The sequence below is a fragment of the Gymnoscopelus braueri genome, assembly GCF_963280865.1.
Source record: "Gymnoscopelus braueri genome assembly, chromosome: 6".
Lineage (NCBI taxonomy): Eukaryota > Metazoa > Chordata > Actinopteri > Myctophiformes > Myctophidae > Gymnoscopelus > Gymnoscopelus braueri.
This window is the reverse complement of record NC_137607.1, coordinates 29347508-29577507: the sequence shown is the minus strand read 5'-3', so window position 1 is coordinate 29577507 and position 230000 is coordinate 29347508. Positions and strand designations below refer to the sequence as shown.

The 230000-nt window shown below is 43.1% G+C and overlaps 10 protein-coding genes across 19 annotated transcripts in view; 6 read left to right on the top strand and 4 right to left on the bottom strand.

Annotated features, from left to right (window-relative positions):
• Positions 1-73748, bottom strand: part of gmds (GDP-mannose 4,6-dehydratase) — a 160606-nt gene extending 86858 nt beyond the window's left edge. The window contains exons 1-7 of the mRNA XM_080431490.1: positions 73518-73748; positions 60615-60659; positions 58801-58888; positions 58436-58545; positions 22810-23002; positions 20267-20371; positions 10462-10589 (exon numbers count right to left, since the gene is read on the bottom strand). Coding sequence (XP_080287616.1) covers positions 10462-10589; positions 20267-20371; positions 22810-23002; positions 58436-58545; positions 58801-58888; positions 60615-60659; positions 73518-73613 — 765 coding nt within the window. The 5' untranslated portion in view covers positions 73614-73748. The remainder of the gene's footprint in view (positions 1-10461; positions 10590-20266; positions 20372-22809; positions 23003-58435; positions 58546-58800; positions 58889-60614; positions 60660-73517) is intronic.
• An 11327-nt stretch (positions 73749-85075) lies between these two features.
• mylk4b (myosin light chain kinase family, member 4b) lies at positions 85076-152311 on the bottom strand (the record flags this gene model as incomplete). 4 transcript variants are annotated; one of them, XM_080431486.1, is made up of 15 exons in its annotated part: positions 85076-86729; positions 86840-86891; positions 86978-87269; positions 87717-87845; positions 87951-88021; positions 88453-88594; positions 88710-88819; positions 90331-90424; positions 91342-91471; positions 92500-92714; positions 93584-93989; positions 94273-94366; positions 121931-122189; positions 130120-130286; positions 152226-152311. In XM_080431486.1, the coding sequence occupies 13 exons, from the start codon at positions 130173-130175 to the stop codon at positions 86844-86846; spliced, it is 2046 nt and encodes a 681-aa protein (XP_080287612.1). In that variant the 3' UTR covers positions 85076-86729; positions 86840-86843. The 4 variants fall into 4 exon arrangements, with proteins under 4 accessions (XP_080287612.1, XP_080287609.1, XP_080287611.1 ...); XM_080431483.1 differs by lacking the exons at positions 121931-122189; positions 130120-130286; positions 152226-152311 and adding an exon at positions 97455-97988; XM_080431485.1 differs by lacking the exons at positions 121931-122189; positions 130120-130286; positions 152226-152311 and adding an exon at positions 97455-97988 and having other exon boundaries at positions 87038-87269.
• Positions 147729-157646, top strand: serpinb1 (serpin peptidase inhibitor, clade B (ovalbumin), member 1). Of its 3 annotated transcripts, none has more exons than XM_080431488.1 (7): positions 147729-147855; positions 152255-152446; positions 154034-154171; positions 154278-154395; positions 154743-154885; positions 156277-156438; positions 157069-157646. In XM_080431488.1, exons 1-7 carry the CDS (start codon positions 147802-147804, stop codon positions 157474-157476), a joined length of 1215 nt encoding a protein of 404 aa, XP_080287614.1. In that variant the 5' UTR covers positions 147729-147801; the 3' UTR covers positions 157477-157646. The 3 variants fall into 3 exon arrangements, with proteins under 3 accessions (XP_080287614.1, XP_080287615.1, XP_080287613.1); XM_080431489.1 differs by lacking the exon at positions 147729-147855 and adding an exon at positions 150756-150783; XM_080431487.1 differs by lacking the exon at positions 147729-147855 and adding an exon at positions 150790-150972.
• Positions 157647-160389: 2743 nt separating this feature from the next.
• Positions 160390-163504, top strand: LOC308086871 (uncharacterized protein; the record flags this gene model as incomplete). Its single annotated transcript, XM_080430515.1, has 7 exons — positions 160390-160566; positions 160883-160978; positions 161076-161267; positions 161419-161514; positions 161723-161902; positions 162172-163158; positions 163454-163504. Exons 1-7 carry the CDS (start codon positions 160408-160410, stop codon positions 163502-163504), a joined length of 1761 nt encoding a protein of 586 aa, XP_080286641.1. The 5' UTR covers positions 160390-160407.
• A 1859-nt stretch (positions 163505-165363) lies between these two features.
• LOC308087357 (GDP-L-fucose synthase-like) lies at positions 165364-171094 on the top strand. Its single transcript, XM_080431142.1, has 10 exons — positions 165364-165387; positions 166702-166847; positions 166975-167089; positions 167630-167758; positions 168350-168423; positions 168536-168669; positions 169167-169298; positions 169413-169492; positions 170050-170149; positions 170264-171094. The coding sequence occupies exons 1-10, from the start codon at positions 165385-165387 to the stop codon at positions 170317-170319; spliced, it is 969 nt and encodes a 322-aa protein (XP_080287268.1). The 5' UTR covers positions 165364-165384; the 3' UTR covers positions 170320-171094.
• A 978-nt stretch (positions 171095-172072) lies between these two features.
• Positions 172073-177558, bottom strand: bmb (brambleberry). The gene is made up of 12 exons (XM_080430193.1): positions 177221-177558; positions 176197-176325; positions 175865-176050; positions 175546-175768; positions 174838-174958; positions 174550-174725; positions 174111-174317; positions 173833-174013; positions 173655-173716; positions 173423-173550; positions 173189-173289; positions 172073-172742 (listed from the first exon to the last, which is right to left on the bottom strand). Exons 1-12 carry the CDS (start codon positions 177452-177454, stop codon positions 172613-172615), a joined length of 1878 nt encoding a protein of 625 aa, XP_080286319.1. The 5' UTR covers positions 177455-177558; the 3' UTR covers positions 172073-172612.
• Positions 177559-179419: 1861 nt separating this feature from the next.
• Positions 179420-186081, top strand: LOC308087781 (pyrroline-5-carboxylate reductase 3-like). Of its 3 annotated transcripts, none has more exons than XM_080431940.1 (7): positions 179420-179478; positions 180716-180809; positions 180941-181005; positions 181862-182041; positions 182141-182353; positions 183664-183756; positions 183928-186081. In XM_080431940.1, exons 1-7 carry the CDS (start codon positions 179461-179463, stop codon positions 184120-184122), a joined length of 858 nt encoding a protein of 285 aa, XP_080288066.1. In that variant the 5' UTR covers positions 179420-179460; the 3' UTR covers positions 184123-186081. The 3 variants fall into 3 exon arrangements, with proteins under 3 accessions (XP_080288066.1, XP_080288064.1, XP_080288065.1); XM_080431938.1 differs by lacking the exon at positions 179420-179478 and adding an exon at positions 179521-180339; XM_080431939.1 differs by lacking the exons at positions 179420-179478; positions 183928-186081 and adding an exon at positions 179521-180339 and having other exon boundaries at positions 182141-182359; positions 183560-183747.
• A 1131-nt stretch (positions 186082-187212) lies between these two features.
• On the top strand, positions 187213-199045 carry eef1db (eukaryotic translation elongation factor 1 delta b (guanine nucleotide exchange protein)). Of its 3 annotated transcripts, none has more exons than XM_080431011.1 (9): positions 187213-187351; positions 193335-193452; positions 193705-193776; positions 195885-195947; positions 196379-196466; positions 196581-196693; positions 196804-197004; positions 198378-198572; positions 198927-199045. In XM_080431011.1, exons 2-9 carry the CDS (start codon positions 193339-193341, stop codon positions 198963-198965), a joined length of 885 nt encoding a protein of 294 aa, XP_080287137.1. In that variant the 5' UTR covers positions 187213-187351; positions 193335-193338; the 3' UTR covers positions 198966-199045. The 3 variants fall into 3 exon arrangements, with proteins under 3 accessions (XP_080287137.1, XP_080287139.1, XP_080287138.1); XM_080431012.1 differs by having other exon boundaries at positions 187251-187347; XM_080431013.1 differs by lacking the exon at positions 195885-195947.
• A 26-nt stretch (positions 199046-199071) lies between these two features.
• On the bottom strand, positions 199072-203141 carry LOC308087253 (E3 ubiquitin-protein ligase TRIM65-like). The gene is made up of 9 exons (XM_080431009.1): positions 203085-203141; positions 201923-202299; positions 201559-201654; positions 201068-201301; positions 200691-200850; positions 200530-200577; positions 200345-200401; positions 199950-200188; positions 199072-199729 (listed from the first exon to the last, which is right to left on the bottom strand). Exons 2-9 carry the CDS (start codon positions 202292-202294, stop codon positions 199430-199432), a joined length of 1506 nt encoding a protein of 501 aa, XP_080287135.1. The 5' UTR covers positions 202295-202299; positions 203085-203141; the 3' UTR covers positions 199072-199429.
• A 19924-nt stretch (positions 203142-223065) lies between these two features.
• Positions 223066-225362, top strand: LOC308086870 (phospholipase A2 inhibitor gamma subunit B-like; the record flags this gene model as incomplete). The annotated part of the gene is made up of 5 exons (XM_080430514.1): positions 223066-223120; positions 223339-223452; positions 223597-223776; positions 224559-224678; positions 225127-225362. Exons 1-5 carry the CDS (start codon positions 223072-223074, stop codon positions 225360-225362), a joined length of 699 nt encoding a protein of 232 aa, XP_080286640.1. The 5' UTR covers positions 223066-223071.
• Between the last annotated feature and the right edge of the window lie 4638 nt (positions 225363-230000).

Sequence of the window (230000 nt, the reverse complement as noted above, 5' to 3'; positions counted from 1 at the left end):
GTGTGTGTGTGTGTGTGTGTGAGAGAGAGAGAGAGACAAGCGAAAGCTGAGAATGAGGTTGGACCCTTGTGATATTTGGCCCGACACTCTGCAGTCTGGAGAGAGGATCTTCCCACGAGTCACTAGCTGTGTCTGAGATATACAGAGAGAGAGAGAGAGAGATAGAGAAAGAGAAAGAGAAAGAGAGAGCGAGAGATATGCATAGACAGAGAGAGAGATGCACAAAGAGATAATGCGAGAGAGAGATGCACAGAAAGAGAGCGAGAGATGCAATGAGAGCGATGCAGAGAGAGAGAGAGAAAGCGAGGGAGTGTTGAAGGGAGGTCACTCACATTCCAGTCCCAAAGAGTTGGCCAGACTCCTCAGACAATTAAAACAAGACCCCCCCTCACCCACCCCTGTCTCTTGGACCAAAAAACAAAACACGCTTCACACACACTCCCTAACTCATTCTAAATAGCTCCTAGATTGTCGCGACATCAATCTAAAGGCCTCTTAAGAAATATATAAAAATGGCATACGCGCGAGGAGGGGATTACTGCATTTGGGGGCAGCTCTCACACTTGTGCTTCCCAATCACATCACAGACCAGCTGTGGGTCCCCACTGTTGCTCTCTCACGTGCACGGATAATAACGCACATCCAACCCCTACTCGTTACCTCGAACCCCACCCCCCCTCAGCCCCCTGCCCCACCCACAGCAGGATACTGAGCACCCCCCTCTGAGACCGGCCCATCATCCCATCCATCACCCCCCCCCCCCCCCCCCGTTCTGTCCAGGTGGGAGGTAACTCTCCGATGCTGCTTGTGTGGGATTTGACCCCACACCCGCCACTCCCCCCCCCCCACCACCACCACCTACCACCAAGCTCTGTGGAGACAACATCAAACGGAGGCTTAACCGCAGGACAACGTGAGGCTGAGCCTCCACTGGAACTGACCCGTGTACCTCTTTGCACCTGGTTCTCACAAGAAGAGACACAGAGATCAATGGGAGAGAATAGTACTGGTGCCGAGTAGGACTGGGCGATATGGACAAAATCAAATATCACAATATTTTCTTTCCAAACACCTCGATGTCAAGTTTGTGACGATAATATCTTATTGTGGCGATAGCTTCTTTTGCAGAGAAGTTAATAAGGACAAGCTATTTTGTAATATTTTTTGAACACTTTTGAAAGTATAAAATAGTGTTTAACTGATTAAAACCAGGAAAAGATAAACACTTATTGCATAATAAATTGGCTTAAGGGAGGAGGGCCGGCGGGCAGACTTCCGACGTCTCATGTCACCATGACTCGGCCATAACCATATAAGGAGCTATATGCCCATATATGGGCATATACTGATGACATCAGGGATCTCCATATACTGTATGGGCATAAAAGGGACAAGGACTGACAGATACAGAGATCTCCATATATGGACATAAAAGGGACAAGGACTGACAGATACTGAGCTCTCCATATATGGACATAAAAAGGACAAGTACTGACAGATACAGAGCTCTCCATATATGGGCATTAAAGGGACAAGGACTGACAGATACAGAGATCTCCATATATGGACATAAAAAGGACAAGGACTGACAGATACAGAGCTCTCCATATATGGGCATTAAAGGGACAAGGACTGACAGATACAGAGATCTCCATATATAGGCATATCAGTCAGATCAGTGGTGCGACGTAGGTGTGAGGGTCCCGAACCTCTAGTATGACAAAATTCCAGATGGCATCTAGTCTAATATCACGATATAACATAGATATATTGCTCAGCCCTAGGGCTGAGACTACACAACGAAGCAACACATAAATAAAAACACGTCAACAGAGCTTTAAGCAGCAGCCTCTATTTTGGGGTGCGTTTTGATGTTGGTAAATTTGTACGTCTATCTGTGTCCATGTATTCACTTCTCTCTCTGTTTACCTGTCCGTCTGTGTGTCCATCGGTCACGTTTATTTTTCTGCTTTATTTTTGACAGTGACAGTGAGAGAGTGACAGGAAAGGTGTGAGTGAGAGAGAGGGGGGATGACATGCAGCAAGGAGCCTGGGGTTGGATTCTAACCCGGCCCAGCTGGGGAAGGACTATAGCCTTTATGTGGTACAGTATGTGTATCCCCAGGTGAGCCACCGGGGAGCCTGCATCTGTCTATTTCTTTTTACCATTTTCTGTCCCTTTGTCTGCTAGTGTGTTAGTCTCTGTCCACCAGTCTGTCTATGAGAGTGTGTGTGTGTGTGTGTGTGTGTGTGTGTGTGTGTGTGTGTGTGTGTGTGTGTGTGTGTGTGTGTGTGTGTGTGTGTGTGTGTGTGTGTGTGTGTGTGTGTGTGTGTGTGCGCGCGCGCTGTGTATGTGACTTAGGGGGTGGGGGGCCAGAGTATCCTGCCAGGTCAATGTGAAAGCTGAGGATTCCGGTTACACAAGGCAGAGAGCAAAGAGAGAAAAACAGAGCGGTAGAAGGAGAAGGGCAGCATCTGCTTCCATCCTCAACCCAGCAGGGGAGAGCTTAGGGCCTGTCAGTCTGAGACACACTGCCAGCTGCCTGCATAGGCCTGCATTGCTCAGCACACAGGCGGCGCGCACAGGCACACACACACACACACACACACACACACACACACACACACACACACACACACACACACACAGTCTCTCTCTCTCTCTATCAACTTCAATTCCGTTTTCAGTTTAATATGCTTTAATGGCATGAAAAGGTACATGAACTATATTGCCAAATGTTGCAGTATAAAAGTGGAGCGTGCAACCAAGTATAAATCAGGTATTAGAAAGGAAAGACAGTCAAAGATATAAGTGACGTATATTCCTGCTCTTACTACAGTATATACGCACACACATAAAAGCCTTTGGCATGCCTATTTGTTTCCAATATCTGTGTCTAGAAAGCAGCCAATGAACTGTCGATGGTGAGATCTGCTTGTATTGTTTAGACTATCACCGCGTCTCAGAACCCAAAACAACTTGTGTGCGTCTCTGCCGCGATCAAAGTGGTGCTCAAGTCGCATTGAGTCCAATGTCAAAATTACATTAGAAGTTCAAAGACCAGACACTAGCAGCAGTAGGTGAAGCATCCAACCGGGACGCGTAGCGAGTAGCTGACGGTATGTCAACCACATAATCACAAAATCGCTGGTCTGATTCTGGCAAGGATCTGTCCTAAATTTCCTGTTGCTCAACACTGTCCGGTCTGAATAAAAGCAACACATAAATAAATAGAAAATCCTAACCGGGCATCCATCCAGGAGAGGATTTAATCTCATAATATAGTGGTTCATAATGATTTTGACTTGTGAACCCGAAAAACAACTACATAAATATTGAATACCGTATTATACATGGTGACTTAAAGGAGGAGTTCACCCAATAAATGACTTATTTTCTATCAATTGCACACCCCATGAAGCCTTGAATCCATGGATTTATTTTTGTTTTTGTGGCATTCCTAAGCCAATAATTTGATGACCGGCTAATGTATCTGGTAGGAGACACAAAGTAGATTATGTGTGTCTCCTACCGGATACACACCCGGTCATCAAATTATTGGCTTAGGAATGCCACAAAAACAAAAATAAATCCATGAATTCAAGGCTTCATGGGGTGTGCAATTGATAGAAAATAAGTCATTTTTTGGGTGAACTTCTCCTTTAAGCATGAATTAGCTTCTGCATCTGGATTAAAGAAATCGAATGTTTCCCATATTCTTTAAACCAGTGGTTCCCAAACAGAGTGCCACCAAGGCACATTAGTGTGCCATGAGACAAGTCCAGGTGTGGGATTTTGTAACAAGGTTTTAATTTTTATTGATTATTTATTTACTTTGTGTGCACTAACTTAAGAGGCAAATGTGCGCAAAATCTATACCATGAAAAAATATATAATATATTAAATATATTATAATTAGATCTACGAGGTCACAATGTGTCATGATGCAATAAATTGTGGCGTTTGACTTGCCCATTGTGGTGTGCCTTGGCCACAATCATTTTGAAAACCACTGCTTTGACGGAACTCCAAAACCCAGGTTGAGAATAAATGTAAACCACTGTGCGGCGTCTAGCCTCCATCAGCCCTGCTATCACTCTGTCTCTGCTGACCTGCTGAGTCTGCTCTGCTGCTGGCCTGTCTATCACCCAGTCAGCAACTAGCAGCCAACAGCCTCTGACACCCAATCACATGTTATCAGATTCCCAGCCAATTACAGCTCAACTCCCGGTCCCTCGGCCAATCACCCTGCACTGTACTGCCAACTCCTGACAGGATTAGAAGGGAGAGAGAGAGAAAGAGGGGAGAGAGAAAGAGAGAAAGAGGGAAAGAAAGAAAGAAAGAAAGAAAGAAAAGAAAAATGATAGAAAAAGCGCTATATAAATCAGAGTTGAAAGAAAGAAAGAAATACATTTATAGAAAAAGCACTTTATAAATCGGAGTAAAAGAAAGAAAGAAAGAAAAGAAGAAAATCATTTTAGCGTGTTTATGGTTTACGAGTGCAACTCCAAATCTCAGGGCAGACATGAGGACACATCTAGGGTCAGGTTTCTGTCTGTAAAGCTACACATAGACACACACACACATGTGTGCAAACACACACACAGTCACATAACCTAACCATAGCCCCTGCCTTGCCACGGTAACTGCAGTGAAATAGCTCAGCAGTGGGAAAAACCCTCAATCTTAACTGGACAAGAGTTCATGCTCTCTCTGTCTCTACGCAGCATTAGTCCCACATTTCTGATGTTCAGACGTTTTGAATATTTACTTGTTTACCAGCAGAAACCCAGTCTTTGTTCTATGTCCCACAAGAGTACATTGACGCAAATCCAATCCCATTGAACATTATGAAATGTTAAAACTTGTAAATGCTCAATGATTTAATATAAAAAGCAAATTGATATTAAATACAAAACCCTAACAAAAATGTGGGGAAATTCTATTAACTCTCTCAGTGCCAGACCCCGAGTTATCCCGAGTTTTAGGGTTATACCCTCAGTGCCAGAACGATTTTTTTTTTTTTTTAAAGTGTTCAGAACCCAAGATATCATTATCTGAAGATTTGCAGCTCCATCCACTCTTTGTTTAACCTATAACTGAAAAAGGCTGTATCTCGCTTCCTAAGCACTTTTTTTTTACTTTGAAAAAAAAAAAAAAAAAGTTGGCATGGTTCGCAATAAAAAAAAAAATTCATTGGCACTGAGAGAGTTAAAAGAGACAAAAAAAGAATTGCACACAAGGTCCCTGTGCAACTCCTCCTCAAACAATTACCCAAGTAAGCTGAGACACACACACACACACACACACACACACACACACACACACACACACACAGCCAGTGACCAGACGATACAAAGTACAAGTTCAAGGGTATGTCAGCTAATTAATCCCTTCACACAATTAGGGATCAGATAGATTATCGCTATGTAAAATAAGGAAAATTAATTACTCTCATTAGGTGCCATCAACCTCTTTAAATGCATGTGCTCCTCGAAATGTGCTGAATCTTTCTTGTGTGCGTGCGTGTGTTGTGTCAACGTGTGTGAGTGTGTAGGATAGGGTTGGGGGTTCAGTGTAGTTTTACTACTCTGAGCCACAGGGGGCAGACCTCAGTTTATTGAGCTGCTGCTAAGGGCAGGGATTAAGTTACACCTGCAATTAACGCCCCAAAACCCTCTCTGCAAATGCAAACGCACACACACACACACAGCTGCAGCCGTTTATTCACCCTGCTTGTGTGGGATGCCAAGACAACACGAGCAATGACAGTAACTCAACTCTCCATATGCTGCCACCCCCCCCCCCCCCCAACACACACACACACACACACACACACACACACACACACTCTGACATCATACACTTTGGCATTGTAATGCTAGGGTACATTAGGGCAGAGGTGGGGGCTTGAGTGGTGGTTCTGGGTCGGGCAGTAAGTCCACTTGAGGAGGTTCTGGAAATGAAACCCAACACTGCCCTGTTAGCTTACGTTTCTGTCTTTACCACTCCAGCTGTGTTCATTAAAACCTTACAGTCAAAGCAAAGGTATTTACAGTGCCCCCCTGAATCACTGGATTACAGAGAGACCTTGCCTACATTGAGCAGGGGCACGCTCACTCCACACGCCAACACACACACACACACACACACACACACACGCACACACACACACACACACACACGCAGTTAGCTGTAATGTAATTCAGTGATTTCAGTCTTCCTCACACTGCACGGACAGTGATGGTATAGCGCCCTCTAGGTTGTGGCAGGAGCAGACTGGTGGGTAAAGAGAGGTGTTAACACGCAGGGGACGTTTTGTGGCAAGGTGGTCTAGCGCTTCAAGATAGCAGTCCCCTGGCTGGAGTGCGATGGGTTTAAAAGCCAATGTGTTCATTGACAGCCAACGCAAATATGACAGGTTCAGTCAGCCACAACAACCAATGCATCCATCAACAGACCAGTGGCCAGTCCAAGTTTTACTGGGTAAGACAGCAAACCTGCTGACTCACTGTGAAGTTGGTCTGGATGAGAGCGTTGGCTAAACGTCTCAAGTGTAAATACATTGGGGTACTGTACCCACTCTTCTAACCACCCCACACACACACACACTTCTGTCACCTCGCGGGCAGAGTCGGCGTGATGAATGGCCAACCGCTCTCATCAATCATTCGTGATTGGGCCTGATCTGCGCTGTGATTGGCTAATTAGCCTCATCTGTAACCATTACAGTGCAGGGAGGCAGCTGCAGCGGACGAAAAAAAAAGGGGGATAAGAAAAATAAAGAAGGTGAAAAACGACACCACCAGGGGTCTGTCCTGTCACCTTACTGCCTCCGCACGATCACTGCAATGAGACAGCTACTGCCACACTGTGGCAAACACACACACACACACACACACACACACACACACACACACACACACACACTGCATACAGACACAATGCCTGGAACTAGACAGCTATAGCAAGCACACATATGCACGCACAAGCACACTTGGGAAAACCTATCAAGGAGCGAAATTTCACAGCTAATTATATTTTGAATATAAATATTGGAGTAGGATTGCCGAGTTGTCCTGCAGAATTGCGGGGAACTGTGACTGTGTGTGTGTGTGTGTGTGTGTGTGTGTGTGTGTGTGCGGTGAGCTGTGACAAGTGTGGGTCCGCTCCATCATCTCATCTGGCAACGGTTTCACACTCCAGCCAGCGTTGCAGCAGCGAGGGCAGCAACGCCTGCCTCCCGGGGGCCCGGAGGGGGGGTGGGGGGGTAATGAGAGCCAGTTATTACATGTCAGAGGGGGAAAGATCTGGTAACTGGGTGGCGACCGCTCTGCCAGATGAGTGTCCGACAGGGAATGAACAGGACAATCTGGTGAAGTGTACTGTAGGTCTAGTCAACTCAACGGTATCAAGAGTTGGGAAACGGAGAGAGAGAGAGAAAGAGAAATGGAGAGAGAGATAGAACAGATAGACAGACACGCAGGCATATTATGCAGGAGAAACATTCTCAGAAGTAAGCGAGGCAGCACAGAGTATGAGAGAGAGTGACAGAGAGAGTGAGGGAGAGAAAAAGAGAGACTGAAAGAGTGAGACAGAGAAAGGCGAGAGAGAGCCAAACCACCAGGCCTGCTCCTGACTGTTCTACGCACAGGAAATGGCCGTCTCTGCAGCCAGGAGGGGTGGGAGGGTGGATGGATTGGTGGAGAGGGGCCAGGGTCTGGTGAGGCCCCCCTCTGAACAGCTGTACCCACTGTGGGCCAACTCCAGGTGGGGGCACTGCCCATCTCAGGTTAGGGTCTAGGAAGGAGGGAAGGAGAGAGGCGAAGGCCTGCACTTCCAAGATGAGTGAGTACAACCATTCATCTTCCACTGATCAGACGTCAGAGGCCTCGCCCCCGACAGCCGCTTCACCGATCCACTGCCAACTCCAGAACCAGAACTTTGTACGATCTCCCACCAAAGCCCCCCAGTGAAAAGCAAAAGTGCTCAGCTCCCATAATGGCATAATAAAGGGCCCCATTGAGAGCATACACATTGCTGGATGTGCTCTTGCTTTTGCTCTGCTAGTCTCTGGTCTGCTCTGGGCCCCTGACATCCGATACCCAAGTGGGGAGGACGCCCAGCCCAGCCCAGCCGGCCACACGCCTTCAGACGTTGTTAGAGCAGACACACAGCACACAGCCCCTACTGCCACCCGCAATCCATCCACAGCCAATTACCACCAATTTCTCTGTCCTGGGCAGGGGCAGAGAGGGAGACGGGGAGAGAGAGAGAGAGAGACAGGGGGAGAGAGAGAGAGAGACAGGGGGAGAGAGAGAGAGAGAGAGAGAGAGACATGGGGAGAGAGAGATGGGCAGAGAAAGAATAATGTGCACACACATGGTTCTGTTTACAAATGGCCCATTGTTTGGTTTTGTCATGGCAACATCCTGCTGACGGCAGCAAAACAAAAAAATATGCATATAACTTAACCAAAGAAGATGGGCAGAGAGAGAGGCCAACAGAGGCTGAGAAAGTGTGTGTGAGAGAGAGAGAGAGAGACATGGTGAATGTGTTTGATGTCCAGGTGGGGTGGAGTTAAGCTTCCAGAAGCGGGGAGATGGCTCATTTATGTATAATGCATAAACGTCCCCACAAACACTGCTTCTGTTCCCCCCCCATCCCCGTCTGCCACCCCTCCCTCCCCGCCAGCCACTGCCTCAGTTTTCCCCCTCGCAGCATCTCGGCTTCTGTTTGACTTCCCGAAAATCTCTGCTCTCTTTTCCGAAACTGGAGACGCTTTGCGAGGCGAGGAGGTGCCTGATTCACCAGGCCTGGAATGTCAACGTTCCCACAGGAAACCTGGAGCGTCTCAAGCCACGGTGTCCTGGACAGGCGCATGCATGCATGCATGCACACACACACACACACACACACACACACACACACACACACACACACACACACTTGCAGATGCACAGACTAGACTTAATCGGCCACACACTCAAACATACACCGACCAACATACTGTTCTCATCAAATGCAGAGGCAGACCCTATGTGCCCATATAAACAGTGATAAGATGTGCACATATACACGTGCCTGCTCAGACACACATACACACGATGCTAGACAGAGGCAACTACACCATCAGCACCATCTCCCAAACGAGAGCTCCGTTAACTTAATGCTACTTTCTTTTTGTTTTATCTTAATATTTTATTTCACCAGGGCTTCACAACATCATAAATCAGTACCTTCATCTGTCAACTGAGAAATATATTCATACCCGGACATTACTTTATACAACAGCATCCTGCTGCGGTGAGGCCTTTCAACGTGACCGTATTTCTAACCCTCTAGCCGAGGGTGGAGAGTTAAAGAGAGACTTGCTGCTGCTCTACTTCCTGAACAAACAGTCTGGACAAAGGACAGAGTGCTGTTATCCTCTGTGGTTAGGAGAGGGGAGAGGGGTGGGGGTATATGACTGATCTACGATGGGCCTGGATCTGGTGAGTACTGACGCAGTGTCTGTACCCCACCTTAACAGCGTGAGGGCGGCTCGTCACCGCATGCCTCTGACGGCAGTGACCTCCCGCACTGCAATCTCCCCCACCGCCCCGCCAACAACCTACAGTACTCACCCCTATGCCCCACACCCCCCTAATAATAACAGGGACTGCCGCTGTCCGACATGGCAACCCGCAGAGTCTTTCATCTTCGCGACTATGTGCATAAAGCGCGCGCGCTTTTGCGTTTATAGTTGTCACATGCGCGATCGCACGCTGATTGACATGCGTGCGTAGCCATCCGTGCGCGCGCACACACAAAACACTTGCATACCGAGGGCCCCGTCTGCTCCTGGACGTGGCGAACCCTCTGATCGTTTCATCTCCCCAGTTCTTCCTCTGCTTGCTGCTGGCACCATTACATGAACACAAACACCGTATTTCTGTCATCATTCCCCAGGAGCCGGCATTCCCTTAATATCTCTCTTTTCTTCTGCGGGCGATTTCTTTAGGGGGTGGGAGGGGTGGACGCCGGAGGACATGGGGGGGGGGGTCTGAGTTTTGGAGGGGATCTGGGACATTGGTGAGTTGTGGGAAACTAGAGTGCAGTCTGTGGCCTCACAGCATGTGGCCCTCTCCCGTCCCCTCCCCTTCCCCTTTCTCCTTTCTCTCTCCCTCTGTTTCTTTCTTGGCAGAGAATCATAGCAGGCTTCATGCAGATCACATATTGCGGCCTCAAATGATCTGGGAAAACATACCCCACCCCCCAATGCCGCAGGGTACACGCACGTCTGAACTCTGTTCAACTCCAAAGCGGTGCGCGGACTGTACGTGCGTTTACTGTACCTTCCGTTTATGAGCTTGTGTATATGTGTGGTGAAGCTTAACCATGTGTGCAGGTACAATATTGTGTGAGAGTGTGCCTTTATGTATATACAGTATGTGTGTGTGTGCTTCTCAGCTCTTTACCTCAACATAGTCCTTGGCGTGGCCCCAGTCTCTCTTGGAGTCCAGGTTGCCCAGACTGAAGCTCTCCAGCTGGCCTAGGTGAATCTTCGCGACTGAACGGCTAATCTTACGGGTGACAAAGTTGGCTCCTGCAAAGACAGAAATGTGAAATCATGATCAACAAATATAATAGGGATTCAGACAGGTGTACACACACAACAATAGTGGTTAGGTATAGGGTGAAGAGTATGACATGCCTACCAGTACCAACCCCTAGTACTACCCTAGTACTATTCAAGGACCCCAACGGAAACAAGAACGCAAGGACTTTTTTGGTCGGACCTTTTAGACAAAAGTATTATAAATGTAACTGTGTTGTTTTACATTATTTTGCCTAATAAAAATGTCAATCAATCAATCAAACCCTTTGTCAGCTGACCACACCCTGCCTCCGTGCCCTCTCCACCACCAACTGAACACTACTACTGAAAGCCCTATGCTTTCAACCAAACCTCCTGTATCATCACCATCCAAGCTAATGCAAAAAAGCCCAGAAGCTGCCACGAATCAGAGCAATATGTTTCCACCTCACGTCTCAACCGTCAAATCTCTTTAAGAAACCTTCCTACACTTTTATCATTCCCCCCCCCTTAATTCACCATTTCGGTCTCAACCCTGGGCTGGGCGCCAAGCCAAATCTCTAAGCACCAAAAACCAGGGAAGCTCCGCAGAAAAAACACAGCGCGGAACCAAACAGGCCCAGCGCATCAAGGCGGACCACCCCAGCTCGGCTGGTTGCGGCGTGTCCGGTCCAGGAACACCGCAGTGTGGGCCAGGCCAGTCCGACCGCCCTGTAAGCAATTCATTTTCTCTATCTTCTTCGTCTCTTCTGTGAGCCGACACACGTGGAGATATTATCTGTGGCAAAAACAAATGAGCTCCTAATGACTTTTTCTGTGCCGCTAGCCAGGATGAGAGCGGCTTTGGGTGTTTGGCGGAACACAGAGGCTTGGTGTCGTGTTCTCTCTGTTCCCCACTGCAGGGAGGGAAGGGAGAGACGCAGCAGAGAGCTCTGGAACTAAACCCTCCAAGCCTCCAACCAAAACACAGCATTATACAGATGGATATCAACACCAAATATTAGGGTGTCACGTCTAATAATGGCGTCGGCTGAAGTGAAACAGCTTATTAGAGCTTGCGGGTTGCAACCATGGCTCGGGGTCCATGCCATGCCCACCTCTTGGAAAGCACCAAACTGCCGAAAATTTAATAAAACTGTCATTTCAAAGGATAGCTTATAGAAATCAAAAAGTGGGATATCAAGAGCCCACACAACAGCTTATATATATGCCTGCCATAACCTTATGTGACCCTCTAAAGTGCTGGAGCTTCTACAGGCCACTTTAAGCTCATCAAGCCCCCCCGAGGTGAATGTGGCGGGGTTCTCTTCCCCCTCCGCATCCGTCCCCTGGCCATAATTGCACGGGGGCTGTCTCGACACTGTATCACTGCGTCCTGACATGTAGCAGAGCCCCGATTTAGATGCAGGAAAATCCCATGAACCCAATCATGCGAATGCACCGAAATTTGTAGCAATTATTTCATATAAAAGCGACAGCCCCTGGGCAGGCTGAGCGAAAACAGACCTGAGAAAGTTAGACACGCTTACTCGAGGAAATACAGCGCGGGCGGTGTGTTGGTTTTGCGGGGTCACGCAGCACCCGTGTCAACGCCGCTTTGTTGACGCGTTTGAGAAACTACGTGTTTGGCTTGGACTTTCGATGGTGGGTCCTGCCATCGCTTACAAAAGGCTTACAATAAGCCCTTTTCTCTCGTTATCCAGGGAAATCAGAAAAGGCCGTCTATTATCCAAGTGTATGCACAATTTGTGTCATTGACACATTAATGAGGAAATAGCATAGATCTATGAAGCGTAGATAAATTGTCGTTGGAAAGCCCCCCCCCCCCCCAGTCTTGTCTCTGCATGATCCTCTCATCAGGGCCCTGGGGCCTCTCTCTAACCTGGCAGGTCATTATCTGTTCTGGCAAGTACTAGCCCCGCTGCTAGCTGCAGTCAAATGTTAACCATCTATTATTCATCTGCCGCTGATGCATCAGTGATTGTCAGCTTCTCGCTCAAGACATTTCAGCTAAAATGGGCTCTTATCGCATCACCAGGTGCGGAATGTTTCATACCTGTCTTACAGCATTCTGTCACTCTCAGCGATGGGCAGAAGTGTGTGTGTGTGTGTGTGTGTGTGTGTGTGTGTGTGTGTGTGTGTGTGTGTGTGTGTGTGTGTGTGTGTGTGTGTGTGTGTGTGTGTGTGTGTGTGTGGCCACTAGTGATGTGCGGGTCGGGTTTTTTCATGACCCGCCCCGCCCCAACCCGCGACGGAACGCGACCCGCCTCAACCCGCCCCGCGAACCCATATATAAATCTATGGCTCAACCCGCCCCGCGACCCGCGGTGGGAATATATATATATATTATATAGCGCTCTTTTAAGTACCCAAAGTCCCTTTAAATGTCTACAGTAGCACAACATTGTCATGGGCTGAATAAACAAGCATGTTGGTCAAAATAGGGTTTTTTTTTTTTTTTTTCGTGGAGAGCGGCTGACCCGCTCACCCTCAGCCCGCATAATTGCCTCTGAAATCCTAACTCGACCCACCCGCGCCGCGGGTTGACCCGCGGGTTACGGGTCGACCCGCTCATCACTAGTGGCCACTATGCTTTTACACACACACACACTTCTCACATGTCGATGCCTGGCTTTGGCATGTAACAGGATGCCAGGATGGTAACAACAGTAAATGGCATGGCATGGTTCCCATATGAGCCCCCCCCCCTCTCCAAGCCAAACTCGAGGTTTTGCAGGTTAAACACAGGTTGTCAAAACTCTGCCGAGCTGGCTGTTATGGGGACACGGGGATACAGTATAACATAGAACGAACCCCAATCAGTAATAAAGTCCACACACACACACACACACACACACACACACACACACACACACACACACACACACACACACACACACACACACACACATACACACACCTGTGCTACCCCAGTAAAGCTCACACCTCTGTTTAGAGTGGCTCTGGTCCCCGCTTGGCCTAATTGGTGTGCGGAGCAGAGCGCGTACTGCACCTTAATGGAGCAGCCTGCCCTGCGCCCGCTGCACAAAGCCTTCACTGTTACTGGCCCGGGTGTTAATGTGTTTCCTTTACTGGCAGCGGTACCGCAGGACAGCCAGGGGAGGAGGGTGGGGGGGAGGGCATTTGGGGTGGGGGGAGCTAACGGGAGGTTTAGGGCCCAAGCGGGGCCGGCGGTGGCCGTTTAACCTCGCCCGCGGCCCCGCGGAAAGTCCAATAAAACCACGGGCCGTGAAAACCGAGCAGACAGCAAAAGCCGTGCCAGAAACTGACACTCATTCCCTTTCTCTCTCTCCCCCCTCTCACTCATTCTCACTCAACCGTTTCTCCCCCCCCAATTCCATTTCATTTCTTTGGCCAGGGAAAGGGACAGGAAAAACGTAGCACACACACCGGCTTGCATTGGCACAGCTGGACCTGAGGATGGGGAGAGGAGGGGGTGGGGCTGTCCTTTCTGGCCAGAGCCAGTCCACTGGGCCATGTCAGTGGAGAGGCATGTGGACCCAGACAGGACCAGGGGGGTGTCTGGGTGGTTGGGGACTCGGGGGGGCCTTGGGGGGGAGGGGGGGTTCATGGAGGGGACTGCGGGAGGGTACCCAGGAAAATCTGTACCGTTAATTTAACTCACAGAGTGTAGCCCAGTGTGTTCTGGGCTGCGTTGCTCTAAGTGGCACACTGCTGACGGACGTAGGGTGACTTATGAAGTTTGTCTTCACACACCATGACGGGCCCAGCCTTCAGTCTGACCTCAGGATGTCTCTGACTCACACACCTATATATTACTCTGTGTATCCGAGTTTGTGTTCTCATATATGTGTCTGTGTGTCTGTGTGTGAGAGAACAGAAGTGGGCTTCAAAGCTCAGGGAAAATTTGAGCTCTCCAACCATACATCCATTTGACTGCTCTGTGTGTGTTTGTGTGTGAGTACACATTTCCAAGGAGTTAAGATTCAAAAGTAGTGTATTTCACTCAACTCTACTCTAAATATAGAAGGCAAGAAGATGCATGTCTTTTTTTCCCCCTAATGGTCCAGTCGATTAGTGCACTACAGTATATTGGAAATATTGCTTACTTGCTGAAGTAAATCTTGGTCTCCACTATGTAATATGCCAAATATTTCTCTACTATATCTCACCGTCTACTAGCAACTAATAGTACCTCCCTAAAAAGGAATGGTGTTATGTCAAGTCTCCATTTCTGCTGCCATACTTACCATGTCCAGCTGTTATAAGGCCCTCCCTTGTAGAGGGAGTTATGAACCATTCCCTTCTCATGTAGAGTCAGACTAAACTTTGGCATGGATTAATATGATACTAAAAATAGGCATGTGGGCTGACCATTCTTCTTAAAAATATATAACAAAAGAAATAAATGCTGTCACTTGGAATGTTCCAAAATGTTTCAAAGTTTATTCCACTATGACATGGGAGTTAATGCGTGGGAAATTCTTTTTGAAGTAGCCCCGCTCTCAACATTGGAAAAATTCCAAAATGGTCAAGACTTTTGATTTTTAATGCTGTACAGCAGCAGAGATGTCATGGAAACACAGGTTTCATCAACAGAGGTTACGCACCTGTTCTGGAATTCACCCAGAACTGCAAATCCCATAATCCTGTTCTGTCTTTGAGCAATGGTGTTGTGGAGGGGGTGGAGGGGTTGAAATGAAAGGCTTTTGTGGTGAGATTCCACGTAAGAGACGCCCCCTTCACTTTGCACCTCCGCCCCTGCACGCCCAGGGATTTGGGCCGACCCTGCATCGCCCCATTTACCCCCAAAAATGAAAGCATACTCTAATACGAGGAATAAATTTGCGGCTCTTTTTCTGTCTAAGCAACTTCAGCCACTTCTCTCTAGCACTCTAGTTATCAGACCGTGACTTATGACCGTGATACCATGACTTGTAGGAACACCGAGTGATTCTCCGGCAGTTTTTTTGATGAATCTTCCTTGGGTGGGGGCGAGGGGTTGGTTAAAGTTCCACCCGGACCCAAAGACCTGTCAGTGTCTGCCATCACTGCTATATTGCGCAATTCCCATTCCAAGTGATGTGTGGAGCTCCAACAGACAGGGGGGGGGGTATTTGCGTTTCATCCATCAGAGGTCAGGCGCTCCCACTCTGCCAGCACAATGTCTATTCACACTTAAAAGACAGCCTTGCCCTCACTCTGGGCTGACTCAACTGTCAGGGAGGGTGCCGAGAGAAAAGCAACGTAATAGGTGGAGTAGGTGAGATTAGAACTGATGTGAGAGAGGGAGAGAGAGATAGACAGACAGACGGAGGAGCAGGTAGAGTGTGGGAGAGAAAAAACAAGGACAAACGAGTCACTCCTTCTATTTAGTATGGTGCGATGCGACGAATGCCGATGGAGGGCCGCGGGGCTTTGCGGAGGTGTCAAAGAGGGCTTGAGAAAGACGAGAGGGTGTGGAGATTAGTGAGGAGGGAGGCGGCGAGACGATGTCTCTCCTGAGCTCTCCCTTGACATTGACACCGTTAGCGGCGCATGACAGGGCGCATGAGGGGGGAATGAGACAATGTGATCGACCCCGAGATGAAACGCAAACGAGATTGTAAAAGAGAAAAGAAAGAAAAATAAATTTCTGGCATGATACCAGTCACTCCCCATAGATAAGACTCCCTGGAAATGTCAGTCAGCACTCTGGAAATCAAATGAAGAAGAAAATGCCCCAGCCGGGGGGGGGGGGGGCGTTGGGGGTGTTTGTGTCTGAGGGTCTGTGTCTCTGACAGGGCTTGGCAGGGGAGTTCGGGTGGGGGGTGGGGGGTCTGGAGGTCTGGAGGGCTGTGAGGCGCTTTCACCTTGCGGTGTAATTAGCACCGCTAAGAGCTTCGGCTCAGTCAGCTGCATTCTTAGTTGCCGTGGTGACACGGGTGAAAACAAACACAGGTGCGAAGGCGGCAACGGTGATGAGTGAGGGTGAAAGCCCAACGACCTACAACGTGGGCAGGGTTTGATTGGGAGGTGGATACGATACCTTTGGATCATGTGACACAAAGTGGGACACATGGGTGTCCCCCTATACCTGCCTCAGTACAGGGGCCCTGAAATCACAAAAGCCCTAAATAAAGTAAGAGGGAGGGCGGCAGAAATCACCCATTTCTGCTGGAATTAATTTATGTAAGTTGATGTCTTGCCATGTGCCTCCCTATGAATACATCGATTCTGGTTGGATCTGGAAGCTACTGGTTGGGGGTGGTGACAGAAAGTACTCTGTTTCACTTTGGGGTGTACAGTACGTGGCTCCCCCGTCTCCCGCATTCATAACACCTACGGGCCAGAGGAGAGGAGGGCTCTGTCATCGGCCCTTCTACTCCGGGGTCAGACTCAGCCTCTTCACCTGGCCACAGTTCACCTGATGTTTAGGCTGGCACTCAATGAGCTATCTCTTGCTGAAAACTGACAGGACGAGGAATGGGAACACAAAAATGGCACGCCCTGTGCCGAGTTACGAGCTCTAAGAGGTACGGGGGGGGTCGGGGCATGGATCCCCCGTTGATGTCGGGTGCTTATCCAAGCAATTCCTCTTCAAAGATATCCTTTTGGAAATAACCACCCAAATATGAGCAAAACATATCCTCTTACTAATCTACCGTGCGATCTGACCTTTTCGTTTCAACTTCAACGCAAGCAGAAAGCTGAAACTAATGTGTGTATGCGTGTGTGTTTGAGGGGTAGCGTTGACTTTGGCAGTGACGTTCTTACTTCCCCGATGCTAGCTAGTTTTCTCTCCTAGCATGACGGTATATTATTCTATGCTGGTGAGTGTGAACCACAGAGAGGGCTCTCTGGTCGGAGGGACGGAGAGGGGCTTCCCCAAATAAACCAGGGGATTAACCCTGCTCGCAGCCTGGGGGGGCTGGATGGTCAGCGGTGGGAATGGAGTATCTCACTCACACACGCACTAGCTGCACTGATTTACAGTAAAGCCTTACATCAACACACAGCTAATAATTATAAATTAAACTCAGGTACGGTCTCAGATTATCGAAATGAGATTGAGAGAGACTGAGACACTATAAGCTAGTTGTATACAGAGAGCAAATAAACACATGAAGTGGTTATTTTCACAGGTTTCCCTGCTGATCACTATTGCCAATTGAAAGCGCGGTTATGGCGAGTCTCATGTGTCAGGGCAATATGGAGTCCATTTAGCACCACTGCTAACGCTAATCCCTCTCAGTGTCAGCGTGAGGCCCCGTTTGTTATGGCTAATGGCTAGGCTAACCGGCGAAGAGCTCCGCCATGGTGTGAACCAGCCGCGCTTCTGTTTGCTTTGCTTCACGCAGGATTTCCACCAGGTTATTTTCCCTTCTCAGGCCACCCCGCCCCGACCCTTCGCTGCAGCACAATAGGAATCAGCTGTTTATTGGTGGAACGCATTACGTGTTTACGAGAAGGGGTAAGAGAATCTGAGGGAAACATTCCTGCTGGGATTAAGTAATGCCGAGGGAGAGGAAGACGAAGGAAAACTGCTCAATTCCTGCAGCCTCTCTCCAGAATCCACTTCCCAGCAGACACCCGAGGCATCTCAAAACGCATCATGCCATGCCACAATGCACCACAGCACTCACCAGGCCAGAACCATGGGAACGAGTTTCAATATTTCTGTTCAGAAACAGGGATGAAGAAAAAGCCCCTGAGAAAAGGCCAGCGTCTCTCGCACGCACTCGAACACAGATGCACACAGAACAGACACAGTCACTGGCACTGTAAGAGGGTGACATCACAGCCCTTCCTGTGTGTGGGACCAGGGAGCTGGTGATGTCATGGCCACTGAATGTGACATCATGGACTTCCTCCCCATTAGTGACTAATTACCCCAGAGGTACAGAGAGGGAGGGAGTGGCAGTGCACAGGTAATGAATGATCCTTTATCTCCCCGTCAGCCATTAGTACTCACACACGCAATTCCAACAGGTTGACTGCAGGCATTTAGTCATGCGCTGCCGAGTACAGAAAAGGTTTGTTTTCATTTCTTAATTGATTTCAGTAAATTATTAGACATATTATATGTAATTCTGTTGTTTCTAAGGAATCCACACATCAACCCAAGTTCTTTGTGTGTGCACAGCCAATAGAAATGTGACTCAAGTGTTCTGAAAATGCCTCAGCTCCTCTCTTTAGCTCAATATATTATATAACACCATAATTGTACAGGAACAAGTACAAATATAGTATAAAGTATGTCTCAGCACTTCTATCTTTATCTATTCAACATTGTGCCAATGCGAAAACATTTTGAGCATTTGTGCAGTTCGCAGCACTAGTCCCTCCCCTCTCGGGCCCTCCTGTGGGTGAGGGAGAGGACGGCCAAACACCCCCTCGTTGCGTGGCGTGGAGGTAGTGGGGTCACAACATCGCCTGGGGGCCTGGGTAAACACTGGCCAGCCTGGCCAACACAAGCGCCACCCCGGGTTGAGCAAGGCAGCCGCGGGACATCTGGCCACATCAGAGCACAGCGTTCCTACTTTATGAGCAACAACAGACGTAACTCTGACACGAGAAGTGGCAGGAGCGAAGCCAGTGGCCTGCCGGGAAACGCTGACCGATAGAGAAAAAGAGAGCGAAAGAGGGAGGGATGGAGAGAGAGAGAGAGAGAGAGAGAGGAGGAGAGGGAGGGAGAAATTGAGCTGGCCAAAGTAAGGCTAAAGAGGGGTCACGAGGGTGGGTAGTGGGCCCTGTCCTTATAAGGTCATGGTGCGTAAGTCTGTGTGTGAGGAGATTGACGCAAGGTTCTCTGATTTCATGATTTCTCAGGGCCAGTGGTTCAGCCCTTTGTCTCCCTTTCCATCAGCCCACGTCTTGTCATCCAAGCAGCTTTCTCCACCCGAGTGCCTTTCGCTTTCCTGCAAGCCAAGGAGACGTTCCCTGTGTCGCTCTCCTTCTCTACTGCATCTCCATTCCTTTCCTAATTTCTCTCCATCATCTCCCGTTACAGTGTGTTATCATAACAAAACTCAGTGGTTTTTTTTGCCCCCCCCCCCTAGTTGGATGTAAGCTATCCCAGTTCCCACACCTATCTTGGTGGTAACCCATTAGGCTTTACTGGCCGACCCCTGATCCTTGGCTGGGGTCGTGGCCAGGGCCTTCATTAGGGGATAAATCATAAACACCTGAGCGGGCTGACCTGGGCGCTATGCTGGGGGCTCCTGTCATGTGGTACTAATTTTGGGTCGCAGCGGCGTGTAAATCGGGTTAAACCAGCGCTCGCGACCCTCTGGGCTCAGAGCACATATTAAAAAATCTGACCGCAGACCGTTCACTCAGTATGCCTCAGAGTGTGTGTATGTGTGTCTGCTTGCAGTTATGTGCTTATATGACTACATGTCTTGTGTGACATTGTGCATGTTTTCACTCAGAACTCAGCAGGCTAAAGTCATCTTTGTCTTAGGGTTTGGTTAACAATAACCCTGTGAATGATTCTAATGACCTATTTATACTTAGTTACGCGGTTGTCGTGCACCAAACATAGCAGATCTACGAGCTCACAACATTTGCCGCACTTTTGGTGCGTGACAAAAAAAATTAAGTACAGTATAAGTATAACTCCGGCTTAACTGTAACTAATAATCAGTAAAACATGATTTTGAAAGGATGTGACTGGCCGGAGTGAAAGTGTGCTTATGTGAGGTGCAGTGATTGGCACTCACCTCTCCTCGGGCTCTCGTGGTTGAAGAGGATGCCGTTGACAGCGTACATGTTGTAGGCCTCTCGGAAGTTCACCACTATCCAGTAGGCATAGAGCTTAGCAGCACCTGGGAGAAGAAAGAGATGGAGTCAGACAGAGAGATATATAAGGGCAGGCAGATAGAAGAGTGAAAGATAAGACACAGAGAACTCAATCCTTTTACAATAGTTTTTTTTTAAATTTCTTATTGAGAGACAGGGATTATTTGTCACTCACTCGTACAGGTAGGCAAAATGCTGATGCAGCGTACAACAGCAATTGCATATGATAATGGATTTAAATTAACTCTTTCAGAGCCAATGAAATAAAAAAATTATTGCGAACTGTGCCAACTTTTTTCTATTTTTTTTTTCAAAGTAAAAAAAAAGTGCTTAGGAAGCAAGATACAGCCTTTTTCAGTTATAGGTTAAACAAAGAGTGGATGGAGCTGCAAATCTTCAGATAATGATATCTTGGGTTCTGAACACTGAACACACAAAAAAAACCTCTGGATTTCTCGTTCTGGCACTGAGGGTATAACCCTAAAACTCGGGATAACTCGGGGCTTGGCACTGAGAGAGTTAAATAAAAAGAATAAAAGTAAGATAAGGTTAAAAATTATAGTTACAGTGGGGGATGTGAAATAGCGAATGTTCATGGGTGGGGGCAAAATTTGGTATCTGATTGATAGAATATCCAGTAAGTTACAGTATGTACATCTTGATACCAGCATTTGGTTTGTAGTCCGTTATTGTAGTAATGGCTGTGCTTATGACTCACTTTAATTCCCTCAGGAGGGAAAAAGGACAGTATAAGCACGAATGGTACTCCATATCAGCTGAACACAAATTCGTGAGAACCATTGATTTCCCATGGATTACATCAGTTATTAGTTTGAGTAGAATATATCGAAGGTATGTGTGCAACACTTTGGCAATACAATTCTGATAGTCAAGTCAATATACTTCTTTGTACGACAAATTGCGAGAATAGCTGAGCTACAAGCTTATGTGTTGTGAGCTTAAAAATATGCTATTTTCGCTATTAAACATTTTAAATGTTTTAATAAAAAATAAAAAATCTGCTTTTGACAACGTTCACCTATAATGAAACGCCCAAAATTGGGACGCCAGGTTTAAATAACTTAAATTGAGTTGAATTGAGAGACAGAGTAAGATTGACAGTCAGAAGAGTGTGTTATAGAAACATTAGAAGCCGTTGCTACATGTCAAGAGATGGTGCCGTGTCATGCGTATCTGTGCTGCCGTTCGTATTTCACCATCGAAAGGCAGCCTCCTGTTGATTGACCAAAAGCAGGCACGTACTAAATGTTCTCCCCTCCTTCCTCACACCATCATCCTCCTCCTCCTACTTCCCGGTCTCTTGTGATGAGGGGAATACCAGTGCGACCAAGAAGGGGAGGCGCTGGTTGGTTAAGACATCGAGGTCAGTACATTGCACTTGAGGTGAAGGGAGGTCACCATGGCAACTCCATGACCCCCCCACCCCCCCCCACCCAACACACACACACTCTTCTAATTAATAGAGGAGCAGCCCATGCCTATTATGGTATGTGCCTCCCATACCAGCGTCAGATCAAGTGCTGACAGACGAGTAAAGTGTCGGAGTGCGGAGAACATTTAGACAACACCGAACATGAAATCCGATCTCCGCGGCACACGGGTACGCAAGGCGCGTGCGTGCATATGTGTATGTGTGAGTGAATGTCTATGTGAGTGTGTGTGTACAGAAAGTGAGTGCTGAGTGCTGTGGATATAAAGGTGTCTTTGTTAAAGTGAGAGCCTTACTCCAGTCAGACATGTGGCCTGGGGCTGCGGTGGGGGGGGGGAATGGAGAGCTCAAAGTCTCCCCAAGCACTGAAGCCCCCCTCTGTTCATAGACACACACAAACCTTTTGAAGATGGGTGTGAAGGCATCAAAGTTCAGCAATAAAGCGTATGTGTGTATATATCTACGGTATACGTACAAGATAGTTTTTAAGTGTGGCACAAGGGTAACAGCATTAACCACCTAAACCCTATATATACTTTGTTGACTGGAGTCCCCCAGGGGTCTGTAACGGTTCCCGAGCCATGTGGCCCATAGGGCAGGAGCCTATATCCTGTTTCTATAGAGTGAGGCGGCTTGATGTACAAGTACACCCCCTGGACATGACGCTAGCATGTCCCAGGGACTTACTTTAGCCCCAAAACAACCCTTGTCCTGATTGCCAAGCAGGGAGGCATTGGGTCCCGTTTTTATAGTCTTTGGTATGACCTGGCCGGAGGATTGAACCCCGACCTCCCAATCTCATGGAGGACCAAAAAGCACTCTAACCACAAGGCCACTGAGCTGGTGGTCTACTGTATACTAGGCCAACTCCTTTTTTCTCTCTACGCCAACGTTTGCCAAAAATGGCCGATCCACAAGCTCAAGACACACGTCCAGAACAGGGATGCTATGGTTCATGTGGTTAAGTGTGTATGTGCATGTCTGTGTGTGCGCATATATCAGTGTGTCTCTTACCATAAGGTGAGCGGGGATAGAAGGGCGTGGTCTCCTTCTGGGGGATCTCCTGGACTTTGCCGTACAGCTCGCTGGTGGAGGCCTGGTAGAAACGCACGTCATGGGTCAGCCCGCACGTCTTGACGGCGTCCAGCAAGCGCAGAGTGCCCACGCCATCCACGTTAGCTGTGTACTCCGCCAGCTCGAATGAAATCTAGAGGAGAGACGAGAGAGACAGAAATTTACAAAACCTTGACAAGATAAGCCAGATCTTTCCATTAATGTTCCCAGAATCCCCTTGGCTTCCTGTTGGCTTGAGGAGAGGGTGTTCAGATGCAGTGAGAATGTGTTGTTTCTGGAGCCCATCAGAGCAGATTAGAAAGCTCATGCCTCAAACTCAAACTCCCATAATGCCTGTTACTGTCAGCGAACGCCAAGAGGGGAGGGAACTTAATGGACACTAGGGGAAAATAGAGTTTAAATTACAAGTGTGTGTGTGTGTGTGTGTGTGTGTGTGTGTGTGTATGTTATGCAAGTGCATGTTTGAGATAGCCTATGATACTATGTGCTGTACATGTTCGTTTCTATGGTTGTGTCTGTGTGTGTGTGTGTGTGTGTGTGTGTGTGTGTGTGTGTGTGTGTGTGTGTGTGTGTGTGTGTGTGTGCATATACAAGCCTCCCATGCTAGCACATTACTGCATGTGCATGTGTATTATGCAAGAAGTGCATGCCTGAGATAGCCTTTGATACTATGTATGTACTGTATGTGTTTGTTTATGCTTGTGTGTGTGTGTGTGTGTGTGTGTGTGTGTGCGTGTGTGCGTGTGTGCGTGTGTGCGTGTGCGTGTGCGTGTGTGTGCGCGTGCGTGTGTGCGTGCGTGAGTGCGTGCGTGCGTGCGTGCACATACAGGCCTCCCACGCTTGCACATTTGTGTGTTTCTGTGCACATGCACACACATACTCATCGTTCCGTGCGTGCGTGCTTGCATGTGTGCGTGCAAGGTCTGCATCCAGGCTGCAGATCAGGCGTGACTGTGGGTTTGAAAAGCCGTGCTGGTTGTGGTCACCACACCTGGAGCTGGAGAGCCAGGGGAGTCATGCTCTGTGTGGAGGAAACGCTCTGGGCCCTTTTAGTGGGGTCCGCAGAGCCTCTGCACACAGCCAGAGGGATAAAGACCCCTTATTTAGACCAGGGAGCCAAGAACACTGGGCCTCTATTTCACTCGGTCATAGGCCATCCGTACTATATAGAAACACTCACATTAGACACACACACACACCTACACAGATGTGCTGTGTGGATGTGAGCGTGCGTGCATACGCACAGTGGGCCGTTTTGATCGGCTTCGATTGGACTTCTTTAAAAGAGCTCCAGGGCTCAGCCTAATCGCCTCTGGCGTGCCTCTTGCGCTTCTGTTTGACATGCTGACACTTTCGTTAATGTCTCTCTCTTTCTCACACACAAAATTACATTTTACATTGACACATACATACACAACTATGCATGCATATACCAACTTATTTTCTTTTTTTTACGCACACCCCTCGTCAGGTCAAGTGCTTTCCTTCACTGAGCAGTCAGTTTAGGCTGTGTGAAGCAGGGTCCTACAGGGGCCATCCCTGCAGAGCAATGGGGAGGGGACCAGGGGTAATGAACCTTCACCTGAAACCAACAATACCAGCCTTCATGTCAAGTGGAGGAGGGGGGAAAACTACACATCGCTGTGCAAACGCAACGTAATTTCCCCTCTCCAACCAACAGAATGTAAGCACAGCTCTCTGAGCTCTTCCTCTCTTCTCTTTGACTTGTCCTCTGTAGCAACCCCTCCTCCATCTCTTTCTCTGGTACTGGTAAAGCTTAAAGGGTTAGTTCAGATTTTTTGAGTATTTTCTGTAGGATATACTTACCATTAATGTAGTGGTTGCAAAGGTATTAATTGATTGCCCGAGTCCCGTGGTCAGAGTTATGGTCCGGTTCTGATAAATATGAAGTAGTTCCGGTAGATTAGTATATTTGGTGGGGGCCGCTCATTAAAAATAAATTAATTTAAAAAACTAGCGTCATTTGTATTGTTCACCTATTTCTACCATATAGAGCAGGTTTCGTTCAATTTCGACTTCTCTGTCACATGGTACTAATGTTTGTGTCCAGAATCACTCCGCCGCGGCAGCCTACTCAAGCACAAAATATATGAAACAATTTTTTTTTTTATCAGAACCGGACCATAACTCTGACCACGGGACTCGGGCAATCAATTAATACCTTTGCAACCACTACATTAATGGTAAGTATTTCCTACAGAAAATACTCAAAATCTAACTAACCCTTTAAGGCTAATACATGCTCCTTCCGACTTCCGAAACTTTCTTCGGAAAGGTAGGTGATATAAAACTACAAATGGACATTATTTCCGAACTTCTGATGGGCGGTCTCAGAACTTTTCCTCTGTGCTCGTGCACCTCCGGATGTCCCGACTCTCCACACTCTAGTTTGGAAAGCCTGTCCGAACCGGAAGATTTTAAGACGTCGGACGGAGCATGTATTACCTACTGCTATACCTCTCTTACCAATACCCCCCCTCCCCGCCCCCCAACCCACCCAAACCAGTCCTGCTGTCTGTGTGTGTGAGCTTGCCCATTCTTCTTGGTATGCGACACACAATTGCACAAAAACACACACGGGACCCGACCAAGGGTATCAAAACCAGCTGAGAAGGGCAGGGTCCAGGACGCCATGACAACTTAAATCAAACAAATTGCCTTAATGCCTCCATTCTCTGTCATTATGTAAGGCCAGGTCTGAGCGCTGACGATTTAAAGGCCAGACATTTGGTGTATACTGTGTGTGCGTGTGTGTGTGTGTGTGTGTGTGTGTGTGTGTGTGTGTGTGTGTGTCTAGGGGTGGCTGCTGGGGCCCCTCGGTCCACTCCTGGCAGATATTGTTCTACTCTGGGAGGCCAGCCAAGCTCTGTCAGCATTGGGGGTCTGCCGCCAAGCAAATATTCTGAAACCCTACCAAAAAAAAAAGTGATGCGTTTAAAAGGTTCTAAATGTACAGGATATACGCGCCGCGTTTGGAGGTCTCATTTCATTTCTGCTCACACAAGGCCTGCCCAGATTCGTGCTTGAGAGCAGGGAATGTGACTCCGTGACCGTGTGTGTTCAGTGTGTACTGTATGTAGGCGTGTGTGTGTGTGTGTGTGTGTGTGTGTGTGTGTGTGTGTGTGTGTGTGTGTGTGTGTGTGTGTGTGTGTGTGTGTGTGTGTGTGTGCGAGCGTGTCTTGACAGATGTATAAATATGAATTACATTTATTCAGCCATGGCCTCTCTCTGCATACCTTCATGGCCATGTGTATGCCTTTGGCGGTACAGTATAATAATACTTAAACTTTACATGCAGGTATATATATATACAGTATATATAAATGCAGACATTCTGAGAGCGTTCCAAAGCCAAAAACAAGTGAAATATTCAGGGGGAAAGACACAAAAACACAATACAGAAATAACTTTCGTTCCCAACAGTGGTTAAAAACCCTGCATTTGGAAAAAGTACTCGCATGTTCGTACTCGCATGTCTATTAGTAATAGTATCAATACTGCAATGTAGTGAGATACTTTATACTCTGAGAAGTCCCGTATTCAAAATGTACTTGTATAAAAGTACAAAAGTATCGGCATCAAAATATACTTAAAGTAGCAAAGTACTCATTGTGCAGAATGTCCCATTTCACAAATTCTAAAAATCTTTTGAAAATAGCCGATCTACAAGCTCACAATGGGTCGCAATGGCTGAAATATATATAGGGCTGAAGTGGTTAGTGTGTTTTGTAATAATAATCTAAATTCACAAAGTAACCAGTAACTTACGTTTTCATATAATGGAGTAAAAGTACAATATTTTCCTCTGAGATGTAGAGGGGTAGAAGTAAAAGTATTGAAAATTGTAAATACTGAAGAAAGTAAAACACGCCTCAAAATTTGACTTAAGTACAGTAATTGAGTACATGTACTTAGTTACTTTACACCACTGGAACACACATTGGCTTGCAAAAGAATCAGGCTACAGTGTGTGTGTGTGTCCTGTGTCCTGCACGCCTCCCAGCCTCCCTATGATCTTATGAAAAGACAGTCTATCTACTTTAGGGGAGTAGACAACCCTGACCAATTACAACATAAAGAACAACAACTTCCTCCAGATGGCTACAGTGAACTCCCTTATTCATTGGAAAACAAAATACATCTACACATGTTCACAAAAAAACATCTTTGAACAAACACCTCAGTCGCATTGTTCTGCTTGACCAGTACAGTATACGGCACAGAAAATACCACTACTGTATGTTTCGTGTGTGTGTGTGTGTGTGTGTTTCAGATTCTGCATGTTATGTTTTTGCATTTCTTGTGCACTGCATATTTCCTTGTGTTCTGTGTTATACAAGTCAATCTGACTTGACTCACTATTTGGATACATGTACTGTAAACAGCATACATGCCCAGACATCAAAAACAAAGTAGACTATTTACAGTTACACATCCTAAATATGACTCTAAACCAAAAACCATTGTATTCCATCGATATACACAAAGTGTCAAACGTAAGGTGTAAGACGAGAAATTGTGTATGTATGGACATGTACACAGCTTTCCACTGCAAGGATTTGAGATGCCGTCTTTCAGAATCTAAGAACTGTGTGTGGAAAAAGAAAAAAATTGAAATACTGCAACACTGTTGTATGCCTCCACAAACCATTTGCAGTTTACTTTACATCCATGTTTATGTAGTGAATATAGTATGTATTTTTTGGCAAAATGTACATTATCACTATACTTACATGTATGAAACATGTTGTTAGGTCACAATGACCTTGACCACCAAAATCTAATCAGTATATCCTTGAGTCCAAGTGGACTTTTGTGATAAATTTGAAGAAATTCCCTCAAGGCTAGGGATGGGACGATAATTGTTATAGTTTATCGGGCTAAAAAGCCGCTCACAATAATCGTATTGCAGAGATTCTAATTTATCGTGATGTCCTCCGTCATACTCAAGGATGAATTAGCTTTTTTTAGCTTGTTGTTTGTTTTGTACCACTTAAACCTTCTATACTTGACCTGTCAAGAGCGCATTTGGTACGCTCTTATTTCACTCTACACAAATCGATTGGCCCAAAATAGCAGATCTACAAGCTCAACGCGTAGCAACACAATGCGTTGTGAGCTTGTAGATTGGCTATTTTGAGCAAATGTTCCCCCCAGAATAGGGATGTTGGGGGTTCAAGTGGTTAACAAAAGTGGCATTTTAAATTTAAAGCATATTTTAATTATCGCAATAATATCGTAGTAATAGTAATTATTTTTGCCACAATTATCGTGACATTTTCATATCGTCTCATCCCTACTCAAGGCATTCGTGAGATATCACGTTCACGAGAATGGGATGGATGGATGGGTGTCCCCAACATACACACATACATACTATACATATGTACGTACATACGGTCAGACTGATGAACTATCGGAAAACATAAGGCCTCTGGCCATGGTTGTCACAGACGGAGGCATAACAACTGAGGTCATTCAAATTCTATGACTGAGGAGCTGGTGAGGCACAGACAGCAAACAGCTGTCACATGTTGGAGTGTAATGCAGTCACTCACAGCACTCTGTGGTCCGCTAGCTACAGTTCAAAGTTGGATGTCTGCAAATTTCCCGCAACTTACTTAACACAGACAAAACTGAAATTCTCCTGTTCGGCCCCCTTACCTCTAGATCCCACCTACACCACTGTCTCGACTCCATGTCAGCCAATGTCACGCCAGCAGCCAAAAATTTGGTTGTAAAAACTGTGGTAAAATAAAATGCAAGGCTACCAATATTTTCAGCCATGTGTATAACTGCTGATGCGAAGAAGGAGCAGTGAAAGCAGTCGGACCCCCCTGCCCACCCCCATGACACCGACATTACTTATTCATTATTGTGGGCTGCTATGTTGTCAAACTCTGAAACTCGAGCACATTCTTCCCGACCACAAACAGACAAATAGAGTAATCACCGAGATGCCCTGGAGCTTGAGAGAGAGGTAGAGGAAGAGAGAGAGGGAGCGGCCGAGCGAGAGAGAGAGAGACGGTGGGGTGGCTGTGAGAAGGAGAAGAGAGAAAATAAATGGGGAGGAAAAGGAAAAGAGAGAGAGAGAGACGGGGGAGTGTTTGGGGGGAGTGGGGGGTGAGAAAATAAACCGCAGGCAATTACACCTTTACTCATCACATTACAGGCGAGCTGAAATTACAGTAGAGCAGTCGTGTGTTAACAGGGAAAAGCCAAACAGCCTCAGTAGTACCCTGCAGGAGTTGGAGGTTTAGGCTCAAACCTGGCAACCCACCCACCGACAGACGGATCAATTACTCTGCTTTCATCGGCTGAGCTACAGTGTCACTCATCTGCACCGCTACAGATGTAGCCACTGCAGAAGTACAATTTCTACTGCAAGTGCTGCATGTAACTGAAAACCACTGTTTTTTTTGTTGTTCTTTCTTTTATGCTATGCTCAAAGAATTCCTATGCATTCATGCATGCAAACGCCCAATAAAGTCTCTTGATCTTGATGGTCAAGCAAACAATTGTTACATCACAGGTTTTGTATCAATAAGCCTTGACAATGAGTGAGCAGGTAGGGTTTGCACATACACGAGGCTGGTGCTTGTTATGAATCTGCTGTTGTGAAGAACTAACCGGTGACCTTTAAGTTACAGGGTGGTTTATCTAACCGCTGGATCTCACTGCCACAGTTGTGCCAAGAATAAAGCTATGCAGAAAGAATAAGCAAATCATAGCAACGCAGCAGCTGTTGAGGAATTAGTCAGGTACCACAGGGTATAAACCTGGGTAATAATGGCAGGGGACTTTAGGGCTGATCTGATTAGAAGGCAATTTCACTCTGTTAGTGAAGAGCCATGTAATATCCTGAACTGCCAATGTATATGTCAATGTTATACTGTAGTGCCTATATTTGTTCTGTTGTACAGTATTAGCATTGTGTATGAGTTTCTGGAAGAGTCTGAAAATGCATCAGTTGGTAAACAGAAACAATCCCTGAGCAGTACTGTACAAATATCTTGCCACTATCATCTTTGCAGTAAAGCTCCTCTCACCCTCCTAATCTCCTGTTAAATGACTGTAAGTAGGCCTATATTCTATTGATTGCTTAATTTGAAAAACAAAAACCGTACATTTCAGAAAATGTGATTCCGTTTCCACCCATTGGGCTTACAAAGGCCCACATCATAATCGCCTTTACTTAACGCATCTCAGACGGTAAACAGTACATTTTGAATCCAACCGTGGATGAATGCACTTATGATGAAATATTCTACATGTATGTACTGTACAACCGCACCTATTGATAAAGAGCATAATATTATTCTCCGCCGTTGTGAATTTATTTCTAAAGACACTGTCCTTACGCCCACAGCTCCCTCTGTGTTTTCACAAGCACTCTGCCGTAGCCAGAGCTACCGTTGCTGTATGCAGACCTACGCTCAGCGACTCGCCCTCTAAACAGAGCAGTATCTCTGTCATCATGTGTTGCTTTGTTGTGATGAAACCGGGGGGGAATCGCTACACCTCCAGTTCTGTCTTGTTTGAATTGTGTCACTCACGCTCATTTGTGCATAAACACACACACACACACACACCTGTAAGAAAAACAAAAAGTGCAATTTTTCCTTACGCTGTGCCAATTTACCTTTCCCTGAGACCTAGACACAATAACTATCAAAACAGAGAGAGAAGGAGGGAGAGAGAGAGAGTTGTGAGTGACGAAAATAGAGAGGGGTGGGGATCTGTGATTTAGCATCTTCCAGTTGGAACTTGAGTCTCGCCTTGTTATACGTGCCAGTGTTGTGCACCAAAAATAGCCGATTTACAAGCTCACTACGCGTTACGCTGAAACATGTTGTGAGCTTGTAGATCTGCCGTTTTCGATGCACAACACCGGCGTACAAACAAAATAAATCAAGCATTAGGATCAACCCACTGTGCGTTCTCAGGGAATGTATGCGCGTACACACAGCTTCTGAAGCCTTGCCAGTCAAAGCATTACAACCATTGCTCAAACACTTTACCTTCAAATGTGGTATAAATACTTAGACAAACATGTGATAAATAAATACAGGTACGCACACATTCCAGGGATTCCCTCAGTGCCAATGCAAGTCGTGGGAGACCTGCGACATTTAAAAGACTGAGGTGTTATTTTTACATTTGGCGACGACGGGAAACAATGCATAAGCTCTTAAGATCACTATGTTATGAGCATAGGTATGCACAAACGACTGTCAACATGGGTTTCTATGAACAAACAAGAGTCTGTCGACACAAAGGAAAACTAAACAACAGAGTGAATCTATATGATATGAATCCATCAGCCAGCTGTCATAACAGTCAACAGTTTGAAAGTAATTCTTCTTCTCATTTGATGTTGTACTGACAGCAAAGTTATCAAAGACTGTCAATCCAAAATCAAGGGTGCACAGCATCTCGCCATTTCCATCAACTGTCATCCAAGTCACACCAATCATTACATATTACTCTGCTGTCGCAATAGGCCACACTTTGTGAAAGTAATGTTCAATAATATTTGAATCTTTACAAATGCAAACAAAATTAATTCATATACATTTTCGAATATATTATTAGCCCGATACTCTGACTGAATTACCATTCCATTACTCTGTCTGGAATGGCCTTCTCGTTTGCCATTTCCTACAGTGTGTTTTCTGTGGGAGGATTTGATTTTACGTTACCAATTACAAGTGAGTGGCTGCCGTGCAGCCACGTAGCCAGCATACAGCAATTTTGTCCTGATTGGCTCAGTTGTTTCTCCAAACTTTAATTAACTGTTGAAAAGTGGGTGAGATGATATATTATTCAAAATCTGAGCCTGTAAAATTAATATTTGGCAGCTGTATAAAGCCATGTAATTGGCTTGTATCCTTTCCATGCTTTCATCCAAACATTCAATGATTCAACTGCACAGCATTACACCTTCACCCTTGGTGGTGGTGGTGATGGTGGTGGGGGGAGGGGGGGGGGGGGGGGTTCAGTCGGCCTAAACCACAGGAGGAAAATTAACCCCGCCTGCTGTCACAATGCTTGGCATTCCCTCATTTGTGTGTTTCCTCATTATGGAAGTTACCCCTCATGCTCATGGTGCAGGCAACAGTTTACAGAATGTGTTATGTGCCGAAATTGCTGATCCAGTGACAGACAGCATAATAGATTAAAGAGGATTAAAGAGACCAACCCTAGCTGTGGAGCTCACACATACAGTACAGTGGGTGAGGAGGAAGAGTGGCTGTATGGGAACCAGAAGGTCCCAGGTTCAATCCCCAGCTCCGCCGGGCTTCAGGTGTCAAGTGTCCTTGAGTAAGACACTGAACCCTGACTGTTCAATAGTTCACTGCTACTGAAGCCTGATTGTCTCCGCCAGGCCGAAGGCGTGGAAGAGACTATGTTTTGTCCGTCCGTCTGTCTGTCCGTCCATCCGTCCTTCTGTCTGTGAACAGCTAATCTCTGCCACCGTTGACCCGATTGATGAAAAAGTGCGCAAACACACACTCTCTGGATGCCAGCCCCAAATTGTTCACATAGGCTGTTATAGTGCCACCAGGAGGCAGATTTTTGCCTATCTTTTTTTTTTAAATTACTGCGATTCCTCATATTTCATATTCGAACGCAGCGTGCGATTGCCGTGAAACTTTGCACGCACATTCTCACTAGGAAGAAAGGAAGAAATGCCAACATAAATTTTTCTAATCAGCCTCATGGCTCATGGGTGGCGCTATAACGGGTGGATTCGCATTTTTACCTATAACTGGACCGATCAGCATGAAACTTTCCATGCACACTCCCTGAACGCACACTCCCTAAAGGCCAAGGAAAAACCTCTGCCCTGCATTTTTCACATCAGCCTTTTATAGTGCCACCAGGAGCAGGCACAACAACTTTTTTTAATATTACATCTACAGATCTTGTCCAAACATCGTGCAAATCGGTACACGTAACTCTATAGTCATGTGATCAAGACGGATCTGTCCGATTTTTCATATTCCATTCTGATTGGCTAAGATTGGCATCTAAAGTTTGCAGGAGTCGTTCGCTTTCTACAAAATGCCTCAAATCATGAACGCAGTGAATCCACTCACCTCTATAATGACTGAATTCCAAACATTGCTGTACAATAACAATAACCTACCTGGCGGAGAGTCGAGCTGACTTGTGTCACACACCAAAAATAGCTGATTTACAAGCTCACAATGTGTCGGGTGCGACACATTGCGAGCTTGTAGTTTGGCTATTTTTGGTGCACATTACAGTACGCAACCAAGTAAACATAAGAATAGTGAGGATAGGTAAATGCTGATGAAGATGAATTCCACGTAGGTGAGCAAAAAACTTGGCAAATGCCCCCAAAATTAAAGGGGACACATGTTATTATTGTTACCATTATAGTTTCTAGGTTTTTCTAGGAAGAGACAAAAACAAGTTGTCGTTTTTCGTATCACACGGGAATGCCTCAACGCCATTAAGCCAAACCCCATCCATGCTCACTGATTGGCACCCGTCATTATCCTCACCACATCTCAATCTGTGTGTTTTTTCCCCCCTCTTGTCTAATTACGGGTGTTTTCTGCTTGGCTAGCGCGGAGGCCACAGCAGCTATGGCAATGAACAAATATAAGTCAATCACATTGGGTGGATGGAACGCAGGGGGTTGATAGAGGCAGAGAGATAAGGAGAGGCATGGCGGTGGTGGGGGGTGGGGGAGGGCACAGTGTACATGTGGAGAGAAACGTACATACAGAGAGAAAGTGTCTGTTAGGGCAGGTACCTGGTAGACTGAAAGCTGGAGATGGGCTGTCAAACCAAGGATTTACGCAGCCTGAGTCTGGAAAGCCCCTGTCTGCCTCCCGGCCACACTCACCCCCTCAATCCTGCCAAAACCTGGGTGACAGGTATCGATACGCGTGTGGGCGCCGGGCGGCACATCTCGTTGTGGCAACCAACCTCAGTGTACTCTCCCCAGCTCCCGCCCCCCCCCCCCCCCCCCTCTTCACGACGCTCTGACTTGCAGAGAATGTGAGGAACGCCCCGAGCCAATCCTATCGGTCCACACTCCACAATTTTAAACAGTCATGACACAGCCAGCAACATTACAATGATAGAATATCAAGCCTGATTTATTATTAGTGTACGCCAGTGTCGTACATCGAAAATAGCTGATCTATAAACGAGTCACGCCAATGCACAACCAAGTATAAATCAGGCATTAAAACATTTCAAATGAAGAGCTTTAAGACACGGCGTGACTCTGGTACTGGTATACTCAACCTTCTAAAGTATAGTAAAAAAAACATTTAAAGAAATGTATGCTTTACTCAGAAAGGAGAATGCAGAGATACACAAAAGAGGGGAGACATGTGAGAGATGACAAGACTGGGATTGAAAGTCTGACTGGCTGGCTGCGTCCAACAGGCACCCTAACAAATACCAAATTTGAATAATCTGCTGAGGGAAATGCTGTCATTATAGCAGAGAGGGCCAAGAAACAGATGCAGAGCTAAATCGATTTCATACATCTTACAAAACATCTCCCAGCAAAATAAATGAATAAATACAGCATTGGTTCTCAAAGTGGGGTCCGGGGACCGCCAGGGGTCCGTAAGGGGTGTACCAGGGGTCCCCAGAAAATGTTGTTAATATAGCGTCACAATCATTTTAACCACCGTAACCATATCTTATACTTTGGCTATATTCAAAAATAGCAGATACACAAGCTCATAGCACGGTACAGAGTGCTATGACCTTGTAGATCTGCTATTTTTGAAAAATCCCTGGCAATCCCTGGGGGTCCGCAGCCAAATACATGTCATTTTCACATGAAAAAGTTTGAGAACCACTGAAATACAGTATGTACACTTATACACTCACTCACAATGTACTTACTGTACAATAATTGTATTATTTAACTTAGCACAAAATCTGAGATGTAGTTAATTACAAAGAAGTTCCAGAAATTAGTGCATTTGCACGTTATGTGCCCAGATATGTCGTGCTAGAAAGTAATAAAAAACCTGAGAGAACCTCCGAGGAGAGGAGAGGTACAGTAGTACACCCCATTCCATTAGCGTTGGATAACAGTTCCCAGAACGGGAACTCCCTGAGAGCTTCGTCCATCAAGATGAAGAGAAGAAGGCCTTCATTCCTCCTATCCTCCCTTTCCCTCTATCACCCAATCTGCCCCCAGGACGCCGAGCAGCCATCAATCACTCCCTACCTCACAAACACAAACACGCGTGTAAACATGGCAACAGGCCTTATTACAGCAGGCTGTGGTCTCGCCCCCAGGGGCTGCGTGTGGCAATCAACCCCCCACACATGTACTGCACACACACACACACATACACACAATCATAAATGTAGGCATATACGTACATTAAATATCTATATGCAAATTAACATAAGCTGTTGTAAACAGTTCAATCATGAGTGAATTTAACTTGGACCTTACGGATACATTTTGCTGTGTACATATCGATTTGATGTGAATATCTAAACACGCTAATATGTACAGTACATTTTGTGTGCGTGTGTATTACACAGCAAAATGTTAAATTTACACTTTCAGTTAAATTAACACTAGCCTCGATCTCCAGGCTTTTATTGTTTAGTTTTGCTAAAAAATAAAAGCCTGGCCCAGCGAGTCGGTGTACTCGGTATGAGGAAGTGTTTCATTTCCCAACCAACCAGAGTGCAGTGGGCGTCGCTCGTAATGTTGTGTTAACGGGGCGGGGGTTGACGGACAGATCGGTGAACCAATGGGATCAAGCGCAATCTCTCGCCGGCTCTATACACCCGCCCCTCTATACACGAAATCAGGAGCGTTGGGGCAGTCTAAATTAACACTAAAAAGAAGAAAAAAAATATATATATATACATATATATATATATATATATATTCACTATACACACACACACACACACACACACACACAGTACAAATTAATTTGCATACAGACAGTTATATATTGATGCATTGATGCATCCATCTATCTACGGACAAATACAGCACAACGTTTCATCATCAGTGATCCAGGTCTCAGGCGCTGTTTGGCTGTGGCCTCGTTGACCTCACAACGCACACAGACACACTCATCTCCTGCACTGATGGATGTTCTCCACCACAACACTTAAAGCTGAACGCAAGGCACTGCGTGTCCTCACAGTAAATGGTCTGGCTGAGTGAGCAGTCAGGCACTCCAAGTACTGCAAAGCACTGGAACTCATCAAACTCAATGGAACTCATGCTGACTGCTGGCTCAAGCACCGGTCTACACGAGCCATACCGGTACACGAGAAATACTGGAGGAACAGTCTAGACAAGCACGGTAGTGGGGCTGCAACTATTGATAACATTTTAGATTACTTTATTTACTAAGTCGATTAGTCTGATTAACCACTTTATACTTAGATACGTAGATTTTTTAAATACATTTTCACCCAAAATGGATCATTTGTATTTGTAATGTACTCAATTGATCAGTTCAAGTAACTGCTGGACTCCTACAGGACTCCTACAGTGGACCTGGTAGTCTAGTCAACAACGGGTTGAACAGGCAATACCGGATGGTCATCTACAGAATCCATCCTCATCACTGAATTCTCTCTCTATCGAATACTTGCAATGAACTTCCTGTTCTTGTGGTTGATCCTTCATCCTCTCTCTCTGTTGTTCTCACACTCTTTATCAGCTGTGGAGCAGTAGGACCAGATGACTTCAAAGCAGGAGGCGAGAGGAGAGGTGAGGACAGACCCCCACCACCTCACTCCACCCGAGAACCCCCTGCCGAGGCCAAAATGACCTCCTTTACACCCACCCCCCCCCCCAATCTCCTTCCAGCTGCTGCTGTGACATCCCCATTTGGCCGTAATCAGCTCCCAGCATCCTCTCTGTGGAAGTGGAGGGGGGGTTTCAACAAATCGTCACGTTCCTCCTCTTCCTCTCTCCACCCACCCCCCCCCCCCTCCTCTCACCGGGCCTGCAGTAACATCAGCCCCCACCACCTCTGGCTTGATGAATGCTGTCCTTGTGAAGAGAGGAAGCCACCCCCACACCCCGACCCCCACCCCCCCCCCCCCCATTTCACTCCCCCGACCTGGCGTTGGTAACTTGTCCTTTAAATAGAAGTGAAAGCTAGGGACCACCGCCCCTGCAGGTGCTGGCGCTCTATAGTTACACACACCGCAAGAGCACGTACTCTACGTACCCCTTGACTCCGACACACACACACATGGACCACTCTTGGCCGCAAGAACGCAGAGCCATGCACCACACACACACACAGGCTGGCCCTGGTTGCTGTCACAGAGCCTCATGACCAAACTGAATCCAGACGTCTCTTTCTCCACACGCCTCATTTAAACCCTGTCCTCTCCACCCAGCACCAACCTCAAACCAACCCAGGACCCCCTGGGTAGAGGAACAACAGCTGTGTGCATGCGCGCACACGTGCACTGCAAACAGGATCCGGGTTATTGCCGGGCATGTGGTGTCTCTTTGGTTATAAATACCTTGTTGTCTGTCTAAGAGAGTCAGCAAAGGTGTTCCTAAAGTTTTTCATGGCGTGCGCGTGTGTGTGTGTGTGTGTCTGTGTGTGTTGTCCCGGTTACAAGCCCACGTCTTTATTTGTACTGTACATATGTGAGAATAAACAGGATTGAACTGGAATTGAGCGGCGGGGTGTGGTGGAGAACGAGAGAGAGAGAGATGATCGTAAGACGAATGAAAACAGAGGAGGGATGGGTGATGCTGTGAGGCTGTCACACAGAAACCTGTGGAGCCACCCTACACTGCTAACAAAAAGGTACTCAGCGATGGATGGGGCGAGCAAAACTAGCTTCCCACTGTCTAGCAATCCGACGCAGAGCATGGTAGACAGATACTGTAGGTGCTTGCGAGGTTTTGTTACCACAGTGACGAGATTAGTTTTTTATGAGTTTCTATCACGTTTTTTTCCGACAAGCAATGAGAGGAGTAAAACACAAAAAGATCACACGTGCGCCCCCTGCCATCACATTGCTAGCTTTTATCTGGAAGGGATTGGAGAGATTAGCACTCTTATCTATTCCTCTTTCATTTTTCATGAGGCCCACCACCACCACCACCCCCTCCCACCCATTTACATCTGGCCACCTCCCACATGACACCCCCCACCTCCTTTAATTTCTCCACCTACATAGCCAGGCATCCTTTTATGATGCGCTCCGACAAACTGCTCCATAAGAGAAGTCAGGATCGACTGCCACACACAACCACAAAAAAACGTCTTTGCCTGACGAAGAAAGAGTGAATTTTATACGCTGGACCACAGCTGCACTCCGCCGTTATTAGAGCCTGCCGTTAAACTATTACGGTTGTATTAAGAAATATCTGGCTCTCGCACAGGTCTATAAATCAGCATGCAGGCTCATATTTTCATATGAGCTCCAGCCAAGTCCACTCTGCTCTGTTAGAACACACTAAAGTATGTGGCTGAGACAAGGGAAGCGAGGTTGATCAATCACAAGACTGACACAGCAGCATATGCACACATCTGCGTACACGTACGCATACACAGATATACACATGCACACGCTCTGTCTCTCACACACACACGTGCATGTGTTTGCACTAGATATCAGTTGCAGGCCCGACTACAATGTCTAAACTAAGGCTTGTGTGTTGTGTGCTGAGCCTTACAGATGTTAGCGCTTAGCACCCGGGCTAAAATTAGCCAGGCACATATAAATAAACATCGATTCAGCAAATAATCCCCATTAATACGAGTCATCAGTCTTCAGATGGTGGCATGTTAAGTTGTCATTGGAGTCGTCTATCAGGTTTTTTTTATGTCGGTACATGTTACAGAGCTTGATGGGAGTTTAATCTCTCTCATCTATCTTTAGACTCAAAAAGGCACCAGATTATCGATGCCCTTGACAGTGGCCGATCCCAGCTACATTGTTATGACTGCAAAGACCATGATACATGGGCGGCATTTGTGGCAATGTCAGTAGGGAATTTTTGTCAGAAATGCAGTGCTTTTGATATTCTATTCCGACGAGCCCACTGTGTTACCCACATTGACTTTTCACCGATTTCCCTGCTGAAGATCATCGACCTCTCTCTCTATGCAACATGTGCCACAAAACCATTTATAACAATGCCATATCGGGGCAAACAAAAGCACTGCTCCCACGTTACACACACATAAAGAAAGGTTAGGAGAAGACAATTGCCAGGGTTCAAGTCCAGCCCAGCTCCGCCCGTGTCTCTCTCACCAGGGTGGGAACAGCGGAGCAAGGGGTCGGAATGCTGTGGAATGGCAGGCCTTTGAAGGGAGGCCTGCGGCAGGGAAGGGCTTTTGTTTTTTTCTCGGGAAGGGGAAGCATCGGGCTGGAGTTTTAGATATCAATGGAAAGACTTCCCCTCGGCCAACGCAGAGCGGCGAGGCCACGGATTGACTGTCACTCCTTTATCTCCTGGCGGCTTATCCCTCCACAACGGAAGAGAGAAATGTCAGAGATACATGTAACGGGAATATTTCCCGGAAGACGCGGCCTATAAACACGGCGCAATCCAATCTGCCTGGTGGAATTCATTGCTTTTTAACCACTTAAGCCCTATATACACCTCGTTGTACAATGAATAGAGAAACTAACAGATCTACAACCTCACAACGCGATGCATCGTGAGTCGTGACACGTTGTGAGCTTGTAGATTTACTATTATTGTTCTTTTGGAAATTTTGCTTTTTGAAAGCACTCACCTATAAACGCCCAAAATAGGCATGCCAAGTTAAAATTGGTTAAAAAAAACCTGATTACAGAACTTCCACTTATTGATACCTGGAACGCATCTGTGTCACTTTAGATGTCTTTGGCTATTCAAAAATAGCAGATATACAAGCTCATAGCGCTGCCGCTAAAGATTTTTCAAAAATAGCAGATCTACAAGCTCGTAGCGCGGCACTCGGTGAGTGCCGCGCTACGAGCTTGTAGATCTGCTATTTTTGAAAAATATTTTTTTAAAGAATCGCCTCAGGTCTTAATGGGTTAAACAGACTATAGTGACGGTACATGCATGAAGACAGAGATCCTGAGCCGTGCATGAGAGAGCACAGAAGAGGAGGTCCATTGACCCAAACTATCCCACGATCCAACAGGGAACCTGCTCAGACCACAGCAGCAACCTCTGGCTCTCCAGCTGTCTACTGCAGCAAATATTCACACACACACACGGACAAATACACAAACACACACACACGCACATTGACACGTCGATCACCTGTTACACGTACACCTGCATGCGTGTTGTGTGCACACAAACACCCACTTACAGTGATGATGTTGAACCGTCTTCATTGAAATGGGTCACGGGACCCACAGGTGGTCATTCGAGTGTCTCTATCAATGTAATGGGTCCCCAATAAATGTATTTGTTTTTGGACAAATTGTAGTGTTTAACATGTCTTTGATGGCTCAGGCACCTAGGCTCTAAAGTAGCCTGACAACGCATCGCGGGTTCGAGTCCCGTTCCCGACGATCTTTGCTGCATGTCTCTCCCCATCTCTCTCACTGTTTCCTGTCAATCTCTACTGTACACTAATAAAGGCAGAAAAAGCCTCCACAGATATCTAAAAAAAAAAAAAAAAAAGATCTTGATCTCATATTGTTATGGACAGTAAAAGGTAATATAATGGCACATAAAGACAAATAAAGACTATGTATCTGTAAGTCTGGCAGAGATGATCATGGTTCAGGTCCGGGTTTTATATTAAAACCTGTGACCCGCTGAATCCCCTCATCTGAGTCCACGCAAAAAGGAGATGTCCACTGGAATGTTTGTGTTTTTTATGGTTTTCAAAAAAATACAGATATTGTTCATAACGCAGCATTCAGCAGGGTAAAGTAGGATGCGTCCCACGGACACATGAATGGTGAGTTAAATGTGTCCTTTCTTAATACAAGACGCAGGACGCACAGCGTTTAACATCACCGCACTTAATAAATTACACGCATGTAATGTATGTACAGATCCACACAAAAGTATGCACACATGTGGTCGCCTATCTTTGCTCAGAGTTCTCCGTCTTCACTTAACTTCTACCGTAGGTCCAGGGCAATCCGGGAGTACTCTACTTTCTCAGACCACCACCTCCCCACCAAGGGGCCGACCGCAGCCCGTCTGGCCCGGGTCCCGTTACCCGTTTACCGTGTGGGAGCGGATACCAACGCAAGCTCACAGAGGGCCGTTCAAAGGCTCGCATATGAAATTCCTTCCTCTGGAGTCGATACCTTACACCTCATCTGCATATTCACATATTCAAAAACCGCCACTTACTTCCTCTTGCTGTGCACGATGGAAAGCGGGCACAGATGAGTATTGTTTCAATTGGTTCGTTTTTTTTGTCTTTGGGCCTGGGGTCGCCAACCGAGGGACATGCAGGCGCTGCTAGAGAATCAAGTGTGCACATCGAGATGAGGAATTAGTGAACACTATTACATGTACACATGAAGAATTTGATTTATTTTTCAACCGTGTAATGCCTGTCCACCGAGACGTCTGAATAGACCCATTCTATTCAGCTCACACACAGAGCACAGATAAAAATACACTAAAACTGTAACTGCCGTTCTAGGAATTCTGCCGAGGCCTGCCCATCACGTAGCCGACACGGATCACAGGTCTTATCTGACAGCATGTGTCAGATAAGACTGTGTGTCAAACACACACACACACACACACACACACACACACACACACACACACAGAGAGAGTAATGAGAACTGCTATTGTGTCTGTGACAATCTCCCAGTGCGGTTATACATTTGTAAGCAAACAACAGCATACCACAATGACACCCAATGGCACCGCGCCAACTCAGGCCTGCCAAGCGATTGCTCTAGGCCAATCACAGGGGCATTCATTTTGATGTTTTCGTCTTTTCTTTTTAAGCATATTGCCGCTTTCTGCGAGTGGAAAATATCTGTAATAGCTGGAATATACATCGATACTACATTCATATAGCATTCTGGCCATGTTGAAAAAGGTAGACAGGTACGGACATGAGTGTTATCAGTTCTATTCATTTACACTATGTGCCGGGGAGATGCTGTCAGGGGTGTGACTGACAAGGTGGCAGATTCTTCAAATGTCTTGGCATACAAAACAATTAATCCTGTTGTGACTGCACACAGATGGCTTACGTTTATAGGAGAAGATGATGTGGCCTAATATTATGTTCAGACAGAGACAAACTATAGTCCGCACTCAAAAACCCAGCCTTCTCCGATCCTTTATTCAGTGACGTCAAACAAGGCCACTGGAATAATGTGTTCACCCCTGACTACTGCTGTGAACTTCATTAATAGGAGACTAAGACAAAGCATGCATTAAGAACATCAGTGAGAGGTTTACCCGACAGGTAAAATGTATAGGGCATAGCAGTGGCGGCCATTTTGTGGTGCCGCAGATAGAAAACCCATAATTTTTTTTCCCATAGAGATTTTATTCTTTTAAGGCTGGAACCAAGCCATCCAGGCTTCCTGGTGAATCATGACATTATAAAACATTTGATTCTGTCAACATATATTTGAATATTTAATTATATTACTATATTTAATAAATACCCCTTTTTACGGTTTAAAAAAGAAAAATGTGTCCTATCAGCACCAAACTTGGCCCCTGGGTACCACATAGTAAATGCTACTGTTGTGACAGTTTTATTTCGAGAGTTGAGAAACGCTGTAATTTACTGTTCTCAAGTACTGACTGAAGCTGTGTTCTGTGACTACTGTACCAGCGACAAAGCAACAGGCAACAAGTAATTTTCAAAGGAAAGCTGTGACATGAAGCTACAAATTGACGCCCGACACTTGTCGCTACATGGCGGGCGTTATGCGCTACAAATCATAGTTGAGCTGGCCTCAAATGTATTGCTGCTCCCCAATGATGCAGTGAATCCTCAACCGATCATTGTTCATTTGTGTGTGTCATTTCCATTACCCTTTTGTCTCCAGTCAACACACAATTTTCTGCTCCATTCCTTATGCCATTCAATCCGGGAAGGCATCTGTCGTCTTAGATTTCTTCAAAATGTATTAAAAAATAGCAGATATGCAAGCTTGTATATCTGCTATTTTTGAAAAGTGAAAATGTGTGCAAATATTTGAATATATTTATATTTTTAAAGAGAACATTTGTAAATGTCTCAACAAATGTCTTTTCTGAAAAACTATTGTTGCTATATAAGTGGTTCTCAAACTTTTTCATGTCAAGGACCTCCAACATTATATGTATTTGGCCGCCGACCCCCATCTGAAAAGGTTTTGTTCCAGGGACCACCAGAAGCAAAACTGTTTTGCTTTAAAAAAATATATATATTCAAAGATTTGCACAAATGTTAACGATTTTTCAAAAATAGCCAAAGTATAAAATAATGGTTTAAGTGGTTACACAGATGCGTTCCAGATTTTAATGGGTTAAATTGAAGAAAAATGAATTCTTGCTGTTAGTTGTCACTCATCATAAAACAGCAGATCTACAAGCTCATAACAGACGCATTGAGAGCTTGTAAAAATCGGTTATATTCTATTAGCAACACCATCGTTAATCAAGCTCAGCACAAAATGCAGCTTGGCAGAGGGTGGCAGCTAGCCTATAGTGCTTGAGCAAGACTTCAACAGCAACTCTGCGACAGTAGAAAGTACAGTAACAGGTCATGCTTCACCGTTTTGTAGCTTTGTCAACAATAGTCTGAACACAGCTGAAGACACTGCAAAATGTCTGAAACACAGATGTCGTCTATCCTCCTAAACAGCCATATCAGTGACTCTGTGCTCAGGGGTGGTGTGTTTGACAGTCCTGGCAGAGCAAGGTGATATGGAGATAATCCATAAAATTGCCAGGCAGTTATCTCCTAATCTGGGATAAACATGGCTTTACAATACGCCACAGGGCCCAACGAATGGAAATGCATAGAATAGTTTTATAAGTTGACATTCAGGTTTTTTCTTTTCTTTTTTTATTATTCTATGATACATCCTTTCTGGTTTGTAAACAAGTTGGTGCACCTCTGCTCTGGGTGCATCTATGGAAATGCCTGTTTATAGTTTGTATTTTAATCACTTAAGCTCACAATGATGCGTTGATGTTTTATTTGATTTATTATTAATTATTTTAATGTTTGAGATTCTTTTTTGCGTTTCTGTTTGTCTAGTAGATTATTTATTTTATCATCACATTATGCTGCTGTAACGCCTCAATTTCCCTTCTGGGATTAATAAAGTATATCTCATCTCATGCCCTAAATAAGGACAACAGGTTGAAAGTGATTTAAAGATTAGGGGCTACTTTGCACATATTATATCTACATACTGTAGTTCTATTGTGAGGAGGACATGTGAAAATCGGACAAAACTTCCCAATGTGTTACGTGTGAGAGCTCAAAAGAACTGCACCAACTGATGGAGCCACCAGGATGTATTTCTATATAAAGTTGCATGATCTTAGGTTTATTTCGTAAAAGCGATTTGAAATATTTTCAGCTCAAACACCAACACATTTACAAAAGCCCAAAACGATCCTCTTACATATAACGCGACTCTGACACGGACAGAGATCTCTTTAAATGACAACAACTTTGCTACAACATCCAGAACTAGATTCACAAATCTGCTGGAATAAGAACAGCAGCACTGGGGCTTCACATGTGGTTATGATGGACTATATTTTCTTACTTGAGCCACAAGTCAAAGCCAATAAATGAAAAAAGAACCTACTCTAACAGTAACCATAAAGCCGTGGCAAACCTCAAATGCATGCATGTTGCAGAGATGTCATGTGTGCATGTACAGTATACATTTGTGTGTGTGTGTGTGTGTGTGTGTGTGTGTGTGTGTGTGTGTGTGTGTGTGTGTGTGTGTGTGTGTGTGTGTGTGTGTGTGTGTGTGTGTGTGTGTGTGTGTGTGTGTGTGTGTGTGTGTGTGTGTTGGCCCCTCCCTCAGGCTGTAAGGTGTTGAGTGACACTGGTAATACCTTCATGTCTCTTAAACCCGAGGCGGGTACGGACACAGAGTGAAGACATGTCACCGAGAGTAGAGGCGAGAGAAACATCTGTGTCTCACACACACACACGTACACAAGCTCTCTCTTTCTTTAGAACTATGCAAGTTAAAACACAATCCAAAGCAGCCAAAAGACGTGCACAGAACCTCTCCAACACCCACCGAGCAAGTAATCACCACACACCACTCAGCGCACTCATCATGTCTCACTCACACATACAACACAGAGGTGCCTTTGTTGTATGATATGATGTATATGATATGGCTTTTTAGTCCGGCTAGTGATGAGGCTCTAAGGACGGTGATGTCGGTTGGTCTATCTGTCCACCACTTTGGTCCCAAACGACATATCTCAAAAACTATACTGACTGTTTTATCATTTCATTTGCAGAGCACCTTCATGGTCCCCAGTTTATGGCCTATACTGACCCCATGGTCTTTCCTACAATGCTACCCTTTGGCCAAAAATTCAAATTTCACACAAAATGACTCCGAATTTGGTGGTGGGGCTTTTAGATTCGCAGGGCCCTATCTTTAAGCCTTACCCGTAAACCTTTTTGCCATTTTTTACTATTTTGAAACACATTTTAAAATAGTTTAAATAGCCGGCCTGGGCCGCAGGGTGGCGGTCCAGGGCAGGCACCCTAGGCTGCAATGCCAACCTGACAGCGTGTCGCGGGTTCGACTCCCAATCCCGATTGACTTTTGCTCGTGTCACCCCCGTGTCATTTCCTGTCAGCCTACTGTAATCTATCAATAAAGGCAAAAAGCCCCAAAAATATATTTAAAAAAAAGCCGATCCACGAGCTCACAACGTGTCGATGCAGAACTATTTGACCTATTTAAAAAAAATAAAGTTAAATATGGCTAATAAGTTTAGGGATAAGGGGTAAAGCTCCATACACACCGGGGCGATTTTTTTCATGCGAATAATACGTTTTTTTTAAAAACCTTATAAAGTCAATGCAAGCTTACATGGAGCGAAAAAAGCGAAAAAGCGAAGCGAAAAAGCGTCTTTTAATTATTCGGAACGAGTCCGAATTTTGCGTATATTTGCATATTCGCCGGTGTGTAACCGCCTTAAGGTGGCGCGCAAGTTAGGGCCCTTAAGGTCCTTACACACCGGGGCGAATTCTTCATGCGAATAAATACGTTTTTTTTTTAAACCTTATAAAGTCAATGCAAGCGTCCACATCAGTTTCGCGGAGCGAAAAAACGTCTTTTAATTATTCGGAACGAGTCAGAATTTTGCGTATATTCGCATAATCGCCGGTGTGTAATGACCTTTAGTCTTGTAAAAGGACAAACAACAAACATAAAACCCCATCTAAATTATACACCCAAAAGAAGCACTCCTTGGCTCTGCCTGAAGAGAAGAGACAGTCCTTTTGAAGCACCATTATAATTTCACCCCCTTCCAATTTCCAAATGCAGTGACTCCACATGCACAAGTCATTGTGTGCAGTCCACTATCTCATACTGTACCTGCCCGCGATGAAAGTGGAGGACAGACGAGGTTATGAGAGGTGTTTTCGATTAAGTTCCATGGTTTACAGCCTTCGCCCCCCTGAGGCTCGACAGCTTAATTTGACTATAATACGATCAGCACGACAGTTTGATTTTACTGCAATGGCTGGGACAGTTGACATTTATTACAAAAGGCATCACTTGAGACTATTATTATAAATGGGTTTAGCTGCGATGGTGGCCTGTGCTGGCCACACATTGTGTAAACACACCCAGCTTAGCTTACCCTGGCCTGGCCTGCTCCATAGGCTGAATAGGTTGGGCTGTTGATGCTGGGCTGGAGTCACATACCATACCAGTGGTATAGGGACATAGGAAAGATTTTTTTCCACAGGGTAGATAAAATCCCCAAGGATATGCGTGTGTGGTTGTGTGCGTGCGTGTGGGTGTACGACACGTGTACGTGTGATTCTGTGTGTGTGTGTGTGTGTAGGTGTACGTTGTGTGTGTGTATGGGTGGACACACACACGTAATTGTATGTATGCGTGAGTGTAGGTGTGTACGTGTGTGTGAGTGGGTGTGTGCGCGTGCATTGGGATTGGCCATCACTGTCATGGTGGCTGGCCGGTCTGGGGAAAGTGTGAATGCGGCCCAGACCAGTGTTTGTGTATCTATGGCTTTCCCCCTCGTTATGTTCATAATTGAGGGAAGGAATGCTGGGGGGGAAATGATTGGAAACGTCACACGGTCCTCAGCCGTTCCCAGTACCACTCTGCAGCCTCACGGCCTGCGTGTGATGACTTAACCTACAGCAGAGAGAACACCGATCGCTAACACTGCAAACACACACACATACACAGGCGTGTGCGCGCACACACACACTTCCATGTGTCACTTTCTTGCTTAACTCTCAGTAATCATTTTGTGTGAGAGTGTGTATGTGTGTGTTTCTGAGGAAAGAGCAAAGAAAAGTAAAGAAAACAGCGGCTTGTTTTCTTTGGAGTTTGCCCACGCTGCACACAGAGACAGAGGAGAGAGATTATCTCCTGACTAATCGTGTTCTCTTCCCCATTAGACACCGTTCTCCAACGCCCCCCACCCCCCGCAATGCTATGCACACAAACCTGCACACACAAAGACAAAACTCACACACACACTTCTCAGTGTGCAGTCTACGTATACTCACTTGAATGTATGGGTATAATACACAGATACATTTCAGTGCACATGTGCTTGCGCGCAGACACTCAGAGACACACACACACACACCTCAGGGTCACTAACTGCAACTTGAGCATGTCTGTAAGGCCTGCCATTCACTTAAATGGGACTTTTAAAAGTGTTTTACATGCCTCAATGGGGACCGCCATGGTGTTCTTCTAAAGAAAACACCTCAAATATTTTTCAAAATGGTTTTCTGCATCTTTCCGACTGATCTTGACGGCCAGGTTTTCCAAGGCAGATTGTCTCAATCACTCACCAGTAATCACTTCAATTAAACAAACTTACTGCATGGCTAATTGATTGATGATCACAATACTGTAGCTGCTACATTTTAAATTATTGGTTAGATGCAATCAAAACAAATTCAGGGAATCTCTCCGCAAGCTCAGCAGCAATCAACTAGTGTTACTGTAGGCCAACATGGGTAGCGTCAGTCAGTTGTGACAGTTTACCGCACGACTGCCGATCATGTCCTCCAGCCACGCCCGTCCATCCGTTAGCCTAACCTGTCCCACCACAAGTCAAGGTGGAGGATTGATGGTTTCGCCGTAAACCAGAGATCATTTATTTCCATGACAGAGGCACATACGGGAGCAATCCATCAAACGTAACTGCACTCGCTCCCAGAGTTTTGTCATACAGACGGTTCTGCTGTGCTAATGATGATGATAATGAATGGGAGCGACTGATCATCACTATGATCGCACCAGAGCCCAAGGGAGAGGGGTGGCAGAGACACTCACTTCCCAGTGCACACAAAGACATGATTTTAAAGCTTATTTCTCATGTCATTGTGGATGCACATGCCACTTTAGTATAAATTCTCAGTGTTTGTTTGTGTGTGTGTGTGTGTGTGTGTGTGTGTGTGCGTGTGCGTGTGTGTACGCACACATGCTTAAACTACCTGAGGGGCTGTTTAAAAGGTAGGGTAAGTGATATTTTTGGGTTAAAACAAAAAGTATTTTTTTTAAAGGTTAAAGCACTATATTGTGATAGTACTCATTGCTATAGAGTGTTTGTTCAGTAAAAGGAGTCTCCCCGTCTCTCCAGCTCTTTAATAAACAGAAAATACATTTTCTGGTAGGTGTCAAAATCTCAGCCAATCAGGAGAAAGTACCCATTTTTAAGCTTCATTTTTATAGTGTTCCAGTTCCAATTTTGCATGCTCATTTCTTAGTGTCATCACTTCCAATTTCACTTGTTTAATCTATATCCTGATTGAGTTCTCTATCCTGATTGGATAAAATTGGAAATGAAACTGAAACTGAAACGAAAATGCATTTTCTGTTTTATAAAGAGCTGGAGAGACATGGAGACTCCTTATATGGACAGGACACTCTATAGTAACGAGCACTATCAGAACATAGACCCATTTTGCAATTATTTGAATAATTGCAAATCACTTACCCTACCTTTAAGTAACACAAGGTACTTTGGGTACCCAAAACAAACCCTTTCAACTTTTTTTAAAACCCTAATTTCTGAGGTTCTTCAAAGGTCTGTACCTTTCATGAATCCACAGTGGCATTGGCCATATAGACCGTGTGTACAGTACATTGCATGTACATTTAGAGAGGGACAGAGATAGAAAGACATCACTTTAGGAATAAATTATATGTTTTTGCCAAGATACACAAAGTAGAGTTACAACAATTCATTGCACAAACTAGAACTATGAACTGATGAGTAAGAATTTCACAATTACACAACAACTTAATCACTATTTATTGTGCTGTAATGTCTCTCTCTCTCTCTGTATGTTCAGGATGCATCAGTGCTGAATAAAGGGCTGTTTGTTATAGTTGACATTCAAGGTAGATTGGCCCAACCCTTTCACACAGGTATGACAGCCTGATTTAGAGCTTCAATTAAATCTCTCTCACACACACACACACACACACACACACGCGCACACAGCAGCAGCTTCATACAGTTACACACACACACACACACACACACACACAACAGGTAAAGCTCCAGAAAGATTTCCCATGCTTGGCAAAAACATCTTCATTAAGTCGACAAAAGTTCCTGGCTAAAACAATTACGTTCATCGAGATTAGCATCAAACGTCGTAACTCATTCGCGCTCCCTCGCCATTTTCTTTCTTCAAACCGTCTCCCCCTCCTTTTCTTGTTTTTGTTCTCTGATCATCATTCTACGCTCTGATCCAAACAAGTGAGATCATAGCTCATTACACCAAGCGTGTGTAAATAGGGTGCAATCTAAAAATTGCCCAATACACACACACGCACGTGCGCAGTACATGAATGCTTCACCCACACGCTTGGGCTGAGCAAGAACAAAGCCTTTTGAAGAGATTACAGATTGTGACATTCCGATGAGGGAAAATTCACAGATTGTGAAACATAGCAATTACACCGCCGCTTCGGACTCCATTTAACCACTTAAAACCTACAACAGTAAATACCGTATGTCAAATAGTGGCATGTATAAAAATAGCAGATCTACGCATCCCAGCTCAATACTTAGGGTATTGTTTGCCGAAAGTTCAACTATATTTTTGCCATTTTAATGTCAATTATGACAAGCCCACAATAGGGATGCTGCAGCTCATGTGGTTAATCGGCTTGCGTCCGCAGGCCGGAGGCATGTACTTCTTTTTGAAAAGCAATGTCAGATATTGTGTGGTGGGGGGGGAGGCAGTGGGACCCAGCCACAGCCCATACTCGGAGGGAAAAACTCAAAACAAACTGCATAAATTACACAAACAAGCCACTATGATGGGAAGTTTTGGTGTGTACTATATTTCTGTGTGTGTGTGTGTGTGTGTGTGTGTGTGTGTGTGTGTGTGTGTGTGTGTGTGTGTGTGTGTGTGTGTGTGTGTGTGTGTGTGTGTGTGTGTGTGTCAGAGTGGGCAGCAGAAGTCAGGACTTGTGCTCGCCGATTAACAATGTTTATGGTGAGTAATGAGCTCATGTCACTTATTGAGAGATTGCGAGGGGCTGCATCATTTCATTGTGTGTCATGGATAAATGTGGGTGTTTGGCTCAAACGTTGTAATTAAGAGGGCTGCAGTGATGACAGAAGAGTCAGATATTAGTGGCTCATATAATAGACTCTCAAAAAAGAAGCCAGCCCACCATTTAAGAGCAAGCACAAAGGAAAATTGGAGAGCAAATAAATACATAAATCTCTCAGGTGTCTTCATTAAGCCACGCTGTTAATGTGTTTGTAGACAGCGAGTCTGCTCATTCCTGTCCCTGTGCATACACAGTGAAAGGTCTATATAAACACTTCTATGAGTGTGCACACAGGTTGACAATACCTCAACAAGCTAATCCCTATGTCAACTGTATTGTATGCACAGAGTGTGTGCTTTATGTAAACTCTTTCTGATTTCCATGGCCTGGTGGATATGTTAAGCTCTCTTCCAGAAGCCTCTATGGCAATGTGGTAAGCAATACGACAACAAAACATGCCCGCATGCACGGCACATACTGTACCAGCTGCACATGCCTTTAACCTGTATGCAACATAAAGGGCATATGATGCATTGCATGGAGGTGGAGCTAGAGCCACGGCATGGATTCAGCTTATGGAGGAGAGGTCATGTGAGCGCAGCAGGATGTCACTCCGGGTTACTGTCCTCCCAAATATAGTTAAATCCTGTGGAGGCCGTTGGATATGACAGAGATAAAGTAATAAGTAGGGGTGCAAATGTTAATAGAAAAAAATCGATTTAATTTATTATAGAAATAGATTTTAATAAAATAAATCAATTTAGAAGTCTTTTAAAGATATACAAGATCCCAAGGAGCTCACAAGCTTGTGAGCTTGTAAATTGGCTATTTTAACAATTTTTATATACGTATGAAACAAAAGTAGGTCTTGGGGTGTTTAAGTGGTAAGTGGTTAAATAGACTAATCAATTTAGTTGAAGAATTATAGATTCCTTGCTACATTAAAAAATATATATATATATTTTTAATCACGCTTCGATTATTTCATTAATTGAAATAGTAATCGATAGAAAAATAATAATGGTAAAACGTCTTTTTCAAGATCTTAAATACACACCCTTGCCTAATTTGAAATACAAGTCTTTGTATTTGCTTTGTGATATAATAAATAAAAACAAGTGATAACAAAAAAGAAGTCTCTGTATTTGCCCACACAATGATAATGGCCATGTAAACTATTGCATAACTTTGGTAAGTGATGTTTAATATCACTCTTTGTTGAATCTGGCTCAATCATGACCCTTGTTGTTGTTGTAGTATGTACCCAGTACCACCACTCCAAGCAGAGAGCTACTTTTTGGGTTTAGTAACATGGAGAAATCAACAACATGATTAAGCGGCAATAAGGACACTCCAGGAACCGGTCTTGTTCTTCAAACATCAGTGATCAGACAACACAGCGGTAAGCCAGATAAATCATTACAAACATGTCTGTTTTCTGAGAAGATGATTATTACTACGAGAGCCAAAATGTCTCCCTGGGGGACATAGCAACCCGGTGGCTGATACAGCATGATAAATATTTAGCGTAATAGCTGGTTGCTGCTGTTCACACCTCAGGTTTCCCTTGAACTTTCCCACAAAAAAATGCTAATTATACCGGGGGTTCCACCTCAACATGCTTGCCGTGCACAGGGTTCCCCACCAACAGGCTAAGCTAACACGCTATAGGCTAAATCACTCACCACTGAGAGAGAATTTGTGTGTCTCTGTGTGCGTGTGTTTCTCTGTGTGTGTGTGTGTGTGTGTGTGTGTGTGTGTGTGTGTGTGTGTGTGTGTGTGTGTGTGTGTGTGTGTGTGTGTGTGTGTGTGTGTGTGTGTGTGTGTGTGTGTGTGTGTGTGTGTGTGTGTGTGTAGGGGTATTGCTCAAGTACACACAAAGAAAATACTGTGAGGAAGGATAGCAGCATATTAGAATGTAAGAACCCTAACATAGTTCACATATTTTCCACAAAGTGTCAACATTATACCATTATATCATATTAGACGTTTGAACATTTTTTCCTGTCCCACTTTCCTGTCAAATTTTCTTCCTCAGATTTCACTGATGTCTTTCTCTCCTTCACGTTCCTTCCCTCACATGACTGCAAAGCAGGAACCCTGAACCATGCTGACCCACTCCCAAATATGAACCATCATTCTGCCCATGGGAAAGATGTAGTATCATATATTCGCCTGCAGGGGGCATTTCCCTGACCGATCAGTTAATGCAATTCATACACAGCTACCCCCCCCCCCCCTAAAACAAAAGTAGAAAAAAATATATATTTTAAATAGTTAAAACAACATAACTGGCCACATGGCAATGTTACCAATTTGAGTTTGCCTCAGTACTTTTAGAGGGGTGTACTAAGGATGAATTGTAATTGTGTATATGTTTAGAACTGGAACATAAGTTCTATAGAGGTTCCAGTAGGACAAGCTGTGTTGTCCCTGCTGAATACCAGAATACAATTGTGGTTAGAATCATCAAGGGACTGAGCCTTGGTGGCTCACTGCTGCCATCTATTTGTGACAGGTATAATTGCACACATGTGCCTCATTTTGCAAGACTTGATAATCTCAGCTCATTTTGAAAAAGTAAAAACACTGTAAAAAAAAAACTGTAAAAACCTATGTAATGTTGCTTTTCTATTTACTGACTCAGCCTATTTATGCACGTAAACGTTGTAATCTTATTCTCCCTCTCCAAAAACGTTGTGGTGGGTTGTAAAGCAAAGGTTACAACCTCCCTAGAGAACAGAGAAAATGAACTGACTCATGAGTACAGCAACAAGTCTGACCCACCAAAGCACAACCACAAAACTGAACGAGGAAAGTGCAGACTTTGTTTCTCTTGGCACAGAGTGGTCTATTCTTTACGTAAAGTTCACATTCAACCAAGCTAAGCCAGGCAGCCTGTCTCGTATGAAGGCCTATAACCTTTAAAAACACTGCCTCTGGGATTGGTGTCGGCCCGGGGATCTATTCTGACCGCTGTACTAGCAGGCCACCAACGCAACGGAGACCTGTTTCTGCTCAATCAATAGGGAGGCAGACATGAGAAAATGTGGACGCAAGAGATATAGCGTATCTCCATTTGGACGAAACCGCTGAGATTCCAAGCATGAAAGGCAATTTGAAAACAATGGAAAACATGGCGTCTTCAAAAGGAACACACGCACACACACACACACACAAATGAGTCCTCTGAGACAGAAAACACGCTTTAGTGGGGAATGTGCTAATTTGGCGAGTCTTAGCCAGACGGGTCTTGAGCTCAGTGTGGTACATACACTGCACAGCACGCATGCCACTGAGGGCTGATTGGACAGCAGTAATGTAAACACCAATCAGAGAGTGAGTAAACCCAGCCAATGGGCTGTTAAGAAAAAGAGACAACTCATCTTTCACAGGGTTCTCTCTTTTGCTCCCTTTCTTTCTGTCTCTTTCTCTCTCTCATTCCCTCTGAAGGGGTTTGCAAATTGCACAGCCTTTAGTATGCCTGTAATACTCAGAATGCTTATACTAATGACAAATCAGGGGTTTTCTGAAACATACCGTAAAGCTGAATAGACACTGTACTGCAATAACCTGCCTACACCTTGCATCCTATCACAGCAACATACACAACAAAACGCAACACAAGGGGGGTGATGACACAACCGAATCCCCTTGGCAACAATACTGATTACATTTCAATACTGACAACACTTGCATTAAAGGACCATACCGCCGCCAATGCATGTTATTGTCTAATCACAGTTTTGGCCATGCATCATGCATAAATATAGACCATTGTTCCACTAATGGCTTTATTTTTTATTTTGTTTACCGGTACATTTCTTCAAAAATGTTAAATGTTACCAAACGTATCTGAATAATTGAGTTAATATTGGCTAAATATTACTGAGCCGTTAAGAAGAAATGGTTGTTTGAATTGCTATATTTTTGAATATGAAAACAAATGCAAAACAGTGTCTTCCTCAAAGACCAAGCAAACCGAGGCATGCTTTGGAAGATCATCAGCAGTAATGTCAAGTGTATGGTGAGACATAATAAGCTAAACACAGAACACCGGTGTGGTCTTACTCTGGGGGCGAACATTCAGCAAAAATAGCAGCATCACAACGCGTCGCGGTCAAGCTTGTAGATCGGCTATTTTCGGCCTTTGGTGTAGCGGGAAAAAAGGAGGGGGCCTAGTATGGACCCCTGGGGGACTACGGTCAACAAAGTATAGAGTGTTACAGTGGCTAAAAGGGGGCAACGGTAGGAGTACTATTGTGTACTACAGAAAACCACTGCCAACATGTGGCTGCTTGAGGCTTATAAACAAAACTAAACAACAATACACCAAGGAAACAAAATCATCTTTGTAGGCAAACAGGCATGTTAAATCTTGTGTGAGTGAGACTCTGGCGTGGGAGCTACTGTTAAGACCGGATGTCAGACAAACCGAGGGGGATAAAAGAGAGGGCTAGAGAGAGACAAAGGAAGGGGGAGGCTCAATGAGGAGGATAAAGGAAGCTGAAACACAGATAATGGGATGATGATAAGTGTTTTTGTGAGGCAGAGATGGATAATTAAAGCTATGGATGAAGGACGCGCATGAAAATCCACCCCCTGGGGGTCGTCTCGCAAAGACAAGCAAGCCGGTCATGAAAAGACAAACCAAAACGGGATTCCTGGCACGTATCCGCTCTCTTCCCCCTCAACATTTGATCTTTCTCAATTCCACAATCACTTCGTCCTCTACCCACCCCCCCCCCCCCCACACACACACACACACGTCACCATCACCGTCACGGGAGAGTTGTGTTAATAACTCAGTCTGTCTGTTCAGCACCCCGACCCTCTCCCTCCACCTCGTCAGTCTGTCTGTCGTGACAGCTACAGGTGGGGCTGTACACAGAGAACGGTGAGGAGAGCCATTGTTCTGTGACTAAGTGCCACGGTGGGAGGCAAAATATGCAATCACGTTGGATAGTTTTAACTTTTAACTGATTATATAATCAGAGGATTCGAAGCACTCATATTTGTAGTTTCCAAAGTATTCACGTAATAATATAGATGGGGAGACAATACACATAATTCATGACTTAGTTATTGTGTATTACCATTACTGATTAAGTCAAGTTCACAGAAGACAGGTGCCGTGTATTAGGGCTGGGCCGTGGACAAAATTAAATATCACTATATTTTTGACCCAATACCTCAATATGAATATTATGATGATAAGTATGTATTGTGATAATACAAACAATTTCGTCAAAGATTTTCTAAGATAGCAGATCTACAAACTTACAACACATTGCAACGTGTTGTGTATTTTCAATTTCTGACAATTATTCAAAGTATAAATGTGTGCTTAAGTGATTAAAACCAGGAGACAACACTTGACATAAATATCTCCAATATCCCAAGAAATCTCTAGACTCATATCGATATATTGCCCAGCTCTACTGTGTATAATATACGGTACATAGATGTACTGTGTGTGTGTGTGTGTGTGTGTGTGTGTGTGTGTGTGTGTATTCTGTCCCCACACTGTCTTTACACACGCACACACACACAGAGTGTCAGACGACATCCATTTACACACAAAAAGATGAGAATGATGTCCTTCCTGGAGTAATCGCAGAAGAATAAAAAGGCAAACATAAGACTCGGTCCTATGTTGTGTTGCGCACATCGTTTGATGCTACAGCTGGCGGTGTCCCTACAGCCCTCCGCTGTCCTTCCCCCTATTCCCCGACCGCCTCCACCCCTGCAGCATTAGAAATAACCTCCACTGTGTTCTCACTGATGACTCCGTCCAGCGGAAACTGCCAGCACCCACACACACATAAGAGCTACTCAAACGCACATCCGAGCTCTCTAAGGAGCTAAAGCCGATGAAGCAAGCTAGCCAGAGTGGGATTCCCTGTGTGTTGTAAGACAAGAGGAGGTGGATGTGGTGGTGGGGGTATTTAAGAGAGGAAGGGAGATGCTGAGTAGCCCGTGTGAGTGATCTTTTCCTCTGTGGTGGGAGAGACTGGAAATGCCTCCACACAGCGAGCGACGCTGGGGCTCACTGCTCGGGATGACGATGGGCCCGTGTGGTGAGAGGCGGGCTTAACTGGTGTTGAAACAAATAAACACTGGTGTGGAAACAAATAAACACTGGGAAGCCGCGCACAGGTACTGGGATCTTCTGTCACTGTGTGTGTGTGTGTGTGTGTATGTGTGTGTGTGGCCCGAGGATGATCTGTTCATGTGGGAGGTTACTTGGGAGTGGAGTCATGGCCTCAGACCACAGAGGATGTGGAGAAAGGAGTCATCAACCTAGTCCCCCCGTCCCCGTCCCTGTCTCTCTCTCTTTCTTGCTCGCTCCCTCTCTCCCACTCAATTTCTCTTTCTTTTCTGTCTTTTCTGCTCAGTACTATATGTTCTATGATGTTTTTTTGTTGTCTTATTTTCTCATGCTTATGCTTATCCGTTTTTATTTTTTATTTTGTTTTTAGATACTAATACATTCTAATTGTATATAATGTAAACGGTGAGGTTGTCTTATAAGATATATTCTTACCTCACCGGCACAACAATATGCTGGCATCCTAGGAAAGAAGTAGTAGTATACTATGTAAGTATACGATTCCTGTTGTGCAAATCAATGAATATTTGAAACTTCATTAGGATCCCTGCCACACTGTCCCTGTACCCCATGCTGGTAATGCACAGGATAACACAGTTGAACCGCCCCACACTTTCCCCCGGGAGGGGGGGGGGGGGGGGGAGTGGAATTTGGAGTGATTTTTCTAAAGCTGGACACGCACCGAAAATAGCTGATCTAGAAGCTCACAACGCATTGTGCAGCGAGATTGTAGATCTGAATTATTGAATAAGATGCCAATAGAAAGAGGTGGTTTGCGGGTAATAAAGTACCATTACCATCTGCTACACAAACAAAACAAATAACAGCACAATATCATAATCCACATTATCTTACGTTCACTGCACTAACCATAGTATGACTACACTCTTGGCTTAATTTTTTCCACTAAGTGTTACGCTAAAGGCAGATCAGTGGTGATATTGTGTAAGTCAGGTCCCAGTGTAGAGGTGGAGGCGGCTGAGTGGGATCCTCTCGAGGGGGGGGGGGGGGGCACACTGGAGCTCCCAGACAAAAGGGACATTGTGGCATAGACCCACTCGTCCTAGATACACCGTTTCCTGTCCCATCAGCTCCAATATCCGCTCCAGATGAGCCACCCCACTTCCCATGGCTTTCGACATCGACACACAGTAGCGTCCGGCCTGGCCTGTGCTAAGAATCGCTGAAATGGCTGAAAGATTGTTCTGGCACTCTTGCGTATAAAGCTCACTTAACGAGAGGGGTTGGCTTCCGTTGATCTTGAAATGGATTTGACACATAATCAATCTGGATTTGACACATAATCAATAAAAGCTCTTAAAGTAGCATTTTACAATATAGCCAGAGAGTTTGACATTCGTAGTCGTGTGGATCCATTTTGTAATTTAAAACCACAGGGGTAGTAAGCTAGATTTGGCATGAGAAAGAAGCATCCCCTCTTTACGTATTAAACCTTAATTCATACTCGCTGAAAAAAACGAGGCCAAAAGAAATGGGTCACACCGCATTTTTCAATAGAAAATCGGTTATTTAGTGTTTAGGACACAGTCATGCAACGAAAACAGATTTAAATTAGGCTTTACCACTTCCTTTCCACTTTGCCCCATAGCAATGACTCTTGGAACAGGGACTAGACTAGAATATGACCGAGAATGGATACTGTCAGATTGTGAGAGGTGGTGCTAACGTTACCTTGACATGACTCTGAGCGCCCAGGTTGTAGATCTCAGTGGGTTTGACCTGGTTAATGATCTTCACCAAGCATGTGCTGTCTGTCAGGTCCCCGTAATGCAGCTTCATCACTGAAAGTTAAGTAACACACGATTGTGGCAAATGTGTGAATTCAGTTACCGGGTACAGCATCCAGTAACAATCACACCAACATCACACGTGTGCAGTTGAGTGTAGTACGACGGTGTCCCGCGGCGGAAATAGCAGATCTACAATGCAACGTGTTGTGAGATTGTAGAGCGGCTATTCTCTGCACAGGACACCGTTGTACAACCAAGTATAAATCAGGCTTAATGTGGAGAGGTGTTTGGGGTTAGGTCACTTACTGCCCTCTGTGTGTGTCTGGGGGTTCTGGTACAGATGTTCGATGCGACCTGTGTTGAAGGAGCTGGAACGACGCAGAATGCCATGAACCTGAGAGGGAAAAAAGTACACAGAAGGAACCATTTAACCCAGTGGTACCACCCCAGTAACCTGTCCTGACCTGTACGCTCTGTTACCGGTGCCTTGGATCAGTGATTTGGGCCTGCATGGTACAGTATGTATGCACTGTACTGTATACGTGGACTGAGGGGGGCGGAGATGTGAGGAAGCTCTGCTCCAAGCAGATAACGAGACCTGGTTCCAGGGAGTCCATTACCGCGAGGACGCTGTGCCCCGACCTCACTTCCTTTATTCACTGTGGACTTCCTGCCTGCATGCGTGTCCCTCTTTAATGCCCCCCCCCCCCCCCCCCCCGCCCCTCAGCCTGGAGCAGAGCCACTTCCTCTCTGTTGAGGAGAGGAGAGGAGAAGGCTGGGGGTATTGTCGGTGCTAAATGTCCAAAGGGAAATCAAATCATTCCACTACAGTCAGGACAACATAAGAGCCAGTGCAATGTAAAACACACACACAAAATCGTTAGGTGCATCAGTGTGTGTGTGTGTGTGTGTGTGTGTGTGTGTGTGTGTGTGTGTGTGTGTGTGTGTGTGTGTGTGTGTGTGTGTGTGTGTGTGTGTGTGTGTGTGTGTGTGTGTGTGTGTGTGTGTGTGCGTACATGCATCCTTAACCACTTGAACCCTAAGCCTGCCTATTCAGGGGGCAACATTCGCCAAATCTACAAGCCAAATCTACAAGCTCACAATGTGTCACATTACAAGCTTATCGATCTTCCATTTTTGGTGATTAGATTTGGTGTAGACGGAAAAAAACGGTCCATGTACAGTTGTAACTCAGGTCCATTTTACTAAGAATAGAGGGTTAAGTGGTTAACCGCAAACATAGCATCCCTATTCTGGGGCAAACATTCAGTGAAAATAGCAGATCTACAAGCTTGTGAGCTTCTAAAAAAAGAGAAAAAAGAGACGGACAAAGTAAAGAGCCCTGGGGGACCCCCAGTCAAATAAGAATATAGGGTTTAAGTCAAGTGGTTAAGCGAGCATGGACGCCCGTCTTTCATGGGTGTGAAATCACCACAGAAGACTCACCTAGTTGCACTCAGTCAGCGACAGCTTATAAACCTCTGGATCCAGAGGCCATGTTGACTTTGCTGTGCTCCCATGAACAGTGTGTGCGCAGCAGGTGAAAGCGAGTGACCTCACTCATATGGCCATATACAATAACAGCCATTTCCTTGTTAATGGCCCGACCCCGGGGTAAAGGGTTAGGGGTTAACGGGCTCAGCGTAACACAAAGGGTCTTATCAGAGTGAGGTGTGAGTCAGTCCACATTGCTGAATTACGTCAGGCTCTCTCCAGCTCCACCGGCCTGATATGACTGGATTCAGCTTATCAGGGGAATGTTGCACTCTGTGTGTGTGTGTGTGTGTGTGTGTGTGTGTGTGTGTGTGTGTGTGTGTGTGTGTGTGTGTGTGTGTGTGTGTGTGTGTGTGTGTGTGTGTGTGTCTCTAAATACAAATTTGTGTACGTACGTGCATGACATAGTGTTGTTAAGGGTGTGTGTGTTTAAGCACACATACATCTAACAGCAAAAAAAATTATATGACCAGTGCATAACTTGTCTAGTGCACTTCATACAGTCAAGTAACTCATTCGTTTTTTTTCACAGAATCGCACTGTATGCGTGCATACGTGCGTGCATACGTGCGTCGTGCGTGCATGTTTGTCGTGCAAGCATCTGTGGTCTGGGTTACTTCTCTCACCTCGTAGCCCTTCGCCAGTAGGAACTCAGCCAGGTAGGAACCATCCTGAAACAACAAACAACAACCGTTAGCCCTCTATCAGACCATATACAGTACTTATTAAAATGTGTGTTTATCAAAGCTAATAAGGGCCTGTGTGTGTGTGTGTGTGTGTGTGTGTGTGTGTGTGTGTGTGTGTGTGATATTTACTTGAGCAGCCCACACACTGGGTCTGTTCAGAGAAACTGCACGCCATTGAATGCTAAAAATGGATCCCCGGGTGATATGACTTCAAATCAATATCACGATGAAGGATTATTTAAATTTGTGAAAATGAAAATAGCAGATCTACAAGCTCTGCGACGCGTTGAGAGCTTGTATGCCACCATTTTACAACGAAGTACAATACAGGGTTATGTGGTTAATCAATTCAGTCGATTATAAACAATCTATTAATTTCATGTTGATTTGTTAATATAAGAAATACAGAAAATGTAATTAAAACAATCTGTTGATTATTCGATTAAACTTCATGAGCAAGATTAAGTCAGTTCTAAATATCGGTTTTGGTTAATTGCCCAGCTCCATATGCATACATATGCACAGAGATGTGACAAAGTAGGAAAAATACATTATGCTATGGGTAGTTCCAGTTTGTGTTATTTTCTATGCCATGCTGATGAATTGAATACATAGGACCACAATGGAAACAAGTCCCCAGGACTTTTTTGTGTTATCGCTATATATCGTTATAGCCTTAATGTCTGACTGTACCTTGTGCTGTTTACATTTCTGACTAATAAAGTATCCAATCAATCAAAAAACCAGCCACGCATTTTGGTCGAAATGGGCTTTCAAGCCATGCTCAAATCACGATAAAGCACACCTCAGTAATGTTCAAATTAAGTATGACTCATCATTACTGTAAATACAGTATCACGCCGCAGACATTGATAAAAAAATATATAGAAATGCCTAATGTCACCACATGTTCATGGTAACAGACACTTATCTCATCTGTCTACCTAACATTAAGTTGCAGTGCTAAACTTATGACACCGCCGGCGCACAACTTATTATAAACCCACCATTTAGGATCCAGAACAACTCAGTAAAAATAGTTAACAGCAAATCGGTCGCCATTTATGAACATCTTCAATGAGGGGACAGAACACAGACAGGACATGTGTGGAGAGAGCATGGAGCCGTCCTGGTCTGTTGCTAAAGGGGTGAAATGTTTCTTGTATCTTTCAGTACCCAGCACACACCATCACTCTGCGCTGTCACTCATCAGACATCCATTTTCATTAAAGCCATTCCGAAAAGGGAATCACTGATGTCAAGGCTGGCCCTCCAGTGGTGCTAACATAATAAACCCTTCCATAGCCCTCCTCACACATCATATTGTCCAGTTATTGAATGGTTCAACATCCATGCAGGTACCATGAGTCAGGAGAAATGAGCAGGCTCTCTGTGTGTGTGTGTGTGTGTGTGTGTGTGTGTGTGTGTGTGTGTGTGTGTGTGTGTGTGACTGTGTGTGTGTGTGTGTGTGTGTGTGTGTGTGTGTGTGTGTGTGTGTGTGTGTGTGTGTGTGTGTGTGTGTGTGTGTGTGTGTGTGTGTGTGTGTGTGTGTGTGTGTGTGTGTGTGTGTGTGTACACCCTGTCAATAAGGTCTTGTTCCCCTCACCCATGTTAACTCGTCTTTTTTCCCTGCTCAGACTTTCCGACCGCACATTCTGGAACACTCTGGAACATTCCGAACTAGTCATGGCATTCATCCTTCCATTCCCCACACACATACACATATACACACGTCCAACAGTTCCCCTCCAGATCTAGGGGTGATTGGCCAAGGTGGAGCGTAGGGAACAGAGGAAGCAAGGGGGGCTTAGAGGTTGGAGGTCACCCAGGAACGTCCACTATCAGGGACATAGTGGTATTTCTTTTTAGAACAGAGCTTGCGCATGGGCACAACTATTGGACCGGTACTGCCAGTGGTTCCTGTCATGAAAGCAAAGAGGGCACTGTTCGACCCTGGCACATTGGAAAACAATAAAACCCACCTGTTTATGGAAAACTGTAAACAGGTTTACGGAAAACTGTAAACAGGTACGAGACTGGACACTGGCAATGTTCACTTTACCAAAGCATGTGAGCTATAATTCTGAGAACTGCCATTTCCACCGTGAAGCCTGGATACCATGCAGGCTGAGTGGCGCCCTGGCTGGGGGGGGGATGGGGCACCAATGCAGGCCTGGCATCCCCCAAACCCCCCACCCCCGCTTGCACGTCCCCACGGCGTTCAAAAGCTCCGGCCAGTGTCATGTTTTCCTGCCCCTGTGCCAGGGTCAAAGCGTTCCACGCCAGACCGATGTGGAAAACAAGCCTGAAGAGCCGCTGCTGTATTTGAAAACAAGAAGCTCCTTTGAGGCCGCATTAGCCCATAAACCCTGGCCTCACCTCGCAGTTTCCTGTTATGGGGAGCCTGGTGGGGGGGGGGGGGGGGGGGGGGAATGAGGAGGGACACACACACCTGCCAGTTCAGTGCCATACCACAAAATCCCAAAAGACTCGTTTTGGCCATAAACACAATATGATTGCTCTCCTCTTCAGCTAGACCAAACAAAAGCACCTCAAAAGGTCTATATTTGGAATCCGGGACATCAACGCTTAGACAAGATATTGAGTGAGTGTCTGTTGCATGTGAATGTGACACACAGAGCGACAAGTGATCCGTGGTGAGATTGGCTGACGATGGTCCAGGACCCAAAAGGTGGGTTGTGAGATGCTCAAAGACAAAGAAAATGGAGGAATACTGTGTTATTTAACGTATTGGTTGCCGATTCCATCGTCCAAGCAAATCTTGGGTGTTCATTTTACACTGTCGGAGAGCCACAGGGCCATTCATTATTCTTCTGGTATGGACGTTATGGGACAGGTTTCCCTGCAGGGGGAGCAAGAGTTGCAAAAAATGTGTCACACAGGTACAGGTGTGACAGCCTGTAATCATCACCACTAAAACATAAAACAAGAGGCCAAATTAGCTCATTAGTTATAATAAGGGGTTTCCAAATGCAGTAGGCAGTCTGCCTAGATCCTCCATTGACACTGTGCAAGATTAGAAAAATGTAATTATTTGACTTTTTTGATGAACTCTGAATCTGCACTTAATTGTGTCCTGATTTTTAACCTCTTTCAATCTGGCATCGCTATTATAGATTATCAAAATGTTGTTTATTTTTATTTATTTGTTTGCTTATTAGTTAAATGTTCTGAAATAGACACTTATCAAATGTAAGTTTTGAAACTGATAATCAGAAAGGTTTATTTAAAATAATAATATATTTTGGTCAACATTGGTAATCGGCGGTCTAGCTCTAGGAACTTCCAGAATTGGGAATCCAGACCAAAAACTATAATCTGGCATCGATTGGGCTCTAGTTTGGAGAATTCCAAGTATGCTCATCAGAAATGTCTCTGAGTGCTACGGTGCTCTGAGCTCCAATCATCATGTCAATTATTGTCATTATCATCATCACCACTGTGCCGCTTCATTAAGAGGATGCAGGAGATGGCTCTCTCACTGTGTGTGTGTGTGTGTGTGTGTGTGTGTGTGTGTGTGTGTGTGTGTGTGTGTGTGTGTGTGTGTGTTGTAATATAAACTCATGTGCAGCATGCACTGTACTGACCAACATGAGCGTTTCTATATCAGAGATCTTTTTTTCAGTCTGGCAGAATAACACATTAGCATTAGACAATGACAATAATAATGATTAATTCATCACTGTAAAATTGCCATGCCACCCCACAAGAGAATAGAAGTGAATATGAGATGACTGTGGACATAAAAGGTCTGCTATGGCCATTTACAGCTAGTTCGGCACCCCCTGCTGGTGGAGAAAAGCGACAACCTGGTCAATCCCCATGCTCTGCCAGCGGGGCAGTTCTTCAAACTTTAACCCAATCAATCCGGGAACGCATACTGTGTCATTTTAGATTTTTCAGTGGTTCTCAAACTTTTTTCATGTCAAGGACCACCCAAAATGATATGTATTTGTCCACAGACCCCCCTCATCTCAAAATATTTTGTTCCAGGGACCCCCAGAAGCAAAGATTTGAGTTACAAATGTATATGTATATTCAAAGATTTGCACAGATTGTCACGATTTGTTTAAAGAAAAATAGCAGATCTACAAGCTCGTAGCGCGGCACTCTGTGCCGCGCTACGAGCTTGTATATCTGAACGGCCATTTTCAGCGAATAGAGGAACAAAGGAGCGGATCGAGTATAGGCCCCTGGGGGACTCCGGTCAACAAAGTACATGATGTAGTAAGTAAGTGGTCATAGGGGCCTCAATTCTCAACAAGAGAACTAAACAGAAATGCTAAGCCTTAGCATTTGTATACGTATGTCTATCTAGACATGCAGTTCATGACTGTGTTTATTTGCCAGTGTGTACGAGTCGTAAATGAATGACTTTAATGTGCTTTCTTTAGACCACAGACAAAGACTGCCAAGCACACTGTGCTGTTCTCTGCTGCACTGTAATTAGAGCTTAACCCATTAATACCTGGAACGCATCTGTGTCACTTTAGATGTCTTTGGCTATTCAAAAATAGCAGATATACAAGTTCATAGCACGGCACCGAGTGCCGCGCTATGAACTTGTAGATCTGCTATTTTTGAAAAATCGTGAAAAAAATGTTTAATTTTTTTTCCAAAAAATGTTAGGATATAGATTTTTTTTAAAGAATCGCCTCAGGTCTTAAAGGGTTAATGAAGCTGTAATCAGAGGCCACAAATCACACACACGTCACACATGAGCACACATTTTACGCCTGATGCTCACACGTTCAAAGACACACGCGCATGCACACGTGCCTGTTCAATACGCACAGAGCAAAGTGAAGCCGTGGGCACATTCGAGTATGAAGAGGGGTTCCAAAATGTCTCCCCATCCTTCAGCACTTAACTCAAGGCGGTGTCACTTTAACAAACGAGCGAGCGCGTGCTGAACTCCCTGGTATCAATGTGCTTCTGCAATCAGGCGCCCTGAGCGGGCCCACGCTCCACACAGGAAATCCATTACTTTATGACTTCTCACAATGGGGAATCTCGCTCTCTCTCTCACACACACACACACACACAGCTACCGTTGCAACAAACACCCCTAAGCTATTCCCATTCCCACTTCTATTTCATAAAAAGGTCAGATTCATGACAGCAGGATATAGGGGATGACGGGCCACCTGGTCTCTATGTATAAAAGTCTTAGAATAACATGGAGACCAGCTTCGACTGTAGTCTAATGGCCACATGAGCTGACAAGTGATCCATGGAACTAATAGTTTCATAAAGAAGGCCCCTATAAAGTTCTTATACAGTCACTACGGTCAGAAAGGTCACTTGAAGACTACTTCTCATTTAAGGTGATTTATTATTATTTTAAGATGCATTTTTCATTTAAATGCCATACATTTGACACTTAAATATACACTGTATATTTTGTTGATATTCAGGCAAATTAGTGGCCTGAATTAGACTATAATCGCACAATAAACTAATTTCACAGCATAAATACTACCAAATTGGAAACATAGAATGTGAAATCATATTGGATTTGACATTTTAACATTGTCTAAAATAATTTAAAAATTTAATTATGTCAGATATATCAGAAGAACTGTATTTGAACTCTACTAACAGCTAAAAAATACACACTTTTTGTTGTCTAGCGCCACAATGTTAAGGAAAAGCGTGGATACTGTTGTCTACATAGACTGTATGCATTGATTTGAAACTCACAGCTAAGGACTAGTGTTGACGCTCCCTGTGTGAACGGGGCGCAAGGCAAGTCCATCTCCCAAAGTTAGAAACTAAAGAGCCAGTACTGAAGTCTGTGTAATTATAGATACAACTTCAACTTTCATTTCAAATTGAATTTCAACAGTTAACCATCTCAGATGAATTCACCTTACACTTCACTATTACTAGTAGCTATTCATTCTTAACCGTTCCTCTCTGCAGTAGCCTACTTAATGAAAAAAGGACACTTTCTCTGTTTAAAGCCTGTCAGCTGTCCAGCTTTGGTTATGAGGTGGAATCGGCCATGGAGGAACCGTCCCAAGTCATCAGCAGCCATTATGAGCCTACAGAGGAGATCTGTGCATGGATTCTTAGCTTTATGATTATTATTGCTGGCGCTCACACAGCCCCTCTCCTGTGTGTGACTATTAGTGGACTGAGTGGAAGGCGGGGACGTAGAGAGGCAATGAGAAGACTATGAAACACAAAGGGCCGAGGAAAGGAGCACATCAAACAGCTTGAGGGGGGCGTATCACAACACACGCTCTTGTTTTCCTACCCGGATGAGTCGAGGAGTGAAGCAGGAAGCTCAAAGCCAAAGTAAAGCAATGCCGGAGAGGCAAGCAAAGAGTGCAAAGCTGGCCTTCTCATAACCCTGATCGTAAAACAGTGGGCCGGACCCCCTGCCCGGCCCAGTCTTGGCACACAGGTGGTCTCCTATAATTCACACGTCCCCCTGACCCCCATGTCTCACCCAATCGCAGCAGTCAAATACTCGGGACTAAGTAGCGCTCTGCCTGGCAATTTATGAACAGTAGTTACCCGAGCAATTTACGGTATCACCGTGACCCAGCGGCCTGGCTAGTAATGGGGGGGGGGCCGGCCCACTTTTTGAGATGGTCTAACCAGATGCCTGCCTCTTGTATGGGGCTTCAGCATCAGCAACAAGGGCCCCTTAGTCCTCCACAGCTCCTTCAGGGGGCGGAGATATATCACCACGACCGGCAGAATAAAAATGAAATAACACTGTTATTCTTTGTTTTCTGGTAGATGGGGAAGGGGGGGGAGCCATGGGAGAGTGCCGCTGGACGGAGGAATGCGAGATGCTGAAAATGACTTTCCAAGACCTGGGATCGTCGGCTCTCCAGGGATGCATTCTGGAAATGGTCAGCTGACAACTTCCTACCTCGTACCGGAAAATATTCCCTGAGCCACTGCGTATTCCCTCCACCTCTGATGCATATCACCTCCCAAACACATCCTACACAGTAAGGTTATCAGTGTTCCTTTAACTCGGAGGGCAAGAATGGACCCAAATGGACAGTCCATTTGGACACATTCAGGGCCGGACTGGGACCAAAATTCAGCCCTGGCATTTTGGACCGGACCGGCCCACCACCCCCCGGACCGTTTTGTCAACGGGGGGGGGGGGGGGGGGGGGGGGGGGTTCACTGTTTCAGCCTAGCCCTGCACATGAACTCTGCAGCCGCACTGAGGCCCCTGCTGGAAAGCATCCCAGCCCAAACATTAACGTAACTAATAATTGGGCCACACGACCCTGAAATGACCGTAATAATCCTAAAACGGGAGCAAAAATATTTGATTTAAAAAAAAAAAAAAAAAAAAAAAACTTTTTTTTTTTTTTTTTTTTTTTGGGTGGCCCAGCGGCCCACTGGCCCGCGGCCCACCGGGCATTTGCCCGGTACGCCAAATGGCCAGTCCACCCCTGGACACATTTGTAACCTCTCTGAGACTAAAGTTTTGCCCTCACTTCTCTTTCACGTAGAAGTTAGATAACATGGCTGCAATTGGCAACGAAAAGTGGAATGACCAAAATATCCATCAACATGTCTCTTTCTAACTGGGGACATGTCTGGATAGTGATGGTGTACCTATACCAGGGTTTCTCAAAGTGGGTGCTGTGACACCAGTACAGTGGTGCCACGGAATACTTTGATCAATTTGGAATTTACCAATATCACACTTTTATCAGTGTAACAAATACCTCAGGTTGAAATTTTTAAGCATTTACAACCATTACCTACAACCATTTTCCTACCATTACCTGTCAGCAGATGTCAGAGGCTAGACTAGAGCTACCTGCCTGATCTGCAGGTAAAAGTTGTCAAATGCAGCAATGGCACCATCATGCAAACTAGCAAGGCACTTTGAAACAATTAGCCAGTATCAACTCTAAAGACAATGTATGCTTTTAGAGAGTGAACTCACAAGAGTTAAATCACAAAACAAAAAGATAGTGAATATGCTTTCATGTGTGCACAATCATTTATATTTTGTCACCATCATCATCTTATAATAATTGTAATAAGCATTAAAATTATACAAATAGTTAATCATACGGTTATGCCAAATGTCAAAGTAGTAAAAAAAGAATGCCATGAATATAAGGTGCTAGAGAGACACCCATCTATCTCAGCACTTGACTTTGAGCAAATTCCTCATGTGGAATTTACATCATTCAAATATCTTCTGATGGGTAAACATTCTGTTCTCATGCTGGTTATCCATTAACCACCAATACTCAGTGCAGGTGCTAGCGGTGCAGAAGCTTGGGGGTTTTGCAAACCAGAATTTTGACTGACTTTGTCCATGTTTTAATCACTGGATATATTTTTATAATCTCTATGGCCGTCCCCAGTTCCCCACGGATCCTAAAACCGTTGATGTTATGGCTGCTAAAATTGTTTGATAAGGGCTGTACGCTCGGCTGTACACACCAAGCACTATAACTACAACGATAATTATGTGAGCGTCCGCTGATGAACGATACATTCTGTAAACAGTGGCACCAAGGATGTCGGAGCCCACACGCGGAGGAAAGGAGAGCAAGAGAGCGATAGATCTCCGCCTCCGTGACAGTGGTAATGAAATACACAATCTGAATATTAACCCATTAAGACCTGAGGCCGATTCCATGATTGCCTTCTAAATCATTAGTTGGCACACTTTCAAGATTTTTTTAAACATTTTCAAAAATGGCAGACGTACAAGCTCGCAGCGCGGAACGAAGTGACGTGGCACAAAGTGATGCGCTGTAAGCTTGCATATCTGCTATTTTTTTTATAGCCAAAGCAAAAATCTAAAATGACAGATGCTTTCCCGGTTTTAATGGATGAATTTTAAATAAGCAAGATAGTTGTAGGCTCCCTGAGGTAATGCCGGAATTGCCAGCTAGCATTAGCTATTCATATTAGTCTCCTCAATTCCGTTAATAATGGCAAAACTATCTCTGATTCCAAGGGGCGATACCGATTGTATCCCAGATGTTGTCCTGATAGATTTTGATTGGCTGTCAGTCTATCATTCATACAGTAAGTAAGTGAGTAAGTACAATCATAAAATCGCTCTGAAAGTGATCCTCTGATATATTGTTCACCACTATAGTTGTGTGGATTCTGCCATCCACACAATTTCTTATATACCGGTATTATATTACGTGCAAGATATTCGCTTACGGGAGTGTGCCCCCTGACGTGATCACAGTGGACTAAGAAAAAGGAGCCAAAACAAGTTCCTGTTTCTACACAAAAAAGAAGAAAAAAAGAGGCAAAAGCAAAGAAATGGGTGTAGCAACTCATAATGTAATAACGGCTCATAATGTAATAACAGTTCATAATGTAATAAACTAAATGTAATAAAAGCTCATAATGTAATAATCAGCTCTTAATGTAATAAAACCATGAGCGTATAACGTAATAACAGATTTTTGAATAATGTAATAATGTGTTACATTAAGAACATTGCGTAGCCGCTCATAATGTAATAACAGTTTGTAATGTAGTAACGGCTTAAATTGTTGTTTCCTGGCAAATATGATGGTCAGTATCGGTTCATAATGTAATAAACTAAATGTAAAAAAGCTCATAATATAATAATCAGCTCATAATGTAATACAATCATGAGCACATAACGTAATAACTGATTTTTGCATAATTATGTAATAATGTGTTACATTAAGAACCTTGCCTAGCCGCTCATAATGTAATAACAGTTTGTAATGTAGTAACGGCTCAAATTGTTGTTTCCTGGCAAATATGATGGTCGGTATCATGTTAGTATCGTGGTCAGTATAATGTCAGTATCATGGTCAGTATCATGTCAGTATCATGATCAGTATCATGGCCAGTATCATGTCAGTATCATGGTCAGTATAATGTCAGTATCATGTCAGTATCATGGTCAGTATCATGGTCAGTATCATGGCCAGTATCATGGCCAGTATCATGTCAGTATCATGGTCAGTATCATGTCAGTATCATGGTTAGTACAATTTCAGTATCAAAATGGCCGATCGCGGTAAGATTTTTTTTTCTCCGGTGGACAGAGGAGAGTAGACCCTCCCCCACCCCGCAGACACTCTTTGTTTACTTCCGTGTACACAACGTTGCTTCCATGGCTCTCCAAAGATCGTTAATTTAAGGTAATAAACGCTAGCATGGGGATAAAAAACGATGTTTTAATCTCAGGCAGTCAATGTGTTAAGAAGTCTGTTATATTATATTTATTATGACGATGATTTCATTATGAAGTTTAAGTTAATAGCAGTGGTTAAATGTAGCCTATATTTTGGGGGTATTTAAACATTCAGTCTATCCACTATTGCGAGTATTCTCTCTCTTTCATTACAGCAGGAGTATTTCTTTTAGAAGCTTACTTCCTCGACATAAATGCTTCCTTTTCCATTTCAGGATCAGTAAATCTGTGCTCGACCGCATGGTCTACTGGGGAAGACGTGAACACGCATTCAGCCTGGCTTGACAAAGTCCGGCTCGACAAATTAAAGTCGCTCCTCAAACCTGGATTTGGCTTACATCCAGGATGATTTAATTCTGCCTTCGAGAAACAGGCCCCTGCAGGGTGAAAAATACCTCCATGCCAAGCTGAACAGTAATATGAGAGTAATGTCAATGTCAGCAGCAACAATGCTCTGGTCGGATCAATGTCAACATCTATTGTCTGAGAACAAGAATATCCAGAGAAAGCAGCAGTTCCAGTAGGGCAAGTGGTACTCTGCATGACACGACTCCACCTGTTCTATTGTGAGGGCAATGTGTTCATTTCATGTCCCTCAGCTATGGACAAATATCTCCTATAGTAGCTGACTGCATATTGCATAAGTAATAGTAGTAAAAATTCGAGGGAGCAAGAGAGCGAGAGAGAGAGAGCATGCATGTATAATCTGTTAACACAAGCCCTGCCAACCAAACAGAACAGGGACAGGTGCACAGAGTACAGCAGGGACAGGGAACGACGAAAAGGAACAGATGAAGAGACAGCATTGCCACATTGGGACGACAATGCACCAATTAATTATCATTTGTGATGTGGGTGCGATCACTTTATCTGTGAATCAGCTGAAAGGGTTCACATTGTCGTATTCTAGCTCTACCAGCAGTTAAGGAGTATGCCACCCTTATAATCAGCTAGTGGCAATGCAGTTATACCAGCATGGTTGCATGCCAAGAGATTTCTTTGAGTTACAACCGGGCACGGCTAAATTTGTTCCAATTTGTCATGCTTTCTCCTTGTTTAGCAAGTTGTTGCAATTACCAGCACCAACGGCAAAGCATCTGTCAATTTGTTACATATGTGCTCATTGTAGGACGATTCCATGTGTTTAATGCTCCTGTGTGAATACAATCCTGTCAGGTACAGAGCATGTGGTCCATATCAATTTCGTGGAAAGTGAAGATATTTAACTAAGTATAAACATTTCAACCATAACTTTCAAAAAGATAATGATGATACATATTATGACAAACCTGAACCAGTCACATCAATGAATTATTATTATTGTTCATTGGGAGAGTGGCTACACACCAAGCGAAGAATGCCACAGAAGTTAATCAAAATTACAATTAGTGTTCTAGGGCTGTATAATGAATGGAATATTCAATATATGCATCAATGCATGGGATATCAGCCATTCAAGGGAAAGCCAGGTCAAAGTACATCTTGTACTTATTTATTGCTGTGCAGTTCCTACAAGGAAGTGAACTACACATCAATGGCAGGTAACACACACACACACACACACACACACACACACACACACACACACACACACACACACACACACACACACACACACACACACACACACACACACACACACACACACACACACACACACACACACACACACCTGTGAGTGTGTGTACTGTGTAGCAGTAGCCTACTTAACAAATGATTAACATGGGATGTGTAACTAACCTGAAACTTATCTATCTCACAATAAACACCCAACATCCACCAGAAAACTGCAGATTTACCTAAATAAAGTATTTTTTTTATTGAGGACGACATATCATCCATCGCCACAAAGAATGATAACTAAGAAAAAAGGGTTAACTTCATTCATAACATAAGTCTAGTTTTGTCGTGTGGCTATGACTGTCATTCACCAGTTGAGCGCCAAAAACAGCAGATCTACAAGCTCAAAAAGGTGTCACGCCGCGTTGCGTTGTGAGCAGTGGTGGAAAGTACATATACTTATAAGTACAATTTTGAGTTATACATTTTACTTTACTAGAGTATTTCCAATTTGCAACACTTTTACTTCTACTCCACAACATCTCAAGAGGCAAATATTGCTACAAATATTATAAATATTGCTCCACTACTATTATTTGAAAACTTTAGTTACTTTGCAGATATAAATTACTATATTATAAAAACACATGAACCACTTTAGCCCCATTTTAGCCTATCTACAAGCTCACAACGTGTCACATCGCGACACTCGTTGTGAGCTTGTAGATCTGCTATTTTTCAAACATTAGTACTTTTACTTTTGGCACTTTAAGTATATGTTGATTGATGCCAATACTTTTGTACTTTCACTCAAGTAACATTTTGAACACAGGCCTTTTTTACTTGTAACAGAGTATTTCTATATTGTGGCATTTTCTACTTTTCCTTAAAGTAAAATATCTTAAGTACTTCTTCCACCACTGGTTGTGAGCTCGCAGATGTGCAGTTTTCGGGAAACGGCAGATCTACAAGCTCAGAGAGGCGTCACGCCGCGCTGCATTGTGAGCTTGGAGATCTGGCAGTAGGAATCAGTGGATGGATGCTGCTGTTTCCAGGATCATTTACCTGTCCAGTGATGCCAGTTACCAACGCCACCTTCCTCTTGTTCCCCGGGTGTCCGTTGGTGGAGGAGCTGCAGGAGGCTTCCGTGCACTGAGCCATGCTTGAAATGTTAAAGTTGTTATTTTTTTGTACTGTGCAGAAAAAAAGAGACTTGTTCTCGTTGTTGTTGCTCCTGTCAGTCACTGTCACTCGGACACCGAATGATAATCATCAGCAGCATCTGTAACAAACCGCAGTACCGCACCAAACATGTGACGCACGAGGAAGCGGACGCTCGGCTCGGCCAATCGGATGAGGGCAAGTATAGAGACGCAGAGGAATCTTCACTAAAGACGAGACCGGACGCTCTGTGTCGCTGGATTTGACCACAGCGCCACCATAGAGTTATGGACGAGCACCACACGCAGCATTTAAACTGTATGTTATTTTTTTATTGAATACTTTATTAACAGTTTGCAAAAAAAAAAAAGCACAGAAGTACAGTTCCATACAAAAGGATGCTAAAGGATAAACCAAAGAAAGCACTATATGGCTTGTTCCCATGGGTCCTGTGTATTCAATTCATCGAAACATTAAAAGACAAATTATAATAAATTACAATAATATGCAAAAACATCATATAAATGAGTAGTAGGCGACGACTAATCAAAAAGAAAAATATCTACAGTAAACAGTTGGGGGTGGGGGGCATTTCTGTATAAAGGGGACTTTTCCAATTCAATGCCACATGTTACTTTTACATGATCTGTTTGATAACATTCTTCTAGCACTTTGTTGCATTAGGAAATTAAAGTGAATTGTGTTGTGATTAAATAGCTGATTTGACTGACATAGTATGACCAGTTTGATGATGCTGTCTTTAAATAATGTATCTTGATAAATAGATAGCTATTTGATAAAGTAAATAGATCTATACTTACTTATCCAAAAGGAAATTCCAGTTTCAGGTAACTCACACCATGCATACAGGAAAGGTAGTAAAGTAGAATAATGCTAAGTGAATATAATGATACACTTAATGGCTAATATAAAATAGAGGAACAATCCAATATGCCATTCATGCATGGCAGTGCTAAGAATATAAAAGGGGGCCCGAACCGCTGACGTAGCGGTCCGGGCACCTAGGCTACAATGTAGCCTGACAGCGTGTTGCGGGTTCGAGTCCTGATCCCGACGGGGCCTTTGCTGCGTGACACTCCCCATCTCTCTCTCTACCCATTTCCTGTCAGCCTACTGTCCTATATAATAAAGGCATGAACCGCCCAAAAATAAATATAAAAAAAAAAAAAGAATATGAAACGGGGAAATATGCCAAATAGCCTAATATGCAGCCGACTTGTATGATGGCTGAGGACGGTGCGATATAACTAAGTGTAAGATAAGAGACCATTATGAACAGGCAGTCATAGATCCACAGTCATACAGACTGAACAGTGGGCCAGCCACCAGAGCAAATAGTGCTGAAAAAAAAATCTAATGCAAAACAGTAAGCTTGTGTTTCCCTCCGCTCGGAGCCCATGGTCGACTTGATTATACTTTTGTCAGGAATGTAATCTTACTGACCTTCTTTTGAAAGTGCACTGGAAAAAAGTGTCGACATGCTTCATGAAATATTGCATTACAGCTACAGTAGATGAGATTACATTCAAACATAATTCAGTATAACCCGAAAATACCACCAAAAACTACATTTACGAAACCTCACCATTCACATTCATCATTCATTGGCTAATTTTCTCTTGGGGAACATACAGTAAGCACAGTTTACAAAACAAGTGCAGGACTTTATTGTGTTTGATGGGTTTGGATTGGAATATAAGAAGATCGAAGCAGCCAAAAAAAACAAAATACTGTGACATTGTGTATCCAACGTAGCAAAAGTGGACAGAACTAACAGAAGTCCTAAATGTCACAATAACTACTGATTTATGTCGAAAATGTTTGAGCAGGATATTTTATGGCTCCCTGCGCTGCTGCAGAGTGTATTTCTGTATGGAGCAGATGTTCACAAACATCACAGACAATTTCCAAAATGTATTAGTTATGACTGTACAACCATTAGGTGCATGTCCACATATTTATGTCATTTTATTTTGTTTTTACACAATTGTGCGCCCACACACACACACACACACACACACACACACACACACACACACACACACACACACACACACACACACACACACACACACACACACACACACACTCAGCAACACATGTTTGGTCACTAACTCTGGTGGCAGAGTGTGGATGTGAACTGTTTGTGCATGGCTGTTTGCCACTTAAAACCGGTTAGGCCACACCTTAGGCTAAGGTTAGCCCGGGCAGTTTATGGCCCGGACCAGTTTTTTGCGAACGCAGCGGAAGGAGGCGCGCCGAAGGCGCGCCTCCGCGCAAGTGGAGCTTACTATGAAACCGTGCTCGGGTTGTGTCTCTGTGTCTCTGTGTGCACTGCCTGTGTGCACTGCCTGTGTGCAGCTCCTGAGATAAGTAAATGTCCAATTTAGACGTACCATACATCAAATGAAAGGTCTTTGAAAACTGAACACACCTGTCAAGGTTGCGTTTAAGCCCGCCCCTTCCCCCGGAAGCCACACCCCAGAGAAGGCTCATAAAAACTCCCCATTGAAACCCCATGTTAAATGAAAAGTGCCCGAATCGCTCCGAAACCTTTTCTACCCCCCTCTAAGTGGGGGTCTACCAACAAATACTTCGGGCTCGGATTTTGGCTCCGCCCCCCGGAAGTGGGTGAAACAGGCACTTCAAACACTTTGTTGAATTGTTCAAAAACATTCTAAGTTTTTTTTTTGTCAATTTGTATTTTTCTAAGATGCTCCTTTTAACGCAGATTTTTATTGATTTTTTTTTTAATTTTTTTATTGGTTACTTTTTTTTAAATATTTTTTTTTCATACGCGTTCGCTTTCCGCGTTCGCGCGTCTTACTTGTTATAGCTACTGAATATGTGTGAATGTGTAATAACCGTAATGGTGAGTGTGTGTGTGTGTGTGCGTGTGTGTGTGTGTGCGTGTGTGCGTGTGTGCGTGTGTGCGTGTACGTAACTATAGGAACAATAATAGTGTGTTTTGTCTGTGTGTTGACTATATGCGTGCTTGTATGCATGCATGTGTGCGTGCCTGTGTGCATGTGTGCATGTAGGCAAGGTTGCATTGCTCATGGGACGGCCTTGCACGCTGTGCAGGAACCTATTTGACCAGGAGCACGCGCAGGCACACAAATAGATTTAAAACGACTTTAAATTCACACCTCAACAAAGTTTCAAAGGCTCCCGACTCACACCAGGTGGATTCCAATTCAGCATTGCAGCACTGCATGTACTGTAGGCTATGCAAAATACGTGCGTGCAATGCGTGCGTGCGTACGTGCGCCACGGGTGTCTTGCTTTCCCCGGTCACGTCACCATGTGGTTCCGGACATGAGCCATGAAACCTACAATGAACACGGCATCTCTTGTTCAAAAGTGGATGACAAAGCGCTTCTCGGCAACCAGTGCCTTCCCATCGTCTTCCAGGAAAGTTCTTGTGTAAATATTGGTCAAATGGCTCAAATTACGGGTGTATTATGGGCAAATAGAGTCACAATTAGACACCCTGCCTTTCAAGAGCAGATGTATTGAGTGACTTTCATGAACATAATGTATTACTTTTGATGAGCTTCAATGGGATTAAATCACATGCTGTAGCCAAACGTCTTTCCTTACACTTATGGGTGATTTATGCTTGGTTGTGCACCGGCGTTGTGCATCATACTGTAAATAGCCGATCTGCAAGCTCGTAATGTATCTCGGTGCGACATATAGCAAGCTTGTAGATCATCTATTTTCGGTGTGCGATACCGGTGCACAACAAAGTATAAATCAGGCATTAGAGACGGTGAAGGTTATCACAACACCAGCCTATTAGTAGTTGTTGTGTATTTGTGTGGGAATAATGTGTATGGGAAATAACGTTTTAGAAACTCAATGCGGTATCCCAGAGTCAGCCTTTCAGTTCACAGAACCGACCTACTGTGCATCGCATGAGACTGAATCTTTAACAGGAGCAATCAAGTACTCTGAGCAGCTCCTAATGCCGTATTGTTCTAGTACATTTGACCGTGTATGAAAACATCTGCTCCGACAGTGTGAGTTGTGTCGGTAGCATTATGAAAGTGCTCACTCACCGCTCGACTTCCCAGAGTGCACAGCGTGATGACAGGTGTGATGCTATTACAGTCTAAAGTAAACACTGGCCTTATTGGCCTTCCAAATAAGACTGAAAACAAGTGCCTGGGGTCCTGAGAACCACAGCGGTGCGGTCATCCACCCTGCCTGATCAAAAGAGAACAGCACAAGGGTTCTGTTACGCAGCTCGCTCTGGGCTTCTCTTAGTTTCGTCTTTCTTTCTTCTCTTGCTCTTTAACTGCAGGTGTCTCACTGTGTGTTTCTGGGGTATATGATTCTCACTGTGTCTCATGTTGTGCGAGTGCGCACGCTCGTGTGTGTGCGTGCGTGTGTGTGTGTGTGTGCTTGCGCGTTTGTGTGCATGTGTGTGTGAAGAGGACACAGACAGAGTTAAACAGAGCAAGTCCTTGTGCAAGAGAAAGGGAGTGTGAGAGAAAGATATTAAGACACGTGTCTTCCAGCAAGTAACCTCATTCTCCACTTTTATCACAAGGATAAAAGTGGAGAATGTAACTTACAGTTACACACACATCATGCTAACAAGTCCATTTGGTTACATTTGTACACTCGCAGAGTTAACTTACAGTGTAATTCTTGTCCAGCCCAGAGCCATTGAGACTGAAAGAGTTTCATCACCTCTGTTCACTCCATCGGGCCAGCGATTTTACAGCCAGGGCGGATCATGTAAATGAAGATATAACAATATAATATTAAATATTCTAGTCATTTATAGCCCAAACCAACTTACAGTTACTTTGGAAATAGGTATGCTCAGAGATAACAACAACAATGTGGAAGTAACGCTTGCCATCGGACGCCCAATAGTTCCAAACACTACTGTATAGTTCCAAACATATCCTCGTAAACGTAAAGGGTGCGCGTGTGATACATGCACCGCGTGACCTTTAGTATTCCTGACCCCACACTGACGCAACATCTCTCTGGTTCAGCCTATCCATTCAGTGATGTCTTTGTTTTCAGTGGTTTCTGTGTTGCGGTTGCCACACCCTGCCCTGCACAGTTAGAACCATGTTACCAGAGATACATGCATCCCCACACCCTGCTCCTGTATCCTGCTGTGGGCACTCCCACCTCGCCTGCCCCCGCTGCCAGAAATATTGCTTTTACTCTCCAACTCCAATGTCCATTTCAACAAGTTTTTACTACACTGTGAAATCCCTTAGTGTCAGTTTAACCCTGACAGTGTAAGAAATCGACCGCACACAGCCAAATCCTCAGTGGTAATCCATCCATTTGTAAACTGACTGGTTTTACAGTGCGTGGTCGCTGGACTATGATTGATGGAATAATTTGATTGATTTCTTGGCTATTCTTAGCCATAATTGGGCTATTCTGTTGATTGAATCGGTCTAGTATGATTCTTTGTTGCTGGTATGGTTATCGGCCAATCAAAATGAAGCAATACGGTAACAATGACCCAGAGAGAAACCTATCTGAGATCTCTGGTCATTACATTCTCTCTCTCTCTCTCTCTCTCTCTCTCTCTCTCTCTCTCTCTCTCTCTCTCTCTCTCTCTCTCTCTCTCTCTCTCTCTCTCTCCTTCTCAGTCCTCAGAGAATCCTCAGCTCTGTTTGTTGTCTTAACGCTTAGCACAACCAGCTGCTTCTCATTCTGTGCAGATCCCCGATGACAGTGTGTGTGCATGTGAGGTGTATAATGAACATGGGTGTGTATAGCCACTGCATGTGTGCATGTGTGCTTGTGTGTGCGTGTGTGCTTGTGTGCTTGTGTGTGCTTGTGTGTGCGTGTGTGTGTGTGTGTGTGTGTGTGTGTGTGTGTGTGTGTGTGTGTGTGTGTGTGTGTGTGTGTGTGTGTGTGCATGTGCGTACATACATACGTGCGTGCGCACACATCTAAATGAGATTGTGTGTTTGTGAGTCAGGGCAAATTCACACATATTCCTCTGTGTTTCTCCGGTCTCAAATTGAGTTTCTCACTGTAGTGCGAGCAGCGCTGGAGGCTGATGCTGTTACACTGAGAGCCAGTCAGCCTTTCACAGCCCCCCCGGCCCCCACCCCCTGCACAGCAGAGAACCACTGTATCAGATCACTTTCACTGGCTTGGCTCAGGCAGTGCACAGTAAAACAAATACAAAACTGTAAGCTAGATCTCATATAAAGCATGTATGTACTCATGTGTCCTGACCTCTCCCACACCATCGCATGCCATGCCCCCCACGTCCCCCCCCACCCCCACCCACCCCAGTTGCACTGAGGGATCTATCCAAGGCTGACAAGGCTAAAATCTGAGGAGAAGCCAGGATTGCATTGTAGTCCCAATGAGATCCTATTCCTGAAACACACACGCAAACGCACACGCACACACACGCACACACACACACACACACACACACACACACACACACACACACACACACACACACACACACACACACACACACACACACACACACACACACACACACACACACACACACACACACACACACACACACACACACACACACACACACACACACACACAAACAAACACACGCTGTGCTTTGTCTCATCTGACAACCATGAGGCCCTACTTGAACTTGAGTGAGCATATTTCTCTCAGTTACACGTTTTCATGTTACATGGGGATTACGCAAAAAAAAACATTTTGCTTTACATATTTTGCAGCACAATGTACCAGCATCTTTACTTGCTTTCAGTATTTCTCACTCAAAAGTAGCATCTGTGATGCCATCACCAACACCCCCTCGCTCTCTTGCTCGCTCTCTCTCTCTCTCTCTCTCTCTCTCTCTCTTTCTCTCACTGGTTTACATTATTGTACATCTGACAGAGTGACACCTGTCAGGTTGATCCCACCACTGGGGGTAATAATGCACTCCAGGTGAGAATGATGGAGAAAGACAGAGAGGTTAGTTAACAAGGTTCTTCACAACATCTACCTCTGTCTGGATCCCAGTGAAGCCGTGTGTAGATGTATCCCAAGCCATTTCCAATGACTTTCAATAGTGAAAACAAGCTCATAAGTCTGAGCTTGTAGATCGACTATTTTCGCTATTCGTCGCATGACTAAGTATATACGGCTTAAGTGTTTAACAGCTGTTCTGACAGTACAGTGGCTGATGTAACACAACACTGTTCTGACAGAGTTGGGAACCCCCAAGTCCCACCCAGTCCCTTTCCCAGACTTTTGACATCAAGCAGTTGATTGGCAGGTCCCAAAGCTCAGGCCTGTCTTTCAGCATTTCCCATGGCAACTGGTGTCTTACCTCAAGCACAGGGATATCTGACACCTAGACAGACACACCTATATGCGTCCCTTTCCCAAAGGTCTGAGAGAGTCCAATGCATCGACTGGAACCAAACCGCTGAAACGCTCCCTTCAATTGTACTTTCAGGGTCAGTGTCTGTCAAGTCAAGGCTCATTAACGACCAGCCATATATTCACATCAACATTCAACTGTGAAGCATTCACTGTCTGCTTGAGCTGTCTCTAGTGAAGTCTGTATGTTTAAGGCTCACGTTCTCTATTAAAACGAGACGGGGGCTATTAAAGGCATGCATGGCTTCATGTGGGTCTCGGACTTCTGTGACGTCACCTACTGTAGGCTATGACGTAGCTATGACGTTCAGTGCCGCCTGAGTTGTCAAGCTGCGGTTGCTGTTTTCCAAGTTGTACACATTATTAGTTTTACAATTGCCATAGTTGTTCTACATTAAAATAATCGTATAATGTATTATAAATAATCACTGTTATAATGCATTATAGTGTGATTATAAGTCACAATAGGTGGTCATTGGGTGCTTTACAGTAAGTAAAGCAATACATTCCTGAAGGTATATGCAGAAACGCTTTGTTGTTCTTGCATAAATTGAATGCTATATTTTTTACTTTACTTAAAGCACCCCCCAATGACCAGTGACCACTTATAATCACACTATAATGCATTACAACAGCGATTTTAATGCATTATATAATTATTATTATTATAAGAAGAATTCTAATTATTATTAGCCAGGCCAAAAGAATAAGTATGTGAGTGACCAGGCTTTATAATGTGTTATGATTATTGTTGTAAGTATTTATGAGATGTTATAACTATAATTATAGTGTTATGAGTGGATTATAATGAATTATAAGTATGTTTATAAAGCATTATAGACTTGGGATGCATAGCAAGCAAGTGTTACCAGTCAGGTCAAAGAGTCTATGACTGGTTGGGGGGAAACAGTAGAAGAGTGAGGATTTGGTCCTCAATTTGTGAAATCAAGAGTTTGAACGATGGTGAACACAATGATTGTGGATGGATGATGTCATCATGTGACACGGCAATGGTGAAAGAGAGTGTTCATGAAGATTGTGAACACAATGCTTTCAGATGGATGAGGTTTAGTCACATGACTGAAATGGACAAACAAGAATGATCTATATATACAAAGAAAACAGCATCCTGGTTAAACATTGACAGTAAGGCTACCACTCTGTCATAACTCCTCCTCCTCTTGTCATAGCTACAGTGTAGTCTGAAATAACACATGAATTGTGCTTCTTTTATTCAAAACTGAGTGGTGTAATTTCAGGTAAATGCGGTCCATAGACAATGAATTCCAAAAAATGGAACTTGTGTTAATGATTGTAATTGAAGATGATTAAAAGGGTGTACATTTTGCCTTTATATTTCCAGTTCAGATCATCCCATTGTGGATGGCAACACAAACAATACACTGTTAATCTAACTCTGAGAGTGTACAAAATTACCCATTTGTACACTCTGACTTAAATTAGCTGGATCTTACAGTTTGTAAAGAGATGTGGCGTGAACTCATCTCCACCCAGCTAATCAATAAACTCAACATTCGCCCTCCCAGGATGCTCCATCCTGGGAGGATGGAGCATCCTGACTAAAGACAAACATATTACCATGCAGCCTTTCCTGAGCTCACTGGTGAGAAGCTCTGCATTGCAATTACTACGCTACTTATCTCATTAGTGGTGAATGGAAGCATGTGTTTCTCTGTGTATTTTACAGACACTCCACTCAGAAGCTCCCTGGACAGTAACAAACACATCACGTACATCTCATTAAGATCAATTAGTGACGGTTTCTTAAATAAGGCTATAGGTTTACTCTTACCATTCTCATATAGCCTCTCACTTGCTGCTGACAGGTTTGGACAAGGCAATCTCTTTGTGAGAATGATTTGAGATTTGGATAGGTATGACAAGAAATTACTTAATGCACTAATTTAAGACAGATTTTTCGCTACACAGAAAAACCCTCTGTAATTTAACTCCACATTTGAATACTAAGTAACATGAAAAAAAGGTCTAATAGGTGAAGACTTATCTTTGCATTACAGTAAACCCAGGCCGCCGCCAAACTGTCCATATTTATGCAATAATTTGAATGACTGTTTTACATTGTAAAACAGTATTGTGATAGCCTGCTGTAGTTCTCTGGTAGGGAGACTCAGCTCCCGCATCCAAAGGGAATCACAAGGCTCCTCCTTGTGACAGAATGCTCTGATGCTAAAACAATAACTCACAAAAGAGAAAGTTTTCATTTCTCTCTCCATAAACCTTTCCTTTGACCCAACACACCAGTTCACTTTTACTGCCCCCCCCCTCCCCCTCGTGTGTGTGCAGAAAGAAGAATCCTCCTGACCATAGGGTTTTTTTATTTTTATAGGTGAGAAGAACTGACTGGAATACACAGCGTTCTGAATTGGCAATTTGGCATATGACGCTTGGAACCTGCTGTCTTCCTCTGAATTGTGATGCTAATATATGCTCCATTGATGTTGCAATATTAACTGGAAAGTATCATGGAGGGAAGGAGTTCATATAGGGCACAACATGACACATATCGCTTGAGTTATGTCTTTCTTTCTGAGTCACAACATTTGACAATAGAGTTAAAACAGGACAGGCAGCAAACAAGTCATAGGGTACAAGAGGCAGGGTATTAGTGCTTTTCAAAGTGAGGGCCACCCAGGGGCGGGAAGGAGAAGAGACAATTCAAGAAATTCAAGAAATCTCTGCGTGTGTCAGGCCGAGTGGGAAGTCGGTTGGATCATCAGCGTTTCTTCAAAACATAATAGATACATCGACAAATCCCCATATATGGAGTACTCTGATGTCATCAATGTGGCATCATAGTACTGACGTCATAGACTGGCTTGGACCCCATATTTGGGCATGCCTAACACAGAACTCCATATAAGGGTATAAAAATGGCACAGACAGACAGATGGGTGCAATGCTCTGACAACGGATACACCTTGCATCCTTCCTGAGTGGGCCGGTGCCTGGTCTAGTAATATAATAATAATAATAATAATAATAATAATAATAATAATAATAATAATAATAATAATAATATATTATTATATATGATATATTGGGCATATATATAAAAACAATTACTTCAATTCAAATTTAATTCATAAGTTTGTTGTGCCAGTTAAATCACTTTCAACCGGCATCCCTATTTTGGTCATTATTGTAAAAATTCTTCATAAATGTTAGAGTTTTTGGGGAAAATATAAGAAATAGCTGATCTATGAGCTCACAATGTGTCGCAGCACAATGCGTTGTGAGCTTTTATTTTTCTTTTTGTATTTCAGCTATTTCAGGTTTATATATCCGAATATTTATAAATCACTATTGGGGGGCTGCAGTCAGACTTTGGCTGTTCGGGGGTCTTGCTATTATAAAACAACAAGGGGTTACTGTAGCACGTTGGGTATTGTGTATTGTTACTGTTGGTTGTGATTGTTTATTGTTGCTGTTTGCTATGGGAAATGCATTAGGGGGATTAAAGTTTTATATTGCTTTATAACATGTCATTTTACTCATTTATGTTACGTTAACCATGACTGACACGGATAGCTACTGTGTCTGTGAGCACCCCCTATCCTATTTCCCCTTCATATGGAGTTGCTTTGCTGTGCAAGTTACGAATAAAAGTCTTATATAAAAAAATCATTGTCATGACTACTCCTTTGGATCAGCAAACTACCGGTCATTAAAATGCTATTAAGCTGCCATCTTTTTAAGGATAGGATTTGTTTTTCGGAAGCAATTGATTTCAGTTACGAGAGGAAGTCTGTTCCATTGAACTGCGGCAGAGTGCAAGAAGTACTCTTCCCCAGGGTGGATTATATATTGTATAAAGATGGAATTTCTATTCATTGTTGACCATCAGTTTTTGCCATCACCATGCATGCAGCTCAGATGCCCTCTAGTGGACATCTGATGAATACACTGTGTGGGTTTCTATGAAGGTACTGTATTTATACTGTTGTTGCCACTGTAGAACATACTCGGTTTGAAAAGTATCACAACAGACATTGAAAACAAAGCATTTGCGTGCTAAAATTGGTTTTATTCTCTGGTATTCTACAATTCTTGTTGTTTCATCATTACATAAATTGCAAACTTGAAAAAAAAAACAGAAACAGATACTACACAAAGAAAGAAAGAAACAGGTATCCAAAATCACAAAGCTTTTCAATTTTCAAAGGGTAAAAGGAAGTGTAACAAGCAACAACTTAATCGTTACTGGACATTCTGCTGTTTGGGACTGGTGTGGTATTATTGCACAGATGACTCTTCTAAGCTCTGATGTTTGCTCACTAATACAACTGTACATTTACACATGATACCCAATGTATGTGCAAAAATACGTGAAATGTTGATCGTTTCTCCTAAAAAAAAAAAGATGAATAAAGCTTTGCGCTTCAAGTACAATCTGGCGTTAAACCAGTAAAATATTAACATAAGAACCAACTTCAGTGATAAACATTCAATCGTACAGTAGGTAGTGTTCTGTTGTTTTATCATGCCTTCATGGAAGGTGAGAGAGCTACTCCAAACTGCCCAAGCAAATGCCAGCTAATGTGCACACTGAAGGCAATGAACAAATAAATAAAATACACCTGCAGTTTGGGTTGAATTCGGCAATAGGCAAGAAGCAGGGAGTGTGTGTTTTGAAACATTTACTCTTTCCAGAGGGGGTGGGGATATGTATTACATACATTTGTTTTTAAATAATGCCAAATAATCAACATTAATTCATCAATAACTAACTTAGAGCTCCCCCTGATGAAAACCAAGTTCAAAATGTATTTTAACCCTAGACCAGAAACAAAGAATTATATATTTATAAGACTTGTTTATAAAAAGGCAAGTAAAATCTCATGTTCACAAAATATGACTTGTGTAGTAGCATTCAATCCATTTCTATTAAAAGTGTTTATTTTTATTACATGTTTTGAGAAATATGTCATAAAGTGCAAGGCATGCAAAAAATATATATATTTACAAAAAAATGGGACAGTGTGAAACTTCACAGCAAAATACTCAATGTTCATTTAAATCTAATAACGTAACTACAGACCCAAATGGACATGTACTGAGGATTTTACGGTGTCGTCACTTTTAGAGGGAGCTATACACTGTATACCAAAACAATATTAGTGTTGTCCTTGTTTTACTGCAGCTACAGTAAACAGATTATTTCGAGGAAGATAACTGACATAATTCATTATTTTTCGCCAGTTGAATCTATGCCATGGCTATTAAGGGTTAATAACTGAAAGAGTGACAAACCTAAAAGGTTTTGGGTATATTGTATGGCTGTGATACAACTACCTGGTCACCTTTTTTGCCATTTAGCATGAAATACTTTAATGAATTACATGACTCATAAAAGTTATGCAGTTTTCATCCATTCCGCTTTAAACATTGCAAATGACAGTATAAGGCTTATACTGCTTAGTAAAAAGGCTTTATACTCCGTTGTACAATGGTGTTGCCGAAAATAGCCGATCTACACAGGGGCACAATGAATTATAAATTAGGCTTAACTACAGTAGCAGAAAGTCCGGGCCTTGGAGGGAGCGATGCGTCACTCCAGAGGGCAGACAGCTTCACTCTATTCCATATCCTGTCAGAACTAGTGAGCTGTGGTGATAAGCGGAATTGGTCCAGTATTGGCCACAAAGGCCGTGTATTGTCAAAAGGCATGCAAAAGGCCTCAATGTCATTCTGAAAAGGAGAGAGACAATAAGCAGAATTAGGTGCGAACACTAGGCTAAATGTACCTTAGATTGCTGTTTTAGATCTATAATATATAATCTATAATGGGCTGTTCTTACCTGTCTAGCTCTCCGGAGGAAGCACATGTGTGGATGATTGGCTCTTTTTTTTCTGGAAGAAGATTACATCTGAATTGGTATAACGATGAAGTTGGAAATAATGTGTGCATGCATCTACTATTTGAATATTCAAAATACCTTTTTTTCAGGCTTTGAATGACAAGAAGATACCAGTGGAGTCCTGGATCTTTGCTGTACCTTCTGATGTAGCCTGTGGTGCAGGCTGACGTCGGATAGCCAGGGGTGTCTGAGGCACTCTGCAGCGCTCAGTCTCCAACACTTGCTCTTCACCAGGAGACGCGTGATGAAGTCCTTGGCCTGGTCGGAGACGTCTGAAAACTCCTCCAGCTCGAAGTTCCACTGGCACTCCAGAATGTTGTTCAGGGTTTCATTGTCGTTGTCCCCCAGGAAAGGAGACAAACCACTCAGCCTGAGCAGAGAGACACAGAGATATTATTGGCTGTGCACGCCGATCAAGGTGGTTCAAGCTATTTTATTGTCACATGCAAGGTTAGAATTCCATGCATCTGCTTTTGATATCCCCGCCTTTGGTCATACATTTTATGGCAAGCAGGGTATGTTTTACCCTGCTTCTGGCTTCTGGATTTTTTACAAATCGAACCCTGTACTGTAGCAATATTGCAGGTAGTGAAACTGTTTATTCATTTCCTTTTAAGTAGTTTGTAGCATTTTTAAGCCTTTAATTGACAACAACATTGCCGAAAGAAACAGGAAATGTGGAGAGAGAGGACAATGACACTTGTGACCATATGGGCATTGTGACCATATGGTAGGCACCCTAACCACTTGGCTTTCGGGTCGCACTAGGTAGTGAAATTCTTCTGTGTGTTGGAAATGTTAAGAATCCTGGACTTACAGCATGTACGCGATGACGCCCAGACTCCACATGTCCGTGGGGAATGAAACAAATTCGTAGTTGATCACCTCAGGAGCCAGGAACTCAGGCGTTCCGAAGTTGACCCTTAGCTTCTCCCTGGGTTTATATCTATCACAGCAAGAAGAACAACCACAGGAAACATAAGGATAGGCAACGAGAAGTTATACAATATGGGGAGACATGGAGAAATCTGTATTCATATCTTCATCTTACCTTCTGGCCAGGCCAAAATCTATGATTTTGATCTTGTACGTCGTTCGGCTAATGCAGAGAATGTTCTCTGGCTGAAAGAGAACACAAAGAGAAACATTATCACCTAACTATAGGAACAACAGACCATAACTACTGTTAGCAGGGTTTGATTTGCTGGGAGGGATGGGGTTCTATGCCTCTGCTTTTGATATCCTCTTCTGGTCATATGTTTATGGCCGGTGGGGATATGTCATGCATTTCCTTTTGGTACTACACTCTACAAGAGTGATGAGGTGGTCTGGACGTGGTCTTCCCATAAGCCAATTTTAATATAGGATTGGCCAAACTTGCAATCTTTTCAAATTCAAAAATAGCAAAAAAATATCACATCTACAAGCTTACAACGCAATTTGTCGTAAAAGGAAGTACACGAAAATGTCCCAACCTCTATTTCCTTGTAACAAATCAAACCAGTGACAGACAAGAAGAGACAATGGACAAAAAGTAGTGGTAATGTGTTTACCTTGAGGTCGAGGTGCAGGATGTACATCTTGTGCATGTAGTGCAGTCCATCGCAGATCTGGCGGATGAACAGCACAGTGTCCAACTCTGTCAGGTTGTAGTTCTCATCGATGATACGGTCAAACAGCTCTCCTCCGTCCACACTATGGTGCACAGAATACAACCACACTGTCAAGTAGCTGCAAAACCCACACGTACACACACACAATATACAAACACACAAGTGCAGGTGCACACGCACACACACAGTACACTTACTATTCCATGACTAGGATGATGTCAGTGCGGGACTCAAAGGCAGCGTAGAGCTGGATGAGGTTGGCATGGTCCAGCTGGTTCATCACCTGGATCTCATTCTTCACCACGTCCTGGAGGACAGAGGAGCCCACACACACACACACACACACACACACACACACACACACACACACACACACACACACACACACACACACACACACACACACACACACACACACACACACACACACACACACACACACACACACACACACACACACACACACACACACACACACACACACACACACACACAGAGAGAGAGAGCTCACTTAAAACCACATGAACCATAGCTGCCGTGAACATTCAGTTCACGACATTTGGTGTAGGGGGAAAACAGGAGCAGACCAACTAAATATATAGGGTTTAAGTGGTTAACCTGCAGACTGACAGACAGACGCACAGTAGGTAGGAAATATGAAATACATTTTGCCAAAATAAACAAACATTGTTGCAGACAGTCAGACACACTGGCGGACAGATAGCAAGTGCCAACAATTTCAGTCGCGCCACAGCTGATCAGTGAGAGCAACATGAGCCAGCGCTGAGGCTTTGATTGGTTATGACCATGTGAATGTCTGAGATGATTAGTGTGACCACAGCGGTATGCTGGGAAAACCAAATCTCTATCGCACCTCACGTCACTCTCATGTTGACCAATAGTGAGAGGCTGACAAGGTGGTTAGTATGTCTATTTTAGTATTTTTAAAATGGTTTCTTGTTCTATCTTCATGCTATTTAGCAGTATTAAAAAATGGGGTAAATTACCACAACATCTCGCTGAAATATATTACAGATCATTCATACAAGTAGGGTTGGATTTCCTGGGGGGGGAATCAGCCGCTCGCATGCCCTCGTTGCGTTTGTGTGTGTGTGTGTGTGTGTGTGTGTGTGTGTGTGTGTGTGTGTGTGTGTGTGTGTGTGTGTGTGTGTGTGTGTGTGTGTGTGTGTGTGTGTGTGCGAGCGCGTGTGTACCGCCGCTCTACAAGCACAAGTTTTCCTTCTAGGCGCAGTGGCCAATATATTATAACACAACTAGGTTGCTATATTTACATGGCAATTCATTTATAACTTAGAAAATTCTAATTATTAAACATACATTAAAAAGTATATTCAAAATGTTGAGCCCTGATAAGACATAATTGGTCTAATATTGCATTTTGCCATTATGACAGCCTACATGAGACCGGGATGTGTTTATTCATCATCATTATTATTACTGATTTATTTATTTATTGGGGGGGGGGGGTTCTGCATGTTGATTCCAGGGACGCGGCATATTAGCATATTCATGAGGGGTTGTTCCTGAAGGCGTGGCATAATGGCATAATTAATATATGCTGGAATTGTTAATGAGGGCACAGACAGAGCCAAGTTCAAGGTGCAATAAAACTCCTTTATAAATGTTTTTAATTGATCAAACATTTATACTTCTGACCAAGTTGGGATGTGTGAACTGTGACTTTAATCCCTGCACCTGGTCAGACTGAATTAAAGGGTTTGGGAAATGTAGACTGATATGTTTGGTATTTATGTTTTAAAACGTACTTTTAAAACAATTTAATCCGCAGATCAATACCTTCTCTTTCTGGCTCCTGGCTTTGATGATCTTGGCGGCCAACGTCAGTCCAGACGAGTTCTCCACGCACTTGTGGACTTGTCCAAAGCGTCCCCTATTAGCACCATATCAAACACATGAACAGGGCAGCAATGGGTTAGGCCCGAGATTTAGACTTTGTCATATGACGGCGTAAAAATTAAGAACAGCACACAATGAGTAGAGAGCGCAATATAAACCATTATCTCATACATACGATTTTGGGGGATGTCAAGGGCCACTCAGGCAAGTACATGAACATGTATCCACACACACACACACACACACACACACACACACACACACACACACACACACACACACACACACACACACACACACACACACACACACACACACACACACACACACACACACACACACACACACACACACACACACACACACACACACACACACACACACACACACACACACACACACACACACACACACACACACAGCAATAAGCTCCCTCAGTAATATAATAATGGGGGTTTTGTACTATGTCATTATGTTGGATATTTGAGCGATGTGCTTGCGTGCTGAAGGGTAATCTCCAGTTTGAGGGGCTGGATTTAGCACTGGCTTGTTGCATCAGAGGGGCCGCTATTACATAAATGCCCCCTGAGACTCCTAATCATCTGCCCTTGAGGGGGGCAATGTAGCCCCTTCACAGGGTGTGACATTTCCACTTATTTCACAAGACGGGATTGATGAGTTTTGTGTTCATCCAGTGTGTGTCTGACTGTGTATATTTGTACTGTATGTGCATGTGTATGTAACTATGTCTCAGGAGGCTGCAGGAGGCTTTCCCAGAGCCCAGCACAAAAATAAATGGCATGACTTCGGTGTTATGAGAGCCATACGTTCAGACATTCAGTGGACATACAGTATGAGGGTGTGGTGTGGTGCACCATGGGAAAAGACCCTGGCTTTCGTAGGCCCTTTCTCCTAATTGGCATGCTGGCTGTCAGCCCTCTGTTGACTCACCCTCCCAGGATCTCGTCTCTGTTGATGGTGTAGTACGTGGCTATCTGGTGGGGTTTGGGAGTCACAATGCGATGGTCAAAGGGGGCCGAAGGAGGCGGGCCTGAGTCTGAACAAAAAGGAGAAATGAGATCTGATGCACAGATCTGTCTCGTTAGCAATGTCTCATGTAGCCACAGCCTCGCAACTGTGGGACATAATGTTTTGGTCCTGCCAATCCGTAACCAGTTTTTTTAAACATTCTCACATATTTACAACATGACAATTAATCCCAATCCATATACTGACATTTTTGGGGTACTCCCCACTGAACATAAGCCCACAGAACATCAGTCAAACGCTATAGCCTTTGCTTCACTTGTAATTCGACGTCTCATTCTCGTTAATTGGAAATCTATAACACCACCTTCCTTCTTCCAGTGGGTTGATGGTGGTCTCCTTTTATAACTTATTTCAAGAACCTGACGTTCACATGACATAAATAGGTTTAGGATGTCTATGGCTGTATCTCGGGTCAGTGGCCGTGCCAGGTGGCTGGGTCTGTCCCCCCAATGTACCGTATATATGTATGATTATGGTCAACGTTGTAGTGACTACTATGGTTACTACTGTATGTTGTATAATAACTTGTATTGTGCCTCCTATGTTTGTTTTTTTTCCCCCTTTGTTTTTTATGTTTTCATTTTGTATTGTGTATGTGCTTGCTCCTGTGCCGTGTGTGTGTGTGTGTGTGTGTGTGTGTGTGTGTGTGTGTGTGTGTGTGTGTGTGGGGGGGGGGGTTCTAGATTGGGGACAACATTGTTGATTTCTGCCCCCATGTTAAATTTAAAAAATGATGAATAAAGTTTTAAAAAATGGGGGAAAAAATGCAATGTCTCATAATATTTTGTCTGGCTGGCATTTTCAAACAGAAAGTCCAATGGCAATGGCTTACAAGATGCTCAAGTTTGAAAGATGGCAAAGCTGCATTTCTTCCTAAATGAATTATGGTATCACTTGAACATGCAACCATTATTAATTTCTTGCTGTCTTGCCTGATTTAAACTTTTTGCGTGCCATGTTGCCCAAAAGTTCACAACACATTGCATTGTGAAATGTATAAATCAGGCTTTGGTCATTTATATTATACTATAAATGGACCACAGAAACTTCACTGCTTACCAATAATGTATTCCGTCACCGTAGACCCTTCCACCTCTTCTGTCTTCACTTCATCTGATTGGACAGCCTGACTCTCGGCCCCCTCTGCCACAGGAACTTCGACGTCCTCCTCTTTCTCGCCCTCCACACGACTTTTCTTATTGTCATCTTTCACCACACCTTCCTCTGTGACGCGGCGCTTGCTGCAAGTGGCCATGTCACCAGCTTCCTCAGAACTGTAATTTTCCCATGGTTGTCACGATTATGAATGAGAACTAAGCCTGTGGGCACTGTGCACTGAACTCACTGAACTGTGTTTTTTATGTACAGATGATCTGATCTATGTTTTATTTACAGACAAAATTTTCCCTTAACTTATTATGTACATTAGCCACTCTCTTAAATGCACTACTGTACTTCTACCTCTATATATCATTTAAACTGCATTAATGGGCTTGTACAATTAAGAATTTCACCCATATTACTTGTAATGTGATGTGACAATAAAGTTTGATTCTGATTCTGATTACACACAAACATATAATAATAACAATACGCAATGTATTTTGTGTTTTTAGTAATTACTTCTTTATTACGTTTTTGAAAGCTTGAATGTTTTGATTTGTTCTTGTTGAGTATTTTATGCCTGTAATCTATTAACTTCCTTCATTATGGAAAGGACTCCGAATAAGCCTATTGGCTTCCTTTCTTTTCTTGCACAGTGAAAAAAAATGGAAGTCCCGCACACTGTCTTCACTTAGAGCAGTAGTTTATTAGGCTACAACGTTTAGGTCTAAATGACCTTCATCAGGTATCTTGAGATACCTAATGTAAGTGAAGACAGTGTGCGGGACTTCCATTTTTTTCACGTTGCACTGGTTGCTTGCTCCTATGCATCTGTCCCAGTAGGTGTGCAAAACTTTTCTCTACAAAATGTTCTTGCACAGTAACAAATGCTTCTTATTTTTTAACATACTGTAGCCTATGTGCTGCACTTTCTATATTGTGTTAATAAACTAAACTAAACTATTACTATGGGCACATGTCAGGAACCATTGGTTCCCAAGACTACTTACTTACTTGCGGTACTTAAACTATTACGTACCTTTCCTGTGGTAGAGGACTGGTCTCACAGATCTGACTGGGAATGTCTGGGATAGTGCCGAGGACCTCTTGTGGTTTAGACTGCTCTTCCTCTGGTCCTGTGGTTCTCCTCTTCTCCTCCTCTCCCTCTGCCTCCTCGTCTTTGGGCCCATGTGTCAAGATGTCATCCTGGCTTTCGTCGCCTCTCTCCACGGCCCCCTTCTTCCTCTTCTCTGCCTCCTCCCCCACCACTTCCTCTTCCTCTGGTCGGGCAATGGCCGCTGTATCCAGGATCAACTCCACCAGATCCCCTCTACCTTCTCCCCCGCCCTCCTCTGCCTCCGCGCCGCCCTGGGAACGCTCAGCATTCTGCCTGTTGAACTTCTCCACCTGGTCCTGCAGCTCGGGCTCCGTCAGGGGCAATGCATCTGTTTGGTGGGACAAAACAGAGAGGACCACACAGCAAACCTTGTTACCAAGCTGCATTTCACCGTTCTTACATGTTATCTTCAGCATTACTGCACTGCAAGCCATCATTTGTAATGGTTTAATGCAATGTCGTGAATCCAGTGAATCACTTTAACCACATGAATCATAATATGAAAATAGCAGATTTACAAGCTCATAATGTTGTGAACTAAAGTATTAAAGGGTGTAAGTGGTTAATTCACGATTCACGCACAGTGATTTGCTATTGAAACTATACTGTACCCGCTGCATCTGAGGCCTTCTTCTTCTTCTGAGTCTTCAGGCCTTTCAGGCTTACTTTGGCTTTATCCTTCCCATCCTTTCCCTTGTTGTCTTTCTGCAAGGGTTTTGGAAAACAAAAAGTGAAAACGGACATAAATTAGATTAACAGAAGGCAGGATACACAACTAAACGTCACAGAATGCAGTACTGTAGGTATCGTTTGGACACAGGTACAGTACAGTCGACATCCTAGGCCTTGGCTGAGATATTATACGTTAAACTAAAGCCTGAGTTATACTTAGTTGCGCAGGGGTCACATGCCGATGTACAAGCTCACAATGCCTCGAAAATAGCTACTGCGATGGACTGTGAGATCTGTTATATTCGGTACGCGACACCGGCATGCAACTAAGTACATCAGCCTTAAAAGTGTAACATACATTTGTCTTCAGGCCTCACATTCCACTCAGGGCTCACTCACAGTTTGTTCACATATCATGAAAGCATTATATGCCATGGCTGTTTATGGAGTCCTATTTCCAGTGGAAACAGTACGGTCAAATAGACCAAAGTGTTTGTTGCAGTTGCTGCAGTTGCCGCCGCAGCTCAAAGTGAGGGTTTCAGGTTGTGCTGGACAGATTCTGTCTTCACTAGAAAGATTGGAGAGCTCTCCTATCATCTCTCCTGTCACTAGACCACATACGGCATCAAACAAACACACTTTCTGAATAAATACAAAATGGAGTGAACCAAATTTTATGAAGGCCTTTATTTAGAGCCGACTACTATCAAGGACTATTCTAAAACAAATCACTAACGCTGAAGTAATAAACATGACATTATGGATGTTTACATAACCCTGTCCCCACACATTAAGAGATGCTGAGTCAGTCAGCAGACTTCAAAAATAGATGCTAAGACACATAGACATGCACACTCACGCATGGACGCGCATATGCACAGACACAGACAAGCATGCATGCCTGCATGCGCGCACGCTATCAGTATATTTTCTATAGTAGTTGAAGTATGCATGGAGGTACTAACTATATAATTGCTGTTATGCATAGTGTGACAGGAATCTACTGACAAGTTCTCCAGCCCATGTAATCAATCACTCTGATAATGTCACCTACTCTTTCACCAGTATTGGGTGAGTTACTCAGGAAGTGTCTCTTCATTACTCCTTTAAAAAGTAATAGTATTGTGTTGTTACTTGGTATCAAAAGTAATTAGTTATGTTACTCATTACATTACTATATTACTTTTATATGGATATATTTATAAAACAAATTGATATATTACTTAGTTATAAGTTACTGCCCAACATTGCCTATCACACACCGACACCCACACACGACACCCCACACACACACACCCCACACCCACCCACCCACCCACCCACCCACACACACACACACACACACACACACACACACACACACACACACACACACACACACACACACACACACACACACACACACACACACACACACACACACACACACACACACACACACACACACACACACACACACACACACACACACACACACACACACACACTTGGGTTAAAGTGGTAAAGTCATAGCCCTCAGTATATTTTCTAAGGTAGTTGAGGTATGCATTGAGGTACTAACTATTGCTGCCATGCACAGTGTGGTGGGAATGTACTGACAGTACTGCAGCCCACGTCATCAATCACTGCAGTAATGTCACCTTTCCGGACAAGGCCACTGTGACTGACAGGACAAATAGCCTATGCTCTGAGCCCTTTGACATTCTGTGCCCTCTACGTTCAACCCGCTACTGAAAAGAGGTGCATACAGTAGGATAAGATCCTCTGTCTGTGGGTGAACAATATCAAGAGACAAAGAACCTTATTAACAGAACGTTATTTAACCCTATTAAACCATACAGGCCCGAAACCCAAAGTCAACTGCTTTGATAACATACAGGAGAATTAAAACAGTTTAGAGCCTCATTATTATCTATTTATATCATTATTTATTCATCAGCATCCTACTTTTATTTCCACAGGCCGATAATAGACACAGAATATATTCGCACGGGCGCCTGGTAGCTCAACCCGTTAATGCACTAACCACATAATCCTTAGAATCCGATGCCCAGAGTCATGCCTTGCATGTTTCCCCGTTCTCTCTGCCCTCGATTTCCTGTCTCTATACACTCTCCTATCCAAATAAAGCATAACATGGCAAAACTTAATCTTAACCACATGAACCCGAGGGTCCCTATTCTGGGGGCGAACATTCAGCGAAAATAGCTGATCTACAAGATTACAATGCCATACGTTGCAGCAAGTTGTGAGCTTGTAGATCTGCAATTTTTGGCGAAAAGGGAAAAAAGGAGGGGGACTAGTATAGACCCCTGGGTAACTCCGGTTAACTAAGTATATCGGATTTAAGCGGTTAAAAAAAAGAATATCTTCACATGGAAGCATTAATGCTTCCATGTGAACTGAAGCATGGTTTTATTGTTATTACATTAAATGTAATTTTTAATAACAATAAAACCAGTAAAGTTTCTATATGGAGCCTTTACAACCTCGCATAAACATTTAATGATGCGCCACTTAAACACCATTTTATGTCCTAAGAATAACCATCCTTTTAGCATCATTTGTCACTTGTCAGTGACACTGACAGGTTCATTTCTATGGAGCTCGTGGTATGTAAATCTGACAAGGACAATGCTGTAGGTCAGAGGCTGTATCAAGCCCAGTTGGAATGTAATTAGCAACTTTTTGGATAGCATTACAATACAGAGGACACAGCTCAACTAGATCCCACACTATCCAGGATTTAGGACACAGCTGTTGGATGATGTATACTGTATCTCTTCATAAGAGTCACCAATTTGTAAATAAAAGGCACTATATGGAAACAGAAAGGGTATAAGCCCCATTATTCCGACAACCCAATAGTCCAAAAAAAAATTGTTTAGTGTGAGGTCATGGTTATGGTTACGGTTAGGCTAGGTACTGTATAATGTGTGGCATCTGACCAATGATACTAAAGACTAATGCCATGGCACCAACATAAAGTAGTAAGCAATCATCCACGTTGTGTATTTCTTTGCACTGTACCTTTTAAACGTTACTCTTCTGAGGTTTTACGTTTACGACTTTTAAAACTTTCCTTTTGCCTAAAATGATGTCCTCTCACATACAAACTCACCTTCCTACTGGTTCTGCCAGCTTTGCTGCCAGGCTCTTTGAACAGCAGCTCCACCAGCCGGGAGCTTTTCACCACCTCCCCGATGAAGCTGATCACCTGCTGCATGCCCTCCACCAGCCTCTCCACCCCGTCCAACCTGTGACCCTGTCGCTCCATCTTCTCGCCGGTCTCCCGAACCGCCCCCCGCAGCTCCCTGCACGCCGCCTTCACCTCTGAGCCCTCCTGACCGCCCCGGACCTCCGCCCGCATGGAGGCCAGGTCGCGGCCGACCCCGCCCACGTCCTGGGACAGCCCGTCCAGCCGGGTCAGAACGGTCTGCTGCATGCTGAGCAGCTGCTCCATCTGACAGCTCAGGGAGTCCAGGTGGCTCTCGGCGCCGCCGCGCAGGGTGGCGTCGCTGCTGGCCATTCTTGCAGGGGATGCGAGCGGCTTTTCCGGTGCGGCGGCCGGTGGCTTCTTCCCCCCGACTTTCTGACCGTGCAGAGGGTTGCGGTCGTAGACTTTGGCCAAAGAATTGACCAAGCTGGAACTCATGACTGCTTTTGGCAACACAGGAAGCTGTGATGGGTGAACGTCCGCCTGGAGCCCAAAAACAGCATGCAACACAACTCCTCTTGCCTCCTTCTCACCTCAGCACAAGGAATTCCTTCAGTTGATTTCCGTCAGTTGATTTCTTTCCAGCAGGACTCTTAACAACTAACTCTTCTCATAGATTCCATTCAGTTCCATCCAGTCTCGCATGGAATGACAATGAACACCATGTTCTACAAAGCTACAATGAGACAGGGAATCTGCTGCTCCATGAGAGGTGCGGAGAGGACATGCTATAGTCTATCTGGCAGACCTTCTCCTTTGACTAGCACCACAGAGGAAGGTGGAGTGCTTAAGAATAGCCGGTGGGTGTCCTCCAAATAAACAGTGCAGCCCCCCACCAGTCCCCCATGGACGTCAGTAAAGTAAGTGGCCAGTGATAAGGGCTGATGGCTCGGTGCGTGGTAGGGGATTGGCGGGGGCTGGGGAGTTATGTGTGTGTGTGTGTGTGTGTGTGTGTGTGTGTGTGTGGGGTGGGGGGTTTCGGGGGATTGCTATGTGACATCTGAGACACTTGAAAAGCTTTTCAGCCAGGTGTCAGAATCTTGACTATTTTGCTATTGAAATATGATCCAGTAAAATGTGAGACAAGTAAAATAGAACAAACTGTTACTATGGATGGACACTAAAATTATTTGATAGTTAGCTACATTTTAACTGTCGGTATATATCCCTGTAAAGGTCTTGTACAGGATCGTTTGAACCAATCTTCTAATTTACTTATCAGTGTATATGGCCTTAACACAGATGACAGGTGCAACCCCCTGTTAAAGACATTAGGCATTGTGGGTATTTCTGAACCTCCTCAAATGCCAAACAGTTCTCATACTGTAACTGACTTGTTTTCGCCCAGCAGAAGTAATGGCAGAATATTGCACAATTACTCCTCAAATGTGCAGGTCAAAGCCCTTGTCCCAAAAACAAGTTCTGCACTTGACGTCAACGGCAAATACATTTCACAATACTATAGCAAGACCTGAGATGATGGCTAAAATCGCCATGCCAACAACACTTTGGACGCGATGATATTCAGAATCTGCAGTAGCATGTGATCGTCACTTGCACTTACTGCTCAATGCAAATGTTCTGGTTACCTCTTAATGAAAAAGCATCAGTTGAGGTTCTTTACGTGTTCAGTAATGTAGAGAATCTAGGATTCAAAATTCAAAGAATCAAAGACCTTATTTGTCACATATTTACTGTATGAGCAGTGAAATGTTGGTGTGGCAGACTCTGCCAGACTGCGCTACAAGTAATGACCAACATAGTACCAAAATATAATACAAGTAGGGAATAAAAGTTAATTAATTAACTAATCTTATAATACAGGTAAGGTACTGTATAGTAATAGCCTACAGTATAGTAATAGTGAGCAAACAGCATCATTATACCCAGACACTGGTGTAGTGAATGTCAATTTAGAATTGCACCTTCCATGGGTTGATATAGTACTACTGAGGTAGGATAATAGGAAACATACAGAATAAAGAATGTACAGAGAAAATAAAAATAAATGTATGAATAAATTAGCAACCAACGATACTGTATATACAGAATACAGTTAGTGGTATATGTCTATATGTTGTAGCAAAAAAGAAAAATATACCGAATCTCAGAGTGCATAAAATAATGGATGAATAAATTAGAGACCTAAGATATACAGAACATACCTTCATGCAGCAGAAGGATGAACACATTATACAAGTACATACAGTACATGGTGCAAATGGAAGTCAGTATTATGTGGTGAACTATAACAGTTTTGCCCTATACAGTAGGTACGATATAAAACAATATACAGTATGCAAGGAGGAACCAGATGCTTTGCGATAGTGGGTTATATAATATAGACTTGCCTCTCAATCAGCATGAGACGCAATACGCACAGTCCCGAGTCCTGAGTGTTAATTTAACCACGGCAGTGAGCTGTACAAATGGACCCGAAAGGGTCCATTCATTTGTACACCGTCATAACTCAGGATTTTACAGTGCAGTGAAGGAACACAGGAAGCAGGTGGCTACTATTGACACCAAACAACTGTTGGTAATAGGGTGAAGGAAATAGCCACGAGAGGAAGAGAGAAAATGTAGGCTACTGCACCTCTAGGGTTACACTGAAAAACACCCGTCCAGCAAACAAGAGTGCATGGAATACGGACGTGTGAACACTGCGACATTCGTGCACACACAATTGACACTTGCTTCTTCTGCACATTTCTCAAGACGGTGCACTGACCCCAAAGCTTTCCACCATCTCAATGCAGCGGTGTTTAGGAGCAGTGCAGCCTGAGCCTGACCCATATCTGGCACCTATAGAGTGGCGCCTGTCCCATCATCCCTGGAAAAACCTGACCTAGCCTCCTTGTTCGCTGGCACTGTGCCACTTTTCATAGAATGAAAGCTGTCAGCTGTCAAGCCCAAAGCTCCGGCGTTCATATCCCCCAGTCCTCCCCCTATTTACCTTGCTTCTCAGGTGGGGTTGTGCGATGACGCTGATGAAAGCTAAAAATAGCACAAACACTGTGAAAGTCAATACATGCTTTCTCACTGAAAGGCTAAAGAGGTCATTGGTGTTGATTGGGAAACTAATGCACACACTGACCAGGCACCTGTTTGTCACATCTTGGTATATGAGTCATATGTCTCTCTTATATAATAATGAACACTGAGGATTTTACCATGTACTTTCTTTCTCACAAGGACTATTGAGGGCACCGTTGTACTAGGGCTGCCTGGCTGCAACTATCAATTATCTTAATGAAAAATCTATCTATCTATCATATATCAACGAATCTATCAGAATTGTTTTTAAATCATCGACTAAATCGATTAGTCTGATTAACCACATAAGCCCTATTTTCTACTTTGATGAACAACTGTGTTGCGCAATAATTGCAAAAATTGCAAAAATTGCCAATCTACAAACACAGGTGATCAATGGGCTTGTAGATCTGATAGTTTAGGTATTTTTGAGAATCGATTATTTTATTAAAATACATTATTCTTTTAGAATTGATTAAATTGATTTGTTCGAGTAACTGTTGCACCCCTACATTGTACCATTGGCCTTCAACCAATCAAAGAATCATGGCATAATTCTCAGTTGGTGCCATGTTTTGATGCAGTCTGACGAGTCATGGACAATCCTTTGTCTAGAAAGAATCCTAGAATGTGAGAACAGGAGGGTGAGAGGGTCAGGTGTTGTATGTTATGGGTGGTTTAAATATACTGTATCCTGGCACAGTACAATTTGACAGATAAAATCAGATCTGGCCTGGTACACCGGCCCTGGAACAGAATCAGACAAGCCACTAACAACGGACACAGTCCAGCCTATGTATAGGGTTACTCAGCAAGACTGCGAGACAAAGTCAATACATAATGCTTATTCTCGCTCCACACGCTATCCAGTAATACAATCTGGCAAGGGCTTTCACCTCGCTCACTCAACAGCCAATAGCCTCAGCAAGATAGGATAGAATGGAGCTCAGTCAAAGGCTACAATAATAGCCTAGACAGACAGTATGTGCATGGAAGTACATTTCCCCCCCGAAGCTAACAGCCTATGTTGAATTGAGCAGAATTCAACAATAGCATGGCAGGAGCTCAGCTGTCTCGGAATCGCATCTTCCGCATTGGCTACCATCAGAGCCTCGCTATACCATCACACACAGGAGAGCTGTACAGTCGTTCAATTTCAGTCTGTCTTACAACATAGGCCTGTGTATCCAAAACGTTTTCATGGTGCGACGAACCCAGGGAGGAATTTTGGCCCAGGGGGGGCCCACCAAATACTTTGTGCAGTAAAATCAGCAATACATTCTTATTACCTTGTGAGATATAGGGATAGAGGAAGAGAAAAAAAAATACATTTCTCTATCTATATTGTTTATGAATGCAGTATTACCCTTTTCAGTCTTCAAAAAGATAGAAAAATTATTAAATGAAATATATTTATATATATCTATATATATATCTATACACACACACACACACACACACACACACACACACACACACACACACACACACACACACACACACACACACACACACACACACACACACACACACACACACACACACACACACACACACACACACACACACACACACACACACACACACACTGGTGCTCAAAACTTTTTCATGTCAAGGACCCCCAAAACGATATACCCCCATCTCAAACTGTTTTGTTCCAGGGACCCCCAGAAGCAAAGATTTGAGTTAACAATGTTTGCTTAAAAAAATATATTCAAAGATTTGCACACATTTTCACGATTTTTCAAAAATTGCAGATCTACAAGCTCAGAAGTGACGCACCATGAGCTTGTATTTCTGCTATTTTTGAATAGCCAAAGTATAAAATAATGGTTAAAGTGTTATTAAACACATGCTTTCCCGGTTTTAATGGGTTAACTGGGTCTATTTTCCCTCTACACCAGTGGTTTCCAACCTGTGGTCAGAGGCCCACTGGTGGGCCTTCAGGATATTGCAAGTAGGCTCTCAAATAATTTAATATAATTGTATTGATAATATAACATTAATATTACAAAATCTGTGTAAAAAACATGTCATGGGATTTTTCTCTTTTAAAACTTGAAAAATGTGTTTTCATTGTGAAACAGATGAAATGGTACTTAAAGTACACGATCCAGGCCAGAACACAATCGATTAATTGATCATTAAAATAAACATGCAATGAAAGATGCACACGGCCCACCCATCTGACCACTTAACACGGCAACTGAATGGCTACCGTGTTAAGTGGTCAGATGGGTGGGCCTTGAACACCTTTCGAGATTTTCAAGTGGTTGCGAGGGTTGGGAACCACAACCACCGCTCGACACTAAATAGCTTCTCCAAAAATAGCCGATCTACACCTCACAGCGTTGTGTAGATCAGCTATTTTCATCGGATCGTTGCCCCAGAACACATACGCTAGGGTTCAAGTAGTTACTGATGTGACCAGGTTTGGCAATTGGCAATTACATTTAATATACAGTACAGTAGGCTAAAAGTTACTGAAATAACACACACACACGAACGCGTGTGCACGCTCGCGATTGAACCACAGTCATCATGGTGTTATGCAACTTGGAAGACAACTGGGTGAAACATGAGAGGCTAGGAGAGGAGACATTCTGGCCTCTGTGACTGTGGGTGAACTCACAGTTCACCCAGGCACTAATACACACATACCAAACATACACACACCCTGATACGTACTGTAGACAGAGAAGCAGACCAACATACACACAGTCTGATACAGTAGACACAGAAACACAGGCTAGCAAACATAACCTGAATACATAGACACAGAAACTGATCAGCAAACACAACCTGATACATACACGGAAACAGACCCAAACAGACCCACACACACACACACAGTCACACACACACAGTCACACACACAGTCACACACACAGTCACACACACAGTCACACACACACACACACACACACACAGTGTGTTTTTCTAGCACCTTAACTAACGTCCATAAGTATATCATGTACAGACATCTACTGCTATGCTCACGCACCTTTATATCTTATCTCAGGTGTAAATATGTTTTTTGATTGTTCTCTTGTTTGATCTCCTTTCCCCCTTGCCCCCCCCCCCCCCTGCTTCTTCTTCCCTTTATTTTTTCTATGGAAATTACGACACAATGGGAACTATGCACGAAAACGAATGTCACCCACTTTTTTACTTCTGTAAACCTGTGATGTGCCAATAAAGCTGATTCTGATTCTGAATCAGAACACAGACCAACCACAACACCCAGGCAAAATGTTCAGGCTGTCAATCTCTGACTTACTATCATGCAGTTACTTCTGATTGGGTGGGACATACAGTATGTTGCGGTCAACCATGTAATCACAACGTCTCTGGTTCGATTCCAACAAGTCACCTGGAGTGCATGTCTTTCCCCCTCTCGGCGTGCACTCAATTAACTGTCTCTGTACTATCCTGTCTAAATAAAAAGGGAAAAATTAAATAATGATCCTGTCTGATTCAGACACTGACAGCAGAAACTAATTTCTCTTTAAATGCACACTACCAACTGAGCTGAACTGAGCTGTACATTACTGGTCCAAATACATGTGCCTTGTGCCCACTGCTCTAGTAATTTACAAACAACAAACATTTGTGCAGATGCAGAAGAACATTTCTGAACGCATAACACTTTGAACCTTGAGGCAGATGGGCTACAGCAGCAGAAGACCAAACTGAAGAACAGGAAACTGAGGCTACAATCCGCACCAAAATTGGACAACAGAAGATTGGAAAGATTTTGCCTGGTCTGATGAGTCTCGATTTGTGCTGTGACATTCGGATGGAATGTGACGTCTACAGAGGAACGTCTACAAAGAATGGATCCATCCTGCCTTGTGTGAACAGTTCAGGCCACGTATTAGGCGTACCTAATAAAGTGGTCGTGAGCAGTGGTGGAAAAAGTACTCAAGGTTTTTACTTAAGTTAAAGTATCAATACTGCAATGTAGAAACACTGTTTCAAGTAAAAGTCCGGTAATCAAAATTTACTTGAGTAAAAGTACATAAGTAAGTATTGGCATCAAATTATACTTAAAGTACCAAAAGTAGAAGTACTCATTATGCAGAATGTCCCGTTATCATATGTCTAAAATTCATAAAAATAGCAGATTGAAAAGCTCACAACGCGTCGCAGTTGTGAGCTTGTAGATCCGCTATTTACAAATAGCCAAAGTTTAAATAGGGCTGAAGAGGGTATGTTTTGTAATAATAATCAAAATCTACAAAGTAACTAGTAACTAAAGTTTTCAAATAATTGTAGTGGAATAAAAGTACAATATTTGTCTCTGAAATTGGGAATACTTCAGTAAAGTAAAAGTACCTCAAAATTTTACTTAAGTCCAGTACTTGAGCTACAGTACTTTAGCTACTTTCCACCACTGTCGGTGAGTGTATATGTTACAGGGTGAATGGAGAACCAGGGTGATTGAAGAAGGCTCGCTCGTTTTTACCACCCACCCAGCAATTCTGTAGAAGCAACACTAGACACTAGAGGGAGCCACAAGCCAGGCTTGTGCACAAGCATATATGGCCGCTACCACACACACACACACACAGTCACACACACGCGCGTGCGCGCACGCACACGCGCACATGCTTTCAATGGACTGTTAAGATACTTTTATTGTGTTCTGCTGGCTTTTGTTTTAGTTTCTCCCTGACACACACACACACACACACACACACACACACACACACACACACACACACACACACACACACACACACAGTGATCCATGAAAAGAACTATTCTGTCCCTATCGGTTTACAAATCAAACGGCGCTGAGTCGACTAGTGGAGCGTCGGCCGGTCACCGCGGGCACTCGCGCCTGGAGGCGCGAGGGCGCGCTTCCTCGGCCTCAAGCTCCACTAAGTCGGCGCGCCGTGCGTGTGAACGCGTGTGGGGGGGAACAACAAAAGACAGGTCTCCGTCGGCGCATCAAAGCCCCGCCTCTCCGCGCTCTCCTTCTCCTCCTCCTCCTCGGAGGAGAAGGAGAGAAGGAGAGGACGGGACGGTTTAAAACGCGAGGAGGAGGAGGAGGAGGAGGAGGCTCCTCTTCCTCGCGAGCCTCGCGTAATAACCCCCCGCATCGCAGCGCCGTCCTCCTCCTCCTCCTCACGAGCCTCGCTAATAAACCCTGTCTCGAAAAGCCCCGCATCGCCCCGAAGCCCCGTGCCTAAAAACAAGCGCTCTGTCTTCAATCACCCTGGCTCTCCAAACACCCTGTGACATATATACTGTATATCACCTCACACCTTATTACAGTATTCTGGAAGCAAAGGGACACAGTGCCACCAATTGGTAAATATCACCTTTTAACATGTTTAGAGCTGTGCACAACATGCATATAACAAATATATGCATGTGCATGTTTGTATACTGTATAAAGAAGAATGTTTGATTGTTTAAAGACTATTATTTATATACTGAAAACTGTGTTTTTTGTTTGTTTCTGTCTTAGACCTGTAGGCTGCAGTTAGACCACATTTGTTTGGTCAATATCAGCACTGGCTGACTTCTAGGCAGACTATGGTGGCTGTTATGCGCGAGGTGAGAGCTACCGAAGAAGTGCAGACAGTTGGTGTCTGTTTGTGGTGGTACTAACATTTCCATGTGGTGCATGGTGGTGGTTTAGGCCGACAGGGTATGCTGTCTTGAGAAACTAGTTACTCAATACCGCCCCCATCTGGCAGAGTCAGGTTAACTCCCAGTCAGCCTGACTCACTGTATAGGCCCTTATAGAATTAATGACAGTTATCTGGAGGGATGAGGTATATTATTACTGACACATTATCAGGGACCCCCAATAGAGCATGGGTCTTCAAAAGGGGGTCCCCCGACCCCTAGGGGCTCCTCAGCGTTACTGCAGGGCGGCCAGCAAAGTTTTGTGTGATAGGAATGTTTTTTTTTTCCTTCTTGAAAAAAAGTTAATATGTCAAAACACATTAAAATGAATCCAACATAATTATCAGCAAAGATCATGTGTAAACAAACAAACAAACAAACAAACAAACAAACAAACAAACAAACAAACAAACAAGCAAACAAACAAACAAACAAACAAACAAACAAACAAACAAACCAAAAAACAATAATAATTTAAACAACAGAGGTAGGCTACTGTCAAATGATGCTATGCAGCATCAGGCAACCCATAGTCACTTAACCCTTTGGAATACTCCCAAACTAGTCTCAAATCTCTCATCCGTCAACAGACACTGATGAAACAACAATCATCTAAATATGGTGAAATAGCTTTGAAAGCCTCTTATCAAGTTGCACGGAAGGCGTCCTCAAATAAAAAACTAAGTTTAATATGCAGCACAATTTGTATACAATATATGTAATGGGGGTCCCTGCTTTGTATCACTCTCAGTCTCTCAGCTAAAGGATCCTCCTTAGCCTGAAAAACGTTGAAGACTTTTTCCTTAGACAGCTGAAGCCTGTTTTGATCTCTACCACTAGAGGTCAGAAGAGCACCAAAAACCCTTACCTCTTTCAAACACTGGTACAGTAGGTCAAGTTGCACACAGGGTCAATTGTGCAATACTCCCACTAATGGGTAAGTTCGGTTGTTAGTAGAGAAGATGATTCCAGATCAGTATCCTCCAGGGCAGGTTCATGCCAGAACATTTCACTTCATGCACTCTGTTTATAACGCCAACGCCTGTCAATCTGCACTCTTTAAGAGCAACATGCTAACACCTCATAAACATGGCTTGCAGTCAAATATCATTTTAACCACCCGCTGTGACTCTTGATTCAACCAAATTTTAACTCACACTGTTCCCTCCCTCTCTTCCTTGCTTACTCTCTCCAGCGCCCAGTTACTGTCTACAATCAATTTGTTCTCATTTAGATTTACATTTAACTTACATTTAGATATAAGTTAGAGTTGAGCAAGGACATTATTGAATCTTGGAGTAGTGCTGATCAAGATCACCTAAAGCAAGAACAAATCAAGACCAAGACTGATATAAGAATGAGACCAGAAGAATGTGAAGCCATGACCATTTCTTTACTGGTCTGCTATCACAATGAGGGCTCACAATTTACTGATTTCTATGCCACAGTTTCAAGAGGAACAACACAATTATTTAGGAATTTAAGTAAAACACAAATAGACACATATTACTAGTATAACAGAAGGCAATTCTTTATTTTACTTTTTTACTAATTGGAACAGGGCCTAATACCTTACTACTGCTACTGATGGTGATGAAGTTATGAGATAAGCTTGCTAATATATAATGGCCTTTATTCAAAACTAAGCAAATTACACCACTGTTGTATTGTTCCTCGCCAGAGCAGGCGAAAACTTCTGGGAACTCAGATTACTGTTGTAGTAGTTATAAAAAGTGAATCTATATGAAATATAAAGCAAAATACTTTCTCAAGTAATTCATATGAGAATGAGCCAAAACCTAAACTACAGTATGTTGACAGTAACGCTATAAAAGCCGCAGTAGACAACTTTGCAGAATTTAACATAAGCAAAAATCCGGAGTCAAGATGGTCTTGAGACCAATACCATAAAAGCATACTTATAGTAGTGCTGTAGTCATCAAGACAGTCTCCAATACAGCACTACCTGGATCACAGTCTACTCCAAATACTCAGGTCTCATATAACTTCACCTCACACACACCTCATTAAACACATTGCTCCCCCCGCAACACACATATGCACCCAGGGGGGTATTTTTACAATCTTCTTTGAAAGATGCCACTAACATGTCCTGAGACTTAAGGAAGAGCCCTGGGCAATTCCAGTCATCTCTAATTTAATAGTCACAGTCACAGCACACAGATAAATCATTACACTTATCAATGCCAGCTTAGAGGATGGTTTACAATCATGCCTCGACTGCTGCATGTATGAAACTGTGCAACCCAACACACAAAGTAAAACAGGACACCCGTCATTATGCATTTGTGGTTCAGTGTGTGTTTGTGTGTGACTGTGTGTGACTGTGTGTGACTGTGTGTGACTGTGTGTGACTGTGTGTGACTGTGTGTGGGTGTGTGTGTGTATGCTTTTTTACCACTAGCTACTACTAGTTGGTAATGAGTTATGCAAACGTCAGTCACTGGACACCAGGGACAGGCCGGGAGCCCAGGAGAAAACAACACATTCCTCACAAGTCCCCATACCAGAGAGAGAGAGAGAGAGTTTACATTGCTTTGGCAATGTAAACGTGTGTTTTCTCATGCCAATAAAGCCCTTTGAATTGAAAAATGAATTGAGAGAGAGGGAGAGAGGGAGAGAGAGAGAGATGCACACACGCACACGCACACGCGCACACACACACACACACACACACACACACACACACACACACACAGAGAAGTGGGGACAGTAGCCAAGCTTGTACACAGTAAAATCGTCAGTGTTAACTTATCCATTCGTAAGTCTGTGCATATACAAAATGTAACCAAATGAACACTCAGGATTTTACAGTGTATGGCTGGTCGGACTATGACATTTGATCCAGGAGTGACACTTCAAGACCCACATAGTGAACAGTCTCCTTTCCTCATGACTACATACCACTCTGCTACCACTCTACTTTTCTACCCACCACTTCCCTGCCAGTAAAATAGTTACTCACTCACTCTTTCACTCTCTCTCACACTCACACACACACACACACACACACACACACACACACACACACACACACACACACACACACACACACACACACACACACACACACACACACACACACACACACACACACACACACACACACACACACACACACACACACACACACACACACACACACAAACATGATAACCTACATTCTGAGGGTGTTTATTCTTTCACGTGAAACCATTTTTTGGGGGGGATTTATTTTGGGTTTTTTTGTGCCTTTATTGAAAGGACAGTAGGGTGACAGGAAATGGGGAGAGAGAGATGGGGAGTGACACGCAGCACAGCAAAGGTCGTCGGGATCGGGACTTGAACCCATGGCGCGCTGTCAGGATACATTGTAGCCTCGGTGCCCGGACCGCTGGCGTGAAACCATACCGTCACAATTCTATGTTGCCCCCATGCACTTCTAATTCAGTCCCAGCAGCAGCACAAGAACAGAGGGGGGCAAGTCTTTCCCACATTAGACAAGCTCACTCACACACGTTAGCAGCTAAGCTACATATTGAGTACAGGTATGTGACTTGTTTGTGGTCGTCCCTGGTACAAGAAACGTACGAGGGACCACACACACACACGCGTGCACGCACGCACACACGCACACACGCAAACACAGAAACCTCGTGCAAGAAAGCATTGGGCCTCATTCTTGAAATATGCCTACGATCAGATTTGATCTTAATGTCCTACTTATGAATATTTCCATGAACATGGTGTAGTTTCTTTTTTTTTGTACAATCTAATTGTATGTGTGCTGGGAAATATGCAGGAAGGCATGATGACATGACATGACTGACATGGTTTCTACTTGCAAAATCACTTACAGTAATGTCAAATCTCATATTAACAATAAAATGTTTCAGCACAATTCTAGACCCAATGATTAAAACCATATTAAAAGCGTGTACACGAGAGTGTGGACAGAGAAAGGACTTATCGCAGTTCACCAGTTGCTTGAGGGGGATTCCATTAAATAGTTGCAGGATAGATTTGGTTTGGACTCAAAATACTTTTACAAATACCTACAGGTGAGAAGCTATTTGCTGTCACATAAGGACTGGGAGATTTCGAGACAACCGCCAACCCCTTTGGAGCTGTTTTTAATTAGGATAACGGAGGGGAAAAAATGGGGAAAAATCATATCTCAAATATATAACTGCTTGCAGTCCATAGTTTCAGGAAACACATTAGAGATTAAATCAAAATGGGAATTGGAAATGACAGTGATAATAGAAGATGAGGAGTGGGAAAGGGCTTGTGAAGGAGGTCACAAAATTACAAACAGAATTGTGTTGGAGGGACTGCAAACAGATTGGGGACCATACCCATGTTTTCTGGGACTGCCCTAAATTGGAACGTTACTGGAAGGGAATACACATGGAAATACGGGCCATCCTTAATATAGATTTACCATTAGACCCAGAAGTATATATTATTGGAGTGGTTCCGGAGGGGTTGGCAGACAAATAGAAGGTCTATATACTGCATACCGGTATTCTTTTATTGATATCGAAAAAAATTATTACTTTATCCTGGCTCCGACCTTTACCACCTACGATCAACCAATGGCATGAGAGGATATTGAAGGTGTATATAATGGAAAAAATTACTGCTAAGCTTCAGATGAAGTACGAGTGTTCCTAAAAAATTGGGCCCCTGTAATAGGGTACTTTAATCTCCCTATACGAATGAGTGTTTTTGTGTAAGGGTATATGCCATGTTAACTTTGTTATATTTATGTACATTTTGTTTCGAAGTGAATGTCCTGATATTTTATTTAATTTGAATGAATATGTCTGCCGAATTGTCCTGTTTGTTTTTCTTTTCTGTTTTTTTTTCTTCTTGTGTGTTTTTATTTTAGTTTGTTTGCTGGGGGAAAAAAATTATACAATGTGAAATTTCTCTGTAGAAAAGCAAATAAACGCCTTTGTTCAAAAAAATTAAAGCGTGTACACAGCAGCAGAAGAAACCCTGCTGATGGAACTAAACTATTAAAAAAAATGTCAGAATGAGTCACGTATGAATTGAAATCTGTTTAGTTATTTGGATTCTGCAGCTGACCGTCTCCTCAGGCTACATGTCAACTCTATGCTCTCCAGGAGATCGGATTCAAAAGTCATGACACTCGTGTACTGCAAAAGGATGATATCAGTACATCCAACAAATCTTATTATGTACCAATTACATGGAAACAAGGAGGGCTACAGCATTCAAATCCTGTGAAGAGATGTTGTAAGGTGCTCTTTCGTTCAAAAAAGGGAGAAAACATCCCTATTCAAAAAGAAAACGAGTCCAAGGCACTCTTCATAAAGTTTAAATGCTTTAAAACCAGGCTAGTTAATCTTTAACTTTGGACTCATTTTCTTTTTTTATTATACATTTTAGTATGTGCTTGAACAATGTAAACATGTTTAATTAAAAAGTTGAATGGCAAGAACTAAGGGTAATGCTTTACTCAGTTTGCTGAGACGAACGTTTGTGTCATGTCCGCGACTGGGAATTCGGCTAAATGAATTGTCCTTTGAGATAAATATAGTCGTTTGAATCACGTTCATACATGGTCCAGGCATTCTACACCTTTCAGAATGCCAATTTAATGGGTACTTGGAGTTGGAGTAGGCATGGGGAAATGCACTCACTCACACTAATAAAACATACTTGAGTGCAGATACAAAATAAATCCCTAAGTAGTTTTACTTAAGTACCTAGCATCTCTCTTTCTCAATATTGATAATGTGAACATACTTTGGGGGTGATTATTGGTTCTTCCAGAAGGTATTTTTATGAGAAATTATAATCTGTAATGTGGATATAACCAAAAAGGTACATGCATTCATTGTTCATTTCACTCAGCTAGAAAGGTCTAATACTGCACAGGTAAGTTCACAATATTGTATCACTTTACTGTAACATAGCCTTTGAGACTAGGAAAAGAAAGCATTTAAGCTGTATCATGATAATATGATAACAAAAATCCCAGATGACAATATCAATATTATGATGCAGCTCTACCATGCACGCATCATAGAATGTGCTTTGACACTGCAGGTGGATAGCTCCGGACCGGTACGCACATGATGACAAAGTATTAAATGCAAATTATATTTATAGTAAACACAACCCAGTTTAGACCTGGAATTGAAATGGATGGGTGGGTGGATTTTATTTTGGACAAGAATGTACAATGAAACTATTTTTGGTGACATCAATCCAAAAGAAGCGACAAAGTGTATTGAAATATAGATACTAACATAGATACTAATAAATAAATAACTAGAACAGTGCACTCCTAGGAGCGCAGAACTCGGTCAGGCTGGGTTGGCTATCCAGGGCCGGCAAATTTTGGAAGTGATTCATAGTCAATAGGAATGGGATATGGAACATCTCTGACTAATACATCTTGGTCACATGATTTGTGTGAGTTTTTGAAAAAAAGTAGTTTCAAAAAGTGTGTTTTGTAGAAACGCAACCTTGCAGAAAATCTTGTCTAGCGGAAATGGGCTGTTTAGCGGCCTGTTATAGCATCACAATGAGGGTGATTTAAAAAATGTGTGGAGGTTCTTCCTTGGCCTACTGGGTTTTATGCCGATCTGTCCAACAGTACGAGATAAGCTGTTCAGAGACAGACGGACGGACGGACGGATGGACGGACAAAAGGACAGACGCAGGGGCGAAATCATAATATCCGGCCTTTGGACGTCTGGCCTGGCATAGATAATAAATATTAAATATTCAATGTAGGTACAGTAATAGGCAGTAAAAGAGTCAACAGAATAGCAGTTGAGGGGGAAACTGTTCTTGAATCTGGTGTATTTGGTCCAGAGGCATACAGTATGTAGCCCTTGCACCTCTGAGCATGAAGGGGGCAAAACAGTCCATTGTTCGGGTGGGAGGCAACCTTGGTGATGCTGATGGCCTTTGACTGCTGTAGCAGTGCTGGTGGTAGATGGACTCAGTTGGTGGTAGTAGTGGGCCTATGATATGCTGAGCAGTTTTTCACCACCCTCAGCAGTGATTTCTGCTCCAAAAGAGTGTAGTTGCCAACTTGCCATACAGTACCAAGCTGTGATGCAGTAGGTAAGGATACTTTTATGGTGCACCTACAGTATCTGAAACAGAGTGCTTCTCAAACCATCTTTAAAGGGGATTTAAAAAATGGCTACAAATCAGGTAGTCCTAGTGTAGTCTCATGCAGATGGTGTGTATCTATGTGCATGTACGTGAAGGTGTTTGCCAGTAAACTGTAATGCTGCAGCCTGATGCTGCTAAATGTGTCACAGTTGTCTCCACCAGTCCGTCCGTCCATCCATCCGTGTGTCTGTCCGTCTGTGATCAGCTAATCTCCGGCAACGTTGGCCCGGTCGACGTGAAACTGTGCACACACACTCCCTGCATGCCAGAGCAGAACCTCTGCCCGAATTCTTTACATAGGCCTGTTATAGCGCCACCAGGATTTTTGCAAAAACAACAACTCTTTCCTTTTTATCACCAAATCAATTCCTTCATTCATGCAACAGAAAAATGTGTCAAAGTCTGATGGGATAGCTGGGCTTTCCTCAGCCTCCTCAGGAAAAAGAGACATTGGAAACATGTACAGTATTATACTACTACTGGACACCTGAGTGCAGTCTCTCTAATTATTACAACAATAATTGTATGACATCTCCACAGTATCCTGCCTGTGGCATAAAAGTACATGCTTCGCATGTTGCTCTTTTTACATTCAAATTCATCATTGGTGCGTCCTTCTGCTGGCAACGTCAGCAATTTATTATCACACATTTTTCCACTACTTATGCTTCTGAAAGTGCTGTTTCCCTTTTCAGCGATGCATGTCATTAAATGCATGGATTGTAACAGAGTAAAGCAATACAGCTGCAAAACTTTATGATGACTCAGTTACATTTCCTTTGACTTCATGACAGGATTATGTCTGCGTATTAAAGTGGCAGGAGATGAGCTAACGTGAATAGCATACTGCAGAGGGTACACAAAGTAAAAGCTAAGTGGGACAGCTCACTGTACTGTAGGTAGGCAAAATATAGACGTCATCCCCTGAAAGTGCAGGGGGTGTGTGAGGTCAGATGACGTAATCTTTTCCATGTATTGGACCGTGTTCATGTGCTAGGTCTCCACGGAGGAAATCAATCAATTGCCTGGGATGTCTAATATTTGGTGTGTCACTCACAAATCACTTGTCGGTACAAATGCAAGACCAGGAGAATCACGCCTGTCGTTTCATTGCAATATGCACTGTATAGTGCACTCTCAACATGTGTATGCAAGTGATACCCTTAACCGCAGTGTCAATAAGATAAGATAAGATAAACTTTTATTAATCCCTGGAGGGAAATTCTGTTCAATAAACAGAGGGAAACGGCCACACGGTACAACACATAGACATAACCGGTTTATGCTTCCTCAAACAGCACGCAGAGGAAAAGCAATTCGTGGAATATTTTGGTAATGTTCGCTTGTTCACACCCACAAGAATGCAATTCCTTCCCACTGAGATATAAGTGAAAGCTGACAGTTACTAAAGCGGGCCACCCACAGATCACATGGACATAGCTAAACTGAGATATTAAAGGGTCTTCTTTCCAAGGCCCAAGTGAAAATCAATCAAAGCAACCTGCTGCTATCCTGTGCTCCTCTACACAGAGTGACAGTGCACTGTCAGGGCCTGAAGGTCATAAACAACATTCATTCAAACAAGCAAGTGCACAATAGGTGCACCAGTGGCCCAGGGAGTAGAGCGACTGTCTTGGAATCGGAATGTTCCCAGTTCGATCCCCAATTCGATCTCCTGCTGGCTGCATGTCACAGTGTCCTTGAGCAAGGCACTGAACTGCTCCTGATGAGCAGGTTGGTGCCTTGCATGGTTTCCCCCTCCGTGAATGTGTGTGAAAGGGTGAATTTAATGCACATTGTAAAGTGCATTGGAGAAAAGACCTATAAACTCACCATTTCATGTAGCCTTTAAAATTGTGTTAATCTCAGAGCTACACTAACAATCTGTGTACAGAAGGCGATCATATCTGTCATCCTTATCGATCTACCATATCTGTCTGCATCGTGCTATTCTGCATAATAATCAAAGAGATGGCTACATGACTACTTTTGCTAGTGCTATACTAGCGCCGTCTTGTTTGCACCACAAGAGAGCATTTGATTGGGTGAGACTATATCCATAGATTTACTTCACATTTCTGGTCTACCCATGTTTTTGATATCTTACTCACTTCAATAATAAAAAGAAAATCTGAGCTTTCTTCAGATTATTACCTGGAAACTTAAGTCAGTCCCACATGGCACAGGAGAACATACTCAGTAATACCTCTGTATCTGGAGACTGTGAGGTCCCCCTCTTCCTCTTGTAGGAGAATAAATTCCATATCCGTCGCCACAGGAAGGAGGCAACCAGGCATACACTCCCAATTATCCAGACATCCTTGTCCCTGAGGAAGTTCTCCATGACAAAAGGCTGGAACACCACACTCTTCCTCCACCTATTACTCTTCCTCCTGCCACGGGCTGTGCCTTATTTCTGTCGCCGGTGGCGATCGAGTCTCGGATTGGAGGGCAGCGAGTTGTTGACATGGAGCAGGACAGCGGGCGCTGATTATGAAAGAGCTCGGCCTCTGAGGCTCAGGGCACTTACGGGGGAAATGCAACAGGACAGCAGATTGGGGACTGGGCTGTCCTGCTGCTGTGTGGCCTCCCATTCACCCAGCCACCCATTCACCTCCCACCCTGCCTCGTCCCTCCCCCTAACCAAGGGACCTAAAAGGAGAGGACATGCTGTCTCCGAGACAAGAAGGAGACAGGTGGTGTAGGGTGTACAGAGGCGTGCTGTCACTGTACGCAGAATCAGATGGCTGCTGCTTCTGGTGCTGGGGGCAGCGTTAGAGAGACCCTGGCAGTGGTATCCGTTAACTTCGGACACAGCACTTTATGCATACGTCCAGGGGTCACTAAGCATATCTACTTTAGCAGTCACTGTACCTAAAAAATGCACTAGTGCACACATACAACTAGACACGTGAGTGAGTGTATACGCTCACACACATGCACGTGCGTGAACACCTGTGGCTGTGCAACTAAACAGAAAGCCAGAGACTTTTTCTGCAACTGTATCAAACGTCATTAAACTGTTTACAAATTATCACAAAAATGAAACACACCAAATGAAGAAAACATTGAAGCAGTGCACGGCTTGGCTTCTCCAGTCGCTTGCTCTTTCTGGAGCAAACTGTTCTCTGACTGGACAGAGCTGATGATTTACATCAGGCGGTGGGACGCCGCCACCACTGCAGATTCCAGCATGAACACTTTGTGAAACAGAGGTTCACAATGAGTGCTTACAAGATTCTTGGGGTGCCCACACTCAGTAGTCGTGGACAGCTACTCAAGTACAATTACTTGAGTAATGTACTTGAGTACCTTTTTTGAGTATTTGTACTTGAGATTGTTTTATTGAGAATTTAGGACTTTTACTCGACTAGATTAGAAAGACAAATATTATAATTGACTCCATCACATTTCTATGGAGTAGTAGTTACTAATTAGCCTACTTTTAAGCATAGCTTTGAGGTCAGCTGTTGGGTTAGGGTTAAGGTAAGGCAGCTGTTGTTGTCTTAGTTTTTTTTCTAAAATGTGATAGGCCACAGAATTCTCACCTGTCACCACTTGTCACCACCTCCTTTGAGATGGACAGTACAAGTAGAAGTCCAACAAATTGTTTACATTGACTGTAGAAGTGCACTTCTTTTCGCATGTAAAATGAAAAGTACTGCAGTTCCTTGTTCAAAGAGTTTCACTTGTTGAAAACACTGTTGCTGGGGCAGTTATGGCACTGATGTGGGACTGGGTCTTCAAGGTACTGCAGGTTGATTGTTTTATTTCGTCCTTTGTTTTCTGAGGAATCTGCATCTACAGCAATTCCCCTGCATGACAAATGCCTATACGTGTCGTGCACGTGTACGTGGGGGGTGGGGGGATTTTACTGTATAGAATTTCCTAGAGAGGGAAGCTCAAGAACACCCGACATGGGAGATTTTTTATGAGATGCTTTAAACAAGTCATAAAATTGTCCAAAACATAACATTGTGACTTAATCAGTTGCAGTGCTGTCCACATAACTGCAATGTCCTGAGGACCTGTGTTGCATGTAGTTGCTGTCGGGCAGAAACCTTGTATATTTCAACTTTTTATGTTTTATTTTCTTCATAAATTAATGCCCTACTTTGTCACACTACAGTTTCATTAAAAAAAAGTCTTAAAAGAGTCAATCTTCAAGCTCATAAAAAAAACAAAAAAAAACGTAAGTAACTAAGTGATACTGTAACTACACTGGATACATTGAAAAACACAGGTTATTTTTTCCATTGCCTGAAAATGTACAGTTTGACAGGTTTCCGCCTGACAGTGACAATATACCAGTCCTATTCTACTTGCATAGGCAGGATCACCAAGTTCCTCAAAACACCCCAAAGCAATGGCAACCTTCAAATCTGTTGATTCATTTTTGTTACAATTCCAATGGATCATAGACATGCTTCAACCCCGAAAAACTGTAAAATGGCACAAACCACCATAATGCAATGAAGATTTATTCAAACTAAAACAAACTGATGTATATTTTTTCTTTCAGTTCTATTCACTCTGGATAGAACCACTTCAAGATTCTTTAATGTCATTTGTTTTAAGTGTGGTGGTCCAATGCCCTCTCTATTTAACAAGCAGCAACAGCTGGGGAGAGGCCGAGGTACGAGAGGCAGGAGGAGCAGGAGGGAACCTCCGGGGAAGGAATCCCTGTTGGGAATCTGAGCAGAATGTGTGTATGCTATTACCATGCGGAGGGAGCGCTCGTTTTGGTTCACGTGATAACCTATTCCGTCCACTGCGGCTTGCCAGCTCGGACGGTGCACTCGTCAACGCGAGAGGCCATTGGATGCTGGGCGCATGCAGGTTCTCGCTGGCCTTGCGGCTTGATCGGGCACACTTCACGAGCCTCAAGGCTGCGCTAATGTGGTTTAAAAAGTCATGCATTTGTTGTAAAACTTGCACATGATGCAGGACGTTGAGCGATACCAAAATGAGTGCTCCCCAAAATAACGGGCTTGGGAATTGCTTACACGTGGGCAGAAAGTCTGCAGAGGAGCAGGGTTGGAGCTACAATTAAGACAGTGGGAATTGTGGTTCAGAGATAGTCACATGTTGCATAGTAATAATAATAAAAATGATGATGATGATGATGATATAATCATCATAATAAATAATTGAGTTAAATAATTAATCACCCTGGCCATGTCATAATAGGACATTCGGTGAAATCATTCGCCATAAATAGCAGATCTACAAGCCAACAACACATCACTATGTGACACGTTGTGCACTTGTCGGTCGGCTATATTCAGCAAAGAGATCTGGTGTAGAAGGGAAAGAAGTGGCGACTAAGTAACCTTTAGTCCACTAGGGGAACCTGGTCAATGAAGTAAGGTTAATGAATTAATGTCATTACATCAATAAAACTGAAGCATGAGGACAGAATATAGTGAATTTGAGAGAGACTTAAGGCGGCTTTCCATATACATGGACTTACCTAGCCCCACCCCACACCGCCCACCACAGCAACGGTTTCCACTACAATGAAGTGGGTAGAGTGGTGTGTAAGTGGTACTAAACTGGTGCCTAAAAAGTACCCAGTCTTGGGTAGGTCTGAGCTGGGCTAAGCGGGGCTAAAGCTCAGCCTGCTACTGATTGGTCGGCTCACAGCTGTGTCTGTCCACTCAGGTCTCTGTAAAATGTAAACACTACGGTAGCAGTGTTGCCATGTCCACTTATTATAAGCGACATTGGGCTTATTCTTCTGTAAAGTTGCTTGTAAATATTGGTAGTACTTTTACTCCACTACAATTATTTGAAAACGTATTAGTTACTAGTTACTAGTTACTTTTCAGATATAAATGATTACATTATAAAACATACATTAACCACTTAAAGGAGTAGTTCACCCAAAAAATTACTTATTTTCTATCAATTACACACCCCATGAAGCCTTGAATTCATGGTTTTATTTTTGTTTTTGTGGCATTCCTAAGACAATAATTTGATGACCGTGTGTATTTCCGGTAGGAGACACAAATAATCTACTTTGTGTCTCCTACCGGATACATTAGCCGGCAGGAGACGGGAATCAAATTATTAGCTTAGGAATGCGACAAAAACAAAAAAGAATCCATGGATTCAAGGCTTCATAGGGTGTACAATTGATAGAAAATAAGTAATTTTTTGGGTGAACTCCTCCTTTAAGCCCTATTTTATACCTAGGCTATTTGAAAATAGCCGATCTACAAGCTCACAACGCATCGCATCATTGTAGATCTGCTATTTTCAAACATTTTAGTACTTACTTTTGGTACCTTAAGTACATTTTGATACCAATATTTTTTGTACTTTTACTCAAGTAATTCCAGACTTTCACTTGTAGAGTGCTTCTACATTGCAGTATTGATACTTTTACTTAAGTAAAACATTTGAGTACTTTTTCCACCACTGCTTGTTTCTAAAATGTACTTGATTATTTGGGGCTTGTTTCCATATGTTGTTGAAACCAGTGGTTCTTAAACATTTTCATGTCAAGGACCCCCAAATTAATATGTATTTGTCAACTTTATATATGTATATATTTTTTTTAAATAGCAGATGCACACACTCACAATGCGTCGCATCGCTACGCGTTGTGAGTTTGTAGATCTGCTATTTTCAAATAGCCGTAGATAGTCGCTTCTTTTGGGATTGTTTTCATAGACCTGATTGCTTATTTTTTTCTGCTAAACCTGGCAACAATGAATGTGCGACGATACACGCTAATAATGTTTTTTATATAAGTGATGGCAACGTGTTTAGACACCACACAGGTCTTCCCAACAATAGCGAAGATTAAAGTCAGGGTGAACATGGCCAAATAATAACTTAAGAGCCAAACTAGCTCTGAGGAAGCACGCTAGCATTTAGGCTAACCCTGTAGCCTGAGGCTAAGTTGGTGTGTTAAAGAAAGGGGCGTTGATTTCCTTCGGGAGGGGAGGGGAGGGTGGAGATTTTGCGAGTGGGGACTTTTGTGCAATGGAAACGCAAGACATTTTGAAGCGGTGCGGTGCGGTTCTGGACTGTACTGGACAGTGTCGTGCTTAAGCTGTGATGGAAAAACGGCTATAGAGTGGAGATGATGTAAAGCACTTTGGGCTGAATTTGATGTCATGGAAGGTGCTATACAAATAAAGTTTATTATTATTATTACTATTATTATGAGGCAGTGTGATGAGAGAGAGGGTTAACAGAGGAAAAGGATAAGAGGCGCTGGATCCCAAGAGATTGGTCCTAAATTGAGAGGAAGAGGAGAAGGAATAGAAGACGAGAGAGACGGTGCAGAAAGAGAGTGGCAGTGACAGTGAGGATCTTAGATTACACATGTACAACAGTACTATCTCACTGGATTCTGTCCCCTAGCCCTACTGTACCTGCCGGTCACTTGACCAGTGGAATAAATTGAAAAGGAAGGTGTCCATTGATTTATAGTTCAATAAGAAAAATAAATATATACACAGCATAAACATAAATACCAGAATCCTGCCTGTACGTACGGAAGAATAGAGGGCTTCTATGTTAAGTGCCATACTTTTATAGATTTTTCTTTTTGAACTCATTATTTTGACCGTTAGATAAAGTTAGGTTACCTTGCTTATGGTAAATCACTCTGGATTAAGAGTGTCTGCTAAAAAGTAAATTGTGAATTGTGTCCTTTAAGCATAAAAAAGGAAGGGAAAAAGAAATCAATGAAGTGTGCTATGAGAGGAAACGTTTTCACACTGTGATGATGATTTACAAAAATGAAAATGTTTTAATGCACAGTTGTTGCTCAGTGATGCCATCTTGTGGGTGTATGTATGTAAATCTTTGAGTGTGAGGGCTAGGGTGTTCAAACAGAGAGAGAGAACTACAGCTCACTCTAGTGGCTATGATGCACTTAGCTGGGGCATACTGGCCATACTCTGTCAAAAGGCATTCAGAAACCAGAATAGACCGGGAGGAGTTACAAAGACGCATGTTGGATTGCCGAGGTGGATATTTAAAATAGTGGGATGTAGTGAGACTGGCCATCAGAGGCCACTGTATCTTTGTAAGGAGAGTAGAATCAAACACAACTAATGTACCGTAACAAAAAACCCACTCATTCTCTCTTGCATGCATTCACAAACACACACGCACGCATGTACACACGCACGCTCGCACGCACACATGCACACAGTTTTGCAACAGCATCATTTTGTTTCGTTTTTTTACGTTGAGTTCAAACACAAACACAAACCCTAGCATCCCTATTCTGGGCATGTCATAATAAGCAAACATTTGGTGAAAAAGGGAGAACAATTGGCGAAAAAGGGAGAACAATTGGCGAAAAAGGGAGAACATTTGGCGAAAAGAGCCAAACTACAAGCTCATGTTGTGACACATTGTGAGCTTGTAGTAGATCGGCTATTTTTGACAAAGAGATTTGGAGTAGAGGGGAAAAAGGAGGGGCCATGAAGTACAGACTCCAGGCAATATAAAGTGGTTAAATAAGTGAACCAGGAGAGAAGGAGGAGTAGGATCATGTACTACTGCACCTGCTGGCTTCCACCTTCCAGCTCCACATGTTTGAGCTCCCAGAAGCAGCGCATGGTCTCCACCTTCTCCAGGTGGCGGTAGAGCGCCAGCCGGCCCAGCCGGAGACTGTTGCTGCGGTTACGGATGGCCCTCAGGCCCTCCATCTTCTCACCGATGGGGGACAAGGGGATCTGCGGTGGCGGCGGCACCCCTGATGTCTGGACATGTCTATTCTTCCTGCCAGGAATCGCCTCAGTGCAGAGGGTCTTCTTTTCCGACCTGCAATTAAAAATGACATTTTGATGACAGCTTTTCCCCTAGCGTCCCTATTCTGGGCATGTCCATTTCCCTTTACAACCATGTAGGAGAATAGAACCCACACACTCACACACTCCAATAAATGTTTGTGAATTTTTGAAGCCGGGCTCTTTGTCAGGTCAAACTGAGGTCGAGTTTGTCCTGAAATGTTGTCATTAAAATGCATTGGAGCGTTTGAGTGCTCTTCTTCATGATCATGTCTTAACCCAGCACCCTGACAAGTGATGTATGTACCGTCTTCTATCAGCTTTTCCTTTACAATCATGTCCCATTCGTAATGATCATGCATTTGAAGGATGAGCAGAACAGATGATTGTGTGTATGTGGGGGCATCTCAAGTGAAATGTGCCAAATAGTTACAGTGTATTCTCCTGTTGGTATTGACTCGATTGGCACCTGATTGACAGCTCGGTCATGCTGTACATGCTAGAGTAGCCTAATAAATGTAACCACAGTGGCTGACCTCCCACAAATCCTGGTTGAGGAATGGAATGCCATCCCACAGCAATGTGTCACCTATACATGCTAAGGTAGCCTAACAAATGTAACCACAGTGGCTGACCTGCCATGAGTCCTGGTTGAGGAATGGAATGCCATCCCAGAGCATGAGGAGGTGGCTGTGGCTGCGAGCGTATGGTTCTCTCATCGACTGAGGCTCCTGACTAATCAATACTTGCTTGAAAGATATGCACTGTGATCCATTGGAGTTTATCGATGCAGGAATAATGTGACATGAATTCTACTGGGAAATAAAATGGATGGAAGATTTGAAGCTACATTGATTGTTGTTTTTAAACTTAACAGGGTAGAAATAATTTAAAGAGCAGTAACAGGTGCATCTCAGTCTGGACAGTGTTTTGGTTTTAGCACTGAGGCTTGAAATCCTAGCCCCTGATGGTGAAGAAAAGGCCTTGGCTCCATGTGGCAGGGGCACGGCATGAGAGAACAGAAGATAGCAGGTTTTTATTTCACTTTTATTTCCAGTGCATGAAAATAACAACACTCAGCTGCTCGTCATGCATATCAGTTTAATTCCACAGTTGCATCACCATTCAACACACAAGGAGGTAAAAGACAGAGCAGATGAAACATCCTGTAATGACAAAAGGCTCTTGCTGACTATGTGTGTGTGGATGGCTGATTGTCTCCGCCAGGCCGAGACGTTTGCCGTTTTTTTTTCTCACTTCGCTTCACAGTCTGGCAAGCCTCCTGGGGGGGGGGACCAGTATTATCCAATGTAAAACTCCAGTCACTTCCTGACTTGCCTACGTAATTGAAATACAAGTAAAAAAAATAGGACCCTGGCCAGACTGAGTAGCGAAGTGAGAAAAAGACGAACGTAGCGAATCAGTCCGTCTGTGAACAGCTATTCTCCGGCACCGTTGGCCCGATCGACGTGAAACTGTGCACACACACTCCCTGGATGCCAGAGCAGAACCTCTTTACATCGGCCTGTTATACCACCACCAGGAGGGATATTTTTGCAATTTAAAAAAATATATATTACTCCTACAGATTTTGACTAAACATCACACAAATCACACAGTATCTCTATAGTCATGTGATCAAGACGGATCTGTCAGATTTTTCATATTCCATCCTAATTGGCAAAGTTTGAAGGAGTGGTCCATTTTGAACAAAATGCCTCAAATTCATGAACCCAGCATCCAATTGCTGTGAAAGGCAGATGAAGAAATGCCACCCTTTTCACATTGGCCTATTATTTTTTTGCAATGACTCCAAACATTCCAAACATTGCTGGCCCACATTAACCTACCTGACCTGGCGGAGACCTGTGCTCCGAGGAGCACTTTTCTAGTTTAGCCTGTGTGCATAAATTATCTCAATGCTCAAGGGTGTGTAGTCAAACCCACCTAAGTGTCAAATTAGTTTGACTCAGGTGTGATAAAAAAAACTAAGAAAACTGGCACTGCCCACAATCTGCAAGCCAACATTGGCAGTTGCCTGTCTGATGTCTCGGCATGCATTGGCTACCCTGCATCTGACGCGGATGTGTGACCATTCCCGTAAATCAGCCATCCACACGCACATACTGTACTCAGCAAGAGCATTTTGCCATTACAGGACGTTTCATTCTGCTATGTCTTTTACCTCCTTATTTCTGTGTGGTGATGACACTGTGGAATTATACTGATATACATGGCGAGCAGCTGAGTGTTGGCTAAGTGTCGTTATCTTCATGCACTGGAAATAAAAGTGAAATAAAAGCCTGCTATCGTCTGTTCTCTTATACAGAGCCCTGCCACATGCAGCCAAGGCCTTTTCTTCAGCATCAAGGTCTTTTCTTTGGCAGGGTAGGATTTCAAGCCTCAGTGCTAAAACCAAAACACTGTCCAGAAATGCACCTGTTAGAGCTCTTTGTTTATACCCTGTTTTGTTATTTAAAAAATCCATTATTATCATCATCATCTTGTTTATCTTTTATAATGTTAGCACAATCTTTGCAGAACATGAGTGAGGGACAAATAAACCTTTTCATTCCTCTTGATTCTTGATAATGTACCCATGTAATGTATTGTATTCCCAACAGGAAAAGCAACAGTGTACGAGCAAAGTGTAGCACTGATCGGTACCTGCCAACCACATCAACCGTCAACCACATCGCACCGGATCACAAATGGATGGACACAGCACAGTAAAATCCTCAGTGTTCATTTAACTCAGAGAGAGTACACATGCAAATGTAAGGGCCCATTTGGTTACAAATTGATGCATTAACACTGACTACACAAACGTTTACTGAAATGTATGTTTGAAGCATTTCTTTAGTTGCCCTTGGTGCCCTTATCTTCATCAATGTGCAGTTAATATGGAGTTGAATCATAGTCACCTTCAACCCAATAAAGAATAATGTGACTGGGAGAACTACAAAAAAAAGAAAAGAAAACCTGATCAAGTCACACCCTCACAGTTAAATAATGGAATGTTAATTTAACTATGGATTTGACTGTGTAGTCTGCTGGTTTTCATGAACCTTTGAAGAACCAGCAGGTGTGTTTTTACAATGTCATGTGGAGAGAACCCAGGAGACCCTGTTGATCCTGAGAGGCTTGGTGAACAAGGGTCAATCACTTTAAAGGAATTATTTTGAGTCATCCTACGATTCTAGAAACAGGGAGTAAAAGTCAAGGGGCAAGCTATCACCCAAGAACAGATTGATATAGAGTGGCTGTGGCTCTGTTTTATTATGCTTGTTGGGCGGAGGGCCAGTAAAACACAATTAGATTGTTTCCATTGTGGTAATTTTGTTGTTATCATTGCAGTTGTCTGCATTAGTTATCCGTTACATAAGTGCATCATGTGTGTGTGTGTGTGTGTGTGTGTGTGTGTGTGTGTGTGTGTGTGTGTATTTTGCTTAATTTATGCTCCGTTGTACGACAGTGTCCTGCGGCGAAAATAACAGATTTACATCCTCACAACACGTCCCATCCGCTTGTGACCTTGTAGATCTGTTCATTTCACTGCACGACACCGTCATACCACAAAGTTTAAATCAGGCATGTCACTGCCCATGCTTCACTCCCCAAGCAATGCTGTTGATTGTGGTTTTTGTGATTTGCCAGGCTGCCCTTGGTAATCCCACTCTATAAAACAGCAGGGGATCTGATCTGTCCCCTTCATCCATAATCCCTCTTTGTAACTGATAGTGTCGCGTAGCTCTTAACTCAACAGCAAAGACAGTGATGTCTCTGTATGCGTGCATGTGTGTGCGTGTGCGTGTGCGTGTGCGCGCGTGTGTGTGAGGTAAAGAGAAGTTAGAGGAGTGAAGAGAGAGAGAAACAATTTGAGTGTGTTGGGGGTTGGGGGGCGGCAGCATCGTTTAACCCCTAGCTAAATGCCGAATGTGCTACAAGAGATCCGTGATGATAGCAAACTTTGCCATCAAGACAGGCCATGCAAACCTACCCTCTGGCATCAAATAGCTCCCCCATCTATTTATACTGGTTGTCTGGGGGCTCATAGGAATGGAGAGCCCTATCGGCTTGATAAGTGTGTATTATGGTAATAATGCTCATGGGAGGAAACCCTAGCAGGATGTTTTTGTTTACTTCTCAATGTATTTGATGGTAACCAAATTCCAGCAATACCTTTGGGTCGATTCTAATAGAGTATGTATATATGCTGGGGACTCTAGAGGCTGTCAGAGAGACAGAGAGCGAGAGAGAAAAACAGGTGTTAAGACAATATGAATGCTACACCCTGTGACCCTTATCTTCATGTTCTTTCCAGTGATCACCGGGACATCAAATGGTGCCATCGTGTATTACAGTATGTACCATACTGTAATACTTACAATAAAGGATTCTTTGCCAAGCACCGAAAGCTGTTAAAATTACTATAATAATATAATATAATCTTTGGACCAGTATAATACAACATACTAGCACTCGTAGACTATCAGTGACTATCAGAAGAATCCTTAGATCCTCTGACATTGGTCTCTTAACTGTCTAAGCAGGGCTAGAACAAAAAGGCATGGAGAAGCAGCTTTAATTTATCGTCCAAGCTTTTGGAACAGCCTGCGGGAGGCTCTATGGGTTTCTGAATTGTGATCTACTGCACAACCCCATAACCTGCTTTGGAAAGTAAAAAACTAAGCAATGAAACAAAGTATAGTCATATCAATATTTGATATTAGAGGAAATTGGGATTACCCTTGAGTCCAAAAGTCAAGGCATGAAATGAACTGTGTTGTTTTTAATCTGAGAAAACAGAGAGAAAACCTTTTGTCACAAGTAAAATGTTATTAGTTGGTGGGCCAAGTAAAACTGTTCAGTTATCAGGCCAAGGACACCTTAGCTGAGAGAAAGACCCCCACTACATGTTATACATTTTTATTGTTGTATTGTTATACTTTTTATACTGATTTATTTGATTTGTTGTATTCAAATTAAACATACTGATATTTGTATTCATTTATTGAAATAAAATAATTGATTGGGAGAGGGGGGATTGAAGAATTCTAAAATAACCAAAATAGCAGTTAAATAGACAAATACACACAACTGGCTGAAGCTCGTTGGACTTCTCTTTGAGACAAAATAGCAGATTTAGCCATCTGTAAATGAGATGATTTCTCAGTCTTTTAAGTGACTATGGATTGCCTTCAAGTGATGCTGCTGCTTTGATGGCTTCATAGATTAATTTGACACAACTGTCTATCATCAGTGTTGTGTAAATTCAATGTTTGCTATTGTCGCTCATTACATTAAGTGGAGAGGAGACACAGAGTCTGTTCTATGTGGTGTTTGTGCCCGTGCCTGTGTGTGTGTGTGTGTGTGTGTGCCCGTGCCCCAGTGTGTGTGTGCCCATGCCCCTGTGTGTGTGTGTGTGTGTGTGTGTGTGTGTGTGTGTGTGTGTGTGTGTGTGTGTGTGTGTGTGTGTGTGTGTGTGTGCGTGCGTGTGTGCGTGTGCGTGTGCGTGTACGTGCCCATGTGACGTGTGTGTGTGTGTGTGTCTGTGTGTGTGTGTGTGTGTGTGTGCGTGCATGTTAGTGTGTGTGTGTGTGTGTGAGTGCATGTTAGTGTGTGTGTGTGTGTGTGTGTGTGTGTGTGTGTGTGTGTGTATGTGTGTATGTGTGTGTGTGTGTGTGTCTGTGTGTGTGTCTGTGTGTGTGTCTGTGTGTGTGTCTGTGTCTGTCTGTGTGTGTGTCTGTGTCTGTGTCTGTGTGTGTGTGTGTGTGTGTGTGTGCGTGTGTGTGTGTGTGTGTGTGTGTGTGTGTGTGTGTGTGTGTGTGTGCATGCATGCCGGTGTATTGTATGTGTCTAATCCTCGGCCTAAAGCCTGAGTTATACTCGGTTGAGTATCGTGGTGCTGCGATGTGTTGTGAGCTTGTAGATCACCTATTTTTGATGCGAGACACTGGCATCATGCAACTAAGTATAAGTCAGGCATAATAACTCCACTATGCTTTGCCCATTTTTGCAACAAGAGTGGGGTACGTAAAGCATAGTGGAGTGGAGAGTGGACCATAGTGGATTGGAGGGCAGCTTTACAGGCCTTATACAAGTGTGCGTCACGGACAGGGGGTCCAGTCGCTCATCCTAACTAGGAGGCGAGGTCTCATATGGACGCCAGGGTTCTCTCTTGGGGCCTTGTCGCGCGGCAACATCCATTAAATTCTAAACCATAGGAATGTGGGAGGCACCTCTGTGTGTGCGTGCGGGTGGGTTGTCATTATGCATGTTTTGAAAGGTGGAATACTTCTGGTGTCACTGAGTCACCCTGTGGCGCATCAAGTGTAGACCTACAGTACACGAACCCCCTGGCTAATTGCTGGTTCTCTTCAAAGACCAGCCTTGTTTACAAGAAGGCAAAAACGACATGAAAGCCTTCCCTTCCCCAACAACATTGTCTGCTTTGCAAGTCAGCAGGTTTCAAATTAAGCATGGTCATTGGTCTTCGCCACAGTCAAGTCAAGCGATGGCTCCATCGCCGCTTTGATCACAACTAAAGCCGATTTCAGTCACTCTGATCTGTGTATCATCACCAGTGTCTTGAGTGTCTAAGACTAAAGGGTTAGATCAAGGGTATTGCCTTTCAAAATGCCCCCAAACTACTATTGCAAAGGGAAATAGGACAATGCACACACACATACTGTATACAGATGCATTTTTACATACGTACATGCATAACTGATTGTATGCGTTTACATGAATGTAATCCTCTGCCTAAAGTCTGAGTGATATTCGATTGAGCATCGTCGTTGACATACGCTTCTGGGTGAATATATTGATTTCCACAAGTCAAGTATGAATGCATGAATCTGCAGAAAATCATAACATTTTCCCCAAGCACACATGCATGCATCAAGCAATTCCATCACATTTATACCCATACCAGAGATAAAGTCAGACACACAGACGTGCATGCACAAAAATAAACACACACGCACATTGCACATGCATAACACAAACACCCTTGGCTTGGACACGTACATTTGCACCCTACAGACATATTGAGTAATGAGTAGTATAGACAGCCCTTCCCATCCTTCATAGCGGCAACTGCTCAGCAATCAGGAGAGTGTAACTGTAGAACTTCCACTCAATGTACTTTCCCATTCCAACAAGAACAAAGCAGAGTCCTTATTTTAGTCCACAGCAGCTGGAGTTGCTTGCTTAAAATACTCCAAAGATGTGCTACTCTGACTTTAACTGTGCGTCAACAGAAAAATGTATGAAGAATATTGTGTTGTTACAGCTATCGTTTATCTACACAGTGCAAGGTCTGAAATCATACGTTTTGTTTGGAGAGTTGGATTTGCAGATTCAGCAAATGAATCAAAGTGTAATTAAACAATAAAAATTGCACTGTCGTGTCTTTAAATTCAGTGTATTTGGATGCAAGACTAGCAGTATCTATTAATCAAATGAGACCTTAAATTAGGCCAGCAAAAATCTGTGTGTCAAGTAACTTAACATTTGGCACCTTGCATGGGTTGCAACAGACACCATCGCAAAAGAGGTGTTAGAATTCTAAGCCTGTCCATTATGCATTGCTTTGCATCTCTGAAGAATAACCCGAAAACCCCACTATTCTCATGAGACATGCTCATTAATGAGAGGGTCTACATTTGACCCCCTTTGAGACATTAAAATTAAAACAGCATGTTGTGTTTTGTTGTTTTGTTTTAATTGTTGTTTTTTGTCAGAAAATGTCAGACCTCTTTGTCCTTACTACTTGCCACAATGTTTTTTTGTTTGTATGCAAAAAAGTAATGGAGATTTATAAAAAAAATAAAAATAAACAGCAAGTGAGTCTATAAAATGTGTAAATACAGATGCGTATGCGCTGAGAATTACAGTACAGAAGCACATTTGCCACTTATGAAGCATTTCTGTACTAAGCCAAGGGCAAAAAAACTTACCCTTGATACATGGGTACATTGGCAATAACCAAAATCTTCTTCTCATTTCCTCCCATATCTCTGAAAGATGTGATGAGCAGTCTTTCTTCTTTCTTTTCTCTGTAAAAGGGTATCTCCACTCTCCTTCTGGTGGGGTGTAGGATCTGGCCAACTCAGGATACTCTTCCCTACACAGGTAAGCAGAGGAGAGAGCGAGAGGGAGAGAGAGAGAGAGAGAGAGAGAGAGAGAGAGGGTGTGATCTATCCGGTGTGTGTGAGATACAGCTCGGCAGACAGCACTTGGTCCTAATGGCACTCTGCAGTGGGAGCCACAGGCAATGAGGGATAAGTCAATAGTGTGGAGGGGGTGGAGTGATGGGGGTACGTACGTACGAGGGGGATCAGAAGAGCAATGAGTATACAGTACGATTGAGGGAGAGGGGGGGGGTTGTCTGCCCTGGGACCCAGAGACCACAGGCAGGCAGGGGACAGAACGGAGGAAGTGTTCCATGGAATTTGGCTGGTTATCATGGAACGTAAGGAATGCCAGGGTGACACGAGTGTCTCCACGGGTGGGTGATGGCCCGGGAGACGGGAATGTGAAAAGAGATGAGTGGGAAAGGAGCTGAAAAGAGAAAGGGTTTATGGAAGGCTGATAGGGCCCTGAAATGGTGGAGGTGGAGAATGTAAAAGCAAAGGTACAGATCTGTGGTTTGAAAGCATGTCTGCTTGGGGGCTGTGGACCATCCGCAGTGGCTGTAGAGAAAAAGAGCTACCGAAGTGCTGATTGTATGACGTGGTGTAACAGATCTCTACACCTGGACCCAATATACTGTATATAAATGGGCTTTTTTGGATCAGCTGTGTAGGCTAAGGGGTAATTTCACCACATCCCTCACTCACACACATACACAAGCAAACACACACAAACACAAACAAACACACACATGTACGCTTGCACGCACACACGCTCACACAAAATGAGCTATTCGCTGGTTAAATCCCCAATAAATGCATGTAAAACTATTAGCATTACTTTTCAATTACTGATCAATAGCTAACATAAATGTTTTCTATCCACAATGACAATATAACATTCTGGAAAGACGTCATTCACAATGGTGTGGATCTCTGGTGTGGCGAACCTTTCACACTACAGTCTATGATTTTATTTTATCACTATTTCATTTCTAATTTGTCTCGTTGCTACAATATCGAGGAGCCAAAACAAAAATAAATTTACTCTTGTGTACCTGTATATGGGATGTAATAAATATGATTTATATAAAAAAAATATATACTTTTGGGGCCTTTTTTAAATAGGTATACAGTGTAGAGAGACAGGAAACACAGAGAGAGAGTTGGGGAGTGAATCGAACCTGGGACTTGCTGTCAGGCATTAGAGCCCATGTGATATGTGCCCTAAGCATTCAGCTATGGTGCCAGCCCTAAATCTTGCACTTGATTCCTTTCACTATCACCCGATCTTTCCATTATCATCATCTGTTGTTCATCTATATTCTAATCTGTCTCATTAGTGAGCCAGAGGCCTCTGTTCCTGTGCTAATCCTAAATAATCTCTCTGGTTCCTCTTTCTGTTGCTTCTGTCACTGTGCCTTCTCTGTCTGTGTCTGTTAGTAATTGATTCAAGCGTCAACTGTTGCCACCGCGGTGTAACACCACTTTAACCCACAGACCCTTTGTATTACACCGGAGCAAATGTTTGTTTCTGCTGGTGCTATATTTAGGCTAACTCAGCCAATAATAGTACTGTTCACGGGACATAATCTGTGTATGCCTTTAGAATCATGTGCCTCATATTGTAGACTGTCTGGGTTTTGCCTTTGAGGATGCTTTCATAGGGCAATACACACCTCAGTGGACTAAAACAAGGGTTCGCTTTCATACGGTTTGACATGATGCATTAAAGGGATAGGGAGGTCATCGTATTCTTAATTTGGGGGCGGGGCTGGCGGGCTATGTTAGTGCAGTGAGTGGCAGTTGGGGCAAACCATAGAGGGGCAAACGCAGTCCCCACAACATCATTTACGATTCTGTGCCTATCGGTACATAACTCGGACGGCGCTTAGTCGACTAGCAGACCATCGGCCGGTCGGCGCGGGCACTCGCGCCTGGAGGCGCTCGGGCGCCTCCTCGGCCTCAAGGTCTGCTGAGTCGGCGCGCCTCCGTCATGGTCCAAAACTATACTTTATCGGCGAAAAAAGTCCGCGGTTGTTTGAAAAAGTACCCCAAGCGGGAGTCAAACCCAGGCTCCCAGTGGCTACCACTGGATGGGGAGTCCAATGATTATCAAAGTGCGCTACTGAGGCCGGTGCTGAGATCGGGTATTCGGGCTGTATTAGAATGTGACGTCCTAACTATTCTAATCGTTAGCTATTATACAAAGCTAGCAGCTAATGTAAACTGGGAGCTGGCTAGGCTAGAGCACTATAGCTTCCTGGTTGCTATGTTGTTGTTGTCGTCGTCGTCCTCGCGCCTAAAACAAGCGCTCCCCTTCCAATTTCCCTGGAATGCCAATTTACCTGTGACATATATACTGTATATACACACATATAGTATATATACATATATACACACACGCACGCACACACACACACACACACACACACACACATATTATATATACACACACACACACACACACACACACATACATACATATATATATATATAATATATACACACACACACACACACACACACACACACACACACACACACACACACACACACATACATATATATTATATATGTAACCGCTGTATACCCGTCCCGCCAAGAACACACACAGAGGCACTGGGTTGGATGATGTGGTACTTTAGTGAAGCTGCAATGGGTTGGTTCAAGACACAAAACATATGGTTAGCACCTCCACTGGTTCTGACTTCACAGCAGAGTGCAGAGTCCAACTGCTATCATACATATCATCTTATACATTCTCATAGTTTTTACATTCTCATGAAATGCATTACAAGATGTGACTTTAAACAATGTGTTTACAGTGGTTTTAACAGTATGTCTTTTTAACATGTGATCGTATAGTGGTTTTAACTGGGTTTTAACAATAATGCTTTTACAATGAATTCAATACAATCTGTTTTTAACTTGTTTTTAACCTGCATCATCCTTTTTATCGTTTTTATAATGAATGAAATAAGAAAATACCAAAAACACAAACGTCAACCAAAATAGATAATAAAATGGCCAAATGGCGCCCTCTGGCGGTAACCAGAAAATACAGCACGCCACAACATGGCTGCTTTGTAATGGCGGTTGATACAAACAAACATTTAGTCTTGTGAACGTCTGACTTAATACATACAAAACATTTAGTGCAACAAGATGTACCTGCAATGGGTTGGTTCAAGACACAAAACATATGGTTAGCACCTCCACTGGTTCTGACTTCTACAGGAAGAAATAACATTGATTTCAGTATCAATTACATAGTGCATCTAACGTGAGTTACAGCAACAAAACGAAAACACACAGAAACAACATATCAACTGCTGTTACAGGACAGTGTATCTTACAGTAAATCTCACGTTAGCTTTAGTGCAATTTATAATACTTTTTCAGAGCAGCATCAGAACGTGACTTACCACAGCAGAGTGCAGAGTCCAACTGCTATGATAGTCACATGACCCGGTCACATTTATAGACTTTCCAGCTACCAGCAGATGGCGCTAGCTAACCACTCATTGCAGGATAAACTATACATACATACTTTAGCAGGCATTTCACAATAAAAGACTAAGTCTTTCTTCTACCTGTTACATACACCCCCCTGAAATCCTGCTAAACATGGGAAGTGCAACTCTTGAGACAAAAAAAACAAAACCATAGGCAAGGAGTGCGTATACTGAGGTAAAAGAAAAAAACTGTGCATCACAAGGAACAAAACTTAAGTACATGTCAGTTCAAAAACTCTCCCAACAAGGAGTGCGAAAAGAAAGGAGACGATCAAACTCCTGACTAAACACAGACACAGAGATGCCTGTTACACCTCTGAAATGTAAAATATTGTTCCTGTAGCTTCAAATACTACTTAGACACACTTCTGGTCAAATACCCTTATAACCCTGTCACTCAAACTGAAAGTGCGTCTCTAAAGAACTGAAACAAGGAACTAACTGACACTGTGGACATAGAATCCTCTTCTACTACTTGGTCACTCATCTCACAAACAAGACGTCTGGGAGGCTTAATGGACCTACGATCCCTAAGACTATGACGGCTAGGCTGTGTGCAAATCACCTGAGGTAGAGGGCCTGGAACGTCAAAGTCAGGGCAGTCACTGTCTGGAATGGCTGTCTCAGGGGCGTTAGCGTCTGGGGAGTCAATGTCCGGGGAGGCAATGTCTGGAGGGCTACTGTCAGGAGGGGCTATGTCCATGGGGATATTGTCAGGAGGGGACATGTCGGGATGGACAGGTTCGGGGGAAGGGACTGCATTGCTAGGAACAGGTTCGGGAGTAGAGACTGCATTGGTAGTGACAGGTTCAGTTCCATCAGGTGTATCGGCCAATCCATCAGGCAGGGAATCACTTCCTGAAGCTATGGATAGAACTTCATCCACATCACTCCCATCAACAGGGTCCTCAATCTCAGGAGTATTCATGAGCCAGTCCATTGTCTGGACATTGCGATCCACACCGCCAACTGCCACTGACTCCGGACCACTTCCATCAGCCACAACACTGAGATCTGATCCCACAAGAGAGACTGGAGCCTCATCCTCATCCAAGTTTAGGAAGTCAACTGGGAGAAGAAGGTTCCTGTGCACAACTTTCTCCTTGCCAGTTTGGATGTCTTTTATCCTGTACACGTGAATGTCGGGCCTCACTGACACAACGTCATAAGGGGCCGAGTCCCATCTGTCAGAGAGCTTCCTCTTGCCTTTCTCACCACGAGTGGCCAGCAACACTCGATCGCCCACAGCCAACGAAGAGCCTTTGACTCGACGGTTGTAGAGTCTGGCGTGACGTGCTTGCTCTTGGAGGCTGTGTCTTCGAGCAATCTCTGCAGCTGCACACAAGTCTTGCCTCAAGCGAGTAACAAACTCATTACGGCTGACCACCTTGTCATTCTGGCGGACATGTTGGAACATGATGTCAATGGGGAGACGCAGGACTCGCCCAAACATCAAAAAGAAGGGGGCAAAGCCAGTGGTCTCGTGCACTGTACAGTTGTAGCAGAAGGTCAATGTCTGTAGCATCTGTGGCCATCTGGCTTTTGCAGTAGGGGCCAGGACTCTCAACATGTTCCCCAGTGTCCTGTTGAAACGTTCTACAACACCATTACCCATTGGGTGGTATGGGGTGGTGCGTGACTTGTGAACTCCCGCCATCTCCAGAAGTTCTTTCATGAGCCTGCTCCCGAAGTTGGCACCTTGGTCTGAGTGTAATCTCTGGGGAAATCCATAAATACAAAAGAAGTCATCCCACAACCGCCGGGCAACTTGTTTCGCAGACTGATTTCGACAGGGAAAGGCATGCGCCATTTTGGAGAAGTGGTCCGTTACTACCAAGACATCGACTGTCTTCTTGTCACTCAGTTCGGCCGACCAGAAATCGATACACACCAATTCCATTGGAGCAGATGTCCGAATGTTCTCCAGGGGTGCACGGGCCTCAGGTTCAGGTGTTTTGCCAACAACACATCTCTCACATCGGCGTACATGGTTGGCCATGTCGTTTTCCATTCCGATCCAGAAGAACCGTTCCCTGGCAAGGGAGAGGGTTCGTGCACGGCCCTGATGACCAGCATTATCATGGACGCCAAGGAGAACTTGATGTTTAAGGCTATCTGGTACAATGAACTGGAAGAGTTTCTTGTCGAGTCTAAGGTCTTTTTTCACCCTGTACAGGATTCCATCCCGTACCCGTAGCTTCTTCCAGTGTCTGAGGAGCTTGTTGACACAGCCAGGTTCAGACGCTGTTTCCCGCCTGGTAGCTCTCTTATGCCGCTGTACATAGAACATGACTCGGCTTATTGTGGCATCCTGCTCCTGAAGACTCAAGATCTGGCTCTGGGGAATAACAGTGGAAGGGTCTTCTCCAGGTAACTGGGGCAACGGTGGACTAGCACTGGGCAGACTGGTCATTCCACTGTCACTATGGGCAATCAGCACCGCTGACACCTCTTCAGGGCTGATGGAGCCCTCCACAGATTGAGAGACAGCTCCAGCATCGGAATCAGATGATCCTGGTTCCACTTCTCGAACAGCTTGACAGTTGTTTGTCACCCGGAAGGTATCCTGTACTGTACCCCTGACAACACCATTGACCTCATCCAACAGTGCAATGTAAGGCTCTTTCATCAGACGGTGGCTGACACATGACTTAACAAATGGCTCACGGCTGAGCGCATTGGGGACAATGTTCTTAACACCTGGCACATACTTCAGATCAAAGTCGAACGCTGCAAGCTTAGCCACCCATCTTTGTTCACATGCATCCAAGCGAGGCTTCGTTAGGATGTAAGACAGTGGGTTGTTATCCGTCCAGGCAGTAAAGTGTCTGCCCTTCAGCCAGTGGCTAAACTTGTCACAAATGGCCCACTTCAATGCCAGGAATTCCAGCCTGTGCGCTGGGTAATTCATCTGTGACCGGGACAGTGTCTTGCTAGCGAAGGCGACAGGTCGAGCGATCTTTTCACCTGGTGGCACTTGAGACAGGACAGCGCCAATGCCATCGAACGACGCATCAACACCAAGAATGAAGGGGGCATTGAAATCTGGGTGGGCTAGAGTGACACTTATCATGAGGTCGTTTTTCAGAGTCTCAAACGCGTTCCGGCACGCATCGGTCCAATCAGCAGGCGACAACTTGACTTGACCTCCTTTCTTGACAGGTTTGCGACCTCTCTTGTGCTTGTTCTGAGCACCAGGTTCAGCTGTGAGCCTGAACAACGGTTTTGCCTTCGCAGAACATGCCTCGATGAAACCTTGATAGTACATCACCATTCCTAGATACGATCTGATTTTACTAGGGCAAGGTGTTCTCCCATCAGACTCCATGAGGTCGGTGACTTGGACGTCATTTATGGCTCTCACTTTCTCGTGGTCTGTCCGAACTCCATCTTCACTGATGACATGCCCAAGAAACTTCACAGTCCTTCTGAGGAAGAAGCACTTCTTGGGTGCGAGCTTAAGGTTGTGTTCCTTGAGGCGGGCGAACACCATCTGCAGGCGTCGGAGTGCAGCTTCCTCTGTAGGTGCAAATACCATCAGGTCGTCTAGGTAACACAACAGGCTTGTGAAATTCTCGTCACCGAATATGGACATCATCATCCTCATGAACGTAGCGGGACTGTTGCATAGGCCTTGAGGGAGACTGTTGTATTCATGAAGTCCAAAGGGCGACGAGAACGCTGTATACTTCTTGTCATCAGGGTGCAAGGGGACGTTATAAAAGCCTGATGTCAGGTCCATTGTGGAGAAGAAAGCATTCCCACCGAGTGCGGCTAGAGCATCAGCTTGATGTGGCAGTGGGTAGGCATCCTTCACGGTTCTTGCGTTAAGCCATCTGAAGTCAGTGCAGACTCTGAGTTCTCCATTCCGCTTCCAAATGAGAACGAGTGCAGATGCATATTCGCTGTGCGACTTCCGAATAATGCCTTTCTCTTCCATCTCATTCAGAGTTGTCCTCAGTTTTTCATACTGGCTTGGTGGTATGCGTCTGTAAGGTAGACGGAACGGCTTGTCGTCGACAAGGTGGATGCGATGCACAAACTCTTTAGCTTCTCCACAGTCCATCTTGTGTCGGGAGAAGATTGACTCATACTGTTCGATGATGTGAAGGAGCTTGTCTTTCCACTGCAGCGACACTTCACATGACTTCAGATCAAGGTCTTGCAGTCCCAGAGTTTCCAGTGCACGCACCATGTCCTCTTCTGACCTTGGCCGTACATCTTCACTCTGCACACACTGCACATTGCACTTGACTTCGTCTGCTTTGGGCAAGTCCTCTACTGCGATACAGGGGGACACATCCGCAATTTTGGCGTTCCTTCTCAGCACCACAGCTTTGTCGGTAGGATTAATGACTTTAACAGGCACCCATCGGTCTCCCCAAAGAGGAGTAACAACTCTTCCAACGAGGATGTGTCTGGGTCTGGCCTTTGACTGTGTTGGCTCAACGACCACTGTACTGCCTGCTGACATCACGGCTGACTCAGGTAACTTGCCCCAGACAAGGTGCTCGCTCTGCGGTTTCAGTGTCACACAACTCTTGACCTTCACCGTGCCCACCTTATCTGGAATGCAGTCACCTCTCCATCTTTCTGTGTTAGAAAGCAGTGACAGGAATTGGCAGTGGTCATCGGTCTGACCATTGTTGGGCGAGGAAACCAGTCTCCAGTAGCTGTCAGTGCTCTTCAGTTGAGTTAGAATGTGCTTGATGGCATTGCTGCCAAGGATCATTTGTTCTGTCTGGCCTGGAACAACCATCGCTGGGACGATCATTCTGCATCCGTAAACGGTGACATCAAGGTCATACATATCTTTGGGGGAAACGCGGTGTCCACCACAGCCTATTATGACATAATCATCAGCTGTGTTTCTTATCATGTCAGGGCATTGCTGCAGCAGGGACTCAACAGCAGACTCACTTATTGTACAGGCCATCGACCCGCTGTCCAACAGTGCTTTGAGAGTGGGACCATTCTTCACAGGCACAGGCGTGTAGAACAGGCTGTTAGTCTCTGCTATTCTCTGGGATCCCTGAAAGATCAATTTCTTGGATGAGGGTATCGTACTGCTATACAGCTCATAGAGGGACTCATTATCTTGCAGTTCCTAATAAACATGCGAGTCACCTCCATTTCAGGGTTGTCAAGAGTTTTGCCCTGTTCTCTCAGGCAGTCAGTAGCGAGGTCAGCTGCTCTGTTTAGTCTCAACCAGTAGTCATAGGGGTCTTCCTGGTCTTTGGGCAAAGTCGAGTAAAAGTCAGCTAAGGGGACAGCAGAGTACCTAGTACAGCTAAAGTGCTTTCTAAGGAGACCATAAATCATGTCAGGGTGAGCATAAACATCAATGTTGCTGTTTCTAATGCCAAACTTAACTACATCCTTAGCCTTTCCTCTCAAATGCATAAGGATTTCCTCAGCCTGTTCCTCAACCCTCACATTAGTCTTCTTAATGAACGTTCTCATCAGATCTTCCCATTCATATACTGTGATCGAGTCTGAGCCACCCCCTACAAAAGATGGTGGTTCCCTAACCTTTCTCTGTGTAACCAAATGCACCTGGGATGCATCCATCTGACTGGGCTGGCTCAAAGTGCTCGCTACATTTTGTGTGACAGTGGAACTGGGAGCTACTGTGTTGTGTGGCTGTATGCGTGACATGATGCTGTCAGCTAACTGATGTCCTATCTCCTGAATGACAGTCCTCATCTGGTCAGCTACACACTCAGAATTGTCACTAGTAGGATTTGGTGTAGATGTGACCTGAGGCATAGGTGGGCTGGTGTGATGGTCAGCTACATTACGGACCCTAGCACTAGGAACCTCCTCCAATGAGGGAATACTAACACCTGGAGTGGGACTATCAACTGAAAAAAGAATGGGAGCATGCATAGCTCTGCCCCTGCCAACACTAATGGGTGTGCTAAACCGTGACATATTTCCCAAAACAGTATAGTCCACCCTAATAATGTGGATATCAACAGTAGAAAAATAGCAAATAAATCAAAATGACAAAAACAAATCTGTAGGTTGTGTGACACGTCACTGGTATGGCACACACAATTATCTGTGTCACTGTGACACCCTGTACTGTGTACAGTAATGAGCTTCACTGCTATGCTACCACGTAAACTGTACCCACAAATACTGTGTACTGATGGCCTCATGAAGTGATGTGGTAGGCAGGGCGGTCACCGGTTCGACGAGAAGTCACGGGTCACGGCACCAATGTAACCGCTGTATACCCGTCCCGCCAAGAACACACACAGAGGCACTGGGTTGGATGATGTGGTACTTTAGTGAAGCTGCAATGGGTTGGTTCAAGACACAAAACATATGGTTAGCACCTCCACTGGTTCTGACTTCACAGCAGAGTGCAGAGTCCAACTGCTATCATACATATCATCTTATACATTCTCATAGTTTTTACATTCTCATGAAATGCATTACAAGATGTGACTTTAAACAATGTGTTTACAGTGGTTTTAACAGTATGTCTTTTTAACATGTGATCGTATAGTGGTTTTAACTGGGTTTTAACAATAATGCTTTTACAATGAATTCAATACAATCTGTTTTTAACCTGCATCATCCTTTTTATCGTTTTTATAATGAATGAAATAAGAAAATACCAAAAACACAAACGTCAACCAAAATAGATAATAAAATGGCCAAATGGCGCCCTCTGGCGGTAACCAGAAAATACAGCACGCCACAACGTGGCTGCTTTGTAATGGCGGTTGATACAAACAAACATTTAGTCTTGTGAACGTCTGACTTAATACATACAAAACATTTAGTGCAACAAGAAGTACCTGCAATGGGTTGGTTCAAGACACAAAACATATGGTTAGCACCTCCACTGGTTCTGACTTCTACAGGAAGAAATAACATTGATTTCAGTATCAATTACATAGTGCATCTAACGTGAGTTACAGCAACAAAACGAAAACACACAGAAACAACATATCAACTGCTGTTACAGGACAGTGTATCTTACAGTAAATCTCACGTTAGCTTTAGTGCAATTTATAATACTTTTTCAGAGCAGCATCAGAACGTGACTTACCACAGCAGAGTGCAGAGTCCAACTGCTATGATAGTCACATAGCCTCGATCTCCAGGCTTTTATTGCTTAGTTTTGCTAAAAAATAAAAGCCTGGCCCAACCATAGCCTGTACTGGGTATGAGGAAGTGTTTCATTTCCCAACCAACCAGAGTGCAGTGGGCGTCGCTCGTAATGTTGTGTTAACGGGGCGGGGGTTGACGGACAGATCGGTGAACCAATGGGATCAGCCGCAATCTCTCGCCGGCTCTATACACCCGCCCCTCTATACACGAAATCAGGAGCGTTGCGGCAGACTAATAGTCACATGACCCGGTCACATTTATAGACTTTCCAGCTACCAGCAGATGGCGCTAGCTAACCACTCATTGCAGGATAAACTATAGATGGGTTTCCGCGCGACGTCATCACAGAGCAGAGTGTGCAATCTGCGCATGCGGGAGGTAGAACGACCCGGAAGTGCAATTCACTCTATTGTTATTTTCGGGATTTAGATAGGCATAATGCTGCTATTATAGGCATAATAGGCATAATGCTGCTATTATATACAGACAGATACAACTTCCGACAAATCATTTTTATTGAGTAAAGAAGATATTACAAACTGCATCATTTAATCTACTTTCATTAAACCCGGTGAAGACCATTTATTTTATCAATGTACAATGGCCAGAGCTGCTGCGGGTAATAGCGCCCTCTACAGGCTCTTCCCTCCACTGCGCGCGCATCATCCTCCTCTCATGTTTACAAACGGGAAACCCATCTATACATACATACTTTAGCAGGCATTTCACAATAAAAGACTAAGTCTTTCTTCTACCTGTTACATATATACACACTCACACACACACACACACACATGTACTTTTTTAAAAAATATTGGTTATATTAGCTATAAACACAGAGCCTACCAATCACACTGTATCAAAAGGCTGACAACAAACTGTAACAAGGTGAACTCCAGGTGCATCTTTATGGCAGTCTCATTACAAGGCTCATTTCAACTTGCTGATACAGGTGTACCTATTTGGCCTAATAGCAAATGAAATCTCAGAGTCATATTAACAAGTAAGCTGCGCGAACGCGGGAAGCGAACGCAGCTCGAAAATATTGTGTATTTACGGACGTAATCCGTGTTATTTCACCGTGATGGGGAGAGCGTAGAGAGAAAGTCACGTGACTGCCTCCGCCTCGTATTGAAGTTAATGGGGGGGATATGGTTCTCCATGCACAGAGTTTCGGAGTTCCTAGTCATCTATGCACGGAATTGCCGTTTGTCAATCCGTGCTATTTCACCGTGTTTGGGGGGCGATCGGGTTGGTTTCATAGTAAGCTCCACTTTGAGATCTGTCAGCAGCCAATGAGAGCGTGAGTCACATGGGGGCGCGGCTGCACACAGGCTGCACACAGGCTGCACACAGGCTGCACACAGGCAGTTAGCAACAATGTTCTCTGGTCATTATAAGTCTAGACAACCCACTATAAAACTCTGAAATATAGTCTAGGACATTTGTGACATTTAACTGTCGTTATCAAATGTGCCACAACAGAAAGCAACAGAAAAGAATAACTGTGAATGCCATAATGACAGATGACCTAATAAAGAGCAAATGGAAAGGACAATATAAAAGAAACAGTTGTCTGACCGGACCTGTACAAATCTGCTTTTAAGTCTTTTGAAGAACTAGAATGCCTGTATGTACCACGCCCGCGTTGTAAATCAGACATCACAACCCGTTTCTGCACTGGCTCATGAGCTCAGCAACTAAAGCCACAATGAAATCAACAAAGTAACTATTTATTTGTCATAAAAGTGAGGTATTTGTCTAGGTGACGCTGGTGGTGTACAACATATCGACAGTAGTAGTGACATTGATGTGAGCACTCTGACACAGTGCAACAGCGACAACAGTAACTAACATACCTATCAGGCTACATGCAGTAAGCATTCGATCACAGTGGTCTGAGAGAGTCGTTTCACACAGATTCTCAGGCTGGATGACAGGGAGCATTCACACTGGGCTTCACCGGATGATCCATGGTGCACATTAATTTTTAGAGCTGCGTTTAGAGCCGTGTTTACTGCGTGGCATTTCCTATGCATGCCCAGTCTGATATGCAGTGTAAATCACTGAGTATGTTCATGATATATACCATTGGGAACGTATAGACCTTAAACAGCAGACAATGAGTGCCACTGACTGCACACCGACTTGTCAATCTGTTTTCGTGCGAACTGAATAATAAAAGTACACACACACACTATAGAAGGTGGCAAGTGCCAGGCCATATACTGTACTTGACACAGTTTGAGGGACCACCGTTTAATCTTACCTGGAATCCCTGTCAGGGCAGATTCCTTGGTTATCCCGCAGAAGGTCACAGCTGTGAGGGTACACTGAGTTTGGCATGCCAGCTGACCATCACTGTCTGCAGCTCCCAGCAGCTCCCTCAAATGCTTTAAATAGCCTTAAATAGGCTGCAGATTTCAAACAAGTGCTACATACATGTGACATACTGTACATGATGTATACAGAATAGTGTTTCAGTATCTTCTTCTGCTGGCACACCTCTTGCTGTGTGATCATTGGTGGCTATTACACATCTGTCGTGTGGATAATGTGGCATAGGCTAAGATACCTACTGTATAGTCTGTGCCAACAGTGTCCTTATGTGAGTTCATCTTTTTTCTACTTTTCTTTTTTCAGTTTCGTCTCAATTTAGTTGTTGTGCCAATTCCCAATTGCTAAACACTATTAACTACGCTATTTCTTTCCCAATCCCGACAATACCATGATCCCTGATGTCATCAGAATATGGCCATATATTGGCATGCAATATATGGGCATATCGGTTGGATCGGGAGTTCATGGAAAACTGGATATCCATATATGCCTATATATGGACATATCGGTTGGATCGGCAGTTATGGACAACCGCATATCTGAACAACCCGACGGCGGGCACTGCACTCCCTTGAGTCCTTGCCGATCACATATGGCCGTATCATGTTTGTTTATGGTTATGACCTACTCCTAGTCATAATGATGTGGCCGTCATGTGTAAAGGGTAAAGAATTTGTTTCATTATACTCGCGGGTATCACCCAGGTTATGAACATGTTATAATGTTATCTTACATTCATGACGTGCTTATAGATGTATAATGAATGCACTTAGGTATGTAAATTGTTAGGGTACATAATATAGTATTCAGACATTTTTAATAATATAGTATATTGTATTTCATATTTTGATTTAATCTAACATTTTAGATGCTGTCTCAGTGGGGCTGGGATTTTGCTAAATTAGATCTGTTGTAAACATTGATATTCCTTGCCGAAAGAAAAGCTGAGAAGTTCTATAGAGCCAAAGCTAAAGCAGCAGTCGATAACTAGATAGGTGGTCTACTCTACATCAATGGAAATGTTTTAGATGACAAACCACAGAACATTTTCAATGAGATGAAACTGGGTTCATCACAGATCCTGCATCAGGTAAGGTACTAGACAAAAAAGGGACAAAGATTGTATGCCAAAGGAGGAAGTGGGAGATTAAAAACTATGTTCTGAATAAAACATGCTTAACATTATTGGTATATTCTTTATATTAAAAAGTAATATTTTAATAGGTTGTATTTGTGAATTGATAAAGTATTATAATACCAAGACTTTTATCACAAATAAATGTGTGAGCTTCTATGGAACACTTTCCTTAAAAGCCCAGTCCAGACTTTTCACATTTGTAGTAATAAAAATAATCTCATTTGTATCAGAAGTGTTTAGAAGAGAGATTAATTGTCTTTAAAATGCCATAAAACATTTTAGGGGGCAACGCCCAGTACTGCCTAATGTTCAACTGGATATGTTGAAGAATCCAAACAGCTGTATGAAAGATTTAACACCTGATTTAGTTGCCACAAATGAGAGCTTTAAATTCTGCAGGTCATTAAAATGAGACATATCTCATTATATCAAGTGATTTGTCACGATTTATTCGTCTAGTGTCATGTGTGCATTCATGTACATGTATATATATATAGCCCCCCCCCCCCCCCCCACACACACACACACACACACACACACACAAATATACAAACATCTACAGTACATACGTGCAAAAACAAACATGCTATCACACTACACATGAGCAGCAAGTGTCCATTTCAAACCAGGATTGCGTTTGAAACAGGCACCAGTCAGTCAAACTAATGAGCATAGTTCAAGGGCTGACTCCAGGTTATATTTGATCGCCCATAAAAGTCATGCTCAGACAGTACAGGTAAGCTAAGCAGGACCATGTTTTATGATGCGTCCAGCATTGTTATGGGACAAACAAACACCTCATCATTATGCAGCTGTTTAAGCTCTTCTTAGAAACATGTTGAATTTTTCCCCCTCATTCAGATGACAACACTGCATGTCAACGATGGGGACGCAGGCGTTTGTTTGTTTAGTAGTTTGCACTAGGGGAGTCGGAACTCGTAACCGTCAAGTGTGTGTGTGTGTGTGTGTGTGGCAGAGATGGGGACACAGGAGATGTCCGCTCTGTGCCTACTGGAGGACGATGATAAATAAGCAAAACAATGTGAAATCCCCCCCCCCCTGTACAGTGTACAGTAGGTACTAAACTCCAGAGATGCTTTTATCCCACGCTCATAAATAAGTTTGGATAACAACGATGAGATTTGTAGACGGTCAGGTTTTTCACAGTAGATCTGTGACAAACTAAATATCAGGGGTACTACATACAGTATACAGTATATAGATATAGATACAGTATTAACATAAGCAACCTCCTTCACCAAAGTGTTTGCAAATACTTCTTGACTAGGTCTGACACTAGGGACTAATCTGTTGCCATCTCAGGAGATACAACTGATTGATTGATTGATTGAATACTTTATTAGGATAATTCCTTTAACAGGTCCGTTCATGAAAGTCCTTGCGGTCTTGTTTCCGATGAGGGCCTCTGAGCAATTAGGGGTTAAGAGTCTTGCTCAGGGACAAATTTCATTTCATCGACACATTTGCTGGCCTGGCCTGGAATCGTACCTGGGGCAACCAGGGCCTCTGGCTCCCTAGGTGGGCTCACTAACCACTCAGCTCTGGCCGCCCCTAAAAGCAGTATGCAAAAAAAGCACAGTTCCATACAAGATCTGCTAAGAGGATTTTAAACCCAAGAAAGCCTATATGGCTTGTTTCCATTGAGGTCCTTTGTACTCAATTAATTGAAACATTTAATGACAGACAAATATACACTACTATGCTAAACTGAACTAAATTAGTTGTAGATGTCTAGAAGGCCAAGAAGTAGCCTTACCAGTTTGTTTTGGGATGTCTGGAGCCTTGTTTTTAAGGCCTTTGTGGTGCTATGGTACCATGAGGTGCATGCATAGTCGAAGTAACCTTGGATGAGTGCTCCTGTTGGAGTCCTCAAAGTATTCTTACAGACCAGAGAGGAGATCCTGTACAAACATCTTGTTCTGTGGTTGACTTTTATGATTACTCTAGTTGCCATTTTATCACTGGAAAGATTTGCCTCTAAAATGGAACCTAGGTTCCTCTTTTCTTGTGATAACATTGACACCCACTTTTATTGTGAAGCCGTCGGCCTTGACGACTAACTCCCATTCCCCCATCAACCTTATCCCAATGAGTGGCATAGCTGTATGTGGAGAGGATTCAAACAGTGTTATTAAAACCTGTTGACAGGACATGTATTGCTGTATTTCAGAAGTGTTAATGGACCTGTCCTCATGAAATGGAATAGCAGTACACCTTATGGGTGTGTGACTGTCCCCTTCAAAGAGCCGTTACGAGGAGAAAAGCCAGCATGACTCCTCAAAAACCTATGGCTCTCCACCAAGCACGATGGTCATTTTGAATGTCTGGCAGCAACGCTGTGGCCACATTCATCACACGCTGTTCACTAAACTTCCATAAAGGGCTATAGAACATAATATGCTGCCATGCATACCAACAAGTGCATACAAATGTATTCTTGAAGGCTATAATACTACCCGTAGTATAGTGCCATTGCACTCTGATCCTGCAGGGGGGCCGCTAAATCTTTGCGTGATAGGGACTTTATTTATCTTATTTTTTACATTAACCACTTGAACCCTCGCAATCTCATCCCTATTCTGGGATGCGAGGGTCTCACAACGCATCTCGATCTTGTAGATCTGCTATTTTCGGTGAAGAGGTTTGGTGTACAGGGAAAAAAGAGCCGACCAAGTACAGAGCCAAAGTTCAAGTTTTAAGTCGTTAAATGTCTGAAAATACACATTTAACATGAATCAAATATGTAGTGGGAGGGGGGGTGTCCCTGCTTCATATCTCTCTCAGCTAAGGGGTCCTTGGCCTGAAAAACGTTGAAGACCCTTGGTTTAGAATATTCAGATGGAGAAAGTTTATAATGAAGTCAAAATCAGCAAGGAAAGAGACCCCCTGATGCCCAGAAGTGGCTCCCCTAGTGGCAGTAATTGAAAACAAACGCCAACTGCATGGGTGTGTGACTGCATCAATAGGGTTTGTGTCAGCATCCTCCAGGGGCACTGAATAGGGGTGAAAAGCTAGGAACGTTCCAATGGTCCAGGCCTGGCAGGGGCCCTCAAATAAGCCATGGTTTAAACCGTGGCTCACACAATGTTGCTTTAACAGATATTATCTATGCATCATGCATGTTGATATAAATAATAATTGCCAGTGGAAATAATAACAATATAAATGTCATGAAAATGATCGTAGGGCATCGTGCTACAAATATCCACCCCCTCAAACACCAAGCCCCCAGTTCTGTAGAACATACCGGTAGTCTAGTTCAGGTGGTGTTTACAAAATGGAGTGTCAGCGTTTAAATGCTGTGTCGTTACTGGAGGAGTGATTAACAGCAATAGAAAAATAGAAGAGAGAGGGGGGGAAGTAATGAAAAGTAAAAAGAATAAGGGGAAGATGGTACCACACTTTTCCCAAAGAAGGGTGAGTTTACAGTTCATGTTAGACTACATGTGGTGATTCTTTCAGATATAGCAGTTGAGCCATAGCTTCATGTATGACCACATTCATACAAAGCCTATATATATCACTGTTTATGTCATGTAGTTTTCTTCTCTGACCCAGAAGCTAAGCTATTTTTATTTAAAAAATGTTATTTGTGTATTTGTATTGTGTGGATCCAGAGTGGATTTTAAAAAAACTTTTTAACCACTTGAACCCAGGGTTGCATTGCTCATGGGACGGCCTTGCACGCCGTGCAAGAACCTATTTGACCAGGAGCACGCGCAGGCACATGCATAGATTTAAAACAACTTTAAATTCACACCTCAACAAAGTTTACAAAGGCTCCCGACTCACTCCAGGTGAATTAACATAGGAATGAGCCTAGATTGATTGATTGATTGATGTAGTTTATTTAGAAAGACATGAGAATAGTACATGACAGTACATAACAGTACATGGAAGTACAAATTCACAATACAAGGTCTACTAAACTGGAAACCCTCATTAAGCATTACGCTTGTTTAAGATGAGGACCCCATGCACACAAATCATGATGAAATATAAGAGGCAGGCAGATATACACACTACTATACAGAATGTCATACAATCAGCTTTCAGGTTACTGGTATGACGAGAGAAAAAAAATATATATATATATATACAAAAGAGGAAAATGAAAGAGGGGGGGGGGGGGTAGGGAGGGGTAGGTTAAGACTTAGACAGGGGCCATTTTCGAATTGCAGCCTCCTGAAGGTGTATCTTTAGGGCAGTTTTGAAAGTGAGTAGGGTTTTACACTCCTTTACTCCTTTTGGTAGGGAATTCCACATTTTTGATGAATAGCATGAGAATGAGTTCATACCCTTAGTTGAGCCAAATCTGGGTTGAACATGATCAGTGGAGCTGCCTCTGGTGTTATGATCATGGACTTCATTAACATTTTTGAAGTATTTTGACAAATACAGGGGGATCCCAATGTTGTGGTGTATCTTGAAGACCAGGCCCATAGCAAGTTGCTGTACTCTGTCCTCAACCCTAAGCCATCCAATCCTAGCAAAATGAGCAGGGGTTAGATGGGTTCTGTGATTGAGGCCAAGAAGTAGCCTTACAAGTTTGTTTTGGGATGTTTGGAGCCTTGTTTTTAAGGCCTTGGAGGTGTTGTGATACCATGAAGTGCATGCATAATCATAATGACCTTGAATGAGGGCCCCTGCAAGAATCTTCAGAGTATTCTTACTGACTAGGCGATCAATCCTCCACAAATAGCGTGTTGTTCGGTTGACATTTTTGATCACTTTTTCGGCGTTTTTGTTTTTGTTTTTTAGATGCATATCAATTGTCCATTGTGTGACCTCTGACCTGTAGTGTAGGTGTTAAGCGACGTGCGTGTGACGTCATTAAAATAGAGTGCAACCACGTTCCAATTCAGCAATGCAACACTGCGAACCCTAGCGTCCCTATTCTAGGCAGAAATAGCCGAATTTTAATCTACAAGCTCACAAAGCGACACATTGTTGCTAGATTCTGCTATTTTTGGTTCAAAAGGGAAAAAAGGAGCAGACCTAGTATAGAGCCCTGGGGGACCCCGGTCAACAAAACATTTAGAGTTCAAGTATTTAAAAAGATATTCCCTGCTTTAATCATGTTGTAGAGAGTAGAAATTAAAAAATTAAATTAATATGAGAATAATCTTTTACCATCATAGCTGATTAGGCTACATTTCTATTGAAATCCTTTTTTAATGGGGGGGGGGGTATTTTATTTTGTGATTTGGTTTCCCCCGTTTTAAACTAGAAAAAGAAAAGAGTGATGACAGTGCCACTCACCCTTGTCTTTCATAAAACAAAGCAGATGGGTATATTAATACTGGGCATATATCCAGTATTTTTTAAGTATAAAGTCAAATGAAGTATAAAGAGGAAAAGGTGAAATGGAGATCTCTACTTTTCAATAAACTATGACAAGAAGATAGTAATGTAATGCAGACGTTTAAAGTGCAAGGGAGGGTTGTACATTAGTCATGAGTCAGACATGAATGGATATTGTCGTTTTAAGATTGCATTGTGTATTGGACTGCATGCAGTTTGTTAGGAGAGTGAGGGGTGGATACATGACTAAATCTGTACTGTAAATCACAGACACACCTTTCTTTGCATGTGGTAATATTTCCAGGTTGGGTTCAGTAAAAGGCTGGTACAGTCTGTTCTACTGTACACAAATCATAGCTAGAGACAGGGGAGACCACTGCTAGCTACACATCAATTTCTACATCAATTTGAGATAATCTGCTACGTTAAATGGCAGCAAAAGTGTGCACACATCTAAACTATTTATATGATACATGAACATTTATAATGTCATTAGGTAGAATGTATATAGTATATTTCTGACCTAACTATGTCTCTAGAAAATATGCCAATAAATTGAGTCCATATGCTAAAGTCACCAGACTTTTAATGGATGGAGAAGTACATGGGTGGGGAGTGGTGTTGAATCACAGTTATTTTGTGGCCTATCAGTAGTTACAAGGCTGGCTGCTTTAAATGACATTATTGCAAAAGGACTACTACAACTGACTGCAGTTTGTTGGAAGATGGGGTGGAGACAGGATAAAATCTCTGTACATTGATGGCATTGGCACATACACATTTCTTTCTCTGGTAAAAAAAAAAAAAAAAAAAAAAAAAATCAGTAAAGGCTGGAAGTTGTTCTGTCTGTATGCTAAACCATATAAGTGTTAGTCTAAAACCCGACATATTAGAATCCACAACTTGATGTGATATTTTATGACTGACATAAATTTTATTGTATGATAAGAGGGCGTTTTCTGTTAACTGACAGTGACCTTCGTCCTCCCCACCTGTTTATAGACGTTCCCTTTTCGGTCCCCACCCAGGAATAAGAGACAGGTAACAGCCTGTATAAAAGCAGTCACAGCACAGCCAATGCTCTCGGTAAACTTCCTTAAATTTCCCGGAGTTGTCCCTCGGTTTAGGGACAGCATTTTACGGAGAGAAAACATCTTGATTATACTTTCGCTTTCAACATTAACGTTGGGCGTGTGTCTGACTCTGTGTCAGTCTCCGGAGGAAAATCGGGTAGGGTACTTTAATATCACATAATATACTCTGCTACGATCTGCTTATTAGCTAATGTAGCCTACTGTATATCATCCGATGCCTTTTTGTTATTGATTATTTGTTGCGGGTTTCGTTTCACGTTTGAAAACAGTTACTTCCTTGTGGAGACGTTGTTTAGCCCAATGTTATGTAACAGCTAGCCCTGATACATTATGGATGAACTTCAACCTGGTGTTTGCACTTTCTCCATTTACGTCCGTACATCTACATAAACGTTCACATTTCAAATATAAAGTGCTTACCTCGTGGCCACGGATGTTACAATTCTGTTCGGGCGCTCAGAAGTACCCGTATCTTTGGTTGTGTTCAATAAAAATGATTTTTATCCGATCGGTGGCCATTTTCTTCGTATTTTCGCCATTGTGCTTTCCACTACGCGACCCTATTGGTTGGGAGGTGTATTGCACTCTGATACATTATAACTCTATGAGAAGATGGCCACCGATTGGATTAAAATGCTTTTTATTGAACAATACGGAAGATATGGGTACTTCTGCGGGCCCGTATATAATTGTAACATCCGTGGCCATGGGGTAAGCACTTTATATATGAAATCTGAACGTTTATGTAGATGACGCTCGTCTGTCACAAGGTTTCAGGGCTAGTTTCGGGGCTATGTAACAGACTTTCCAAATAGAGAAAACTTGTATATTAATGAACGCCGAGGCCCGAGTGATACTCTTTTTAGGGACATTCTAGCCTTGGATCAAGACTATCGTAGATGTATTTGATCGATTTTGACATTTTTATAGATACGATTGTAAAAGTCAGACTCTGTAAAATACATCCTATGATAGTCTTAATCTAGCTGTAGAATACAACAATCTACGAGAGTTGTAAGGTTCATCCCCCATGGACACAGGGACTTTCAGCACTATACACCGTAGACACTCCAAACATGTACAAATTGAGAAAAACGGTGCTTACCGCCACGCCCCAAATGTTAACTCTCTCTACGGGGTAGTAGTTTAATGTAATAATCCATATCTTTCAATAAATAAGTGTTTTAATGCCGTCTGTGGCCTAACGCAATTTTTTCACCCTCGTTTACTTCCTGTTTACATTGAGTGTAATTCCGGGTTTCACCAGATGGGCGCGTCACTACCGCCCATTGGGAACTTCCGACAGAATCGTCCACAGATCATAGATCATAGTTACTCTGTATTTAGCCTACCCAACTATTTGTGGCGTTAATATTATATTATATTTACCTAACCACAGCATTGCCTTCTCTTTACAGGAAGACCATTCATCATCAGCCACCATGGCCACCATTGCCGATTCAAACGCTGTCTTCGCCTTGGATCTGTTCCGCACTTTAAGCCAAGCCAAAGCCAGTGGGAATATCTTCGTCTCTCCTTTCAGTGTCAGCTCGGCTCTAGCCATGGTCCATCTGGGAGCTAAAGGCAACACTGCTGATCAGATGGCAAAGGTAATGACTGACACATAGAAACCACACGCACATGCACGAACGCTGCCTGCGGGGCGGCCTAATGATCTGGGGGCCCGTTTCAAGAGCTCATATGGGGCCCCCATATGCACCCCCCCCCACCCCCGCAAAAAAAAAAAAAAAATTTTTTATTAAAAGATAATTTGTGGACTGAAGTCGTTTTGCTTCCACAATCCATAATGATGCATTTTCGAACTAAATTAATTAGGCTATCTGCACTTCCACCATGGACAGACAGCTATAACAACTCACTCACATGATTCACTTGAGCTGAGCCCTGATTTAATCAGATCTACATCCTCTTCTTGCGTGAAATTCTTGGACGTCGGCCAGCCAGAGGCGGCCCGGACTGGGATGCGAGACACACACACACACACACACACACACACACACACGACCAAAAGCCAAAAGTTACTGTTTGTGAGCTCTCTATTTTTGTTTTCGTTTTGACTGTTTTGTTCAAATTGAATCATGCATTGTGAAATTATTCCAGTTGCTAGAACAGTATTTCTTCTATGCCTTCTAAAGCAGTGGGTCTCAACCTTTTCAGGCTGTGACCCCTACCCCCACCCTGTCAAGCACTTGGAATTGTAGGAGTTGAAGCATTACATTTAGTTTGACGTTCCCACCGATAAATATTGTGAAAATAGCAGATCTACAAGCTAACAACATCCTGCGTTGCGAGGCGTTGTGAGCTTGTAGATTGTCTATTTTCAATTTTTTTTTGCCTCTTTCTTATATTTAACTCATTCCCTGCCTAGAACGACTTTTTTAAGCCCTGACTGCCAAGAACGACTAAAACGACTTTTAATTAAAAAAAAAAAAAAAAAATCTTTTTTTTTCTTCTTTTTTTTCTTTCTTATTTATTTTTTTATTTTTTAACCCAAAGACCAAGGAGATATGATTTTTTAACTTAAAACTTAAACATTTTGTATCTTGGCTCCTGAGTACTTTTTTTTTCAATGAAAAATCTCTGGCAGTTTGTCAAACGCAAAAATAAAAAAGTTCTGGCAGTGAATGAGACAATTTGGCCAATTTTTGACCAGTTTTTATAGTATAGTTTGTTGATTACTTTTGATGCAGTAATGGTCTTTTTTCATTTCATTTTTTTTTAAGGTATTAAAAAGGTCTTAAGTCCTTAAATTGACACTTTACTGTCATCTGGGAACCCCCCAAAATCATGTGGGGACCCCCGTGGGGGTCACGACCCACAGGTTGAGAACCACTGCACTAAAGGGCACGACTGTGACAGGTGACACCTGTACTTTGACCCCGCTACTACCTGCCTCTGGAGCACAGTACCAAGGATAGGCTTTTATACACTTAACATTGATTCCACCCAAAGCAGTGCTTACCAACAGTTTAAATGTATTTTCATTGTAAAGTCTATAGATCTAGCCTTTTCTGTTAAAGCAAATTAAGCAATCAGAAAATGTGAACTCAATAACAATTTTTTTAATTATATGTAATTATTATGATTTTGTATTATTAAAATGGGTGAAGTGCTCTCATCAATTGCACAAAGACAATTTCTTCTCCTAACAAACTGTCTCTCTGACTTGTGTATAGGCCCTTTCGTTCGGCTCGGTGAAGGATGTGCATGCAGATTTCCAAACACTTAACGGAGACATCAACTCGCCATCTGCCTCATACATTCTGAAACTGGCCAATCGTCTTTATGGGGAGAATACCTGCAACTTCCTCCCGGTGAGTTGTGTTTCCCATTATGGTGGTAATACGGTATACACACACATCACCAGCTATGGTTCCTCTGGTTGTGTGGACAACAAAGCAAGTTCTCCATTTTATACAGGAGTTCCTAGAAGCCACACAGAAGTTCTACCATGCTGACCTGAAGGCAGTTGACTTCATGGGAGCTCCAGAGGACTGCAGAGCAGAGATCAACAGCTGGGTTGAGCAGCAGACAGAAGGTAATGACTTTAACCAGACACCTATTTATTTTTTATTTTGTTTCTTCTTTAACCCAGTAAGACCTGAGGTAGATTCTACAAATATCTTCTAAATCCTAACAGTTTTTTAGTTCTTATGTTGCTATAATATCAGTGGTGCTCAAACTTTTTCATGTCAAGGACCCCCGATCTACAAGCTCACGAAGTAACACGCTATGAGCTTGTATATCTGCTATTTTTGAATATTCAAAGTATAAGATAATTGTTGAAGTGGTTACAAATTTTAATGGGTTAAATGTGTTACAAAGCCTACATGGAGGCTGATGTCAGTGCTGAGTGGTTAGTTTGTCTGTCTTTTTTCCTCACAGATAAAATAAAAGATCTACTGAAGTCAGGGACGGTCACCCCAATGACAAGACTGGCTCTGGTCAACGCCATCTACTTCAAAGGAAACTGGCTCAACCAATTTGATAAAGCGAACACCAAAGAAATGGCATTCAAACTAAACCAGGTGAACAGGCAGAGGAAGAAAATGCTGTTGCATTGAAGACATAGTTGGATTAACCAGATGTAAACAACTAGGATGACAAAAGAAATCAGTATGAGAGATACATAACTAGAAAGGGGTTACCCAGGGCTGTGTGATGTCGCTTTTCCACTGCATAATATCTATAGTATCTGTTCTACTCCCCTTTTTGCTTTTCCATTAGGCCAACGTACCTGGTAAGGCAGTATGTGACATTTGCAGGGATGATATGTGGCATTGTGGCAACCCAAAAAGCATGTATGATGTTCGACGAATGCAAGTGCATGCTTCGATTATCATACATGCTTTTTGGTGAAGACCAATTATATTGTAGATCTGCTTTGTCAGATCTACAAACTAACGCGTCACATTGCAACACGTTAGCTTACAGATCTGTTCTTCTTGAACGTGACAGAGTGTCAATCACAGAGTATGCTTTTAGGTTTTACCTTGTTATGTAGAATGTTGAGTTGTGCACCAGTGATTTGATTAAATGACATGACTCTAGTCTTTCGACACATGACATCTCTTCATGGACCCGCTAGACTCGATATGAGCTCAAATCTTAGTGGCGTTTCGATCCCCATCCCTATTGATAATGTGTTTTTAGATTAGGTGTTGTCATAGTTCATAGGTGTTGCAGTCTCGAGATATGTAAAACTGGTGTCAAATTACACACACTGTCTTGCTAGAAGTACTGTATGCCGGACAGATAGCTTGCGCCCAATTGGCTAGTTCCACACCATAGCCTCACACCATCCCATAGCCAGGTCTGAGTTTATGAATTCACAAAAATATAAAATATCATCGTACAGATTATTCGGGGAGAATAATATTCAGGGGTTGAGTTCCTTAGCCTACTGGCAGCGTGCACAAAATGTTTGACACTAATTAGTGTAATACTTTGCGAGATTAGCTCTGGATTCACACAGATAGACAGACAAGAATATGATCTCTGGCCTTGTAGAGATAACAAGACTGGGTCTAAAAGCCCCAGTGGCAATGCTTAGACTTACTGTAGAGGTTCTGCTGCTGCTTCAACCCCACTGGAAATGTTGGAAAGAGAAACTGCACTTTGGCCAGAGGGTGGCACTACAGGAGAGGTCATGGGGTCACTTAAATTGTTAGCGTTCTTCTTCCAAGGGAACATGAAAGCACGATTCGTGGCAATCTGCCCATTACATTTTGACATTCTGAGCACTTTAATGCAAGTGAAAGTTTGGCCTAAGGGTGGCACTAGAGGAAATGCCATTTGAGATTGTGTATACAATTGGACATTGGTGCTAGAGGAATTGCTGTTGGGTCATCAAACATGAGTAAGGGCCATTGTCTGAGGATCTGATTGTATCACTCATTGTATGTTTCCGGTGTGTCAGAATGAGAGCAAGCCAGTCGAGATGATGTACCAGATGAAGAAGCTTCCCTTCAACTACATCCCTGACTACAGCTTGCAGATCCTGGAGCTGCCCTACGTGGGGGAAGATGTCAGCATGTTCATCCTGCTGCCTGAAAAGTCCACTGACGGCTCACTGCTTAAGGTAATGTTACATGACAATCTGTAGTGCCAAGCAAAACCGCTAGAACACAAATGAAGGACCCACTTCTGGCTAGTTTTGTACGTTATTCAACAAGTGATGCTTTCGGAGCCAGTTCACGTTGGGTTTGTGACAATTGGTAAGGCATATAGCTTACGTAGAGCCATGTACAAAGTGTTAATGTACGAGTGAAACTATAAACCAGGTTAGCCTATATATGCCAACCCACCACTTAATACTACCGGTATATAAATTAATTTATAATACTGTATAGGCAGCCACAGAGTAAATGCATAGCTGCTGTTGAAATCAGTCATCCAATGATTGTTATAATATACAATAATTCCCTAAATGTATCTTTTGTGAACTTCTGCCGCTGTCTATGCTGTGATAGCTGTGTGTTTGACTCATCACTAGATATAGCCTATTAAACACTGTGTGTGTGTGTGTGTGTGTGTGTGTGTGTGTGTGTGTGTGTGTGTGTGTGTGTGTGTGTGTGTGTGTGTGTGTGTGTGTGTGTGTGTGTGTGTGTGTGTGTGTGTGTGTGTGTGTGTGTGTGTGTGTGTGTGTGTGTGTGTGTGTGTGTGTGTGTGTGTGTGTGTGTGTGTGTGTGTGTGTCTCATACATTTATAGCTAGCAAATGAGCTAACACAGGCCAAGCTAGATGATTGGACCAACAGAGACAACATGGACACTCACACAGACATCATAGTTCACCTGCCCAAGTTCAAGCTGGAGGAGGAGTATGAGTTGAACGATCCCCTGTCCAAGCTGGGTATGACAGATGTGTTCTGCGAGTCAAAGGCGGATCTGTCAGGAATGAGTGGTCAAGGAGGACTCTTCCTGTCTACGGTGGCCCACAAGGCCTTCGTGGAGGTGAACGAGGAGGGAACGGAGGCCGCCGCGGCTACAGCCGGCATAGCTTCCTTCTGCATGCTGAGAGAAGAACACTTCACAGCGGACCACCCTTTCCTTTTCTTCATAAGGCACAATAAAACCAAGACAATTCTTTTCTTGGGCAGATTCTCCTCTCCACAGTAGAGAAACCAGCTCAGGAGCACTGAGGCTGAATTCAAATGAAGGGGAAACAAGCCGAAATGTAACCTTGAAAAATAAATATTTGAACAGAGTAAATGGTGTTTGCTTTGTTTTTAAACTAATGTGTCTTTAGCTGCTTTATTGTTGAAATATGAATAAAAGTATTAAAGGTGCTGTAAGTGATGATTCTTGTTAAAATAAGTGTTAAATAGCTCTATATTCCCATAGCAATTATTGCAATAGAGTGTTTGTTCAGTAACAAAGATCTCCCTGTCTCAGCTATTTAGTAAACAGAAAATACATTGTCAGGTTGGGATAGCAATTTTATCCAGGAGAAAGGAGAAAAAACTCATACAGGATACAGGATAAACAAGTGAAATTGGAAGTGATGATACAAAAGAATGAGTAGACAAAATTGGAACTGGAACATGATGATGATTCTCTCTCCTGATTGGATGAAATTGGTGACCCACCTATCTATTTTCTTTTTACTATAGAGCTGTAGAGACGGGGAAACGTGTTACTGAACAATCAGATTAATGAGAAGTCAGGAGCTAATGACAAATGAGAGGTAGTGTTTCTGTATGCTTTAATCATGTTCTAGAAAGTAGATATTTTTGCTTTCATTTTGTGACTTGGGTTTCCCCCTTTTTAAACTACAGAAAGACAAGGTGATGACATTGCCGCTCTGCCTAATCTTTCAGAAAGCAAAGCATATTAACATTTTAATACCACCCAGTATTAATATGAAAATAAAGTATAAAGTAAAATTAAGTTTAAAAAGGCAACATAAGGAGAAATGGAGACTTCCACTTTACAATAAACTATGAGAAGATGCTAATAGGGCCCAGTCAAGGGGTTGTTGTGAGTCAGAAATGAACAGTATTGGCGAGTGAATTGTCTATTGGACTACAGTTTAAGGTGATTGAGCAGTGGGGATGGGATTAAATCTACTGTAAATTACAGAGACACCTTTATGTGGTCATATTTCCATAACAGTAGCTTCTGTTCAGGAAAAGGTCAGTGCGACCTACAGTCTGTCCTATAATACTATATGTACACAGTCATAGCTAGAGACAGGAGAGACCACTGCTACTCACCAATACACAGCTATAGCCCACATACATTTGAAGTAATCTTATATTTAAATGGCAGTTCAAAAGTTTGCACACATCTTACAATTTCTGTTACATGCATGCAAATGTGTATTTGATTAGGATACTATAAATATATTTCTCAACTAATTATAGTTTCTAGAAAATAGGCCAATAAACGGAGTCCATGCTACAGTATAAATCACCAGACTTTTAATGGGGTGGAAAGATTTGGAGTATAATGATAGTGATGAATCCCACTTGTGGCCTGTAGTGGCCTATTTGTCCTAGTAAGCCATTTATGACATTATTGCAAGACACAGACACTCCATTGTCTATTGCAATTGTTGGGGGGGGGGGGGGAGGGTCAGATACAGAGGAGTTTTTCGTTTTACAACCAAATTTGTTGACCATAGACGTTGGAATTAGACATGCAGACACCCCTCAGCGACAGCTTCCCCTAACAACACCAAATGCACCAAATTTTCAAGAATTGGTGCTTAAATTTGACTTTCATTTCTGTCTATCATATTTCCTGGCTTACAACATCAGTATGCTTTCATAGCCTAGTGATGTGATTGTCAGAAATGATAAACCTGTCTCCTGCTCAAATAATAATAAATAATTAGACCTATTTGATCCTGCGGGGGAATTTCACTGCACGCTGGGCAAGACCTAGCCGGTTGAGTGTCTCTAAATGGAAGTACCGGAATTTGGCGGAAGTACCGGAATTTGGCGGAAGTACCGGCCAAGGAAATGACATTGACGCTTTACAAATCTGTTTACAGGCCTTCTGTATGCTTTAGCCAACCCAGGGCAAAGCCAGGAACGGCAAGAAGCGCACCACCTACGTAGATGCACTGCAGCTTAGCTAACAACACTGTAGAGCTCAAGACCCTGATAGATAGGAGAGTGTGGAGGTCAGCGATTCAGGAGTCCCGATTTGGTGTCGACTAGACCGCACTCTTGCATCGCATCGTATCGTATCGTAACATATGAAATTATGAATGACTAGAAAAGGATGTTCCTCGGAACGCAGGTCTTTGCCAGACCGGGCGGCCTACCCAGGGCTGTGTCAGTACCGGCCACAAATTGTTGAAGCTATTTGTAGGCAAACTACCAAAACCCTGTTCAACGGCCATTATCACATGACATGACTCACAAGACCATTTTTAACTTTCCTGTTGCCTTTTTTTCTTCCAAAGTAGCCAATGGCAATTGAAATGAAAAGTTCTTGAACCTATGAATCCAGAAAATGTATCGATTTGCGTGAGTTTTGAACAATCCTGGGATTCTTTGAGGTGAAAAACATGATCCCTGATTCCCCGCCCCTGTCCGAAATAAAAACGTATATGAAAAATGCTAAACTTTGTGTGTGTGTGTGTGTGTGTGTGTGTGTGTGTGTGTGTGTGTGTGTGTGTGTGTGTGTGTGTGGGTGTGTGTTTTTATATAAATGTTTGTGAGCGAGAGATAGTGAGTGAGTGTGTGTGTGTGTGTGTGTGTGTGTGTGTGTGTGTGTGTGTGTGTGTGTGTGTGTGTGTGTGTGTGTGTGTGTGTGTGTGTGTGTGTGTGTGTGTGTTTGTGAATGTGTGTTATTTAAAGAAGCAGTATTATATCACACATCCTGTTTCAACCGCTGCCAATCAGACTATATGGACAGTCACACACACACACACACACACACACACACACACACACACACACACACACACACACACACACACACACACACACACACACACACACACACACACACACACACACACACACACACACACACAGATATTTTCTTCTCTCCTTGAACAGACATACAGACAGACAGTCATAGGGTCTTAGCAGAATGCGTCCATTTGTCCTACTATTCCTCCTATCCAATGTCACCGTGGCAACTGCTGTGACCGGTTGTCTTAGTGACCGGGACAAAGATCACCGTCCTCAGAAGAACTGCACAGCGGCCGGATTCACTGACGTACCGACAGGAATCGAACCTACAACCCAGGTAATACTCAACACATTTAAGCTTAACAGAACATTATAGAGCAGTGCTAGTCCTGGAAGGATAGAACCAGTCGTACTAAAGGTCCTGGAAGGATAGAAAAGCACCCGTACTAGAGTTTCCTGAGGACCAAATAATAAGTCACAGTGTGTGTGTGTGTGTGTGTGTGTGTGTGTGTGTGTGTGTGTGTGTGTGTGTGTGTGTGTGTGTGTGTGTGTGTGTGTGTGTGGGGGGGGGGGTGTCTGGGGGTGTCTGGGGGTGTGTGTGTGTGTGTGTGTGTGTGTGTGCGCGTGTGTGCGCGTGTGTGTGTGTATTCCAGGTGCTGTTGTTTACTAACAACCTGTTCACCAGTCTAATCTGGGCCTCCTTCCAAATCTTCCCAGAAATATATGGAATAGACTTGACCGGAAACCAGGTATTTAAGAACCATCTGACTGACTGAATGAATGACCTAATGAATGAATGACCAACCAACTGACCTCTCTTCTCTTCTCCTCTCCTCTCTTCTCCAGGTTCCAGCTCTCTCCGTTTCGCCCTCTTCAGTTCTTCCCACTCTGAAGGTTCTGAAACTGGGATCCAACAGGTTGACATCTCTGCCTGGACATTCCTTCTCTGCATGTCCAGGACTCATTGAGCTCCACCTTCCAGGAAACACCATCAGTTCTGTGTCAGACCTAACCTTCTCTGGACTCAACAAGCTGGAGGTAGGTACGAGAGGAGAGGAGAGAAGGGGAGGGGAAGAGAGGATTATAATTGAATAGACAATTATCTTCTATGCCCAAGGAAAGATGTAAGATGTACCATCTTCTGTTTTCTGTTAATCCTGGCTTTCTGATTGGCTGTACTGTGTTCTAGATCCTGGACCTGTCATACAATAACATCAGAGTTCTGCCCAAACTCATGCTCCACCCACTATCTGCCATCGAGACACTTTATATTGAAAGCAACAAGGTGACATTGCCATAAATACTTTATTACACATGAAATACGACAAGGTGGCGTTACCGTACAACTTTATTACACATTTAATATGACATGGTGACGTTACTGTACTACTTTATTACAACAAGGTAACAGTAATGTAAGTACTGCAGTACTAGGTAGAGTAATACTGTACTGTAACTTCTCTTCTCTATTTCCACTTTCTGTCTGCGCCCAGATCCTGGTAATGCCCTCTGATTGGTTTAGCCAAAAAGAGGAGGTTCCTTACCTATACCTCTCAGATAACCCCTGGACCTGTTCCTGTTCCCTGGATTACCTGCATCGTTACCTAGGCGACTACGACTACAATGTTTACACTAGAGATGGACCAATTGTGACTAGTAATGCAGAGAGCGTGGTAAGTTCAGCACAGCAAAAAAACAAAAAAACGATAGTATTAATATTAGTGATATTATTACTAGCATAACATTATTAACATAAACTGGTGCCAAATTTCTAGTAGCTCCGAAACTGGGAATTTGAAGTCATGCAATCTCATTGGCTAACCGTAGCCTAACCCCCCCCCCCCCCCCATCCTTAGCCTGACCTTAACCACACCCAATCACATGAACTTCGTTGTCGTTGGGTGTTTTGACTTGTCTTGTAACTGGTTAGTTTTGTTGCTAGGTGTGTGACTCTCCTGCCCGGCTGAGGGGAACCCCTGTGGTGAATTTAGAGGAAGCAGACTTCTGTGCAGCACAATCATATACTGCCACAGAGCATCATGATGAACCCACCCCAACCCCGGGCGTGTCCTGGGTCCGAGCAACAATGTCCTGGTACGAGCTGGTCACTCAAATGGTACATTGGACACATAGCTCAAGGTCAGAGGTCAGGGGTGATGGCGCAACATGGCAGCTATTTCCCTCGGATGTCCGCCCTACTGTCCCCTCTTGGCCAATAACTGAACCTATTACTACTCCTACTCCTATTACTATTACTCCTACTACTACCACTACTCCTATTACTACTACTACTCCTACTACTACTACTCCTATTACTACTACTACTACTACTACTCCTACTACTACTAGTACTACTACTCCTACTACTACTCCTACGACTACTCCTACGACTACTCCTACTACTACCACTCCTACTACAACTACTTCAACAACTGGTTCTACTGCTCGTCGCCCTCCTCCTCCACCTACTACTATTCCTACAACTAATGCTCCTACTACTACTTCTGTTACTTCTCCTCCTCCTCCTCTTCCTTCTATTCTTAATACTACCAGTACTCCAGTATCTACAACAACACTCTCCACTACTCCTACCCGTCTCCCTACAACCACAGCGAGTGTCACAACAGTGACACCCAGGGTGACCTTTGACCTTCAGGGTCGTATGGGCGGTCAAGGCGGAGCGGGGCTGTTCTGCTGGTGGCTGTTTGCAGGGTGTGTGTTGCTGTGCACGCTGTCGGGTGCATGCACGTGTGCATGTGCGTTGCTGTGTGCACGCTGGTACCGGCACATGTATGTGCCGCTGGCGCTGCGAGCGCAGGAGAGGAGGATGAGGAGAGGAGGAGAGATGAGCGGAAGAGCCATCTCACCTCCGGCGGGTGGAGCAGGAGGAGGTGGAGGAGGTGGAGGGGCGGTGGCGGTCTATCGCTCCGTTCTGTTCATCTCAAGAGAAGGAGGAGAGGAGGGAGAGGGAGAAGGAGGAGGAGAAAAGGATGCGAGGGAAGGAGAGAGGGGAGGATTGGACGGAGAGAGTGTAAGGCCCGTTATCACGCTGAAACCAGCGGGAGGGAGGAAGGAAGTAGAGACACAGGGAGGGGGAGAGATTAACGAAGAGAGAGAGGGAGAAGGAGGAGGCGTGTACAGGAAGACGCTGTACCGCACGTTCAGTAGACAGGAAGCAATAGAAGGATGGAGACATGTGAAGGAGGAGCGCTGGGTGACCACAGGAGATGGAGAGAGAAGAGGAGGAGGAGAAGGAGGAATGGGAGGCGCCGTAAAGCGCTACAGTCTGATTCTGAGGGAGGAGAGAGATGGAGGGAGAGAAGGAGGGAGAGATGGAGGGAGGGAAGAATGGAGAGATGGAGAGAGAGATGGTGGGAGAGAGGGAGAGAGAGATGGAGGGAGGGAAGAATGGAGAGCTGGGGAGAGAGATGGTGGGAGAGAGATCGAGAGAGAGGAGGTGGAATGGGTGGTTGGAGGGTGGGAGGTGTCAGACGGACAGAGGAGCAGTTGGGGGGCGTGGCTGTCTCATTATCTACCCAGCATGCCTTGGGCCGTGACTCCACCTGCTGAGAGTGGCGGAGCAGAGTGATGTCATCCGAGAGGGACGCAGGCCACCCTGTAGTCTATCATGATTAATGTTGAATTATTCCTTATGAAGATATCTGCCATAAGAAAACAAAATGTATTCTGATTCTAAAAGTAGCTTTCATATATAAAGGTATTTCTATATTTGTTTATTTTAATTGCCCATATGCTATTTTTGTTTTATCGTTGTAGTTGACTGATGTCAATAACAACCTAGTTTTATTTCTTTAATAACTGCTTTATGTTTTTCATAATCTAAATTAATAATCTAAATTATACTTTGTGGTTTAATGGCTTTGTACAAACTGCTTTTTAATTATTTTATGATTCAGAAAGGTTTCAAACTTTAATAAAAGCAATTATGTAAACCTGTTTTTTAGTTATCATTATTTGTAGTCTACAATTTATTTATCATCATCAGTACAACCACAGTCTTCTACTGCTGGTCACTGGGACCTGACCATTACAACCATCATCTTCTACTGTTGGTCACTGGGAGCTTCGTCTATCTGCTATTTTCAGCGAAAGCTTTCCTCACAATACCGATGCTGGGGTTTAAGTGGTTAAGGTCACTTCAAGGTCAGCACTGTGCATGAGTTTTATTTGTATATTTATGCATGTGAGGATTTTGTGTCCGAGAGGTTACATTACACTAAAGCTAACAACATAGAAACATTTTCAAACTAGAAAAGTGTTATTATTGTAACACTTGTATTAATACTTGTAATAATTTATTGTACAGATAATAGCCTATAGTGGGCCCCATGCCACTATTATTGTAACACTTGTATTAATACTTTTGATTGATTGATTGATTTACTATATTTAGTGAGACATGAGAAGTACAATTCACAATACAAGGTCTACTAAACTGGAAAACTCATAAAGCACTAAGCTTGTTTAAAATGAGATCCCCACGCACACAAATCATGATGACATATAAGAGACAGACAGATAGCCTACTATACAGAACGTCATACAATCAGCTTACAGGTTACTGGTATGAAAAATAATATACCAGTAAAAAAATATGTACAAGAAGAGATAATAAGGGGGGGACTTAGTTCCAACTGGACCCTCAGATCTGTGTAACTCTCAGTCAGTGCACAAATGGCAATATGGAACCAAATGGAGGTCCCTGATTAAATGAAAGAGTTTGAGAAGCAGCCACTGCGTTGTGCTACAGAAACTGGACAATGGAGGGCAGTGAAGGGTTGAAAAGCGCAAGTAGAAGAAGACCCGCCTCCTCCGCCTAAACTGCCTGCAAGCGTTGCCATGTCGACTTATTATAAGCGACACTGGGTTTGTTTTTCTGTAAAGTTGCTTGTAAATATTGGTAGTTGGCTGAGGGTTGCATTTTTTGGGGTCTTGTTTCTAAAGTGTAGTTACTTATTTGGGCTTGCTTCTATTTTTTTTTAAATTATCATTATTGAAACCAGTAGTTCTCAAATATTTTCATGTCATGTGGCCTTCTTTTGGGCTTGTTTTCTTAGACATGGTTGCTTATTTCTCTCACTAAAACTGGCAACGGTAATGCCTGTGTTGCCAAACGGCTGTCTGTCTTGATGTGATGGTAAGACAACTAGTTACTAACGTAGAGTAAATCTAGTGTATGTTTACAGAAATGCATAAACTTAACCAACTTCAGTTCTGTTTTGCATGTTAAGACACGTTATTATTATAGCCTGCCACGGAATAATTTTCCTGTCCGTTTCTTTGTTTGTGACTAAAAACTATGCTAACGTTCTGACTTCTGCCCAATCTGTGTCCCGTCGTACGACTGTGTCGCGCGCCGAAAACAGACGATCTACAAGCTCACAGCGCGTCGATTGGCTGTTTTCGGCGCGCGACTCCCGCCATACGACGAAGTCTATAAATCAGCTGATCTGTGGCTGTTTGGTGGTACGTTAACGGTACCGTTAACATTAGCCCTAATACGTCACTGTCATATCATGACAGTCTTGGATGAACTTCAACCTGGTGTTTGCACTTTCTCCCTTTTAGCCCGTACATCTACATAAACGTTCCAATTTCAAATATAAAGTACTTACCTCATGGCCACGGATGTTACAATTATGTACGAGCCCTCAGAAGTATCCGTATCTTCCGTATTGTTAAATAAAAAGAATCTTACTCCGATTGGTGGCCATTTTCTCATAGAGTTATAATGTATTAGAGTGCAATACACCTTCCAACCGATAGGGTTGCGTAGTTGAAAGAATATGGAGAGATTCGAAGAAAATGGCCACCGATCGGATTAAAATGCTTTTTATTGAACAATACGGAAGATAAGGGTACTTCTGAGGAATCGTACAGAATTGTAACATCCGTGGCCATGGGATAAACAGTTAACTTTTGAAATATGAACGTTTAAGTAGATCTACGGGCCAAAAAGGGAGAAAGTGCAAACACCAGGTTGAAGTTAATACATGACGGTTGTGACAGACGACCGGCGTGTGATCCATGGCTACGTTAACATCTGACTGCTACAACAAGTCAGTTAACGTTATGGCTTGTGTGTTTGCAAGAACAGTGCGCATCGACACGTTTGTACTAGATTACTAGATAAAATAACTGACTTTACAGTAACATATTATTATTACTGTAGGCTACTTTCCACAAGCTGAAAAGAAAAATAGAAATCAACCGGTAAAACAATCTGCAGCGGCACCTAATGACATACAGTAGTTTGATCTACTTCCTAAATAGATGATTTATTATCCAACTGTGATACTGATACACCCTCTGCAGACGTGGCCAGGCAGCATTGAGCTGGGTGGTGGGGACTGGGGAGTGCCACATCAGCTACACTTTTATCATGGGTCCTAGGTATTGTGTTACAATCTGCTGCACTCAAAACAAAATCTTGTGTGTGTGTGGTGTGTAGATGGATTGCTTGGGCGATCGTCCAATGAAGGTGTTGGTGACAGGAGGGTCTGGTCTGGTGGGGAGAGCCATTCAACATGTGGTCAAAGAAGAGGCGAAGGAGGGCGAAGAATGGGTCTTCCTCTCCTCTAAGGATGCAAACCTCATGTGAGAACCTGCTTGTTTCAACTACCACTGTTACTTTTATATTTCAGACCCAATACAGCATTTCAGACCTAACAGTCAGGGAACTGGCTGGCTGGGTAAATGCTCTACGTGTTTTTTTATTATTTAGGAACATGGAGGAGACACGGGCAGTGTTCAAGAAGCATCGGCCCACACATGTCATCCACCTCGCTGCTATGGTGGGAGGACTGTTCAAAAACATGAGGGTCAACCTGGACTTCTGGGTAAGTAAACTGGAACAGCATGAGGAAAGAATTGGGTCTTAATATTGTAGCGACCCTGCAGGAATAATGACAGACTTGTGGTGGTGAGGGGGGGGGTTCATGGGGGGAGGAGGTGCCTAGTAGGTAGGTCAGGCTGAGAGTGGGTGAAAACAATGGGCAAAGGTCTGTTTGTGGAAAGAAGCCCGCGGAGGAAAACAAGGAAGCAGCAGAGACACTATTGACACTATTGTTACACAGTGTGTGAAGAGACTCGGCCTAGACAGACAGCGCAGCCTCTTTGTTGTTTTTCGTCACCCTCCAAACCCAGTTCTAGACTGTATTAAAAGGGCAATAAAACCCAGTTCTCCGGTTAAAACGTTAGTCAATGTTTCCTCCCTTTATTTCCCAAGTTAGTGTGTCAGCTGTAAGGGACCGCAAACGCTACAATATAAATATAGGCTCGTCTGTCCAGGACCATGGAATGGTATTCAACTGCTCTCTTGACTTTGTGTAAGGGGGTTGTCCTGAAGTATTCCATTAATGATGTGTCTATTCCTTCAGAGAAACAACATCTACATCAATGACAATGTCCTGCAGGCAGCACATGAAGTCGGTGCGGGGAAAGTTGTATCCTGCCTCTCCACCTGCATTTTCCCTGATAAGACAACCTACCCAATCGATGAGACCATGGTAAGAGTCTTTTGTGCACCTGTTGTGATAATGTACCTATTGTCTTCAGTGTTGGGGAGTTACAAATAGTGTAATCTGAGTTCGCCAGCTCTCGCATACAAACGGGAGGGGCGAGGAACTTCTGGGCCAAAACCCCTGTATTTGTGGGCGGGATGTAGCTTACGCTCAGAATCTGAGCGGACACGCCTCTTACCGGTATGAGAGCTGTGCAACTCGTCTAAACAGTCCGAAGAGAGGCAAATAGCACTACACAACAATGGCGGCCGCAATTTCTCAAGGAGAAATTGCTTCCCGTCGCTCCTATTTACATGCAACACCCACTGCATGTGGATCCCGCCCCCTTTTCTTCATTGGCTATTGATTTGAATCAGAACGCAGTGGCCGCGCCCCTGCTGTCCAGGCTCTGAGCCGAAGTCTCCCAGACTACAAATAGTGTAACTAACGTTCTAGTTTAACTACAATTTCCAGTAGTGTGGAATGTTCAGAGTGAGTAGCTTCCCCAACACTTATTGTCTGCCACGACTGCCAGTATGTCTGTTTCTGTTTTGTAAGAGTAAAGGTGTTTGACCTCCACCTCTCTTTTTGCACCAGATCCATAATGGCCCACCTCATGAGTCCAACTTTGGCTATGCTTATGCAAAGAGAATGATTGACGTTCATAATAGGTACGGCAAGTCCACTCAGATGTGGGTTATATATTAAAACATATTCAACTTTTATGTACTTACTGTATATTTATTTACTGCATGTTCAAGCATATGAGTGGATGTTTTGCAGGGCATATGTCCAGCAGAACGGACGCTGCTACACAGCTGTGATTCCCACTAACGTGTTTGGTCCCCATGACAATTTCAATATTGAGGATGGCCATGTACTGCCAGGCCTCATACACAAGGTCTACATTGCTCAGAGTAAGTCGTGTCAAGATTCAATATAGTAGTAAACTCATTTCATTACAGACTTGAGCATGGATTTGTTTAACCCATTGATTAAGACCTGAGGCCGATTCTACAAATGTCTTCAAAATCATAGCAGTTTTCTGAAAAACTTATGTACTGTATCAGTGGTTCTCAAACCTTTTCATGTCAAGGACCCCAAAATGATATGCATTTGGCCGCGGACCGCCTTTTCAAACTATTTTGTTCCAGGGTCCCCCAGAAGCAATGATTTCAGTTACAAATGTTCACTTTAAAAAAAATATATATATATTCAAAGATTTGCACAAATGTTCAAGTTTTTTCAAAAATAGCAGATCTACAAGCTATGAGCTTGTATATCTGCTATTTTTTAATAGCCAAAGCACAGTATAAAATAATGGTTAAAGTGGTTAAAATCTAAAATGACACAGATGCTTTCCCAGTTTTAATGGGTTAAATCATTCTCTATTCCACGTGTGTCTGTTTGTCAGAGGAGGGCAAGCCCCTGGCGGTTTGGGGTTCAGGCACTCCCAGAAGGCAGTTCATCTACTCCCTGGACCTCGCCCGCCTTTTCCTGTGGGTTCTGAGGGAGTATGAGGAAGTGGATCCTATCATTCTTTCTGGTAAACTACCATACACAACAGACACATTGGAAATAAAAAAACATTACATTGTCAGCAGGTCTGTGTGAAAAAGTGTGATAATTAAGAAATGTATTCCTTTCCTGTTGGTTTCAGTTGGTGAGGAAGATGAGGTGTCTATCAAAGAAGCGGCAGAGTCGGTCGTCCAAGCGCTGGGCTTCAAAGGTGAAGTGGTGGTATCCTTTTGAAGCTCAAATTAAAACTTTTAGCACACACACGTGAACAAAGCATGTGTGTGCCACTGTATAAAATAACAACACCTGTGCATTGCTGTGCAGTTTAAGTCAATGGGGATAATATTTTGGATTGTCAATTTTTTATTTACGGAGCAACTATTGAATATCTAACCAATATTTGTAGTTGCAATTGTAAATAATTGTAAATTCATATAATTAATTAAATACAGGGTGTAATTGGGATAATAGCTTGCACCCAGATGTCACAGGGCCTTTACACTGCTGGTGGAGTGAGGCAGATCAGACCTTGAAATAACAGTACAAACGGGTTTAAATATCCCAGCTCTTGGTGAGACGAAATGCATGTGTTGGCACATGACTGGTACACAGAAGGGGACACACAAGTAGGTCAGTCTTTCTTGCTGAACTTGCAGTTTAGAGATTCATTGCCTTCTTTTGTAAGGAAATGTGAAATACTGTAGGCCTACTCGGATACAGCTGTTTGCAGTTTACGTCCCAAATTCTTTGTGTCCATTTCCTTGACCTGTGACTTCCAGTATGATACCAGTAAAGCAGACGGGCAGTTCAAGAAGACGGCCAGCAATGCCAAGCTGATGCGCTACCTCCCAAACTTCACCTTCACGCCATTCAACAAAGGTACTGCTGGCCCATTAAATAGATATACTGTAATGTAATACTGCATGACAATCACATATTTGCTCCATCTACTACGGTTTATTGCCACTGATTGTTCCTCTGTCTTACTTACAGCTTTGAAGGACACATGTGATTGGTTTGTAGCCAACTATGACACAGCTCGCAAATGAAGAGTGCACCGCAAGTCATCAGGGACTCATACGGTCCACACTCCACAGATGATTATTCGGTTGTCCGCTGGAGGGCAAAGACATAATGGTGTTGGTATAGGTAGTCAAAGGTGAAGGGACCAATGTGAAGCTTCAGGCAGAATGTTGTTTACTGTAAATGAAGTCTGGTCATTGTCATCCTGATTGTGTTGTCACTCATTTGTAGAAACCAGGGCAAGAATTTCACGGCGGCCACGACGGCCATGGCCCTCGTTGCCCCTCTCTTTGGCCATGTGCCCCTTGAAAAATGCCCTATGGCCGCAGTAGTTCCCCCTGCCTGCACACGCTGATTTCACCATTTCCCATCTGTGCTATCTTCCTGTCAATATGGTAGACACCAGATGTTGTCTGGTTGAGATTCAACATCAAGTGGCCTTTTGTGCCGTCAAAAAATTTACAACAGCAAAGGCCAAGTGGCCTTGCCCCTAACATGACGAAATTCCAGGCCTGGTAGAAACACTTAAGTGTGCAAACAGCGTGAGCTGGACAGCTCAAGATTGACTGTCAGCAGCAATATTCAATCTGTTCACTTAATTTTTTGAATGGTAAACGATTTACCCTTCTTGAAGGATGCTCATTTGGAAATGTTGCTGTAATTTACATGGGTTAGGTAGATAAAGTATGCCTAGGTTCACTTTGTCTTCACTGCTTTGTCATGGAGCATGTTGTAATTTAAAGTGTTCTGCTTTTATGTAACTTGTAAGTATTTTATATGGAAATAAATTTCTATCAAAATCAGTTGTTGGTTAAAGAACTTATAGTTCAGGTAGAACATAATGGAGACAAGGCACTGAACAGACTGGCTTTTATGCTGTACCTAAAACTAGATATTTATAAACAAAGAATTCCACACAAACCTCAAAACAAAGTATACACCATACTAGAACATGCTATATAGATGGCGTCAGAGGCGCTGATGAGACTAAGCCTTGTTAATGCTGTACATGTAGGTACCATAATGCCTTTTCACTGTTAAAATTAAACCGGTCAGGAAGTAGTCAGATAAGTAAAAATGTGTGCCACTATAATGAATGGTTTATTTTCGGTCTTTGTGTGGACTTACAAAAAGAAAACAATCACAAATGTACACGTTCAAAGTCAGCTCACACACAAAATCCAAACTCAATGACCGAAAAAAGGAATAGGCTGAAGCACAATGCTTATTCTTTGCCGATCCTTTACAATACTTAAAAACAAGATATTTTAATATTAAAACATCTTAAAATATGCTGCAAGATAGAGAAAAAAAAATTTCTGTGTTTTAAAAATACATAACCCTCTTAAATTAGACTTTCCTTCTCCTGGTTCAAAAAGACATTGAATACAAACTGGTAGGCTTTTACTCTTAGCACAAAATTATTTCCATGGTTTTTATGTGCAGGACTTTATGAAAAATGGATTTGTCGATTCAAGGTAGGCTAACTAGGTTTATTATTCTAATAGCTAATTTTCAGAAGGAAGCATGGCAAGGCTGGAATTTATAGTAGATTGGAGATACAAAAAAAAATAAACTGTCTGGCACAGCTTCTGGTCATCTATATGCGTTAATGCAAACATTGATTGTGGGAAAGTGTTCTTGGTTGAAACTAGCTCATAACAGACGTGCTGATGGAAAGATGAGCAGACTGTGCTACTATAGATGCTTCTTTTGAACAACTTCTCCATAACGTAAAAAATGGTAGTTCACATAATATATTCAAGAAGATCTGGGGTCCCCATTTGGATGTGTGAGACCTATCCCAGACGGCTGTGATTTTTCCCCAGAATGTTTTAATGCTCAATTTATACTCCGTCGTACAACAAAGTTCGTTCTGGTCCATAGCGTAATGGACCAGAGCTACGACAAAGTATAAAATCAGGCTCAGTTTGGTCTCATAATAAATGCATACAAGTCTGAACTAGGCTGATTGATGACAATCAGACATGTTCCATCCTTGCCCTCTATGCATCGTCGGGGTAGTTTGTGCTGGAGGAATAATGGTGCTGCATCCACAGTCAAGAGGAATGCGCTCGATTGTATTCATTCTTTTGAATGTCAAGCATGTTCAAATACTGAAACCAATAAAACTTTTAATAAAACAAACTGTACAGTCCAATACATTAACAATTCAACACAACAAAATAAAAACTATTCATAATACATGTACTCAAACATTACTTCATAAGAAAAAGGGTTACAGGGGTTTTAGCTTTAGGAATCAGACTAACCTTTAGCAAGGAAACCATAACAAACATAAAAACCGTCATTAGACAGTTAAGGATTGACATAAGAGGTGTAACCTCCTTCATGTAAGTTGCAGAAGTCCTGTCCTTGCACAGCCCTCTTCTTACAAGCCTTTCCAGCCTTCGTAATGCCGTTGCACAGCTGACGGCCTGACATAGAGCTAGGAACAATTATAAAAGATGACATATTAGTACATGGAACAAAAGCAAACTACACTATGAGCAATGAATTATGACGTTTATTATGATGTTCTGAAAACCCAGCCTAAGTGGGTGATCACATTAAGATCAAGGTGCCAACTTTTCAAAAAACCCTTGGAAAAACAATGCATCGGGCAAAACAGCGTGGTGCACCTGTGGAGTAGACCTGCATGCATAACTAGAAAAGAGCACTCCCACAGCTCTCCACCAGGCAAGGTAAATGGAGTTTGTGCAACAATTTGCGATTGTGGTTCTTCTGGTTGTGTGCACACTGGTTGTGTGCTTGCAAAGTTTTCATGACATAATATTTTACACGTTTCTAGTGTCTCGGTGTGATCGTCCCTTAGGGCAGAGTTGCAATACAGAGGTCTGAGCAGAGGATGAATTGTACAACAAAAGAACTAACCCATTGCTGGCTAAAGACTGGTTGGGGCTTGGGCTTCGGAATTCAACATCTGCATCAAAAACACTTCCCAGATTCCTGAAGTACACATCTTCCATGAGAGCCTTAGAGGGGGAAAAAAGTAAATTAGTGACAAAACAGATGTGCATAAACTATAAATACATACATACATATATATATATATACACACACACACACACACACACACACACACAGTACATGCATACATACACTCACCGCTGACTGGCTGAGTCGGCCTTTGAACTTTGGCGTGGATCGATTGGGTGTGCCCATTATTGACACAAACCTGGCTTCCGGTATCGGGTGGCCATTGGAAAAAGACAGTGTTGCTTTGAGAATGTCACCTATACATAAGAAAAATAAGAGGCAAAACCATTGAAAATTATGTAGTTTAGTAAGTCCCCCCCAAATCAAAAACCTATTCAGTGTCCTGCTTTATGATGCACACCATTGAGACAGCTGTCTTGATCCAGCAGATCATCAGGCGCCAGGGATCCATCCAGTTCATCTCTGAAGAGATAAGATAAAGAAATGGAGTAAGATGCAGACTATCATCTGATAGAAAACCAACAGGCAGTGGCTTTGTCCTACTTGCTCCAACACTACCGAGTTATCTGCAGCCTCACCTCTCTGGTGTAGAGGATTGACATGGCTGGTAGGATGGCACATCATGCTTCTCTGCTTCCACAGGATGGTAGGATGGCACATCATGCTTCTCTGCTTCCACATTTTTGCATGGGGGCAGGCAGGCTGGCTTCATCTTGAGCCGATTGTACGCCCAAAGCAGCTGATTCACAAACCAATGACCTGTGCAAGCATGTCATACACTTATAATTAAAATAAACAAAAACAAAAAAAGGGGCCTCATCATATAATCATACCCATTTCCAATAGATGTCCATACCCAGAGAAAGAGTAAGTAGCAACAGGCTGAGGCTTTTGAGATCCAGTGCTGGCTGCTGGTTGACCTCAGCCACTGCATTAAGGGGCACAGTGAGCAGCAGCATAGCCCGGGTGAAGAGGGGACAGCCAAGGAATGACAGCAGAACTGCACACAGTAAGAAATAACATGTGTGCACAATACATGTCCACATGGCAGCTAGGCTCAGACCTGAAATCACAGAGGCAAAAGAGAAAAGTGTCATCTCACGCTGCAAATACCATGGCCATAATTGCAGGTTAAGTTCATTTCCAGGCAGGTGGCCATGCAGTGCTTGTGAGACATGTCAGGCAGGATACTGGTTATGATATCAAATACGTATCCCAGGCCCATTAGTCCATACTCCAGATAAGTTGTATCGTCTCACACTTTCCTAATTTTGAAATAAAGAGGCGATTCTCACCTGCCCAGCCGAGGTAGCCCTGGATCATGTGAAGCCGCTCTTCTAGACGATATTGCATGTTGTCAAGGTGGTGGAACAGGGCTCCTAGTGTGCCATTCATACGCTCCAGCTTGGCCATTAGGTCAGAGTAGTAGGCGGCCGTCCGGTTCTGGTACTTCAGAAAACCTACCATACTGCTGTCTGCAGCAAACAGACGCCATGATTATTAAAGAGAAATGGACTGGATTAAAGATAAATTCATCCAGACTAGAATTTTGAAATCGTGAAATGTTTGTATTTCAGAGGCACTTGCCGATTTTATGGTTGACGTCCTGTGCTCGTTCTCGGACCTCAGCAAGTTCTTCAATAATGGCCTTGTGACTGTCATGTACCTCAGACCCTTGATCCTTCAGCTGCTCACTCACATTCTCTAGAGGACGCCATGAGACCGCATGAGATATACATGGCTTGCACAAATACATTACTTTTACTAGTGTAAATAAGAACTTTTTTTTCTTCATAAAATGAGATTTCCATGGCAGTTTAAAATGGTCACCTGCTAAAGCCACGGGAATGTAAAAAATCACACCCTGTGTGAAGTGGGCGGTGTCTTGCTAGCTAATCACAATACTGAATGGAGTCAACCAATCATGTACAAAAAAGAAATACATTTATTGAAACACTCTTTATGATAACTTAAAAAAAACTAATTTATGGTTTTTTTTAAAGTTATGGTTTCTAATATAGGGCTATGCACATGTGTCATGTGACACTGGCCAATCACAGTCCTGAATAGACTGTGATTGGCCAATCACGGTGCAGGGTTAGGCAGGGTACATTTTTGTACATTTTTGGCCAATCACAGCGCAGGATTTGTTGTACAAATATCCAAACCTCACTTATAGGGGCGGTTTCACCGCCCAAAAACAAATAATCTGTAAAGCCAAATCTGTGGTCAAATTAATATAAATTGAGTATTTTGAAAATCCATCAAAGATACATTACACATTCTCTCACCCATCCTCTGTGTGATGCCCTGAATGAGCTGCGCAACCAGTTCCTGCCCAGAGGCGATGAGGGCCTTTTCTTGGCTGAGATGCTCCAGGTTGGCACTCACGGAACTCTCAAGCTGCTCCTGACCTTTCCACAGCTCTCCCTGTTGGGCCTGCAAAGCACTGTGGCCCAGCAATAGTTTGTCCAAGGAGGCAGAAGTCAGCTCTCTCAGCTCCAGCTGTCCTTCCTGTTATAAGGCATCGTGGACATGAGGCCAAACCTACCACTACCATCACAGCTTGCCGTCCAAACAAATGTGAAAAAGTCAATACGGCAACTCTACCTTTAAGTCTTTCATTGCATCCAGTTGGCTGGTAGCTGTGGAGATGAGCGCGTTGACCGTCAGCTCTGCCCTACGGCGGAATTGCTGCTGGCGAGTGGCATAGCACACGGAGCGTGCCCGGTTGCTCACTATGTGGTATGCGTTCCATGTGTCTGCATCCATGTCTATTGTGCACTGCTTTAAAGTCTGAAACGTCAAAGGATTGTTTAATTAAAGATCACCGTTTCAATTAAAAGGCACAGAAATGCTACATGGCTTCACAAACAAAATTTGTTCGTGGATTTTGAGAGATTCAATCTACCAAAATGATCAATGCAAGAAACCTAGTATACCATTTCCTCAGTACAAGGGTAGGTGTTGCGACCCTCCACCTCTGCCTGGCAGTTGAAAAGGACCACTCCTAGTTTGGCAAGCTGCTCTTCTGACAGGCTTCCACAGGTTGACTTCAACTGACCAACCACCTGGGACACAACAGAACTTCTTTTAAACCAGTGATTCCCAACCTTTTTTTGGATCAGGGCCCACTTGAAAATGTCAAAAGCGTTCGAGGCCCACCCATCTGACCACTTGGGCCGCGTGTATTTTCAGAGTAGGTTTATTTTAATAATGATCAATTAATCGATTGTGTTCTGGCTTTGATCAATGGAACTAATGTAGTTTACTTTTTATCGGTATCACAATGAAATCTCATTTTCTCAACTGACGAAGGTCCTGGGAGGACCGAAAACGTTTTGCTTTTTAATTCACTGAGCACCGAGCACACTATGGGCATCAAGTCTCGTCTAAGGAGTTTTTCCTATACTTTCATGCAGTGAGCAAGTCTCCTTGTCAGCCTATCTCAAGGTTTTAAAGAAAGTATTCTAAGCCATTTTTACATTATTTTGGGAGCGCCCCAGCCCGGGATCGAACTGGGAACCTTGAGGTTTCCAGTTCACTCTACCCGGCCACTCTACCCCTGAGCCACTGCCGCTACAGTTGTTATGAACTCTGCCATCCGCTTGGATCCACTTAGAAAGATTTGTATAGTTATAGTGCTCAGTGTGAATAATCCTTTAATTCATATACAAACAATAGGTGATGGTGACAGTGACATCACGAATTGGGAATTATGTAAAAATGTTGATATAGTTTGCTATTCTCTCTGCAGTATCCACAAGTTTCCTAGGGCATGGAGGGCATCATTATGTAAAAATTTTGATATAGTTTGCTATTCTCTCTGCAGTATCCACAAGTTTCCTAGGGCATGGAGGGCATCACTTCCTGTCGATTTGATCCCTGATACCTGATCAAATCGACAGGAAGTGATGCCCTAGAAAACGTGTGGATATATTTCCTGTCAAACAAATGAAAAATGACCTGGTAATGACAGCCATCCAAAGGGCTGAGGTCCATCTGTCTTCCTTCAGTCAAAAACTTCTCATCTGCAACAGCCATCTCAAAAGGAGAGACATCTCCGGTTTGTGTTCTGGGAGCTTGCTGTGGTGGTGGTGGAGTGGCAGCTGTAGGAGACTCCGTTTGCTTCAGCCACTCAAATAGTCCACTGGCTGCAGGACACTGCAACAACACGACCAGCAGAAAGAGATGATCCATCGCGAGCTGTGAAAGAAAACAATGTGAATGTGCAATTAGGCCTACTGATGCAAACTTTACTTTAAGACAAACTCGTGTAAATGAAACCAAAGTGCAACATTAGGTAGTCGACTGTCTCTGTTTAAAATACGAGTAAAAGATGCAGACGCGATGTGAGAACGGGTCAGATGCTTCAAGTTCATGTCTAGGCATGCCTGCAGCTGCCCTCTCAAGCGTCAGTTACCATGGTCGGCCACTAGGGGGATGCATTATTATGCATGACATTGTGTAACAGTCAGGGAGACCATTCAGGGTAACCTCGCGTCACCAAGGCTTTCCACACGGAGGTTATGTTGTTAAATTTCATATAGGCTACATAAAACAATTTATTCCAAAACCCCTTTCATTGTAAAATGCATGACACAAAACAAGAAAGTTGCAATAACTGTCCTTTTGTGTTCACTCTTTAATGTTTTCCTTTAGTAAATCCCCCTGGCTCTGATGTTGTTGGATTGATGTATTAATAACTTCTTTGTTTGTGTTGTATTGTATGTCATGATTATTATAAAGATTCTTTTGGGGGAAAAAATTAAATAAAATATGTCTCTCCACACCCCTAATTACCCAGGTGTAAGCAGATCACTGATTATGTCTCGTCTTGATCTTCGCTGGCTTCTCCCTGTACCCAAACTTTTCTCCAGCAGCCAGCTGGGCTTGCTGGGATTCTGGGAGAGATCCTCGATCTTTTAGCCTCACCTCCACAATGTAGCCTACGTGTCTGATCTGATGCAGGGCTCTTGTAGACGTCTGGGTGGTAATGATGAAGATGATCTTAGTCAACCTGCTGACTCCTTTTACCAGCCTGTACTGGTGTACCAGTGTAGCATGTAATGTATGTAGGCCTACAGTAGTGATGTTACATATATTTTTGTAAATTAGATTGATTAAAAATACAAAAGCAAAAGAAAATTCTAATGTAATATTTTGGCCAAAGTTGTTTTAATTACATCTAATCTTTTTGTCATCTTTAGAACCACATCTGCTCCCTTTCTTTACATTTTGTGCTGTAATTTAGTGTCGTTAGAGTCAATAACATAGGCCAACATTATTGCATATAATTACCTCGGGTTACTGAGGTTTGACCCTAAAATCCGGCCTATAGCAGTTTCTTGGCCACACTGATGGGAGGGGGGGCTGTAAAGAACGGAACAGGACCAACTAAAATGAACACCAGTGTTCTAAACTAAAAGTTCTAAAACAACAATCAGTTGCCTACCTTGCTCAGACAAGGTGTGCACACAAAATAGCAGAAAGGATGAAACAATCTATGACGCAACGGGTTTTTATAGGGGAAGAGGTAATCAGTGAACTGCTTACACCTGAGTAATTGGGGGCGTGACGTAAAGGGGTGTCCCTGTTGGTTACACATGCATGAATGATGCATCGTGTCTGCTACCCTATGTGTTTATTTTCTGATTCTGACCTATTTTGTGAATACAAAAGCCATAACCAAACCTGACAAAAAAAGACAGTATTAGGATGTAAATTCTCATTGAAGTTACATCACTAACACTTCCATACGAAATACTTTTAACTACACTTATTAAAATAAAAAAAATACCCATATATCATCCATAAATTCAGTCCGATATGGTTCAGTGTTGAGTCTCCACCCCTCCTAGTTCCTCTAGTAATGTGACACATGCATGGGTTGGGTACAGTCAGTCAGCCAATGGAATGACTGACATTGTGGAGGTGGGCGCGGTGTGTGCTCGATTCATATTACAACTTAAAATCGATAGGTGGGGTTGCAGTTTCGGCCACTGAAGTGAGTGCGGGCGCTGAAAGCCCCGCCCGCCTGGTGTTGAAGTGACGACGAAAATATACACCAAAAACACGGCCGGTTTGTGGACGATGCGCTGTCACCGAGACAGCCACACACCCACTGGAAGCCCGACACCGGCACTCTGCTCTCATTCAGATCTCTGCTAAACAACTTCCGACAGATTGTCAGTGGATCATCAGACATGAGTGTCATTGACGAGGTAAACAAACCATTTTAAACTTTTAAATAGCCGTATCAACCCAATGCGTTGTCTACTACGTTGCTGTGTTGACTTTACTGCACTCGTCCCGGGGTTACTTTATGGTCGTCCGTTCACAAAGCAGCACGTGCATTGTATTTCTATAATCTGTCCATGGATTATATTATGTTGTAGCTGCTGGATGCAGCAGCAGAGCTTGGTGTTTAGAGAGTCACCATTCTTTACTTAAACCACACTATTTGCACGACCAGTTGGCTGGTTAAAGCTGGCGATAAAGCAGATTTGGCGTCTCAGACATGCTCATGGCAAACAGGCTATAGTAGCCATTTAAACATCTAGTTAGTAACGTGTAGTTTTTATAGCCAGCTAGGCTAACCAGGCTATTCTGCCACAACAATGGACGAGACTGGTATTAAGAAGCAGAACTGGGACGTGGGGGAGACCGAGCTGTTGCTGGAGATTCTCAAGGAGCTCGACATGAAGAAATGCCTCGACGGGAGGAAAGTTAGGAACGACACGCTCTTCAAGGTGGCACACAGGAGGATGACAGCGGCTGGCTTTCACAGATCAGTGGATCAATTAAAAATTCGCTGGAAAGTTCTCAAAAGTGCATATTACAAGTACAAGCGACAGCCTCAGTCCCAAAAAGGCCACTCGAACATCATGCATGGCTGGTGGCGTTACGAGAAAACAATGTTCGCCATCATGGAATCCAGGCGGCCTCTAGTCGGCGCTGTGGTCCACAATGATGGGAATGATGAAGTAACGGAAGACTCGGAGGGAGAAGAATCCATCCTGCACTGGTCTCAACCCTGTCCCATGCCTTGTCCAGAGAATTCCAGTCTGAATCTGGACTTGATTGTAGGGTGGACCAAAATTTCCCCCCCCTACATTCATTCATTCATTCGTCACGATTTGTTTAATCTGTTGCCTCCAACACTTTTACATGCAGACAGTGACACAATATGCATGTACTCAAGAAGACACCTCTACCAATATTTAAGCAAGATGCCATAAGATTAGGGGTGCAACAGTTAAAGGACCACTTCATCCATTTTCAACCTATCTTCATATAATTAGTCCTCACTAATGCTCAGTATAAAATGGCACCATCGGCAGGGAGGTTTGGTAGTTTCAAACAAGATTTCAGAATTGTATTTTATGAATGCAAGAATAATCTGACTTCTATTTCAGAATGCTAACTTTTCTCTCAACTCTAACACTGTTCGTCTTGCAGATCAAGACAGACCCAGAGATGGAAACCCAGCTGAGGATTGGTTTCATTGGTGCTGGGAACATGGCCTATGGAATAGCCAAGGGCATCTTGTCTGGTGAGTCAGGCAGTGTGTGTGTGTGTGTGTGTGTGTGTGTGTGTGTGTGTGTGTGTGTGTCTGTGTGTCTGTTGCACATGTGTGCATTCACCCTGTTAGTGAGTGATTACTTTACTATGTTTCTGTTATAGGAGATGTGCTTCCCACGAATGTGAAAGTGAGTGCCCCATCCCCTAGGAATTTTGACCGCTTTCAGGTAAATATTTCCTGTACATTTTTTAACCCATTAAGGCCTGAGGCTCCGATTCTACAAATGTCTTCTAAATCCTAACAGTTTTCTGAAAAACTTATGTTACTATAATCAGTGGTGCTCAAACCTTTTCATGTCAAGGACCTCCAAAGTTATATGTATTTGGCCGCCGACCCCCCCATCTGAAAATATTTAGTTCCAGGCACCCCCTAGAAGCAAAGATTTGAGTTAAAAATGTTTGCTTTAAAAAAAATGCATATATTCAAAGATTTGCACTTAAAAAATATATAAATCAAAAATAGTAGATCTACCAGCTCATAGCGGCACTCGGTGCCGCTCTATGAGCTTGTATATCTGCTATTTTTGAATAGCCAAAGTATAAAGGTTTAAGTGGTTACTCATTTCATTTACCATATTCTTTTACCTTTGTCAAGGGCAATACAATCTGTTTGACTTTCCCTGCCCTCATTGACCGCAAACATGCACATCCCAGATTACTGGGAATAATCAGATTATGGCAATACATTTTTTCAAGAATTTACATTAATGAGACCATTCTAATAACTTTGTTTAGGTTGGTCATTTTTACCTTCTATACACACACACACACACACACACACACACACACACACACACACACACACACACACACACACACACTCTTTTCCCACATGCTTCAATAATCTTAAATCTTCATGTGTTAATTGAGTTAAGATTAAATCCAATTAAGATAATCTGGGTAAGGTGCTTAAATTGTTTTGTCACATTGCCTTAATCTGGGTATGATCAAATTAATATTGTGCATGTTGAGTGTGACCAAAGCCCATATTAGGCCATAATGTTTCTGCTATTCACTCATTAGGATGTAGGGATTGCTGTCACCCACTCGAACACAGAATTGGTTGAGAGTTCAGATCTGGTCTTCTTGGCAGTCAAACCTCATCTGGTCCCAGGTGTTCTAAGCGAGATCTCACTGCACGTCACTCGGAAACACATTATCGTGTCTGTGGCAGCTGGTGTAACTTTGGCGACATTAGAGGAGGTGAGTGACTGATGACTAGTAATGGAGTGCAAACCACAGCCCTCTAGCTGACTAAGAAAGCTAAGAAACTAACCTTCCCCTCTTTCTATTCATTTCAAGTTCTTGCCACAGAATTCGGTGATCCTCAGGCTGATGCCCAACCTGCCTTGTTTGGTTCAGGAAGGGGCTCTCTTATTTTCAAGGGGATCCCATGCGAAACCAGAGGATGGAGCTCTGCTTCGCTCATTGTTGCAACACTGTGGGTTGGTTGAAGAAGGGCCTGAGGCCTGGATTGACGTACACACTGGGCTAAGTGGCAGTGGTGTTGCCTTTGTGAGTGTTCTGAGGGGTGTAAAGACCTCTACACATTTGAAATGGTCGGCGAGTGAACAGATCGTTAAGCATTTCACATTGCACGAGTTTCTCTCTTGAAATCGGGCTAAATATATCGTTGTGATTCTCGCAAGATTGATTGGTCGGCGACAGGGGTTCACTGATTACAAGATATTTCACCACGATGTGATCCCGAACCCAATACATACATTTGTTTTTATTCCAAACGTCTCACGAAAACGTGAAAGGCTCCCGTGATATATGCGCGAGACCGAGACAGGACGCTAATGATTGACATTAAATAATTCTCAATTTCTCTGTATTTCTCTCTCTCTCCCTCTCTGAAACAAACGTTTCAAAAGTCAACCAGAGTCCAATTCAGATCAGAAGCAGTGTTGCCGTGTCCGCTTATTATAAGCGAGTTGCTTGTAAAAAATATTGGTGGTTGCGTTTCTTTTTAGCTTATTTCCAAAGTGTAGTTGCTTATTTGGCTTTATTTCTTAATGTTGCTTTTTTTCTTTGAAAATAGTTGCGACGCGTTGTGAGCTTGTAGATCGGCTATTTTATTTGTATATAGGTTTAAAGTGCTCATGCAGCCTATAGTCGCTTTTGTTGGGCTTGTTTTCATAGACCTGGTTGCTTATTTCTCGCGCAAAACCTGGCAATACTGTTCAGAGATACGTGCGTCACACACACACACACACAACACACAGCTCTCTCTCTGTCCGCAAGCCCTATTCCTCTCTAATAATAAACAGCCCCATCGTCGTGCAGGCTCGCTCACTCTATCAATCTGTTTATCATGTTTAATTAATACAGGACTGGACTGTCTGTACGGTAATATTGCGGTTCTATGCGGGAGAAGCCACGGTGCGTCTCTGTTGTATTAGACTCAACAGTGAATCATGCTGATAATAAAATAGTTTTCACACCAGCCACCTCGCTGGCTGGTACTGAGCTCTGATTGGCTGTAGCACGGCTCTCATCGGGTCCGACAAACCCAAATATCCAACATGCTAGAAAAGTAAAAATTATCAGGAACCGCTCGCCGAGGGCAATTTATCGGGGTGTTTCTTCTCGGAGTACCTTACACACTGCGCGATCAACACCTCGCCGAGGAACGCCCAATCTGGACTGAGATCGGTGGTTTTGTCGGCGATCACCAAAACATATCCCGAGAGCCAAATCGGGTCAAATATCGTACAGTGTGTAGAGGTCTTAAGTGGTTTACATGCATCTGATTACCATGGAAATTAGTAGAATCTCCATTTATTCAATTGTGATTTCTCTGTGTTTGATTCGCTATGCAGGTATATCTGTTTGCTGAAGCCCTGGCAGAAGGTGCTGTTAAAATGGGCATGCCAAGTGCGCTTGCTCACAGCATTGCCTCACAAACTATTCTGGTCAGTTTTACAATTTGTCTGCACTTACTTTGACATCAGTGTTTTTCTGTGCCACAAATAAATGATTGTTTATGATTGCAGGAATATGGACACATTGGTCAGCCTCAGAACTATTGTATACCCTAAAGATGCTGTGTTAAAATATGCCAATATTTTAATTCTTTGTTGCAGGGTGCTGGCCGTTTATTAAGGGACTCAGGGAAACACCCAGCTCAGCTTCGTTCAGAGGTGTGTACACCAGGAGGGACTACCATCTACGGGCTTCATACCCTGGAGCAAGGTGGTGTGAGGGCAGCAACTATGAGTGCCGTGGAGTGTGCCACAGAAAGAGCCAGGGAGCTTGGTCGCAAGTCGGCAAGGAAGTAATGGACACTCCATTGTGGTTACACTTATTTCAATGCGACATTTCAACACAAATGTATCCGCTTAACACTTCAAATCAGCATGCCTATTGGGATTTGTGATTGGCTGTTGTTCCAGCACAATACATTTGGAAAGATGTCACTTGATGCAAGAGAGAGCCGCCTTCCTGCCACCATTATTATTTTATAATGGTGGCAGGCCCTGTATACATGACTTGAATTTGATCCATTGACTTTTCTGATGATACCACTCTCATACACTGTGTTCTCTCGAGTCTGTTGAACAGCATCTGATGATCTCATGTAGTCTCACCATGGCTGGAAACGTTATTGTACCGATCCATTCATCGCGATAGATGTTGGATACTCAAAATGACACTATTCATTATACAAATACACCTAAAGCTAAATGTTACTTTTGTACAGGTTTGGGTTAGTTACCTGGCCATGGTGTAATTCCAAATATTGGTGAGGTATCTTCAGTAGTTGCTCAGTTTTAGAATTTGATATTCTAAAGTTGTCTCCTCATTGACAATTGCATGGTGAAACACAAAACCCAGATTTTGTTACAACATATTGGCAGAACCTGCTTTGTTTGCATTTTTGTGCTAAAAGAGTGACTTTGAGACCTTTTTCACACAATGTAATGGCACAATGTAAGTCAATGAGGAGATGATATTGGAATAGCAATTTCTAATCAATGTGGGAGCTGAAGAAACTATTGGAGATACCTCAACTATTTGGAGTTAAATCATGGCAAAGTAACTTCATAGCCCAAACCTCTACCAAAGTGTAATTTTGCTTTTAAACTATTTAAACCTGCAAATAATCATTTGTTGTCAGTATTAAACTACATAACAATGTTTACAACGTTTGAAACCTTTGGATTCCCCTGGGCGTGGGTCTATGACATCACTGTCCCTGAAGTACACAGCTACCATGAGAGCCTAAGGATAAAAAAGTCAGTTAACAAGGAAACCATAGCAAACCTTACTTAATTTTCTTTTCGAGACCTTTATTTTGACCAGGAAGTCTCATTGAGATCAGAAATGTTTTACAAGAGGGACCTGGCCAACATCAAAATGATTCAGACGTTCCATGCATGTGTTCAGATTTGGTATTAAATTAAAATGTTTACTCTAAAGTTTTACCTGGAGGCCAAACTGTATGTGATGGGCTATATTGCCATAATGCAGGAGAGTGGCGGACCTGGGAAGATGACATTAGGCTTGCATTTAATAAATTGTCTGGATTGTGCCCACATACAGAAGCTGTCCAAACTTCAGTGAGATCCCATCTGGTCATTGAGCATACATACTCGGCATTGTATACCCAGCTTAATGTATGGGCTTTAGGGGCTGCAAACGGCCAACAAAGTAACAACGCAGCGCCGAAATAGTGATAGTTTCCCCCCCACTCGCCTTCAACAACCACATCAGTCTTAAACATGATTAAAGTTTGATCAGAGCCTAATTGAAAACTTGACTTAAAGACAGAAGTTTCGCACAATGCTGGTCATATCTTTACTTTTGTGATGTTCAATATTTTTGTTTTTGTTGAACTGAATTCATACTGTATAAGAAGTAAACTGTTATGCCAACAGCGAAGTATGTCTTCACTGCACACAATTATAGAAATTAAGTACAGAAATTAACAATTTGAATATCTTTTTTTATTGTTAAATGTGTGATAGTTCAGAATACTTGGATTACATCTAAATATTAAATGTATGGAGTTGTAATGAATAAAGTTGTAACATGCTAATGTAAATGTATTTGAATATACATTGCAGTGATTAACAAATATTAGATAACATTAAAATTGTCCCTGGAGAATGGTTGTGTCAAAGATGTTAGCGGTTTAATGTTTTCTTGCCATTTGTAATTTTTCTCTAGTTTTGGCTCACTCAGCATCTATGGAATATTTGTGGTTTACATTAAACTCAATGTGTATATATATTTCATATAAATGTGTGTACAGACTTCATTAATTTATTGATCTATTTGTAATGGAATTCATGCCAATTCCGAGGTGTCTACAGGGGAGTTGTATTGGAGCCAATAAATTCCTGAAACCAATCAGCATTAGCTGGTGGGTTGATTTCACCTTTTAAAGTGAATAGGAAAATTATACAAAAATAAATGCTATATAAATTACTGTGTATCATGATTCATTTAGCCTATATAGCGCTTTTCTAGTTACTCAAAGCCGCTTTGAGTAACTAGAACAGTGATGCTACCTTTTTTAATAAGGACCCCCAAAGATTTTTTTGTTTTTTGTTCATTTGGTCCAGATTAGAATTCCTTTACTATCAAAATAGCCATTCTTGTAGTTCTCCTGTTGTGTTTGTTTTCGTGAAGATTAGTTCTATCAATCATTAATAGCTGGGGACACCTGTATGGCTGGAACCCTCTAAAGCAGTGGTTCTCAACCTGTGGGTCGGGAACCCCAGGGGGGTCCCCACATGTTTTTTTTGGGGTCCCCAGATGACAGTGAAGTGACAATTTAAGGACTTTTAAGACCTTTTTAATTCCTAAGCGTTGTGAGCTTGTAGATCGGCTATTTTCACAATATGTATCTGAGTCAAACAAAATGTAATGACACAACTCCTACATTCCAAGTGCTTGTCAGGGTTGGGGGGTGGGCCCCATTTCAAATATGATATTCTTTTTGGGGCTCACACCGGCTTGAAAAGGTTGAAAACCACTGCCCTAAAGGACTCCAGTCCTGGGGGCCCTTGGCGGGCCTGAAACCACATTGTTCACCGCTGTTAAAGTTCACGTAAGGTAGAGCCTAGTTCCCATAGCCCGGAAGGACTATGCAACCGAGTCGTCTGGTCTGCCTCGTACTTATCTATCATTAACTTTTAAGGAGACGGACAGACACAGACACAGACATGTCCCTTTGTGTGTTATACATGTGATCTGATGTAAGATCCTATGTGTAAGATAACCGTCTGTGAGTTCTTTATTTGATACATCACTTTTTCTACATGGGTTGCTACCTAAACTTCGACCAATGGGGTACCTGCCTGACAAGCACCGAGCCAATCACAGTGCGCGGCCGTCCCTCTTGGTCTATAGGATGATAGACCTCTGCCTTCACACAGTCGTTGTATGCTCCCGTCTTTGATTTCTCCCTTCCCGTTCTAGCTCACTCCCGGAGAAGCAGCAACACGCGTCATCTTCCTCCACCGGCCCCGGGTCCTCCACCTCCATCAAACAGTACAGTAGGTAATATTACCGGGCCACTGACAGCCGGGGTGCTTGGTTCTTATATTGAGGCAGAGTTCGAGTCAAAGCAGTTATATAAAATTCATTCACGCTCCGATGGACGGACAGACGTTAGCGGGGTTGAGGCTAACATGCTAACGTTAGCTACAGTGTGTGTGAGTGTCATCATGTCATGATGCCGGGTGTGCGTTTCCCACAGTCTTGACGTTTCACACGGATGGAAAACGGGAACGTAATATTCGATATATGGGGCTGTCTTCAAGTTGTGTAAATAAGGCGTCCAAAAAAATAGAAGAGACCACCAGATATGAAAGGATATAGGATGACAGCTCAGACATGGAAGATGTGTTTAATTAACCAACATAGCAGATCTACAAGCCCGTTGTGAGCTTACGACGAAACGAAACCTTTGATCGCCCACCACCACCACCGCCACCTCGTGTTCAGCTGGCATCTTTCATCACTACTCACATTTTCCCCTACGAACTACATTCTTAAATAATATGATTCACTATGCTATTCCACACTCTGGTGGACTTTATTATTAAATCAACGAATTTGTCTTGAGAGCACTCAGCAGACCAAACTGGAAGGGCGCTCCTCGGAGGGCAGATCCCCGCCAGGCCGGGTTGCCTAACTGACCATCAATTGATTAGCTCTTATTAGCTCTTTGCAAGAAACAAAAAAAAGAACAGGAAAGTACAGTTCAATACAAGGTCTGCTAAGAGGATTTTAAACCCCAAAAAGCCTATGGCTGCTTGTTTCCATTGGGGGCCACACACTTTTGGATGTCAGCCCCCCTCTGAATAATTAAAGGTAGGGTAAGTGATGTTTTTTGGTTAAAACAAAAAGGTTTTTGTTAAAAGGTTATAGCACTATATTCTGATAGCAATCATTGCTGTAGACTAGTGTTTGTTCAGTCACAGGGGTCTCCCTGTCTCTCCAGCTCTTGAATAAACGGAAAATACATTTTCGGGTTGGTGACAAAAGTCAGCCAATCAGGAGAGAGTACCCATTTATCCGCTTAATTTGTTTTCATTGTTCCAGTAAATCCAGTTCAAATTTAGTCTGCTCATTTCTTTGTGTCATCACTTCCAATTTCACTTGTTTAATCTGAGTTCTCTATCCTGATTGGGAAAAATTGGTATCCCGACCTGAAAATGCATTTTCTGTTTTAATAAGGAGCTGGAGAGGACATGGAGACTCCTTTTACTGAACAAGCAACCAATGAGTATGGAATCGGAATATAGAGCTATTTAACAAAAAATCACTTACCCTACCTTAAGTCGTCTAATGATGCACTCACTCATGTCAATTACCATGTGATGGACTCTGAGAGAAGTCCACTGGCTTATTTTCTAGGGTACTAATCACATGACCATGTAAATGTTATAATAATCTTTACAAATAATGCTTAAGCAATCACTACATTGAGCAATGGGGTACTGCACAGTCAAATCCTGAGTATTGAGCCACTTGAGTAACCATGTGAATTATGCCTCTTGATGAATTTTCCAGTTCATTCAGTCTTTCAGTTTAGTCAAAGTGAGTTACATTATTTTGTTGAGAGAATTTTTTAAACGCAGCTTTCTCTCTTCTCATGCTCTCAGAGTTGGACAAGTGAGTATCGTTTGACATTGACATAACCTACTGCTCTAACTATAGCTGTAACTTGATATGGATTTATTCTGCAATGTGTGCCATGTGCAGTTTCCTTTGCAAGGTAGTGATTGTTTAATCTCTCTCCCTCACATGGCTTGCGGTTGAATGGATGAAAAGAACTTGTTGAGCATTTCACTTTGACATTAGCTTGATCTCAATACTTTTGGCAAGGAAGGTGAGTCACAAGCTTTGTAACCACCACTGCCTCCCAAAGACAGGAAATGACTTCCCGAAACAGTGTTTTGATTAACCTCGCGTCACCAGTCTTTCCACCTCGGAGGAAAGCCTGGTATGCGTTATTAAAGACCCATATGATCCGGTCTAGGCCACGCCTACTAAAAAAAGAAAAAAGAAAGAGAATCTCTTTCCGGATTCTGCCCATCCGGTTTTGCGGTGCCGCTTTGTTTTGGTTCCCCAATCCCTATTTAAATGGAAATGAATTTCCCCGTGGGATAATACAGACGCTAAATAGTCTCCGGAAAGTGCACTCACATTAATATTTAAAAAATAAGCTAAACTACTCCGCATCAAGGATTTTATTAGGACGGACCTATTTTGGGGTGAGTCAGGGTGAAGTCTTTCCGGCTCTGCCCATCCGGCCACTTGATGACGCGCCTGGTGACGTAGAGTTACTTCCGCTCCCGACCGGATCATAGACCCGAAAAGATATGCTGCCCAGGCTATGTTTTGATTAACCCATTCAAAGGGAAACCATCTGTGTTATACATTTTTGCGTTGGCTATTTTTGAAAACAAATCTTTAAAGTGTGAGAACTGCTGATTTAGGAGGCATTTGTAGAATCGACCTCAGGTCTTAATGGGTTAAAATACTGTCTAAATCCATTGTAGTGTTGACTATGTCTCACATGGTGAACCACTTGGGGAATACATTTCCTGTATCTCTGTGGACCTCTGTACCGTTATAAAAATGCATGCCATGCCAGTGTATGTATGACTTGGCTATCATCTTTGGTTACAATAGCCTCAGTTTGAAATGCTTGTGAGCATGTCAGTGCTGTCATATCCATGCCATGATTGCCATCAGTTATTCATTCCTTTTACTCTAAATATTGCAACTTTGTTTGCATGCAGATTTCCCCCCTTAGTTTCTTTCTTGAAGATTTGTCAATAACACTTGGTTAAAGGAATGAATGTGGAAAGCTAAAACGGAATCCAGTGTTTTCCCTAGGACTAAGTTGTAGCAGCGGTGCTCACAAATCAAGGAGCGGAGCCACACCGTTGTTAAATGCATATAGGGGAAACACTGGAAAATGTACGGTTATATTTAAGTAATGCAAAAGGGGCCAATCAGCAAATTTTCTTAACCACTAATGTTGTAGCGTCAATTCCATCATTTGACTTATCCAGGCTACACTGAAGTTATAGTTTGTGATGGTTATTAATCTGTAGGCAAAGGCCTCTTTGTCATACTAAGACCTTATACGATTTATCCAGCCGTGTTGAGCACATTTTGCTAACTTGAGTATTAATTGATTGTAAAATGTTAACATTTGCTGAGGACATAAAGAATGAATGGAATTTCATTTCATTAAGAGAAGTACCTGCACTTCAGTGTCCATTTGCAGGACAAACAGAAGATATACATGAATAAGATAATAAAGTCTGCACACTAGTCAAGATATTTCTGATGCACCGTTTCGATCACTTGGATCTTCTCTCTTCTTCAGGATCTGCAATTAATGAGTGGGAACATTTTAACTGGCTTTGTGTGGACTTTATTTTATTCTGTTAAATTTGGTTTCTCAACATAGTTGCCCATAGTAGTTCTTAGGGCATATTATTTAATTTCTTTTCCTATGTAATGTTCTTCAACATAGACCTGTATTCATAGAAATGGTTTTGGAATTGAAATTATACATTTGAATTGTCAATTCTAATTGGTTTAGTTGGTTTGGTAATGCTGGTATTTGACAGTGTTGTTGACACTTTAAAATTACGTTGCAATCTCAGATGTTTTTTTTGTAAAATGTAATGGTTTAATTATGTTTATCCTAATCGATGTTTGCTTTCTAAATGCCATGTTGGCAGTTGTAGTAGTGCATGCACATTTTTTGACAGTTAGATGTTTTTACTTTTTTTGATAAACTGATCTGGGCACTTTTAAATTTTCACCTCAGACTGCCATTAGTCATTCTGAATATTTAATACTCAGATCCCAGACAAGTACATTTTCTCTTATTAAACTTGTGTTCTTGGCTTAGATAGGACCTTAAAAGATCCTGACTTTGGACAAAGCATTGCAGTGGATGGATTTGTCTCTTGGGTGGATTTGTGCTCCAATTACATTACCTTCTACTTCATTTAAAGAACATTTGCATGGCGTTTTTGGTTTGATTCCTTCTCAAAAGTCTTGCATGCTGCTTTATGTGTTCCTCTGGGATTGATACTTTGACTCACTGCTCTACAGTGTAACATCTTCAACAAAGAATTTGTTATGACAGAGGTTCCCGCAGTGAGTCTAATGAATTAATCCCTGTTTGTTTCTAAACTCCTCTGTAATTAATCCAATAGTCTTTCCCTGTTATTCTTTTCTTTTCTTCTGCAACGGATCGAAGATGATGCCTCAGGAAAACCTGCAGGGCTCTGAGCATGAACTGCCGATTGGCCACTGTCTGGACTGCCCCACTGAGGTAGAGGTGGTGGGAGGTAGGAAGAAATCTGACTCGTGCCACAGAAATGGAGAAACGGCATCCTCCTCTCCAGAGAGTGGCAGCTTGAATGGGGATGGCAAGCGCAGCGGGAAAAGCAGGCGCCGTCGTAAACGTGGCCTTAACCCTGAGAGTTGCTCTGAGGGGTTGAAAGCTGAAGGGAAGGTGGAGTCTGAAGAGAAACCCGCTCAGGGGACTAGCCAGCTGACTGACCCCTACTCATCTCAGCTTGGCCTGCAGTCAGAGTGTGCGTCTGTGTGGTTTGAGCATAGCATCTATGAGCAGGCAGAAAGCCTTTATCAGTCTTGGTTGGCACGCTCTTCCACCACTCCGACGAACAGATCACCTCCAGCCGCAGAGAATCACCCTAACACTCGAACCACTACATCTCCCTCTCCGCCACGGCCGGCCTGTAGTCATGCTGAACAGGTGGCCTGTCACCACATGGTGGAAGCAGTGTGGGTAAACAAACCAACCTTTGACCATGCAGAGCGGCGCTTTGTGGAAGAGTCCCTGCAGCCGTCCATTCCGAACTCCCTGGATCTTCCGTCCCCGCCTAACCACCGCATCTCACCTGCGACACCCGACGAGGGATATCAGTCTCTGGCTCAGACGCCCGCCACCCCGAGCTTGCAAGTGGGTGCCGCTCCAGTCACTCGGCAGCCCATCAACGGATTACCCCGTGTCCCGGTGGAGCTCCTCAGAGACGTGTGGCTGGAGAAACCCCTTTATGACCACGCCGAGGCCACCTTCTACCAGAACCTCTACGGCAACAATTCCTCAAAACCACGGGCGATCTCACCCTCAAGCTCCAGAAGTAGTGACCACCCTCAGAGTCTTGTAGAGGAAGAGGAAGAGGAGGAGGAGACGGAAGTGGTAGTAGAGGAGAAACGGGTGGTTCCGCAGGGCAAGGCTGAAGTCTTCCACGCCCTGCACCCCATCCAGGAGGAGGAGGAGCCTGCTGAGATCACTGAGGCGGTAGAGCGACCGTTGGAAGGAGTCTGCCACTTCCTTCACCCGGACAGTGAGAAGGTGTGGTTGGACAAATGGCGCTACGATGCTGCTGAGAGCCGCTTCCACGGTCACTGTGAGAGTCGTGCCGTGGTGGTGAAGGGGGCTCGAGGGCCAGATGCCAGGGTTCCATCGGCTGCCTCCACCAGCCCTAAGAGGGTCAAGTATGACTAAGTCCTGGAGAATGGAGCCCCTCCAAGCACTTCCAAGTTCCTCTTTAGGCTTTGAGTGCATTTTCTGCATTTTCTTTTATTGTATTTCTTTTATTGTGTGTATGATATATATTTTTTCTTTGTTTGTTTTTTGAGTCTATTCCTTTGGTCTCATCTTACCTTGGGTGCATCAAAATCTTCTGGCATTGTGTGAACGTTCTTGAGTTACTTTATGCTTTTATGTGTTTTAAGTTAATGGCTTAATTGGGGGGAGTCTGTCATGGGAGAGTATACGGTAGATAATTAAAAACAATGTGGGCAGTCATGCCAGTCATACCATTCAAAATATTGTGCCCTAATGAAAGGGATTGTTGTGTATGTATGGGGATAAACCTCTAGCTTACTCGATTAACATTATCATGGTTCATTATTATATTCAAAGCTGTTTCTAAAACATCCTTCTCTTGTCCTCCCTCTCTCTTCTCTGCAGCGCCATGAGTTCAGTAGACTTCCTCGCCCAGGATAAGATCTGGTTTGAGAAGCCCCGTTATGACGAGGCAGAGAGACGCTTCTATGAGCACATGAATGGCTCCACACAACCAACACAGGTTACTACATATTTTTAGCCCAGTTTCTACCCTTTGATTCTATTTTACATCCCTTTCATTCTATTTTGCATCTTGGCACACATGTTCACCATAGAATTGGTGCCCAGTTTTGCATTTCCCACCCTATTTATTGTAAGTGCTTGGAAATACAAAATGGTATAAGAAAACATATTGTAACTGTATTCATGGTCTCTTGAGATTCCAGTTGTTGTGTAAAGGATAGACAAAGTAAATGTATTATATCTCATTCAGGAATTGGGGGCTAACACCATTCTGCAAGACATAGCTCGGGCTAGGGAGAACATTCAGAAGTCCCTGGCAGGAGTAAGTATTTTATATAAATGTATATAAATATTGACCTGTTCATTTCCCATCATCCATTCATTATGCTGTGACTGTAGCCTCAAATGCATTAGCTGAGTCTCCGTAGCATCCATATCACCTGGATCTATCCAGCTGTATCCTGCTATGAAGTTAGTGCTACGTGTCACTCACTGTGATATTTCAGAGTCATACATGCTTTCAGATTGACCCACCCCCCTCTCTGGTTGGTGCTGACAACAGACTTTCTGTTGAGTGGGTTAGGTAATAGGTGCTGCTGTGAGAACTAACAAATGAGCATGTGCTATGCCTGTACTGTAGGTTTGAGCTCTTTGTTTGATAACTGGTACAGGAGTGTCATTGAATAGTTCCTGATACTATCAAACATAGTTGGATAGACCCTTATTGATCCCAAGTGAAAGCCAATTGTCACAGCAGCACCGCAGAAGGATCAAACTAAGATATACAGTAAGCTAATCATGTGTTTGCTGAAGGTGGTGAATGTTTCACTTTCCCTGCCTGAAGGGATGTTGCCTGTACACATTTCGACATCAAAGTATGCTGGTACAAATTGTCCCTTGAAAATACACAAAAAGCTGGTGTTGCCTTGTGCAGTACTCAAGCCCACGCACTCACTAGAGCGCAGATCTCTGCCAGGATGCATGCCATAATAATGCTGTCTGACGACGTAACGTCAAACCATCTATGTCTTTCTCCATGTACAGTGTATCTCCATTTCTCCCTGTTGCGTGCTCTCTCTGTATGCATCAGCTGTGTGGAACAGATGCAGTGTCTGTGTCATTGTGATCTTCAGAAATCTCTCCAATGACAACGTAACTATGTTGACAAGACGATGTTGGTGTAACTAAGAGATTTTCTGGATGTTTTACATGCGTCTACAGTATTATCAACCAGTATGCATTATACAGTAGATGCCTGCTTGCAGGTGATGGGACAGGAGCTACTAGTAGTGTAGATCTCATACGCCAGACAGATGGCTTGCAACCGATTGGCCATGTCCTTGGCTTGCAGACATGTATTCTTTAGGCTGGAGGGACAATTGTTCTGCGATCTGATTATTAATTCACAGAATCTGCAAATCCGCAGCAACACTTGGATTTGATCTCCCTGGTTCCCCCTCTGACTGGTCAGATTTGGGGGGGGGGGGGGGGGGGGTCATATATGTAAGTTATTTGCAAGCTAACTGAAATTGACATCAGTCAGTATTTGCAAGTGTTGTGATTAAAAGGTATAGAATATGATAAAGAGAACTATTGTCCATTACATTTAACATACAATGGAAATTTTCCTTTGGCACACTGGCAGCCAATATACAAATAATAAAAACAACTAATACATAGAATACACACATGCAATAAAATACAATATAAAATGCATTCCCGTAACACAGCAACAGTGATCATGGGCTGTTGGGATTGGGTGGTTGGGCTATTTAAACATTTTTGTATTTAAAATATCCACTGCAGATGGCATAAACGAAGTCTTTTGCTAACGGTACTCTAAGAATAACAATAAAAATGTCTATACTGCCTGCAGTATATATTCTGGTAGCTCCCCATAATGAAAAGTGCTCATGTAAGTGTGATCATGTTGCAATACTGGAGGTGGTGGCCTGCTATACTACGTATAGTGCTGATGATAACCTCACACCCCCAAATGTAAATGATAGCAGTTCCACCAAAGGCACTAGGGTGAATGAGAAATTAAGCCATACCAATACATCGGCACACAGTATTTATCAGCATGCCATGGTATTACTTTAATCATACTACTGTATTATAACAGGCCATAATAACAAATGAAAGTCCTTATTAGTTATTATTACCAAGCCGTAGCTCATTGGATGGATCAGCAAACGTCTGCTTCCTGCACGATCTCCCCCAAATAGCTTTACTTTTCTTACTTCTGTTTCCTCGGTTACCCTCTGAAGATCTTTCCGTATTTGTTTTACACTGCAGTTGCTCGCCTCAGTTCTGAAAGTACTTTCTGATGTAGTAGTTCATTCAATCCTGTTCCTCCTTCCCTCCCTCTGTCCCTTTACGCTGGTTTTCTTCTTTTACCATCCCTGAAACCACATCCCACCTCCCCAGCTGAAGACTACACTGTTTAGCAGAGGGTCTGGTCAACCTTCCCTGAGCCACCAATCCCAGCTCGTAAGTTTCCCACCCCAGCTTGTGTGTCACTGGAACCACCTCTGCTAACAGCCTCTCTCATTTTGGCCCCCTGTGGGCCTGCCAGTCACCCACGCTTCCAGTTGCTTGGAATACTCTTTAGTTGTTTCCTCCATAAATTACCAGGTATGGATTATGGTTGATACAGGCCCCATCCCTTTAGTTCTCCCAACTCTTAACCTTTCCACTTGTCTTCATCAGGGTCCATCCTTGGCTACTGTATTTCTGCTGCAACCGCCTGGCTTTAGTTGCTGGTGAGAAGGACGTTGGTTGTGTGGTGTTTCGTTCACATATGGAGTCTGGCTTGTGTGTTGGTTTTGAAGAGTGTACTAACCCGAGTTTGGCCACTAGATGTCGTTGGTGCTCTGTAATACATAGAGCCTCACTTTCCACTCTTTTGTGTATTCCCACAGCAGAGCTCTGGTGGCGGGGCAGGAGATCAAGCGGAATTCATTTCTCGTATCAAGAGCCTGGAGCTCGAGAACAACAGCCTGCACCAAGGTTGGTCTGTGGACATGCATTGATCAAATATTTCAGTCGCCCATAGTCAGATCAACTAAAATATCTTTTGCATCCCACATGATCTGGCTGACTCGTCTTGTGCTGTGTGAACAGTGGTGGATAACTTGAGGTCAGCACTTTCCAAACTGGAATGTCGAGTAGCAGTTCTGGAGAAATCCCCTGTTGCAGTGACCCCAGTTCCGGCTCAAGCAGCCCCCTGCACAAACGTAAGTCTCTCCCTCCTTCAGAAGAAAGCAAAAGCTGGGTTGTCATGCACTTAGGTCTGTTTTGTGAATGTATGTAAGATATTGACATTTTACTTGTTCAATCTGTTCAGGGCACCCCAGCCCAGGAGCAGAGAACTGGTGCACCAGTCGAAGAGGATGAAAATGATGATGACATTGACCTATTCGGTAGTGATGAGGAAGATCCAGAGGCAGAAAGGCTCAAAGAACAGCGGCTGAAAGAGTATGCAGAAAGGAAGGCCAAGAAACCTACACTCATCGCCAAGTCCTCCATCTTATTGGATGTCAAGCCTGTATGTTTGTCTCTTTTCCTACAAGGTTGAGTGTTATTTTTGGAGGTACAGCACTTTTTTTTTAGAAAGAAATGTTGATTGAAGGCGAGTGTTATGTAGCAGGGAGACCAAACCTCCTCTGCCCTACCTCGACAGAATCTCTGCTTGGTCAGGGGAGATATATAGCTTCAGGCAGTACTAATTGTCAAACAGTATATGACCTACCTACCTAACACCAGGGTCTATATTTCTCAATGGAATGGTAGTTGAGACCAGCTTCAACCACCGCAGATGTGTTAGGTATATTGTATCACATTCTACCATACAGACTGGTTCAAATGTATTATTCATTAAAATAAGTTATGGATTGCACCTGCAATGCTGGTTCACACTGGATATGGAAGTGGTGTGAATTGATGCGAAGTGCAGGGCGTCTGTCCTGTTTTTTTGAGTGCAGCGAATCTGACCATGTCAGATAAAAAATCCATCAAAGCGGGATTAACTAAGACATTTATTAACACATTCCACGCCAGAGTTTAATATCATAATGTGCTCACCAGTGCCAGCGATTTATTGTTGTTTTTTAGTTTTTTTCACGTCGCCACAGACCTCGCTAAATACCTTAAGATCGCGCGTTAAGACTGTTTGTAGACACACAGGGTAGCTGTGTGAGTGGCCCAGAGAAGACCGTTTCAATCGGCGATCGTCCATTTTGCTGTAGTCGCAGTTTCTATTAAACAAAAAAAACAACAACCTAGATAATGGCGGATTAGTGGAAGCTTTAGAGCGGCGGCGGATGGGCTATAATGAAATGTGTCACTGCGAGGGAGGCCTACAATGAAATGTGTCACTGCGAGAAAAAAATTAATATAACACTTCGCGTAGAACTATGCGACTGGCACGCTGCGCAATTTAGGTTCGCGTAGAACTACGCGATTGACACGCAATGTACACAAAGTACTTCTTCACCCCCGATATGACTTTTCCCTAAATTATAAACTCAAAACAACGCTCAGTGTAATCCCAAGTCTTGTATTCAGTCGTATGTAGTACTTCCAAGACATTGCTTTAGTATTCTGAAGATTTTTTCATTACTTAAAAAGCTGCATTTTTGAAGTAATGAGGATATGACTGGATAAAAGATACTTTAATTATACTCTTGAGCGCTGTGTTTGAGTTTTAAAAGGTAAAATTATCTATCTATTCAAGGCTTAACGCATTGAGTAATGGATAAAGAAAAGCCATTTTGGGGGTGAAGTACTCTTAAGGTTCCGGTGTGAATATGCAGGCTCCTGTACGTGACAGAATTTTACTTCACAGCAATTTGCAGCACTTCTGTCTCCAGTATGAACCTGCCATTAAACTGGTGGGTTCTATTTTATTCTCATTTTCAGTGGGATGACGAAACGGATATGGCAAAGCTGGAGGAATGTGTACGGTCAGTCCAAGCGGACGGCCTGTTATGGGGCTCATCCAAACTGGTTCCTGTGGGCTATGGCATCAAGAAACTGCAGATTGCCTGTGTTGTGGTGGACGATAAGGTCGGGACAGACTTGTTGGAAGAGGAGATCACTAAGTTTGATGATTATGTGAGTATAAGCACAATCGCAGCAATTTACCTTTGAAGGACCATACCGGTGGTCCGGAATGTTTTGCCCATTTACGACTCGCACTGTAGTTGACATACTGTTGGCCATTTCACTCAATTATTTGGGTAAGTTAGGTAACATTTTAATAACACAATGTAAACAAACACTACGTCTAACAATAAAACCATTAATGGGAAAAATGTTATGTTCATGTGCATTATATATGGTTGAAGCTGTGAATTAATAGTGACATGTATAGATGCCGGTATGGTCCTTTTAATCTTACGATCTGGGGTAGGACAAGCTATATAATTGTGGTAAGCTAAAGGATGTGCCCTCTTCACTGTGTTGCAGGTCCAGAGTGTTGACATAGCAGCATTCAACAAGATATGATTACAGCACATCTTGTTCATCCCCTTTTGCCCCTGCACTGATAATGAAACGGTTAATAAAAGAGAACTCTTGCACTTCAATCCCTTTACTGTCTTTAATTTAAAAATGTGTTGATTATGTGGTTTTATTTTGTCAGATCATCAATTTCAATACAAATTCCATTGCATTTTCTATACTGTATTGTACAACTAAACAAGTATGCTACAACACTTACTGGTCTCTAAGTGTTCCATGCAGGTGCTTAAACTGTCTGTGTGGATGTGGCTTTCCTGACGTGGGAGTGTCAGCAATAACTAACCATGGTCATATTTAACCAGCAAAAGAATATTACGTCCATCTTCCCTTTTTATATAGAAAACTATGTCTGAAAATAAAATGGCTATATACAGTACAGCGCCCATTCATTGCACTCCTGATGAACATTGATTTTGCCACTGGGGTCAAGTCTAAAATTAGTTAAGTTGTCAATCAACTGAACAGAAGATGATGGTAGATTGTGCTCCGAGCCACATGGCAGGATAGAGAGGCTGAGTAAAAGTGGCCCCAACTCTATGGAGGAGGTGGGCTTGTCCATGTTTCACTGTATAGAAACACAGAAGCCCTGCTTGCTGGTCCAGGAATACCCCTATTCTGCGGGACACAGTGCTGGAGGGGACCACAACAGGTCGCGTCTCATTGTCATGGCAGTATGCGAAGGATGACGTATTGCAGCAAAGACTCCATGAGATTGAGTTGTGTCCTAGCCGACATTCATTGCCCGATCCCTGAGGATATGAGTAAGTCACAGATGAAATAACGGTACCAAAAGAATACACAATACAGTACAATAACATTTGGTGTTGCTGGTCTGCTTTGTACATTTGTACCCTAATTAGAGACTATGATTTACAGACTCACAAGCCACGACCATTTCAAAGCACCCCACCGGCAAGTAGATTTCATAATTACAGGTGATAATGATCAAATGTGGAAGTGGATAAGTACCTTCCTAGCAATGCTCTCATAGGTGAGCCCCAGTGCCACCTGTGAGCCTGTCCACTCAGCCTCCCAGTAACTACGGCCCACTAGTTCCTCACGACACAATGCCTGACACCAGGTGTCAAAGCGGTCAGGGTGGTCTGGGTACACCTGTACTTGTCCACTCCGACTGGCCATACGGTTGCTCTCAGTCAACAACAGCTCCTTGTGAATCGTGAATGTGTCCAAAGACAGAGGGCAGAAATCTGTAGCAAAAAGTGAGCACTGTATGTCAGTGTCTGTTGAACAAGGAGTGCCCGTATAATGGCTTTATCAGTTTTAAGGGGGTGATGATGGGGGGGGGGTGTTCTATACGTTTTGTAGGCGAAGACATAAAGCTGGCTATGATTAATGTTACTCACATTGAAGGAGCCCATCTCTGTTGTCCAGAACAGGAACATGGGAAGAGATACAAGGCGCTTGCATTGTGGGAAAGTAAAAGGAAGTTCAGATAAAAGATTATTTTTTCACAAAGTCTATTAAAATAGTGATACTGACTGGCAGGTTAAACTGTACATGTTATATTTTTACATAACAGGATGCTTACCGGGCCCGGACTTGGGTGTAGCCATATGCAGAACATTCACATTCTTCACTGTTAGGTTGGAAACATACCGGTAGTTATATTCTGAAACAACTTCCCTAGCATTCATGTTTGTATAATGACGACATAAGACTTATAACGTTAACATATGAAACCTAACTGACATGCATGGGTGATCTTTGGGAACTCTCTCTGATATAAACTCTCAAGTTGCTCTCTCAGGTCTGAGATTGCCTTCCTCACTTGACCAAAGGAGATGTGTGCGTTGACAGTAAGAATTTTGGCCTCTCCAGGACAGGTTGGACCTCGGTATGTCTGGCACATCTGCAACAGGAGACGTGATTAGCACTCTATATTCTTTATTGACCAGATTTTGTCATGAATCATCGTACAAGGAAAAAAAGATATGTGGTAACTCAATTAGTTTACATCACTTTAAATGTTTCATACAAAATTAACAGATTAATCAATGACCATCCTGATTGTCTAGTACTTCTGAAATAAATACTTATGGTCTCATCTCCCTTTGATGATGCCCCACCTGTGAAATCAAGCCCTGGTCCTGTGTGTGTGACACTTTCTCCAGTTCAGCATCTCTCCTCTTCAGCTCAGCGATCTCCTGTGTCAGATGCTGTAGCTGGGCTTCAGCTCGAGTCACCTCAGCCTTCTCCTGAGCCCTGATGATTTCCTTCATCTCAGAACGACGCCGCTCCACAAACTCCAGAAGCTCTGCAAAGATCTTGCTGCTGTCCTTCACTGCTGCCTTAGCCAAGTGCTACGGAAAGAAAAAACAAACAATAGTGTGTATGTGTGTGTGTGTACATTCTTCTTTAGACTGAGTTAATTACTGATTTTAATTCTGTAAAAACGCTGAAGACCATATTATCATACAAATTATTATTTAAAAAAACTGCCCAAGATAACACAATACAGTTGTTTGTTTTCATTGTTTTATTGTTCTTTGTTGGCAGTAGACAAGCAGGAAGATGTATAAACATGACATAATACAGTACAATAATAGTACATTCCTACAAAGAAGGACTTAATGGTCTGTTTCAAGTGTTGTAGCTCCGACTCCCTCTCCTGAATTCGCTGAGCAAGTTCTCTCCGTGTGTGTCCCAAAAGCCTCTGCAGGAATAAAGTTTGATACAACAGTCATACTGTAGGTGTCAAGAAAAGTTGTCATTCAAGTTGCCCTTACACTTCAGCTGCTGTTAAAGTCTCATTATATTTTCAGATGAACCCCCAAAATAAAGAGGGGTGATTATTCTAAAATGTATTAAGTTGTAATTATTATTAATTATGTTTATTAATTATGTAATGAACAACATTGTCTGACTTCATAACAGGGAATTGTGTGGCATCCATGGGTTTCAGTAAGCGGACTTCCACTCACCTCCCCATCGTTTTTCTCTGGATGGACCGAGGACAAATCAAACACAGCATGCTCAAAGCCTCGGTCTGCCAAGAACCCCATCTCCTGGTAGAGAGGTGGGGCTGAAGGGCCATCCTCCAGCCTCACACTGCCTAGCTTCTCCAGCATCTCTGCCAGCACAGTGTTTCTACCCAGTGTGGGTCTGGGATTGAATGTGGCTCTGCACTGGGGACAGCTGCAGGCCTGCTGCCCTTGGCGGCTGTCCCAGTAGTCCCTCAAGCAGGTCATACAATAGCTGTGGCCACATGGGATAGTGACTGGATCCCTCAGAACTGCCAGGCAGATGGGGCAGCTGAACTGAGCTTGGTCCAAACCGAAAGGGGCCTGGGCCATTGTTGCTGGAATAAAATAGAGACCCACACATTACAGTAGCAATGAGCTCCATCAGAAATTGGACATGTGTTGGATTAAACTGCACTCCCAAGAACCACAACTAAATTATGTAGGAGTAGGACTGGTGGTCACATCATGCGCTCGCCCCACTAAATACTGTTAAAGGTGATTTCTTTCTTTCTTTTGTTCAAATAGGCCCAAGTGTTGAATAGCTCTATTAATTTCTGATAGCTATCATTGAGTGTTTGTTCAGTAACATTGATTGATTGATTGATGTAGTTTATTTAGTAAGACATGAGAACAGTACATGACAGTACATAACAGTACATGGAAGTACAAATTCAACAGGGCCAGGGGTCTCTCTCTCCAGCTCTTAAAGCAGAAAATGCATTGTCAGTTCAGGATACCAATCTTATCCAATCAGGAGAGTCAAATTCAGTGTTGCCAGATGTAGTAGGCCTACGATAATTATCGTATAAAAGTTTCGTTTTAGTAAAAGAAGAAATCACATACCAGAGCAGTCTATTTCAAAAGTTATGACTTAATTACCAAAGGCCAAGCCATCCCAATATAGCTACACAATTAACGTTATAACGAATTAAAATGTTTACAAATGAGGCATATTCCACCATGCACGCCCTTCATAACGCACACATTTCACCACATTGTGTTTTATTCCCCCGAAATGTTACGTCTTTTTTCCCCTACATGCATACCGACACATTCATGCATACATTCATGCACAGAAACAAACAAGAAACGAATGTTTTGTTTGTCTAGAGATCATTACCGTGAAGCCTACTGGCTGTAAACACCAACCCAGAACGGTTTCGCTAGCAGATTTAAGAGCTGTGTTCCGTGAGCAGCTAACAATAACTCCGCAACAATAAAACTTCCGGTAGACGATCTCTTCAGAATAAGAACACCCTCTAGTCTAGAGTAAAAAAAAAGCATGGGTTTCCGAGGCTAAGAGTAAACAGAAGCCATTGAAATGTTTTTTTTTACATTGCCAACTCTCACAGAGACGTGCACACATAGACACTAGGTAGTGCTTGAGCACCTGCCCGTTTGCCCTCTGGACAGCAATGTGCCCTTTTGAAAGTTCGTTTTTTACAGTGTTCCTTTTTTTTTAACAGTGTGCAGTATGTGGCCCATGGTAACATCGATCAATTCTGGATTAAAAGCTTCTAATATGCCCCAAATGCGCGTTTTAATGTTGTCAAACATCCCCACACGTGCCCTGGCTGCAGCGGCGGCGCAGCCCCTCCCTTCCCTGCTCTCAACGTGAACGCGCACGTCGCGCAGAGCAGAGCAGACAGTCAGTCACTCAGGCAGAGTCAGACAGACAGTCAGAGTGAGAATCGTCCCCTGCGCGGGTTTTCACTTCTCTTTCATTCAATTTTGCACTGATTGACAGCCACCAGGTAACAAATACAACGAGTGTATTGTTTAATCCCCTAAATCAGATGCCAAACTATAACTTCACTCTCTTCTTTTCTTCAATTTCTTGCATCCATTTAGTCTCTTGTGCAGAAACTCTCATTCAGCGCAGCTGTGCCTTAATTAGCGTTTTCCAGTGGTGGAAAAAGTACTCACATTTAAAGTAAAAGTAAAAGTATCAATACTGCAATGTAGAAATACTCAAAAAATAATTTACTTGAGTAAAACTACAAAAGTATTGGTATCAAAATGTACTTAAAGTACCAAAGTAACTTAAGTAAAAGTGCTCATTTATGCAGAATATCCCATTTCACAAGTTTTGAAATGTATAAAACTCTTTTGAAAATAGCAGATCTACAAGCTCACAATGCGTCATTATGAGCTTGCAGATCTACTATTTTCAAATGGCTGAAATGTATATAGGGCTGAAGCGATGAAATGTATGTTTTGTAATAATAATCTACTAAATCTACAAAGTAACTAGTAACTAAAGTTTTCAAATAATTGTAGTGGAGTAAAAGTAGAATATTTGCATCTGAGTGAGATGTAGTGGAGACAGTAGAAGTAAGTGTATTGAAAATGGGAAATACTCAAGTAAAGTAAAAATGCCTCAAAATTGTACTTAAGTACAATACTTGAGTACATGCACTTAGTTACTTTCCACCACTGGCGATTAACCCTTAATTATCATGCACAGCAGAGCAGTACATTGATGTAGCTAATTTGCATTTACCACCTGCAGAATAATGCCTAGAAAAGACAGGCTAAGAAAAAAGAAACAAAGAGAGCTACAGCAGGCAGCCCGGGGAAGCAGCTCTCTGCTCTCCTGGGTAAAGCCGCCTGAGCCTACCAGCAAGGAAGATGAGGAGGCAGATGTGCCTGATGAACCTTTACCCATCAATGATGAAGATGAAGAAGAAAGGTCAGAGTCAATACCAGAGTCATGTTAAGGGACAAACTGTCTGTCTAGAGTCCTTTCATGCTTAGATTTGAACTGTTTGATTATAATAAGGGTAATAATAATAATAATTATTATTATTTTATTGAGAGGCCCACAATTTATTTTAACCACGCTAAGTGCTTTGGTGATACTGAATCAGACATGATCATGAAGCTACTTGCCAAATGACAAAAAAAAAGAAGCTATGTGGTAGGGTGTTGGATTTTGGCCATGACAGTTAAAGTCTGGTGAGTCTTAATGTTGTCATGCATTGCATTGCCTTACCCAAATAATTGAAATAAACATCATATTCTATATTGTTTGTATTCTATTCTAGATGCAATAGTCCATCTATGAGCATGGAAGATGAGGGAGACAAATCCATAGAAAATATCACTGAGTCAGACACAGATGAAGCAGAAATGTCAGAGTCCAGAGCAGCACCATGTTCAGAAACAGTGCTCTCTGATGATGACCAAAATGAGGGAGAGATGGAAGGAGAATCCTCCATAGATGAAGAGAGCGAAGAACCAACTGTTCGTGAAAAAGATAAAACAATTGCAAAGATAGCGATAATGCAATATCCAACAGATCCTTCCCATGTAGAAGCCTTTAACATCAAGTGCAATGACAGCTACATTTCCATGTGCTGCAGTGTAGGCCCATGTCAAGCAGATATGGCATACCCCAAAAATACAGAAGGGCGGTCATTCCAAAAACAATGGTTCTCTGGGAATGCGTGGCTGGAGTACTCACCTACTGCTAATTCAATGCACTGTTTTAGTTGTCGGCTTTTCCACTCTGAGAAAAAGTACAAAAGTAGAATAGCATGGACCACTGATGGCGTAAGGAAGTGGAACACTGCTCTTGAAAAAATCAAGCAACATTCATGCACAGAGATGCACATGACAAGCATGGTTAGTTGGACCAACTATCAAAAAAATGCACTCCAGTCTGCATTAGATGTCTCAGATGTGAAGGGGGTGGAGGCTAGAGAGCGAGAGAGGCAGACTAATAGAGAGATCCTGACCAGGTTGATCGATATCACATTATATATTGCACGACAGGGACAAGCATTCAGAGGCAGTGATGAGAGAGAGTCCAGTACCAACCGAGGTAACTTTCTTCAATTAGTGAATTTATTTGCCAAATATGACACTGTGCTGAATATGCATACAGAGAAAGCTGCCCAGGTGAAAGTAACCAAGACAAGGCCCCAGGTGTCAGCGCTCTCTAATAGGAGCCAAAATGACATTATAGCAGCGCTGGCTACTTACTTCAGGAGGGAGATACGAGCTGAATTGAAAGAAGCTGAAATCTACTCCATACTCCTTGATGAAACCTCAGATGTTTCCCGCAAAGAACAAGTGTCCTTTGTGGTGCGATATTTCTATCAGATGGAAATCAAAGAGAGATTCATTGAGGTGTGCACTGTTGATACAACCACAGGTCAGGAGCTGGAGAAAACTGTGCTCTCACTTCTCCAGAAGAATGGCCTAGAGCTGAAAAATCTGTATGGCCAAGGCTACGATGGAGCAGCCAACATGAGTGGCATGTATAAAGGTCTTCAAGCCAGAATACGCGCACACAATGAGAAAGCCCTCTATGTGCACTGCAAAGCACACTGCCTAAATCTGGTCCTGGTCGAAGCTTCAAAGTCCAACAAGCATTTTATCACATTCTTCAACATTGTGGAGAAACTATATGTTTTTTGCAATGGCTCCCCAAAGCGCCATGCTGCCTTGGTGAAATGCCAGCAGTCTCTGTATCCTGGACAGCGTGTTCTGGAGCTCCAGCAGCTGTCGGATACCCGATGGGCATGCAGGGAGGCAGCACTGAAGGCCCTTCAGAGAATTCTGAATGCTGTTTTGAAGCTCCTTGATGACATCATTGACATCGATCCACCTGACCTGGGCCGAGGTGATGCTCAGATGTACAGAAATGCGATCAACTTCATATTCCTTCTCTGCCTGGAAATCGCCACGCCAGTGTTCAAAGTCACTGCTTTGGCATCAGATTCTCTGCAGAAAGAAGGATTGGACCACTCCACTGCCTACAAGGTGATTGATGGTGTGCTTCGCACATTGCAAACCATGAGGTCTGAGGAGAGGTTTGGGGAGATATTTAAATGTGCATCAGAGAAGGCAGAGAGCCTCGACATTGAAGTGCCTACTGTAGTGCCTGGTCAGGACAAGAAACGGAAAGTGCCAAAGCGTTTGCAACACGGCCCAACAGTGTCTCAAGTAGGTGCTCAGTTTGAGTCTGTGGAGGCATACTTCAGGAGTACTGTGTACTACGCCTTTCTGGATAGTATGACTGAGGAGCTTAAGAGGAGATTCAAGGGGAACACACCTGGAAGTGGAAGACCCACTGACAAAATCATCCAGTCCTTCCACCCCTTAACAGTACATGCCAAGTGGGTAAGCAACCCAGACGCAGAAGCAAAGGAAGCTGTCCACATCCTCTGTGATTTTTATGGAGAAGACGAGGACCAGCTGCAGGCAGAACTGAAGGTCTTCCACTCCAGCTTTCCTTCAAAAAACCTCAAAGAAATCTTTGCCATACTGAGGGAAAACAGGGGCCAGCTCATCTTTCCAGCCTTTGTGAAGATGATACAAATCTATGCAACACTGCCAGTGACAACAGCTTCTGTGGAGAGATCATTTTCTAAGCTGAAAATTATCAAGAACCAACTGAGAAGTCTGTGTGGAGAAGAACGGCTCTCTGACCTTCTCCTGATTGCCATAGAGACAGACATCGAGATCAATTATAGTGAGGTCATCAGAATATTCAAAGACATGGCACCAAGGAGGATGCTCCTTTAAAGTAGGACTGGAGAAAGACAATGATAATAAGACCACAATGGAGACTCCTTTATTCTTTGAAAAAGTGTGAAAACGTACATGCTCTGGCTAGAGGGCGCTGCTGCTACAGATTGCCAAAACATTCTAGACTCCATGAAGAACAGAGCTGATTTGTTGGCACAAGTCTCACAACAAATATTCACATTCATCCAAAGTATTATTCACTTTAGTTTATTAGCTTTATTTTATTTTATAGCTAAGTTAAATAGACTAATTAAGGAATTTTCTGTTGATGCCACAAGCTTTTGTTATGTAAAATCCCTGTGTGATCTCTGGTGAGTTAGCCCAGGCCCCAGTGGTTCTCAACCTTTTCAGGTTGATTACTTTTGATGCAGTAATGCTATTTTTTCATTTCATTTTATTTATTTCTGAGGTATTAAAAAGGTCTTAAAAGTCACTTGTTAATAAAGTATTCAGTCAATCAATCAATGCTCACTCAAGTCATTATTTAGTCAGTTATTTATTTTATAGACACTAAAGCATGCACAATGTGGCACTGCAATCTTTGTTTGTTCTGTTGTTGCTTATTTAAATTGTTACACTAATTTACCAGAAACCAACCTGTTGAATATTATAAACATCTGCATCAGACAGCATATCATATGGCTATTGAAATAAATATATATGCAATTACCACCTACAAGATGTGCCTTTAATAAATCTCACACTACTAAGGCAGCCGGCGGTTCCACCAGGGCCGGTTCTAGGGGGGGGCAGGGGTGGGCAGTGCCCACCCAAACGTGCATCCTGCCCACCCAATCAAAATTGGGGTAAAAAATAAATAAAAATATATATATATATATATTTATTTATTTTTTATTTTATAGACCCTGGGGTCTATACTGGCAGGGGTCATACCCCTGGCAGGTTCAACCAAGCCAGGCAGGTTTCAGGGTAGAGGTCAGACAAAAGGCAACACATTTTTTTATAGGTCTAACTGTGCCAAAATGCATATTTTCCTACGCATTTGGGGGGTTTGGGGCCCCCGAAAACCCTCCAAATGGTTTTGGGCCCCCCCAAAAAAAATTTCGTCGCCGCGCTTCGCGCGGCGTCGATGAAACCGCGCCGTCGCCGCGCTTTGCGCGGCGACAAAGGTGCCCTTTTTTTAAACTTGAGCACCTGCCCCTCAAAATGTCTGTGCACGCCTCTGCCAGCACGTCCCTGCACGGCACACGCATAGATTTTAAACTACTTTAAATTCGCACCTCAACAAAGTTTTCAAAGGTTCCCGACTCACACCTAGCGAATTAACATAGGAATAAGCCTATCAATTGTCCATTGTGTGACTTGCAGTGTAGGTGTTAAGCGACGTGCGTGTCGCGTCATTGAAATGGAGTGCAAGAACATACCAAATGAGCATTGCATGCCTGTGTAGGGCCTATATGTAACAGGGCGGTATATATTAATGTATAGCCAACTACGCCACCTAGGGAATTGCGCCCTAGGAAATAGTTTCTAGAAATGTAACTGAAGTAAACCACCTGAAACATGCATAACTCCTCACACAGTTCGTGTACAATATTAAATAAGGCAGATACATGGGTTGTAACAAAAGTACAAAGCTTTATTAATTAACAATAAAATATAATCAAAATCAAAGTTTGTATGCAGTGGGATGAACATGCATTACCACTATTGATGAACATTGTAATACACTGTCGCCTACATTCATATGGGCCAATGCTGGGGGGAGGGAGGCAGGCTGACCGCCCAGGGAAGCAGCACCCCAATAAACAACAGCACGTCAAAAACTAAAACACCACAAGGGGGTTACCACTACCACTGGAGCGGCCGTCATCCCAACGTGAGTCCCCAGCACCAGGCCTAAAAACAGGAACAGTACATTAGTGAAGACCCAGATTATACATTACATTAAAACGCAATTTACAGTTGGACAGTGTCGGAACGGGGGTTTCACACAACATGATTTCATAAGTCATCCAAAACGAGGGTTGTCAATCAATGGTAATTGATATGCAAAGCAGCAGCGCTATGTTTCCTCCTCACCGAGCCCGCACAGTTAGTGACTGTGGACACATTCTGCGTGGTGCAGTCGCACCTACACAGCCAGGGGTAGACAACCCGAGGGGGGAGTGCTCTCGTGGAGAGACAGACACTCGGACAGTTGTTGCACACAGACTAAAATGACATAAAACAACCGGTCAAGTTCATGACCATAACATAACTAAATCAAAACACACTGGCACTTGCTAAAGAAACACACCTGTGCTGATGCATAGTGGACAAACAAACAATACTGAAGCCCAACACAGGCCAGCTTTGTTTGTGGAAGATATACACAGTCATTGAGGACACGCACACGCCGGTAACAAGCGTGGCAACAGTACTGAAGCCCAACGGACCAGCATTAGAACCCGGTCAGTGAGGAGTCGGACCACAGGTGAGGACACGCACGCAAATGAGAGACAGCAGCTAACCAGGGCAGATGTGTGTGCTGCTTATGTACTGCAGGAGGAGGATGGGGATGGGCCCTGGGCAGAGTGGGAGACAACGCCCATACTGCTACATATATCTGTCTGTCTCTTATGATTTGTGTGCATGGGGATCTCATCTTAAACAAGCTCAGTGCTTAAATGAGTCTTCCAGTTTAGTAGACCTTGTATTGTGAATTTGTACTTCCATGTACTGATGTTCTCATGTCAAATAGAGTACATCAAATCAAATCAAATCATGACAGTCATGGTGCCGAGTTCCTGGTTTAGAGTGGTGTTCAATTTTTTTACATTGCCAACTCTCACATGTACATAAACGTTCCGATTTCAAATATAAAGTGCTTATCCCCGAGCCACGGATGTTACAAGTTGATCCATTCCACGATAAGTACCCGTATCTCCCGAATTGTTCAATAAAAAGCATTTTAATCCGATCATCAGAGTGCAATACACCTCCCAACCATTAGTGTCGCATGGTTGAAAGAATCGGAGAAAATTTGGAGAAAATGGCCGGCGATCGGATTAAAATGCTTTTTATTGAACAATACGGGAGATACGGGTACTTGTCGTGGAACCAATCAACTTGTAACATCCGTGGCTCAAGGGTAACCACTTTATATTTGTAATCTGAACGTTTATGTACATGTGAGAGTTCAGAGGCGTGCACAGACATTTTGAGGGGCAGGTGCTCAAGTTTAAAAAAAGGGCACCTTTGTCGCCGCGCAAAGCGCGGCGACGGCGCGGTTTCATCGACGCCGCGCGAAGCGCGGCGACGAAATTTTTTTTGGGGGGGCCCAAAACCATTTGGAGGGTTTTCGGGGGCCCCAAACCCCCCAAATGCGTAGGAAAATATGCATTTTGGCACAGTTAGACCTATAAAAAAATTTGTTGCCTTTTGTCTGACCTCTACCCTGAAACCTGCCTGGCTTGGTTGAACCTGCCAGGGGTATGACCCCTGCCAGTATAGACCCCAGGGTCTATAAAATAAAAAATAAATAAATATATATATATATATATTTTTATTTATTTTTTACCCCAATTTTGATTGGGTGGGCAGGATGCACGTTTGGGTGGGCACTGCCCACCCCTGCCCCCCCCTAGAACCGGCCCTGGTGGAACCGCCGGCTGCCTTAGTAGTGTGAGATTTATTAAAGGCACATCTTGTAGGTGGTAATTGCATATATATTTATTTCAATAGCCATATGATATGCTGTCTGATGCAGATGTTTATAATATTCAACAGGTTGGTTTCTGGTAAATTAGTGTAACAATTTAAATAAGCAACAACAGAACAAACAAAGATTGCAGTGCCACATTGTGCATGCTTTAGTGTCTATAAAATAAATAACTGACTAAATAATGACTTGAGTGAGCATTGATTGATTGACTGAATACTTTATTAACAAGTGACTTTTAAGACCTTTTTAATACCTCAGAAATAAATAAAATGAAATGAAAAAATAGCATTACTGCATCAAAAGTAATCAACCTGAAAAGGTTGAGAACCACTGGGGCCTGGGCTAACTCACCAGAGATCACACAGGGATTTTACATAACAAAAGCTTGTGGCATCAACAGAAAATTCCTTAATTAGTCTATTTAACTTAGCTATAAAATAAAATAAAGCTAATAAACTAAAGTGAATAATACTTTGGATGAATGTGAATATTTGTTGTGAGACTTGTGCCAACAAATCAGCTCTGTTCTTCATGGAGTCTAGAATGTTTTGGCAATCTGTAGCAGCAGCGCCCTCTAGCCAGAGCATGTACGTTTTCACACTTTTTCAAAGAATAAAGGAGTCTCCATTGTGGTCTTATTATCATTGTCTTTCTCCAGTCCTACTTTAAAGGAGCATCCTCCTTGGTGCCATGTCTTTGAATATTCTGATGACCTCACTATAATTGATCTCGATGTCTGTCTCTATGGCAATCAGGAGAAGGTCAGAGAGCCGTTCTTCTCCACACAGACTTCTCAGTTGGTTCTTGATAATTTTCAGCTTAGAAAATGATCTCTCCACAGAAGCTGTTGTCACTGGCAGTGTTGCATAGATTTGTATCATCTTCACAAAGGCTGGAAAGATGAGCTGGCCCCTGTTTTCCCTCAGTATGGCAAAGATTTCTTTGAGGTTTTTTGAAGGAAAGCTGGAGTGGAAGACCTTCAGTTCTGCCTGCAGCTGGTCCTCGTCTTCTCCATAAAAATCACAGAGGATGTGGACAGCTTCCTTTGCTTCTGCGTCTGGGTTGCTTACCCACTTGGCATGTACTGTTAAGGGGTGGAAGGACTGGATGATTTTGTCAGTGGGTCTTCCACTTCCAGGTGTGTTCCCCTTGAATCTCCTCTTAAGCTCCTCAGTCATACTATCCAGAAAGGCGTAGTACACAGTACTCCTGAAGTATGCCTCCACAGACTCAAACTGAGCACCTACTTGAGACACTGTTGGGCCGTGTTGCAAACGCTTTGGCACTTTCCGTTTCTTGTCCTGACCAGGCACTACAGTAGGCACTTCAATGTCGAGGCTCTCTGCCTTCTCTGATGCACATTTAAATATCTCCCCAAACCTCTCCTCAGACCTCATGGTTTGCAATGTGCGAAGCACACCATCAATCACCTTGTAGGCAGTGGAGTGGTCCAATCCTTCTTTCTGCAGAGAATCTGATGCCAAAGCAGTGACTTTGAACACTGGCGTGGCGATTTCCAGGCAGAGAAGGAATATGAAGTTGATCGCATTTCTGTACATCTGAGCATCACCTCGGCCCAGGTCAGGTGGATCGATGTCAATGATGTCATCAAGGAGCTTCAAAACAGCATTCAGAATTCTCTGAAGGGCCTTCAGTGCTGCCTCCCTGCATGCCCATCGGGTATCCGACAGCTGCTGGAGCTCCAGAACACGCTGTCCAGGATACAGAGACTGCTGGCATTTCACCAAGGCAGCATGGCGCTTTGGGGAGCCATTGCAAAAAACATATAGTTTCTCCACAATGTTGAAGAATGTGATAAAATGCTTGTTGGACTTTGAAGCTTCGACCAGGACCAGATTTAGGCAGTGTGCTTTGCAGTGCACATAGAGGGCTTTCTCATTGTGTGCGCGTATTCTGGCTTGAAGACCTTTATACATGCCACTCATGTTGGCTGCTCCATCGTAGCCTTGGCCATACAGATTTTTCAGCTCTAGGCCATTCTTCTGGAGAAGTGAGAGCACAGTTTTCTCCAGCTCCTGACCTGTGGTTGTATCAACAGTGCACACCTCAATGAATCTCTCTTTGATTTCCATCTGATAGAAATATCGCACCACAAAGGACACTTGTTCTTTGCGGGAAACATCTGAGGTTTCATCAAGGAGTATGGAGTAGATTTCAGCTTCTTTCAATTCAGCTCGTATCTCCCTCCTGAAGTAAGTAGCCAGCGCTGCTATAATGTCATTTTGGCTCCTATTAGAGAGCGCTGACACCTGGGGCCTTGTCTTGGTTACTTTCACCTGGGCAGCTTTCTCTGTATGCATATTCAGCACAGTGTCATATTTGGCAAATAAATTCACTAATTGAAGAAAGTTACCTCGGTTGGTACTGGACTCTCTCTCATCACTGCCTCTGAATGCTTGTCCCTGTCGTGCAATATATAATGTGATATCGATCAACCTGGTCAGGATCTCTCTATTAGTCTGCCTCTCTCGCTCTCTAGCCTCCACCCCCTTCACATCTGAGACATCTAATGCAGACTGGAGTGCATTTTTTTGATAGTTGGTCCAACTAACCATGCTTGTCATGTGCATCTCTGTGCATGAATGTTGCTTGATTTTTTCAAGAGCAGTGTTCCACTTCCTTACGCCATCAGTGGTCCATGCTATTCTACTTTTGTACTTTTTCTCAGAGTGGAAAAGCCGACAACTAAAACAGTGCATTGAATTAGCAGTAGGTGAGTACTCCAGCCACGCATTCCCAGAGAACCATTGTTTTTGGAATGACCGCCCTTCTGTATTTTTGGGGTATGCCATATCTGCTTGACATGGGCCTACACTGCAGCACATGGAAATGTAGCTGTCATTGCACTTGATGTTAAAGGCTTCTACATGGGAAGGATCTGTTGGATATTGCATTATCGCTATCTTTGCAATTGTTTTATCTTTTTCACGAACAGTTGGTTCTTCGCTCTCTTCATCTATGGAGGATTCTCCTTCCATCTCTCCCTCATTTTGGTCATCATCAGAGAGCACTGTTTCTGAACATGGTGCTGCTCTGGACTCTGACATTTCTGCTTCATCTGTGTCTGACTCAGTGATATTTTCTATGGATTTGTCTCCCTCATCTTCCATGCTCATAGATGGACTATTGCATCTAGAATAGAATACAAACAATATAGAATATGATGTTTATTTCAATTATTTGGGTAAGGCAATGCAATGCATGACAACATTAAGACTCACCAGACTTTAACTGTCATGGCCAAAATCCAACACCCTACCACATAGCTTCTTTTTTTTTGTCATTTGGCAAGTAGCTTCATGATCATGTCTGATTCAGTATCACCAAAGCACTTAGCGTGGTTAAAATAAATTGTGGGCCTCTCAATAAAATAATAATAATTATTATTATTATTACCCTTATTATAATCAAACAGTTCAAATCTAAGCATGAAAGGACTCTAGACAGACAGTTTGTCCCTTAACATGACTCTGGTATTGACTCTGACCTTTCTTCTTCATCTTCATCATTGATGGGTAAAGGTTCATCAGGCACATCTGCCTCCTCATCTTCCTTGCTGGTAGGCTCAGGCGGCTTTACCCAGGAGAGCAGAGAGCTGCTTCCCCGGGCTGCCTGCTGTAGCTCTCTTTGTTTCTTTTTTCTTAGCCTGTCTTTTCTAGGCATTATTCTGCAGGTGGTAAATGCAAATTAGCTACATCAATGTACTGCTCTGCTGTGCATGATAATTAAGGGTTAATCGCCAGTGGTGGAAAGTAACTAAGTGCATGTACTCAAGTATTGTACTTAAGTACAATTTTGAGGCATTTTTACTTTACTTGAGTATTTCCCATTTTCAATACACTTACTTCTACTGTCTCCACTACATCTCACTCAGATGCAAATATTCTACTTTTACTCCACTACAATTATTTGAAAACTTTAGTTACTAGTTACTTTGTAGATTTAGTAGATTATTATTACAAAACATACATTTCATCGCTTCAGCCCTATATACATTTCAGCCATTTGAAAATAGTAGATCTGCAAGCTCATAATGACGCATTGTGAGCTTGTAGATCTGCTATTTTCAAAAGAGTTTTATACATTTCAAAACTTGTGAAATGGGATATTCTGCATAAATGAGCACTTTTACTTAAGTTACTTTGGTACTTTAAGTACATTTTGATACCAATACTTTTGTAGTTTTACTCAAGTAAATTATTTTTTGAGTATTTCTACATTGCAGTATTGATACTTTTACTTTTACTTTAAATGTGAGTACTTTTTCCACCACTGGAAAACGCTAATTAAGGCACAGCTGCGCTGAATGAGAGTTTCTGCACAAGAGACTAAATGGATGCAAGAAATTGAAGAAAAGAAGAGAGTGAAGTTATAGTTTGGCATCTGATTTAGGGGATTAAACAATACACTCGTTGTATTTGTTACCTGGTGGCTGTCAATCAGTGCAAAATTGAATGAAAGAGAAGTGAAAACCCGCGCAGGGGACGATTCTCACTCTGACTGTCTGTCTGACTCTGCCTGAGTGACTGACTGTCTGCTCTGCTCTGCGCGACGTGCGCGTTCACGTTGAGAGCAGGGAAGGGAGGGGCTGCGCCGCCGCTGCAGCCAGGGCACGTGTGGGGATGTTTGACAACATTAAAACGCGCATTTGGGGCATATTAGAAGCTTTTAATCCAGAATTGATCGATGTTACCATGGGCCACATACTGCACACTGTTAAAAAAAAAGGAACACTGTAAAAAACGAACTTTCAAAAGGGCACATTGCTGTCCAGAGGGCAAACGGGCAGGTGCTCAAGCACTACCTAGTGTCTATGTGTGCACGTCTCTGCGTGCTGGCCACTGAGAAATTCGGGAAAATTCCAGAACGGCCGCGCCATTTACGGGCCGCCAGACGGCCGGTGGGCCACCCAAAAAAAATTATAAAACATTTTTTTTGCTCCCGTTTTAGGATTATTACGGTAATTTCCGGGTCGCGCGGCCCAATTATTAGTTACATTACTGTTGGGCTGGGACGTTTATCAGCAGTGGCGCAATTTACATAGGGTTGCTGGGTTAAAACGCAGCAACCCCCCCCCCCCCCCCCTTGACAAAACAAAACGGTGGGCCGTTCGGAAAATCCCAGAGCTGAATTTTGGTCCCAGCACGCCCCTGGTGCCGTGTGTGCTCCTGGTCAAATAGGTTCCGGCACGGCGTGCAAGGCCGTCCAGTGAGCATTGCAACCCTGGATATACACACTACTATACAGAATGTCATACAATCAGCTTACAGGTTACTGGTATGAAGAGTGAAAAAAATGTACAAAAGAAGAAAAAGAATAGGGGGCGGGGGGGGGGGGGGGGGTAGGGGGGTAGGTTAAGACTTAGACAGGGGCCATTTAAGAATTGCAGCCTCCTGAAGGTGTATCTTTAGGGCAGTTTTGAAAGTGAGTAGGGTTTTACACTCCCTTACTCCTTTTGGTAGGGCATTCCAAATTTTTGATGAATAGCATGAGAACGAGTTCATTCCCTTTGTTGAGCCAAATCTGGGTTGAACATGATTCGTGGAGCTGCCTCTGGTGTTATGATCGTGGACTTATGATCGTGGACTTCATTAACATTTTGGAAATATTTTGACAAATACAGGGGGATCCCAATGTTGTGGTGTATCTTGAAGACAAGGCCCATAGCAAGTTGCTGTACTCTGTCCTCAACCCTAAACCATCCAATCCTAGCAAAATGAGCAGGGGTTAGATGGGTTTTGTGATTGAGGCCAAGAAGTAGCCTTACTAGTTTGTTTTTGGATGTTTGGAGCCTTGTTTTTAAGGCCTTGGAGGTGTTGTGATACCATGAAGTGCATGCATAATCATAATAACCTTGTATGAGGGCCCCTGCAATAATCTTCAGAGTATTCTTACTGACTAGACGTCCGATCCTATACAAAAAGCGTATTCTTTGGTTTACCTTTTTGATCAGTCATGGTATGACAGTCATGTTTCAGGGCTAGCACTCTGGGAGATATATTTTAACTCTATGCCTCTGCCACACTTTCAGCTAAGCCGGTGTAAAAGAAAAAGCGCGGTGGGTCGTCCAGGGAGGTCAGAGGTCAGTAAAGTGCCGTTAGACAACATTGGACGCCTAAATGTCTAGTTTGCTAATTCACAACTACTACTACTACTTCGGTAGGTTACTACAGCGAAGTCGGATTTTTTACTAATAATGTTTTAGGCTACTTATTATGACTGAATGACGGAAACGTTTTTTTTTGTACTCTCTTGGTGTTTTGTTGTATGTGGGGATTATCTGGCACAAGTATCTGTTATGAAAAGAGAAATTGTATCATGAGTAAAACAGATAGTCCTTGGGCCAGACCAGTTATTGGTACTATTTGAGTGGGCAAAACCTTACCTATACTAAATTGTTTATACTATAAACAACATAAACTTATTCATTATTTATTAATTATAAGTAGCCTTTCCCCCCGCCCGCCCACTAAAGCTCGGTGGCAAAAGCGGGAGCGCGGACCAGAGCCATTTAAGGTCAGCATTTTACTCCCCCTAACATTCCTTCCTTCACATAAACACGCATTCCCATGTTGTTCTCAGTTCCGCCAGAAGATGGCGTAAGATAATCAATAATAATAGTCCTGTACCTGGCCTCAGTGGCCTGTAGACCCATTCACTATTTGGTGTTGGTGGAATTTCTCACTTGAACTGAGTCAGTGGGCCCCCAATCTGGGAACCCATCGCCAAATAAAAAGGAAAAACAGCGCCCTCTGCTGTTTTTTACTTTTTCAGTTCTTGAGAGATTAGTGGGCCCCTAGACATGAAAATTCACAGAGGTGCTTGTCCGCCATAGTGCCACGAATGGCGCAATGGCCAAATCAAATATGGCCTTTGATGAAAATCCAACTTTTTTGTTTTTGATGTAACACCTCAATTTCGACTAATTGTGGCTTCTGATATTGTTATGACCATTTTGGGTGATTGTGACCTCAAAAGGTCATGGTCAAGGTCATTTTGCTATTCAGAAGACTAAAAACAGGTGCAATAAGTCTAATTCAACTTATTCTGAAATGCATAATGTATATTGTTTTGACCTTTGAGGATCGACTTCTCATTGCTTTTTCAATAACTAAATTTATTTTTGTTCTTTCTGTTACTTTAATTGTATTTTTCATAATCATTAGTTTTATTTATAACAAAAGACATGTACATGAACATGTACATGAGATATAAGAGATTATATGAGATATAACAATTATAAACCCCCACCCCCAGCTTTTATTTTAATTGGGTGTTGGAATTAGGAAATAAGACTATGTAGGAATAAAGGTGATGTACAAGTAAAACCATAACACAAAATCAAATAACTTCACTCAAAGCCATTGCGCCATTCGTGGCATTATGGCGGACAAGCACCTCTGTGATTTTTCCCACTGACTCAGTTCAAGTGAGAAATTCCCCCAACACCAAATTGTGAACGGGTCTACAGGTTAGGTAGCCTACTGGACTATAATGTACTGTATGTATTACATGTGAACTGTATTGTAAGTGTGGAGGGAATAGGGTTCGCCTTAAGCGGATGGAGGTATATTTGGGGGTGGGTGTGGTTTGTTTGATTGATTGAATGAATACTTTTATTAGCAAATTTAGGAACAGTACAGCAGTACAGTTACACAAGCTAGGCTAATAGGAGAACACAAAAATCCCTGCTTGTTTCCAATGTGGTCAGACATTTGTACTCAACATCAAGACATACAATCACATCAGCAACAACACTAAAAGCAATTCTAGATATAGAGGGGTGGGGCGAGGGCCAGAGGGCCAGAGGATGACACTTCCACGTGTCTCCTTCCGTGGAGCTCGCTGAGGGAGTGGGTTGTTTGACTCTCTGGTTGTGGCAAAAATGTAATGCAGCAAACAAACTAGATTAAACTTGGAATAAAACCAGGAGGTGCCTGAGAGAGAGAGCAAAGCAAGAATCAGCCCTATGTAATTTAGCTGTTCTGTTGCACCCTGGCTCCAGGTGTTCCAGATTTCCTCTACTGAGATAATGAGGCACCAGGGAGCCACAGCACCTGAGATGACATCACATCACACCCATAGTTTGACCCCTCACAAGCTACTTAAGGCAGAATAAAAAATGTTATTTTATTTTACCTGATAAGGTGCGCAAAGTTCAGCTGTTGCCACAGGTTCCCCTTGGTTTGGGGAGTTGAATTTTCTTTCTTTTTTAAATGTGTTACAGCAGGCACATTTACAAACACAACAGTGAGGTAATTCGCATTCTCGTGAAGAGGATGTGAAATGGCACACCACCTGTTTGCAAGTGTGATACGACCACACAGCAATGTTTAGCCTACAATAGGCCTATGTTTCTTTGCTTCTGTGAATGGGAGTGCATGAATGTGTCTGTATGGCATGTAGAGGAAAACAGACATCAAACTTGGGGAAAAAAATATTTATACAACTTGATTGATGTGCTGTACGCTAGCTGATATGTTCATCTGCGTAAGACACAAAGTGTGTGTCTTTCAGAAACTATACACAACCTGATCTAACCACCTTCACTGTACCTTTATAACAAATCACTAGCCCTCCTTTGTGTTTCACTGCAAGGAAGTGTTAGCTCTGATCAAATGATGCAGGTGCAGCGTCACTAAGCTTGCATGGCACACATCACAGGACAGCTTTCTCAAAATCTGTTGAACGACAAACCCTGATATGTAAACAAGCCAAGAGCATTGTAATTGTCCACAAGACCACCAAAGAGGGTTGGTAGGTCACCTATCGCTCAGAGGTCCTTCTGGTCGATCTGCACGGTCACAGCTTTGCTCTGTTCTGGCCCCACAGTGGTGGAATGAACTCCCCACTGATGTCAGGACAGCAGAGTCACTGCCCATCTTTCGCCGCAGGCTGAAAACCCACCTCTTCAGGAAACACTACCCTGACCCTTCCTCTTAGCCTTGCCTACTTGTTGTCAATTATTTGTACGAGCTCTTGTTTTATTGGATCTTGTTTACTTGATACATGTATTTGTTTTAGCTCTTGCTCATTTGATTTCCCTATTTTTCTCATCTGTTTAAGAAAGTAGGTTGCTGGTATATTTCACTTTTACCTTAGGTATACTCTTAGTTACTTGTTTTAGAAGAGAATGCACTTAAGACTTCTGGTTAATAGTAGTTTTCTTGCCTACCTATGTTGAATGCTTTATTCTAAATCGCTTTGGATAAAAGGGTCTGCTAAATGACTGTAATGTAATGTAATGTAATCTATGGCGGGGGGGGGGGGGGTCGTGGTGAAATACATATCGATTTGCAATTTTATCAAAATTGCAGAGGCTCTTCCGTTTCATCTCATCCTGTGCTGCCATGTTACCTGCAGTTCACAGAGAGACATACCATGAGACAGCAGAAAATGCCCTGGAACTGGGCTGCAGAAGGATTGTTATTCCAGCTGCCTAAAACAAACACACACACACACACACACACACACACACACACACACACACACACACACACACACACACACACACACACACACACACACACACACACACACACACACACACACACACACACACACATTCTTATAAAACTTCCCACAGCTTGCTCTCATTGGCTATTTCAGGATTCTGCTCAACATTCCACGTTTTTTTCTTTCACAGTACAGGATTTCCAGTCGTAAATATATCAAACATTGAATGGTCACCTATTATGACATGAGAATAGGGACACTAGGTTTACTGGGACCACAACAGAAAATTGCAAAAATGCAGGAATTCTCATTATAGTAGTCACTACAACTTATTATACATCCATCAATATGACATCATCAACATTACATCAGAGATCCATGATGGTCGCCATTGCTGTTAACTGGGAAAATGTGCCAGTCTTGTTTAACTCACGTCCTGAGGCTCAATGGACTTACTTATGTTTTCACACTTACAAACCTTGTTTTTGAAGTGCTCTAAATAAAAGTGTAAATAATTTTATCTTTACAAGTTACTCGAGTACGGCAAATTACCAAGTGGATCTCATTTGGTTAGTGCTAGATCTCAGGTGTGTGGGTTAGGATTAAGGTTAGTGTACGTAGGCATGGAATGCCCTTGATAACCTTAAGCTAACCTTGAAACCTGGTAAGGCCTTACAACAAAACATGTAGCTATTTGAAATACTAAGTATCAGAAAATTTTATTTAAAGACCACATTTACATAGTCACTGGATTCTTGTTTATCCTTGCAAATTCGCAATACCATTGGATGGTAAATGTGCTTATACTGTAGGTCTGGCCCTGTTTCCATGAACTCACACAATAGCAAACACACATTTTTGCTGCCATTTAGAATTGTCTGAAAGATCACACAAAAGAATGCCTAAATTTAACATACAGTACTAACAGCATCTAACCTTAATTAAATGTAATTCAACTAGTAAAAGCCCCATGCCTAAACTTGAATAAATGTAATTACATAAACCTATGTCTAAACATAAGTAAATGTATCTAGCACTTGCAGATGCTGGTTTAACAGAAGACATTTTGAAAAGTGACAAAACATAAACAAGAACAGAGAAAGAAAACACCTAGATTAGACTGCATACATAATTATCTGACTGCACAACATACATTTGAACGTAATGTAGATGGATGGTTTACCCTATATGTATATGCTGTATGTATATATACAAGTTTCTGCATTCAATATGGTATTCATCTCCAATGCACTTGGCAAACAAAATCCTCCAAACAAATCCTCAATTCCCATCCAGACCTTTGTATCTCTGTTACTTTTGGGAGTGTAGAGTTAGTGACCCAAGATTGCATGGCTTGTCTGTAACTTCCATTTTAATACAATAAATACGTTTGCCGTAATTCCTAGATTAGGTTCTCCTGGTCAGTCTAGGGTTACATAATTAGAATTCAATAAAATATGTGAGAAGGAATTTTGATTCATTGTTTGATAAATCCAAGTGTCATATTTGTGTGTGAAGGTGAGTTTGAACTATGACAGCTGCAATGCAAGTGCGAGCACAACCGCATGTTTAGCCTACAAAACATGTCTTTGTTTCTTTGCATGAATGTGTCTGTATGGCATGTAAGAGGAAAACAGATGTCAAACCTGGGAAAAATAATATTTATCAAAGGTACTGTATAACTAATGGGCTGTGTGCTATTTTCATCTGCGTAAGATACGAAGGGTGTGTTGGAATAACACAGATCTTTTTAAGTCATGGCTCTGCAAAAGGCTAGCAATCTATGAGAGTGTCTGTGTGTGTGTGTGTGTGTGTGTCTGTGTGTGTGTGTGTGTGTGTGTGTGTGTGTGTGTGTGTGTGTGTGTGTGTGTGTGTGTGTGTGTGTGTGTGTGTGTGTGTGTGTGTGTGTGTGTGTGTGTGTGTGTGTGTGTGTGCTCCTCTAACCTTTAGGCCAAGGCTGCTCCCAACTTACAAGTAACTGAAGCTGTCAAATAATTGTAGTGGAGTAAAAAGTCAAATATATGCCTCTGAAATGTAGGAGGGAGTGGAGTAGAATGTTAATACTCAATACAAAAAAGTACCTCAAAATTGTACTGCACTTGGCCTGGGCTGCGGTGTGGCGGTCCATGCACCTTATGCGGCAATACCAGCCTGACAGCGTGTCGCAGGTTAAAGTCCCGATCCCGAAGACCTTTGCTGCATGTCACTCCCCATCTCTCACCTCATTTCCTGTCAGTCTACAGTCCTATCAATAAAGGCATAAAAACAAAAACAAAGATAAAAAAAAAACTTGAGTAAATGTACTTAGTTACTTCCTACCATTGTGTGATACAAACCAGAAAAACAAGTTAATACTAATAATAGTTTTGCTCTACCATATAATCGTGCGCTTGCTCTGCTCCCAGACCCGTCATAAGAATCCATTATGCAGTTCATCCTGACTCTCTTTCTGACCGTGGCTCTTTTCTATTCAGGTACAGTAGGTAGCCCTGGTTTACATATTATATTTAAAGGTTTCATTTAGACATACTTTGTAATCATGTCACATTCCTGTAAATGTTATACTAAATCAGTTTTTTAATGAGTTAAATGTGTGTTTTGAAAAACATTACATTTTGACCAAAAATGCATTGTCTAAATATGTTCTTCTATATGTTTCATAATAACTACTTTTGGTTTATTTCCATTGCAGTTGAATGTGCAACAACATGCTTATCCTGCTTAGATAGAGAATGCGAAGATGGGAACCTAAAGACTCTCACTTGCCCCTTTGAAAATGCGGTGTGTGTATCTGCCACTGTGACAAGTACGTACATATGTTCTGAACAAAAAAAAATACTCTTGTGGTAACTGTTGTGGTATACTAACCAACACCAATAACTGTGTCATGTATTGGTCACCATATACTCTATATAATTCTTCATCTAATTGTATTTCGTTCCCTTTTTAGCTTTCAACCAGAGCGAAGCCCCCAATAGATCTTTTGATTTAAGAACTTGTACACAGGCCTGCCCGGCCGCTTTGGGCGTTCAGGATGAGGCCTCTTGGAACTTGCGCTATATGCGAGTGTCTACAACCTTTGAATGCTGTGACGGAGACAACTGCAACGATGTGTTTCTGCCTTTTCCAGGTAGGAGCTCAGCTGGATAAACAATGTCCAATCACCTGGTCTTTTTTTTGTTGTTTTGTGTTATAGCACACACTTGCTTTTGATTAGATCAATGAGAGAGAGAGAGAGAGAGAGAGAGAGAGAGAGAGAGAGAGAGAGAGAGAGAGAGAGAGAGAGAGAGAGAGAGAAAACAATTTAAATGAAGTATTTCAATTTACAAAAGATTGAGGTTGAGTTTTGGAAAAGGACAGGAAATTTAACGGCTTTAAGATAATGTCCTAAGTCGGTGGTTCTCAACCTGTTCAGGCCGTGACCCTCCAAAATAATCATATTTGAACTGGGGACCCTCCTACTCGGTTCCACAGATAAATATTGTGAAAATAGCAGATCTGCAAGCTCACAACGCCTCGCAACTTGTAGATCGGCTATTTTCACAAATTTGACAATTAAGTAATGAGTTACAGCACACCTTGCCGGTATTCAAACATAATTATTATTATTAATGTAATACCTGTACATAATGTAACAACAAAAGGTAATAATTAAGTATTTCTCTTGAAATATACAGATGTAGAATGCATAGCGTTTACATTACTGATTGAATAGCTGCCTTAATGTAACAGGTCTAACAATATGCATTATGCACACAATCATATTTCCTTTATTACATTATGATTTTGTATTACTTCTTGAGTTTTTATTACCTTTATTAGTTGTTATTACACTTTCTACCCTTTTAATATGAGCTACAAGATGATTAATAGAAATTAAGAACTAATGTGAGGTTCTTGTCTGCATTACAGAGCCTGATGCCAATCCCAATGGACTAATGTGTCGTTCCTGCGCCAACCCAAGAGAAGATATGCTGTGTACAGCCTTGTTTCCATGTCAGGGGGTGGAAGATCGATGCTTTTTTCAAACTAGTGAGTTATTTCATCTGGACATAGTCTACTAACCTCTCAAACACCACCACCTCCATCAGACACGCACGCACGCACGCACGCACGCACGCACGCACGCACGCACGCACGCACGCACGCACGCACGCACGCACGCACGCACGCACGCACGCACGCACGCAACTTTCACAAGAATTTTAACCACATGAACCCTAACGTCCCTATTCTGGGGTGAACATTTGGTAAAAATAGCTGGTCTACAAGCTCACAACAACGTGTCGACACGTTGTGAGCTTGTAGATTGGCTGTTTTTGGCAAATAGGAGCGGAATAAGCCCAAAGTATATTGGGTTGGGTTAAAGAAGGTCATGACCTTCAATACAATACTACTAGATCATTCCACTGTTGTAAGACAGACTACAGGTGTCTTAAGAGGCTAAACCATGTAATATTTTCTTCTCCAAAACCTACAGCGGTTGTCGTCACTGGAACTGTGTTCCAGCGGGGCTGTGTTTCAAGCAACCTGTGCATCAACTTCGCCTCCTTCTTTGCCAACATATCTGTAGGAACTAATGGCCACATGGGATGTAGGCCCCGTGTTCCGTTTGGGCCTCCAGCAGGTTCTCGGATTCAGAACCTAGCTGTGTCTTTCAGACTCAGTGTCACCTCTCTGCTGCTGAGTCTCATCGCCTTCACTGTCATTCACTAACAGTGGTGGATCAGAATGCACGTACGCGCGTGCTCGCGCACACACACACACACACACACACACACACACACACGCACACACGCACACACGCACACACGCACACACGCACACGCACACACGCACACTCACACTATCTATGTTGCTCTGTGTATTCTTTATTTTGCTGATTACAACACACCAGTGTGATGTTTATAATAATATGTTCGACATTATTATGCATTAATAGATATATCTAAATCAACTGTGTTGTCACATCACATGATTAGAGTGTTTTTTTTGTGTGTGCAAGCTCTCAACATTGCAGCTACAGGAAGAGTTAAAAGAGAGAAAGGGAGGAAAGAGAAGGCAAACATAATAGAAATAACAGTAAGGTACAGTCAAATCAATATACAAAGTCCAGTAAACATAAGGTACATAATTAAAAATCAGCAATGGATATGGCACCACAGAAGGTGGAAACGCTTCTTGTGCAGGTGAAAACATATCCATTATATAAAAAAGCAGCAGGTATATAAAATCACAGTAGCATGTCTATGGTTAAAGTTACATTGTTAAAGAAATGAAAAACAGAGCATCAGTTGACAGATGATAGTTTCATGTGCATGAAGTGGCATGGTTAAAGCATTATAAAGCAGCGGGTATTGAGTCACCATTTCTTGTGCATTATATAAACTGTAAGTATATAAATAAATTATAGTATTATTGCTGCAGCAGAGAGAGCAGACATATAGGCATGTATAGATATATTATAGTAATTATTATTGATACATAATAATGATTGATTATTAATAATTAATTAGTAATTGTTATTTTCACTGGAATTTCTACTTTCAAATGTTTTGTGTTTTTTACTGTGACATAAATAAATGATACAGGCCTGCTAAGGTAAAGAGTCAAGACAATGTGATGTGTTTTATGCACAAATATATAATTATCTGTCTGTTACAATCCTTCCTGCAATCGAGAGAGAGAGAGGGAGAGAGGGAGAGAGAGAGAGAGAGAAAGAGAGAGAGAGAGAGAGAGAGAGAGAGAGAGAGAGAGAGAGAGAGAGAGAGAGAGAGAGAGAGAGAGAGAGAGAGAGAGAGAGGTTTCATGAGAGATTTCAAGTTCTGATGAGTGTGATGAAGAGTGAGGTCCTCCTTCCTGAACTTCAGGTATAACCTCACTTAGGGAGTCATCTTTTTTTAATAATAAAAAGGTCTGTGTATTCAGATATTTTAAGGTTCCATTTGAAATTGTATTTTAATCATACCATTTGCTTAACACGCCTCCACTAAGCCTTGTTTTTCTTTCCAGTATAAGCTCATAAAATTCCTAAAATGACAACAATAAAGTTTATGAAATATTAATAAGGCTTTTTTGCATGAATAAATGTAATTACATAAACCTATGTCTAAACATAAGTAAATGTATCTAGCACTTGCAGATGCTGGTTTAACAGAAGACATTTTGAAAAGTGACAAAACATAAACAAGAACAGAGAAAGAACACACCTAGATTAGACTACATACATAATTATCTGACTGCACAACATACATTTGAACGTAATGTAGATGGATGGTTTACCCTATATGTATATGCTGTAGGTATATAATAATGTATTTATTCTACAATACAAGTTTCTGCATTCAACATTGTATTCATCTCCAATGCACTTGGCAAACAGTAGGTTACAAATCCTCAATTCCCATCCAGACCTTTGTATCTCTGTTACTTTTGGGAGTGTAACAGTTAGTGACCCAAGATTGCATGGCTTGTCTGTAACTTCCATTTTAATACAATAAATATTCCTCAAATGTAAAACTCTTGAATTCAGTTAATAGATCGCATGCAGGCATTAGAGCTCATGATGCCACTTTTGCCATGATTAAATTCAACTGGACTGTATACATTATATTCCACCACAAGTATGCCATTTACATTTACCTTGGCCCCTTTTGCGTAATTCCTAGATTAGGTTCTCCTGGTCAGTCTAGGGTTACATAATTAGAATTCAATAAAATATGTAAGAAGGAATTTTGATTCATTGTTTGATAAATCCAAGTGTCATATTTGTGTGTGAAGGTGAGTTTGAACTATGACAGCTGCAATGCAAGTGCAAGCACAACCGCATGTTTAGCCTACAAAACATGTCTTTGTTTCTTTGCATGAATGTGTCTGTATGGCATGTAAGAGGAAAACAGACGTCAAACCTGGGAAAAATAATATTTATCAAAGGTACTGTATGACTAATGGGCTGTGTGCTATTTTCATCTGCATAAGATACGAAGGGTGTGTTGGAATAACACAGATCTTTTTAAGTCATGGCTCTGCAAAAGGCTAGCAATCTATGAGAGTGTCTGTGTGTGTGTGTGTGTGTGTGTGTGTGTGTGTGTGTGTGTGTGTGTGTGTGTGTGTGTGTGTGTGTGTGTGTGTGTGTGTGTGTGTGTGTGTGTGTGTGTGTGTGTGTGTGTGTGTGTGTGTGTGTGTGTTATATCAGAAGTTCTGAATGACGTCGAAATGTAGTTATCATCACCTCCCTTTCCGAAGAAAAGTCTAGATGTCGCTTTATAAGGTTCTACTACTCCACTGGAGCAGTTTGGGGGTTCAGTGCCTTGCTCAAGGACACTTGAGTGGTGTTGGTTGGAGGGGTAAGTGGTGGCCATTGACTTTCCCAGACAGATCTTTCCTGCCGGTCCGGGTATCGAAGCGGGAACCTTTCGGTCACAAACGTGCTCCTCTAACCTTTAGGCCAGGGGTGGGCAACTTTGACGATGCAGAGGGCCACTATATTTCCACACTGACTCCAGGGGGCCACATTGCATATACTGTCGAGCTGACACCTCTTATCTCGGTATTTTAGCTTTTTTCGTAAATTAATACCATATACTTCTCCATTCTATGTCACACAAAAATAGCAAAAACGCGTCGCAGTATTTTTTAATTGGAATCCTGAAAAGTTTTTATTTCAAATGCATTTAGTTATACTTATGTTAACTTCATGAACTTAAATACAAATACATTGGACATAAAAAAGACAATAGAATTGTAATACTAGTCATTTAAGCTACTAATATAGACTGAAGTGGGTCGTGTTTGCATGTTTGGAATTGTAACAGCTGAAATCAATAATATATCAGTATTCCCATATTAAGCTGCGGGCCGCATTAAGTGAAGGTGGGGCCGCCAGTTGCCCATGTATGCTTTAGTTTAGGCCAAGGCTGCTCCCAACTTACAAGTAACTGAAGCTGTCAAATAATTGTAGCGGAGTAAAAAGTTAAATATATGCCTCTGAAATGTAGGAGGGAGTGGAGTAGAATGTTAATACTCAATAAAAAAAAGTACCTCAAAATTGTACTGCACTTGGCCTGGGCTGCGGTGTGGCGGTCCATGCACCTTATGCGGCAATACCAGCCTGACAGCGTGTCGCAGGTTAAACGACGACCTTTGCTGCGTGTCACTCCCCATCTCTCTCCTCATTTCCTGTCAGTCTACTGTCCCATCAATAAAGGCATAAAAAAAAAAAAAAAAAAAACTTGAGTAAATGTACTTAGTTACTTTCTACCATTGTGTGATAACAAACCAGAAAAACAAGTTAATACTATGAAAAAAGGCAAAGCTGGGCGTGTTTTGCTCTACCATATAATCGTGCGCTTGCTCTGCTCCCAGACCCGTCATAAGAATCCATTATGCAGTTCATCCTGACTCTCTTTCTGACCGTGGCTCTTTTCTATTCAGGTACAGTAATATAAGTAGCCCTGGTTTACATATTATATTTAAAGGTTTCATTTAGACATATTTGTAATCACGTCACAATCATGTAAATGTTATACTAAATCAGTTTTTTAATATGAGTTAAATGTGTGTTTTGAAAAACATTACATTTTTGGCTTAACCAAAAATGCATTGTCTAAATTCTATATGTTTCATAATAACTACTTTTGGTTTATTTCCATTGCAGTTGAATGTGCAACAACATGCTTATCCTGCTTAGATAGAGAATGCGAAGATGGGAACCTAAAGATTCTCACTTGCCCCTTTGCAAATGCGGTGTGTGTATCTGCCACTGTGACAAGTACGTACATATGTTCTGAACAAAAAAGAATACTCTTGTGGTAACTGTTGTGGTATACTAACCAACACCAATAACTGTGTCATGTATTGGTCACCATATACTCTATATAATTCTTCATCTAATTGTATTTCGTTCCCTTTTTAGCGTTCAACCAGAGCGAATCCCCCAATAGATCTTTTGATTTAAGAACTTGTACACAGGCCTGCCCGGCTGCTTTGGGCGTTCGGGATGAGGCCTCTTGGAACCAGCGCTATAACCGAGTGTCTGCAACCTTTGAATGCTGTGACGGAGACAACTGCAACGATGTGTTTCTGCCTTTTCATGGTAGGAGCTCAGCTGGATAAACAATGTCCAATCACCTGGTCTTTTTTTTGTTGTTTTGTGTTATAGCACACACTTGCTTTTGATTAGATCAATGAGAGAGAGAGAGAGAGAGAGAGAGAGAGAGAGAGAGAGAGAGAAAACAATTTAAATATTGTATTTCAATTTACAAAAGATTGAGGTTGAGTTTTGGAAAAGGACAGGAAATTTAACGGCCTTAAGATAATGTCCTAAGTCGGTGGTTCTCAACCTGTTCAGGCCGT

Excerpts from the sequence above, each read along its gene's own strand:
- eef1db (XM_080431011.1), top strand. The coding sequence starts at position 193,339 with ATGAGTTCAGTAGACTTCCTCGCCCAGGATAAGATCTGGTTTGAGAAG. Across the intron at positions 193,453-193,704 it reads GCTCCACACAACCAACACAG|GAATTGGGGGCTAACACCAT; the intron begins GTTACTACATAT and ends TATCTCATTCAG. Across the intron at positions 198,573-198,926 it reads TCACTAAGTTTGATGATTAT|GTCCAGAGTGTTGACATAGC; the intron begins GTGAGTATAAGC and ends ACTGTGTTGCAG.
- LOC308087253 (XM_080431009.1), bottom strand. The coding sequence starts at position 202,294 with ATGGCCCAGGCCCCTTTCGGTTTGGACCAAGCTCAGTTCAGCTGCCCC. Across the intron at positions 200,851-201,067 it reads ACCAGGGCTTGATTTCACAG|ATGTGCCAGACATACCGAGG; the intron begins GTGGGGCATCAT and ends CTCCTGTTGCAG. Across the intron at positions 200,402-200,529 it reads TACACCCAAGTCCGGGCCCG|CGCCTTGTATCTCTTCCCAT; the intron begins GTAAGCATCCTG and ends CCACAATGCAAG.
- LOC308087781 (XM_080431938.1), top strand. The coding sequence starts at position 179,875 with ATGGACGAGACTGGTATTAAGAAGCAGAACTGGGACGTGGGGGAGACC. Across the intron at positions 182,354-183,663 it reads GTGGCAGTGGTGTTGCCTTT|GTATATCTGTTTGCTGAAGC; the intron begins GTGAGTGTTCTG and ends TTCGCTATGCAG. Across the intron at positions 183,757-183,927 it reads TTGCCTCACAAACTATTCTG|GGTGCTGGCCGTTTATTAAG; the intron begins GTCAGTTTTACA and ends TCTTTGTTGCAG.
- bmb (XM_080430193.1), bottom strand. The coding sequence starts at position 177,454 with ATGGATCATCTCTTTCTGCTGGTCGTGTTGTTGCAGTGTCCTGCAGCC. Across the intron at positions 175,769-175,864 it reads ATGCAATGAAAGACTTAAAG|GAAGGACAGCTGGAGCTGAG; the intron begins GTAGAGTTGCCG and ends GCCTTATAACAG. Across the intron at positions 173,290-173,422 it reads GCCGACTCAGCCAGTCAGCG|GCTCTCATGGAAGATGTGTA; the intron begins GTGAGTGTATGT and ends TCCCCCTCTAAG.
- serpinb1 (XM_080431487.1), top strand. The coding sequence starts at position 150,820 with ATGCTCTCGGTAAACTTCCTTAAATTTCCCGGAGTTGTCCCTCGGTTT. Across the intron at positions 154,172-154,277 it reads ATACCTGCAACTTCCTCCCG|GAGTTCCTAGAAGCCACACA; the intron begins GTGAGTTGTGTT and ends CATTTTATACAG. Across the intron at positions 154,396-154,742 it reads GGTTGAGCAGCAGACAGAAG|ATAAAATAAAAGATCTACTG; the intron begins GTAATGACTTTA and ends TTTTCCTCACAG.
- LOC308087357 (XM_080431142.1), top strand. Across the intron at positions 168,670-169,166 it reads CAAGGTCTACATTGCTCAGA|AGGAGGGCAAGCCCCTGGCG; the intron begins GTAAGTCGTGTC and ends TCTGTTTGTCAG. Across the intron at positions 170,150-170,263 it reads CTTCACGCCATTCAACAAAG|CTTTGAAGGACACATGTGAT; the intron begins GTACTGCTGGCC and ends TCTTACTTACAG.